The sequence below is a fragment of the Schistocerca gregaria genome, chromosome X (assembly GCF_023897955.1).
Source record: "Schistocerca gregaria isolate iqSchGreg1 chromosome X, iqSchGreg1.2, whole genome shotgun sequence".
Lineage (NCBI taxonomy): Eukaryota > Metazoa > Arthropoda > Insecta > Orthoptera > Acrididae > Schistocerca > Schistocerca gregaria.
In genome coordinates, this window is record NC_064931.1 from 73,926,541 (window position 1) to 74,191,441 (window position 264,901).

At 41.7% G+C, this 264,901-nt stretch overlaps 1 protein-coding gene across 4 annotated transcripts; it reads right to left on the bottom strand.

Moving 5' to 3' along the window:
* Positions 1-29,957: 29,957 nt before the first annotated feature.
* LOC126298892 (probable medium-chain specific acyl-CoA dehydrogenase, mitochondrial) lies at positions 29,958-243,384 on the bottom strand. Of its 4 annotated transcripts, none has more exons than XM_049990429.1 (11): positions 242,904-243,135; positions 233,714-233,801; positions 223,147-223,314; positions 214,387-214,487; positions 183,682-183,762; positions 173,077-173,207; positions 168,053-168,161; positions 145,369-145,509; positions 57,217-57,318; positions 34,003-34,173; positions 29,958-30,290 (listed from the first exon to the last, which is right to left on the bottom strand). In XM_049990429.1, the coding sequence occupies exons 1-11, from the start codon at positions 242,919-242,921 to the stop codon at positions 30,141-30,143; spliced, it is 1,260 nt and encodes a 419-aa protein (XP_049846386.1). In that variant the 5' UTR covers positions 242,922-243,135; the 3' UTR covers positions 29,958-30,140. The 4 variants fall into 4 exon arrangements, with proteins under 4 accessions (XP_049846386.1, XP_049846385.1, XP_049846387.1 ...); XM_049990428.1 differs by lacking the exon at positions 57,217-57,318 and adding an exon at positions 129,246-129,347 and having other exon boundaries at positions 242,904-243,134; XM_049990430.1 differs by lacking the exons at positions 34,003-34,173; positions 57,217-57,318 and adding exons at positions 105,936-106,106; positions 129,246-129,347 and having other exon boundaries at positions 242,904-243,133.
* Positions 243,385-264,901: the final 21,517 nt, after the last annotated feature.

Below are 264,901 nucleotides of genomic sequence, written 5' to 3' on the forward strand. Positions count from 1 at the left end.
TAACAACCATTTTTGTTCCACGATTTAACACACACTTCATAATGACCTTATCTCCTTACCTTAAATACTCCTCCTGTGTCCATTTATATCTTACATTGTACCCAATATATTCACCCACTTATTTTTTGTAAATAGCCTCAAGACTACCTCTTTTCCTTCTCTGTGTGTGGCTTTCCCATTTCTTTGACACTATTTGTCCAGTTGTCATCTCCTGTTACATACCTGGCTGCCTTTTGTTGTGCTCCTTGCCTTTCAAAGGTATCTTTTTGCATAATCCCATATCTCTGCAGCATACTCAAAATGTGACCTTACAAGCTACATTCTGTAACCTTGTCGACATGTGTAAGAGACATCCATGGTTTGTTTGCTGCCTCACCTATATGCAGACCCCAGTGAAGCTTCTCAGCATTCATTCTCTAGATTAGATTAGATTAGATTAATACTTGTTCCATAGATCATGAATACGACACTTCGTAATGATGTGGAACGTGTCAGGTTAATAAAAGATGTCTGTACAAGAAAATCATTAGTGTCATGCAATATTTTGTGTAATGTAATAAGGTTTTTTTTTTTTTTACTTTATATCTAAAAATTCAGCCAATGAGTAGAAGGAGTTGTCATCTAGAAATTCTTTTAATTTATTTTTAAATGTTAGTTGGCTATCTGTCAGGCTTTTGATGCTGTTTGGTAGGTGCCCAAAGACTTTTGTGGCAGCATAATTTACCCCTTTCTGTGCCAAAGTCAGATTTAACCCTGCATAGTGAAGATCATCCTTTCTCCTGGTGTTATAGGTATGCACACTGCTATTACTTTTGAATTGGGTTGGATTATTATCAACAAATTTCATAAGGGAATATATATACTGTGAGGTTACTGTGAGGATCCCTAGATCCTTAAATAGATGTCTGCAGGATGACCGTGGGTGGGCTCCAGCAATTATTCTGATTACACGTTTTTGTGCAATGAATACTTTTCTACTCAACGATGAATTACCCCAGAATATGATGCCATACGAAAGCAGTGAATGAAAGTAGGCATAGAAAGCTAATTTACTGAGATTCTTATCACCAAAATTTGCAATAACCCTAATAGCATACGTAGCTGAACTCAGACGTTTCAGCAGACCATCAATGTGTTGCTTCCAGTTTAACCTCTCATCAATGGACACACCTAAAAATTTTGAAAATTCTACCTTAGCTACAGACTTCTGTTCAAATTCTATATTTATTACTGGAGTTTTGCCATTTACTGTACAGAACTGTATATACTGTGTTTTATCAAAATTTAAAGAGAGTCCGTTTGCTGAGAACCACTTAATAATTTTGTGAAAAACATCATTTACAATTACATCACTTAGTTCTTGGTTTTTGGATGTTATTACTATACTTGTATCATCAGCAAAAAGAACTAACTTTGCATCTTCATCAATGTGGAATGGTAAGTCATTAATGTATATCAAGAACAGTAAAGGACCTAAGACCGAACCCTGTGGGACCCCGTGCTTGATAGCACCCCAGTTTGAGGAATCAGCTGTTTTAACATTACACGAACCACTTATTTCAACTTTCTGCATTCTTCCAGTTAAGTATGAATTAAACCATTTGTGCACTGCCCCACTCAAACCATAATGATTTAGCTTATCTAAAAGAATTCCATGATTTACACAATCAAAGGCCTTTGAGAGATCACAAAAAATACCAATGGGTGATGTCCGGTTATTCAGAGCATTTAATATTTGATCAGTGAAAGCATATATAGCATTTTCTGTTGAAAAGCCTTTCTGAAAACCAAACTGACATTTTGTTAGTACTTTATTTTTACAAATATGGGAGGCTACTCTTGAATACATTACTTTCTCAAAAATTTTTGATAGAGCTGTCAGAAGAGAGATTGGGCGGTAGTTGTTGACATCCGACATATCCCCCTTTTTATGCAATGGTTTTACAATGGCATATTTCAGTCTATCAGGGAAAACACCCTGCTCCAAAGAGCTATTACATACGTGGCTGAGAATTCTACTTATCTGTGGGGAACAAGCTTTAAGTACTTTGCTGGAAATGCCATCAATTCCGTAAGAGCTTTTACTTTTCAGTGAGTTTATTATTTTACTGATTTCAGAGGGAGAGGTTGGTGGAATTACAGCTGTTTCAAACTGTGCAGGTATGGCCTCTTCTATTAATAGCCTTGCCTCTTCTAGTGAAGATCTAGATCCTATTTTCTCCACAACATTTAAAAAATGATTATTCAAAATATTTTCAATTTCTGATTGTTTGTTAGTGCACTTGTCATTCAATTTTATTGCACTAAAGTCTTCCTGTGCTCTTGGTTGCCCTGTTTCCCTTTCAATAATATTCCAAATTGCTTTAATTTTATTATCAGAGTTACTGATCTCAGACATGATACACATGCTTCTGGACTTTTTAATAACTTTTCTTAGTACCGCACAATAGTTTTTATAATATTGAACAATTTCGGGGTCAGTACTCCATCTTGCTGTTAGATACAGTTCTCTTTTGCGGTTGCAAGATATTCTTATTCCTTTAGTTAGCCAAGGTTTATTATATGTTTTCTTGGAATTATGTTTAACTATTTTCTTGGGAAAACAATTTTCAAATACCCTTAAAAATGTATTGTGAAATAAGTTATATTTCAAGTTTGCATCGGGTTCCTTATACACTTCATCCCAGTCTAGCTGCTGTAGGCTTTCCCTAAAGTTTGCAATATTTATATTGTTAATTGAACGCACTGCTTTGAAAGTCTGATTTATTATACTGCATGGAGCTATGTCATGTACTGTAACAAGCTGTGCACTATGATCTGAAAGACCATTCTCAACAGGATAAGCATTTATGTCCTTAAACTTATCTTGGTCTATAAAAAAGTTATCTATCAATGTACTGCTGTTCTTTGTTATCCGAGTAGGAAAATCAATGACGGAGCTCAAATTGAAAGAACTGAGTAATACTAAAAGGTCATTCTTCCTATTACACTCTTTCAGGGAATCAACATTGAAATCCCCACAAATGATAATTTGCTTCCCCCTGTCTGACAGATAGCACAACAAAGCATCCAAGTTTTCCAGAAATAGCTGGAAATTCCCTGAGGGGGACCTATACACTGTTACAATTATGAAAGTGCCATCCTTTAGTTTAAGTTCAGTGGCACATGCTTCCATATGTTGCTCTACACAAAATTTTTTAGTTTCTAAATTTTTTGCACTGTGGAAGCTTTTGACATATATGGCAACTCCTCCTCTCATCATATTATCTCTACTTACATGTGCAGCTAATTTGTACCCTTTGATGCTAACCTTTTGCATATCAGTGACAATGTGATGCTCAGACAGGCATAGTACATCTATTACATTCTCAGTTTCTATATCTTCTAAACAAAGCAGAAGCTCATCAATTTTATTGTTCAATCCCCCAATATTTTGATGAAATATACTAACATTTTTCATTTTACTTTTGCAACTATCTTGAACTTTTTTGACATCTTTAGTACTTGCATGGCTGAGTTTCCCACTGGACACTGATCTTACACTAAAAAAGAGTTTCCACCATGAGATGTAGTTCCTCCCCCCTTTAAATTTCCTGCTATCAGCCCAGCCAGTTTACCCTTCCCTTTCCTGTTGAGGTGTAGGCCATGTCTAGTATAGTCCCACCTACAGAGTGAATCAACACGAACCACACCAATGTGTGACCCCGCACCAGATCCAAGTAGCCGTTCCAACTCCAAATTAACTCTCCTGACAGAAGAGGTCAAATGAGGTCGGTCGTGGCGTTCCAGAACCGACACAAACCCAACACTGGTATGATTCGATGCCTCACCCAGCTATCAGCATAGCTGTCCTGCTGTGATATAATCTGTTTCCAGTTAATCACAAATAACAGAACTGATGACTGTACACCTATTTTATGCTAATGCTATCTCCTCTGCATGTCCCAAAAATATCATTCCCTCTGTATTGTCAGTGACTTAGAAAAATTCAAGCTGATGCAGAAGGACTTTGGTGTTTTTCATTTACTTATCTAGTATTACATCATTACTGAAAAGTATTAATTCAGATCCTCTTCTTTCAAAAATATCATACACAAAACAGTATATGTTCCCTCATAGAAATAGGTCATGGAAAAGAGACGGCAACTTGGCTATATAACCATTGATCTCTCAAAAGCTTTTAATATGGTAAATCACATTATGCTATTAATTAAGCTGTGAGGACTGGGACTGATGCAAGACTGATTTTTCTGTTATACAGCTCACTAATCACTTATGATCAATCCCAATGAAAACCAGTTACCCATGACTTGTCTTGAGTAGGGTTCACATGCAATATAGTACTTTAGTTCAAGAAATGATTTATTCCAGTAGCATACTTTTAATACACATTCCTACACTATCACCCTATTTTCTATGAAATGTATGTCAAATCAAATGCAAGATTCAGATGGTTCCAGAATTGAAATATTTTCTGCTATTAGGAAAAAAATCGTATTTTTGTTTTCCATTCTGACTCGAGATATTTCTGAATTGTGGCCTTCAGTAGTTAATGGTAGTAATTGTGTTGTACAGACACATGACTTGTTGAGAAGTCAAAACTGAAAGCAGAATATTACAAGGAAACTTTTTTGACAGGTAATCTGATAACTAGTATCATTTTATCTTTCTTTTTAAACAGATAATCTTATGAGGATTTGCTAAGAAGTCAAAAATATTTGTGTGACCTAATGCTAAATTTAGTTTGCATTACAGTCACAGTCTGAATTCCCCAAAGGCAGCATGACTAGTGTAAGCGCTCTTTTGTCTCACTGTGAAACTTGTTCCATAACTTTAAAAATTCTCATACCTTGTGCAGATGAGGGAAGAACAATTGCACATGTTCTTATACAATAATACTAGATTGAACTGTAAAATGTGATTATTAAGAAGTTACTAATAATTGTTTCACAAAGACTCACCGGAGGCCGAGTTTTATCAAAAGCACCCATGGCTATCTTGTCCTCCTCGCTGAGGGAGCTGGATTCATTTTCTTTTGGTACTCTTACATCTTCAAATGTTATACCTCTGGTATCAGAACAGCGTTGACCCATATTAATTTCCTGTTAATGAACAAAGCACAATGCAATTGTTTATATATTTATATAATTTATCAACAGTTTTAAAAGAAATACCTCTTTTATTCAAAGTACACTCACTGTTGGTGATTATAATTGCATGATAACAAATAATGAAATTTTACTTATTGTGCATTTACAGTTTAGAAGTAAGAACACATGATTAAATTAGTAGGTGCTTTGGGGGTATACAGGGCACAAAATCTAGCATACAGAACTGCCGCCTCTGGCAACATACACATAGCATATGTGATGCTTTTCAAGAGGACAGAACAGTGGTAGGTCTTGACCTTGTCAAAGGAACAATGCCAGTGTTTGCATAAAACGATTTATACAAACCTAAATCATGATGACTGTACAGTACAATCTTCATTCTACTGAATATGAGGAAAATGTCTTAACAACCACCCTGCCTCGGTCAGTTGGTCACTTTTATATCAAACATTATCTTGAGCAAATTATATATAATGGAATGGATGTTATACAAAAGTAGATTTTTACCAGTTCTTCACATCTCTACATTATCATTGCACATGCTATTGACACTTACTAGTAATTCCATGACCACAAACATAGCGTACGGGGGAGATGTTTCATCAATTTGCAAGGGACTGTAGCACAGCATGAGATGGTGTACTCACGTGAATGAAAAGTCACTAGCATCACATAGATCTTAGCACATGCTTTTCTCTTAAGAGAATTAGAGTAGTGGTTAATAATGAAAGAGGGCACAACACAATCACAACATGTCACATTAACACACATCATCATCCATAGTTCTAAGTAATATTTTAGCTGCGTTTTTAAATACAAGTGTTTTACTACCAATAATGTGTCTCATCTTCTTTGGAAATTTACTATACAGTTTTATTCCCTAATGGAAAAATTTGATAAGTTTAAGGCCACATTTATGCACTTTTGAAATAGCTTTTCCCAAGAAAAGATCGTTTTCTGAACGGAGTTAAATGTAGAACACTCACATCAGAAAAGGGATAAAGGTATCGTGCAGAAATAAGAGAAGGTTGTACGAGTACTCCAAGCAAAATATTAGTCCTAATTCTATTGCCTGTTTCAAAAGATTCAAAAGGAATATTAACACACATTATTTCAGAACAAAAAGGAAAGAAAATTACAAACTAGTGTGCAGTTCCAAAAATGAAACAAATTTGAGGTTACTTATTCATAATCAGCTCTGTATTACTAAGATGATAATGGGTTCAAGGTTAAAGCAACCTGGCAATTTATGTGATTAACAATAAACTGACAGTAGACAAGTAGCTAAGCTGTCAATCATTCTCTCTCAAATATAGTGCCGTAGTTGATAGATACATATCATGGCACACGGTCAGACAGAAGTCAGATCAAAAACAATATTGCAAATACTTTTACAAGTGTTGAACCCCCCAGGGGGCTCGCGGTCCTTTCGTGAGTACGTGCGTGGCGAGCACGGGGCCCCGAGCTATTGCAGCCTTCCTTCTTTTTCCGGGCTGCATTTCCTTTCCCTTCCCCTCCTTTCCTGTCCGTCATCCTTCCCTCCGACCTCTCCTCTCCCTCTCTTGGTGTCCCTACTTATGGTATCCCTCCTTATGTTGGCCCTGCTATTCTCCTGGTTCTGTTGACCTTGCAATTCGGCCTTGTTCTGTAATTCCTTCATCCTTTTGGTATTCTCTGGTCCCCTCTGGGGTTTGACCTCCATCACTAAATTTTCTTCCGTAGTGTGAGCCATTTGGGGAAGAGCACCTTACCTAGTGTCTCCGGCGTGTGCCATCATCATTGATTCCATCGTTTCCTTTACGTTGTTGTTTGACGCTAGGGTCCATAGCCAGCACGGTAGCCAGCCCGTGTGGTGGGGTCACCATGTACCCTTTTGGTTGAGCCCCCTGAAAACACAGGGATCACACGTCTGATACCTGAGCTGTGACCTCCTCATGTAAGCCTAGGAGTGGTTGCTTGTCGTCCTGGAGCATCGGAACTCCCAGCAATGGCCGCCGTGCCAGACGGCCCTTGCTGTGGCTGGGTGGCGCCCATGAGGAGAGCCCCTGATCGGAGTGGGTGGTATTAGGGCGGACACTATGCTCATGAAACGCATAAGAGTCCACAACTCTGGCCGTTCTCCGGCCGTCTCTTTGACTGGAAAAGATTCTTCACGTGCTGCTTCCTCTGCCCCTTCCGCCTTCCCTTCCGTGGCTACCCCCTGGGAGAAGGGCCAGGCTCGTCGGCTGGGGGCAAAACCTTTCCCTCACTATCTGGTTTGCGCCAGAACTGATGGGGATACTTTTACTCATACGAAACCTATGTTTTTTGTTGAACACATCGAAGACAAGTTTGGCGAGGTGGACTCTATCAGCAAGATGCGGTCTGGGTCGCTGTTGATTAAAACTGCTTCAGCTACCCAGTCTGCAGCTCTCCTTGCCTGTACCCATCTTGGTACGATTCCTGTGTCAATTACCCCACACCAGTCCTTGAACATGGTGCAAGGTGTAATTTTCCATAGAGACCTCCTCCTTCAATCTGATGAGGAACTTCGGGACAATCTAAGCCGGCGGGGGGTTCACTTTGTTCGGCGGGTTCAGAGGGGTCCGAAGGAAAACCGCGTTGACACTGGTGCCTTTATCTTGGCCTTTGAAGGGGACACCCTCCCTGAGAAGGTCAAGATTATGGTCTATCGGTGTGACGTGAAGCCATACATCCCACCACCTATGCGATGTTTCAAGTGTTTGCGTTTTGGCCACATGTCTTCGCGCTGTTCGCAGGCCCCCCTCTGTGGTGACTGTGGACATCCGTTCCATGAGGGAAGTCCCTGTGTTCCCCCTCCTGTGTGCGTAAATTGTCGTGGGAATCATTCTTCACGGTCACTGGATTGCCCAGTGTATCAGAAAGAGAAAAAGATACAGGAGTATAAGACTCTTGATCGTCTCACCTATACCGAGGCCCGTAAAAAGTATACACGCCTTCATCCAGTGACCCTGACAACTAGTTATGCTTCAGTAGTATCTTCAACCCCTCCTCCTCATTCCTTACCCCAGTCCCGAACCCCTTTCCTCCCCCCTCCCCCTGCGGTTCCCACACCATCCCCTCCGGGCACCGCTTCCTCTCCCCGGCTGGAGAAGTGTCCTGCTTCTTCGGCGTCTGCCGGTCATGGGCGCCCCTCGCGGGATCCCCCTTCCCGGCACCTTCCAGGCCAAAGGTCTGCTGCCACGCGGCCACCACGAGAACCACGGTCTGCGGGCCCCCAGATCGCCCGCTCTCTTTCTGTTCCCGATCTTGCTGTGGCTGGCTCCATTTTGTTGCACAGCCCTCCACGATCCCAAACAGAAAGAAAGAAGAAGCACAAGTCCCGGGACAAGGAGTCTCTGGTGTCGCCAGAGGTCTCGTCCCCATCTTCACAACCTGACTCTGACTCTGACCTGTTATTCATGGATGTCGCCCCCTCCTTGTCGGTGACGGGTGGTGACCCACCGGCATGACTGCAACTCCGGTAGGTGACGGTAATAGCCATTACAGTTCCATTGGATAGCCAAAGAACGATGAGTCAATTTGGGGGTGAACAGGCTAATGTCAATCCCTTCTTTCGTTTTACTCTGCGGCTTGTGTGGTTCTCCAAGAAACTCATTTTACTGGTGGTCACTCACCAACCCTCCGTGGCTTCCGTGCTTTCTGTCGAAATCGGGTCGGCCCCCTACGGGCGTCTGGCGGAGTTTGCACGTTGGTCCGAACGGACATTGCCAGCACGTGGATTCCTCTCCAAACTACATTGGAAGCAGTTGCTGTTAGGATCCACCTGGACTCTGGGGTCACAATTTGCAATCTGTATCTCCCTCCTGACAGAACTCCTACACCTGCCTCCTTAAGTGCCCTCCTTCAGCAACTTCCTCCTCCCTTCCTTATACTTGGCGATTTTAATGCACATCATCCCTTGTGGGGCAGTGCATTTCCATCTAGTCGGGGTCATCTCATTGACCAGTTTATTACCGACCACGACTTGTGCCTTCTTAACGATGGCTCCCCTACCCATTTCAGTGCCGGTCATGGTAGCTTTTCTGCCATTGATCTTTCTCTCTCTTCTCCCTCCCTCCCTCCTCCCTTCCCTAAAATGGTCACCGCACGACGACCTTTGCGATAGTGACCACTTCCCGTTGATTCTCTCGCTCCCTTCCCGCTCCCCCATGGACAGATCACCTCGTTGGTCCTTCCAACGTGCCAATTGGCCTCTGTATACTGCACAGGTCGTTTTTTGTCCCTCATTGTCGGATGGTATTGATGATGTCATACGTGACATGTCTGACGCGATTGTTCACGCTGCTAGCCTTGCTATCCCGCGCTCATCTGGACCATTTCGCCGCCGGCAGGTCCCTTGGTGGAGTTCGGACATTGCCGTTGCCATCCGTGATCGCCGTCGAGCTTTGCAACACCTTAAGAGGCATCCATCCGTTGCCAATCTTATTACCTTTAAACGCCTTCGCGCAAAAGCCCGTTACTTAAAGCGTTCCCAACACATCCGTTTGCTCCGTTTGATTGTTTCTTCCCTCGGTTCTGCTGTCCCTCTGTCGCGGGTATGGGCTACACTTCGCTCTCTCCAAGGTTGCCATCGGCAGTCTACCCTCCCGGGTCTTCACCTCCCGGATGGCCTTTGCACGGACCCGTTGATTCTCGCGGAACACCTTGCGACCCATTTTGCAACAGCGTCGGCATCAGCCTCCTATCCGGCTGCTTTCCTTCCCCAGAAACAGCGGGCCGAAGCTTCCGCCTTATGTTTTACCCCCAGCCAGTCAGAATCATACGACGACGCTTTTACTGAATGGGAACTTCTTTCCGCACTCTCCTCTTCTCATGATACGGCCCCTGGCCCAGACTCCATTCATAACCAACTGCTTCAACATCTCAGTGCTCCACAACAGCGACATCTTCTCCGGGTATTAAACCGTATTTGGCTCCAGGGTGACTTCCCTTCTCAATGGAGGGATAGCATCGTGGTTCCCGTCATTAAGCCCGGTAAGAACCCCCTGTTCGTCGACAGCTATCGGCCAATTAGTCTGACGAACGTTGTTTGTAAGTTACTTGAACGGATGGTAGCCCGTCGGCTCACTTGGGTCCTCGAATCTCGGCGTCTGTTGTCCCCTTACCAGTGTGGCTTCCGAGAGGGACGGTCTCCGATCGATCATTTACTTCGCTTGGAATCCGCAGTTCGGCAGGCCTTTTCCCAGCGCCGCCATTTGGTTGCTGTATTTTTCGACCTTCGCAAGGCCTATGATACGGCTTGGCGCCATCATATCTTACTTACACTTCATGAGTGGGGTTTTCGGGGCCCACTCCCGATTTTTATCCGCCAGTTCTTGTTTCATCGTTCGTTTAGGGTTAGGGTTGGTACAGTTTTAAGTTCTCCGCGAACCCAGGAGAATGGCATCCCTCAGGGTTCCGTATTGAGTGTACTTCTGTTCCTCATTGCTATAGATGGACTTGTGGCCTCCGTCGGTCCTTTGGTCACTCCTGCTCTGTATGTGGATGATTTCTGCATTTGGGTTAGTTCCTCTTCGATGGCCGCTGCAGAGCGGCAGCTCCAGGGTGCTATACGGCGTGCCTCTGCATGGACCATCTCACACGGATTTCAGTTTTCTCCTTTAAAATCGCGAGTGGTCCACTTTTGTCGCCGTGTGACAGTCCACCCCGATCCAGAGCTCTATCTCAATGCACAACGATTACCTGTGGTCCCACAGTTTCGTTTCCTTGGCCTTCTTTTCGACAACAAGCTCACTTGGCTGCCTCATATCAGACGCCTGAAGATAGGATGTTTCCGTAAACTAAACGTCCTTCGCTTCCTTGCCCACACCTCTTGGGGTGCTGACCGTTCCACTCTCCTCCACCTTTATCGGGCCTTAGTGTTGTCTCGCTTGGACTATGGTTGTCAAGTTTACGGTTCACCTGCCCCTTCTACATTGCGCCTCTTGGATCCGGTCCACCATCGTGGTATCCGTTTGGCCATCGGTGCCTTCCCGACTAGCCCTGTTGATAGTCTCCTGGTTGAGGCTGGGATCCCCCCCCCCCTTTCCGTTCGGCGCTCCCAGCTTCTGGTTTCGTATGCAATCGCTGTCCGTTCCTCTCCCACTCATCCTTCCTATTCTATCCTGTTCCCTGCCCAAGGAAGTCGCCCACCTGACTCCCGTCCTCGGGCGGGTTTACCGGTTGGGCTCCGCCTAGCGTCTCTTCGCCGTGATTTTCAGCTTCCTTCCTTTTCCTGTATCCCACGGTCCCTCCCCAACACACCTCCTTGGTTAGTTCCTCGGCCCCGAGTTCGGATGGATCTCTGACGAGGTCCGAAAGATTCCGTTCCCCCGATGGTGTTCCGTTGTTTTTTCCGCCGCATTTTATCTGAGTTTCGGGATGCTGTTGTTTTTTACACTGATGGCTCTAAATCTGCTGATCGTGTGGGCTATGCCTTCACCTCCTCTGTAGGCATGGAAAATCATCTCCTGCCAAATGCATGTGGGGTGTTCACTGCGGAATTGATGGCGGTCTCCCGGGCCCTGGCCTTTATTAAACAGTCCAAGCTCAATCGCGTTTTGTTATGTACAGACTCAATGAGTGGCCTTCAGGCACTTGACCAGTGTTTCTCCCGTCATCCCTTGGTCTCCTCCATCCATGACCATCTCGCTGATCTCCACCATGCTGCTTGTTCTGTTAGCTTCCTTTGGGTCCCTGGCCATGTGGGCATCCAAGGAAATGAGCTTGCTGATCGTTTGGCTGGGGGAGCAGTCACTTATCCCCCATTCCCTGTCACCCCTCCTGTGGCGGATTTACGGCTTCATCTCAAATCCCACTTTGCACAATCATGGGCCACATCCTGGGAGGCTACCTCCTTGTCTAATAAACTTCGTGCGATTAAGGTGACACCTGTCCCATGGCGTTCTTCCTTACGCCTCTCGCGAAAGGACTCAACCACCCTCTGTCGTCTTCGCATCGGCCATACCAGGCTGACCCATGGTTTTCTTTTGCGTGGTGAGCCACCCCCACTTTGTGGTTGTGGAGCTTTCCAGTCAGTGGCCCACATTTTGGTGGAATGCCCCTTCTTTTAGCTCTGCGTACTAAGTACAGACTTCCCTGCACTTTACCCTTAATATTAGCAGACGATTCCCGGATGGTTGAACTGGTTCTCAGTTTCCTCCGTGAAAGTGGTTTTTATTCTCAGTTTTAAGGATTTTCATCTCCCTCTGGAGTAGGGGCAGGGCGGTGAGGGTTGGGATGTCTCCCACTGTAGGCTGTGCTTGGAGATTGCTGACTCCCCTCCCTGGCCATGTTCCTTCTTTATTCCCTTTTACTGTTTTTATCGCCTTTTAGGTTTGTTTAATCCCTTCTACAATCCGCCCTTTTACACTCTGGCGGTTGAACGCTTTTAAATAGCATGTGGTCTTGCTTGTACTGCATCACAGGTGGGATATTTCCTCTCTTGAGGTTGCCCATTTACTGACTTCCCTCCTTGTGTTTTTATCATTGACGACACAACTGCACTTATTTAGCCTTTTACCTTTTACCTTTTACCTTTTATCGTTTTTGACTCTTCTGAGCTGTCCCTCTGTCGGAACTGACCGCCTTTGTAACAAGGGACTGATGACCTTGCTGTTTGGTCCCTTCAACCCCAATCAACCAACCAACCAAGTGTTGAAAATTCCTCAGGTGTCATTGAATACATGGATAAAGGACTGCCTAATAAAAATTTAGTGAGTGCTGATGAGATACCAGATGATATCATTTGAGGGTTGTGTATTTTCAGTGTCTATCAGTGGCTCCACAATAAATGTTGCACTAGCTTTTATGATACGTTATGCAGTTTTTAGGCTATTAGTAAAGTTAACACTCCTGCATAAGAAGGGTTCAAAATGTTAAAACAAACTGTCTTATAATTAGCAGTTTGTCGAGCTTCAGCAAAAAATGTTTCTTAGAAGGTTAAAGAAAGGCAGATAAAGGACTCAAAAAGGCAAACATTGGTTGGATTGACTTGCCAGCCCTGAAACCATTTTGTAAGTGAAATATTAACAGCAGTAGATGATACACAATATGTATCACTAACATTCTAATTAAAGTATATAGTGAGGAAAATGCAACATTGGTTATGCATTGCTTAGCACAGTGGATCTAGGTAGATACCTGTTTTCACAATTGATGATAAAGCTAACTTCCACACCATACAAAATCTCCATACTGCAAAACCTGTTATAGCTTTTTCAAAATTTGAGTTACAGCAAAATTTCAGGCATTTTTACTCAGATTTGAGATAAATGTATTCAAGAGGATTTGAAGTGGAAAGTGCACCTCAGCAATCTAAATTAAAAACTGAATACAATTACGTATGCTGTTAGTTCTCTCATAATACAAGATGCTCATTGTTGTTGATATGTACCATATAAATATAGTCTCTACTGTTGCATGGAATAATTTTTTGGGGAATTCCACAAGTTTTTAAAAAACAGTTTTATGCCTACATCAGTACTCCACAATCCACCTGACAATTTGTGGCAGATGGCGCTTCTGGTACCACTAACTGATTTCCCCATCCCTGTTCCACTAACAAATGGCATGTAGGAAGTGAAAATATTTTAAAAAATTAGAACTGATATACAAGCTTATCAACAATCACATCATTTACATGGTAGGAAGTCACCCAGAACCCTGGCTCAGGGGAGACTTACCAAATGGGATGAGAAGAAAAGAAACAGTAGGAAAAGCAGACCCCAGACAGCATTGTTTCATGTGGTCATTCTACTAAAGGTCACTCTGGTCAGTTACTCCTTGACATTTTATGGTAGATGCTGTTTCCAGCAATTTGTCATCAATAGTGTAGTTGTACAGTAGAGGATTCTTTTCTTATGTACGTGCAATATGTTAGATTGGTTTGAAAAATGTCTGACCTACATATGATGAATATTCATTCATGGCTGATACTCCCTGCATTAATCTTAGAGCGCATCTGACCCTTACAACTAAATAATTTATGTACAGTTGTCTATAAAAAAGTAGCAATGCCAGAAGACACATTGATTTATTTACAGAGATCATGCAATGTAGATAGTAATGGTCCTATCGTACTTCCTTGGGATGTTCCAGAAGATACTCTTAATGGAACAAAATGGACAGATGTAAAGGTGACATGTTGAGTTCTGTGTGCAAGGGAATCCTGATTCACGTCACAAATCTGGTCCAATACTTGGTAAGATTGTATTTTTTTCATTACATGGAATGCAGGGACTGTCTGCGGAACAACACCAACTCAGGCAGCACAGGCCGTGACCAGAGGGCGCTGCCGAATTCTCGCGTGCCTTCTGGACTTTACTTGCGGCAACTACTGTCCGTCACGCGCCATGCCGATGTGTGCCTCCCGCGATCTTTCTGGTGGCTACTGCAATGACCTCCCAAGCAGCAACCTTCAATGCTAGATGCCTTTAATAGGTTCCACAACGAAACATTGTCTCGAAATTTGAAAGAAAATCCGAAGAAATTCTGGTCGTATGTAAAGTACACAAGTGGCAAGACGCAGTCAATACCTTCGCTGCGCAGTGCCGATGGTACTGTTACCGACGACTGTGCCGCTAAAGCGGAGTTATTGAATGCAGTTTTCCAAAATTCAAATTCTGGAATATTCCATTCATCTTCCCTGGAGAAGGAAACACGAACAGCTGCTAGCATGAGTTTCTCAGAAGTTCCCCGTATCAAGATACCTTAGGGATTGAGCAGCAACTCAAATTGCAAGTCTTCAGGTCCAGATTGTATACCGATTAGGTTCCTTTCAGATTACGCTGATACAATAGCTCCCTACTTAGCAATCATATACAACCGCTCGCTCACCGATAGGTCTGTACCTACAGATTAGAAAATTGCACAGGTCGCACCAGTGTTTACTCCTACTACCCTTCTTAATCTATCGAACTACAGACCTATATCATTAACGTCGGTTTGCAGAAAGCTTTTGACACCGTTCCTCACAAGCGACTTCTAATCAAGCTGCCGGCCTATGGGGTTTCGTCTCAGTTGTGTGACTGGATTCGTGATTTCCTGTCCGGAAGGTCACAGTTTGTAGTAATAGACGGCAAATCATCGAGTACAACTGAAGTCATATCAAGTGTTCCCCAGGGTAGCGTCCTGGGACCTCTGCTGTTCCTGATCTATAGAAATGACCTGGGTCACAATCTGAGCAGTTCTCTTAGGTTGTTCGCAGATGATACTGGTCTTCGGATAACCTTACTAGATGGTAAATTACAGCATCAGTTACAGCAATCTTTCCTAAATCGCTTTGCATGGTGTGGCAGTTGACGCTAAATAACGAAAAGTGTGAGGTGATCCACATGAGTTCCAAAAGAAATCCGTTGACAGTTTTAATTGTTGCATCTTCTATTTATCGAGTAATCAAATTCCAAGGCTGTCAATTCAGTGTCCTGCCAATGGAACGCAACCTTTGGTTCGCCTTCCCCACAATATTATCTACATGGTCTTTCCAACTGAAGCTGTTCGTAATTTTTACACCCAGGTACTTAGTCCAAGTCCACTAAAGTTTCGCAGGAGAGCTTCTGTAAAGTTTACTTCTGCCAGTATCTCCATCTCCTACCTTCTAAAGCTGTGAGTACCGGGCGTGAGTCGTGCTTTGTGTGCCTGACTGAGACTCGAACTCGGGACCTTTGGTAGCTCAGATGGGAGAGCACTTGGCTGCGAAAGGCAGTTTTAATCTGCCAGAAAGTTTCAATCCGCTAAAGAGACAGCTTACACTACACTCGTTCGTTCTCTGTTAGAATATTGCTGCACAGTGTGGGATCCTTACCAGGTGGGATTGACGGAGGACATCGAAAGGGTGCAAAAAAGGGCAGCTCGTTTTGTATTATCACGTAAGAGGGGAGAGAGTGTGGCAGATATGATACACGAGTTGGGATGGAAGTCGTTAAAGCAAAGACTGCCAAGCACTTAGGGAGATAAATGTTAATTGCAGAGGGTTCATCAAACCACAATCATACTATGTAGGTTGGGCTCAACAAAATATTTTCGCATTCAGAAGGGAAAGTTGGTGACGTTTTTCGTCACGGTGAGATCTATTTACGAAATTTCAGAGTAATCATGTAGATGTAGATATAGAAGTAAATCCTTACCTACAAGCTTTGCAGACTTATGATACTTTTTTTATGATTCCCCTTTTGTAAAAATTAATATATGTTGGAAGATCTTTGTATTTATGTAGGAGCTGAACCCAAACATAACCGCAGTAGTTTCATATGGACGTAAATCATACTTATACACGGTGGTCAGAAACTAATATGGTACACTCCTCACCTGCAAAAGTTTGAGTAATGTTGGTATGCATTTTAAGGAAGAAGGAATATGGCTCTGTAACATAAAATACATTTAAGGTGAAGCTGAAATAATTCTTTCTTGATGACTGCTTCTGATCTGTCACTGAATTTCTGGAACGTCATAATGAGTTACTACATGATAAAGTACATTACAGTATGAATTGATTAAACCTCACTTAACAAATATTGTTAATTATGTGTTGTCACCTAATAACTATTGCAAACAGACATACTACATTACTTCTGCACATGATTGTGTTGAATATTAAGCACTTTGATTGTGTTAACCATGTACAGTCACGTTGACAGGTGTAATTGTAAATTAATTGTTTGAATATGAAGTGAATGCTTCATGAAAGAGAAACCCAAAGAAAGAACAATATTCATTTGTTTTGGTCCAAGAATCATTTTAGTACATTTTTTAGACACATGATTTAGGACAAAGTCAAACAAATGAAGTTATGAATATCAGGGTTTGACATCTCACTGATAACTGAAAAAAATCAAAAGCTTAGATAGGACAAGGATGTAAAAGGAAATCAGCCATGTCTTTTTTTAAACAAGTTATCTAAATTATTTGCTTTAATTGGTTTAGAGAAACTGAGAAAAACTTGCGTATTGATGACAGATTTAGATGTATGAAATCAAAAAGACTCGAAGATTATTTACTACAGAACTTGCAACCCATCTTCAGTTAAACTAGGCAATACAATGAGTTTAGAGGAAGCAGTTTACAAACCACGTCTCCATACACATCCACCACCACCATCATCAATCACAGTAATCAGCATTTTTTGATTAAAATAATCATTATTACAATATGAATACAGTGTTGATACATAACCAATATTCCAAAAATGTTGCCAGGATCATTGTTTTCAAACTGCAGTGACTAATTCAGATAAATAGCCAGATACTTTGAAAGTAAATAGAAAAATAAGCTTCATTCTTCTCTATATACACAAACACTTAATACCATTTGTGTTGCAGTTTTATTAGTATCACTGGAATTATACTAAAGTCCCTCAATGTGGTTTCTGTCCTGATGTTTGGGTTAATCTCAGGAACTACAGTAGATATTTTGATTTGGCTTTTCGCTAATAGATAAACTGATCTAAAAGGAAAGTAGACAGACTCAAGAGACAGACATAAGGCTGTCAGACTGCAGTAACCGGCAGGCAATACCTACTGCTACTGCTACTGGGAAGCTGGCACTAGCTACAGCCAACTTCCTAAATGACCTGCAATACAGTAAATATCAGATATCCTTTAAAAATTAATTCTCTACCACAAAATCTGTTCTTATCACTTTCATATGTTGAGGGGCTAGCAATTGGGCATAGTTTGTGCCAAACTAGTGGAGCAATTGGACTGGTAGCCACAGGGGTGAAAGCTATATAGGAGAAGAGGCAAAAAGCCACTTAGAATATCAACAACCACCACTGGACAGCTCTCGTTGGTCAATTCCAGTTTCGTTTGACTCTTAGTTCCTTTCAGATCACTTGAGGTGCTATCATCTTCCTCTGTTCTGAAGTCTTTATAATGAAGATCAGTAGTATGTTTACAGTTGTATTTGTATTTGTTTCACATTTACAAACAGATTTTTTACTTTAAATTTCTCAAAGTTCATTGTGTAATTGAAGAGATTTCTGCTGAAGAAATGTCAAAAATTAATCCTAAAGTAAGACATTTAATTTTCAGTAAATGAAATGTATTCTCTTCTGTCATGAATTAAGCTGTGTGGTTTATGTTTGTTTGTTTGTTTGTTTAAATAACTTTGTTGTGTTAAATATTCTGAAGAAACATAACATTTGACATTAAACAAAACTGCTACTGACATATGAAATTGACATTGGAATACTCCTGTAAATGCCCTGGCTGTTCATCTGGATATTATGTGGGTTCAACAGAGAAAGTTAGCAGCAAGCTTTTCTACAGATTTCCAAAACAACCTCAAGTTGCTACTGAAGTGGAAAAGTGTTTCTAAACATTTATTTAACGTGGACTGTGCTGCTTCTTTTGTTTGTGAAGATCATTTTTTTCAAAGAAAACTTTTGGAAACACACCCCTGTTCAGGCTATTCCTAGTTTTATTCATAAACATGGGGCAGGTGTTCCTTCTGAAATTACCAATATGAGTGTTATAAAGCTGCTGTCTCGCCAAATTCACTAAACACTTGCCATAGTACTACTAGTGCTTGGTAGGCCTAATTCACTATTAACAACTAATACCAGAAGTGAAACTGATGTTAATAAACTACTTGCCAAAGCACAAATAAGATTTGTAGTTTTCATGCAGATCTTAGCACCAGAAGTGGATCAGGTGAAACTAGTGTTAATAGTGAATTGGTCCTACCAAGCACTAGCTGTGGCATGGGAAATCTTTATTATACAGTGCCAGTATCAGAAGTGAAACTGTTCAGGACAACTATGAGGTGCACCACTCAGAGTTATTCATTAACACCAGAGAATTACCTGGTACTAATTTTTTTTATCTTCCCTCAAAATGAATATGCAGATGGTGAGTACACATTCTTATCTGAAATATTTTGTAGTTAGGGAAGTAAATTTAGGTTCAGGATTTTTCTGAACACTATAACACCAAAAAAAATGCGTACCTCTTTTGATTCTCACCTATGTGAGACCCCCCCCTGCCGGTCCGGGGGTTAGAATAGGCGCGAGGTATTCCTGCCTGTCATAAGAGGCGACTAAAAGGAGTCCCTCCCCTTCAAGGGGGTAGTTAGCGCCTGCGTCCGGAGACGGACGGTTTCACGATCTATATTTGCGTTCATTTTGGTTTTTCACTTCTTCTGGTTTCTTCCTTCCTTTGGTTGGTTCTTTTCTTTGTTCTTCTCCATCTCACTGTCTTACTTACTCTTCTCCTTGCCTTCTTCTCTTTGCCTTCTTCTCCTTGCCTTCTTCTCCTTCTCTGGTCTCCGCTTCGGCGTTGGAGACAGTCTGTCCTTTCTTTCCCTCTTCCTTCCTCCCTGTGCGTGCCTGATGGCCGACCCACGCGTTCGCACACGTAGCCGGTGACAGGGTAACTCGTCTACCCAGGGCAGGGAATTACAAGTAAGGCACGCACGTACCCCCTGGTAAAGGCCAGGCCCCAGGGAGGGGTGATGGCCTGAGCTGACACATTCCGACCATGCTGATTGTTCACACCTCAGGTCACACCTCCCGAGAAACGGACGGAGGGACCAATCACCTCAGGCGGGAGTGCCCTCTGAGAGGGTCCCCACAAGGAAGGAGCACGCCATCGGAGGAGCTGGCAATCATAAAGGATTCTTCCGCAATGGATTTCTTCTTCTTCTCTCTCCACTTCTGCCCACAAACGGAAATTTGACCAGCCACCAGTGACAGAGGAAAAATCCTTTCCGTCCTCAGATCGAGAAATTACGAGGAACTGTGGGGCAGGCGGTAGTACTTTTGTCAACCCTTTCGTTATCCAGAAGGGCGTAGATGCCATAGCTGGATCTGTCAAGTCTTGTACCAGGTTGCGTAATGGTACCTTGTTACTAGAAACTGAGACCGCCTTTCAGGCACAAAAACTGGTGAGCCTCCACCCGGACAGGGAACGTGTACAGGAGTGTAGCCCGAAGCACACTTTTAATTCGTCTCGTGGAGTAGTCTATACTAGATAGCTCGACGGATTGACTGACAAGGAGATTCAGTCTTTCCTCGCTGAGCAGGGCGTGACGGCTGTCCGTAGGGTCACGAAAAAGGTCGACGATGACCTTGTACCGACCCGGACACTTTTCTTGACGTTTGACAGTGTTCAGCTGCCGTCACGCATCAAGGCGGGCTACGAGGTTATCTCTGTTCGCCCCTATGTCCCGACACCTACGCACTGCTACCAGTGTCAGCGTTTTAATCACACTCGCCATTCTTGTTCCAATGCGGCTACATGAGTGACTTAGGGCAGGGATGCCCATGAGGGTGACAGTTCACACAACAAGGAGACGGAGGTGGACAGTCACGGTGACCATGCAGCATCCTCCAGCGACTGTCCCGTCTACAAGGAAGAACGCTGTATCGAAGAAATTCGGGTCAAAGAGAAAGTCTACACCTCAGCTGCTCGCAAGCTATTGGCTAGTAGGAAGCCCACGTTGTACTGTACTGTACTGTACTGTACTGTACTGTACTGGCCTCTCCTCGGACTACCTGGGAGATGGCGACGCAGACATGCGATCCGACCTTCAGCACTACTGTCGTCCGTTCGGCCAGTGCTAAGATCGCCCGATCGACGTCTCCTCTTCCTCCCGGCGCCCCTCCGACACAAGCACCTATATCAGCTTCTGCCAGGACGAAGACACAGAAGTCAGAAGCACGGGCCTTCAAGAAGGAACCGTCTCGTGCAGACCTTCTACGTACCTCGAACCCTCAGCCATTGACCAATCCTTCCACAAAACGATTTTCCAAGAAGGCTCATAGGAAGCACAGTTCTCCTTCCCCGCCACGGCGCATTTCTCCTCCTGCGCCCCCCCCCCCCCCCCCCCGTCTCCAGCGGTTGCCGCCCCAGGCCGTCATCGGTTTCGCCTGGCGGCACCGCTGGTAGCTGAACATCTGGCCGTTCACTAGCGGAGGAAGCTCCCCCTCCCGGCCATCTTCACAAGATGGGCGATGAACCTATAGAACAAATGGATGATGACTGTCCGCCTCCTGCTAGCGGCGGCAGTGCTCGCTCGAAGCCGGGCTCTCAGCGGCCTTCGAGATGACCCCTTCTTGCATCTTCTTCCTCTCACGATGGCACTTATTCACTGGAATATTCACTAGAATATTCGCAGCATTCACTCCAACCGAGAGGACTTGAAATTGCTGCTCCACTTGCACCGTCCGCTCGTCGTAGCCCTCCAGGAAACGAAGCCACACCCATGCGATCAAATTGCCTTGGCACACTACACCTTTGTGCGTTTTGGCCTACCCCTCCGGCTTCATGGAGGGGTTACGTTGCTGGTCCAGGATGATACTTAATACGACCCCATCACATTGAATTACTCTCCCCGATTTTACGTCAACTGCCTGCAGGTCGGTGTGCAGACATTTTCCATTTGCACCGTTTACACTCCATCGTCGTCTGCCGTTTCCAGGGCAGACATGATGCAAATTATTGCTCAGCTCCCTGCACCATTTTTGTTAACTGTAGACTTCAATGCTCACCATCCTCTTTGGGGCTCTCCAGCATCCTGCCTGAGGGGCTCCCTGTTAGACCTTTTCAACCAGCTCAATCTCGTCTTCATCAATACTGGCGCCCCCACTTTTCTTTCGGACACAATTCACACCTGCTCCCATTTAGACCTTTCTATATGTACTACCCAACTTGCACGGTGGTTCTGATACATACTCGAGCAACCACTTCCTGTGTGTTACCCATCTCCTGCATCACACCCCCTCTCTGTGCTCAACTAGTTGGAACATCTCCAAAGCAGACTGGGGGCTCTTCACTTCCAGGGCGACCTTTCAGGATCAAACCTTCACAAGCTGCGATAGTCAGGCCGCACACCTCACGGAAGTCATTCTCACTGCTGCTGAATATTCCATCCCTCACACTACTTCTTCTCCATGGCGGGTACCGGTCCCCTGGTGGACCGCAGCATGTAGAGACACTTTACGTGCTCGTCGACGTGCTTTAGGCACCTTTAAAAATACGACACCGTTGCACATAATCGTTTGTAAGTGATACAATTCGCGACTGTAGGGTGGCATTTAAAGAAAGCAAGAAAGCCAGCTGGGCTGCTTTCACAAGCACCTTCAACAGTTTTGCTCCTTCTGTTGTCTGGGGTAGCCTGCGCCAGCTATCTGGCACTAAGGTCCACTCACAAGTTTCTGGCTTGACGGTCGCGAATGACGTCCTTGTGGCCCCCGAGGATGTCTCCAATGCCTTCGGCCGCTTTTTCGCAGAGGTTTCGAGCTCCACTCATTCCTCTGCCTGTTTTCGGGGGGAGGAAGGCAGGGGAGTAGTCTCGGCCACCTAATTTCCACTCCTCGAATTGTGAAAACTGCATTTTCCAGTTCCCGCATGGTGAATGGGGCATTGTACTTGCCCGGTCACGGTCCTCTGCTCCGGGGCCTGATTCTATTCATATTCAGATGCTGAAGAACCTTTCTCCTGCGGGTAAAGGTTTCCTTCTTCATACTTACAATCGCATCTGGATTGAGGGACATGTTCCTGCATGCTGGCGCGAGTCTATTGTTGTACCGATTCCTAAGCTGGGGAAGGACAAGCAGTTGCCTTCCAGTTATCGACCCATCTCGCTTACCAGCTGTCTGTGATACAGCGAATGGTTAACTCTCGGTTGGTTTGGCTGCTCGAATCTCGACGCCTACTTACCAATGTACAATGTGGATTTCGTAGGCGCCGCTCTGCTGTTGACCATCTGTTTACCCTGTCGACCTTCATTATGAATAACTTCTTGCGGAAGTGCCCGACCGCGGCTGTGTTCTTTGATTTGGAGAAGGCTTACGACACCTGTTGGAGGGCGGGCATTCTCCGCACCATGCATACATGGGGCTTTCGCGGTCGCCTCCCTCTTTTTATTCGTTCCTTTTTAATGGATCGTCAGTATAGGGTACGTGTGGGTTCTGTCCTGTCAGAAAGCTTCCGCCAGGAGAATGGGGTGCCACAGGGCTCCGTTTTGAGCGTCGCTCTCTTCGCCATAGCGATCAATCCAATAATGTACGCTGCGCGCTGCAATAGATGGTAAAATCGTCCACAAAAAGGGAGCTTCATACATCATCTGGGACGCAATCCATGGTCAAGAGAACGCTGAAGACAGCGCTCCAGGAAACGTCTTTACTCCTGGAGTGTCGCCAATGGCTTCCGTTTTTCTTCCGAGAAAACAGTCTGTATTAACTTCTGGCGCTACAAAAAGTTTCTCCCACCGTCCTTACAACTCGGCCCCGTTGCTTTCCCATTCGTGGAGACAACATAATTTGTAGGTCTTACATTTGACAGGAAACTTAGTTGGTCTCGACATGTCATATTTGGCTGCCCGTTGTACCCGTTCTCTAAATGTCCTCCGTGTTCTCAGTGGCACGTCGTGGGGAGCGGATCGAACTGTCCTACTTCGCCTATATCGGTCGATCGTCCGCTCCAAGCTGGAGTATGGGTGCTTTGTATACTCCTCTGCACGGCCGTCCGTCTTACGCCGCCTCAACTCCATACAATATCGGGCTTTACGGCTTGCGATCGGAGCGTTTTATACTAGTCCCGTCGAGAGTTTTCATACTAAAGCCGGTGAACTGCCACTCACTCACCGGCGCGATATGCTGCTTTGTCGTTACGCCTGTCGGCTTCTGTCAATGCCCGACCATCCATCGTATCGTTCCTTTTTTGACGACTCTCTTGACCGTCAATATGGGTTGTATGTCTCTGCCCTGCTACCCCCTGGAGTTCGCTTTCGTCGCCTCCTTCAACTCATTGATTTTTCACTGCCTGCAACCTTTAGAGTGGGCGAGAGCCACACGCCACCTTGGCTCCAGGCTCAGGTTGTCGTTCACCTTGACCTCCGCTCGCTCCCAAAGGAGGTTACCCCTCCGGTTCAGTATACAACTCCCGTTTTGTCGAACTTCGTTCGAAGTTCATTGATATGACTTTCATTTATACAGATGGCTCTAAGACCAACGACGGGGTCGGGTGTTCTTTTATTGTTGGGGCACAAAGTTTCAAATACCGGCTACATGGCCATTGTTCGGTCTTCACAGCTGAGCTCTTTGCCCTCTACCAGGCTGTTCTTTACGTCTGCCGCCACCGACATTCTGCTAATGTCATCTGCTCCGATTCTCTGAGCGCCATCCAGAGCTTCAGTGAGCTGTATCCGGTTCACCCTTTCGTGCACGGGATCCAACGCTCTCTTCAGCAGCTGGTGGACGACGGGTCTCCAGTTAGCTTTGTGGGTTCCTGGCCATGTCGGTATCCGTGGGAACGAAGCTGCAGATGCCGCGGCCAAGGCTGAAATCCTCCAGCCTTGGACGGCTTCTTGTTGTGTCCCTTCATCAGGTTGTAGCACGGTCATTTGTCGGCGCATTTTATCGCTGTGGCATGCCGATTGGGCTGCACTTAGGGACAACAAGCTTCGGGCCTCGAAACCTCTTCCCGTAGCTTGGACGTCCTCCTCACGTCCTTCTCGGTGGGAGGAGATCGTTTTGGCCCGGTTACGAATTGGACACTGCCGGTTCAGCCATCGCCATCTGCTGACGGCAGCGCCGGCGCCGTTCTGTCCATGTGGCCAATTGCTGACGGTCCACCACATTTTAACGTCCTGTCCGGATTTTGCTACGCTGCGTCTTGATCTTGGCCTGCCATGTACTCTGGATGCCATTTTAGCGGATGACCCAGGAGCTGCTGCTCGCGTTCTTCATTTTATCAACTTGACACACCTGTCTAAGGACGTTTGATTATGCTGTAGTTTTTTAATCCTATGCCTGTTAATACATCTTCTATAGTGTTGTCCCTTTTAGTTTCTGTATTAACCTTGTGCCTCGCGGTACATTCGTAAATTAGTCAGGGCGCAAATGACGATTGTATTTGTGCGTCCTAAAACCACAAACAAATATCTTTGCCGCTCTTCCCGCCTCCCCCCCCCTCCAATATGCCATATCCAGTGTTCGTAAGTTCTTTCAAAAATAAACTACATCTGAGGCTACACCACACACTAGTTTTATAACACATTTTTGGGCCATGAGTATTTTCTTCGCTGGTGTTTTGCGACATATGGTATCATATTTTGGGGAAACCAGAGAATGGAAATAGCCATAGTATGCTGCTTTAGTTGTGCCAATATTTCCACCCTTGGAGAGGACACACAGGCTTAGCTCATCGATTTTTGGCCTATCAGATCATTTACACTACTGGCCATTAAAACTGCTACATAAAGAAGAAATGCAGATGATAAACGGGTATTCATTGGACAAATATATTATACTAGAACCGACATGTGATTACATTTTCACGCAATTTGATGTGATTACATTCTCACGCAATTTGGGTGCATATATCCTGAGAAACCTGTACCCAAAACAACCACCTCTGGCCGTAATAACAGCCTTGATACGCCTGGCCATTGACTCCAACACGATAGCACAGTTCATTAAATCTCTGTTTAAGCTGCATGGACAGCTGTACCTGTACCTGCCATCCAGAGTAGTGACTGGTGTATTGTGTTGAGCTAGTTGCTCGGCCACCATTGACCAGACGTTCTCAATTGTTGAGAGGTCTGGAGTAGGTGCTGGCCAAGGAAGCAGTCGAACATTTTCTGAATACAGAAACGCCCATACAGGACCTGCAACAAGCGGTCGTGCATTATTCTGCTTCACCACGATGTCGCCAAGCACGGATGCGACCATCATGATGCTGTAAACAGAACCTGGATTCATCCAAAAAAAAAAATGACGTTTTGCCATTCGTGCACCTAGGTTTATCGTTGAGTACACCATTGCAGGCGCTCCTGTATGTGATGCAGCATCAAGAGTAACCGCAACCATCGTCTCAGAGCTAATAGTCAATACTGCTGCAAACATCATCGAACTTCTCGTGCAGATGGTTGTTCTTTTGCAAAAGTCCCCATCTGTTGACTCAGGGATCGAGACGTGGCTGCACAATCCGTTCCAGCCATGCGGACAAGATGCCCGTCATCTCGACAGCTAGTGATAAAAGGCCGTTTTCTGTTCGCATTGGTTGAGATCCTTTGGGTTGACGATGTAATACAGAATGCTGTGCTGGATCCCCAGATTCCATATTCTGCTAGCAGTCAATGTCGCGATACGATAAACCGCAATCGCGATAGGATACAATCTGACTTTAATCAAAGTCTGGAACGTGATGATATGCATTTCTCCTCCTTACATGAGGCATTACGATGACATTTAACCAGGCAACACTGGTTAACTGCTGTTTGTGTGTGACAAATCGGTTGGAAACTTTCCTCATGTCAGCGCGTTGTAGGTGTCACCACCGGCGCCAATCTTGTGCAAAAGATTAGCTTTTCAGAGCATTCACACATCACAGCATCTTCTTCCTGTCAGTTAAATTTCATGTCTGTAGCATATCATCTTTGTTGTACAGCAATTTTTATGGCCATTGGTGTATTATATGAGACCAGTTAAGTTTATAATGAACTCTTTCTAGTGATTGGGTGCCACACTTCAGTTAACTCATCCTCGGTATTAGCAGTTGCAGTGAACCAAATATAGTCATCTTGTTAAAGTTCAGCAAGAGTCTACTGATGCTAAGCCATTTCATCAAATCAATGAGAATATTCTAAACAGATCCATGAAGAACATCACATGTATGGCCAGCAGTCATAATGCTTTTTTTTTTTTTTTTTTTTTTTTTTTTTTTTTTTTTTTACAGTTTTTGCATATGACATCAGCAATGTAGCTTTGTACATTAAGGTAGGTAATTTACAAATATGAGGTACAGTACAGCACCAAGAACGAATCCTTGGGCACTCCACATTTAACGGTTCTCAAGATCTGCAGTGATCGAATTCATCAGTACTATCTACTGTACCTCTATGAAACCAGAAGATTGGAATCATTACTTTCTGCTTTGTCGCTTATTTGCTATGCCACTTGTTTCTAATAGGTCTGCTTACTGTAGTAGGATTTGGTGATTATTTTGTGACTTGCCAAAAGCCTTTGACACAATCACTCAGCTAAGCAGGTGGACACAGTAGGATTATGTACTTGAACCCAGGCCCACTGCATGGGAGGCAATTCCCAGCCAGGTTGGAGATTTTCTCCGCTCCTGGACTGGATGTTACAAGGATGATGTGTTGTCCTTATCACCAGCATGCAAGTTGTCCAATGTGGCATCGACTGAAATAAGACTTCCCAGAGACCCCACACGGGGGAGTTCGGCTGCAAAGTGCAAAACAATGCCAGATGCTCATTTCATTTCAATCCTGTTGATACCATTCTGTCGTTAATTGAATTCAGAACTTCATTTGTTACAGCATAAATTGCTTGTTCAGTGGAAAGACCCTTTGAAAAACCAAACTGACTTTTGCTGATAATGTTTTATTTATCTAGGTGTTCCAAAATTCTCATATTCATAAGCTTTTCCAGAATCTGGGAAAAGCAGTTAGGAGGGATGTTACATTTAAATATGCCGCTGTTAAACCCCTTTTCACAAAAAGGTGACAAAACCAAGGTCAGAAACTACAGGGTATCAGGCACAGTTCCTTGTTGTATGGATGCATTGAAAATAGAGCTGTGCTTCTATGTGTGATGTAGTTTGCTATGTTTTAGTAAGTTATTAGAGATATTATCTACCTCAGTGGAATATGTATTTGAGAGAGAATTGTTCTTTCAATTGCAGATGCTGTTGTTATTGTGGTCTTTAGCATGGAGAGCTGCATCAAACCAGTCTTGGACTGCTCTATCCTGTGCAAGCTTCTTCATCTCCCGGTACTTACTGCAACCTACATCCTTCTGAATCTGCTTAGTGTATTCATCTCTTGGTCTCCCTCTACAATTTTTACCCTCCATGCTGCCCTCCAATACTAAATTGGTGACCCCTTGATGCCTCAGAACATGTCCTACCAACCGATCCCTTCTTCTGGTCAAGTTGTGCCACAAACTTCTCTCCTCCCCAATTCTAGATGCTGTGACAGGTCTAATATGCAAAAGACTACACCCAAACATACAGGTAAAATTCGTATCACTCAGAACTTCATTAACAGAGGTCTTGCAGCCTATTTGTTCTGAAACTTACAAGAAGTGCTTGTTGAAAATATAGGCTATATTTTCAGGATTGTGTACTAGATTTCCTTCATGGTTTATTTTTAGTTCTTCAAATGTTCTTATAGTTTTCTCTGTCTCCCTTCTAACGCTATTCCAAACTGTCTTCATTTTGTTATGAGACTTATCAACTTCTTGCTCATAATATAATGCTTTTGGCCACTATAAAATGTAAGTTGCTAAAGAAGGTATACAGAAATCAGAATGCCTATGTTTTACATGTTTAAATTGCAGTTAGAGGGAACTTTAAGGACAGAGAGAAAACTAATTCTCTTTGTGATCCAGGGTTAAGAACTTTAGAAAGTGAAATGTTGACCAGACTGTACCATGGGTTAGTGAGAGAGAGAGAGAGAGAGAGAGAGAGAGAGAGAGAGAGAGAGAGAGAGAGAGAGAGAGAGAAGTCTTCCGAAGTAAGAGTGATTTCAGGTGTGCCGCAGGGGAGTGTCATAGGACCGTTGCTATTCACAATATACATAAATGACCTGGTGGATGACATCGGAAGTTCACTGAGGCTTTTTGCAGATGATGCTGTGGTGTATCGAGAGGTTGCAACAATGGAAAATTGTACTGAAATGCAGGAGGATCTGCAGCGAATTGACGCATGGTGCACGGAATGGCAATTGAATCACAATGTAGACAAGTGTAATGTGATGCGAATACATAGAAAGATAGGTCCCTTATCATCTAGCTACAAAATAGCAGGTCAGCAACTGGAAGTAGTTAATTCCATAAATTATCTGGGAGTACTCATTAGGAGTGATTTAAAATGGAATGATCATATAAAGTTGATCGTCGGTAAAGCAGATGCCAGACTGAGATTCATTGGAAGAATCTTAAGGAAATGCAATCCGACAACAAAGGAAGTAGGTTACAGTACGCTTGTTCGCCCAATGCTTGAATACTGCTCAGCAGTGTGGGATCCGCACCAGGTAGGGTTGATAGAAGAGATAGAGAAGATCCAACGGAGAGCAGCGCGCTCTGTTACAGGATCATTTAGTAATCGCGAAAGCGTTACGGAGATGATAGATTAACAAAAGCCCATACCGAGCTACTGAGCGTCTCTCCTGCAGAGTCTTCCACTGGAGTTTAAGTTTCGAGAACATACCTTCACCGAAGAGTCAAGCAGTATATTGCTCCCTCCTACGTATATCTCGCGAAGAGACCATGAGGATAAAATCAGAGAGATTAGAGCCCACACAGAAGCATACCGACAATCCTTCTTCCTTCTTTCCACGTACAATACGAGACTGGAATAGAAGGGAGAACCGATAGAGGTACTCAGGGTACTCTCCGCCACACACCGTCAGGTGGCTTGCGGAGTATGGATGTGGATGTAGATGTAGATTGAAAGTCACAGAAGTTTGCTTCAGTCTGACATCACACCCAAACTGAATATTTGCTTGGAGGACTCAAATGTATATTCAGCTGTCATTCCTTTTTGCCTTTTTCGTAAGGAGGTTAGGTAGCGTGTAATATTCTGTCGATAGCATTCTCATTATGAACTGATAACTTGTTGAGTTGATAAAAGATTAAGAAGAAAATCAGCAATAGGTCTGCATTCCTCTGAAGTGAGTTACATTAATCATGCAAAAACTAAGCCTTGTTGGTCACCTCAGTGCTTCTCATGTTTTGCTTGCACCTGCATGTGTCACTTCTTAACCACTGTGTCACTTTATTTGGTAAAGACACTGAGTTCATGCTTAGGAGAAGTAAAAGGTATATGATTTTATATTCAGTATTTTGTAAAATACCTGCATGTAATACACAGAACAAGATTGAAACTTGTAGAAATAACTTTATTAGAGAGAGATAAAAAATGCCAATGTACATTCAATAAGTGAATTCATAATATTTGACTAATGAATTTGAATTTCTTGATTTTTCATTGTCTTCAACTTATATTAATAGCTCTTCATTCTGCAGAACTTTATTTTCAAAGGAATTTATATGTAAAATATTCATGATCTTTGCTTAATTTTATCGAACATTGCTCTTGATATAATAAGACGCTGTATCTGAGATGTTCCTTCATATATTTGAAAAATTTTTGCATCTCTCATCAGTTTCTCCACAGGGTATTCACTATTAAATCCATTTCCACCAAAGATCTGAAAAACAGAAATGTGTCAGACTGCAGATTTACATAATGGGTTACAATGTTCTATTAGAAACACTAGATAAATATCAAAACATTAAAAAAAGAAAAATAAAGGAAACACACACGCCATGAAACCTTTATTGTGAAATCTTCAGTTTTTTGTTTCAGTCCTACAGTAACCACTCTCACAGACTTACTATATATTTCTAATTTGTTTTGCTGTCTAAAAAGGAGTCACAATCTGTTTTAGTTGATGAGTGCAAAAAATGCAATGTGTAGAAAATTTCAATGATTTGACTTTCCTGTCTTTTCTTTCATTTCTGGAAGAAAATTTTCCATGTAGAGTAAGACAATCTACAAAATTTGCACAATATAGGAACAATGGGCAAAGAGTATAGAGTAAATTTCTTGAAGTCTGGTGCATTTGCATCATTAAAATGATGGAAAAATTATTTTTAAATAACATTTCAAATAACATTAATTGTATCTTGCATGCAAGCTTTTGAATTCTTAAATCCCTGTGTACCAGTTTCAGCTCAATAGCTCACTACATACACATTGCAAGCATATCAGTTTATGTATACTATAAACAACACTAATGGGACGTGTTAGTCAGTGTATTCTTCATAACTTCAGATGTTTGCCATCCGTAAGGGACCCTTAAAAATATACTGTCGTTTGACTGTTGCATAGATTCTCCAGTGTGAACGATTTATCTAAAATATGACTGTGCTCATGATCAGGCAATAAGTTTGCTAAGTAGCAAGTTAGTTCTCATAAGTTAAGAGTTCTCCATTCTTGTATTTCATTTATGTGACTTGTTAAATGATTACTGCTTTCAACAGTCAGTTTTAAATTAATGGTGTGCTAGGTTAATGTGTAGCTGATCAACTGGCATTTACTTTAAGTAATTTCAGTATGGTAAGTAGAGTAATAAGCATTCCTGGTGTAGATGTGCTATCACTGTACAACCTCGCTCGGTGGGCAAGCTGAGTTTCAAACTGGACTTGCTTTTGGGAGGACAACGGTTCAATCCCACGTCCGGCCATCCTGATTTAGGTTTTCCGTGATTTCCCTACATCACTTCAGGCAAATTCTGGGATGGTTCCTTTGCACGGCCGAATTCCTTCCCCAATTTCAAACTTCCTAACCTAACCTGAGCTTGTGCTCCGTCTCTAGTGTTTACATCCTGTCGACAAAGATGTCATTAATTTCCTCCTCCTCCTCCTCCTTCTCCTCCTCCTCCTCCTCCTCCTCCTCCTCTTGACCCCCTTTCTCCACATGATATACTGTGATACACGGCTGAAGGGCAAAAGGGGTTACAGGGGTGCATTGGGAACTCAAGTGGGAATCCCTGGAGGGATGGTAATACTCTTTTACTGCCACCTTCTTTAAAAGAATGAGAAAATTTAGAGAGCCGGCATTTGAATCAGACCACAGCACAAACATACCTTTTATGTAAGGACCGTGTATATTGGATACGATAAATTGGGCTCATCTGGAAGCAAAGAGAAAGTCGTTCCTATCTTGCTCTATCTGCAAGTGGAACAGCAAAGGAAATAACTGCAAGCCACTGCATGGTGCATGGCAGGGAGTGCCCTGTACGGCTGTTGGAGTATCTGAGTCTCCATGAACACCTACATATGTAATTCTCTGTGCATGTGCAGCATGAATATAAAAATAGGAATACTGAACAATACAACTTATTAACAAATTGATGAAAGTTCAGTTACTTTCCTAGTAACTTGAAGGCTATCCAGATAGTAACCTCTGTTAGGTTATAAATAAAATAATGGAATAATTGAAGCACATCAGACGGACTTGTGTTTATGGATTATCAGCTTCACAATTATATGTAGCTTAACTTTCCTGTTTAATAATAACCATTTTTAGCAGAGTACTACTAGAGAATCTTAAAACTTTGTTCATTGTTATTGCATATTGTCAGAGATATGGGGAAAAGAGATGGAAATAAAAAAGGAGCAGGAGGTGGACAGAGAGATACAGGTGGGAAGAGGACTGGGTAGCGGCAACAGAAAGATGGGAAAAAGGAGAAAGTGGACAGAGAAATGGGTAGGAGGAGATCAGGATGTATATCCAATTACCATACATGTTAGATGTGTGTGCTTTCTGATTTTTTTTTTGTTTTCAATTTAACCAGACTGTCACACCAATGTCTGGTTGGGGACAGCTAATGAATTGATAAAACAGGTAATTGTAACTGACAATAGTCGTGTGTAAAGGAGGTCACACTGGTGGATTAGTGAGCCTAGCAATGCAATGCTTCACAATTGCTAAATATGTATGCAAATTGGATACACATTGTCTTCTCCCCCCTCCCCCTCCCCCCTCCCTCTCCCCCCTCCCCCTCCCCCCTCCCCCCTCCCCCTCCCCCTCCCCCCTCCCCCTCCCCCCTCCCCCTCCCCCTCCCACCTCCCCCTCCCCCTCCCCCTCCCCCCTCCCCCCTCCCCCTCCCCCCTCCCCCTCCCCCCTCCCCCTCCCCCCTCCCCCTCCCCCCTCCCCCTCCCCCTCCCCCCTCCCCCTCCCCCTCCCCCCTCCCCCTCCCCCCTCCCTCTCCCCCCTCCCCCTCCCCCCTCCCCCTCCCCCCTCCCTCTCCCCCCTCCCCCCTCCTTCTCCTGCCCCCCCCCCCCCAGTTCTCAAACAAGGAATCATTGGCAATGACTAATACCAGCTTTGTTCTTTGAGACCTCCCTTGAAGCTTCATCCATCAGGATAGTACTTTCAGTGACATTATTCACATAGTTTCAGTGTCTACAGATTCTGAATCCTCAAACTTTGTACTTGTAATCTTACCTAATTATAGCCAATAAGCCATAACTTCAGTTTTCTACTAAAATTGACTGTGCTATTTTGTTTTCTTCCTGACACAGTTATGAACAAAATTTTTTGTTTAAAATTATATATAAGGGGAGAGAATATGTAAGGGAAAGCAATTTGCCTAGTGTTTAATTTTTTTCCCCACTTTTTCTCACATTCAGTTTAAACTGCTCATTTTCACATCACAGTATAGCACAACATTTTCTGTCGGTTTTATTGACAATGGCAGGGTATTTAAACAGAAAAAGTATACTTCTTGTTTGATAAATATTCAGATGGACAAAGGCTGTATATTTTGTTAGGGTATCATGGAATGTTCTTGTCCTATGTTCTTGTCCTATGTGCTTGAAACTTTTACAAGGTTTTGCTAACCATATTTCCTCTATACATTATGTACCACATACTCCAATAAACACTTGGTCTATCTGAATATTTTTTTGTGTATCATGTAAAAATCTGAAGTCTGGCAAAGCCTATGTCTGTCTGAACATTTACTTCAGATTTTTACATGATACTTTGTTACCAAAAATATTTGAAAGTTCTTCATTGATTTATTAGTTTTAAAAAGTGGACTAGTGTATATACAGTGGTATAGATAACCTTTTAATTTGGAAGTTACCATCAGAGTGGAGCTACATGTAAACACTATGGGGTTCAGAGATGGAAAATAAAAATAGATTTAACACAAGAAAGTGTTACGAAATACCTTTCATTCACCAAAAACAGAAAACTGATTCCTTCATCTGTAACATAAATCTAAGATACTGAATCAGCACTTGATGATGATGATGATGATGATGATGATGATGATGATGATGATGATGATGATGATGATGATGATACAAGAAAAGGCACAGTCAATTTGCCACGACAAACATAAATACCTGCACAGCATCTGACGCACACTTCTGGGCTACATCAGATGCATAAGCCTTAGCAATAGATGCCAGGTAGGAATTCCTTTCACCTTGATCTGAAGCCCATGCAGCTCTCATCCATGATAAGCGAGCTGTTTCAACACCAATAGCCATATCCGCAAGCATGAAAGCAACAGCCTGTTAACAAGAAAATTTCCTTTTTTGTTATCAGTATCAATCATGCAGAATATCAATTACTATTATGATCTGCGGCATTTAATCATTATTACATTGCAAATGCCTCTTTCCCATAGACTTTCATGCAGAAATCATAATACTTAACAGTAGCAACGTAATCACCCATTACTACTACTTATTGGTGGAAAAATGGGTGAAAATAAAGACTAGGCTAAAAATTTGTCAATTTGGACATTAACTATCGGTAATGAATGGTGAGCTAGAAGCAATGGGCACCAACATTGCAAATAACAATAATTTCATGTTAAGTTATTTGAAGAAATAATTCTTGGTAAAACTTTCATTCATTGAACGTTAGTGTCAGTGAAACTGATATTTTTTTCTGTAAATATAACTGCAGTAGCAATTTATTTTTCTGGTTATGTCATTATTTTGTAATCCATGCTGCAAAATTTTTCATGTAATGAGTGTTAAATCTGAGCAAAGGTAATTTATAGTCTATTTATTTCAGGCCTTAGTCTGTGAGTTATTAATGGGAGATAGCATTATATTCTTAAGTTATTCCTCATGAAAGTTTCTTATTATCTCTGTGACAGAAGATCATGTGCCATAAAAACCAGATCATAACAGCACAACTGTTCTAAAAAATAAGAAAAAATCCTAGATTTGTCTTCTTATAGAACTATCAGTTCCTTACTAGTGGAGGAGAGAAGTTGGAAGATATTAAAAGGGTGGGGCAGTTCATCCAGACATCAACATGAAGGGTGAGACACCAGACAATATATGCCAGCTTCAGTCCAGAGATGTTGAGGAGAAAGTGAGAAGTTAAGATGAATTAGAGGAAGGTAAATTAATAGTGCAGTTAAAAACAAGGGAAAAAGAGAGATAACGTAACAGAGAGAAATGAGGGGAAGAGAATGAAGATGAAAAAAATCTAAAGAAAATGAGACAAATAAAATAAACTCCATTAACACATTTGCCTCTTTTTTTTCAGTACTGTATTTTTTATTTACTATAAGTACAGGAAGGTTTTGAGACATGAGACTGTAGTATCAGGTGATAAGATCCAAATGGCCCCCATGTCTAGTCATGCTGTAGAGGATGTCAGCAACTGAGTGCCTGCTAAAGGGACCCCACAGCTGCTACACTACATGAGCTTTTTGAATCTTCCCATCTGACAATAGTTTCCCTAAACTCAGGATGCAAGAATGCATTGAGGAGCAAATTTAATTCCTGAAGGGTGTCTGGTGGGAATAGTAAATGTGTTAATGGAGATTCACTTACAGAGTATATTGAGGTGGGTGCATATGAGCTAGCATGGGTATCACAGTGGAATTAGAGCACTGATGTCCACATAAGAACCCCTGGGATAATACTATTGCCACTGGCAGGTAAATACCTGGGTAGTGCATCTACCTATGCAAGGCCTTGCTCATGCCCTTTGTGGTAACCACCTCAGTCCTGGCACTAGCTTCGTTTTCCATCTGCTTAGTTACTCAATGTGACCAGTGTGAGTGATTACTCCCCCGTAGATAGAGGAAATGGACCATGTAGGGACAAGCACAGACCAACAGAGTACAGTGCAGAGTGTCTCAACACCAAGAATGAATTACATGTGGAGTTCCAGCTTCCTTGGCTTTTAGTTAAGCCACCATTGACTACTGCAATTCCAACAGGCACAGAATATTGCTATACTAATGTCACACATATTCAGATGCAAAAATAGTGATGTAGGACATTGACATGTCTGACGTTTTTCTTTTTCATAGCTTTAAATTGTGGCCACCATGGGCTCAGCAAATTTTTTTTTTGAAGTGTTGGTAGGAGCAGTTACAACTCAAGTACCAGAAACAAAAGCTGCCACAAGCTAATACGCAAGAACTGCTTAAACAAAATACGGAATTGCTCTGTAGTGCTGGTGGCAAGCCAGTAGCCAACACTGAATCATCCACCACCACCACCACCACCACCACCACCACCACCACCACCACCACCACCACCACCATCGGCTTCTAAAAACCTATGGGAAGGTGGGAGAATCCCCTTCACTACTTCCTGGTGCACTGCCAGGTAAGGTGTATTGTCAATCAAGCTGATACAGGTACCTTGATATTGTCCAGGAGTGCAGGATTGACAAAGTTAAGGTTCTCAATTTGATACAGTCGCTCAAGCGGTATCATCAAACCCATGTGGCTATGACAGTTCTGCACAGGCTCCGGAGAGCTTCAATCTCACGAGCACGCGCACGCGCTCACAGGATAGATCGCTGACCTGCCAGGTCTCTCATACAAGTGTCTGCATGTGATGTAGCACAGTGAGGTTGGGTGTTAAACTGTCTCACTAATGAGGGATGTGGTTGTCCAGTTGTGTCCCCAAGGTCCAAAGTAGGGCAGGTGCCAGAATTAGAAATTTGTGGCACATGTGCCCCCTTATGGTGAGCCAGGCAGCCTTGACCAATGCTGGGCATTTGTGTCCTGATGCCATTGCTGATTTGAGTGCAGTGACATCATGGCACTGCCCACCTTCATCTACATCGGGTTCATTAAGTTCAAGTTACTGACAGCATCCTACTTCCCACTCGCAGCATTCTTTGGGTTCTGAGTATTGCTCTGCTCCTGCACTTGTTTCTGCACTTGTTTCTGCACTTGTTTCTGCACTTGTTTCTGCACTTGTTTCTGCACTTGTTTCTGCACTTGTTTCTGCACTTGTTTCTGCACTTGTTTCTGCACTTGTTTCTGCACTTGTTTCTGCACTTGTTTCTGCACTTGTTTCTGCACTTGTTTCTGCACTTGTTTCTGCACTTGTTTCTGCACTTGTTTCTGCACTTGTTTCTGCACTTGTTTCTGCACTTGTTTCTGCACTTGTTTCTGCACTTGTTTCTGCACTTGTTTCTGCACTTGTTTCTGCACTTGTTTCTGCACTTGTTTCTGCACTTGTTTCTGCACTTGTTTCTGCACTTGTTTCTGCACTTGTTTCTGCACTTGTTCCTGCACTTGTTCCTGCACTTGTTCCTGCACTTGTTCCTGCACTTGTTCCTGCACTTGTTCCTGCACTTGTTCCTGCACTTGTTTCTGCACAAGAAAGTTGGCAGTCCTGTCATTTGGTGTGTGTGTGTGTGTGTGTGTGTGTGTGTGTGTGTGTGTGTGTGTGTGTGTGTGTGTGTGTGTGTGTGTGTGTGTGTGTGTTCAATGGGACTGTCCCCCATTGATATGTAATATTTTTATTATTCCTTGTTACTGTAGTGTTATCTTCAAGCTGTGAGAAAGGACATGTGCTCCAAGGTGCGGAAGCAGAGACGATGCTGAGGGCATATTGTTACATGAAGTAAACCATAAGGTTAGAGCCTTGCGAAAATGCAGACACCCCCAGACATGGTCCGAGGGCACCAATTATTATTCAAGGGATTAATATTTAACATTGAACTCTATGTGTCATCTAGATGCTGTAGTAGGTTGCCACAGTAGAACTTTTTAACCAACAGGCACGTACTAGCTTGATACCAGCCCTGAGAACAGCAACATCAGTATGCTTAAAGGGGTTAGAGGGCAAAAATGCCAGACTACTGTTGACCTATCAGTCCCTACTCCAGGGAGCCTGAGGGGTGGGGCTAAATGGTGTCTAACAATGTTGCAAGCTTTATTTGGCAGAGCAGTTAGGAGCAGTAGAGGATACCTGAGTCCGTCTTAGGTTTAGCTTACAGCTGAACAATCTTGATACCAAAGGCAGAGATGTGACTACAGTGGCACTAACTACATCATGATTGGCAGGCACCTGCAAGAGACCTGCAGGATTGGGTGGGTGGCTTTAAGTGGGAAAAACAGTGCCCCCACACAACTCTGAGAACTCTTCAAAACCCCCCACATTCCGGATTTTCGCAGACTATCCGGATGCTGAATCCGCATCCATTGACTTCAAGTGAGTGTGCAGACTTACATGGAGCTGGACCGAAGCTGGAGTACCACAGTGAACAGACTTGCGAAACAAAACTAGCAACATCTTAAGACAACTTAATCACAGTAGCAAACACATACAACAGAATCCAGTGTGGAAGTCCCAGGAGTGGATGTTTGTTTATTCCAGACAGGACTAACTAATACACTGGAGGCTATTTCTAGGGTCAGAAAAAGTATTAATAATGCTGTTACTGAATGTGACAATCATTTCAAAACCCTGTTGGTTGACAGCTCGTTGTGGCAGCTCTTTGACAAAGTCTCACCACATGCATTTATAGGAAATGCCTGTACCAGTATTGGCTCAGAAGAAAACAATCAATTGCCTTCACTGTGAATTGTCCTTCTGCTCTATATACTGCTCTATATACTGCTCTATATACTGCTCTATATACTGCTCTATATACTGCTCTATATACTGCTCTATATACTGCTCTATATACTGCTCTATATACTGCTCAGTAACCCCCTTGTCTCCCTCTCCCACCTATGTCAGGACACACGGATAGCATATGTGTGGTATGCCACAGGGTAGGCAATTTGGCAATGCTTTGTGGTAGACAGTGAGCCATGGGGGCATTGCCACAGTATATTCTGCTTACCCTGGTAGGGTATGAGTGACAGTATCCCTAATTAACTTAGATACTAATGCACTCTTGACATAATGGTCATTGGAACAGGAGGCTGTTAAAGTTTTCTTGTAGTATGCAGTGTGTTCCTTTCAGGGGGCAATGCTTCATCTCTGCATGCTATAAGAATGTGGAACAGAAGCCTATGTCGCTAGAAAAATCATCTCACCCAAAAATGTTTTACTAAATTTTTGGTTTCTACATAGTTGACAAAGGCCAACGGCCTTGCTGTACGTGTAACACAGGTTCCCATCACACCACCAAAGTTTTTATTGCTCAGTGCCATTTTGGGATCTACCAGTGGAATTCATGGTGCAGATGAAATTCCAAACGGCAAATAATCAATCAACTACATTTGAAGCAGCTGATGCACGGCAATTTCGGTTATGTGAACTACTTTGCCTGCATATATCATATATGCTCCTCTTGCATGGACTTCATGACCCAGATGTCATCAGTTTTCCTAGGCCTTCTGGAAAATGGCACAAAACAACTATAGTTTCCAGGTTGCAATGAAGGGCAAATACAAATGTTTTGACACATGTGATATGGGAACCTTACTTTTGGTGAAACCCTCTTAGCTTTGCATATTTTTTACAAGTAGAAGATATTGTTTGTTTTTAACTTAGGAATGCGAAAGCTGGAGCACCAAGGTGTGAAAAAAAATAGTCTCTTGATTATTATGTTGAAAAACAATTGTTGAAAAGCTTACACTTTTGCCTATCTTCAAAGCCGAAGAAGCCCCCACCAACCCATTGAGGAAGTGTGTGACATCTGATGGGACTTCATCACTCTTCAAGTGTTAGCCCCCAGCAATTATCACATCTTCCTCAAGCTAAAGGAACTCTTAGGTGGCAAAGTCTGGGCTGTATGGGGGATGAGGCATAACAGTCCACCCAAATTTTTTTTTAAAAGCTTCTGTTTTTGATGTGGGGTTAAGCATTCTTGTGAAGCACTACTCCCTCCATCAGTTGTCCTCTCTGACGAATGCCCAAACTCCAGCCAGTGTTTCACAATATTGTTGCAGCAGAAGCTGAGTATTGCCTTAGTGTAGTGGTTATGATACTAAACTGTTGCGTGGAGTGTCATGAGTACAAAACTCACCTGGGCTGTGAAATTTTAATTTCTATATTTGGTTCGAGTACATTCTAGAAGTATCCAAAAATGTCAAATCTTTGGCCAGAACACATACTGTATGTATACAGCTACATAACATTCCAATACAGAGGCAGTTTGCTTCATGCTCTTGTATGTGCAAGTGCTGAATAAACCTTTAAGTGAAAATAGCGTTTGACTCCCAAGTTCCAATACCTGGGGCCTCTTCCAGAATGTCAGGTAGAAGAAAGTGTTTGTGGCAAGAAACCAGAGTTCAAGCAGTATTCATCATGCCAGGACAGAACCAGTGTCATTCAGCTAGTTACAGTGTGTCATGGATAATGTGCACTATTACAACAGATCGCAATCTATCGGAGACAGAAGAACAGGATGTGAAGATGACAGCAAATGTTTGCCACCACATGAGACAGCCATCACAGAACCCAGAAGCCTATGGCCAAGATCCAAATAAGTGGTTATGGGTATATGAGCGTATAGCCAAATTTAACAAATGGCTAACGTATTTTTCTATTTGGAGGTGTCATACCAAACACACAGTCACTGCCAAGCAATGGTATGAGAACGATGAGAAGTTCACAAGCTGGGAAGTATTCCAGGCGGAACTGCACAAGTCTTTCGGCGACACACAATGACAGAAGTGCAAGGCTGAAGATAAACTGCATGGCACAGCGTCCAGGAGAAACTACAGCAGCCCCCTGTAGGTCCAGGAGTTAGAATAGGACCAAGGTATTCCTGCCTGTCATACGAGGCAACTAAAAGGAGTTTCACACGTTTTGGCCTTTGTGATGGTTCCCTGTAGGGTTTGACCTCCATTCATCAAAATTTTCCTGAAGAGTGAGCCAATTGGGGAAGGACACCTTACGAGGTGCATTGTGTCACTCTTGAATTGATATCTTTAGCCCACTTCCTCGTTGTCGCATTGTAGTCATGCCCAGTCTCCATCTCTTGGGCAAGGACACCTCCCTGGGTGCGTTTACCACCATGCACTATGCAATGTCGATTTCTGCATCAACGATGACCATGGACTTCTCTACACATGATATCCAGCATGGTAGCAAGTCTGGTCATGAGGCAGCATACGTGGGGAGTTAATGGCACAGGCACCAGCAGAGGGAACCCTGTGTGTTGAGGAGGGGGCCACCATGTACCCTGTTGGTTGCAAAGGGATAGATGCCCATCTCCCTGCGACATCGGGACTTCCAGCAATGGCCGTTCTGCCAGGTGGCCTTTGCTGAGGCTGGGTGGTGCCCGTGGGGAGGTCCCCTGGTTGGACTATGCTTCATTGCATGTCATTCGCCCTGATGCCACCACTGCATCATCTCTGCTGGCCAGTGTGGCCGTGCGGTTCTAGGCACTTCAGTCTCGAACAGTGTGTCCACTACGGTTGCAGGTTCAAATCCTGCCTCAGGCGTGGATGTTTGTGATGTCCTTAGGTTAGTTAGGTTTAAATAGTTCTAAGTTCTAGGGGACTGATGACCTCAGAAGTTAAGTCGCATAGTGCTCAGAGCCATTTCACCACCAGCAAGAGATGATAGAGACTGTTGTGTTTGCACCATTTTCCAAGTGATGACGAGCTCAAGTCAACACACACAAGTATGACGCCAAATCATTCCCCTGTCTAGCCTGACGTTCCTCCCATGGTGTTGCAAAAGATAGCAGCAGACCTTATTTGTCCTGGTAGCTTGTATGTTCAAGAACTGTTGGGGTAATCTTCCCTGTTGCTCCCAAAGTAGGTGGTGCAGAAGCCACACCCTCCCCCCACCAACCATCGGGGATGTCTGTCCCCACTTTTAAGCTGGAGAAGCGCAAGTCGTCTTCGGCTTCTCTCGCTAGGAAGGGGTCCCTTGGATCACTCTTTTCCCAAGTTTTTTCTAGTGGGAAAGACGACACCCGCCAGTGGCTGAAGAGCGTGAAGCCCTATGACCAGCTGCTTTTTGGCTCATCCTCAGTCCCGGAGACTGAGCCAGTGAAGTCCTCTCAGCCAGGGAAACCCAAGGAGCAGCAAGAGAAACCCAAAAAGAATACACCCTAAGACCAAGGAAATTGCGGGGGCTCCCACACCACCACCACCACCACCACCACCACCACCACCACCACCACCACCACCACCACCACCACCACCACCTCATCCTCAGCCGCAGAGCATGTAGGTTAAGATTTGGCGAAATCTACGCCCTCAGTGGGCGCCAAGACTCTCAAACAAAATGGATATAGACCGGTCAGGCAATAAATCCGTGACAGCAGGTGACTCAGAGGCGTAAACTGCCTCATTGAACGTTCCATGCCTTCCCAGTCTCATGTCATAAACTTTACAACGGTTAAGCTGTACAACGGTTAAGCTGTACAACGGTTAAGCTGTACAACGGTTATCTGAATTGCCCTCCAGGAAACCTGGTTCCCAGCAGTGCAGACTGCTGCCCTCCACAGCTATAAGGGGTATTAAAGGAACCGTAGCAACTATAATCGAGTGTCGGTTGGAGTTTGAGTTTATGTCCTAAAGTCTGTAATGAACATGTACCCCTTCAAACCTCTCTTGTAGCTGTGGCTGTCAGTTATATTCTGCTGAGAGAATAAGGACGACACAGAAAATATCTTACATTCAGGGGTACTGCACCATCTGCAGTATTAGCTGTAGTGATTGATCAACTCCCTAAACCTTTCCTACTTCTGGGAGATGTTAATGCCCATAACCCCTTGTGGAGTGGTACCATGCTTACTGGCCGAGGCAGAGATCTTGCGACTTCACTGTCGCAATTCGACCTCTGCCTCTTAAATACTGTGGCCGCCACACATTTCAGTGTGGCCCATGGTAGCTACTCGGCCACTGATTTATCAATTAGCAGCCCAGGACTTATCCCATCTCTCCACTGGAGAGCACACGACGACCTGTGTGGTAGTGACCACTTCCCCATCTTCCTCTCACTGCCCCAGCATAAGGGACGCCTGCCCAGATGGGCTTTGAAAATGTCTAAGGCGGACTGCTGAACTCTCACCTGTGCTGTCACCGCTGAATCTCCCCCACACGGTAACATCTATGTGATGATTCAGCGGGTGACTAGCACAATTGTTTCTGCGGCAGAAAACGCGATCCCCCGCTCTTTAGGGTGCAGGTCGGGCCCTCCGTCTCACCTTCTCTGTATGCAGACGACTTCTGCATTTCGTACTGCGCCTCCAGGGAGCCATCCACAAGGCACAATCAAGGGCTCTAGCCTACGGCTTCCAGTTTTCAGCCGCAAAGTCGTGTGTCACGCACTTCTGTCAGCGTCGTACCACTCATCTGGAACGTGCACTTCACTACAGTGAGTGGATCGTCACTAAGGTGAAGACCCATTAATGTCTAGGACTGGTTTTGCACACTCGCTCAGGCAAGAGAGGGCATTGAGGTGCTGCCAGCACTTCTGCATAAGCTGATGAATGTGAGGGAGCCAAGTCAATCAACACCAATTGGGGTGCAGATCGCTGTAAGCTGCTGCAGCTCTACAGAATCCTTGTCTAATCTCGAATTGACTAAAGGAGTGTGGTTTATGGTTCGGAAGCGCCTTCAGCATTGCGTTTGCTAGACTGTGTACACCACAGTGTGGTTCGATTAGTGACAGGGGCTTTTAGGACGAGTCTGATGATCAGCGTACTGGAGGAGGCTGGTGTCTCTTCACTGTGTTCCGAATTACCATCTTCTTTTCCCACCTGTGGCAGTCCATCTCCTGCATCTGCAGCCCAGATCAGGGATAACAATTGTGGTTCGTGTGCTGTCCCTTCTCTCTGAACTGGAATCCTTCCCTTTACCACCTCTACATTCCAGTCCATTCACGTACACCTCCATGGTGTACGCCTTGGCTTCATCTGGACCTTTTGTATTGCCCTTCTCTGTTAACTCTGTTAACTCTGTTAACTCTGTTAACTCTGTTAACTCTGTTAACTCTGTTAACTCTGTTAACTCTGTTAACTCTGTTAACTCTGTTAACTCTGTTAACTCTGTTAACTCTGTTAACTCTGTTAACTCTGTTAACTCTGTTAACTCTGTTAACTCTGTTAACTCTGTTAACTCTGTTAACTCTGTTAACTCTGTTAACTCTGTTAACTCTGTTAACTCTGTTAACTCTGTTAACTCTGTTAACTCTGTTAACTCTGTTAACTCTGTTAACTCTGTTAACTCTGTTAACTCTGTTAACTCTGTTAACTCTCTGCTGTCACTTCATCTCGATTCTTGACGTGTTCCGGGGCTCTGAAGTGGTTTACACCGATTGCTCAATGGCAGAGAGTCACATAGGCTTTGCATATGTTAATGGAGGACATAGTACACAGGATAAATGACTCACTGCAGAGCTGGTGGCCGTATCTCGTGCTCTTGACTACATCCGCTCATGCCCTATCGAAACACTGCAGCCAACTGGCAAGGAGTACTGCTCAATGACTTACTGAGCAGCCTACAAGCTATCAACCAGTGATACCCTCGCAACCCTCTGATAGCGTCCATTCAGGAGTCCACAGAACAGCAAGACTGTTCCAGGGCATAGACACTGTTGGTGTGGACCCCAGGACACGTTGGAATCCCTGGCAACGCACTTGCCGACAGGCTGTCCAAACAAGTGACATGGAAACCGCTTCTGGAGATACAACGCAGGTCAGATTATCTTACACCGCAGGGTTTTCCAGCGGAAGGGCACAACAGCACGCACAACAAACTGTGTGTCATTAATTAAAATTAATGTGTGGAAGTCTTCCATGCAGGCCTCTCGTGGGGAATTAGTTGTCCTCTGCTGGCTCCGCATTGGACACATGTGGCCAACACATCGTTACATAATCCGTTGTGAGGACCCACCTCAGTGTCACTGTGGCTCCCAAATGATTGTCTCCACAGCTTTAAAGTGGGCAATCCAGCAATAGGTGGACGCCTGAGTGGCTAAGTGTTACAACGCCGAAGGCAGGGTGCTGGGAAAGTCAAAAGTCTGCCGCATTGTTGCCCGTTTCAACCGTAAAAGTATGTTTTATACATCTATGTAGGTTTTAGCGCATGTCCTTTGTCCCTCTCAAACCTCCACCTTAGAAACACTAGGCTGAAGGACACAATGTGTTGCGGAGTAGCTGGCTTTCCCGTTTTATTCTCATGGTTGGCCAGTCACTGCAATCTGCTTTCATGTTTTACTGTCTTCCACTTCTAGCGTCTGTGTTGTTTTCTTGTCCTCTCATTCCTTTCATTCCTTTTAGTGTTTGTTTGCCTTCCCTCCATTCTTGTGGCTTTTCCTTTCTTTCCGCTTTGTGTAACATATTTCGTCCGTTTTATTCTTACACTTGTGCCATTGTTAAGTACAGCATCCTACACTCAAGACGTGCAACCTTATCTTCCTCCTCCATTCTAGGGTCCACTATTTTACACAGCTCAAAGACATCTCATGAAGGGTGTTGCAGAGGACATGTATTAAGCTCTACTCCTGAAGGAGGTTTCGACAGCAGAGTACTTAATAACATGGCGCCAGTATATTAAGACAATGAATCAAAGATTTACACTCAAGAAGTTTTGAACGGCTTTCAAAAGACGTATCGGTGTCTTCAGAAGTGATCTTCGTCAATCAGTTGCTTCCTCCATCACAAATGGAACAAAGTGCCATCTGAACTTCCTCTCTCACCAATACCTCCATTATGACCTCTGGAAGCATCTCGGATTGCATGGCGAACAAAAAAGATATAGAACCCAGTCTCTCGTCCTTCATTTCCCTTTAAACGGTGAGAAAGTCGAGACCCGGGCGGAGTTACGTTCTAAAATACTGCATGAATCTGTTAGTTTCCACTGCGGGCGTCTGGGACATATGGTGCGCTGACGTCTGGAGGGCCCAGGATAACCAGCCAGTATGTCTTCCTTAGTGCCCTATTGTGGAGGAAAGGCGGCGGATATTTGATGGTGTCGGCTAAGATCTGTCTGATGTCTTCTGGTGCGGGCATCAACTCCAGGATGACGAAGATGAAAAAGATGTGGGTGCAGGACGACGTAGGTCACGATCGCCGCAAGCTAGCCGCTGGAGAGGACGCTCGCCAACACGCCGAACAAGGTCTCCATTGCTGTTCAGTTTTCCATGTTGCGGCAGCTAGGTGACTGCCTGGAGCTTCTAAAGAGCGCGACCTTATTTTGGAAGTGAGGCCACTGAAGAGAGAGATATCCTCCACCGTCGATCCCTACAAAAATGATAGGAAACTACGTCCATATCCTCGTGGATTGACAACCAGACCTAGCTCGTGTGGACTATGGAGCATCAAATTCAGTCATTTTGGAGAAGTTTTGTTCTCAACGAATACGGTTTTCTGCAACTGGTGACGGTACATCTCTTCCTGTAGGTTTCACATATTTCCCAATAGCCACCTTCAGCAGATAAGGGCTGTATATGGCCACTTACACCAACATGAAAGACATAATTCATCGTCTTAAGAGTGCAGTCATGACGCCATTCTCGGATGGGACCTTCTGGAGCAATTGGAGATTGCGGTCGCTCGAAGATAATGCTAGACGAGATGAGATACTTCTCTAGTGCTTACCTCAGGAATGATCACTCTGACACGTGACGGATGCGTGATGCGTGTCTTCCTGTCCACAGTAGCCAGAACACACAGTGTCCACACTCTGTTAGATTCCAAAGAAAGATCCATCGGTTGATGCATGGTCTAAGAAGCGTACCACAGGAGAACAACATGGTCAGCGCAGCTTCTGTCGTCTCATTTAAGAACGGATTCGGTGAATTGCGCATAGTTAACTGTCAACAAGAACCGCAGATTAAAGACTCATGTGCGTAGCAAACGCTGAGCCATTAATTGCAAAACATTTGAGCGCCATAGAAACCTCCCACGCCGAGTCTGTGGGCGAAATTAGCGTTACCGCTACGAGACAAAATCTTCTAGCTCGACTATCACCAAATCTCATTAAGGAACAACGGAAGAAGCTACTTGCCATTTTTCAAGAGTTGGCTGGATGCTTCAGCACACAGGTGAAGAGCAAATTACACTAATCGACAGTGAGGCACCGGATTAGCACTGGAAACCATCAACCAATAAGCCAGAGAGCATACCGTGTGTCAGCAGCGGAACATCGAATAATTCGAGACGAGGTAGAGAAAATGATAAAGAATGACTTCATTCAGCCTTCGCAAAGCCCATGGTCGTCACCAGTGGCTCTCGTCAGGAATAAGGATCGCAGTTGGTGCTTAATAAGATTACTAAAAAGAATGTTTACCCTCTTCCACGAATTGACGATACACTAGATTGTCTGAAGGGAGCTAAGTTTTTCTCAACCAGGGACATGTACTGTGGATACTACAAATCGAAGTAGATGAGGCTAATTGTGAGAGAACTGCATGCATCACCCCTGAGGGCCTGTATGAGTTTAATGCACCAGCAACTTTATATAATATCATATAAATAATAAATGGCATTACATTACACAAACCAGACACATATCGTTCACTTTAGGCGACGTAGAAGATTACCCATCATCCATTCAAGTCTTCTCAGAGACATTTGATGGATACACAAAAGACTGAGGGCTCTTCTGAAGTGTGTTCAACAAGGCGGACTGAAACGTAATCGAAGAAAGTGTCTCTTTGGAGCAAAAGAAATCAAAATACTTAGATATCACCTTTTCTAGGTCTGGCCGCACAGCTTCGTTTGACACAAGATGTCCATTTCTAAAAGTATTAGAGATGTGAGAAGCTTCCTCGGATTGCGTTCTTACTGCCGTCGTTTTATCACAGACTTTCGTTGAGCACCACCCCCAGATCAACTCTGTATCAAAGCCAGGCCACTCAAGCTGAAGCTGAGTTGTTAAGATTCTTCCGATGTGCTGCAGAAAGTTCTGAAAACTGACCCTGTACTTAGTCTGTATGATGAGAGAGCACCTAAATAACTACACACAGATGCCAGTGGTTATGGGATCAGTGCTGTTCTGGTGTAAATTTAGGATGGAAAGGAGACGGTTGTAGCCTGTAGCCTTTTAGGACACTTAGAAAAGCCGAGAGAAACTACACAGCAAGTCATTCTCTTTCTGTAGCTGAGACCTGGCCCATACGCAGATTTGATGGTCTGCAACGACTGTTAATGGCCTTCCAAAGAGAGTCATTAAATCTGCAGGTCGACAGGTCTTCAGAAGACGTAGTGCCCACCTGGTGAGTCGTCCTGTTGGCATCTTTATGCTTTCTTCTACTTTTTGTACACTATGGTAAGATCGTACTCAACGATCCAACTGTCTCTCAAGAAACCCTGTGCAAGGTCATCAAGACTTACATGAAGATGGTGACTGTCTCATTGTACTCCAGGATTTCTCTGCTGAGCAGGACGACGACGCCAAGATATCCTCTGACCGATTTAAGGCAAGCATAATTTGAGATGTGAACGGACAATTTAAGGTCTTTAATAGATTCCAAAGGGATCAAGTTTTTCTTGCAAAGCAAAGAGGTGGCTACCAGTGATTCCTGAACACGTGCACTTAGGTGTGTCAGATGTTCTACAGAAATTCTGAGGCCGGACATTTAGGATTTATTAAGACATACGATAAGATCTGCAAGAGATTTTTCTGGTCAGGTTAACCAGAGCTGTGGAAGCTCAACAGTTAGCCTGACTCCGCATGCTGCAGGCTGAAGAAAATGATCGCCGAAGGTATGATGCGAGCCACTGCCCTGTTGGGTACCAGCCTGGTGACCTCGTCTGGATCTTCACTCTTGTTCAGAAGGTTGTTCTCTCTGTGAAGGTCCTCAGACGCTACTTTGGACCTTATAAGGTTGTGAAACAGTTGGCGGGGTCGAAATATTCAACTTCAGACAAGATGACGAAAGATCATTCAAAGGACGTGGACCATATCTTTGAAGCTCTGTAAGTATCCTGCAACCCAGGGTAAATTCGAATCTTCAGCGACAGGCAGAAAGCGGAAAGGTGACAAAGAGCGTAGCGGCAAAAGAAATTCTAGGAAGATCACTGCAAGGCTGAGCATCAGTCATCAGGAGTTGGAGTATGCTGGACCAATGACCCATTCCCAGACTAGGACGACGTAACACCGAGACGCTGTTAACTTCTGAGGTCATCAGAGCCATTTGAACCATTAGCTTCTGATGCGACATTGCTCCCTCCGTAAGTGAAGTTCTAAGTCCCATAGTGCTCAGTCACCTAGAACTTGGACATGGATGTGTGTGATGACCTTAGGCTGGTGAGGTTTAAGTAGTTCTGAGGCAGGATTCGAACCTGCGACTGTAGTGCTCGCGCAGTTCCAGACTGTAGCGCCTAGAACTGCTCAGCCACTCCAGCTGGTCACAAGCTAAGTAGCACCGTGGTGTAGTGCTTATGATACTAAACTGTTGCATGGAGGATTGAGAGTTCAAAACTCACCTGGACTGTGCAATTTTGATTTCCATATTTAGTTCCATTACATTCTAGAAGTATCCACAAATGTCGAGAATCATTGCCTCCTGCCAGAACACATACAGTATAGATACAGCTACACAAAATTCCAGTACAGTTTGCCCCACCATTTTATGGGGAAGTGCTTAATAAACCTTCGTTAAGTGAAATTAGTGTTCGATACTGGTACGTAGGAGGTGTAATAACCTGAAAGACTGTGATTTCATGCAACCTGGAACGACAATGAGGAGTACGCCCTTCCGATCCCAAAACACTGTCACCATAACCTATCCTGCTGATGGCGTTGGTTAAACCAATAATTTCGTCAGTGGTGTCACTCCAGTTCACCGCCTCCAAAAAAGTTCAGTTTCGGGTTTGTTGTAATGAAACATCCACATTATCATCACGGGAGATGTATAGTCCAACTTCTCCTTGTTGCCTCCTCCCTCACATTCTTGAAGAAAGGCATTGCTCCTTGTTGGGTCCCCCTGTTGCTGAATGACTGGTACGAGTACACACAGTGCGATAACCCAGCGTTGCTTTCCATGGCACAACTGAAATAACTTTAACAGCATCAGGAATGTGTTCAACAGTGAGCTGCTCAAAGATCGGAGGGTCACTGTCCGTTAATTTCTTGATCTTCTAGACAATAGCATCGAAAACTGGTGGCTTTCCACTCCGTCCTTCATTGTGAGCTTCTGTGCGACCCTCGGCAAAAGCCCTGCACCATCTGCAGACGTGCTGAAGGGACATTGTCTTAACCATAAACCTCAGTCAGTTGCTGATAAATCTCCATGGGCGATTTCTTCCTTGCGAGGTTTGAACCATACTCTGAAGTATTGATCGCCACTCCTGCCAGTTGCATGAAAAAACCAATCTCTGATGGCTGCCAGGGTAGTGATGGGCAGGCTTGAGAGTGGGAGAACCACTGTACATGGCACTGTTGTCTGATTTAGCCTAGGACCTTCCCTCATGGCTGTAGCTCATTGGGAACCTTATTTTTGGTTCAACCTTCGTAACTTAGTCAATGTGCCTGTATGTTGGGACAGTTATGCTATCACCAACGTGCTAGCCTCCAAAAAGCTAGCTCTAAAGGAGCACCAATCCTTATTGGTCCAGACTAAGTTCATTCCCCAGGCTACATACATCTGCCATTTTCTTAACTGGCCTCACAAAAGGCATTAAATTCATGAGGTCTGCTTTAGGTGCTGAAAGTTTCATTGCCAGTTTACAATGCTTGTGCTGCACTCAGCGTTTTACCTGGCGTAAAGGAAGCCAAATACTAACCCTGACTTTAGATGCAGCACAGTACGGCGTAGGTGTGGTTGTCACATCAGTGATGCTTGGTGCCATCTATCGCATACACACTGTGTTCTGAAGATGTTTTCTACCTGCAGGTAATTACACTGCACTGTGAAAAGCAAGCCACTGGCTATTACTTTTTTCATGAAAAATGTTTTTGTTGGTGATGGGTGAATAAGGAAACCAGGATCTTTTCTTGTGTGGAGTTACTACCCCTCAATCTAAGCTACTGGATCAGACGGTCCATGATTTGCTGAGGTGGGCTTTCCCCCTCAGTAATACTGCTATGAAATTCATTACTATTCACAACCCAGCATACAAATGGAGTTGTGCTTTCGCAGTTCATTGCAGAACCCACTTGGGAGTCCAACCTACAGGGGCTATAACTTCCACATTGGATGATACCTTGTAGCAGATGCTGCTGTATTTTCTTTCAATGGCATGAGAGATCATTGCCTCTGACTGCAGTAAATCATTTCACCAGTCCAGAATGGATCACCCAAGTACTGGTTAGTATGTGCTCACGCCTCGGGTCGCTCATGCCTCGGGTCGCAGCATATGTTTGTGGTGGATGAAATACTCCCATTAGTCGCATCCATGATTTGTTAGATCCTCTGCCTCACCATCTCCAAGCCAGCTGTGTAACATGGTCGTTTGTGGTGCTGTTGCTGTTTGTCAGCAGAGAGTGCATTGGGTGGCAGTAGCAGATGATCACACTGCCTCAAACTTTCGACTGGAGAATAGGGCACTGGCAGGGATAGACCCCTGTCACTATGGACACACAGCCCATGAAAACTGAACTGGTGACGTGTCATCCACTGATGAGTGGGGTAAGGATATTTCTCCTACAGCTGCCAGTGAAGAAACCATTACCCCAGCCCCCACATTCTTTCATCCCTCTGGCAGAGGTATGTTCATTTACCTCATCTCCTTCAGTGGTTGATCTGTTGCTATGTCCTAAAGTGCATTGGAACTGACAGCACAGACTGCTCCAGTTTTGACTCTGAGTTCATATCCACTAGAGCAGATACTATCTCTCTCCCCCTGAAAACAAGATGGGTGCAGTTGAGCTGGCACAGGTATCTCAGCTGATGTTTGCATAGGAGCTGCTGGGCCAGGTGTATTGATGCTGGCAGGTGAACAAAAGGATCAGTGGCTCTGCCCGTGCAATGCCTCGCACATGCCCTCTGTGACAGCACTCTGCACTATTCTGCTATCTTGGACCTGGCCTTTGCTTTGTGCTGTGCTCTGTTTTCTGAGAGCTTTGCTACCCATTTCTAATGTTGGGCATGTTGTGTGTGCTCATGACTTGTCTACATACGGTTCACACTCTCTGCTCCCCCGTAGATAGACTTGAACATGTTCCATGCCCTCCTCCAAGATACAGCTCCATAGACTTGTAGTCGAGCCACTGTCAGCTAATGTAGTAATACTTAGGCTGTAAAGTTACATTGATGGTATTTGTGGCACTGACTGTGCCAACAAAATCACATATACCCAACTTTTTTCATCATCTTTACTTTTTTCCATTTTATCTTTTCGTTCATTATGTTTCATTAATGTCTTTGTTACTATTACTTCCTCCATCTTCCGTCGCCTCTTTCTCTCTTCTTTTTGTTTCTTACCTCCTTTTTTCCTAATTCTTAACTGCACTATTAATTTCTTTCTTTGTGTGTGAGGAATGTTTCCTGAAAGTTTAGCCGTACATTTTTGTAACACCCTGTATAATACGCTGCCCATATTCCTTACACTGCCCATATTCCTTACACTGCCATGGCATTTATTCAGTCTCTCATCATGCAGATGTGAAGTAGTTACAATATTTGATGCACAATATGGCGATGGTATTCTGGTGAGTCACCATAACTGTACCATTGCTCAAATACATATATCATCAGAGACCAAGTAATGGACTCCCTGTATTATTTTGTGTCAATCCACACCAGTCGTCAGTTGCCTAGTCAGCCTGCTGTGTGTCTCTGTCTCGTGCGTAGGTTGGTGTTAACACAACATAAACAGCTGCATTTAGAGGGGTGCCACAACCAGGAAGCATTAACTGCTGGTGAATGGCATCACAATGTGTTCAGCAATGAATTTAAGTTGAGTGTCCTTGGTGAGGATAGTGGGCATGTGGGGAGAGTAGCATCTTTTGGAGAGGTTCAGCAGTGTTACTCTTAGCCTAATGGTGTGGGGAGCCATCAAGTATGGTTTCAGGTCATGGATGGTAGTGCTCAATGAAACTCTTACAGCATGATGGTAAGTCAAGTCCTCCTGCATCCTCATGTGTTATCACAAATGCAACATCATCAGGTGTCATTTTTCAACAGGACAATGCTTGTCCACAGACATCAATACAATGTTGCACCACTTCTTAGATGTGTGCTATGTGGGTTCATACTGCCAGTGGTTTGGTTGGAAAGTGTCAATACCATTGTATCTTCTCCTGAGGTGAGATGGCTTACAAATGTTTTAAATCTTTCTTGATATTCCCGGTACTAGCACTGGGTTCAAGTTGACATATAAATTGTACCCATGCACATTCTGTTAGGGAAAAATCTGGAGATCTAGTTGACCATGAAAGTACCACAACATAATGCACACAGTTCAAACTTGAATATGTGAAATTTCTTTGTAAATCATCTTCTCAAATCATGAAATTTCAGCGACTACAAAATTGAGTCCATCTGATGTTAATTTCATTTCTTCCTCCCATTGTAGATGGTTTTTTCCTCCAAGCAGTGACTCAAATTTTACATAGCTCTAGGTTCTTCCACAATTCAGTTAATGACTTGCTAATGTGCAACCATCTATTCATTCAATTCTCTGTAAAGGCTGTTTACACACTACCCCACAATATTTTTCAAGAGACATCAAAAATACTATAGCAATGTACTGAGAGGCCTATGATGACACCATTAGTTGAAAAATAATGAAGCAGTATCAGAGTAAAATGAATACAGAAACAGTAACATGTGTTTCTCACTTTTGTTATGCTCAGAGGAACATGTACATTTTTATAATTTTGTAGATGGAGAAACCTGTGTAAAATATTAAAATGTCTTTACATAATTCCAAATCATTTATTGATTAAGCAATAATATGTGCAAATAGTTCAATGAATAAAGGAATCAGATATTCAAGCACTATCTAGGGATTACACCTTCATCCCCAAACAATGCGAATTTTGACAAGAAATTAAGCTTTACTGCCGCAGAAGCATCTGTTCAGAATGATATAACAGATGGAAGAGTTCTAACTTGTCAGTGTTATCTGCCTGTGTGTTCACTTGAGACATATTTTCTTCTCCCATGAATAACTAGATTTTTTAGTGTGTCTGTATATTTCATATCCAGGTGTACTGAAAACAAAATGCAAAGTTCTCCTTAAATTCAGGGTCACTTGGTCCCATTAATTGATTGCAATGCTGCAATTAGTTTTACAGGAAGCTCACTTCATTAGAAGTTAAAGGTAACTGAAAATTCTACTACAGTAAGTAATGGACAAACATTTTGAGCTAGTCCATAGAATTCAAGGTATTGTTACCACTCATTTGACAACTGTTATTCCATAATTTTCAATGCCTAAGAGAATATCTAAGTTAATTGGTTTCAGGTAAGTGAAAGTATGCTTGCTCTAACATTACACTGAAAGTTTTGCCCATTTTGCCTTTTGCAAAAAATACATTAATAAGAAAACTGTGCTTGCTATATAGTGAACTCTAATAATGGGTGAAATCTGACAATCAATTATTGGGCCACTGTTAGAAATATAATAATGTCAGCTATCCTAAATTTTAATTATTTGCCGAACTATGAGCATGGCATCTATCTTTATATGGAACCCTCTTCAGATTTCACTTTGGGATTTCCCTATCATCAACACTTTTAAGGGACTATAAAACTTAACTGTTTCCTGATACAAGAAAAGAGTAAAATATTTTCTGGAATCGGCCTAGGTAAAGAATGGTATACAGATATTTGCTATCTCACCTCAAAATTGTCAGAAAGGAATGACTTGAGTCTACTAGAGACATACAAAAGTAACTAAGGATTTTAATTTATTTTTCTTTAATGGAGTAGACAATACATTTAGCAGTTCTTTTGCTCAGCTGAATTTTAGAACTGAGAAGTCTGTTTTTTGGAAAAAAAACTGAAGCATATGCCTACAAAAAGGTGTATGATGGAGGACAGCAACTATGAAACCCATACAGCATTTTCTCTGCAGGAAGGGATTATGTTCAAAGATTCTGAAAAGGCTGTAGAAATGCTTTACCTAAGTGAAAATATTCTCTGTGATAGCTGAACTCCTCATACAGGTCATTTTAGCCAATATGTTAGCAGCAGTGTGAAAAATAAGATAGTGATCATGTTGCAAACTGGCATAAATTTTCTTTACACCTAAGTAAGGTGTATCAACAAGAATCCTACCATTCTCGAAATATTTAAGTATCTCTGGCTCCAATGCCTTTGTAAAGCAAATCATTTCATTTGTGAAGGATAAGAGGTCTAAATCTGTTTCTTGTGTTAATCAAGGCATAACTCCAATATTTCTGAGAAGGGCGCACTTTTATAGTTAGCTGTCAGTCACATACAATTAGAATTTATCATTTTCAAAACCTGATATTCAGCTAACACTTGCAAATTTAAATAATTGTTCAAAAGTGCTGGAGGTTCAGTGAAATACAGATTAATATGTACTTTTGATGATTTTTAAATGTGTACTTCCAAAAACTTATAATATTTATGTGCATTTTAGCTTAAAAAAATTATCACACAAGTAATTAATAAATATATGGAAGGCCTATGTAGAGTGCACAAAATATTGATGACTGATTAAGGCAAAATTTTTGATTTTACAAAATCTGGTAACCTTAGCCCATGCATAGTGTGAAAAATGAGTATCATGGGGACAGTCTATTCCTCTCCAACTACTGTATTGAGATGTGGAGTTGTAAACCTGATGGAAATTATTATTTTTAGTACAAAAATTAACTGAAGCTTAGCATAGATACTTCAATGTTCATTTGCTAGTAGACTAAATTTTTGATGTCATTATATTTGGTTTTTTAAGTGGTTTATAATTTTAGCACACACATGGATCATTATAATTTTTTATAAAAGTTCCTTTAAACTAGATTGTAAGCTGCTCTTAACTGATTTTACACTCACATTGTCCTCTCACCAGTCTCCTCTTCCTCTAACCTATCACCCTCTCAGCCCTCTCCTCCATGTCATTGTGACACACACACAGAGACAATTGGAGGTGAGTGCATTATTCCTGGCCTCAGTCAGGTTGCCTCTGCCCACAGTCTTGAAGGACAGTTTTAAGGACAATTCCCATCCATGTAATACAGAGAAGATGGTCTCTGCATGGGGCAGGGGAGGGAATGGATCTATAAAACTCACAATATTCTTGACTTCACAGGCTGCCTTGCAAGGTGTTTGTGTAGCCTGTTACGTGATTAACCACATTTTTGACCTTTAAGTGGTCAACTCTATAACCACCAATTGTGGCCAAGATCAAACTGACAATGGCCCTTCATTTGAGTGGACAGATAAAGGTTACAGTAGAGTTGTATATGACGTGCCTGCTTTCACAGATGACCATGCCACTGATAGGAAACACCTATATACCCACCCAGTACATCCTATTTCAGTCATAGAACTTATGTTGCACATGGGTCGTCTACAGAGATACAACCATGTGGTAAGAAGTTTTGAGAAGGTATAGGGCATGACCACCCACCAGCTGTCCATCCAGATGATGTGCTCAGTAGATGTTCAGCCACTGGGTGGTCAGTTCTCCTCTTGGTCAAATTTTGGTCGCAGCTCAACATGCTTGACCCGTGCAATCTGGATCCTCCACCTGCCCACCCCCTGCCCTCTCCTGAATGCAAGCTTCTCTGAACTATGTAGATGAGACTTGCCCTGATTACTTATTTGCATTGGCTAAGTAGTGAAATCTTTTAGTATAAAAGAAACAAGTTGGATGAAGATTCTGAACCCACTTCTTATTGTTCGTTCAGTTTCACAACTGTCAACATTAATTATGGTTCTAAGACAGTAATTAAAAGTAATTAAGCATCTATATTTTTTAAAAAAAATTCAAATTATTCTGCATTATACTCCACAGTGATAATTGTGGTTTTTCATGGGCAATGTGTGTCCTACATCTTATATAGTTTTGTGAAATTAGGTTTTGAATGCAGGGTAGATGGGTAGTTTTCCTAACTTCCCTCCAAAAGACTTTCAACTGCATAAAACTGTGGAAGTACTTCTATAGTAACATGACAGGGTTTTCAAATTATGTTATTATATTAGATTTACTGTCTGATCCTTGAGGATGTGGAATACATTAGCATATTTTTGTTTATCTAGTGTTGCTTCCTCAGACTTGATGTAGATGCTTCACTGGAAATGAAAATGAACCTCTGAGTAAAATTAAATACATTTCTTAATGCCTAAGAAATTGAAATACAAAAATTATAATTTTGGAAGCAAAGACCTTATAAAAATTTAAACTTTTTAAAAATTTACTCACCAGAAGTACACTCTAATAATTATTATTTCTAACCAGATGAGACGATGATTCAAGATTGAAACTGCTCATGACACTACTTACTCCTTTTACTTTTGAAGCAAACTGATGAAACTTGCATCTTTGCTGCCTTTACTTACTTGATGATTTGCAATAGTAGTTCCAAATGTCTTCCTCTCGAGAGAGTATTTTGTTGCCTCATCCAATGCTCGTTGTGCTAAGCCCACTGCACCAGCAGCAACCTGAAGAAGAAAGGATAAAAATCATTTCAATGGGTTAGCATCATCATTAACAGTAAGAGTACAGTATATGAACACAGAGAATTTAAATAGGTACTCTTGCATTGTAACATATTTCATTCACTGAAAAAGATAATTTTCTAGATAATTTATAAAGTTTTTCTCACGTCATTCACAGAAGGGGCAGCAGAATAATGATTGAAGAATATTCAATTACACACAAAGGCATTTAAGCAGTTGCATACTGGTTCTGTGGAAACCATGTACATACAAAGGATTGACTCTCCAAAATTCAATTAGTGGATTGTTGCAAGTAATTTTTTATGAGACTAGTTTCTTTCCTTTCAAACCTCTACTAATTAAAAAAAAATTGGCATTTTCGTTGAGCTCTCCTCCAAGGTAGAATAGTTTGACTGTTCATGGTGCTTTTATCTGTGTATGCCTGATGCCTTCTATTAGCTAAATATAATATGGATTACATGCACAGTTAAGCAGTGTTCTAATGTTTTGTAAGCGATCCCTTTCACAGACAAACTGCAATGTCCTATTTTTCCTGTGAATTGAAACCTGCCACTTACACCCACAACTTACTCCGTGAAATTATTCTGCTTCATATCACGTTTTGTTTTTACTTCCAGTTACTTATAAACAGACATGACTGGTTCCAGTTGCCTCTCATTAATTGTCATATAAGCATCTACATTTTCACATTTCATAATGTGCACAGCTTCACATTTCCCTCCATTAAGACCTAGATGCCAATCTTAACTGTAGCTATATGTAGTCTAGTATTGACAAAATATTACCTTCATGCTATTTTGAGAACGCTTTCCCATTTATTACCATGCCATTTATAAATAGCTTGAAATTGTTGTATATATTCATGTATTAATGTTTGTGTGTGTGGACAACATTGAAATTCTCTCTCTCTCTCTCTCTCTCTCTCTCTCTCTCTCTCTCTCTCTCTCTCTCTCTCTCTCTCTCTCTCTCTCTGCAAGCCACCATATGATATAAACAAGGTATTCTCCACCATATATGGTCCTTACATGAAACATATATTGTGGCAGTAGAACTGTCTTGCAGTTAGCCGCAAATGACAGTATTCATTTTGTGGAACACTATTGAGAAAATTTGGAGGACTGTCTTCCTTTCAGGGATTCCCATTTCAGTTTGACCCATGCGGCTCAGCTTCCTTGGAATTCCTGGGGTCCATCTATCGAAACTATTTATCGACTAGTGGTATGGAACCAGCCATTAACAAATGCCTTAGTGTGTTCTAGTTTTGCCAGTGTGAGATCCACATCTTGTAGAAGACAATGCCAGTCTGATGGGATGGAAGGATGCCTGGACCTGTGATGGCAGAGGGATGGCAACTTTGGTCACAAAAACTGACAATGGCTGGGAGAATGAGAATATATTTGGTTGAGAAGTAGTGACACTGCAGATTACTCAACCCTTGTGAGACCAATTGATTTGGTGAGTTCACCCTGCTTGCCAGTAGCACTAAACAGACCCAGATGGTGACCCAGCCATCTAGGTTCCATCCAATATTGTAATGCTGTTAGGAAAGGTACTCACATAAGTTGTCTGCTGTCGTAGCCCATTAACACCAGATTTTGTGCCCTGACCTAGCAAATGCAGCATAAATCAATGTGGGGCATACAATGAGGGTCATTAGTGGAGTTGTCAGTGCTACCAGCCAAGCAACACTGCATGAAATTACAGAGAGCAGAGACGTTTGCATGAAGGCCATTGAACGTAGCGTTGTCCTGGGTGAGAGGTAACACCTATAAATTTTGTATTCTCAACATGCTCTTGAGACTGTGGAGTTCAGAATATTGAATTCTTTAATGATTTCAGAAATGGAATGTTCCATGCGTCTAGCTCCAACAGCCATTCTGCATTTCAACTCTGTCAATTCCCATCATATGGCCATAATAATTTCAGAAACCTTTTCACATGAATCAGCTAAGTACAAATGACAGGGTTTAAAAGGGAAGTACATTGACAGACCTGTGTGTGCAATACTACTACCACCACCTCCATATTTGCATATTGCTATCCCATGGCTTTTGTCACCTCAGTGTCCGCTGGAATCGATACTAAGTGGAATACACTGAGATTGATAACTGTGCCAGCTCATCCTCATCTAAAGAAACATATAAAGATTAAAGATGAGAAGGATAGCTGTTTGTATACTGAATATCTAACCATCCTCTAAGCCAGCCTGATAGCTGGATTCTAATGGCTGGATATTCGACCGAACATTGCCATGGAACATATAATGTGTACCCGACAGATGACATCAAGAATGGTGATGCCTGAAATCAGCAAAATCCTTCCTGAGTGAAGTGAGTGAGTTGTTTTAGTTACTGATACTATGATTGTTTTGTGAATACAGTCAATAAGAACCTCAAATAACAACAAATGAAAGTGACTGACTTGACTAACTTTGGGAATATTTTGATGTAATGTATCTTATAATTAAAAATGATATTTTTCATAAACAGTGATTATTTGTTGTTGCCGAGTTCAAATTTCTCATGGCAAACTTATTATCAATGGCAGAGAAGGAAAAAAGTAAGGTTGTGTTTTGTTCTTTTGTTTTGAATTAAGGATTTGGTACATACAGTTTTACTAAACTGATTACTAAGGTGTTTGTCCATGTATATTGTGATTAGCATTGTTAAGTAAATACCACACATCAACTGGGCTGCTGTATGGAGGATGCTGGGAGCGAAGGCTTGTGATCAGCTCATAGCACATTGGTTGCTGAGACAAGCTCTGCTTCCTCCTCCCATAGCATCCAGCTTACAGCTTATGAAAGAGCATACATGTAATGGATCAATGCGTCATGAAATGACATGAAAATTGATGAGGAGTCATTAGAAAGGCTAGGCATAGCTTCTTTGCTCAAATCTGTAAATAATATCAAAAATTGCTACTCTGCCCAAGAATGAACACTGCTAACACTGGCTGCATAACACTGTTGTGCACTATAGATTCACAATGGCTACTTATCACTAATGAGTGTAAACATACTGTAGTGACACCAAATCAGCCAACTATCACCAATCTGAGAGGGGCCAAGTCAAAGTATGTGATCTTTAGAAACACCCACACATCCCAAATAATTTTAGTTTAACCAAGTATTTGATAAATAGGTATCTGTCAAACATAGGTTAAGTATTTCTTACTAGTATGAATGTTTTTTTTTTTACTAATTTAAATCTATTGAAATGATTTTTCATACCTGAGGTACCCGTTACATAAAAAAAAAATACATCTGAGAAAGAAACATCCACATAAATTCCAAGCAGTGCATAAAGGTATAGCTGCTGCCATGCCTACACTGTCTTTAGAAGTCTGTGGTACAATTTAATCCACAACATTAACAGAAATAAAGCGTAGGTGTCAGGAACAATTTCCTTGTAAATGATTCTTGCATTGTACAAGTCTTAAAATACACTCCTTTGCACTAGACAATGATCCATTGTCTATCATACCATCATTCCTGCTACTAAATGATGTTTTTATTTGTGATGTTTACATGTCCAAACAGTTTTTTGGGAAACTTTATGTAGGCCATGGTGTTGTAGATCACGTTTTACCCTGCTATAAAACAGAATTTATGAAAAATCAAAACATATAAAAGTTACAAAACCCATGAAAGCACCTGAAATATGCACCTGTTTGCATAGTAATGACAACTAATGAAATGAAATGTGCAGATCAGGGAGTTGTCTCCTGAACTGCAGTTCGAACATAGTATTAAGTTCCCTTGATGCATTTTCTCTAGCCCAAGAAAATAGAATAGGTTTTATAGGAAGAACTATCACTGGGACATTCAAAAATGAGTAAATGTATTTCACTGGTAAAGTGGTGCTGACATTGTGAAAGGTGTCTGAATGGCTGATCATGATTCTCCTAAATCAGAGCTGTAATGGATTCATTATGGGTCTAGGCTGAAGTAGCAGGAATGTTGCTGCTGGTAGAGATTTCATAATGCACTTCAGTTGTTAAAGCTTACTTGCATCGACTGATGAAATAAAAATTACCATATCAACACAATGGTGTGTGATAGCTTCTTTTCAATTGCCAGCAGGTTTTCCTTGAGCTAACTTTGCTATCAACAGGTGCATTATCAAATAAAGGGTATGTCTCTACACATGGCTGATCACAATTTTTGCTATTCTTCAGAGGCTACAAAAGCTTTACACACTGATGAGACATCAAATCAGTAAGTATATTAAGTCCCAGTCTCTTCTGCATGTCCAAAGTAAATCTAAAATTTGCAGCATTAAATAACTATTTAGATAAGACTGAGACAGCACAGAGAACCCCTCACTGAGATTCTTGCTGAAAGCATTTAAGGAAGTGAAACAACATTCTAATTTAGAAGTTCCACATTTCTTGAATTTTGGGTTTAGAATGGCTTAAGTCAAGACAGGACTATCTGGGGGTTGCTGAAGCTGAATGAGCTACACACAAGATCCTATAAAAATTTTGGGAAGAATCTTCCACCAGTAGCAATTTATCTCCAATGCTTGCTAAAACAAGTAAAGGGGATGAGAGTGAATTAATTTCGTCCTGTCAGCTTTGTGAATCATATTCAGGGATTGCTTTAATGAGGTGTCCAATGAAAATGACATTGACTTAATAGTTAGTGTAAAAGAAAAAAACTTAATCTTGCTTGCAATTATTTGAAGATACTTAAAATCAGTTGTAGCAGTGACTCTTATAAGTTGGTCAGCTAATATTACACAAAACTTCAATGAAATGTACAAAAGGTTGCCAGAATTTTTCAGTTCCTTGCAGTTTTGGCTAATACATAAACACAGTTCCTCCACATTAAGAGACAAACAATTTCACTTCATAATTTATACATTTTAACAAAAATAAGTTATTCTCCACAAGTTGCCTCCAGTTCAGTACTAGTACTAGTACTAGTGTTTTGATTTGAAGATATTCTGGTTTTGTGTTCAGAGTACCTAATGTGTGAATTGCATAAAGTTAGTTTTAAGAATTTTCATAATTTATTGAAAACTCTGGTATCCACCAGATATTGACCTGAGTTTTCAATAAATTATGAAAATTCTTAAAACTATTATCAGGTATCATACAGGTAGTAAAATTAAGGTCAGTCTAGATACTGGATACTTGCTAGATACCCCCTTCATCCCTAGGATACAGATGGAGTCCTTTGCCAATGATGGTGACAAATTAGATTTAAATTAGATGAACTTTTTTGTTCATTAATCCACTCACTGAACATCGTAGACTTTCCAGAATGGTACATGTGTTTACCTTCATAGGCCATAAAAAACTGAAAAAGCCATTCTTTCACTTTTACTCCTCATTATGCAGTCAGAAATATTTCACATAGGTAAGAATATGGACATGTTTAAGAGAAGTTGACCCACCAACACTAATACGCTATAATAACCCCAGCAAACAAATTGTTACAAGAATGTAGTACTAGATACCTGAATAGGTCAACAAAAAGAGCTATATCAGAGTGGTGTCATCATCCATATTTTCCATGAAATATTTGACCTCAGTCTGCCATGACATTCATTGAGATGTGGTTCTGAAATCATCTCAGCAGGTATGTCCTTAATTGGAACAACCTCTGCCCACAGCATGCATGTGTACACCACTGTGAATATATACATGCAGCCTTCAGATGAGGGAAGAGGGCTGACTAGGTCAATGTGAACATGCCCGAACTTCATATGTGAGCAGATGAGGGAGATTCTCTGATGCTCATGCATCAGTCCGAAAGCAGCAAAATCAGACGAGCCCAGGTGCTTCATGTGTGGGGTCTTCCATCAGGAAAAAATAAGTGCATCTGTTTGACTGTAGCATTAGAGCCAGGTTGCTTCAGGTTGTGGACACTGTGGAAAGCCATCTGTCAAAACTGAGACATGATGTGTGTTTCTAGATACTCCTCGATCAGCCTACAAATCTAAGGCCTTACCTCACCATATATTTTCTGTGCTGATGGGTGCATCCAACAGTTGGTTTAATTCAATAACAGTAGATGTTGTACTTCAAAACACGCAACAGGCTGGTGATGCTGGTAACAATAACCTCGCCGCTGCTCAGTATTTGAATCCACATCACAGGCAACTATTGTCAGTTGGCATTCATGATATGAGAAAAGTAGACATCCACCAAAGACATATGTTAGATTTGTACTCTCCACACCATTTCAATCATATATCAAGTCAGGGTCTGACTAGTTACCATTTGCACTGACTACTTTTGGAATGCTGACAAGTGGGTGGAAGTGTTGGATGCTCTCCGATTGCTAAAAGCTCCCTGTCATAAGTGCTCTGACTTTCTTTTTCCAAAAACTGCATCTCATCCAAATACATTAGAGGTTGGCAATGTCAGTTGACTTTTTGGTGTATTACTGCACCAATAGCTATTTATTGTTGATGGCAGCCAATCCACTAAGTGCACTCCAGTAGCCAGGTGATTGAGTGCCACAGAATTGATGAGGCTTCCTTGCAAGGCCTTGAAAGAGGTTTCCATCTCCAGTGTCCACTGGAGGGGGCACTTGCCTGTTGTGTTGTGGTCTGCCAGTTCACTTCTGAGAGGCTACCATGTTGCAGGGGTTCCTGAGAGGTGGCATCAGTAAAGATTAACCAAGAATAATTCCATAGTCACTTATCCAATTACGCTGTCCTTAAATTATGTTAGTGTGACAGAACCCACCCAAAAAGCATTGTCACATCTGGGCTGTAAGGGGCCTTGCATTTTGCTTCACTTATTTCATAAAAATAACCTCTGTTTTTAAGTAATAGTTTTTGGTTATGCCTTTCTGGACTTCAATAACATACTGACATAATTAACACTGCAATGATAATGCCATTTGGACTGTCATTGGTCGCCACTGGAATCTGATTATATACACTCCTGGAAATTGAAATAAGAACACCGTGAATTCATTGTCCCAGGAAGGGGAAACTTTATTGACACATTCCTGGGGTCAGATAAATCACATGATCACACTGACAGAACCACAGGCACATAGACACAGGCAACAGAGCATGCACAATGTCGGCACTAGTACAGTGTATATCCACCTTTCGCAGCAATGCAGGCTGCTACTCTCCCATGGAGACGATCGTAGAGATGCTGGATGTAGTCCTGTGGAACGGCTTGCCATGCCATTTCCACCTGGCGCCTCAGCTGGACCAGCGTTCGTGCTGGACGTGCAAACCGCGTGAGACGATGCTTCATCCAGTCCCAAACATGCTCAATGGGGGACAGATCCGGAGATCTTGCTGGCCAGGGTAGTTGACTTACACTTTCTAGAGCACGTTGGGTGGCACGAGATACGTGCGGACGTGCATTGTCCTGTTGGAACAGCTAGTTCCCTTGCCGGTCTAGGAATGGTAGAACGATGGGTTCGATGACGGTTTGGATGTACCGTGCACTATTCAGTGTCCCCTCGACGATCACCAGAGGTGTACAGCCAGTGTAGGAGATCGCTCCCCACACCATGATGCCGGGTGTTGGTGCCAATGATGGTCATATGCGTGTTTGTGGCGCTCACCTGCACGGTGCCAATCAGAACTGCATACGACCGAGGTACACAGGGCCAAGGCAGAAGCGACTCTCATCGCTGAAGACGACACGTCTCCATTCGTCCCTCCATTCACGCCTGTCACGGCACCACTGGAGGCGGGCTGCACGGTGTTGGGGCGTAGCCCAGCTTCATGGAGACTGTTGCTCCTGGGGTATCGGCGAGGACCATTCGCAACCATGTCCCTAATTTGCTGGGAAGTGGCGGTGCGGTCCCCTACGGCACTGTGTAGGATCCTACGGTCTTGGCGTGCATCCGTGCATCGCTGCAGTCCGGTCCCAGGTCGACGGGCACGTGCACCTTCCGCCAACACTGGCAACAACATCGATGTACTGTGGAGACCTCACGCCCCACGTGTTGAGCAATTCGGCGGTACATCCACCCGGCCTCCCGCATGCCCATTATAGCCCTCGCTCAGTCTGTCAACTGAACATACGGTTCACGTCCACGCTGTCGCGGCATGCTACCAGTGTTAAAGACTGCGATGAAGCTCCGTATGCCACGGCAAACTGGCTGACACTGACGGCGGCTGTGCACAAATGCTGCGCAGCTAGCGCCATTCGACGGCCAACACTGCTGTTCCTGGTGTGTCCGCTGTGCCGTGCGTGTGATCATTGCTTGTACAGCCCTCTCGCAGTGTCCGGAGCAAGTATGGTGGGTCTGACACACCGGTGTCAATGTGTTCTTTTTTCCATTTCCAGGAGTGTACTTTTGGCAATTTAACACATTAAAAATGGTTATACCTGCCAGAGCACCGGTGAAATCCTGGATGTTCGGTACTGGGTATCTATCTAGGATTGTTCAGGCATTTACCACATGGTAACTGCTGTAAGATTCCATGAACCATACTTACTACATACTAGATGCAGTGATGAGGACCAAGGACTGCCTGAAGAGTGACCCCATCTTGAAGCATCTGTTTGTAGGTGAATATGGATTCGGGGTAAGAAAGGAGTTGCATGAGACCAAAGCTATTTTCAATGTTTTCTTCCCTCCCTTTTCCTACACTCGAAAATTTAATAGTCATGGGTGATGAGATTTAAGAAATTATTCAGATAGTGAAGGGAGATGATGATGAAATTTATGAAATGTATGATGAGATAAATGGAATTCATCTGCAGAGCCAGTTGGCATATAAACTTGTACTACTGTAGTAGGCGTGGCACAATGCGTTCACTATGCTGTTTGTAGTAGCTTACCCACACTTGTATTTTTTATTCATTATTAAACCTTCTCCTGCATTACCCCTATTTGATTTAGTGTTTATAACCCTGTAGTCACCTGACCAGAAGTCTTGTTCCTCCTGCCAGCGAACGTCACTAATTCCCACTATACTTGAATTGGTTAAAGTTATTTCCCTTTTTAAATTTTATAACCCACCTGCTTGATTAAGGGATCTGACATTCCAAGCTCCAATCCGCAGAACGCCAGTTTTCTTTCTCCTGATAACGACATCCTCTTGAGTAGTCACCACCCGGAGATCTAAATGGGGGACTATTTTACCTCCGGAATATTTCACCCAAGAGGACACATCATCATTTAACCATACAGTAAAACTGCATGCCCTCGGGAAAAATTACAGCTGTAGTTTCCCCTCGCTTTCAGCCATTTGCAGTACCAGCACAGCAAGGCCGTTTTGGTTATTATTACAAATGGATATTGCAGTAAATTGTCTTCTCGTTTACCCGCAATTAAAAACAATTGTTATCTTTTTCACGAAAAGTTAAATGCATTATTTTTCTCAAGAAAAGTATTCTAAAATACTTCATGAAGTGGTTTCTGCTAAAATTAAATGCAACACACATTTAAGGAAGAAAACATCAAAATGTTTTAATCCAATTTTTAAAAACAAGTTAATTGTACCATTAAAACCAGGGGAAACTACTATATGAAACTCACGTGTTTCTCCTTCATGGTCTATTCTGATGTATGCTTAAACTGTACAATTCTTCATTGTTAACATAATACTGTATGTTCGAGTTGCAAGTTAAATACAAAAATATTACATATGAAGTTGTAATGTTGTATTTAAATTTATGCAAACAGTGTCAAATGAAACACAGTGCACCTAAGAAAGGTATTGTTGTGAAACCAATGGTTAGTTCTGAATTAAACTCAAGGTGTCAATTCATAATGGTGTATCAAGATCATTTAACTGAGATGGCAAATATATCAGATAAACTTTACGTCTGCAGTCAGAGTTTCTCCAGCTATGACCTATGAAAACTAAAAGAGCTGAAGAAGTAGTGCATCATGTTCCTTCAATGTTTTTTAACATTTGGTGCACCAGCAATATTGCACTCAGATAATGGTAGAGAATTTAGTATAACATCTTTCCACATTCCGAATATTTTGGATATTACATTATAAATAGTTTATGGAAAGCCTCTTCGCAGGCACACAACGCTCAGTTGAAAGGGCCAGTCAGGATATACAGAATATGCTAACTGCATGGATGGATGATAACGATACAAATAAATGGTCATATGTAGTGTTCTTGGCAAATTGAACAAAGAATAAACCATACTATGAAGGAACACACCAAAGTCCTTATGAATCCATGTTTGGTGTTAAAACAAAACAAGGCATAGCTTCATCTTTTTTGCCTGGCAAACAAATTGCAAATATTGAAACTAAAGAACTCTTCAAAGAAATTGCCAATACTTCTGAAACCGAAGAACAGCATGAAGAAACTGCTCATAAAAAAAATTTGGAATATTAACATTGTTTTCAGTATGACCACACCTCAAAGAAAAATATTGAAGAGGACCTACAGCCTACAACTTCTTCACATCAAATTCTGAAAAACATGAGTTGATTTCTACAAAAAGAGTGTTGCTTGCACCAGAAGATTGTTTTTGTGAGGTTTGTAACATCTTTGGATGTGAAAGATAGTTTCCTCCAGCTCAAATTGGTGACTATGTACGAATAGAAGTCCCTGATGTCGACCGTTGTTGTATAGATAGCTGAAATGTGTTAGTGGTTGTTGGAGAAGAAGACCCCAACTTCTATAAACTGGCAAATAAGAATGGTACCATCAAGCAGCTTTACACACATAATCAGTTCATAATTTCTAAAGAAAGGTTACTTTCCATAGATAACATTTCTTGAAAAGAAATGTCACTGAGAGAAGCAGCTGCAGCTGCAGCTGCAGCTGCAGCTAATTCGATAAGCGAGGGACAAGGCTATACATGCTGTTACTGAATTGCACAAGAGTCCTTTGCAAAAGAAAGTGTTCCACTTGTAAAAGCGAAGTGTCATAATAATTTAATTATGTGATTCAAATCTTTGTTACAATAAATATTATTTTCTTTTCTCGTGTAGAATGTACAGTGTAAGTAATTTTTTATAACTATTTCTGAAAGGAATGACCAAGAATTTAAAATACTTAGAGGCGAAAAAGTTACGTCACCCTTGTGATGTTTTGTAGTGACCGAATGACAGGGAAGAAAATATAAATCTCCAACATGTTCAATATTCACCATTAGTGCATGGTGAATGTCACACCAGTAAATGTTAAGTCAGAAATAAGGGTATTTAGCAAATATTTTGGACATACACTAAGCGACTATGTGAATGTTGAGAATCTTGACATTCTCCGGTGAAAGTAAAGATTTCAAATTTCATAATCATGTATGTGTTACAGTGAAACACCGAGCTATATAAACTTGACTAATGCAAGGGGGCTTACAAATCCTTTCCTGTCAGCATCTCACACAAAACAGAAACATTGTCCCGAAGTACAAAGAATTTATGATCACAATCCTTGAAAACTTAATTCAAATAATGTTGAGTTCTTTGTGTTGGAAAACTATTAAATGCAACTCCACAACCTTTCCTTCCTCTAATGTAACATCACATGCAAACAATGTGTGGCCAATGGAGGTACTTTATTTTACTTGTTTATTTTCACCTTCAGACATACTATTTCAGAACATGGTTTTGAGGTGTTTTAGTTTTTAGTAAAAAAAAAAAGTATGACGTGTGTTGTCTCAGATTTACATGTGTTATGATTTTGGGGTAACTTGTTGCACTGTGTAGTGGAGAAACAAATACTAACTGATGACTGATTTATTTGTATCCACAATGCATTTTGAAGGTTTAAACCTCAGTGATTGGTAACAATGAGCTTGTTGTTTCATTTGAAAAGAACTGCATAGAAGGTGAGCTGAGCATCTCTTTGAAACCTCTCAGGACTATAAGCCTTATGATAAATAAATAAGAACCATAATTCTCCTCATTTAGGCTCATGCTTTTGTCTGCCGGGATGTTCTTTAATGCAAACAATGATCTTCCTTATTTTGCAAGAAGTGAGAGACACACAGCCACACATTTTCCTAAATTTCTTCATTTAAGCGTATCATTATGGATCCTTTGTTTGCATTTTCACCACCAAAAATTGTTCTAGCTTCTCTATCAGAGACATCTTTAGTCCAAAACCCATATTGGTAATAATCATGGTGTCCCAAAAAATTTATGCTTGTCTCTTCCTGATCACTTTCTCAGCTCAAATTCAGAGTGAAGGGTAAAGGGAAATTGGAGCATGAATGCTTTTTAGTGGTTTGCCATATTGCAGCACTCCTAACTAAGGAGATTAATTTTTCATTTATTCCTGAAATTTCCTTATAGATTAATGAAGTATTTTGTCTTATGGTCATATCTAACAAATCAGATCCCCCCGCACTCTGTGACAAAATCCTGGCTATGTCATTGCTTGACAGTACATTGGAAATACTTTCACGTGGTAGGAAAAACAGTGCAAAGGTCCATTTTGCAGTCTGACTCGCTGGTACTGCAATTTTCTCGCAGAAACCATTTGGGTTTTGGTGTCAGACATTACTCAACCAAAGTCTTGGAGCCATATGTGTGTGTGTTTTCTTCAGGCTTACTGTTTTTAATCGACATGGGATTGGACATTAGCATTCTGCTGGCCATTTACTCTCCTGATGCTAAGTCACTGTCACCTCCAGCAACATCACAGAGGCTGTTTGTCAGTGTCAATGTTTTACTGCAGCTGGTAGTACAGTGAGTAGTTGTATATGATGTGTGTAATGTAGAGCATCGATTGGTCCTCTGTGGTAGGTGCTGTAAATGGCTGTCACAATTTGTTGCACCTAAACCAGATTGTGTTTGGCATTTGAGAACGAAAACAATTTCAGCACTTCATAGGTTTTAACCAAAATGTCTTTGAAACCAGCAGATTTCTGCACTAGGTAGCTGATAACTGTAAGACTGGGGTTCAAGGGCATGGTGTTTACACATGACATCTGCAGCCACAGTTCATAGTTGCACTGTCTCTAGATGCTTAGCTATCTTCTTGATGGTGCCATGGAGACTTTTCTGCTGCCTGATGACCATAGATCATACCCTAGAATCTCTAAAGTTTCAACTCATTGGACTAGTCCAGCATGGGTCACTTCTCTCCAGCAGGAATGATGGTTGTCACAGTGGCCACCATGATGAGTTGTGTGTGGTGTGCCCTCTGTATGCAACTTGCATAATGGCTATCCTTCATGAGCAATTGATGCCAGTAATTTTCATAGAAAAGTGTCTGAAATAAATTAATGTTAGCTGAATGCATGGTAGCTGTTATTGTTGCCAGATGTGTAATCTGTCTCAAGAATTCATATGGTGTCTTGTCACCACTCCTCTTGTCGGTAAGGGATCTGAGTGAGCATTTGATCCATTAGTTTTGTGCAATGTGAGATCAACATGCCTACAATACTCTCAAAATGGCGCTGAAGAGGGTGGGAGGGGGTGGGGGGATAGGATACTATCAGACACTACTAATCAGTAACCTAAATCAACATGTGACTTCTTTAAAGTGAATTGTTGTGGTCTCAGATTTTTTTGTTGGGCAACTACAAACAACAGTGATGGCCTCCAATTGTAAATATGATACAAATGCAACAGACATTCCACCCATCAGATCCTGTCGTCATCTTGCATGTAGATGGAGGGACTGGAACCAGTAGCATGTTAATGTTGAGTTTGTCACTGAAGCATGGTTGTGCAGTTACAGTGATGCAACCAATGGTATAACAGGTGTGGATCTTATGATGCTGTTTGGAATTGGTTTGATGGATGGTACCATGTCCATCTTCTGTATTTCAACTGCACCACACATGACATTAAACACAAGATTGAATAACGTACTGCATACCATTGATTGTACAACCTCAATTTGCCCATAACAGAATGTATCTGCATTCTCATGTATAGGTTATTTGCATTGATTTGCACAGTTTCTTGTTCAGGGGTCACCAATTATTTAGAAACACCAATTACTGATTTATGTGTTTTATACATGTGATTTTTGGCTGTGTGTGATAAAAGTGAACACTATCATACTACCATCTAATGCTCTTTGATTTAGCTGTTCTCGTTAGCTTGACAATATTTTTGCATCTCCAACTTAAACAATGCAATTGTTATTGTGACAATCAACTAATTCATACATGTCTTAATTTAATGGGATCTAGCAAACTATATAATATGAAAAGAGAAACACTTGTTCAGAAAATTCAGAAACACATAGGAGGAGGAGAAGAAAAGAACTCCCCAAAATCTTCTTAACCCTCAGTATTGCAAATGCTGTTAACATTCCTGTGTGTCTAAGAAGATGGCTAACTAGTAGAGAAAAAATTTCGGAAATTGCAGTCTGTCATGTCATTACTTCAATAGTGCAGTGAAAAATCTTACTTGTACAAGAGATGCACATCCAGCTTGCTTAGGATGAAAGCTTATGTTGATTACTATATGTAGCTTGATTGACAACAGAAATATTTGTAAGCTAAAAAAAGGACAAAATCTTTTATGGTATGTGCAAAGTGATGAGCATAGGATATTCCATGCCAAACTATTCTAATCCTTTACTCTTTTATCACCTTATGAGTATTAACAACCATTTTTGTTCCACGATTTAACACACACTTCATAATGACCTTATCTCCTTACCTTAAATACTCCTCCTGTGTCCATTTATATCTTACATTGTACCCAATATATTCACCCACTTATTTTTTGTAAATAGCCTCAAGACTACCTCTTTTCCTTCTCTGTGTGTGGCTTTCCCATTTCTTTGACACTATTTGTCCAGTTGTCATCTCCTGTTACATACCTGGCTGCCTTTTGTTGTGCTCCTTGCCTTTCAAAGGTATCTTTTTGCATAATCCCATATCTCTGCAGCATACTCAAAATGTGACCTTACAAGCTACATTCTGTAACCTTGTCGACATGTGTAAGAGACATCCATGGTTTGTTTGCTGCCTCACCTATATGCAGACCCCAGTGAAGCTTCTCAGCATTCATTCTCTAGATTAGATTAGATTAGATTAATACTTGTTCCATAGATCATGAATACGACACTTCGTAATGATGTGGAACGTGTCAGGTTAATAAAAGATGTCTGTACAAGAAAATCATTAGTGTCATGCAATATTTTGTGTAATGTAATAAGGTTTTTTTTTTTTTACTTTATATCTAAAAATTCAGCCAATGAGTAGAAGGAGTTGTCATCTAGAAATTCTTTTAATTTATTTTTAAATGTTAGTTGGCTATCTGTCAGGCTTTTGATGCTGTTTGGTAGGTGCCCAAAGACTTTTGTGGCAGCATAATTTACCCCTTTCTGTGCCAAAGTCAGATTTAACCCTGCATAGTGAAGATCATCCTTTCTCCTGGTGTTATAGGTATGCACACTGCTATTACTTTTGAATTGGGTTGGATTATTATCAACAAATTTCATAAGGGAATATATATACTGTGAGGTTACTGTGAGGATCCCTAGATCCTTAAATAGATGTCTGCAGGATGACCGTGGGTGGGCTCCAGCAATTATTCTGATTACACGTTTTTGTGCAATGAATACTTTTCTACTCAACGATGAATTACCCCAGAATATGATGCCATACGAAAGCAGTGAATGAAAGTAGGCATAGAAAGCTAATTTACTGAGATTCTTATCACCAAAATTTGCAATAACCCTAATAGCATACGTAGCTGAACTCAGACGTTTCAGCAGACCATCAATGTGTTGCTTCCAGTTTAACCTCTCATCAATGGACACACCTAAAAATTTTGAAAATTCTACCTTAGCTACAGACTTCTGTTCAAATTCTATATTTATTACTGGAGTTTTGCCATTTACTGTACAGAACTGTATATACTGTGTTTTATCAAAATTTAAAGAGAGTCCGTTTGCTGAGAACCACTTAATAATTTTGTGAAAAACATCATTTACAATTACATCACTTAGTTCTTGGTTTTTGGATGTTATTACTATACTTGTATCATCAGCAAAAAGAACTAACTTTGCATCTTCATCAATGTGGAATGGTAAGTCATTAATGTATATCAAGAACAGTAAAGGACCTAAGACCGAACCCTGTGGGACCCCGTGCTTGATAGCACCCCAGTTTGAGGAATCAGCTGTTTTAACATTACACGAACCACTTATTTCAACTTTCTGCATTCTTCCAGTTAAGTATGAATTAAACCATTTGTGCACTGCCCCACTCAAACCATAATGATTTAGCTTATCTAAAAGAATTCCATGATTTACACAATCAAAGGCCTTTGAGAGATCACAAAAAATACCAATGGGTGATGTCCGGTTATTCAGAGCATTTAATATTTGATCAGTGAAAGCATATATAGCATTTTCTGTTGAAAAGCCTTTCTGAAAACCAAACTGACATTTTGTTAGTACTTTATTTTTACAAATATGGGAGGCTACTCTTGAATACATTACTTTCTCAAAAATTTTTGATAGAGCTGTCAGAAGAGAGATTGGGCGGTAGTTGTTGACATCCGACATATCCCCCTTTTTATGCAATGGTTTTACAATGGCATATTTCAGTCTATCAGGGAAAACACCCTGCTCCAAAGAGCTATTACATACGTGGCTGAGAATTCTACTTATCTGTGGGGAACAAGCTTTAAGTACTTTGCTGGAAATGCCATCAATTCCGTAAGAGCTTTTACTTTTCAGTGAGTTTATTATTTTACTGATTTCAGAGGGAGAGGTTGGTGGAATTACAGCTGTTTCAAACTGTGCAGGTATGGCCTCTTCTATTAATAGCCTTGCCTCTTCTAGTGAAGATCTAGATCCTATTTTCTCCACAACATTTAAAAAATGATTATTCAAAATATTTTCAATTTCTGATTGTTTGTTAGTGCACTTGTCATTCAATTTTATTGCACTAAAGTCTTCCTGTGCTCTTGGTTGCCCTGTTTCCCTTTCAATAATATTCCAAATTGCTTTAATTTTATTATCAGAGTTACTGATCTCAGACATGATACACATGCTTCTGGACTTTTTAATAACTTTTCTTAGTACCGCACAATAGTTTTTATAATATTGAACAATTTCGGGGTCAGTACTCCATCTTGCTGTTAGATACAGTTCTCTTTTGCGGTTGCAAGATATTCTTATTCCTTTAGTTAGCCAAGGTTTATTATATGTTTTCTTGGAATTATGTTTAACTATTTTCTTGGGAAAACAATTTTCAAATACCCTTAAAAATGTATTGTGAAATAAGTTATATTTCAAGTTTGCATCGGGTTCCTTATACACTTCATCCCAGTCTAGCTGCTGTAGGCTTTCCCTAAAGTTTGCAATATTTATATTGTTAATTGAACGCACTGCTTTGAAAGTCTGATTTATTATACTGCATGGAGCTATGTCATGTACTGTAACAAGCTGTGCACTATGATCTGAAAGACCATTCTCAACAGGATAAGCATTTATGTCCTTAAACTTATCTTGGTCTATAAAAAAGTTATCTATCAATGTACTGCTGTTCTTTGTTATCCGAGTAGGAAAATCAATGACGGAGCTCAAATTGAAAGAACTGAGTAATACTAAAAGGTCATTCTTCCTATTACACTCTTTCAGGGAATCAACATTGAAATCCCCACAAATGATAATTTGCTTCCCCCTGTCTGACAGATAGCACAACAAAGCATCCAAGTTTTCCAGAAATAGCTGGAAATTCCCTGAGGGGGACCTATACACTGTTACAATTATGAAAGTGCCATCCTTTAGTTTAAGTTCAGTGGCACATGCTTCCATATGTTGCTCTACACAAAATTTTTTAGTTTCTAAATTTTTTGCACTGTGGAAGCTTTTGACATATATGGCAACTCCTCCTCTCATCATATTATCTCTACTTACATGTGCAGCTAATTTGTACCCTTTGATGCTAACCTTTTGCATATCAGTGACAATGTGATGCTCAGACAGGCATAGTACATCTATTACATTCTCAGTTTCTATATCTTCTAAACAAAGCAGAAGCTCATCAATTTTATTGTTCAATCCCCCAATATTTTGATGAAATATACTAACATTTTTCATTTTACTTTTGCAACTATCTTGAACTTTTTTGACATCTTTAGTACTTGCATGGCTGAGTTTCCCACTGGACACTGATCTTACACTAAAAAAGAGTTTCCACCATGAGATGTAGTTCCTCCCCCCTTTAAATTTCCTGCTATCAGCCCAGCCAGTTTACCCTTCCCTTTCCTGTTGAGGTGTAGGCCATGTCTAGTATAGTCCCACCTACAGAGTGAATCAACACGAACCACACCAATGTGTGACCCCGCACCAGATCCAAGTAGCCGTTCCAACTCCAAATTAACTCTCCTGACAGAAGAGGTCAAATGAGGTCGGTCGTGGCGTTCCAGAACCGACACAAACCCAACACTGGTATGATTCGATGCCTCACCCAGCTATCAGCATAGCTGTCCTGCTGTGATATAATCTGTTTCCAGTTAATCACAAATAACAGAACTGATGACTGTACACCTATTTTATGCTAATGCTATCTCCTCTGCATGTCCCAAAAATATCATTCCCTCTGTATTGTCAGTGACTTAGAAAAATTCAAGCTGATGCAGAAGGACTTTGGTGTTTTTCATTTACTTATCTAGTATTACATCATTACTGAAAAGTATTAATTCAGATCCTCTTCTTTCAAAAATATCATACACAAAACAGTATATGTTCCCTCATAGAAATAGGTCATGGAAAAGAGACGGCAACTTGGCTATATAACCATTGATCTCTCAAAAGCTTTTAATATGGTAAATCACATTATGCTATTAATTAAGCTGTGAGGACTGGGACTGATGCAAGACTGATTTTTCTGTTATACAGCTCACTAATCACTTATGATCAATCCCAATGAAAACCAGTTACCCATGACTTGTCTTGAGTAGGGTTCACATGCAATATAGTACTTTAGTTCAAGAAATGATTTATTCCAGTAGCATACTTTTAATACACATTCCTACACTATCACCCTATTTTCTATGAAATGTATGTCAAATCAAATGCAAGATTCAGATGGTTCCAGAATTGAAATATTTTCTGCTATTAGGAAAAAAATCGTATTTTTGTTTTCCATTCTGACTCGAGATATTTCTGAATTGTGGCCTTCAGTAGTTAATGGTAGTAATTGTGTTGTACAGACACATGACTTGTTGAGAAGTCAAAACTGAAAGCAGAATATTACAAGGAAACTTTTTTGACAGGTAATCTGATAACTAGTATCATTTTATCTTTCTTTTTAAACAGATAATCTTATGAGGATTTGCTAAGAAGTCAAAAATATTTGTGTGACCTAATGCTAAATTTAGTTTGCATTACAGTCACAGTCTGAATTCCCCAAAGGCAGCATGACTAGTGTAAGCGCTCTTTTGTCTCACTGTGAAACTTGTTCCATAACTTTAAAAATTCTCATACCTTGTGCAGATGAGGGAAGAACAATTGCACATGTTCTTATACAATAATACTAGATTGAACTGTAAAATGTGATTATTAAGAAGTTACTAATAATTGTTTCACAAAGACTCACCGGAGGCCGAGTTTTATCAAAAGCACCCATGGCTATCTTGTCCTCCTCGCTGAGGGAGCTGGATTCATTTTCTTTTGGTACTCTTACATCTTCAAATGTTATACCTCTGGTATCAGAACAGCGTTGACCCATATTAATTTCCTGTTAATGAACAAAGCACAATGCAATTGTTTATATATTTATATAATTTATCAACAGTTTTAAAAGAAATACCTCTTTTATTCAAAGTACACTCACTGTTGGTGATTATAATTGCATGATAACAAATAATGAAATTTTACTTATTGTGCATTTACAGTTTAGAAGTAAGAACACATGATTAAATTAGTAGGTGCTTTGGGGGTATACAGGGCACAAAATCTAGCATACAGAACTGCCGCCTCTGGCAACATACACATAGCATATGTGATGCTTTTCAAGAGGACAGAACAGTGGTAGGTCTTGACCTTGTCAAAGGAACAATGCCAGTGTTTGCATAAAACGATTTATACAAACCTAAATCATGATGACTGTACAGTACAATCTTCATTCTACTGAATATGAGGAAAATGTCTTAACAACCACCCTGCCTCGGTCAGTTGGTCACTTTTATATCAAACATTATCTTGAGCAAATTATATATAATGGAATGGATGTTATACAAAAGTAGATTTTTACCAGTTCTTCACATCTCTACATTATCATTGCACATGCTATTGACACTTACTAGTAATTCCATGACCACAAACATAGCGTACGGGGGAGATGTTTCATCAATTTGCAAGGGACTGTAGCACAGCATGAGATGGTGTACTCACGTGAATGAAAAGTCACTAGCATCACATAGATCTTAGCACATGCTTTTCTCTTAAGAGAATTAGAGTAGTGGTTAATAATGAAAGAGGGCACAACACAATCACAACATGTCACATTAACACACATCATCATCCATAGTTCTAAGTAATATTTTAGCTGCGTTTTTAAATACAAGTGTTTTACTACCAATAATGTGTCTCATCTTCTTTGGAAATTTACTATACAGTTTTATTCCCTAATGGAAAAATTTGATAAGTTTAAGGCCACATTTATGCACTTTTGAAATAGCTTTTCCCAAGAAAAGATCGTTTTCTGAACGGAGTTAAATGTAGAACACTCACATCAGAAAAGGGATAAAGGTATCGTGCAGAAATAAGAGAAGGTTGTACGAGTACTCCAAGCAAAATATTAGTCCTAATTCTATTGCCTGTTTCAAAAGATTCAAAAGGAATATTAACACACATTATTTCAGAACAAAAAGGAAAGAAAATTACAAACTAGTGTGCAGTTCCAAAAATGAAACAAATTTGAGGTTACTTATTCATAATCAGCTCTGTATTACTAAGATGATAATGGGTTCAAGGTTAAAGCAACCTGGCAATTTATGTGATTAACAATAAACTGACAGTAGACAAGTAGCTAAGCTGTCAATCATTCTCTCTCAAATATAGTGCCGTAGTTGATAGATACATATCATGGCACACGGTCAGACAGAAGTCAGATCAAAAACAATATTGCAAATACTTTTACAAGTGTTGAACCCCCCAGGGGGCTCGCGGTCCTTTCGTGAGTACGTGCGTGGCGAGCACGGGGCCCCGAGCTATTGCAGCCTTCCTTCTTTTTCCGGGCTGCATTTCCTTTCCCTTCCCCTCCTTTCCTGTCCGTCATCCTTCCCTCCGACCTCTCCTCTCCCTCTCTTGGTGTCCCTACTTATGGTATCCCTCCTTATGTTGGCCCTGCTATTCTCCTGGTTCTGTTGACCTTGCAATTCGGCCTTGTTCTGTAATTCCTTCATCCTTTTGGTATTCTCTGGTCCCCTCTGGGGTTTGACCTCCATCACTAAATTTTCTTCCGTAGTGTGAGCCATTTGGGGAAGAGCACCTTACCTAGTGTCTCCGGCGTGTGCCATCATCATTGATTCCAGCGTTTCCTTTACGTTGTTGTTTGACGCTAGGGTCCATAGCCAGCACGGTAGCCAGCCCGTGTGGTGGGGTCACCATGTACCCTTTTGGTTGAGCCCCCTGAAAACACAGGGATCACACGTCTGATACCTGAGCTGTGACCTCCTCATGTAAGCCTAGGAGTGGTTGCTTGTCGTCCTGGAGCATCGGAACTCCCAGCAATGGCCGCCGTGCCAGACGGCCCTTGCTGTGGCTGGGTGGCGCCCATGAGGAGAGCCCCTGATCGGAGTGGGTGGTATTAGGGCGGACACTATGCTCATGAAACGCATAAGAGTCCACAACTCTGGCCGTTCTCCGGCCGTCTCTTTGACTGGAAAAGATTCTTCACGTGCTGCTTCCTCTGCCCCTTCCGCCTTCCCTTCCGTGGCTACCCCCTGGGAGAAGGGCCAGGCTCGTCGGCTGGGGGCAAAACCTTTCCCTCACTATCTGGTTTGCGCCAGAACTGATGGGGATACTTTTACTCATACGAAACCTATGTTTTTTGTTGAACACATCGAAGACAAGTTTGGCGAGGTGGACTCTATCAGCAAGATGCGGTCTGGGTCGCTGTTGATTAAAACTGCTTCAGCTACCCAGTCTGCAGCTCTCCTTGCCTGTACCCATCTTGGTACGATTCCTGTGTCAATTACCCCACACCAGTCCTTGAACATGGTGCAAGGTGTAATTTTCCATAGAGACCTCCTCCTTCAATCTGATGAGGAACTTCGGGACAATCTAAGCCGGCGGGGGGTTCACTTTGTTCGGCGGGTTCAGAGGGGTCCGAAGGAAAACCGCGTTGACACTGGTGCCTTTATCTTGGCCTTTGAAGGGGACACCCTCCCTGAGAAGGTCAAGATTATGGTCTATCGGTGTGACGTGAAGCCATACATCCCACCACCTATGCGATGTTTCAAGTGTTTGCGTTTTGGCCACATGTCTTCGCGCTGTTCGCAGGCCCCCCTCTGTGGTGACTGTGGACATCCGTTCCATGAGGGAAGTCCCTGTGTTCCCCCTCCTGTGTGCGTAAATTGTCGTGGGAATCATTCTTCACGGTCACTGGATTGCCCAGTGTATCAGAAAGAGAAAAAGATACAGGAGTATAAGACTCTTGATCGTCTCACCTATACCGAGGCCCGTAAAAAGTATACACGCCTTCATCCAGTGACCCTGACAACTAGTTATGCTTCAGTAGTATCTTCAACCCCTCCTCCTCATTCCTTACCCCAGTCCCGAACCCCTTTCCTCCCCCCTCCCCCTGCGGTTCCCACACCATCCCCTCCGGGCACCGCTTCCTCTCCCCGGCTGGAGAAGTGTCCTGCTTCTTCGGCGTCTGCCGGTCATGGGCGCCCCTCGCGGGATCCCCCTTCCCGGCACCTTCCAGGCCAAAGGTCTGCTGCCACGCGGCCACCACGAGAACCACGGTCTGCGGGCCCCCAGATCGCCCGCTCTCTTTCTGTTCCCGATCTTGCTGTGGCTGGCTCCATTTTGTTGCACAGCCCTCCACGATCCCAAACAGAAAGAAAGAAGAAGCACAAGTCCCGGGACAAGGAGTCTCTGGTGTCGCCAGAGGTCTCGTCCCCATCTTCACAACCTGACTCTGACTCTGACCTGTTATTCATGGATGTCGCCCCCTCCTTGTCGGTGACGGGTGGTGACCCACCGGCATGACTGCAACTCCGGTAGGTGACGGTAATAGCCATTACAGTTCCATTGGATAGCCAAAGAACGATGAGTCAATTTGGGGGTGAACAGGCTAATGTCAATCCCTTCTTTCGTTTTACTCTGCGGCTTGTGTGGTTCTCCAAGAAACTCATTTTACTGGTGGTCACTCACCAACCCTCCGTGGCTTCCGTGCTTTCTGTCGAAATCGGGTCGGCCCCCTACGGGCGTCTGGCGGAGTTTGCACGTTGGTCCGAACGGACATTGCCAGCACGTGGATTCCTCTCCAAACTACATTGGAAGCAGTTGCTGTTAGGATCCACCTGGACTCTGGGGTCACAATTTGCAATCTGTATCTCCCTCCTGACAGAACTCCTACACCTGCCTCCTTAAGTGCCCTCCTTCAGCAACTTCCTCCTCCCTTCCTTATACTTGGCGATTTTAATGCACATCATCCCTTGTGGGGCAGTGCATTTCCATCTAGTCGGGGTCATCTCATTGACCAGTTTATTACCGACCACGACTTGTGCCTTCTTAACGATGGCTCCCCTACCCATTTCAGTGCCGGTCATGGTAGCTTTTCTGCCATTGATCTTTCTCTCTCTTCTCCCTCCCTCCCTCCTCCCTTCCCTAAAATGGTCACCGCACGACGACCTTTGCGATAGTGACCACTTCCCGTTGATTCTCTCGCTCCCTTCCCGCTCCCCCATGGACAGATCACCTCGTTGGTCCTTCCAACGTGCCAATTGGCCTCTGTATACTGCACAGGTCGTTTTTTGTCCCTCATTGTCGGATGGTATTGATGATGTCATACGTGACATGTCTGACGCGATTGTTCACGCTGCTAGCCTTGCTATCCCGCGCTCATCTGGACCATTTCGCCGCCGGCAGGTCCCTTGGTGGAGTTCGGACATTGCCGTTGCCATCCGTGATCGCCGTCGAGCTTTGCAACACCTTAAGAGGCATCCATCCGTTGCCAATCTTATTACCTTTAAACGCCTTCGCGCAAAAGCCCGTTACTTAAAGCGTTCCCAACACATCCGTTTGCTCCGTTTGATTGTTTCTTCCCTCGGTTCTGCTGTCCCTCTGTCGCGGGTATGGGCTACACTTCGCTCTCTCCAAGGTTGCCATCGGCAGTCTACCCTCCCGGGTCTTCACCTCCCGGATGGCCTTTGCACGGACCCGTTGATTCTCGCGGAACACCTTGCGACCCATTTTGCAACAGCGTCGGCATCAGCCTCCTATCCGGCTGCTTTCCTTCCCCAGAAACAGCGGGCCGAAGCTTCCGCCTTATGTTTTACCCCCAGCCAGTCAGAATCATACGACGACGCTTTTACTGAATGGGAACTTCTTTCCGCACTCTCCTCTTCTCATGATACGGCCCCTGGCCCAGACTCCATTCATAACCAACTGCTTCAACATCTCAGTGCTCCACAACAGCGACATCTTCTCCGGGTATTAAACCGTATTTGGCTCCAGGGTGACTTCCCTTCTCAATGGAGGGATAGCATCGTGGTTCCCGTCATTAAGCCCGGTAAGAACCCCCTGTTCGTCGACAGCTATCGGCCAATTAGTCTGACGAACGTTGTTTGTAAGTTACTTGAACGGATGGTAGCCCGTCGGCTCACTTGGGTCCTCGAATCTCGGCGTCTGTTGTCCCCTTACCAGTGTGGCTTCCGAGAGGGACGGTCTCCGATCGATCATTTACTTCGCTTGGAATCCGCAGTTCGGCAGGCCTTTTCCCAGCGCCGCCATTTGGTTGCTGTATTTTTCGACCTTCGCAAGGCCTATGATACGGCTTGGCGCCATCATATCTTACTTACACTTCATGAGTGGGGTTTTCGGGGCCCACTCCCGATTTTTATCCGCCAGTTCTTGTTTCATCGTTCGTTTAGGGTTAGGGTTGGTACAGTTTTAAGTTCTCCGCGAACCCAGGAGAATGGCATCCCTCAGGGTTCCGTATTGAGTGTACTTCTGTTCCTCATTGCTATAGATGGACTTGTGGCCTCCGTCGGTCCTTTGGTCACTCCTGCTCTGTATGTGGATGATTTCTGCATTTGGGTTAGTTCCTCTTCGATGGCCGCTGCAGAGCGGCAGCTCCAGGGTGCTATACGGCGTGCCTCTGCATGGACCATCTCACACGGATTTCAGTTTTCTCCTTTAAAATCGCGAGTGGTCCACTTTTGTCGCCGTGTGACAGTCCACCCCGATCCAGAGCTCTATCTCAATGCACAACGATTACCTGTGGTCCCACAGTTTCGTTTCCTTGGCCTTCTTTTCGACAACAAGCTCACTTGGCTGCCTCATATCAGACGCCTGAAGATAGGATGTTTCCGTAAACTAAACGTCCTTCGCTTCCTTGCCCACACCTCTTGGGGTGCTGACCGTTCCACTCTCCTCCACCTTTATCGGGCCTTAGTGTTGTCTCGCTTGGACTATGGTTGTCAAGTTTACGGTTCACCTGCCCCTTCTACATTGCGCCTCTTGGATCCGGTCCACCATCGTGGTATCCGTTTGGCCATCGGTGCCTTCCCGACTAGCCCTGTTGATAGTCTCCTGGTTGAGGCTGGGATCCCCCCCCCCTTTCCGTTCGGCGCTCCCAGCTTCTGGTTTCGTATGCAATCGCTGTCCGTTCCTCTCCCACTCATCCTTCCTATTCTATCCTGTTCCCTGCCCAAGGAAGTCGCCCACCTGACTCCCGTCCTCGGGCGGGTTTACCGGTTGGGCTCCGCCTAGCGTCTCTTCGCCGTGATTTTCAGCTTCCTTCCTTTTCCTGTATCCCACGGTCCCTCCCCAACACACCTCCTTGGTTAGTTCCTCGGCCCCGAGTTCGGATGGATCTCTGACGAGGTCCGAAAGATTCCGTTCCCCCGATGGTGTTCCGTTGTTTTTTCCGCCGCATTTTATCTGAGTTTCGGGATGCTGTTGTTTTTTACACTGATGGCTCTAAATCTGCTGATCGTGTGGGCTATGCCTTCACCTCCTCTGTAGGCATGGAAAATCATCTCCTGCCAAATGCATGTGGGGTGTTCACTGCGGAATTGATGGCGGTCTCCCGGGCCCTGGCCTTTATTAAACAGTCCAAGCTCAATCGCGTTTTGTTATGTACAGACTCAATGAGTGGCCTTCAGGCACTTGACCAGTGTTTCTCCCGTCATCCCTTGGTCTCCTCCATCCATGACCATCTCGCTGATCTCCACCATGCTGCTTGTTCTGTTAGCTTCCTTTGGGTCCCTGGCCATGTGGGCATCCAAGGAAATGAGCTTGCTGATCGTTTGGCTGGGGGAGCAGTCACTTATCCCCCATTCCCTGTCACCCCTCCTGTGGCGGATTTACGGCTTCATCTCAAATCCCACTTTGCACAATCATGGGCCACATCCTGGGAGGCTACCTCCTTGTCTAATAAACTTCGTGCGATTAAGGTGACACCTGTCCCATGGCGTTCTTCCTTACGCCTCTCGCGAAAGGACTCAACCACCCTCTGTCGTCTTCGCATCGGCCATACCAGGCTGACCCATGGTTTTCTTTTGCGTGGTGAGCCACCCCCACTTTGTGGTTGTGGAGCTTTCCAGTCAGTGGCCCACATTTTGGTGGAATGCCCCTTCTTTTAGCTCTGCGTACTAAGTACAGACTTCCCTGCACTTTACCCTTAATATTAGCAGACGATTCCCGGATGGTTGAACTGGTTCTCAGTTTCCTCCGTGAAAGTGGTTTTTATTCTCAGTTTTAAGGATTTTCATCTCCCTCTGGAGTAGGGGCAGGGCGGTGAGGGTTGGGATGTCTCCCACTGTAGGCTGTGCTTGGAGATTGCTGACTCCCCTCCCTGGCCATGTTCCTTCTTTATTCCCTTTTACTGTTTTTATCGCCTTTTAGGTTTGTTTAATCCCTTCTACAATCCGCCCTTTTACACTCTGGCGGTTGAACGCTTTTAAATAGCATGTGGTCTTGCTTGTACTGCATCACAGGTGGGATATTTCCTCTCTTGAGGTTGCCCATTTACTGACTTCCCTCCTTGTGTTTTTATCATTGACGACACAACTGCACTTATTTAGCCTTTTACCTTTTACCTTTTACCTTTTATCGTTTTTGACTCTTCTGAGCTGTCCCTCTGTCGGAACTGACCGCCTTTGTAACAAGGGACTGATGACCTTGCTGTTTGGTCCCTTCAACCCCAATCAACCAACCAACCAAGTGTTGAAAATTCCTCAGGTGTCATTGAATACATGGATAAAGGACTGCCTAATAAAAATTTAGTGAGTGCTGATGAGATACCAGATGATATCATTTGAGGGTTGTGTATTTTCAGTGTCTATCAGTGGCTCCACAATAAATGTTGCACTAGCTTTTATGATACGTTATGCAGTTTTTAGGCTATTAGTAAAGTTAACACTCCTGCATAAGAAGGGTTCAAAATGTTAAAACAAACTGTCTTATAATTAGCAGTTTGTCGAGCTTCAGCAAAAAATGTTTCTTAGAAGGTTAAAGAAAGGCAGATAAAGGACTCAAAAAGGCAAACATTGGTTGGATTGACTTGCCAGCCCTGAAACCATTTTGTAAGTGAAATATTAACAGCAGTAGATGATACACAATATGTATCACTAACATTCTAATTAAAGTATATAGTGAGGAAAATGCAACATTGGTTATGCATTGCTTAGCACAGTGGATCTAGGTAGATACCTGTTTTCACAATTGATGATAAAGCTAACTTCCACACCATACAAAATCTCCATACTGCAAAACCTGTTATAGCTTTTTCAAAATTTGAGTTACAGCAAAATTTCAGGCATTTTTACTCAGATTTGAGATAAATGTATTCAAGAGGATTTGAAGTGGAAAGTGCACCTCAGCAATCTAAATTAAAAACTGAATACAATTACGTATGCTGTTAGTTCTCTCATAATACAAGATGCTCATTGTTGTTGATATGTACCATATAAATATAGTCTCTACTGTTGCATGGAATAATTTTTTGGGGAATTCCACAAGTTTTTAAAAAACAGTTTTATGCCTACATCAGTACTCCACAATCCACCTGACAATTTGTGGCAGATGGCGCTTCTGGTACCACTAACTGATTTCCCCATCCCTGTTCCACTAACAAATGGCATGTAGGAAGTGAAAATATTTTAAAAAATTAGAACTGATATACAAGCTTATCAACAATCACATCATTTACATGGTAGGAAGTCACCCAGAACCCTGGCTCAGGGGAGACTTACCAAATGGGATGAGAAGAAAAGAAACAGTAGGAAAAGCAGACCCCAGACAGCATTGTTTCATGTGGTCATTCTACTAAAGGTCACTCTGGTCAGTTACTCCTTGACATTTTATGGTAGATGCTGTTTCCAGCAATTTGTCATCAATAGTGTAGTTGTACAGTAGAGGATTCTTTTCTTATGTACGTGCAATATGTTAGATTGGTTTGAAAAATGTCTGACCTACATATGATGAATATTCATTCATGGCTGATACTCCCTGCATTAATCTTAGAGCGCATCTGACCCTTACAACTAAATAATTTATGTACAGTTGTCTATAAAAAAGTAGCAATGCCAGAAGACACATTGATTTATTTAGAGAGATCATGCAATGTAGATAGTAATGGTCCTATCGTACTTCCTTGGGATGTTCCAGAAGATACTCTTAATGGAACAAAATGGACAGATGTAAAGGTGACATGTTGAGTTCTGTGTGCAAGGGAATCCTGATTCACGTCACAAATCTGGTCCAATACTTGGTAAGATTGTATTTTTTTCATTACATGGAATGCAGGGACTGTCTGCGGAACAACACCAACTCAGGCAGCACAGGCCGTGACCAGAGGGCGCTGCCGAATTCTCGCGTGCCTTCTGGACTTTACTTGCGGCAACTACTGTCCGTCACGCGCCATGCCGATGTGTGCCTCCCGCGATCTTTCTGGTGGCTACTGCAATGACCTCCCAAGCAGCAACCTTCAATGCTAGATGCCTTTAATAGGTTCCACAACGAAACATTGTCTCGAAATTTGAAAGAAAATCCGAAGAAATTCTGGTCGTATGTAAAGTACACAAGTGGCAAGACGCAGTCAATACCTTCGCTGCGCAGTGCCGATGGTACTGTTACCGACGACTGTGCCGCTAAAGCGGAGTTATTGAATGCAGTTTTCCAAAATTCAAATTCTGGAATATTCCATTCATCTTCCCTGGAGAAGGAAACACGAACAGCTGCTAGCATGAGTTTCTCAGAAGTTCCCCGTATCAAGATACCTTAGGGATTGAGCAGCAACTCAAATTGCAAGTCTTCAGGTCCAGATTGTATACCGATTAGGTTCCTTTCAGATTACGCTGATACAATAGCTCCCTACTTAGCAATCATATACAACCGCTCGCTCACCGATAGGTCTGTACCTACAGATTAGAAAATTGCACAGGTCGCACCAGTGTTTACTCCTACTACCCTTCTTAATCTATCGAACTACAGACCTATATCATTAACGTCGGTTTGCAGAAAGCTTTTGACACCGTTCCTCACAAGCGACTTCTAATCAAGCTGCCGGCCTATGGGGTTTCGTCTCAGTTGTGTGACTGGATTCGTGATTTCCTGTCCGGAAGGTCACAGTTTGTAGTAATAGACGGCAAATCATCGAGTACAACTGAAGTCATATCAAGTGTTCCCCAGGGTAGCGTCCTGGGACCTCTGCTGTTCCTGATCTATAGAAATGACCTGGGTCACAATCTGAGCAGTTCTCTTAGGTTGTTCGCAGATGATACTGGTCTTCGGATAACCTTACTAGATGGTAAATTACAGCATCAGTTACAGCAATCTTTCCTAAATCGCTTTGCATGGTGTGGCAGTTGACGCTAAATAACGAAAAGTGTGAGGTGATCCACATGAGTTCCAAAAGAAATCCGTTGACAGTTTTAATTGTTGCATCTTCTATTTATCGAGTAATCAAATTCCAAGGCTGTCAATTCAGTGTCCTGCCAATGGAACGCAACCTTTGGTTCGCCTTCCCCACAATATTATCTACATGGTCTTTCCAACTGAAGCTGTTCGTAATTTTTACACCCAGGTACTTAGTCCAAGTCCACTAAAGTTTCGCAGGAGAGCTTCTGTAAAGTTTACTTCTGCCAGTATCTCCATCTCCTACCTTCTAAAGCTGTGAGTACCGGGCGTGAGTCGTGCTTTGTGTGCCTGACTGAGACTCGAACTCGGGACCTTTGGTAGCTCAGATGGGAGAGCACTTGGCTGCGAAAGGCAGTTTTAATCTGCCAGAAAGTTTCAATCCGCTAAAGAGACAGCTTACACTACACTCGTTCGTTCTCTGTTAGAATATTGCTGCACAGTGTGGGATCCTTACCAGGTGGGATTGACGGAGGACATCGAAAGGGTGCAAAAAAGGGCAGCTCGTTTTGTATTATCACGTAAGAGGGGAGAGAGTGTGGCAGATATGATACACGAGTTGGGATGGAAGTCGTTAAAGCAAAGACTGCCAAGCACTTAGGGAGATAAATGTTAATTGCAGAGGGTTCATCAAACCACAATCATACTATGTAGGTTGGGCTCAACAAAATATTTTCGCATTCAGAAGGGAAAGTTGGTGACGTTTTTCGTCACGGTGAGATCTATTTACGAAATTTCAGAGTAATCATGTAGATGTAGATATAGAAGTAAATCCTTACCTACAAGCTTTGCAGACTTATGATACTTTTTTTATGATTCCCCTTTTGTAAAAATTAATATATGTTGGAAGATCTTTGTATTTATGTAGGAGCTGAACCCAAACATAACCGCAGTAGTTTCATATGGACGTAAATCATACTTATACACGGTGGTCAGAAACTAATATGGTACACTCCTCACCTGCAAAAGTTTGAGTAATGTTGGTATGCATTTTAAGGAAGAAGGAATATGGCTCTGTAACATAAAATACATTTAAGGTGAAGCTGAAATAATTCTTTCTTGATGACTGCTTCTGATCTGTCACTGAATTTCTGGAACGTCATAATGAGTTACTACATGATAAAGTACATTACAGTATGAATTGATTAAACCTCACTTAACAAATATTGTTAATTATGTGTTGTCACCTAATAACTATTGCAAACAGACATACTACATTACTTCTGCACATGATTGTGTTGAATATTAAGCACTTTGATTGTGTTAACCATGTACAGTCACGTTGACAGGTGTAATTGTAAATTAATTGTTTGAATATGAAGTGAATGCTTCATGAAAGAGAAACCCAAAGAAAGAACAATATTCATTTGTTTTGGTCCAAGAATCATTTTAGTACATTTTTTAGACACATGATTTAGGACAAAGTCAAACAAATGAAGTTATGAATATCAGGGTTTGACATCTCACTGATAACTGAAAAAAATCAAAAGCTTAGATAGGACAAGGATGTAAAAGGAAATCAGCCATGTCTTTTTTTAAACAAGTTATCTAAATTATTTGCTTTAATTGGTTTAGAGAAACTGAGAAAAACTTGCGTATTGATGACAGATTTAGATGTATGAAATCAAAAAGACTCGAAGATTATTTACTACAGAACTTGCAACCCATCTTCAGTTAAACTAGGCAATACAATGAGTTTAGAGGAAGCAGTTTACAAACCACGTCTCCATACACATCCACCACCACCATCATCAATCACAGTAATCAGCATTTTTTGATTAAAATAATCATTATTACAATATGAATACAGTGTTGATACATAACCAATATTCCAAAAATGTTGCCAGGATCATTGTTTTCAAACTGCAGTGACTAATTCAGATAAATAGCCAGATACTTTGAAAGTAAATAGAAAAATAAGCTTCATTCTTCTCTATATACACAAACACTTAATACCATTTGTGTTGCAGTTTTATTAGTATCACTGGAATTATACTAAAGTCCCTCAATGTGGTTTCTGTCCTGATGTTTGGGTTAATCTCAGGAACTACAGTAGATATTTTGATTTGGCTTTTCGCTAATAGATAAACTGATCTAAAAGGAAAGTAGACAGACTCAAGAGACAGACATAAGGCTGTCAGACTGCAGTAACCGGCAGGCAATACCTACTGCTACTGCTACTGGGAAGCTGGCACTAGCTACAGCCAACTTCCTAAATGACCTGCAATACAGTAAATATCAGATATCCTTTAAAAATTAATTCTCTACCACAAAATCTGTTCTTATCACTTTCATATGTTGAGGGGCTAGCAATTGGGCATAGTTTGTGCCAAACTAGTGGAGCAATTGGACTGGTAGCCACAGGGGTGAAAGCTATATAGGAGAAGAGGCAAAAAGCCACTTAGAATATCAACAACCACCACTGGACAGCTCTCGTTGGTCAATTCCAGTTTCGTTTGACTCTTAGTTCCTTTCAGATCACTTGAGGTGCTATCATCTTCCTCTGTTCTGAAGTCTTTATAATGAAGATCAGTAGTATGTTTACAGTTGTATTTGTATTTGTTTCACATTTACAAACAGATTTTTTACTTTAAATTTCTCAAAGTTCATTGTGTAATTGAAGAGATTTCTGCTGAAGAAATGTCAAAAATTAATCCTAAAGTAAGACATTTAATTTTCAGTAAATGAAATGTATTCTCTTCTGTCATGAATTAAGCTGTGTGGTTTATGTTTGTTTGTTTGTTTGTTTAAATAACTTTGTTGTGTTAAATATTCTGAAGAAACATAACATTTGACATTAAACAAAACTGCTACTGACATATGAAATTGACATTGGAATACTCCTGTAAATGCCCTGGCTGTTCATCTGGATATTATGTGGGTTCAACAGAGAAAGTTAGCAGCAAGCTTTTCTACAGATTTCCAAAACAACCTCAAGTTGCTACTGAAGTGGAAAAGTGTTTCTAAACATTTATTTAACGTGGACTGTGCTGCTTCTTTTGTTTGTGAAGATCATTTTTTTCAAAGAAAACTTTTGGAAACACACCCCTGTTCAGGCTATTCCTAGTTTTATTCATAAACATGGGGCAGGTGTTCCTTCTGAAATTACCAATATGAGTGTTATAAAGCTGCTGTCTCGCCAAATTCACTAAACACTTGCCATAGTACTACTAGTGCTTGGTAGGCCTAATTCACTATTAACAACTAATACCAGAAGTGAAACTGATGTTAATAAACTACTTGCCAAAGCACAAATAAGATTTGTAGTTTTCATGCAGATCTTAGCACCAGAAGTGGATCAGGTGAAACTAGTGTTAATAGTGAATTGGTCCTACCAAGCACTAGCTGTGGCATGGGAAATCTTTATTATACAGTGCCAGTATCAGAAGTGAAACTGTTCAGGACAACTATGAGGTGCACCACTCAGAGTTATTCATTAACACCAGAGAATTACCTGGTACTAATTTTTTTTATCTTCCCTCAAAATGAATATGCAGATGGTGAGTACACATTCTTATCTGAAATATTTTGTAGTTAGGGAAGTAAATTTAGGTTCAGGATTTTTCTGAACACTATAACACCAAAAAAAATGCGTACCTCTTTTGATTCTCACCTATGTGAGACCCCCCCCTGCCGGTCCGGGGGTTAGAATAGGCGCGAGGTATTCCTGCCTGTCATAAGAGGCGACTAAAAGGAGTCCCTCCCCTTCAAGGGGGTAGTTAGCGCCTGCGTCCGGAGACGGACGGTTTCACGATCTATATTTGCGTTCATTTTGGTTTTTCACTTCTTCTGGTTTCTTCCTTCCTTTGGTTGGTTCTTTTCTTTGTTCTTCTCCATCTCACTGTCTTACTTACTCTTCTCCTTGCCTTCTTCTCTTTGCCTTCTTCTCCTTGCCTTCTTCTCCTTCTCTGGTCTCCGCTTCGGCGTTGGAGACAGTCTGTCCTTTCTTTCCCTCTTCCTTCCTCCCTGTGCGTGCCTGATGGCCGACCCACGCGTTCGCACACGTAACCGGTGACAGGGTAACTCGTCTACCCAGGGCAGGGAATTACAAGTAAGGCACGCACGTACCCCCTGGTAAAGGCCAGGCCCCAGGGAGGGGTGATGGCCTGAGCTGACACATTCCGACCATGCTGATTGTTCACACCTCAGGTCACACCTCCCGAGAAACGGACGGAGGGACCAATCACCTCAGGCGGGAGTGCCCTCTGAGAGGGTCCCCACAAGGAAGGAGCACGCCATCGGAGGAGCTGGCAATCATAAAGGATTCTTCCGCAATGGATTTCTTCTTCTTCTCTCTCCACTTCTGCCCACAAACGGAAATTTGACCAGCCACCAGTGACAGAGGAAAAATCCTTTCCGTCCTCAGATCGAGAAATTACGAGGAACTGTGGGGCAGGCGGTAGTACTTTTGTCAACCCTTTCGTTATCCAGAAGGGCGTAGATGCCATAGCTGGATCTGTCAAGTCTTGTACCAGGTTGCGTAATGGTACCTTGTTACTAGAAACTGAGACCGCCTTTCAGGCACAAAAACTGGTGAGCCTCCACCCGGACAGGGAACGTGTACAGGAGTGTAGCCCGAAGCACACTTTTAATTCGTCTCGTGGAGTAGTCTATACTAGATAGCTCGACGGATTGACTGACAAGGAGATTCAGTCTTTCCTCGCTGAGCAGGGCGTGACGGCTGTCCGTAGGGTCACGAAAAAGGTCGACGATGACCTTGTACCGACCCGGACACTTTTCTTGACGTTTGACAGTGTTCAGCTGCCGTCACGCATCAAGGCGGGCTACGAGGTTATCTCTGTTCGCCCCTATGTCCCGACACCTACGCACTGCTACCAGTGTCAGCGTTTTAATCACACTCGCCATTCTTGTTCCAATGCGGCTACATGAGTGACTTAGGGCAGGGATGCCCATGAGGGTGACAGTTCACACAACAAGGAGACGGAGGTGGACAGTCACGGTGACCATGCAGCATCCTCCAGCGACTGTCCCGTCTACAAGGAAGAACGCTGTATCGAAGAAATTCGGGTCAAAGAGAAAGTCTACACCTCAGCTGCTCGCAAGCTATTGGCTAGTAGGAAGCCCACGTTGTACTGTACTGTACTGTACTGTACTGTACTGTACTGTACTGTACTGTACTGGCCTCTCCTCGGACTACCTGGGAGATGGCGACGCAGACATGCGATCCGACCTTCAGCACTACTGTCGTCCGTTCGGCCAGTGCTAAGATCGCCCGATCGACGTCTCCTCTTCCTCCCGGCGCCCCTCCGACACAAGCACCTATATCAGCTTCTGCCAGGACGAAGACACAGAAGTCAGAAGCACGGGCCTTCAAGAAGGAACCGTCTCGTGCAGACCTTCTACGTACCTCGAACCCTCAGCCATTGACCAATCCTTCCACAAAACGATTTTCCAAGAAGGCTCATAGGAAGCACAGTTCTCCTTCCCCGCCACGGCGCATTTCTCCTCCTGCGCCCCCCCCCCCCCCCCCCCCCCCGTCTCCAGCGGTTGCCGCCCCAGGCCGTCATCGGTTTCGCCTGGCGGCACCGCTGGTAGCTGAACATCTGGCCGTTCACTAGCGGAGGAAGCTCCCCCTCCCGGCCATCTTCACAAGATGGGCGATGAACCTATAGAACAAATGGATGATGACTGTCCGCCTCCTGCTAGCGGCGGCAGTGCTCGCTCGAAGCCGGGCTCTCAGCGGCCTTCGAGATGACCCCTTCTTGCATCTTCTTCCTCTCACGATGGCACTTATTCACTGGAATATTCACTAGAATATTCGCAGCATTCACTCCAACCGAGAGGACTTGAAATTGCTGCTCCACTTGCACCGTCCGCTCGTCGTAGCCCTCCAGGAAACGAAGCCACACCCATGCGATCAAATTGCCTTGGCACACTACACCTTTGTGCGTTTTGGCCTACCCCTCCGGCTTCATGGAGGGGTTACGTTGCTGGTCCAGGATGATACTTAATACGACCCCATCACATTGAATTACTCTCCCCGATTTTACGTCAACTGCCTGCAGGTCGGTGTGCAGACATTTTCCATTTGCACCGTTTACACTCCATCGTCGTCTGCCGTTTCCAGGGCAGACATGATGCAAATTATTGCTCAGCTCCCTGCACCATTTTTGTTAACTGTAGACTTCAATGCTCACCATCCTCTTTGGGGCTCTCCAGCATCCTGCCTGAGGGGCTCCCTGTTAGACCTTTTCAACCAGCTCAATCTCGTCTTCATCAATACTGGCGCCCCCACTTTTCTTTCGGACACAATTCACACCTGCTCCCATTTAGACCTTTCTATATGTACTACCCAACTTGCACGGTGGTTCTGATACATACTCGAGCAACCACTTCCTGTGTGTTACCCATCTCCTGCATCACACCCCCTCTCTGTGCTCAACTAGTTGGAACATCTCCAAAGCAGACTGGGGGCTCTTCACTTCCAGGGCGACCTTTCAGGATCAAACCTTCACAAGCTGCGATAGTCAGGCCGCACACCTCACGGAAGTCATTCTCACTGCTGCTGAATATTCCATCCCTCACACTACTTCTTCTCCATGGCGGGTACCGGTCCCCTGGTGGACCGCAGCATGTAGAGACACTTTACGTGCTCGTCGACGTGCTTTAGGCACCTTTAAAAATACGACACCGTTGCACATAATCGTTTGTAAGTGATACAATTCGCGACTGTAGGGTGGCATTTAAAGAAAGCAAGAAAGCCAGCTGGGCTGCTTTCACAAGCACCTTCAACAGTTTTGCTCCTTCTGTTGTCTGGGGTAGCCTGCGCCAGCTATCTGGCACTAAGGTCCACTCACAAGTTTCTGGCTTGACGGTCGCGAATGACGTCCTTGTGGCCCCCGAGGATGTCTCCAATGCCTTCGGCCGCTTTTTCGCAGAGGTTTCGAGCTCCACTCATTCCTCTGCCTGTTTTCGGGGGGAGGAAGGCAGGGGAGTAGTCTCGGCCACCTAATTTCCACTCCTCGAATTGTGAAAACTGCATTTTCCAGTTCCCGCATGGTGAATGGGGCATTGTACTTGCCCGGTCACGGTCCTCTGCTCCGGGGCCTGATTCTATTCATATTCAGATGCTGAAGAACCTTTCTCCTGCGGGTAAAGGTTTCCTTCTTCATACTTACAATCGCATCTGGATTGAGGGACATGTTCCTGCATGCTGGCGCGAGTCTATTGTTGTACCGATTCCTAAGCTGGGGAAGGACAAGCAGTTGCCTTCCAGTTATCGACCCATCTCGCTTACCAGCTGTCTGTGATACAGCGAATGGTTAACTCTCGGTTGGTTTGGCTGCTCGAATCTCGACGCCTACTTACCAATGTACAATGTGGATTTCGTAGGCGCCGCTCTGCTGTTGACCATCTGTTTACCCTGTCGACCTTCATTATGAATAACTTCTTGCGGAAGTGCCCGACCGCGGCTGTGTTCTTTGATTTGGAGAAGGCTTACGACACCTGTTGGAGGGCGGGCATTCTCCGCACCATGCATACATGGGGCTTTCGCGGTCGCCTCCCTCTTTTTATTCGTTCCTTTTTAATGGATCGTCAGTATAGGGTACGTGTGGGTTCTGTCCTGTCAGAAAGCTTCCGCCAGGAGAATGGGGTGCCACAGGGCTCCGTTTTGAGCGTCGCTCTCTTCGCCATAGCGATCAATCCAATAATGTACGCTGCGCGCTGCAATAGATGGTAAAATCGTCCACAAAAAGGGAGCTTCATACATCATCTGGGACGCAATCCATGGTCAAGAGAACGCTGAAGACAGCGCTCCAGGAAACGTCTTTACTCCTGGAGTGTCGCCAATGGCTTCCGTTTTTCTTCCGAGAAAACAGTCTGTATTAACTTCTGGCGCTACAAAAAGTTTCTCCCACCGTCCTTACAACTCGGCCCCGTTGCTTTCCCATTCGTGGAGACAACATAATTTGTAGGTCTTACATTTGACAGGAAACTTAGTTGGTCTCGACATGTCATATTTGGCTGCCCGTTGTACCCGTTCTCTAAATGTCCTCCGTGTTCTCAGTGGCACGTCGTGGGGAGCGGATCGAACTGTCCTACTTCGCCTATATCGGTCGATCGTCCGCTCCAAGCTGGAGTATGGGTGCTTTGTATACTCCTCTGCACGGCCGTCCGTCTTACGCCGCCTCAACTCCATACAATATCGGGCTTTACGGCTTGCGATCGGAGCGTTTTATACTAGTCCCGTCGAGAGTTTTCATACTAAAGCCGGTGAACTGCCACTCACTCACCGGCGCGATATGCTGCTTTGTCGTTACGCCTGTCGGCTTCTGTCAATGCCCGACCATCCATCGTATCGTTCCTTTTTTGACGACTCTCTTGACCGTCAATATGGGTTGTATGTCTCTGCCCTGCTACCCCCTGGAGTTCGCTTTCGTCGCCTCCTTCAACTCATTGATTTTTCACTGCCTGCAACCTTTAGAGTGGGCGAGAGCCACACGCCACCTTGGCTCCAGGCTCAGGTTGTCGTTCACCTTGACCTCCGCTCGCTCCCAAAGGAGGTTACCCCTCCGGTTCAGTATACAACTCCCGTTTTGTCGAACTTCGTTCGAAGTTCATTGATATGACTTTCATTTATACAGATGGCTCTAAGACCAACGACGGGGTCGGGTGTTCTTTTATTGTTGGGGCACAAAGTTTCAAATACCGGCTACATGGCCATTGTTCGGTCTTCACAGCTGAGCTCTTTGCCCTCTACCAGGCTGTTCTTTACGTCTGCCGCCACCGACATTCTGCTAATGTCATCTGCTCCGATTCTCTGAGCGCCATCCAGAGCTTCAGTGAGCTGTATCCGGTTCACCCTTTCGTGCACGGGATCCAACGCTCTCTTCAGCAGCTGGTGGACGACGGGTCTCCAGTTAGCTTTGTGGGTTCCTGGCCATGTCGGTATCCGTGGGAACGAAGCTGCAGATGCCGCGGCCAAGGCTGAAATCCTCCAGCCTTGGACGGCTTCTTGTTGTGTCCCTTCATCAGGTTGTAGCACGGTCATTTGTCGGCGCATTTTATCGCTGTGGCATGCCGATTGGGCTGCACTTAGGGACAACAAGCTTCGGGCCTCGAAACCTCTTCCCGTAGCTTGGACGTCCTCCTCACGTCCTTCTCGGTGGGAGGAGATCGTTTTGGCCCGGTTACGAATTGGACACTGCCGGTTCAGCCATCGCCATCTGCTGACGGCAGCGCCGGCGCCGTTCTGTCCATGTGGCCAATTGCTGACGGTCCACCACATTTTAACGTCCTGTCCGGATTTTGCTACGCTGCGTCTTGATCTTGGCCTGCCATGTACTCTGGATGCCATTTTAGCGGATGACCCAGGAGCTGCTGCTCGCGTTCTTCATTTTATCAACTTGACACACCTGTCTAAGGACGTTTGATTATGCTGTAGTTTTTTAATCCTATGCCTGTTAATACATCTTCTATAGTGTTGTCCCTTTTAGTTTCTGTATTAACCTTGTGCCTCGCGGTACATTCGTAAATTAGTCAGGGCGCAAATGACGATTGTATTTGTGCGTCCTAAAACCACAAACAAATATCTTTGCCGCTCTTCCCGCCTCCCCCCCCCTCCAATATGCCATATCCAGTGTTCGTAAGTTCTTTCAAAAATAAACTACATCTGAGGCTACACCACACACTAGTTTTATAACACATTTTTGGGCCATGAGTATTTTCTTCGCTGGTGTTTTGCGACATATGGTATCATATTTTGGGGAAACCAGAGAATGGAAATAGCCATAGTATGCTGCTTTAGTTGTGCCAATATTTCCACCCTTGGAGAGGACACACAGGCTTAGCTCATCGATTTTTGGCCTATCAGATCATTTACACTACTGGCCATTAAAACTGCTACATAAAGAAGAAATGCAGATGATAAACGGGTATTCATTGGACAAATATATTATACTAGAACCGACATGTGATTACATTTTCACGCAATTTGATGTGATTACATTCTCACGCAATTTGGGTGCATATATCCTGAGAAACCTGTACCCAAAACAACCACCTCTGGCCGTAATAACAGCCTTGATACGCCTGGCCATTGACTCCAACACGATAGCACAGTTCATTAAATCTCTGTTTAAGCTGCATGGACAGCTGTACCTGTACCTGCCATCCAGAGTAGTGACTGGTGTATTGTGTTGAGCTAGTTGCTCGGCCACCATTGACCAGACGTTCTCAATTGTTGAGAGGTCTGGAGTAGGTGCTGGCCAAGGAAGCAGTCGAACATTTTCTGAATACAGAAACGCCCATACAGGACCTGCAACAAGCGGTCGTGCATTATTCTGCTTCACCACGATGTCGCCAAGCACGGATGCGACCATCATGATGCTGTAAACAGAACCTGGATTCATCCAAAAAAAAAAATGACGTTTTGCCATTCGTGCACCTAGGTTTATCGTTGAGTACACCATTGCAGGCGCTCCTGTATGTGATGCAGCATCAAGAGTAACCGCAACCATCGTCTCAGAGCTAATAGTCAATACTGCTGCAAACATCATCGAACTTCTCGTGCAGATGGTTGTTCTTTTGCAAAAGTCCCCATCTGTTGACTCAGGGATCGAGACGTGGCTGCACAATCCGTTCCAGCCATGCGGACAAGATGCCCGTCATCTCGACAGCTAGTGATAAAAGGCCGTTTTCTGTTCGCATTGGTTGAGATCCTTTGGGTTGACGATGTAATACAGAATGCTGTGCTGGATCCCCAGATTCCATATTCTGCTAGCAGTCAATGTCGCGATACGATAAACCGCAATCGCGATAGGATACAATCTGACTTTAATCAAAGTCTGGAACGTGATGATATGCATTTCTCCTCCTTACATGAGGCATTACGATGACATTTAACCAGGCAACACTGGTTAACTGCTGTTTGTGTGTGACAAATCGGTTGGAAACTTTCCTCATGTCAGCGCGTTGTAGGTGTCACCACCGGCGCCAATCTTGTGCAAAAGATTAGCTTTTCAGAGCATTCACACATCACAGCATCTTCTTCCTGTCAGTTAAATTTCATGTCTGTAGCATATCATCTTTGTTGTACAGCAATTTTTATGGCCATTGGTGTATTATATGAGACCAGTTAAGTTTATAATGAACTCTTTCTAGTGATTGGGTGCCACACTTCAGTTAACTCATCCTCGGTATTAGCAGTTGCAGTGAACCAAATATAGTCATCTTGTTAAAGTTCAGCAAGAGTCTACTGATGCTAAGCCATTTCATCAAATCAATGAGAATATTCTAAACAGATCCATGAAGAACATCACATGTATGGCCAGCAGTCATAATGCTTTTTTTTTTTTTTTTTTTTTTTTTTTTTTTTTTTTTTTACAGTTTTTGCATATGACATCAGCAATGTAGCTTTGTACATTAAGGTAGGTAATTTACAAATATGAGGTACAGTACAGCACCAAGAACGAATCCTTGGGCACTCCACATTTAACGGTTCTCAAGATCTGCAGTGATCGAATTCATCAGTACTATCTACTGTACCTCTATGAAACCAGAAGATTGGAATCATTACTTTCTGCTTTGTCGCTTATTTGCTATGCCACTTGTTTCTAATAGGTCTGCTTACTGTAGTAGGATTTGGTGATTATTTTGTGACTTGCCAAAAGCCTTTGACACAATCACTCAGCTAAGCAGGTGGACACAGTAGGATTATGTACTTGAACCCAGGCCCACTGCATGGGAGGCAATTCCCAGCCAGGTTGGAGATTTTCTCCGCTCCTGGACTGGATGTTACAAGGATGATGTGTTGTCCTTATCACCAGCATGCAAGTTGTCCAATGTGGCATCGACTGAAATAAGACTTCCCAGAGACCCCACACGGGGGAGTTCGGCTGCAAAGTGCAAAACAATGCCAGATGCTCATTTCATTTCAATCCTGTTGATACCATTCTGTCGTTAATTGAATTCAGAACTTCATTTGTTACAGCATAAATTGCTTGTTCAGTGGAAAGACCCTTTGAAAAACCAAACTGACTTTTGCTGATAATGTTTTATTTATCTAGGTGTTCCAAAATTCTCATATTCATAAGCTTTTCCAGAATCTGGGAAAAGCAGTTAGGAGGGATGTTACATTTAAATATGCCGCTGTTAAACCCCTTTTCACAAAAAGGTGACAAAACCAAGGTCAGAAACTACAGGGTATCAGGCACAGTTCCTTGTTGTATGGATGCATTGAAAATAGAGCTGTGCTTCTATGTGTGATGTAGTTTGCTATGTTTTAGTAAGTTATTAGAGATATTATCTACCTCAGTGGAATATGTATTTGAGAGAGAATTGTTCTTTCAATTGCAGATGCTGTTGTTATTGTGGTCTTTAGCATGGAGAGCTGCATCAAACCAGTCTTGGACTGCTCTATCCTGTGCAAGCTTCTTCATCTCCCGGTACTTACTGCAACCTACATCCTTCTGAATCTGCTTAGTGTATTCATCTCTTGGTCTCCCTCTACAATTTTTACCCTCCATGCTGCCCTCCAATACTAAATTGGTGACCCCTTGATGCCTCAGAACATGTCCTACCAACCGATCCCTTCTTCTGGTCAAGTTGTGCCACAAACTTCTCTCCTCCCCAATTCTAGATGCTGTGACAGGTCTAATATGCAAAAGACTACACCCAAACATACAGGTAAAATTCGTATCACTCAGAACTTCATTAACAGAGGTCTTGCAGCCTATTTGTTCTGAAACTTACAAGAAGTGCTTGTTGAAAATATAGGCTATATTTTCAGGATTGTGTACTAGATTTCCTTCATGGTTTATTTTTAGTTCTTCAAATGTTCTTATAGTTTTCTCTGTCTCCCTTCTAACGCTATTCCAAACTGTCTTCATTTTGTTATGAGACTTATCAACTTCTTGCTCATAATATAATGCTTTTGGCCACTATAAAATGTAAGTTGCTAAAGAAGGTATACAGAAATCAGAATGCCTATGTTTTACATGTTTAAATTGCAGTTAGAGGGAACTTTAAGGACAGAGAGAAAACTAATTCTCTTTGTGATCCAGGGTTAAGAACTTTAGAAAGTGAAATGTTGACCAGACTGTACCATGGGTTAGTGAGAGAGAGAGAGAGAGAGAGAGAGAGAGAGAGAGAGAGAGAGAGAGAGAGAGAGAGAGAGAAGTCTTCCGAAGTAAGAGTGATTTCAGGTGTGCCGCAGGGGAGTGTCATAGGACCGTTGCTATTCACAATATACATAAATGACCTGGTGGATGACATCGGAAGTTCACTGAGGCTTTTTGCAGATGATGCTGTGGTGTATCGAGAGGTTGCAACAATGGAAAATTGTACTGAAATGCAGGAGGATCTGCAGCGAATTGACGCATGGTGCACGGAATGGCAATTGAATCACAATGTAGACAAGTGTAATGTGATGCGAATACATAGAAAGATAGGTCCCTTATCATCTAGCTACAAAATAGCAGGTCAGCAACTGGAAGTAGTTAATTCCATAAATTATCTGGGAGTACTCATTAGGAGTGATTTAAAATGGAATGATCATATAAAGTTGATCGTCGGTAAAGCAGATGCCAGACTGAGATTCATTGGAAGAATCTTAAGGAAATGCAATCCGACAACAAAGGAAGTAGGTTACAGTACGCTTGTTCGCCCAATGCTTGAATACTGCTCAGCAGTGTGGGATCCGCACCAGGTAGGGTTGATAGAAGAGATAGAGAAGATCCAACGGAGAGCAGCGCGCTCTGTTACAGGATCATTTAGTAATCGCGAAAGCGTTACGGAGATGATAGATTAACAAAAGCCCATACCGAGCTACTGAGCGTCTCTCCTGCAGAGTCTTCCACTGGAGTTTAAGTTTCGAGAACATACCTTCACCGAAGAGTCAAGCAGTATATTGCTCCCTCCTACGTATATCTCGCGAAGAGACCATGAGGATAAAATCAGAGAGATTAGAGCCCACACAGAAGCATACCGACAATCCTTCTTCCTTCTTTCCACGTACAATACGAGACTGGAATAGAAGGGAGAACCGATAGAGGTACTCAGGGTACTCTCCGCCACACACCGTCAGGTGGCTTGCGGAGTATGGATGTGGATGTAGATGTAGATTGAAAGTCACAGAAGTTTGCTTCAGTCTGACATCACACCCAAACTGAATATTTGCTTGGAGGACTCAAATGTATATTCAGCTGTCATTCCTTTTTGCCTTTTTCGTAAGGAGGTTAGGTAGCGTGTAATATTCTGTCGATAGCATTCTCATTATGAACTGATAACTTGTTGAGTTGATAAAAGATTAAGAAGAAAATCAGCAATAGGTCTGCATTCCTCTGAAGTGAGTTACATTAATCATGCAAAAACTAAGCCTTGTTGGTCACCTCAGTGCTTCTCATGTTTTGCTTGCACCTGCATGTGTCACTTCTTAACCACTGTGTCACTTTATTTGGTAAAGACACTGAGTTCATGCTTAGGAGAAGTAAAAGGTATATGATTTTATATTCAGTATTTTGTAAAATACCTGCATGTAATACACAGAACAAGATTGAAACTTGTAGAAATAACTTTATTAGAGAGAGATAAAAAATGCCAATGTACATTCAATAAGTGAATTCATAATATTTGACTAATGAATTTGAATTTCTTGATTTTTCATTGTCTTCAACTTATATTAATAGCTCTTCATTCTGCAGAACTTTATTTTCAAAGGAATTTATATGTAAAATATTCATGATCTTTGCTTAATTTTATCGAACATTGCTCTTGATATAATAAGACGCTGTATCTGAGATGTTCCTTCATATATTTGAAAAATTTTTGCATCTCTCATCAGTTTCTCCACAGGGTATTCACTATTAAATCCATTTCCACCAAAGATCTGAAAAACAGAAATGTGTCAGACTGCAGATTTACATAATGGGTTACAATGTTCTATTAGAAACACTAGATAAATATCAAAACATTAAAAAAAGAAAAATAAAGGAAACACACACGCCATGAAACCTTTATTGTGAAATCTTCAGTTTTTTGTTTCAGTCCTACAGTAACCACTCTCACAGACTTACTATATATTTCTAATTTGTTTTGCTGTCTAAAAAGGAGTCACAATCTGTTTTAGTTGATGAGTGCAAAAAATGCAATGTGTAGAAAATTTCAATGATTTGACTTTCCTGTCTTTTCTTTCATTTCTGGAAGAAAATTTTCCATGTAGAGTAAGACAATCTACAAAATTTGCACAATATAGGAACAATGGGCAAAGAGTATAGAGTAAATTTCTTGAAGTCTGGTGCATTTGCATCATTAAAATGATGGAAAAATTATTTTTAAATAACATTTCAAATAACATTAATTGTATCTTGCATGCAAGCTTTTGAATTCTTAAATCCCTGTGTACCAGTTTCAGCTCAATAGCTCACTACATACACATTGCAAGCATATCAGTTTATGTATACTATAAACAACACTAATGGGACGTGTTAGTCAGTGTATTCTTCATAACTTCAGATGTTTGCCATCCGTAAGGGACCCTTAAAAATATACTGTCGTTTGACTGTTGCATAGATTCTCCAGTGTGAACGATTTATCTAAAATATGACTGTGCTCATGATCAGGCAATAAGTTTGCTAAGTAGCAAGTTAGTTCTCATAAGTTAAGAGTTCTCCATTCTTGTATTTCATTTATGTGACTTGTTAAATGATTACTGCTTTCAACAGTCAGTTTTAAATTAATGGTGTGCTAGGTTAATGTGTAGCTGATCAACTGGCATTTACTTTAAGTAATTTCAGTATGGTAAGTAGAGTAATAAGCATTCCTGGTGTAGATGTGCTATCACTGTACAACCTCGCTCGGTGGGCAAGCTGAGTTTCAAACTGGACTTGCTTTTGGGAGGACAACGGTTCAATCCCACGTCCGGCCATCCTGATTTAGGTTTTCCGTGATTTCCCTACATCACTTCAGGCAAATTCTGGGATGGTTCCTTTGCACGGCCGAATTCCTTCCCCAATTTCAAACTTCCTAACCTAACCTGAGCTTGTGCTCCGTCTCTAGTGTTTACATCCTGTCGACAAAGATGTCATTAATTTCCTCCTCCTCCTCCTCCTTCTCCTCCTCCTCCTCCTCCTCCTCCTCCTCTTGACCCCCTTTCTCCACATGATATACTGTGATACACGGCTGAAGGGCAAAAGGGGTTACAGGGGTGCATTGGGAACTCAAGTGGGAATCCCTGGAGGGATGGTAATACTCTTTTACTGCCACCTTCTTTAAAAGAATGAGAAAATTTAGAGAGCCGGCATTTGAATCAGACCACAGCACAAACATACCTTTTATGTAAGGACCGTGTATATTGGATACGATAAATTGGGCTCATCTGGAAGCAAAGAGAAAGTCGTTCCTATCTTGCTCTATCTGCAAGTGGAACAGCAAAGGAAATAACTGCAAGCCACTGCATGGTGCATGGCAGGGAGTGCCCTGTACGGCTGTTGGAGTATCTGAGTCTCCATGAACACCTACATATGTAATTCTCTGTGCATGTGCAGCATGAATATAAAAATAGGAATACTGAACAATACAACTTATTAACAAATTGATGAAAGTTCAGTTACTTTCCTAGTAACTTGAAGGCTATCCAGATAGTAACCTCTGTTAGGTTATAAATAAAATAATGGAATAATTGAAGCACATCAGACGGACTTGTGTTTATGGATTATCAGCTTCACAATTATATGTAGCTTAACTTTCCTGTTTAATAATAACCATTTTTAGCAGAGTACTACTAGAGAATCTTAAAACTTTGTTCATTGTTATTGCATATTGTCAGAGATATGGGAAAAGAGATGGAAATAAAAAAGGAGCAGGAGGTGGACAGAGAGATACAGGTGGGAAGAGGACTGGGTAGCGGCAACAGAAAGATGGGAAAAAGGAGAAAGTGGACAGAGAAATGGGTAGGAGGAGATCAGGATGTATATCCAATTACCATACATGTTAGATGTGTGTGCTTTCTGATTTTTTTTTTGTTTTCAATTTAACCAGACTGTCACACCAATGTCTGGTTGGGGACAGCTAATGAATTGATAAAACAGGTAATTGTAACTGACAATAGTCGTGTGTAAAGGAGGTCACACTGGTGGATTAGTGAGCCTAGCAATGCAATGCTTCACAATTGCTAAATATGTATGCAAATTGGATACACATTGTCTTCTCCCCCCTCCCCCCTCCCCCCTCCCCTCTCCCCCCTCCCCCTCCCCCCTCCCCCCTCCCCCCCTCCCCCTCCCCCCTCCCCCTCCCCCCTCCCCCTCCCCCTCCCACCTCCCCCTCCCCCTCCCCCTCCCCCCTCCCCCTCCCCCCTCCCCCCTCCCCCTCCCCCCCTCCCCCCTCCCCCCTCCCCCTCCCCCCTCCCCCCTCCCCCCTCCCCCCTCCCCCTCCCCCCTCCCCCCTCCCCCTCCCCCCTCCCTCTCCCCCCTCCCCCCTCCCCCCTCCCCCCTCCCCCCTCCCTCTCCCCCTCCCCCCTCCTTCTCCTGCCCCCCCCCCCCCAGTTCTCAAACAAGGAATCATTGGCAATGACTAATACCAGCTTTGTTCTTTGAGACCTCCCTTGAAGCTTCATCCATCAGGATAGTACTTTCAGTGACATTATTCACATAGTTTCAGTGTCTACAGATTCTGAATCCTCAAACTTTGTACTTGTAATCTTACCTAATTATAGCCAATAAGCCATAACTTCAGTTTTCTACTAAAATTGACTGTGCTATTTTGTTTTCTTCCTGACACAGTTATGAACAAAATTGTTTGTTTAAAATTATATATAAGGGGAGAGAATATGTAAGGGAAAGCAATTTGCCTAGTGTTTAATTTTTTTCCCCACTTTTTCTCACATTCAGTTTAAACTGCTCATTTTCACATCACAGTATAGCACAACATTTTCTGTCGGTTTTATTGACAATGGCAGGGTATTTAAACAGAAAAAGTATACTTCTTGTTTGATAAATATCAGATGGACAAAGGCTGTATATTTTGTTAGGGTATCATGGAATGTTCTTGTCCTATGTTCTTGTCCTATGTGCTTGAAACTTTTACAAGGTTTTGCTAACCATATTTCCTCTATACATTATGTACCACATACTCCAATAAACACTTGGTCTATCTGAATATTTTTTTGTGTATCATGTAAAAATCTGAAGTCTGGCAAAGCCTATGTCTGTCTGAACATTTACTTCAGATTTTTACATGATACTTTGTTACCAAAAATATTTGAAAGTTCTTCATTGATTTATTAGTTTTAAAAAGTGGACTAGTGTATATACAGTGGTATAGATAACCTTTTAATTTGGAAGTTACCATCAGAGTGGAGCTACATGTAAACACTATGGGGTTCAGAGATGGAAATAAAAATAGATTTAACACAAGAAAGTGTTACGAAATACCTTTCATTCACCAAAAACAGAAAACTGATTCCTTCATCTGTAACATAAATCTAAGATACTGAATCAGCACTTGATGATGATGATGATGATGATGATGATGATGATGATGATGATGATGATGATGATGATGATGATGATGATGATGATGATGATGATGATGATGATGATGATGATGATGATGATGATGATGATGATGATGATGATGATGATGATGATGATGATGATGATGATGATACAAGACAAGGCACAGTCAATTTGCCACGACAAACATAAATACCTGCACAGCATCTGACGCACACTTCTGGGCTACATCAGATGCATAAGCCTTAGCAATAGATGCCAGGTAGGAATTCCTTTCACCTTGATCTGAAGCCCATGCAGCTCTCATCCATGATAAGCGAGCTGTTTCAACACCAATAGCCATATCCGCAAGCATGAAAGCAACAGCCTGTTAACAAGAAAATTTCCTTTTTTGTTATCAGTATCAATCATGCAGAATATCAATTACTATTATGATCTGCGGCATTTAATCATTATTACATTGCAAATGCCTCTTTCCCATAGACTTTCATGCAGAAATCATAATACTTAACAGTAGCAACGTAATCACCCATTACTACTACTTATTGGTGGAAAACATGGGTGAAAATAAAGACTAGGCTAAAAATTTGTCAATTTGGACATTAACTATCGGTAATGAATGGTGAGCTAGAAGCAATGGGCACCAACATTGCAAATAACAATAATTTCATGTTAAGATATTTGAAGAAATAATTCTTGGTAAAACTTTCATTCATTGAACGTTAGTGTCAGTGAAACTGATATTTTTTTCTGTAAATATAACTGCAGTAGCAATTTATTTTTCTGGTTATGTCATTATTTTGTAATCCATGCTGCAAAATTTTTCATGTAATGAGTGTTAAATCTGAGCAAAGGTAATTTATAGTCTATTTATTTCAGGCCTTAGTCTGTGAGTTATTAATGGGAGATAATTATCTCTGTGACAGAAGATCATGTGCCATAAAAACCAGATCATAACAGCACAACTGTTCTAAAAAATAAGAAAAAATCCTAGATTTGTCTTCTTATAGAACTATCAGTTCCTTACTAGTGGAGGAGAGAAGTTGGAAGATATTAAAAGGGTGGGGCAGTTCATCCAGACATCAACATGAAGGGTGAGACACCAGACAATATATGCCAGCTTCAGTCCAGAGATGTTGAGGAGAAAGTGAGAAGTTAAGATGAATTAGAGGAAGGTAAATTAATAGTGCAGTTAAAAACAAGGGAAAAAGAGAGATAACGTAGCAGAGAGAAATGAGGGGAAGAGAATGAAGATGAAAAAAATCTAAAGAAAATGAGACAAATAAAATAAACTCCATTAACACATTTGCCTCTTTTTTTTCAGTACTGTATTTTTTATTTACTATAAGTACAGGAAGGTTTTGAGACATGAGACTGTAGTATCAGGTGATAAGATCCAAATGGCCCCCATGTCTAGTCATGCTGTAGAGGATGTCAGCAACTGAGTGCCTGCTAAAGGGACCCCACAGCTGCTACACTACATGAGCTTTTTGAATCTTCCCATCTGACAATAGTTTCCCTAAACTCAGGATGCAAGAATGCATTGAGGAGCAAATTTAATTCCTGAAGGGTGTCTGGTGGGAATAGTAAATGTGTTAATGGAGATTCACTTACAGAGTATATTGAGGTGGGTGCATATGAGCTAGCATGGGTATCACAGTGGAATTAGAGCACTGATGTCCACATAAGAACCCCTGGGATAATACTATTGCCACTGGCAGGTAAATACCTGGGTAGTGCATCTACCTATGCAAGGCCTTGCTCATGCCCTTTGTGGTAACCACCTCAGTCCTGGCACTAGCTTCGTTTTCCATCTGCTTAGTTACTCAATGTGACCAGTGTGAGTGATTACTCCCCCGTAGATAGAGGAAATGGACCATGTAGGGACAAGCACAGACCAACAGAGTACAGTGCAGAGTGTCTCAACACCAAGAATGAATTACATGTGGAGTTCCAGCTTCCTTGGCTTTTAGTTAAGCCACCATTGACTACTGCAATTCCAACAGGCACAGAATATTGCTATACTAATGTCACACATATTCAGATGCAAAAATAGTGATGTAGGACATTGACATGTCTGACGTTTTTCTTTTTCATAGCTTTAAATTGTGGCCACCATGGGCTCAGCAAATTTTTTTTTTGAAGTGTTGGTAGGAGCAGTTACAACTCAAGTACCAGAAACAAAAGCTGCCACAAGCTAATACGCAAGAACTGCTTAAACAAAATACGGAATTGCTCTGTAGTGCTGGTGGCAAGCCAGTAGCCAACACTGAATCATCCACCACCACCACCACCACCACCACCACCACCACCACCACCACCACCATCGGCTTCTAAAAACCTATGGGAAGGTGGGAGAATCCCCTTCACTACTTCCTGGTGCACTGCCAGGTAAGGTGTATTGTCAATCAAGCTGATACAGGTACCTTGATATTGTCCAGGAGTGCAGGATTGACAAAGTTAAGGTTCTCAATTTGATACAGTCGCTCAAGCGGTATCATCAAACCCATGTGGCTATGACAGTTCTGCACAGGCTCCGGAGAGCTTCAATCTCACGAGCACGCGCACGCGCTCACAGGATAGATCGCTGACCTGCCAGGTCTCTCATACAAGTGTCTGCATGTGATGTAGCACAGTGAGGTTGGGTGTTAAACTGTCTCACTAATGAGGGATGTGGTTGTCCAGTTGTGTCCCCAAGGTCCAAAGTAGGGCAGGTGCCAGAATTAGAAATTTGTGGCACATGTGCCCCCTTATGGTGAGCCAGGCAGCCTTGACCAATGCTGGGCATTTGTGTCCTGATGCCATTGCTGATTTGAGTGCAGTGACATCATGGCACTGCCCACCTTCATCTACATCGGGTTCATTAAGTTCAAGTTACTGACAGCATCCTACTTCCCACTCGCAGCATTCTTTGGGTTCTGAGTATTGCTCTGCTCCTGCACTTGTTTCTGCACTTGTTTCTGCACTTGTTTCTGCACTTGTTTCTGCACTTGTTTCTGCACTTGTTTCTGCACTTGTTTCTGCACTTGTTTCTGCACTTGTTTCTGCACTTGTTTCTGCACTTGTTTCTGCACTTGTTTCTGCACTTGTTTCTGCACTTGTTTCTGCACTTGTTTCTGCACTTGTTTCTGCACTTGTTTCTGCACTTGTTTCTGCACTTGTTTCTGCACTTGTTTCTGCACTTGTTTCTGCACTTGTTTCTGCACTTGTTTCTGCACTTGTTTCTGCACTTGTTTCTGCACTTGTTTCTGCACTTGTTTCTGCACTTGTTTCTGCACTTGTTTCTGCACTTGTTTCTGCACTTGTTTCTGCACTTGTTTCTGCACTTGTTTCTGCACTTGTTTCTGCACTTGTTTCTGCACTTGTTTCTGCACTTGTTTCTGCACTTGTTTCTGCACTTGTTCCTGCACTTGTTCCTGCACTTGTTCCTGCACTTGTTCCTGCACTTGTTCCTGCACTTGTTCCTGCACTTGTTCCTGCACTTGTTCCTGCACTTGTTCCTGCACTTGTTCCTGCACTTGTTCCTGCACTTGTTCCTGCACTTGTTCCTGCACTTGTTCCTGCACTTGTTCCTGCACTTGTTCCTGCACTTGTTCCTGCACTTGTTCCTGCACTTGTTCCTGCACTTGTTCCTGCACTTGTTTCTGCACAAGAAAGTTGGCAGTCCTGTCATTTGGTGTGTGTGTGTGTGTGTGTGCGTGCGTGTGTGTGTGTGTGTGTGTGTGTGTGTGTGTGTGTGTGTGTGTGTGTTCAATGGGACTGTCCCCCATTGATATGTAATATTTTTATTATTCCTTGTTACTGTAGTGTTATCTTCAAGCTGTGAGAAAGGACATGTGCTCCAAGGTGCGGAAGCAGAGACGATGCTGAGGGCATATTGTTACATGAAGTAAACCATAAGGTTAGAGCCTTGCGAAAATGCAGACACCCCCAGACATGGTCCGAGGGCACCAATTATTATTCAAGGGATTAATATTTAACATTGAACTCTATGTGTCATCTAGATGCTGTAGTAGGTTGCCACAGTAGAACTTTTTAACCAACAGGCACGTACTAGCTTGATACCAGCCCTGAGAACAGCAACATCAGTATGCTTAAAGGGGTTAGAGGGCAAAAATGCCAGACTACTGTTGACCTATCAGTCCCTACTCCAGGGAGCCTGAGGGGTGGGGCTAAATGGTGTCTAACAATGTTGCAAGCTTTATTTGGCAGAGCAGTTAGGAGCAGTAGAGGATACCTGAGTCCGTCTTAGGTTTAGCTTACAGCTGAACAATCTTGATACCAAAGGCAGAGATGTGACTACAGTGGCACTAACTACATCATGATTGGCAGGCACCTGCAAGAGACCTGCAGGATTGGGTGGGTGGCTTTAAGTGGGAAAAACAGTGCCCCCACACAACTCTGAGAACTCTTCAAAACCCCCCACATTCCGGATTTTCGCAGACTATCCGGATGCTGAATCCGCATCCATTGACTTCAAGTGAGTGTGCAGACTTACATGGAGCTGGACCGAAGCTGGAGTACCACAGTGAACAGACTTGCGAAACAAAACTAGCAACATCTTAAGACAACTTAATCACAGTAGCAAACACATACAACAGAATCCAGTGTGGAAGTCCCAGGAGTGGATGTTTGTTTATTCCAGACAGGACTAACTAATACACTGGAGGCTATTTCTAGGGTCAGAAAAAGTATTAATAATGCTGTTACTGAATGTGACAATCATTTCAAAACCCTGTTGGTTGACAGCTCGTTGTGGCAGCTCTTTGACAAAGTCTCACCACATGCATTTATAGGAAATGCCTGTACCAGTATTGGCTCAGAAGAAAACAATCAATTGCCTTCACTGTGAATTGTCCTTCTGCTCTATATACTGCTCTATATACTGCTCTATATACTGCTCTATATACTGCTCTATATACTGCTCTATATACTGCTCTATATACTGCTCTATATACTGCTCAGTAACCCCCTTGTCTCCCTCTCCCACCTATGTCAGGACACACGGATAGCATATGTGTGGTATGCCACAGGGTAGGCAATTTGGCAATGCTTTGTGGTAGACAGTGAGCCATGGGGGCATTGCCACAGTATATTCTGCTTACCCTGGTAGGGTATGAGTGACAGTATCCCTAATTAACTTAGATACTAATGCACTCTTGACATAATGGTCATTGGAACAGGAGGCTGTTAAAGTTTTCTTGTAGTATGCAGTGTGTTCCTTTCAGGGGGCAATGCTTCATCTCTGCATGCTATAAGAATGTGGAACAGAAGCCTATGTCGCTAGAAAAATCATCTCACCCAAAAATGTTTTACTAAATTTTTGGTTTCTACATAGTTGACAAAGGCCAACGGCCTTGCTGTACGTGTAACACAGGTTCCCATCACACCACCAAAGTTTTTATTGCTCAGTGCCATTTTGGGATCTACCAGTGGAATTCATGGTGCAGATGAAATTCCAAACGGCAAATAATCAATCAACTACATTTGAAGCAGCTGATGCACGGCAATTTCGGTTATGTGAACTACTTTGCCTGCATATATCATATATGCTCCTCTTGCATGGACTTCATGACCCAGATGTCATCAGTTTTCCTAGGCCTTCTGGAAAATGGCACAAAACAACTATAGTTTCCAGGTTGCAATGAAGGGCAAATACAAATGTTTTGACACATGTGATATGGGAACCTTACTTTTGGTGAAACCCTCTTAGCTTTGCATATTTTTTACAAGTAGAAGATATTGTTTGTTTTTAACTTAGGAATGCGAAAGCTGGAGCACCAAGGTGTGAAAAAAAATAGTCTCTTGATTATTATGTTGAAAAACAATTGTTGAAAAGCTTACACTTTTGCCTATCTTCAAAGCCGAAGAAGCCCCCACCAACCCATTGAGGAAGTGTGTGACATCTGATGGGACTTCATCACTCTTCAAGTGTTAGCCCCCAGCAATTATCACATCTTCCTCAAGCTAAAGGAACTCTTAGGTGGCAAAGTCTGGGCTGTATGGGGGATGAGGCATAACAGTCCACCCAAATTTTTTTTTAAAAGCTTCTGTTTTTGATGTGGGGTTAAGCATTCTTGTGAAGCACTACTCCCTCCATCAGTTGTCCTCTCTGACGAATGCCCAAACTCCAGCCAGTGTTTCACAATATTGTTGCAGCAGAAGCTGAGTATTGCCTTAGTGTAGTGGTTATGATACTAAACTGTTGCGTGGAGTGTCATGAGTACAAAACTCACCTGGGCTGTGAAATTTTAATTTCTATATTTGGTTCGAGTACATTCTAGAAGTATCCAAAAATGTCAAATCTTTGGCCAGAACACATACTGTATGTATACAGCTACATAACATTCCAATACAGAGGCAGTTTGCTTCATGCTCTTGTATGTGCAAGTGCTGAATAAACCTTTAAGTGAAAATAGCGTTTGACTCCCAAGTTCCAATACCTGGGGCCTCTTCCAGAATGTCAGGTAGAAGAAAGTGTTTGTGGCAAGAAACCAGAGTTCAAGCAGTATTCATCATGCCAGGACAGAACCAGTGTCATTCAGCTAGTTACAGTGTGTCATGGATAATGTGCACTATTACAACAGATCGCAATCTATCGGAGACAGAAGAACAGGATGTGAAGATGACAGCAAATGTTTGCCACCACATGAGACAGCCATCACAGAACCCAGAAGCCTATGGCCAAGATCCAAATAAGTGGTTATGGGTATATGAGCGTATAGCCAAATTTAACAAATGGCTAACGTATTTTTCTATTTGGAGGTGTCATACCAAACACACAGTCACTGCCAAGCAATGGTATGAGAACGATGAGAAGTTCACAAGCTGGGAAGTATTCCAGGCGGAACTGCACAAGTCTTTCGGCGACACACAATGACAGAAGTGCAAGGCTGAAGATAAACTGCATGGCACAGCGTCCAGGAGAAACTACAGCAGCCCCCTGTAGGTCCAGGAGTTAGAATAGGACCAAGGTATTCCTGCCTGTCATACGAGGCAACTAAAAGGAGTTTCACACGTTTTGGCCTTTGTGATGGTTCCCTGTAGGGTTTGACCTCCATTCATCAAAATTTTCCTGAAGAGTGAGCCAATTGGGGAAGGACACCTTACGAGGTGCATTGTGTCACTCTTGAATTGATATCTTTAGCCCACTTCCTCGTTGTCGCATTGTAGTCATGCCCAGTCTCCATCTCTTGGGCAAGGACACCTCCCTGGGTGCGTTTACCACCATGCACTATGCAATGTCGATTTCTGCATCAACGATGACCATGGACTTCTCTACACATGATATCCAGCATGGTAGCAAGTCTGGTCATGAGGCAGCATACGTGGGGAGTTAATGGCACAGGCACCAGCAGAGGGAACCCTGTGTGTTGAGGAGGGGGCCACCATGTACCCTGTTGGTTGCAAAGGGATAGATGCCCATCTCCCTGCGACATCGGGACTTCCAGCAATGGCCGTTCTGCCAGGTGGCCTTTGCTGAGGCTGGGTGGTGCCCGTGGGGAGGTCCCCTGGTTGGACTATGCTTCATTGCATGTCATTCGCCCTGATGCCACCACTGCATCATCTCTGCTGGCCAGTGTGGCCGTGCGGTTCTAGGCACTTCAGTCTCGAACAGTGTGTCCACTACGGTTGCAGGTTCAAATCCTGCCTCAGGCGTGGATGTTTGTGATGTCCTTAGGTTAGTTAGGTTTAAATAGTTCTAAGTTCTAGGGGACTGATGACCTCAGAAGTTAAGTCGCATAGTGCTCAGAGCCATTTCACCACCAGCAAGAGATGATAGAGACTGTTGTGTTTGCACCATTTTCCAAGTGATGACGAGCTCAAGTCAACACACACAAGTATGACGCCAAATCATTCCCCTGTCTAGCCTGACGTTCCTCCCATGGTGTTGCAAAAGATAGCAGCAGACCTTATTTGTCCTGGTAGCTTGTATGTTCAAGAACTGTTGGGGTAATCTTCCCTGTTGCTCCCAAAGTAGGTGGTGCAGAAGCCACACCCTCCCCCCACCAACCATCGGGGATGTCTGTCCCCACTTTTAAGCTGGAGAAGCGCAAGTCGTCTTCGGCTTCTCTCGCTAGGAAGGGGTCCCTTGGATCACTCTTTTCCCAAGTTTTTTCTAGTGGGAAAGACGACACCCGCCAGTGGCTGAAGAGCGTGAAGCCCTATGACCAGCTGCTTTTTGGCTCATCCTCAGTCCCGGAGACTGAGCCAGTGAAGTCCTCTCAGCCAGGGAAACCCAAGGAGCAGCAAGAGAAACCCAAAAAGAATACACCCTAAGACCAAGGAAATTGCGGGGGCTCCCACACCACCACCACCACCACCACCACCACCACCACCACCACCACCACCACCACCACCACCACCACCACCACCACCACCACCACCACCTCATCCTCAGCCGCAGAGCATGTAGGTTAAGATTTGGCGAAATCTACGCCCTCAGTGGGCGCCAAGACTCTCAAACAAAATGGATATAGACCGGTCAGGCAATAAATCCGTGACAGCAGGTGACTCAGAGGCGTAAACTGCCTCATTGAACGTTCCATGCCTTCCCAGTCTCATGTCATAAACTTTACAACGGTTAAGCTGTACAACGGTTAAGCTGTACAACGGTTAAGCTGTACAACGGTTATCTGAATTGCCCTCCAGGAAACCTGGTTCCCAGCAGTGCAGACTGCTGCCCTCCACAGCTATAAGGGGTATTAAAGGAACCGTAGCAACTATAATCGAGTGTCGGTTGGAGTTTGAGTTTATGTCCTAAAGTCTGTAATGAACATGTACCCCTTCAAACCTCTCTTGTAGCTGTGGCTGTCAGTTATATTCTGCTGAGAGAATAAGGACGACACAGAAAATATCTTACATTCAGGGGTACTGCACCATCTGCAGTATTAGCTGTAGTGATTGATCAACTCCCTAAACCTTTCCTACTTCTGGGAGATGTTAATGCCCATAACCCCTTGTGGAGTGGTACCATGCTTACTGGCCGAGGCAGAGATCTTGCGACTTCACTGTCGCAATTCGACCTCTGCCTCTTAAATACTGTGGCCGCCACACATTTCAGTGTGGCCCATGGTAGCTACTCGGCCACTGATTTATCAATTAGCAGCCCAGGACTTATCCCATCTCTCCACTGGAGAGCACACGACGACCTGTGTGGTAGTGACCACTTCCCCATCTTCCTCTCACTGCCCCAGCATAAGGGACGCCTGCCCAGATGGGCTTTGAAAATGTCTAAGGCGGACTGCTGAACTCTCACCTGTGCTGTCACCGCTGAATCTCCCCCACACGGTAACATCTATGTGATGATTCAGCGGGTGACTAGCACAATTGTTTCTGCGGCAGAAAACGCGATCCCCCGCTCTTTAGGGTGCAGGTCGGGCCCTCCGTCTCACCTTCTCTGTATGCAGACGACTTCTGCATTTCGTACTGCGCCTCCAGGGAGCCATCCACAAGGCACAATCAAGGGCTCTAGCCTACGGCTTCCAGTTTTCAGCCGCAAAGTCGTGTGTCACGCACTTCTGTCAGCGTCGTACCACTCATCTGGAACGTGCACTTCACTACAGTGAGTGGATCGTCACTAAGGTGAAGACCCATTAATGTCTAGGACTGGTTTTGCACACTCGCTCAGGCAAGAGAGGGCATTGAGGTGCTGCCAGCACTTCTGCATAAGCTGATGAATGTGAGGGAGCCAAGTCAATCAACACCAATTGGGGTGCAGATCGCTGTAAGCTGCTGCAGCTCTACAGAATCCTTGTCTAATCTCGAATTGACTAAAGGAGTGTGGTTTATGGTTCGGAAGCGCCTTCAGCATTGCGTTTGCTAGACTGTGTACACCACAGTGTGGTTCGATTAGTGACAGGGGCTTTTAGGACGAGTCTGATGATCAGCGTACTGGAGGAGGCTGGTGTCTCTTCACTGTGTTCCGAATTACCATCTTCTTTTCCCACCTGTGGCAGTCCATCTCCTGCATCTGCAGCCCAGATCAGGGATAACAATTGTGGTTCGTGTGCTGTCCCTTCTCTCTGAACTGGAATCCTTCCCTTTACCACCTCTACATTCCAGTCCATTCACGTACACCTCCATGGTGTACGCCTTGGCTTCATCTGGACCTTTTGTATTGCCCTTCTCTGTTAACTCTGTTAACTCTGTTAACTCTGTTAACTCTGTTAACTCTGTTAACTCTGTTAACTCTGTTAACTCTGTTAACTCTGTTAACTCTGTTAACTCTGTTAACTCTGTTAACTCTGTTAACTCTGTTAACTCTGTTAACTCTGTTAACTCTGTTAACTCTGTTAACTCTGTTAACTCTGTTAACTCTGTTAACTCTGTTAACTCTCTGCTGTCACTTCATCTCGATTCTTGACGTGTTCCGGGGCTCTGAAGTGGTTTACACCGATTGCTCAATGGCAGAGAGTCACATAGGCTTTGCATATGTTAATGGAGGACATAGTACACAGGATAAATGACTCACTGCAGAGCTGGTGGCCGTATCTCGTGCTCTTGACTACATCCGCTCATGCCCTATCGAAACACTGCAGCCAACTGGCAAGGAGTACTGCTCAATGACTTACTGAGCAGCCTACAAGCTATCAACCAGTGATACCCTCGCAACCCTCTGATAGCGTCCATTCAGGAGTCCACAGAACAGCAAGACTGTTCCAGGGCATAGACACTGTTGGTGTGGACCCCAGGACACGTTGGAATCCCTGGCAACGCACTTGCCGACAGGCTGTCCAAACAAGTGACATGGAAACCGCTTCTGGAGATACAACGCAGGTCAGATTATCTTACACCGCAGGGTTTTCCAGCGGAAGGGCACAACAGCACGCACAACAAACTGTGTGTCATTAATTAAAATTAATGTGTGGAAGTCTTCCATGCAGGCCTCTCGTGGGGAATTAGTTGTCCTCTGCTGGCTCCGCATTGGACACATGTGGCCAACACATCGTTACATAATCCGTTGTGAGGACCCACCTCAGTGTCACTGTGGCTCCCAAATGATTGTCTCCACAGCTTTAAAGTGGGCAATCCAGCAATAGGTGGACGCCTGAGTGGCTAAGTGTTACAACGCCGAAGGCAGGGTGCTGGGAAAGTCAAAAGTCTGCCGCATTGTTGCCCGTTTCAACCGTAAAAGTATGTTTTATACATCTATGTAGGTTTTAGCGCATGTCCTTTGTCCCTCTCAAACCTCCACCTTAGAAACACTAGGCTGAAGGACACAATGTGTTGCGGAGTAGCTGGCTTTCCCGTTTTATTCTCATGGTTGGCCAGTCACTGCAATCTGCTTTCATGTTTTACTGTCTTCCACTTCTAGCGTCTGTGTTGTTTTCTTGTCCTCTCATTCCTTTCATTCCTTTTAGTGTTTGTTTGCCTTCCCTCCATTCTTGTGGCTTTTCCTTTCTTTCCGCTTTGTGTAACATATTTCGTCCGTTTTATTCTTACACTTGTGCCATTGTTAAGTACAGCATCCTACACTCAAGACGTGCAACCTTATCTTCCTCCTCCATTCTAGGGTCCACTATTTTACACAGCTCAAAGACATCTCATGAAGGGTGTTGCAGAGGACATGTATTAAGCTCTACTCCTGAAGGAGGTTTCGACAGCAGAGTACTTAATAACATGGCGCCAGTATATTAAGACAATGAATCAAAGATTTACACTCAAGAAGTTTTGAACGGCTTTCAAAAGACGTATCGGTGTCTTCAGAAGTGATCTTCGTCAATCAGTTGCTTCCTCCATCACAAATGGAACAAAGTGCCATCTGAACTTCCTCTCTCACCAATACCTCCATTATGACCTCTGGAAGCATCTCGGATTGCATGGCGAACAAAAAAGATATAGAACCCAGTCTCTCGTCCTTCATTTCCCTTTAAACGGTGAGAAAGTCGAGACCCGGGCGGAGTTACGTTCTAAAATACTGCATGAATCTGTTAGTTTCCACTGCGGGCGTCTGGGACATATGGTGCGCTGACGTCTGGAGGGCCCAGGATAACCAGCCAGTATGTCTTCCTTAGTGCCCTATTGTGGAGGAAAGGCGGCGGATATTTGATGGTGTCGGCTAAGATCTGTCTGATGTCTTCTGGTGCGGGCATCAACTCCAGGATGACGAAGATGAAAAAGATGTGGGTGCAGGACGACGTAGGTCACGATCGCCGCAAGCTAGCCGCTGGAGAGGACGCTCGCCAACACGCCGAACAAGGTCTCCATTGCTGTTCAGTTTTCCATGTTGCGGCAGCTAGGTGACTGCCTGGAGCTTCTAAAGAGCGCGACCTTATTTTGGAAGTGAGGCCACTGAAGAGAGAGATATCCTCCACCGTCGATCCCTACAAAAATGATAGGAAACTACGTCCATATCCTCGTGGATTGACAACCAGACCTAGCTCGTGTGGACTATGGAGCATCAAATTCAGTCATTTTGGAGAAGTTTTGTTCTCAACGAATACGGTTTTCTGCAACTGGTGACGGTACATCTCTTCCTGTAGGTTTCACATATTTCCCAATAGCCACCTTCAGCAGATAAGGGCTGTATATGGCCACTTACACCAACATGAAAGACATAATTCATCGTCTTAAGAGTGCAGTCATGACGCCATTCTCGGATGGGACCTTCTGGAGCAATTGGAGATTGCGGTCGCTCGAAGATAATGCTAGACGAGATGAGATACTTCTCTAGTGCTTACCTCAGGAATGATCACTCTGACACGTGACGGATGCGTGATGCGTGTCTTCCTGTCCACAGTAGCCAGAACACACAGTGTCCACACTCTGTTAGATTCCAAAGAAAGATCCATCGGTTGATGCATGGTCTAAGAAGCGTACCACAGGAGAACAACATGGTCAGCGCAGCTTCTGTCGTCTCATTTAAGAACGGATTCGGTGAATTGCGCATAGTTAACTGTCAACAAGAACCGCAGATTAAAGACTCATGTGCGTAGCAAACGCTGAGCCATTAATTGCAAAACATTTGAGCGCCATAGAAACCTCCCACGCCGAGTCTGTGGGCGAAATTAGCGTTACCGCTACGAGACAAAATCTTCTAGCTCGACTATCACCAAATCTCATTAAGGAACAACGGAAGAAGCTACTTGCCATTTTTCAAGAGTTGGCTGGATGCTTCAGCACACAGGTGAAGAGCAAATTACACTAATCGACAGTGAGGCACCGGATTAGCACTGGAAACCATCAACCAATAAGCCAGAGAGCATACCGTGTGTCAGCAGCGGAACATCGAATAATTCGAGACGAGGTAGAGAAAATGATAAAGAATGACTTCATTCAGCCTTCGCAAAGCCCATGGTCGTCACCAGTGGCTCTCGTCAGGAATAAGGATCGCAGTTGGTGCTTAATAAGATTACTAAAAAGAATGTTTACCCTCTTCCACGAATTGACGATACACTAGATTGTCTGAAGGGAGCTAAGTTTTTCTCAACCAGGGACATGTACTGTGGATACTACAAATCGAAGTAGATGAGGCTAATTGTGAGAGAACTGCATGCATCACCCCTGAGGGCCTGTATGAGTTTAATGCACCAGCAACTTTATATAATATCATATAAATAATAAATGGCATTACATTACACAAACCAGACACATATCGTTCACTTTAGGCGACGTAGAAGATTACCCATCATCCATTCAAGTCTTCTCAGAGACATTTGATGGATACACAAAAGACTGAGGGCTCTTCTGAAGTGTGTTCAACAAGGCGGACTGAAACGTAATCGAAGAAAGTGTCTCTTTGGAGCAAAAGAAATCAAAATACTTAGATATCACCTTTTCTAGGTCTGGCCGCACAGCTTCGTTTGACACAAGATGTCCATTTCTAAAAGTATTAGAGATGTGAGAAGCTTCCTCGGATTGCGTTCTTACTGCCGTCGTTTTATCACAGACTTTCGTTGAGCACCACCCCCAGATCAACTCTGTATCAAAGCCAGGCCACTCAAGCTGAAGCTGAGTTGTTAAGATTCTTCCGATGTGCTGCAGAAAGTTCTGAAAACTGACCCTGTACTTAGTCTGTATGATGAGAGAGCACCTAAATAACTACACACAGATGCCAGTGGTTATGGGATCAGTGCTGTTCTGGTGTAAATTTAGGATGGAAAGGAGACGGTTGTAGCCTGTAGCCTTTTAGGACACTTAGAAAAGCCGAGAGAAACTACACAGCAAGTCATTCTCTTTCTGTAGCTGAGACCTGGCCCATACGCAGATTTGATGGTCTGCAACGACTGTTAATGGCCTTCCAAAGAGAGTCATTAAATCTGCAGGTCGACAGGTCTTCAGAAGACGTAGTGCCCACCTGGTGAGTCGTCCTGTTGGCATCTTTATGCTTTCTTCTACTTTTTGTACACTATGGTAAGATCGTACTCAACGATCCAACTGTCTCTCAAGAAACCCTGTGCAAGGTCATCAAGACTTACATGAAGATGGTGACTGTCTCATTGTACTCCAGGATTTCTCTGCTGAGCAGGACGACGACGCCAAGATATCCTCTGACCGATTTAAGGCAAGCATAATTTGAGATGTGAACGGACAATTTAAGGTCTTTAATAGATTCCAAAGGGATCAAGTTTTTCTTGCAAAGCAAAGAGGTGGCTACCAGTGATTCCTGAACACGTGCACTTAGGTGTGTCAGATGTTCTACAGAAATTCTGAGGCCGGACATTTAGGATTTATTAAGACATACGATAAGATCTGCAAGAGATTTTTCTGGTCAGGTTAACCAGAGCTGTGGAAGCTCAACAGTTAGCCTGACTCCGCATGCTGCAGGCTGAAGAAAATGATCGCCGAAGGTATGATGCGAGCCACTGCCCTGTTGGGTACCAGCCTGGTGACCTCGTCTGGATCTTCACTCTTGTTCAGAAGGTTGTTCTCTCTGTGAAGGTCCTCAGACGCTACTTTGGACCTTATAAGGTTGTGAAACAGTTGGCGGGGTCGAAATATTCAACTTCAGACAAGATGACGAAAGATCATTCAAAGGACGTGGACCATATCTTTGAAGCTCTGTAAGTATCCTGCAACCCAGGGTAAATTCGAATCTTCAGCGACAGGCAGAAAGCGGAAAGGTGACAAAGAGCGTAGCGGCAAAAGAAATTCTAGGAAGATCACTGCAAGGCTGAGCATCAGTCATCAGGAGTTGGAGTATGCTGGACCAATGACCCATTCCCAGACTAGGACGACGTAACACCGAGACGCTGTTAACTTCTGAGGTCATCAGAGCCATTTGAACCATTAGCTTCTGATGCGACATTGCTCCCTCCGTAAGTGAAGTTCTAAGTCCCATAGTGCTCAGTCACCTAGAACTTGGACATGGATGTGTGTGATGACCTTAGGCTGGTGAGGTTTAAGTAGTTCTGAGGCAGGATTCGAACCTGCGACTGTAGTGCTCGCGCAGTTCCAGACTGTAGCGCCTAGAACTGCTCAGCCACTCCAGCTGGTCACAAGCTAAGTAGCACCGTGGTGTAGTGCTTATGATACTAAACTGTTGCATGGAGGATTGAGAGTTCAAAACTCACCTGGACTGTGCAATTTTGATTTCCATATTTAGTTCCATTACATTCTAGAAGTATCCACAAATGTCGAGAATCATTGCCTCCTGCCAGAACACATACAGTATAGATACAGCTACAGAAAATTCCAGTACAGTTTGCCCCACCATTTTATGGGGAAGTGCTTAATAAACCTTCGTTAAGTGAAATTAGTGTTCGATACTGGTACGTAGGAGGTGTAATAACCTGAAAGACTGTGATTTCATGCAACCTGGAACGACAATGAGGAGTACGCCCTTCCGATCCCAAAACACTGTCACCATAACCTATCCTGCTGATGGCGTTGGTTAAACCAATAATTTCGTCAGTGGTGTCACTCCAGTTCACCGCCTCCAAAAAAGTTCAGTTTCGGGTTTGTTGTAATGAAACATCCACATTATCATCACGGGAGATGTATAGTCCAACTTCTCCTTGTTGCCTCCTCCCTCACATTCTTGAAGAAAGGCATTGCTCCTTGTTGGGTCCCCCTGTTGCTGAATGACTGGTACGAGTACACACAGTGCGATAACCCAGCGTTGCTTTCCATGGCACAACTGAAATAACTTTAACAGCATCAGGAATGTGTTCAACAGTGAGCTGCTCAAAGATCGGAGGGTCACTGTCCGTTAATTTCTTGATCTTCTAGACAATAGCATCGAAAACTGGTGGCTTTCCACTCCGTCCTTCATTGTGAGCTTCTGTGCGACCCTCGGCAAAAGCCCTGCACCATCTGCAGACGTGCTGAAGGGACATTGTCTTAACCATAAACCTCAGTCAGTTGCTGATAAATCTCCATGGGCGATTTCTTCCTTGCGAGGTTTGAACCATACTCTGAAGTATTGATCGCCACTCCTGCCAGTTGCATGAAAAAACCAATCTCTGATGGCTGCCAGGGTAGTGATGGGCAGGCTTGAGAGTGGGAGAACCACTGTACATGGCACTGTTGTCTGATTTAGCCTAGGACCTTCCCTCATGGCTGTAGCTCATTGGGAACCTTATTTTTGGTTCAACCTTCGTAACTTAGTCAATGTGCCTGTATGTTGGGACAGTTATGCTATCACCAACGTGCTAGCCTCCAAAAAGCTAGCTCTAAAGGAGCACCAATCCTTATTGGTCCAGACTAAGTTCATTCCCCAGGCTACATACATCTGCCATTTTCTTAACTGGCCTCACAAAAGGCATTAAATTCATGAGGTCTGCTTTAGGTGCTGAAAGTTTCATTGCCAGTTTACAATGCTTGTGCTGCACTCAGCGTTTTACCTGGCGTAAAGGAAGCCAAATACTAACCCTGACTTTAGATGCAGCACAGTACGGCGTAGGTGTGGTTGTCACATCAGTGATGCTTGGTGCCATCTATCGCATACACACTGTGTTCTGAAGATGTTTTCTACCTGCAGGTAATTACACTGCACTGTGAAAAGCAAGCCACTGGCTATTACTTTTTTCATGAAAAATGTTTTTGTTGGTGATGGGTGAATAAGGAAACCAGGATCTTTTCTTGTGTGGAGTTACTACCCCTCAATCTAAGCTACTGGATCAGACGGTCCATGATTTGCTGAGGTGGGCTTTCCCCCTCAGTAATACTGCTATGAAATTCATTACTATTCACAACCCAGCATACAAATGGAGTTGTGCTTTCGCAGTTCATTGCAGAACCCACTTGGGAGTCCAACCTACAGGGGCTATAACTTCCACATTGGATGATACCTTGTAGCAGATGCTGCTGTATTTTCTTTCAATGGCATGAGAGATCATTGCCTCTGACTGCAGTAAATCATTTCACCAGTCCAGAATGGATCACCCAAGTACTGGTTAGTATGTGCTCACGCCTCGGGTCGCTCATGCCTCGGGTCGCAGCATATGTTTGTGGTGGATGAAATACTCCCATTAGTCGCATCCATGATTTGTTAGATCCTCTGCCTCACCATCTCCAAGCCAGCTGTGTAACATGGTCGTTTGTGGTGCTGTTGCTGTTTGTCAGCAGAGAGTGCATTGGGTGGCAGTAGCAGATGATCACACTGCCTCAAACTTTCGACTGGAGAATAGGGCACTGGCAGGGATAGACCCCTGTCACTATGGACACACAGCCCATGAAAACTGAACTGGTGACGTGTCATCCACTGATGAGTGGGGTAAGGATATTTCTCCTACAGCTGCCAGTGAAGAAACCATTACCCCAGCCCCCACATTCTTTCATCCCTCTGGCAGAGGTATGTTCATTTACCTCATCTCCTTCAGTGGTTGATCTGTTGCTATGTCCTAAAGTGCATTGGAACTGACAGCACAGACTGCTCCAGTTTTGACTCTGAGTTCATATCCACTAGAGCAGATACTATCTCTCTCCCCCTGAAAACAAGATGGGTGCAGTTGAGCTGGCACAGGTATCTCAGCTGATGTTTGCATAGGAGCTGCTGGGCCAGGTGTATTGATGCTGGCAGGTGAACAAAAGGATCAGTGGCTCTGCCCGTGCAATGCCTCGCACATGCCCTCTGTGACAGCACTCTGCACTATTCTGCTATCTTGGACCTGGCCTTTGCTTTGTGCTGTGCTCTGTTTTCTGAGAGCTTTGCTACCCATTTCTAATGTTGGGCATGTTGTGTGTGCTCATGACTTGTCTACATACGGTTCACACTCTCTGCTCCCCCGTAGATAGACTTGAACATGTTCCATGCCCTCCTCCAAGATACAGCTCCATAGACTTGTAGTCGAGCCACTGTCAGCTAATGTAGTAATACTTAGGCTGTAAAGTTACATTGATGGTATTTGTGGCACTGACTGTGCCAACAAAATCACATATACCCAACTTTTTTCATCATCTTTACTTTTTTCCATTTTATCTTTTCGTTCATTATGTTTCATTAATGTCTTTGTTACTATTACTTCCTCCATCTTCCGTCGCCTCTTTCTCTCTTCTTTTTGTTTCTTACCTCCTTTTTTCCTAATTCTTAACTGCACTATTAATTTCTTTCTTTGTGTGTGAGGAATGTTTCCTGAAAGTTTAGCCGTACATTTTTGTAACACCCTGTATAATACGCTGCCCATATTCCTTACACTGCCCATATTCCTTACACTGCCATGGCATTTATTCAGTCTCTCATCATGCAGATGTGAAGTAGTTACAATATTTGATGCACAATATGGCGATGGTATTCTGGTGAGTCACCATAACTGTACCATTGCTCAAATACATATATCATCAGAGACCAAGTAATGGACTCCCTGTATTATTTTGTGTCAATCCACACCAGTCGTCAGTTGCCTAGTCAGCCTGCTGTGTGTCTCTGTCTCGTGCGTAGGTTGGTGTTAACACAACATAAACAGCTGCATTTAGAGGGGTGCCACAACCAGGAAGCATTAACTGCTGGTGAATGGCATCACAATGTGTTCAGCAATGAATTTAAGTTGAGTGTCCTTGGTGAGGATAGTGGGCATGTGGGGAGAGTAGCATCTTTTGGAGAGGTTCAGCAGTGTTACTCTTAGCCTAATGGTGTGGGGAGCCATCAAGTATGGTTTCAGGTCATGGATGGTAGTGCTCAATGAAACTCTTACAGCATGATGGTAAGTCAAGTCCTCCTGCATCCTCATGTGTTATCACAAATGCAACATCATCAGGTGTCATTTTTCAACAGGACAATGCTTGTCCACAGACATCAATACAATGTTGCACCACTTCTTAGATGTGTGCTATGTGGGTTCATACTGCCAGTGGTTTGGTTGGAAAGTGTCAATACCATTGTATCTTCTCCTGAGGTGAGATGGCTTACAAATGTTTTAAATCTTTCTTGATATTCCCGGTACTAGCACTGGGTTCAAGTTGACATATAAATTGTACCCATGCACATTCTGTTAGGGAAAAATCTGGAGATCTAGTTGACCATGAAAGTACCACAACATAATGCACACAGTTCAAACTTGAATATGTGAAATTTCTTTGTAAATCATCTTCTCAAATCATGAAATTTCAGCGACTACAAAATTGAGTCCATCTGATGTTAATTTCATTTCTTCCTCCCATTGTAGATGGTTTTTTCCTCCAAGCAGTGACTCAAATTTTACATAGCTCTAGGTTCTTCCACAATTCAGTTAATGACTTGCTAATGTGCAACCATCTATTCATTCAATTCTCTGTAAAGGCTGTTTACACACTACCCCACAATATTTTTCAAGAGACATCAAAAATACTATAGCAATGTACTGAGAGGCCTATGATGACACCATTAGTTGAAAAATAATGAAGCAGTATCAGAGTAAAATGAATACAGAAACAGTAACATGTGTTTCTCACTTTTGTTATGCTCAGAGGAACATGTACATTTTTATAATTTTGTAGATGGAGAAACCTGTGTAAAATATTAAAATGTCTTTACATAATTCCAAATCATTTATTGATTAAGCAATAATATGTGCAAATAGTTCAATGAATAAAGGAATCAGATATTCAAGCACTATCTAGGGATTACACCTTCATCCCCAAACAATGCGAATTTTGACAAGAAATTAAGCTTTACTGCCGCAGAAGCATCTGTTCAGAATGATATAACAGATGGAAGAGTTCTAACTTGTCAGTGTTATCTGCCTGTGTGTTCACTTGAGACATATTTTCTTCTCCCATGAATAACTAGATTTTTTAGTGTGTCTGTATATTTCATATCCAGGTGTACTGAAAACAAAATGCAAAGTTCTCCTTAAATTCAGGGTCACTTGGTCCCATTAATTGATTGCAATGCTGCAATTAGTTTTACAGGAAGCTCACTTCATTAGAAGTTAAAGGTAACTGAAAATTCTACTACAGTAAGTAATGGACAAACATTTTGAGCTAGTCCATAGAATTCAAGGTATTGTTACCACTCATTTGACAACTGTTATTCCATAATTTTCAATGCCTAAGAGAATATCTAAGTTAATTGGTTTCAGGTAAGTGAAAGTATGCTTGCTCTAACATTACACTGAAAGTTTTGCCCATTTTGCCTTTTGCAAAAAATACATTAATAAGAAAACTGTGCTTGCTATATAGTGAACTCTAATAATGGGTGAAATCTGACAATCAATTATTGGGCCACTGTTAGAAATATAATAATGTCAGCTATCCTAAATTTTAATTATTTGCCGAACTATGAGCATGGCATCTATCTTTATATGGAACCCTCTTCAGATTTCACTTTGGGATTTCCCTATCATCAACACTTTTAAGGGACTATAAAACTTAACTGTTTCCTGATACAAGAAAAGAGTAAAATATTTTCTGGAATCGGCCTAGGTAAAGAATGGTATACAGATATTTGCTATCTCACCTCAAAATTGTCAGAAAGGAATGACTTGAGTCTACTAGAGACATACAAAAGTAACTAAGGATTTTAATTTATTTTTCTTTAATGGAGTAGACAATACATTTAGCAGTTCTTTTGCTCAGCTGAATTTTAGAACTGAGAAGTCTGTTTTTTGGAAAAAAAACTGAAGCATATGCCTACAAAAAGGTGTATGATGGAGGACAGCAACTATGAAACCCATACAGCATTTTCTCTGCAGGAAGGGATTATGTTCAAAGATTCTGAAAAGGCTGTAGAAATGCTTTACCTAAGTGAAAATATTCTCTGTGATAGCTGAACTCCTCATACAGGTCATTTTAGCCAATATGTTAGCAGCAGTGTGAAAAATAAGATAGTGATCATGTTGCAAACTGGCATAAATTTTCTTTACACCTAAGTAAGGTGTATCAACAAGAATCCTACCATTCTCGAAATATTTAAGTATCTCTGGCTCCAATGCCTTTGTAAAGCAAATCATTTCATTTGTGAAGGATAAGAGGTCTAAATCTGTTTCTTGTGTTAATCAAGGCATAACTCCAATATTTCTGAGAAGGGCGCACTTTTATAGTTAGCTGTCAGTCACATACAATTAGAATTTATCATTTTCAAAACCTGATATTCAGCTAACACTTGCAAATTTAAATAATTGTTCAAAAGTGCTGGAGGTTCAGTGAAATACAGATTAATATGTACTTTTGATGATTTTTAAATGTGTACTTCCAAAAACTTATAATATTTATGTGCATTTTAGCTTAAAAAAATTATCACACAAGTAATTAATAAATATATGGAAGGCCTATGTAGAGTGCACAAAATATTGATGACTGATTAAGGCAAAATTTTTGATTTTACAAAATCTGGTAACCTTAGCCCATGCATAGTGTGAAAAATGAGTATCATGGGGACAGTCTATTCCTCTCCAACTACTGTATTGAGATGTGGAGTTGTAAACCTGATGGAAATTATTATTTTTAGTACAAAAATTAACTGAAGCTTAGCATAGATACTTCAATGTTCATTTGCTAGTAGACTAAATTTTTGATGTCATTATATTTGGTTTTTTAAGTGGTTTATAATTTTAGCACACACATGGATCATTATAATTTTTTATAAAAGTTCCTTTAAACTAGATTGTAAGCTGCTCTTAACTGATTTTACACTCACATTGTCCTCTCACCAGTCTCCTCTTCCTCTAACCTATCACCCTCTCAGCCCTCTCCTCCATGTCATTGTGACACACACACAGAGACAATTGGAGGTGAGTGCATTATTCCTGGCCTCAGTCAGGTTGCCTCTGCCCACAGTCTTGAAGGACAGTTTTAAGGACAATTCCCATCCATGTAATACAGAGAAGATGGTCTCTGCATGGGGCAGGGGAGGGAATGGATCTATAAAACTCACAATATTCTTGACTTCACAGGCTGCCTTGCAAGGTGTTTGTGTAGCCTGTTACGTGATTAACCACATTTTTGACCTTTAAGTGGTCAACTCTATAACCACCAATTGTGGCCAAGATCAAACTGACAATGGCCCTTCATTTGAGTGGACAGATAAAGGTTACAGTAGAGTTGTATATGACGTGCCTGCTTTCACAGATGACCATGCCACTGATAGGAAACACCTATATACCCACCCAGTACATCCTATTTCAGTCATAGAACTTATGTTGCACATGGGTCGTCTACAGAGATACAACCATGTGGTAAGAAGTTTTGAGAAGGTATAGGGCATGACCACCCACCAGCTGTCCATCCAGATGATGTGCTCAGTAGATGTTCAGCCACTGGGTGGTCAGTTCTCCTCTTGGTCAAATTTTGGTCGCAGCTCAACATGCTTGACCCGTGCAATCTGGATCCTCCACCTGCCCACCCCCTGCCCTCTCCTGAATGCAAGCTTCTCTGAACTATGTAGATGAGACTTGCCCTGATTACTTATTTGCATTGGCTAAGTAGTGAAATCTTTTAGTATAAAAGAAACAAGTTGGATGAAGATTCTGAACCCACTTCTTATTGTTCGTTCAGTTTCACAACTGTCAACATTAATTATGGTTCTAAGACAGTAATTAAAAGTAATTAAGCATCTATATTTTTTAAAAAAAATTCAAATTATTCTGCATTATACTCCACAGTGATAATTGTGGTTTTTCATGGGCAATGTGTGTCCTACATCTTATATAGTTTTGTGAAATTAGGTTTTGAATGCAGGGTAGATGGGTAGTTTTCCTAACTTCCCTCCAAAAGACTTTCAACTGCATAAAACTGTGGAAGTACTTCTATAGTAACATGACAGGGTTTTCAAATTATGTTATTATATTAGATTTACTGTCTGATCCTTGAGGATGTGGAATACATTAGCATATTTTTGTTTATCTAGTGTTGCTTCCTCAGACTTGATGTAGATGCTTCACTGGAAATGAAAATGAACCTCTGAGTAAAATTAAATACATTTCTTAATGCCTAAGAAATTGAAATACAAAAATTATAATTTTGGAAGCAAAGACCTTATAAAAATTTAAACTTTTTAAAAATTTACTCACCAGAAGTACACTCTAATAATTATTATTTCTAACCAGATGAGACGATGATTCAAGATTGAAACTGCTCATGACACTACTTACTCCTTTTACTTTTGAAGCAAACTGATGAAACTTGCATCTTTGCTGCCTTTACTTACTTGATGATTTGCAATAGTAGTTCCAAATGTCTTCCTCTCGAGAGAGTATTTTGTTGCCTCATCCAATGCTCGTTGTGCTAAGCCCACTGCACCAGCAGCAACCTGAAGAAGAAAGGATAAAAATCATTTCAATGGGTTAGCATCATCATTAACAGTAAGAGTACAGTATATGAACACAGAGAATTTAAATAGGTACTCTTGCATTGTAACATATTTCATTCACTGAAAAAGATAATTTTCTAGATAATTTATAAAGTTTTTCTCACGTCATTCACAGAAGGGGCAGCAGAATAATGATTGAAGAATATTCAATTACACACAAAGGCATTTAAGCAGTTGCATACTGGTTCTGTGGAAACCATGTACATACAAAGGATTGACTCTCCAAAATTCAATTAGTGGATTGTTGCAAGTAATTTTTTATGAGACTAGTTTCTTTCCTTTCAAACCTCTACTAATTAAAAAAAAATTGGCATTTTCGTTGAGCTCTCCTCCAAGGTAGAATAGTTTGACTGTTCATGGTGCTTTTATCTGTGTATGCCTGATGCCTTCTATTAGCTAAATATAATATGGATTACATGCACAGTTAAGCAGTGTTCTAATGTTTTGTAAGCAATCCCTTTCACAGACAAACTGCAATGTCCTATTTTTCCTGTGAATTGAAACCTGCCACTTACACCCACAACTTACTCCGTGAAATTATTCTGCTTCATATCACGTTTTGTTTTTACTTCCAGTTACTTATAAACAGACATGACTGGTTCCAGTTGCCTCTCATTAATTGTCATATAAGCATCTACATTTTCACATTTCATAATGTGCACAGCTTCACATTTCCCTCCATTAAGACCTAGATGCCAATCTTAACTGTAGCTATATGTAGTCTAGTATTGACAAAATATTACCTTCATGCTATTTTGAGAACGCTTTCCCATTTATTACCATGCCATTTATAAATAGCTTGAAATTGTTGTATATATTCATGTATTAATGTTTGTGTGTGTGGACAACATTGAAATTCTCTCTCTCTCTCTCTCTCTCTCTCTCTCTCTCTCTCTCTCTCTCTCTCTCTCTCTCTCTGCAAGCCACCATATGATATAAACAAGGTATTCTCCACCATATATGGTCCTTACATGAAACATATATTGTGGCAGTAGAACTGTCTTGCAGTTAGCCGCAAATGACAGTATTCATTTTGTGGAACACTATTGAGAAAATTTGGAGGACTGTCTTCCTTTCAGGGATTCCCATTTCAGTTTGACCCATGCGGCTCAGCTTCCTTGGAATTCCTGGGGTCCATCTATCGAAACTATTTATCGACTAGTGGTATGGAACCACCCATTAACAAATGCCTTAGTGTGTTCTAGTTTTGCCAGTGTGAGATCCACATCTTGTAGAAGACAATGCCAGTCTGATGGGATGGAAGGATGCCTGGACCTGTGATGGCAGAGGGATGGCAACTTTGGTCACAAAAACTGACAATGGCTGGGAGAATGAGAATATATTTGGTTGAGAAGTAGTGACACTGCAGATTACTCAACCCTTGTGAGACCAATTGATTTGGTGAGTTCACCCTGCTTGCCAGTAGCACTAAACAGACCCAGATGGTGACCCAGCCATCTAGGTTCCATCCAATATTGTAATGCTGTTAGGAAAGGTACTCACATAAGTTGTCTGCTGTCGTAGCCCATTAACACCAGATTTTGTGCCCTGACCTAGCAAATGCAGCATAAATCAATGTGGGGCATACAATGAGGGTCATTAGTGGAGTTGTCAGTGCTACCAGCCAAGCAACACTGCATGAAATTACAGAGAGCAGAGACGTTTGCATGAAGGCCATTGAACGTAGCGTTGTCCTGGGTGAGAGGTAACACCTATAAATTTTGTATTCTCAACATGCTCTTGAGACTGTGGAGTTCAGAATATTGAATTCTTTAATGATTTCAGAAATGGAATGTTCCATGCGTCTAGCTCCAACAGCCATTCTGCATTTCAACTCTGTCAATTCCCATCATATGGCCATAATAATTTCAGAAACCTTTTCACATGAATCAGCTAAGTACAAATGACAGGGTTTAAAAGGGAAGTACATTGACAGACCTGTGTGTGCAATACTACTACCACCACCTCCATATTTGCATATTGCTATCCCATGGCTTTTGTCACCTCAGTGTCCGCTGGAATCGATACTAAGTGGAATACACTGAGATTGATAACTGTGCCAGCTCATCCTCATCTAAAGAAACATATAAAGATTAAAGATGAGAAGGATAGCTGTTTGTATACTGAATATCTAACCATCCTCTAAGCCAGCCTGATAGCTGGATTCTAATGGCTGGATATTCGACCGAACATTGCCATGGAACATATAATGTGTACCCGACAGATGACATCAAGAATGGTGATGCCTGAAATCAGCAAAATCCTTCCTGAGTGAAGTGAGTGAGTTGTTTTAGTTACTGATACTATGATTGTTTTGTGAATACAGTCAATAAGAACCTCAAATAACAACAAATGAAAGTGACTGACTTGACTAACTTTGGGAATATTTTGATGTAATGTATCTTATAATTAAAAATGATATTTTTCATAAACAGTGATTATTTGTTGTTGCCGAGTTCAAATTTCTCATGGCAAACTTATTATCAATGGCAGAGAAGGAAAAAAGTAAGGTTGTGTTTTGTTCTTTTGTTTTGAATTAAGGATTTGGTACATACAGTTTTACTAAACTGATTACTAAGGTGTTTGTCCATGTATATTGTGATTAGCATTGTTAAGTAAATACCACACATCAACTGGGCTGCTGTATGGAGGATGCTGGGAGCGAAGGCTTGTGATCAGCTCATAGCACATTGGTTGCTGAGACAAGCTCTGCTTCCTCCTCCCATAGCATCCAGCTTACAGCTTATGAAAGAGCATACATGTAATGGATCAATGCGTCATGAAATGACATGAAAATTGATGAGGAGTCATTAGAAAGGCTAGGCATAGCTTCTTTGCTCAAATCTGTAAATAATAGCAGTGTTCATTCTTGGGCAGAGTAGCAATTTTTGATAACACTGGCTGCATAACACTGTTGTGCACTATAGATTCACAATGGCTACTTATCACTAATGAGTGTAAACATACTGTAGTGACACCAAATCAGCCAACTATCACCAATCTGAGAGGGGCCAAGTCAAAGTATGTGATCTTTAGAAACACCCACACATCCCAAATAATTTTAGTTTAACCAAGTATTTGATAAATAGGTATCTGTCAAACATAGGTTAAGTATTTCTTACTAGTATGAATGTTTTTTTTTTTACTAATTTAAATCTATTGAAATGATTTTTCATACCTGAGGTACCCGTTACATAAAAAAAAAAATACATCTGAGAAAGAAACATCCACATAAATTCCAAGCAGTGCATAAAGGTATAGCTGCTGCCATGCCTACACTGTCTTTAGAAGTCTGTGGTACAATTTAATCCACAACATTAACAGAAATAAAGCGTAGGTGTCAGGAACAATTTCCTTGTAAATGATTCTTGCATTGTACAAGTCTTAAAATACACTCCTTTGCACTAGACAATGATCCATTGTCTATCATACCATCATTCCTGCTACTAAATGATGTTTTTATTTGTGATGTTTACATGTCCAAACAGTTTTTTGGGAAACTTTATGTAGGCCATGGTGTTGTAGATCACGTTTTACCCTGCTATAAAACAGAATTTATGAAAAATCAAAACATATAAAAGTTACAAAACCCATGAAAGCACCTGAAATATGCACCTGTTTGCATAGTAATGACAACTAATGAAATGAAATGTGCAGATCAGGGAGTTGTCTCCTGAACTGCAGTTCGAACATAGTATTAAGTTCCCTTGATGCATTTTCTCTAGCCCAAGAAAATAGAATAGGTTTTATAGGAAGAACTATCACTGGGACATTCAAAAATGAGTAAATGTATTTCACTGGTAAAGTGGTGCTGACATTGTGAAAGGTGTCTGAATGGCTGATCATGATTCTCCTAAATCAGAGCTGTAATGGATTCATTATGGGTCTAGGCTGAAGTAGCAGGAATGTTGCTGCTGGTAGAGATTTCATAATGCACTTCAGTTGTTAAAGCTTACTTGCATCGACTGATGAAATAAAAATTACCATATCAACACAATGGTGTGTGATAGCTTCTTTTCAATTGCCAGCAGGTTTTCCTTGAGCTAACTTTGCTATCAACAGGTGCATTATCAAATAAAGGGTATGTCTCTACACATGGCTGATCACAATTTTTGCTATTCTTCAGAGGCTACAAAAGCTTTACACACTGATGAGACATCAAATCAGTAAGTATATTAAGTCCCAGTCTCTTCTGCATGTCCAAAGTAAATCTAAAATTTGCAGCATTAAATAACTATTTAGATAAGACTGAGACAGCACAGAGAACCCCTCACTGAGATTCTTGCTGAAAGCATTTAAGGAAGTGAAACAACATTCTAATTTAGAAGTTCCACATTTCTTGAATTTTGGGTTTAGAATGGCTTAAGTCAAGACAGGACTATCTGGGGGTTGCTGAAGCTGAATGAGCTACACACAAGATCCTATAAAAATTTTGGGAAGAATCTTCCACCAGTAGCAATTTATCTCCAATGCTTGCTAAAACAAGTAAAGGGGATGAGAGTGAATTAATTTCGTCCTGTCAGCTTTGTGAATCATATTCAGGGATTGCTTTAATGAGGTGTCCAATGAAAATGACATTGACTTAATAGTTAGTGTAAAAGAAAAAAACTTAATCTTGCTTGCAATTATTTGAAGATACTTAAAATCAGTTGTAGCAGTGACTCTTATAAGTTGGTCAGCTAATATTACACAAAACTTCAATGAAATGTACAAAAGGTTGCCAGAATTTTTCAGTTCCTTGCAGTTTTGGCTAATACATAAACACAGTTCCTCCACATTAAGAGACAAACAATTTCACTTCATAATTTATACATTTTAACAAAAATAAGTTATTCTCCACAAGTTGCCTCCAGTTCAGTACTAGTACTAGTACTAGTGTTTTGATTTGAAGATATTCTGGTTTTGTGTTCAGAGTACCTAATGTGTGAATTGCATAAAGTTAGTTTTAAGAATTTTCATAATTTATTGAAAACTCTGGTATCCACCAGATATTGACCTGAGTTTTCAATAAATTATGAAAATTCTTAAAACTATTATCAGGTATCATACAGGTAGTAAAATTAAGGTCAGTCTAGATACTGGATACTTGCTAGATACCCCCTTCATCCCTAGGATACAGATGGAGTCCTTTGCCAATGATGGTGACAAATTAGATTTAAATTAGATGAACTTTTTTGTTCATTAATCCACTCACTGAACATCGTAGACTTTCCAGAATGGTACATGTGTTTACCTTCATAGGCCATAAAAAACTGAAAAAGCCATTCTTTCACTTTTACTCCTCATTATGCAGTCAGAAATATTTCACATAGGTAAGAATATGGACATGTTTAAGAGAAGTTGACCCACCAACACTAATACGCTATAATAACCCCAGCAAACAAATTGTTACAAGAATGTAGTACTAGATACCTGAATAGGTCAACAAAAAGAGCTATATCAGAGTGGTGTCATCATCCATATTTTCCATGAAATATTTGACCTCAGTCTGCCATGACATTCATTGAGATGTGGTTCTGAAATCATCTCAGCAGGTATGTCCTTAATTGGAACAACCTCTGCCCACAGCATGCATGTGTACACCACTGTGAATATATACATGCAGCCTTCAGATGAGGGAAGAGGGCTGACTAGGTCAATGTGAACATGCCCGAACTTCATATGTGAGCAGATGAGGGAGATTCTCTGATGCTCATGCATCAGTCCGAAAGCAGCAAAATCAGACGAGCCCAGGTGCTTCATGTGTGGGGTCTTCCATCAGGAAAAAATAAGTGCATCTGTTTGACTGTAGCATTAGAGCCAGGTTGCTTCAGGTTGTGGACACTGTGGAAAGCCATCTGTCAAAACTGAGACATGATGTGTGTTTCTAGATACTCCTCGATCAGCCTACAAATCTAAGGCCTTACCTCACCATATATTTTCTGTGCTGATGGGTGCATCCAACAGTTGGTTTAATTCAATAACAGTAGATGTTGTACTTCAAAACACGCAACAGGCTGGTGATGCTGGTAACAATAACCTCGCCGCTGCTCAGTATTTGAATCCACATCACAGGCAACTATTGTCAGTTGGCATTCATGATATGAGAAAAGTAGACATCCACCAAAGACATATGTTAGATTTGTACTCTCCACACCATTTCAATCATATATCAAGTCAGGGTCTGACTAGTTACCATTTGCACTGACTACTTTTGGAATGCTGACAAGTGGGTGGAAGTGTTGGATGCTCTCCGATTGCTAAAAGCTCCCTGTCATAAGTGCTCTGACTTTCTTTTTCCAAAAACTGCATCTCATCCAAATACATTAGAGGTTGGCAATGTCAGTTGACTTTTTGGTGTATTACTGCACCAATAGCTATTTATTGTTGATGGCAGCCAATCCACTAAGTGCACTCCAGTAGCCAGGTGATTGAGTGCCACAGAATTGATGAGGCTTCCTTGCAAGGCCTTGAAAGAGGTTTCCATCTCCAGTGTCCACTGGAGGGGGCACTTGCCTGTTGTGTTGTGGTCTGCCAGTTCACTTCTGAGAGGCTACCATGTTGCAGGGGTTCCTGAGAGGTGGCATCAGTAAAGATTAACCAAGAATAATTCCATAGTCACTTATCCAATTACGCTGTCCTTAAATTATGTTAGTGTGACAGAACCCACCCAAAAAGCATTGTCACATCTGGGCTGTAAGGGGCCTTGCATTTTGCTTCACTTATTTCATAAAAATAACCTCTGTTTTTAAGTAATAGTTTTTGGTTATGCCTTTCTGGACTTCAATAACATACTGACATAATTAACACTGCAATGATAATGCCATTTGGACTGTCATTGGTCGCCACTGGAATCTGATTATATACACTCCTGGAAATTGAAATAAGAACACCGTGAATTCATTGTCCCAGGAAGGGGAAACTTTATTGACACATTCCTGGGGTCAGATAAATCACATGATCACACTGACAGAACCACAGGCACATAGACACAGGCAACAGAGCATGCACAATGTCGGCACTAGTACAGTGTATATCCACCTTTCGCAGCAATGCAGGCTGCTACTCTCCCATGGAGACGATCGTAGAGATGCTGGATGTAGTCCTGTGGAACGGCTTGCCATGCCATTTCCACCTGGCGCCTCAGCTGGACCAGCGTTCGTGCTGGACGTGCAAACCGCGTGAGACGATGCTTCATCCAGTCCCAAACATGCTCAATGGGGGACAGATCCGGAGATCTTGCTGGCCAGGGTAGTTGACTTACACTTTCTAGAGCACGTTGGGTGGCACGAGATACGTGCGGACGTGCATTGTCCTGTTGGAACAGCTAGTTCCCTTGCCGGTCTAGGAATGGTAGAACGATGGGTTCGATGACGGTTTGGATGTACCGTGCACTATTCAGTGTCCCCTCGACGATCACCAGAGGTGTACAGCCAGTGTAGGAGATCGCTCCCCACACCATGATGCCGGGTGTTGGTGCCAATGATGGTCATATGCGTGTTTGTGGCGCTCACCTGCACGGTGCCAATCAGAACTGCATACGACCGAGGTACACAGGGCCAAGGCAGAAGCGACTCTCATCGCTGAAGACGACACGTCTCCATTCGTCCCTCCATTCACGCCTGTCACGGCACCACTGGAGGCGGGCTGCACGGTGTTGGGGCGTAGCCCAGCTTCATGGAGACTGTTGCTCCTGGGGTATCGGCGAGGACCATTCGCAACCATGTCCCTAATTTGCTGGGAAGTGGCGGTGCGGTCCCCTACGGCACTGTGTAGGATCCTACGGTCTTGGCGTGCATCCGTGCATCGCTGCAGTCCGGTCCCAGGTCGACGGGCACGTGCACCTTCCGCCACCACTGGCAACAACATCGATGTACTGTGGAGACCTCACGCCCCACGTGTTGAGCAATTCGGCGGTACATCCACCCGGCCTCCCGCATGCCCATTATAGCCCTCGCTCAGTCTGTCAACTGAACATACGGTTCACGTCCACGCTGTCGCGGCATGCTACCAGTGTTAAAGACTGCGATGAAGCTCCGTATGCCACGGCAAACTGGCTGACACTGACGGCGGCTGTGCACAAATGCTGCGCAGCTAGCGCCATTCGACGGCCAACACTGCTGTTCCTGGTGTGTCCGCTGTGCCGTACGTGTGATCATTGCTTGTACAGCCCTCTCGCAGTGTCCGGAGCAAGTATGGTGGGTCTGACACACCGGTGTCAATGTGTTCTTTTTTCCATTTCCAGGAGTGTACTTTTGGCAATTTAACACATTAAAAATGGTTATACCTGCCAGAGCACCGGTGAAATCCTGGATGTTCGGTACTGGGTATCTATCTAGGATTGTTCAGGCATTTACCACATGGTAACTGCTGTAAGATTCCATGAACCATACTTACTACATACTAGATGCAGTGATGAGGACCAAGGACTGCCTGAAGAGTGACCCCATCTTGAAGCATCTGTTTGTAGGTGAATATGGATTCGGGGTAAGAAAGGAGTTGCATGAGACCAAAGCTATTTTCAATGTTTTCTTCCCTCCCTTTTCCTACACTCGAAAATTTAATAGTCATGGGTGATGAGATTTAAGAAATTATTCAGATAGTGAAGGGAGATGATGATGAAATTTATGAAATGTATGATGAGATAAATGGAATTCATCTGCAGAGCCAGTTGGCATATAAACTTGTACTACTGTAGTAGGCGTGGCACAATGCGTTCACTATGCTGTTTGTAGTAGCTTACCCACACTTGTATTTTTTATTCATTATTAAACCTTCTCCTGCATTACCCCTATTTGATTTAGTGTTTATAACCCTGTAGTCACCTGACCAGAAGTCTTGTTCCTCCTGCCAGCGAACGTCACTAATTCCCACTATACTTGAATTGGTTAAAGTTATTTCCCTTTTTAAATTTTATAACCCACCTGCTTGATTAAGGGATCTGACATTCCAAGCTCCAATCCGCAGAACGCCAGTTTTCTTTCTCCTGATAACGACATCCTCTTGAGTAGTCACCACCCGGAGATCTAAATGGGGGACTATTTTACCTCCGGAATATTTCACCCAAGAGGACACATCATCATTTAACCATACAGTAAAACTGCATGCCCTCGGGAAAAATTACAGCTGTAGTTTCCCCTCGCTTTCAGCCATTTGCAGTACCAGCACAGCAAGGCCGTTTTGGTTATTATTACAAATGGATATTGCAGTAAATTGTCTTCTCGTTTACCCGCAATTAAAAACAATTGTTATCTTTTTCACGAAAAGTTAAATGCATTATTTTTCTCAAGAAAAGTATTCTAAAATACTTCATGAAGTGGTTTCTGCTAAAATTAAATGCAACACACATTTAAGGAAGAAAACATCAAAATGTTTTAATCCAATTTTTAAAAACAAGTTAATTGTACCATTAAAACCAGGGGAAACTACTATATGAAACTCACGTGTTTCTCCTTCATGGTCTATTCTGATGTATGCTTAAACTGTACAATTCTTCATTGTTAACATAATACTGTATGTTCGAGTTGCAAGTTAAATACAAAAATATTACATATGAAGTTGTAATGTTGTATTTAAATTTATGCAAACAGTGTCAAATGAAACACAGTGCACCTAAGAAAGGTATTGTTGTGAAACCAATGGTTAGTTCTGAATTAAACTCAAGGTGTCAATTCATAATGGTGTATCAAGATCATTTAACTGAGATGGCAAATATATCAGATAAACTTTACGTCTGCAGTCAGAGTTTCTCCAGCTATGACCTATGAAAACTAAAAGAGCTGAAGAAGTAGTGCATCATGTTCCTTCAATGTTTTTTAACATTTGGTGCACCAGCAATATTGCACTCAGATAATGGTAGAGAATTTAGTATAACATCTTTCCACATTCCGAATATTTTGGATATTACATTATAAATAGTTTATGGAAAGCCTCTTCGCAGGCACACAACGCTCAGTTGAAAGGGCCAGTCAGGATATACAGAATATGCTAACTGCATGGATGGATGATAACGATACAAATAAATGGTCATATGTAGTGTTCTTGGCAAATTGAACAAAGAATAAACCATACTATGAAGGAACACACCAAAGTCCTTATGAATCCATGTTTGGTGTTAAAACAAAACAAGGCATAGCTTCATCTTTTTTGCCTGGCAAACAAATTGCAAATATTGAAACTAAAGAACTCTTCAAAGAAATTGCCAATACTTCTGAAACCGAAGAACAGCATGAAGAAACTGCTCATAAAAAAAATTTGGAATATTAACATTGTTTTCAGTATGACCACACCTCAAAGAAAAATATTGAAGAGGACCTACAGCCTACAACTTCTTCACATCAAATTCTGAAAAACATGAGTTGATTTCTACAAAAAGAGTGTTGCTTGCACCAGAAGATTGTTTTTGTGAGGTTTGTAACATCTTTGGATGTGAAAGATAGTTTCCTCCAGCTCAAATTGGTGACTATGTACGAATAGAAGTCCCTGATGTCGACCGTTGTTGTATAGATAGCTGAAATGTGTTAGTGGTTGTTGGAGAAGAAGACCCCAACTTCTATAAACTGGCAAATAAGAATGGTACCATCAAGCAGCTTTACACACATAATCAGTTCATAATTTCTAAAGAAAGGTTACTTTCCATAGATAACATTTCTTGAAAAGAAATGTCACTGAGAGAAGCAGCTGCAGCTGCAGCTGCAGCTGCAGCTAATTCGATAAGCGAGGGACAAGGCTATACATGCTGTTACTGAATTGCACAAGAGTCCTTTGCAAAAGAAAGTGTTCCACTTGTAAAAGCGAAGTGTCATAATAATTTAATTATGTGATTCAAATCTTTGTTACAATAAATATTATTTTCTTTTCTCGTGTAGAATGTACAGTGTAAGTAATTTTTTATAACTATTTCTGAAAGGAATGACCAAGAATTTAAAATACTTAGAGGCGAAAAAGTTACGTCACCCTTGTGATGTTTTGTAGTGACCGAATGACAGGGAAGAAAATATAAATCTCCAACATGTTCAATATTCACCATTAGTGCATGGTGAATGTCACACCAGTAAATGTTAAGTCAGAAATAAGGGTATTTAGCAAATATTTTGGACATACACTAAGCGACTATGTGAATGTTGAGAATCTTGACATTCTCCGGTGAAAGTAAAGATTTCAAATTTCATAATCATGTATGTGTTACAGTGAAACACCGAGCTATATAAACTTGACTAATGCAAGGGGGCTTACAAATCCTTTCCTGTCAGCATCTCACACAAAACAGAAACATTGTCCCGAAGTACAAAGAATTTATGATCACAATCCTTGAAAACTTAATTCAAATAATGTTGAGTTCTTTGTGTTGGAAAACTATTAAATGCAACTCCACAACCTTTCCTTCCTCTAATGTAACATCACATGCAAACAATGTGTGGCCAATGGAGGTACTTTATTTTACTTGTTTATTTTCACCTTCAGACATACTATTTCAGAACATGGTTTTGAGGTGTTTTAGTTTTTAGTAAAAAAAAAAAGTATGACGTGTGTTGTCTCAGATTTACATGTGTTATGATTTTGGGGTAACTTGTTGCACTGTGTAGTGGAGAAACAAATACTAACTGATGACTGATTTATTTGTATCCACAATGCATTTTGAAGGTTTAAACCTCAGTGATTGGTAACAATGAGCTTGTTGTTTCATTTGAAAAGAACTGCATAGAAGGTGAGCTGAGCATCTCTTTGAAACCTCTCAGGACTATAAGCCTTATGATAAATAAATAAGAACCATAATTCTCCTCATTTAGGCTCATGCTTTTGTCTGCCGGGATGTTCTTTAATGCAAACAATGATCTTCCTTATTTTGCAAGAAGTGAGAGACACACAGCCACACATTTTCCTAAATTTCTTCATTTAAGCGTATCATTATGGATCCTTTGTTTGCATTTTCACCACCAAAAATTGTTCTAGCTTCTCTATCAGAGACGTCTTTAGTCCAAAACCCATATTGGTAATAATCATGGTGTCCCAAAAAATTTATGCTTGTCTCTTCCTGATCACTTTCTCAGCTCAAATTCAGAGTGAAGGGTAAAGGGAAATTGGAGCATGAATGCTTTTTAGTGGTTTGCCATATTGCAGCACTCCTAACTAAGGAGATTAATTTTTCATTTATTCCTGAAATTTCCTTATAGATTAATGAAGTATTTTGTCTTATGGTCATATCTAACAAATCAGATCCCCCCGCACTCTGTGACAAAATCCTGGCTATGTCATTGCTTGACAGTACATTGGAAATACTTTCACGTGGTAGGAAAAACAGTGCAAAGGTCCATTTTGCAGTCTGACTCGCTGGTACTGCAATTTTCTCGCAGAAACCATTTGGGTTTCGGTGTCAGACATTACTCAACCAAAGTCTTGGAGCCATATGTGTGTGTGTTTTCTTCAGGCTTACTGTTTTTAATCGACATGGGATTGGACATTAGCATTCTGCTGGCCATTTACTCTCCTGATGCTAAGTCACTGTCACCTCCAGCAACATCACAGAGGCTGTTTGTCAGTGTCAATGTTTTACTGCAGCTGGTAGTACAGTGAGTAGTTGTATATGATGTGTGTAATGTAGAGCATCGATTGGTCCTCTGTGGTAGGTGCTGTAAATGGCTGTCACAATTTGTTGCACCTAAACCAGATTGTGTTTGGCATTTGAGAACGAAAACAATTTCAGCACTTCATAGGTTTTAACCAAAATGTCTTTGAAACCAGCAGATTTCTGCACTAGGTAGCTGATAACTGTAAGACTGGGGTTCAAGGGCATGGTGTTTACACATGACATCTGCAGCCACAGTTCATAGTTGCACTGTCTCTAGATGCTTAGCTATCTTCTTGATGGTGCCATGGAGACTTTTCTGCTGCCTGATGACCATAGATCATACCCTAGAATCTCTAAAGTTTCAACTCATTGGACTAGTCCAGCATGGGTCACTTCTCTCCAGCAGGAATGATGGTTGTCACAGTGGCCACCATGATGAGTTGTGTGTGGTGTGCCCTCTGTATGCAACTTGCATAATGGCTATCCTTCATGAGCAATTGATGCCAGTAATTTTCATAGAAAAGTGTCTGAAATAAATTAATGTTAGCTGAATGCATGGTAGCTGTTATTGTTGCCAGATGTGTAATCTGTCTCAAGAATTCATATGGTGTCTTGTCACCACTCCTCTTGTCGGTAAGGGATCTGAGTGAGCATTTGATCCATTAGTTTTGTGCAATGTGAGATCAACATGCCTACAATACTCTCAAAATGGCGCTGAAGAGGGTGGGAGGGGGTGGGGGGATAGGATACTATCAGACACTACTAATCAGTAACCTAAATCAACATGTGACTTCTTTAAAGTGAATTGTTGTGGTCTCAGATTTTTTTGTTGGGCAACTACAAACAACAGTGATGGCCTCCAATTGTAAATATGATACAAATGCAACAGACATTCCACCCATCAGATCCTGTCGTCATCTTGCATGTAGATGGAGGGACTGGAACCAGTAGCATGTTAATGTTGAGTTTGTCACTGAAGCATGGTTGTGCAGTTACAGTGATGCAACCAATGGTATAACAGGTGTGGATCTTATGATGCTGTTTGGAATTGGTTTGATGGATGGTACCATGTCCATCTTCTGTATTTCAACTGCACCACACATGACATTAAACACAAGATTGAATAACGTACTGCATACCATTGATTGTACAACCTCAATTTGCCCATAACAGAATGTATCTGCATTCTCATGTATAGGTTATTTGCATTGATTTGCACAGTTTCTTGTTCAGGGGTCACCAATTATTTAGAAACACCAATTACTGATTTATGTGTTTTATACATATGATTTTTGGCTGTGTGTGATAAAAGTGAACACTATCATACTACCATCTAATGCAAAAATATTGTCAAGCTAACGAGAACAGCTAAATCAAAGAGCATCTCCAACTTAAACAATGCAATTGTTATTGTGACAATCAACTAATTGCTAGATGCCATTAAATTAAGGCATGTATCAAACTATATAATACGAAAAGAGAAACAGTTGTTCAGAAAATTCAGAAACACATAGGAGGAGGAGGAGGAGGAGGAGGAGGAGGAGAAGAAGAAGAAGAAGAAGAAAAGAACTCCCCAAAATCTTCTTAACCCTCAGACACACAGGAATGTTAACAGCATTTGCAATACTAAGAAGATGGCTAACTAGTAGATAAAAAATTTTGGAAATTGCAGTCTGTCATGTCATTACTTTAATAGTGCAGTGAAAAATCTTACTTGTACAAGAGATGCACACCCAGCTTGCTTAAGATGAAAGCTTATGTTGATTACTATATGTAGCTTGATTGACAACAGAAATATTTGCACATACCATAAAAGTTTTTGTCCTTTTTTTTAGCTTACAAAGTGATGAGCATAGGATATCCCATGCCAAACTATTCTAATCCTTTACTCTTTTATCACCTTATGAGTATTAAGGTCATTATGAAGTGTGTTATCTTACCCAATATATTCACCCACTTAACACAACTATTTTTGTTCCACGATTTATTTTTTGTAAATAGCCTCAAGACTACCTCTTTTCCTTCTCTGTGTGTGGCTTTCCCATTTCTTTGAAAGGCAAGGAGCGCAACAAAAGGCAGCCAGGTATGTAACAGGAGATGACAACAGGACAAATAGTGTCAAAGGTATCTTTTTGCATAATCCCATATCTCTGCAGCATACTCAAAATGTGTCCTTACAAGCTACATTCTGTAACCTTGTTGACATGTATAAGAGACATCCATGGTTTGTTTGCTGCCTCACCTATATGCAGACCCCAGTGAAGCTTCTCAGCATTCATTCTCTCACCCAGCTATCAGCATAGCTGTCCTGCTGTGATATCATCTGTGTCCAGTTAATCACAAATAACAGAACTGATGACAGAATTAGCATAAAATAGGTGTACAATCTCCTCTGCATGTCCCAAAAATATCATTCCCTCTGTATTGTCAGTGACTTCAAAGTCCTTCTGCATCAGCTTGAATTTTCTGTGTTTTTCATTTACTTATCTAGTATTACGTCATTACTGAAAAGTATTAATTCAGATCCTCTTCTATTTCTATGAGGGAACGTATACTGTTTTGTGTATGATATTTTTGAAAGGTCATGGAAAAGAGACGGCAACTTGGCTATATAACCATTGATCTCTCAAAAGCTTTTAATATGGTAAATCACATTATGCTATTAATTAAGCTGTGAGGACTAGTGAGCTGTATAACAGAAAAATCAGTCTTGCATCAGTCCCAATCACTTATGATCAATCCCAATGAAAACCAGTTACCCATGACTCGTCTTGAGTAGGGTTCACATGCAATATAGTACTTTAGTTCAAAAAATGATTTATTCCAGTAGCATACTTTTAATACACATTCCTACACTATCACCCTATTTTCTATGAAATGTATGTGAAATCAAATGCAAGATTCAGATGGTTCCAGAATTGAAATATTTTCTGCTATTAGGAAAAAAATCGTATTTTTGTTTTCCATTCTGACTCAAGATATTTCTGAATTGTGGCCTTCAGTAGTTAATGGTAGTAATTGTGTTGTAGAGACACATGACTTGCTGAGAAGTCGAAACTGAAAATGATACTAGTTATCAGATTACCTGTCAAAGTTTCCTTGTAATATTCTGCTTTATCTTTCTTTTTAAACAGATAATCTTACACAAATATTTTTGACTTCTTAGCAAATCCTCATGACCTAATGCTAAATTTAGTTTGCATCACAGTCACAGTCTAGTCATGCTGCCTTTGGGGAATTCAGTGTAAGCGCTCTTTTGTCTCACTGTGAAACTTGTTCCATAACTTTAAAAATTCTCCTACCTTGTGCAGATGAGGGAAGAACAATTGCACATGTTCTTATACAATAATACTAGATTGAACTGTAAAATGTGATTGTGAAACAATTATAAGTAACTTCTTAATAAAGACTCACCGGAGGCCGAGTTTTATCAAAAGCACCCATGGCTATCTTGAATCCAGCTCCCTCAGCGAGGAGGACATTTTCTTTTGGTACTCTTACATCTTCAAATGTTATACCTCTGGTATCAGAACAGCGTTGACCCATATTAATTTCCTGTTGATGAACAAAGCACAATGTTAATAAATTATATAAATATATAAACAATTGCAGTTTAAATGCACAATAAGTAAAATTTCATTATTTGTTATCATGCAATTATAATCACCAACAGTGAGTGTACTTTGAATAAAAGAGGTATTTGTTTTAACAGTTTAGAAGTAAGAACACATGATTAAATTAGTAGGTGCTTTGGGGGTATACAGGGCACAAAATCTAGCATACAGAACTGCCGCCTCTGGCAACATACACATAGCATATGTGATGCTTTTCAAGAGGACAGAACAGTGTACTGTACAGTCAAGACCTACCAAACACTGGCATTGTTCCTTTGACAAGGTCATCATGATTTAGGTTTGTATAAATCATTTTATGCAATCTTCATTCTACTGAATATGAGGAAAATGTCTGCCTCAGTCAGTTGGTCACTATTGTATAACATACATTCCATTATATATAATTTGATCAAGATAATGTTTGATATAAAAGTAGATTTGTACCAGTTCTTCACATCTCTACATTATCATTGCACATGCTATTGACACTTACTAGTAATTCCATGACCACAAACATGCTGTGCTACAGTCCCTTGCAAATTGATGAAACATCTCCCCCACACGCTATGAGATGGTGTACTCACGTGAATGAAAAGTCACTAGCATCACATAGATCTTAGCACATGCTTTTCTCTTAAGAGAATTATGTTTTGATTTTGTTGTCCCCTCTTTCATTATTAACCACTACTCTGGAAAACATTTTAGCTGCGTTTTTAAATACAAGTAATACTTAGAGCTATGGATGATGATGTGTGTTAATGTGACAAAGAAGATGAGACAGATTATTGGTAGTAAATTTACTATACAGTTTTATTCCCTAATGGAAAAATTTGATAAGTTTAAGGCCACATTTATGCATTTTTGAAATAGCTTTTCCCAAGAAAAGATCGTTTTCTGAACGGAGTTAAATGTAGAACACCTACATCAGAAAAGGGATAAAGGTATCGTGCAAAAATAAGAGAAGGTTGTATGAGTACTCCAAGCAAAATATTAGTCCTAATTCTATTGCCTGTTTCAAAAGATTCAAAAGGAATATTAACACACATTATTTCAGAACAAAAAGAAAAGAAAATTACAAACTAGTGTGCAGTTCCAAAAATAAAACTAACATTGTATTACTAAGATGATAATGGATTCAGAGCTGATTATGAATAAGTAACCTCAAAATTAAAGCAACCTGGCAATTTATGTTATTAACAATAAACTGACATAATGATTGACAGCATTAGATACATATTTGAGAGAGTAGACAAGTAGCTATCAACTACGGCACTATATTTTCTATCTCTTCCATAAGTTCTACTTGGTTAGGGTCCCAGACTGATGAACACGACTCAACAATCAGTCAGACAAGTGCCTTGCAAGCCACTTCTTTTGTGGACGATAACAATGAAAGTAAACTTAAGAAAATGAAACTCAACACCAGACAGGTAGCAGAGAATAATCAATTTTTGACAATAGATTTTTATCAATCCAATTACATTATACTCACCAAGCAGTGGTGGGAGAAGTCATGTATAAAAAGTTTTTATTTATGCAAAATTTAGGAGCCAGTGGCTCCTTCTTTCCCCTTTAACCCTTCTGCCAGAAGAAGAGTGATGAAGGGAAAGGGACTGGAGAGGTTTATGAATAGGGGTAGAGTTTGTAAAAGTCACCCAGAACCCTGGCTCAGGAGAGACTTACCAAATGGGATGAGAAGAAAAGAAACAGTAGGAAAAGCAGACCCCAGACAGCATTGTTTCATGTGGTCATTCTACTCAAAACGTCAAGGAGTAACTGACCAGAGTGACCTTATGGTAGATGCTGTTTCCAGCGATTTGTCATCAATAGTGTAGTTGTACAGTAGAGGATTCTTTTCTTATGTACGTGCAATATGTTAGATTGATTTATTTACATTCATGGCTGATTAAAAAAAGTAGCAATGCCAGAAGACACATTGGTTTGAAAAATGACCTACATATGATGAATAATGCAGGGACTGTTATAGACAACTGTACATAAATTATCTAGTTGTAAGGGTCAGATGCTCTCGAAGATTATTCAGAGATCGTGCAATGTAGATAGTAATGGTCCTATCGTACTTCCTTGGGATGTTCCAGAAGATACTCTTAATGTAACAAAATGGACAGATGTAAAGGTGACATGTTGAGTTCTGTGTGCAAGGGAATCCTGATTCACATCACAAATCTGGTCCAATACTTGGTAAGATTGTGCTGTGTTCCTGGGCTTCAGGAAGGCATTTGACACTTCCCTGCACTCCATCTAATGAAAAAATACAGAGGTGTTATGAAAATCAACTTTGTTTGAAAATCTCCTCTGTGGAATCATGATTTTTTTAAAATGCTAGATCTCTGATTACAGGTTCATATTGTTGTAGAATTATGGAACATGTAACTATCTTGAAAATGGGAATGACCTGCACTTTCTTCCAGTTACCAGGTACCCTTCACTGCCATTTCTAGCAGCAGTTTATACAAAAGAACTTTGCATAAAACCTCAAAAAATACAAAGAAGGCAAATGATGCATACAGTGTACTACACTACAAAGTAAATTCACTCAATACAAATGATTGGAGATCAGGAGCAGAAGACTAAACTGGGTGCAACAGATAATCTAACATTCAGCTTAGAAGTAAGTTTGGACACCGAGTAGAAGTGAAGAGTAGCTAGTTATTTGAAAAATAAGTTAACTCTTACAACAAAAATAAATATCACTACTACAAACAACCAATCTGATGTATATAGAGTACTATTGAATGTTTATTGAAACATATGCTAACTCTCGAATCAAAAATAATTTAAGTAAACAGCACTACTAAAAAACAGCTGTGTTGAGTGAGTTTACAACAATCAGAGAATCATGTAAATAGTGACCTATGAGGCAGAAAACTACTTTAAAAAGTAATCAGCTGCTCTTCAGTTCAATTCAGAAGTGTCAGGATACTTCTAAATGATGTATAGATGCTGTACACAACAGATAATCCTTGTTTGAAATACTTATCATTCATTGTAAACATCCTTTCATTGTACAGTATATACAATCTATAGAAATGGGAAGGAAGGAGGATGGGACCCAACAACCAGTCGCCTACAATACCTGCCCAAATATCCACACCAAATTTACATGTGGTATATATGTGAATTCATGTAAGCATATTTTTGTTGTTCCAAATGTTCTAGAGTTAAATTTGGCCGGAGAAAAGCCATTTGTCACATCTGTCCAAAACACACTCATTTTTAAATGTGGAATCTCAATACATTGATTTAAGTACTGCAGGGAATACTGATGCTGAGAATGTTAGTCCTCTTCTACCAAATCTTGCACTTTCTGTTGGTGGTACAGAAACAGGTTTCCATCATATAAGACATCCAGTACTACAGTGATCAAAAATTCTGTAGCAGCAAACAAATGTAATCATTTAACTGTGTTTAGTTTTGGGGCAAAATTTAAGAACACTGAATTAACTTTACTCACTCCTGATGAATTACCCATGATCCTCCAGCTGGTTGGAGGATTTTCAACAACCATATCAATCCATGCTACCACTATCAAAACTGTTCACTGGTGTGGAGGTTTGGCATGTTACACCTACCTCCACATTTAATAATTTTTTTTTTAATAGCTAAATAACTGGTGTGACACAGTGTAGACCAAGAACTGTCATACTGAGAATTAAAACTATGTATTACCACAATTCACATTGTCCATCACACTTCACAGTCTGCTAGGCATGCCTGATGTAAAACTGACTGGGCACGGCCCGTGCCGCCTGTTGTTGTTCCGCCAGCAGAAGGCGTGGCCAAATTCTCGTGTGCCCTCTGGTGGACGGGACTTTACTTGCGGGAACTACTGGCCGTGACACGCCGTGCCGATATGCACCTCCTGCAATCTTTCTGGTGGCTACTGCACCCCTCCTCCTTCAGAGGGGGGTGGGGGGGGGTGAAGCACTGTGATCCACTGCATAGAAAGGTGGAGTGTCGTGCAGTAGCGGTGACCTCCACGTCCATTGGAATGATGGAGTCGGGGGATCTGCCAAATCTCGAGCAGGAACCTTCGAATACGGTTGGAAGTGACCCACCCAAAGAGGCCCCCGTCTTCCCACCACTGGAGCCCGGGACACAACGGGCAACAAGCTGTAGAACTCTGGGTGTTGCCCCTCCCAAGGTTGAACGGGATCCGGTGGTGGGGATGATGGGGAAGTCACGACCACAGGTGAACCAGCCTCCTGAGAAACCAGACCTGTGAGGGGGGCCGGCTCTCGCCGGGGCATCTTTAACAATGGCGATGCCGGTGCTGGAGCTACTGGAGGCTGCTAAGGCTGAAAGCCATCACAGTGTGGCAGAGTCACAGGTGGGAGGGGCGGTAGCATCCCCATTGCTGGCACCCGTGTTGTTTTCTCAGGGGAAGCCAGTGTGTGAGGGGTTGGAGGGTGGGTACCCAAGTGTTGACGTAGCTGATTTTGGTGACGATATACATCCCGGTCCCCCGCCTGCAAGGTATAGAGCCTGCGGCCCTTGCAGCACAGGACCACTGACAGTATCCAACGTGGATTGCGACCAAACCCATGTGCCCAGACCGACATACCTGGCGGAAAACCGGGTACCCCATTTTGCGAAGACTGCTGTGCCTCCTCCAGCCTGGTCCTTGCCAGAGTCGTAGGTTGGCACCCGTGGAGGAGCTCTGCAGGGCTGCGTTCTCCCATCGGTATGGTCCGGTATGTCGTCAGGAAAAACGTCGACTCCTCCTCCACAGTAAATTCATGTTCATAATTTTTCATTTGCATCTTAAATGTGCACACCATGCACTCGGCTTCCCCATTCAATTGTGGATGAAAGGGGGGAGAGCAGACATGCCAAATACTGAAGTGCCTACAAAAATCCTGGAAAGTCTAAGAAATAAACTGAGGTCCATTGTCAGATACCAGGTTGTGGCAGACCTTCCACAGAAAAGAGTTTTTGAGAGTACCTGGATTGAGGAGCAGTGAACTACAGATGGGAATCGGGAATAAGCATCAATGACAATGGGCCAAAAGCCATTGAGAAACGGGCCCACAAAATCTATGTGAACATGTTCCTAAGCCTGGGTTGCAGGCGGCCATGAAGAGAATGCTGACCTGGGAGATGCCTGTTGGCTTGCACACTGGGAACAGGCAGCCACCAAGTGCTCAATTTCTCTGTCAAGTACACATGTCTGTGAGCCAAGGTTTTAGCATGGGAAATACCCCAGTGCCCCTCGTGTAATAACGTGAGGACCTCCCTTTGCAAACTTGCAGGAACAACCATGCGAGGAGCTGTATTATCGGTAGCCAGAAGGAGAACTCCTTCCAAGACTGAGAGGCTGTCTCGTAGAACAAAATAATTACGAAGAGGGTCCAAGGCCCGGCCTGGAGATTGCCTTGTTCAGCAGGGGTGGCCATCCCAGACTACTTTCTGAAGAGCCGGGTCAGCTGCCGTTTCCCTGGTGACTTCCCAATCACTAGTTCTAGAGTCTTCTTTTGTATGTGGCGTCCCGCCAAGCGGTTGATAACACATAATCTCCTCCTGATCGAACTTAGGATCCGGGCCCACCAAAAGACAAGAAAGAGCGTCAGTGTTGGCTTGCTGTCCGGTATGGTGAAAAGAAGGCAGTACAGGGGGTGGGCTATGGTGGAGGCCCTGGGACTGAATTGGCGGTAGTAGGCAGTCTTGCCTTAAGAAAAAAAGTTTGTAACTCCTTCAGCAAAGCGGGCCGTGGAAAGTCGACGATACCTTGGACCTGAATTTGAGAAAGAGGGTTTGAAGGTTGTGCGTGGGCCTGTGTTGCAGCCTGCGTAAGTGGAACTTCTTCAAACCATCCATTGAGTATGTGGGCTACACCATCTCTCGGCATGGTGTCAAGCTGCTGGGAAGTTTGGTACAAGTGTTTCTTCGTGCTGCAGCCTGTGACAATTACGTCATCCAGGTAATTAATACAATGAGGGACTGTCGACGTGACGTTCTCAAGATAACGCTGAAGTATCTCCGGGCCACTGGCTATCCCGAAGGCCAACCGCTGGTATTGGTAAAGACCGATCTTTTGGAGGCTTATCATCAGACACCACACACCGTTTGATTATCGAAAAATATGGGCCTCCCACAACATTGGAGAACAATACGTCAAAACGAGCCAAGGGATAGGTGTCCACCACCAATTGGGAATTAATGGGGGGCCTTGAAATCGCCACAAAGACGTAATTTTCGCAAGGGTTTCCTGAAAATAACGAGGGGCGAAGCCCACTCTATACAAGAAATGGGAATAACGACCCCCCAAGGGTTGTCAGCCTGTCTAGCTCTGCTTTTACCTGAGGGCGGAGAGCCAAGAGGATCTGCCTCTCGTGTAGAAAACGCGGGCAAGCCGACGCCTTCAACGTTAAGTGAGCTTCAAAGGCTGATACATTAAGGATATCTTGAAGGAGGGCCTGGGGCGTTCCCTATCAATCATTGGAATCTTTGACCTCTCACGTCTTCGGAGACCAACTGTATGGTGTCTGCGATAGAAAAACCGAAAGGTCGAAAGGCATCCAATCCAAAAAGGTTATCGGAGCTTGCATCACTGACAACAATAAAAGTAATAGGCTGAGTGACTGATTTGTGAGTCACGTGAATTGACCTAGTAGGGGAATGAACTGTTTACCATTACCAGCGTCTCCGTGGTTAACTGGCACCAACGGGGGCAACCCAAGGTCAGAGTAAGTTTGTGCATTCAACAAGCAAACTGCCGCGCCCGTATTTACTTGAGGTTGTAATCAGCACGACCGAACCGACACCTCGATAAAGAGTTTGTGTGCTAATGCGCCGGGAGCCTGGCCCGATGAAACTTCCTGACTGTCAACGTCCATGTCCTCTGCCGCTCAGCCTCAAAAGAATCCAAGGAAGCAGGTACAAACTTTAGCAATGTGTCCTTTTTTTATAACATTTGCGACAAACGGCCCAATGCTGGGGCACTCCGAGCAGTAGAATCCGGACGTTACAGCCACTCCTGCTCGGTGTGTACACAGAGTTCCAGCCGCCTGCCTCTGTTACAGTCTTTTGCGTTGTGCTCTATACATCACGATCGGTCGCACGTCATCCACCCTGGATGTGGCCTCGCCACCCGGAACCGCCGCAACATGTTGCACCACGCTTCCAACTGTTGACCTGCAACGTGAGACTTCATACGATTGAGCAATGGACAGGACTTCCAACTTCAGGGCCCATTGCCAGACCTCCCTATCAGGGGCCAAACGAACAATGACGTCTCGCACCATAACGTGGGCATACGACTCCCGCGACTGCTCCGTGACAAAATGACACTTGCGATTAAGATCGTTCAGGGTAGCAGCCCACGCCCGGTAAGACTGATGGGGCTGTTTCTTGCATTGATAGAATTCGACCCTAGCCGCCACAACATGGGTGTGGCGGCGATAATAGTAAGACAGCAATGAACACAATGTGTCAAAAGACAAGGACAAGGGTTCCTGCAATGGCGCTAGCTGGCGCAAAACTTGATACAGTGAGGGAGATATCAAAGACAAGAAAAGAGCACAACAAATCTCCGCCTTCGGCCACATTTCCAGGCATTTCATGTTGCCGATGCGATGTTCATATGCGTCCCAATCCTCCATCCACCTCTAACGTCCCGTCGACAACTAGGTCATTAAACACTAACCACCACCACCACCACCACCACCACCACCACCACCACCACCACCACCTCCGCCGTCGCGTCATGCGGGGGAAGGGAGGAGGGAACGGCGCTGGAGCAGACTGCGTGGAGAGCAACGCCGGAAGCGCTTGTTTTGTGGATGCCATGAGCTCCATCTGCTGCTCAACCAAAACCCGCACTAAATCCTCCATGCCGTAATCGTGAATCGTGTTAATACACAGTGTCCGTCGCACTTCACATAGTTAGTTTTACATCGGGCCTGCCTAGCAGACAGTTCCCGGTCTACACTGTCTGCGGAACAACACCAGCTCAGGCAGCACAGGCCGTGACCAGTGGGCGCTGCCGAATTCTCGCGTGCCTTCTGGTGGACGGGACTTTACTTGCGGCAACTACTGTCCGTCACGCGCCATGCCAATGTGCGCCTCCGGCGATCTTTCTGGTGGCTACTGCAATGACCTCCCAAGCAGCACCCTTCCATGCTACTTGCCTTTAATAGGTTCCACAACGAAACATTGTCTCGAAATTGTGTACTTTACATACGACCAGAATTTCTTCGGATTTTCTACCAAAGTGGCAAGACGCGGTCAATACCTTCGCTGCGCAGTGCCGATGGTACTGTTACCGACGACTGTGCCGCTAAAGCGGAGTTATTGAACGCAGTTTTCCGAAGTTCAAATCTGGAATATTCCATTCATCTTCCCTGGAGAAGGAAACACGAACAGCTGCTAGCATGAGTTTCTCAGAAGTTCCCCATATCATGATACCTTAGGGGTTGAGCAGCAACTCAAATTGCAAGTCTTCAGGTCCAGATTGTATACCGATTAGGTTCCTTTCAGATTACGCTGATACAATAGCTCCCTACTTAGCAATCATATACAACCGCTCGCTCACCGATAGGTCTGTACCTACAGATTAGAAAATTGCGCAGGTCGCACCATTGTTTACTCCTACTACCCTTCTTAATCTATCGAACTACAGACCTATATCATTAACGTCGGTTTGCAGTAGGGTTCTGGAGCATATACTGTATTCAAACATTATGAATCACCTCAAAGGAAATGCACAAGAGCGACGTTTTCTGAAACCATGCTGATTACGTATCAATAGATCAACACAGCTAGCTCTTTATTCGCATGTAGTAATGGCCGCTATCGACAGGGGATCTCAAGTTGATTCCGTATTTCTAGATTTCCAGAAAGCTTTTGACACCGTTCCTCACAAGCGACTTCTAATCAAGCTGCCGGCCTATGGGATATCATCTCAGACGGCAAATCACGAATCCAGTCACACAACTATTACTACAAACTGTGACCTTCCGGACAGGAAATCATCGAGTACAACTGAAGTCATATCAAGAGTTCCCCAGGGTAGCGTCCTGGGACCTCTGCTGTTCCTGATCTATAGAAATGACCTGGGTCACAATCTGAGCAGTTCTCTTAGTGGTCTTCGGATAACCTTACTAGATGGTAAATCACAGCATCATCTGCGAACAACCTATCAGTTACAGCAATCTTTCCTAAATCGCTTTGCATGGTGTGGCAGTTGACGCTAAATAACGAAAAGTGTGAGGTGATCCACATGAGTTCCAAAAGAAATCCGTTGACAGTTTGAATTGACAGCCTTGGAATTTGATTACTCGATAAATAGAAGATGCAACAATTAAGTGTCCTGCCAATGGAACGCAACCTTTGGTTCGCCTTCCCCACAATATTATCTACATGGTCTTTCCAACTGAAGCTGTTCGTAATTTTTACACCCAGGTACTTAGTCCAAGTCCACTAAAGTTTCGCAGGAGAGCTTCTGTAAAGTTTAGAAGGTAGGAGATGAAGATACCGGCAGAAGTAAAGCTGTGAGTACCGGGCGTGAGTCGTGATTTGTGTGCCTGACTGAGACTCGAACTCGGGACCTTTGGTAGCTCAGATGGGAGAGCACTTGGTGCAAAAAAGGCAGCTCGTTTTGTATTCTTTCGATGTCCTCCGCCAATCCCACCTGGTAAGGATCCCACACTGTGCAGCAATATTCCAACAGAGAACGAACGAGTGTAGTGTAAGCTGTCTCTTTAGTGGATTGAAACTTTCTGGCAGATTAAAACTGCCTTTCGCAGCCATCACGTAAGAGGGCAGAGAGTGCTTTAACGACTTCCATCCCAACTCCCGTATCATATCTGCCACAAAGACTGAAATTTCGTAAATAGATATCACCGCGACGAAAAACGTCACCAACTTTCCCTTCTGAATGCGAAAATATTTTGTTGAGCCCAACCTACATAGTATGATTGTGGTTTGATGAACCCTCTGCAATTAACATTTATCTCCCTAAGTGCTTGGCAGAGTAATCATGTAGATGTAGATATAGAAGTAAATCCTTACCTACAAGCTTTGCAGACTTATGATACTTTTTTTATGATTCCCCTTTTGTAAAAATTAATATATGTTGGAAGATCTTTGTATTTATGTAGGAGCTGAACCCAAACATAACCGCAGTAGTTTCATATGGACGTAAATCATACTTATACACGGTGGTCAGAAACTAATATGGTACACTCCTCACCTGCAAAAGTTTGAGTAATGTTGGTATGCATTTTAAGGAAGAAGGAATATGGCTCTGTAACATAAAATACATTTAAGGTGAAGCTGAAATAATTCTTTCTTGATGACTGCTTCTGATCTGTCACTGAATTTCTGGAACGTCATAATGAGTTACTACATGATAAAGTACATTACAGTATGAATTGATTAAACCTCACTTAACAAATATTGTTAATTATGTGTTGTCACCTAATAACTATTGCAAACAGACATACTACATTACTTCTGCACATGATTGTGTTGAATATTAAGCACTTTGATTGTGTTAACCATGTACAGTCACGTTGACAGGTGTAATTGTAAATTAATTGTTTGACTTTGTCCTAAATCATGTGTCTAAAAAATGTACTAAAATGATTCTTGGACCAAAACAAATGAATATTGTTCTTTCTTTGGGTTTCTCTTTCATGAAGCATTCACTTCATATTTAAACAAATGAAGTTATGAATATCAGGGTTTGACATCTCACTGATAACTGAGAAAAATCAAAAGCTTAGATAGGACAAGGATGTAAAAGGAAATCAGCCATGTCTTTATTTACTACAGAACTTGCAACCCATCTTCAGTTAAATCTGTCATCAATACGCAAGTTTTTCTCAGTTTCTCTAAACCAATTAAGGCAAATAATTTAGATAACTTGTTTAAAAAATCTTTGTATTGCCTAGTTTAGATGTACGAGTCTTTTTGATTTCAATGAGTTCAGAAGAAGCAGTTTACAAACCACATCTCCATACACATCCACCATCATAATCAATCACAGTAATCAGCATTTTTTGATTAAAATAATCATTATTACAATATGAATACAGTGTTGATACATAATGATACTGGCAACATTTTTGGAATATTGGTTGTTTTCAAACTGCAGTGACTTATTCTTCTCTATATACACAAAGTAAATAGAAAAATAAGCTTCATTCAGATAAATAGCCAGATACTTTGAAACACTTAATACCATTTGTGTTGCAGTTTTATTAGTATCACTGGAATTATACTAAAGTCCCTCAATGTGGTTTCTGTCCAGATGTTTGGGTTAATCTCAAAAACTACTGTAGATATTTTGATTTGGCTTTTCGCTAATAGATAAACTGATCTACAAGGAAGGTAGGCAGACTCAAGAGACAGACATAAGGCTGTCAGACTGCAGTAACTGGCAGGCAATACCTACTGCTACTGCTACTGGGAAGCTGGCACTAGCTACAGCCAACTTCCTAAATGACCTGCAATACAGTAAATATCAGATATCCTTTAAACATTAATTCTCTATGCCCAATTGCTAGCCCCTCAACTTATGAAAGTGATAAGAACAGATTTTTTGGTAGTTTGTGCCAAACTAGTGGAGCAATTGGAGTGGTAGCCACAGGGGTGAAAGCTATATAGGAGAACAGGCAAAAAGCCACTTAGCACCTCAAGTGATCTGGAAGGAACTAAGAGTCAAACGAAACTGGAATTGTCCAACGAGAGCTGTCCAGTGGTGGTTGTTGATATTCTATCATCTTCCTCTGTTCTGAAGTCTTCGTAAATGTGAAACAAATACAAATACAAATACAACTGTAAACATACTACTGATCTTCATTATAAACAGATTTTTTACTTTAAATTTCTCAAAGTTCATTGTGTAATTGAAGAGATTTCTGCTGAAAAAAATGTCCAAAATTAATCCTAAAGTAAGACATTTCATTTTCAGTAAATAAAATGTATTCTCTTCTATCATGAATTAAGCTGTGTGGTTTATGTTTGTTTGTTTGTTTAAATAACTTTAATGTCAAATGTTATGTTTCTTCAGAATATTTAACACAACAAACAAAACTGCTACTGACATATGAAATTGACATTGGAATACTCCTGTAAATGCCCTGGCTGTTCATCTGGATATTATGTGGGTTCAACAGAGAAAGTTAGCAGCAAGCTTTTCTACAGATTTCCAAAACAACCTCAAGTTGCTACTGAAGTGGAAAAGTGTTTCTAAACATTTATTTAACGTGGACTGTGCTGCTTCTTTTGTTTGTGAAGATCATTTTTTTCAAAGAAAACTTTTAGAAACACACCCCTGTTCAGGCTATTCCTAGTTTTATTCATAAACATGGGGCAGGTGTTCCTTCTGAAATTACCAATATGAGTGTTATAAAGCTGCTGTCTCGCCAAATTCACTAAACACTTGCCATAGTACTACTAGTGCTTGGTAGGCCTAATTCACTATTAACAACTAATACCAGAAGTGAAACTAATGTTAATAAACTACTTGCCAAAGCACAAATAAGATTTGTAGTTTTCATGCAGATCTTAGCACCAGAAGTGGATCAGGTGAAACTAGTGTTAATAGTGAATTGGTCCTACCAAGCACTAGCTGTGGCATGGGAAATCTTTATTATACAGTGCCAGTATCAGAAGTGAAACTGTTCAGGACAACTATGAGGTGCACCACTCAGAGTTATTCATTAACACCAGAGAATTACCTGGTACTAATTTTTTTTATCTTCCCTCAAAATGAATATGCAGATGGTGAGTACACATTCTTATCTGAAATATTTTGTAATTAGGAAAGTAAATTTAGGTTCAGGATTTTTCTGAACACTATAACACCAAAAAAAATGCGTACCTCTTTTGATTCTCACCTATGTGAGACCCCCCCCTGCGGGTCCGGGGGTTAGAATAGGCCCGAGGTATTCCTGCCTGTCGTAAGAGGCGACTAAAAGGAGTCCCTCCCTCTCAAGGGGGTAGTTAGCGCCTGCGTCCGGAGACAGACGGTTTCACGATCTATATTTGCGTTCATTTTGGTTTTTCACTTCTTCTGGGTTTCTTCCTTCCTTTGGTTGGTTCTTTTCTTTGTTCTTCTCCATCTCACTGTCTTACTTACTCTTCTCCTTGCCTTCTTCTCCTTCTCTGGTCTCCGCTTCGGCTGCTTGCAAGCTATTGGCTAGCAGGAAGCCCACGTTGCTCGCCTCTTTTCGGACTACCAGGGAGGTGGCCATGCAGACATGAGATCTGACCTTCAGTACTACGGTCGTCCGTTCGGCCAGTGCTAAGATCGCCCGGTCGACGTCTCCTCTTGCTCCCGGCGCCCCTCCGACACAAGTACCTATATCACCTTCTGCCAGGACGAAGACACAGAAGTCAGAAGCACGGGCCTTCAAGAAGCAACCATCTCGTGCAGACCTTCTACGTACTTCGAACTCTCAGCCATCGACCAATCCTTCCACAAAACGGCCTTCCAAGAAGGCTCATAGGAAGCACAGTTCTCCTTCGCCGCCACGGCGCATTTCTCCTCCTGCGCCCCCCAGCGTTTGCCGCCCCAGGCCGTCATCGGTTTCGCCTGGCCGCACCGCTGGTAGCTGAACATCTGGCTGTTCACTAGCGGAGGAAGCTCCCCCTCCCGGCCATCTTCACAAGATGGCCGATGAACCTATAGAACAAATGGATGATGACTGTCCGCCTCCTGCTAGCGGCGGCAGTGCTCGCTCGAAGCCGGGCTCTCAGCGGCCTTCGAGATGACCCCTTCTTGCATCTTCTTCCTCTCACGATGGCACTTATTCACTGGAATATTCACTAGAATATTCGCAGCATTCACTCCAACCGAGAGGACTTGAAATTGCTGCTCCACTTGCACCGTCCGCTCGTCGTAGCCCTCCAGGAAACGAAGCCACACCCATGCGATCAAATTGCCTTGGCGCACTACACCTCTGTGCGTTTCGACCTCCCCTCTCATGGAGGGGTTACGTTGCTGGTCCGGGATGATACTTAATACGATCCCATCACATTGCACACCGACCTGCAGGCAGTTGACGTCCGAATTACTCTCCCCGATTTTACATTTTCCATTAGCACCGTTTACACTCCATCGTCGTCTGCCGTTTCCAGGGCAGACATGATGCAAATTATTGCTCAGCTACCTGCACCATTTTTGTTAACTGGATACTTCAATGCCCACCATCCTCTTTGGGGCTCTCCAGCACCCTGCCTGAGGGGCTCCCTGTTAGACCTTTTGATGAAGACGAGATTGAGCTGGTTGAATACTGGCGCCCCCACTTTTCTTTCGAACACAATTCACACCTATTCCCATTTAGACCCCTCTATATGTACTATCCAACTTGCGTGCCGGTTTGGGAGGTATGCACCTTCTGATACATACTCGAGCGACCACTTCCTATGTTACCCATCTCCTGCATCACACCCCCTCTCTGTGCTCAACTAGTTGGAACATCTCCAAAGCAGACTGGGGGCTCTTCACTTCCAGGGCGACCTTTCAGGATCAAACCTTCACAAGCTGCGATAGTCAGGCCGCACACCTCACGGAAGTCATTCTCACTGCTGCTGAATATTTCATCCCTCACACTACTTCTTCTCCATGGCGGGTACCGGTCCCCTGGTGGACCGCAGCATGTAGAGACACTTTACGTGCTCGTCGACGTGCTTTATGCACCTTTAAAAATACGACACCGTTGCACATAATCGTTTGTAAGTGATACAATTCGCGACTGTAGGGTGGCATTTAAAGAAAGCAAGAAAGCCAGCTGGGCTGCTTTCACAAGCACCTTCAACAGTTTTGCTCCTTCTGTTGTCTGGGGTAGCCTGCGCCAGCTATCTGGCACTAAGGTCCACTCACCAGTTTCTGGCTTGACGGTCGCGAATGACGTCCTTGTGGCCCCCGAGGATGTCTCCAATGCCTTCGGCCGCTTTTTCGCAGAGGTTTCGAGCTCCACTCATTACTCCCCTGCCTTCCTCCCCCCGAAAACAGGCAGAGGAGTCTCGGCCACCTAATTTCCACTCCTCGAATTGTGAAAACTGCATTTTCGAGTTCCCGCATGGTGAATGGGGCATTGTACTTGCCCGGTCACGGTCCTCTGCTCCGGGGCCTGATTCTATTCATATTCAGATGCTGAAGAACCTTTCTCCTGCGGGTAAAGGTTTCCTTCTTCATACTTACAATCGCATCTGGATTGAGGGACATGTTCCCGCATGCTGGCGCGAGTCTATTGTACCGATTCCTAAGCTGGGGAAGGACAAGCAGTTGCCTTCCAGTTATCGACCCATCTCGCTTACCAGCTGTCTGTGATACAGCGAATGGTTAACTCTCGGTTGGTTTGGCTGCTCGAATCTCGACGCCTACTTACCAATGTACAATGTGAATTTCGTAGGCGCCGCTCTGCTGTTGACCATCTGTTTACCCTGTCGACCTTCATTATGAATAACTTCTTGCGGAAGTGCCCGACCGTGGCTGTGTTCTTTGTTTTGGAGAAGGCTTACGACACCTGTTGGAGGGCGGGCATTCTCCGCACCATGCATACATGGGGCTTTCGTGGTCGCCTCCCTCTTTTTATTCGTTCCTTTTTAATGGATCGACAGTTCAGGGTACGTGTGGGTTCTGTCCTGTCAGAAAGCTTCCGCCAGGAGAATGGGGTGCCACAGGGCTCCGTTTTGAGCGTCGCTCTCTTCGCCATAGCGATCAATCCAATAATGGATTGCGTCCCAGATGATGTATCAGGCTCCCTTTTTGTGGACGATTTTACCATCTATTGCAGCGCGCAGAGTACATGGTCAAGAGAACGCTGAAGACAGCGCTCCAGGAAACGTCTTTACTCCTGGAGTGTCGCCAATGGCTTCCGTTTTTCTTCCGAGAAAACAGTCTGTATTAACTTCTGGCGCTACAAAGAGATTATCCCACCGTCCTTACGATTCGGTCCCGTTGCTCTCCCATTCGTGGAGACAACATAATTTTTAGGTCTTACATTTGACAGGAAACTTAGTTGGTATCGACATGTGTCATATTTGGCTGCCCGTTGTACCCGTTCTCTAAATGTCCTCTGTGTTCTCAGTGGCACGTCGTGGGGAGCGGATCGAACTGTCCTACTTCGCCTATATCGGTCGATCGTCCGCTCCAAGCTGGAGTATGGGTGCTTTGTATACTCCTCTGCACGGCCGTCCGTCTTACGCCGCCTCAACTCCATACAACATCGGGCTTTACGGCTTGCGATAGGAGCGTTTTATACTAGTCCCGTCGAGAGTTTTCATACTGAAGCCGGTGAATTGCCACTCACCTACCGGCGCGATATGCTGCTTCGTCGTTACGCCTGTCGGCTACTGTCAATGCCCAACCACCCCTCTTATCGTTCCTTTTTTGACGACTCTCTTGACCGTCAATATGGGTTGTATGTCTCAGCCCTGCTACCCCCTGGAGTTCGCTTTCATCGCCTCCTTCAACTCATTGATTTTTCACTTCCTGCAACCTTTAGAGTGGGCGAGAGCCACACGCCACCTTGGCTCCAGGCTCAGGTTCGCATTCACCTTGACCTCCGCTCGCTCCCAAAGGAGGTTACCCCCGGTTCAGTATACAACTCCCGTTTTGTCGAACTTCGTTCGAAGTTCATTAATATGACCTTCATTTATACAGATGGCTCTAAGACCAACGACGGGGTCGGGTGTTCTTTTATTGTTGGGGCACAAAGTTTCAAATACTGGCTCCATGGTCACTGTTCCTGGTAGAGGCAGAGTTCAGCTGTGAAGAATGGTGTTCTTTACGTCTGCCGCCACCGAAATTCTGCTTATGTTATCTGCTCCGATTCCCTGAGCGCCATGCAGAGCCTCAGTGATCCGTATCCGGTTCACCCTTTGGTGCACGGTATCCAACGCTCTCTTCAGCAGCTGGTGGACGACGGGTCTCCAGTTAGCTTTGTGGGTTCCTGGCCATGTCGGTATCCGTGGGAACGAAGCTGCAGATGCCGCGGCCAAGGCTGAAGTCCTCCAGCCTTGGACGGCTTCTTGTTGTGTCCCTTCATCAGGTTGTAGCACGGTCATTTGTCGGCGCATTTTATCGCTCTGGCATGCCGATTGGGCTGCACTTAGGGACAATAAGCTTCGGGCCTCGAAACCTCTTCCCGTAGCTTGGACGTCCTCCTCACGTCCTTCTCGGTGGGAGGAGGTCGTTTTGGCCCGGTTACGAATTGGACACTGCCGGTTCAGCCATCGCCATCTGCTGACGGCAGCGCCGGCGCCGTTCTGTCCATGTGGCCAATTGCTGACGGTCCACCACATTTTAACGTCCTGTCCGGATTTTGCTACGCTGCGTCTTGATCTTGGCCTGCCATGTACTCTGGATGCCATTTTAGCGGATGACCCAGGAGCTGCTGCTCGCGTTCTTCGTTTTATCAACTTGACACATCTGTCTAAGGACGTTTGATTACGCTGTAGTTTTTTAATCCTATGCCTGTTAATACATCTTCTATAGTGTTGTCCCTTTTAGTTTCTGTATTAACCTTGTGCCTCGCAGTACATTCGTAAATTAGTCAGGGCGCTAATGACGATTGTAGTTGTACGCCCTAAAGCCACAAAAAAAAAAAAAAAAAAAAAAAAAAAACCTATGTGAGAGACTGGGAACACGCAATCGGTAACAAGACTTAATGTTGTTAAAGACAAAGTTTCTTTTAACTGACATGCAGCTTTAAATCTTTTACTAATTTTGTTTCTCAAGCACACAATTGTGTTAAGTTAGTTTTTTTCATTTCACTGTTTTTATCCACCTTTCCTATTTTTGGTACTTAATATTGATGTCTTCCTTTTCATGTTGAATCATTTACAATTGTAAGATGTAGGAACATTTTTAAGAAATTAATGATCATCGATCATGCAGCTTGAATAATGTCATACTTTGACATCTTACGAGAATATCTGTAGTCCAATTTAGCTGCTGCAAGTTTTATTTAGCTTGTGACAGTAATTTTCTTATCTCAGTATTCTGGGCATGGCAAATAATTATCTTGGCTAGCATCATTATAAAATAATTTAAACACAGCTGCAGCACATTGCAGTGCAGCAGTGACAAACCTATTATTTAGGAACTGGTCAAATTAACTGCTACAGTCATATTTAGCTTCATTTATTTACTCTACATGCTTATTTGAACTTAAACAAAAAAAAACCTACAACAAACATTGCAAGTTGCATCCCTCCTAGCTTATGTACATCCTTTGATAGCAGTGCCTCTAGTGGTATAGAGATGAACTAAAAGACTGTTTTGTCCCGTTCTTTTAATATGGGTGTTGTGCTTCTCTTTTTGTGTTGTTCTGTGGTGATAGCAGTTCACAGCTCACATATAGAATGGACATCATGGAACTGGTGTTTGGAGTGACACTGCATGGCAAACATTCATACCTGCTGAGAACTTTCCCAATATGCATTGCTTAACTTATTTCAGTAATATGAAAGTAATGATGTTCAGTAACCGAACGTTGTTATCCAAATATTACCATAATTATATGAAGTGGCTAGTAAACAAAATTACTGCTATACCAGACAGTCCTCCATTTCTAGATACTTAATGTGTTCTTTTTTCCATTTCCATGAGTGTATATGTACTACTGACACCGGTGTGTCAGACCCACCATACTTGCTCCGGACACTGTGAGAGGGCTGTACAAGCAATGATCACACGCACGGCACAGCGGACACACCAGGAACCGCGGTGTTGGCCGTCGAATGGCGCTAGCTGCGCAGCATTTGTGCACCGCCGCCGTCAGTGTCGGCAAGTTTGCCGTGGCATACGGAGCTCCATCGCAGTCTTTATCACTGTTAGCATGCCGCGACAGCGTGGACGTGAACCGTATGTGCAGTTGACGGACTTTGAGCGAGGGCGTATAGTGGGCATGCGGGAGGCCGAGTGGACGTACCGCCGAATTGCTCAACACGTGGGGCGTGAGGTCTCCACAGTACATCGATGTTGTCGCCAGTGGTCGGCGGAAGGTGCACGTGCCCGCCGACCTGGGACCGGACAGCAGCGACGCACGGATGCACGCCAAGACCGTTGGATCCTACGCAGTGCCGTAGGGGACCGCACCGCCACTTCCCAGCAAATTAGGGACACTGTTGCTCCTGGGGTATCGGCGAGGACCATTCGCAACCGTCTCCATGAAGCTGGGCTACGGTCCCGCACACCGTTACGCCGTCTTCCGCTCACGCCCCAGCATCATGCAGCCCGCCTCCAGTGGTGTCGCGACAGGCGTGAATGGAGGGACGAATGGAGACGTGTCATCTTCAGCGATGAGTGTCGCTTCTGCCTTGGTGCCAATGATGGTCGTATGCGTGTTTGGCGCCGTGCAGGTGAGCGCCACAATCAGGACTGCATACGACCGAGGCACACAGGGCCAACACCCGGCATCATGGTGTGGGGAGCGATCTCCTACACTGGCCGTACACCTCCGGTGATCGTCGAGGGGACACTGAATAGTGCACGGTACATCCAAACCATCATCGAACCCATCGTTCTACCATTCCTAGACCGGCAAGGGAACTTGCTGTTCCAACAGGACAATGCACGTCCGCATGTATCCCGTGCCACCCAATGTGCTCTAGAAGGTGTAAGTCAACTACCCTGGCCAGCAAGATCTCCGGATCTGTCCCCCATTGAGCATGTTTGGGACTGGATGAAGCGTTATCTCACGCGGTCTGCACGTCCAGCACGAACGCTGGTCCAACTGAGGTGCCAGGTGGAAATGGCATGGCAAGCCGTTCCACAGGACTACATCCAGCATCTCTACGATCGTCTCCATGGGAGAACAGCATCCTGCATTGCTGCGAAAGGTGGATATACACTATACTAGTGCCGACATTGTGCATGCTCTGTTGCCTATGTCTATGTGCCTGTGGTTCTGTCAGTGTGATCATGTGATGTTAAGATGGAGTGAGTTGGTTCTACTCAATCTCAGGAACTACTGTAGGGATTTAGATACAGTTTTTCTCAATATGTAAGCTGATAAAATAAACTTTAATGAGGAAGGTTTGTGAATATTTTTTTCATGCAAATTGGCTGAACAATGATGAATAAGACTTCCATCATGGAGAAAACAGTGCCATTGCCATCTAGCAGTGAATTAATAGAACTCTTTGAAATCATTGTAGCTCACATGGCCAGATGGTGCCGTCAGGAAGGTACCAATGTTACATGCAGAAAGATGCTGCATACTATTGTTCCAGGGATGGTACAGGGTGTTCTGTAACACTGTTACGTGCTAGTGTGTACTACATGCTAGTGTTACATTGTGGAGGGTGCCCTGTGCCATTGTTATAATGTATGGGGATCCTGCACACCATGTGACATTGACACAGGGTACCATCTAGGTGTCAAGTAGTGGAAGGGGAGTGCCCCATTTCAGTGTTAAATTGTGGAGGGTGTCCCATGTCAGTCTCATGTTGTGGAGGATGCTTCCTGCCGGTGGTGCACGTGCCAGATGGCACTCCATTCCAGTGTCATGTGGCAGAACGTGTTCCATACCAATGTCTCCTGGTGCTCTGTACCAGTGGTGTGTGGCAGAGAGTGCTTCATAGTGATGTTGCATTGGGAAATGTGGGAAAAAGCCTGATAGAAAATGTAACTTGAGCTGGTCTGGTGCTGGAGTTATGGGTCACTGGTGCAATGTATACTTACTGGCCACTTGAGGAAAATTCCCACTATGCTCATTGGGTCATTGACACTGCTACCCTCTTTGAATACAGGGTGGGTTGTTAGTACTATATATTTTTAACAGTGCACTGAAGTTTCGCTGACTCTGTAAATAAATTTATGCACATTTCTGAGTTTTTATCATAGCTAGCTGTGTTGGAAACAATATGAGCGTTTGGTGTCATTGGCAGGGGGGCCCCATACAGGGCAGGTACGGCTGCCTTGGTGCAGGTCTTATTACATTCAACGCCACATTAGGTGACCTGCATGCCAGATGCGGATGAAATGGCGATGAAGACAACACAACACCCAGTCCCTGAGCATAGAAAATCCCCAGCCCAGTGGGGAATTGGATCCGGGCTTGTAGGACAGCAATCCATCACGCTGACCACTCAGCCATCAGGACGGACGCTAATTGTGTGAATGTTAGACACCCTTTATCAAATATTTGGTAACCAAATACTTATCTTGGTAACAAGCTTATAGCAAAAAACTTCATAAATATTATTAAACTTTTTGAAAAATTAAAAACCAGTCAATAATAATTACTCTAATATTTTTTGCTAAATGTACTGTTGTGGTAAAGTTTTTGGAGTACAACAGGCAAAAATGTAGAAAATTTGGTTAAGAACAATCTAAACATATAGCTCCTACAGAGACTGAGTATAATTAAATGACAGGGATGCAGAATAGATTTTTTATTTTACACTCTTTGGAAATGTTTTGAACATTTCCATTAGGAAAACAGTGATCTGATCTAGACTGTATTTAGTTTTAAGTATTAGTCCCAAAGAGTACATTAAACTTAGCAGAATCTTACACAGTTTTTTTATTTCATACCATTAATAAACAAGGAGGATACGAGAAAAATGGACTGAGAGAAATTAAAGTTGGTTGGAAGTTATCACAGTTGAACCATTATAAAACTGAGCCCAGGTTAGCCTCTCTTCTCTCAACTGAGTCATTATGAAACTAAAATTATTTCAATAAAACAAAGATGATCCAATTTAACTTTTAATTTCTTATTTATTAATGCTGATTTGAGTTTGTTTCTTTCTTTTCTGGTTTTAAAATTTCTTTAAAAATCATTTCAGGTAAATTATTTAAGCACTCCTTGACAGAAACAACTTTTGCTGCTGAAATAATATGTTAATGAATGAATATGAATAATGTTGGTACTTTTTACCCCTTTCATTTTCAATTTACATCTGGATTGCACCCACAACTAACTTCATTTCTATCACACAACATGTTTTGAAATACAGCCATCACCAGACACTGCAAATAAAATTAAAAGGAAACAAATATTAATGTTACCTTCCAATGATTTGGTTCGACCAAGCAAAAGGCAAATACAGTTTTTTTAATTTGTCACAAACCTCATCATTTTTATAACATTAGTAGTTATTTTCTCGTTTCTCATTTTATGACTTAAATTTTATTTACAGTATCCAGTTCTGTAATTGATACAAAATAACTTGAAATTATAGACAGTAATGTCAACACATACACAGTAATTTCACTTCATTTTTAAAAATTGTTGTGTTACATGATAGACTCGAAGGGATTATGTCTTACACATGAAGTACACTTAGAAATCACATTTTAAAAGTGGAAAACAGTAAATGTTACATGTTAATATAGTAACTCACATTTAATTCAAAACAAAATAGTTATGTGAGAGACTATTAAACAGAAATAAAAGTATTTAAAAAGTACAGTAGCTACCCTGTGCATTCACCGATACCACCAAAATTTTAAAAATTATCCCTGTTTCATATTGTTATCAAGTTTTTCTTTTTACCTTTCTCCCAGGGGTCACACCGGGTGTGTCTCTGTCCACAATGAAACCTGTGAATGCCTTGCTAGCAGGTGCTTTCGGGTCAGGATCAGTTCGAGCAAGAACAAAGTACCTAAGGAAATTCACATTTCATATAACTAGGGTAGAACTGCAGAAACCTAAAAATAAATTCTACAAAACACAATTTACTTGAAATGTAGACTCAGTTTTTAAAGTTAATTGTGGTCTCTCAAGAAATTCATGATATAGTACTTTCCCGGCATGTATATAATCTCTATGGATTTGACTGCAGCATTGGGGGCTTCATACCATACCAGTCTGTAAATGCCATGGCATAGAAAGGAAGCAGGCAAGATGAGCGTTTGTGCTCTGTCCCTAATAATGTTCATAGGTTGCCAAAGTCAGATCAGGAAAGAAAGGAGAATGAAATTGTTTACTGTGATTTCCTGCATTTTTAAGGCTAATGCTAAAATGGTTCCTTTGAAAAGGACATAGCCAATCTGCATAGTTGGTAGGGAACTGGAATTGATAAGACACTGCACTCACATTCAGAATAGTATCATGGTGCTATTTTGTTCAGTGCCATGGCATGGCACCAAAGAGAGCTATTGGGTAATTTCCATTATAAATTTTGAATGAAAGATAACAGCAGCAGTTGCACAAGGGTGGTATTCAATGAGCTGTCAACAAATCATTCACTACACATATATAATAGAAAACATGTCAACAAGTTTGCAAAGAAACACTTATTATTCTGAGAACACACCTTATGCATTTTTCATTACATCTGGCTTGGAGTTCTCTTGCTGAAATACATGCTGAACTGTTAGATTGACAAAAGAACAGAAAATTAAACTGAAAGGTGGGTAGTATATGATGGAATTCTAAGATTAATTGCAAACTCTCAGTATACATCTAATAAATTGCTGCGGTTGGATGGCACTACGTTCATCATAACCTAAATTTTCATGTAATAAATGGTGGCCCTTGTGAACCATAAGACACTTTGGGCTAAAACATCAACATGAAAAGAGAGAGATAACGTCATGCAATTTGGTCTTTTTTACTTACATTAGAAGTGAAAATCTTAGTAACAGTGGGCATCATTTGTAAAAAGGAAATTAGCTCTACAAGCTCTAAGATTATTGAAAGTCAGGAACAGCTCTCATTTGCAGTGACATGATAGAGACTATCGTCCACAAAAACTATGAGTTCAATTAGAAATTACCAATTACAGATCTCTTCTAATGCTCAATATCAGCACTTTTTAGTACTGTAGTTGCCGATTTTGGCAATATAAGGAACAGGAGGCCAGATAACTTTTCATTCTTGCACTTATTGCTTCAGAAAGTTATTCAATATGGCATTAATGCCACACACAGACAACAGGTATTCACTGTACGGAAATGTGCTGTACAGATGATATCTACAATGTTAAAGAACCTTGACCAGATAACTGTTGTAATGTGCTGCTGTTGTTGGTATACCCAGTTTTTTCATTTGCTCACTTATGCAGTCTTCAAATGTAATTGGTTTTCCACAACAAACTGTGGTGGTGTACATATACATAACACTAGGAATAAAAATAGCAAACAATATTCATACATCAAGGTTAATCTTTGATTTAAGAAGTAGGGTTGTATTATACTCAGGCCATATATTTTCTTAATAATTAATAGATACTCTGGAATAAATTTAAATTATGAATACACAAACTGCTTAAAAAGAATTATTGTTACATTGTATCCTTACGTTTACATGCAATGATAAAAATAACTAACTGGTCCACAGGCATACATATGATCAAACTAAGTTTTGATTGCAAACCTGATCCTTTAAAAGTAACTAGAACAAACAGTGTAAACACTGCACTCATCTGATTGTTGACGAACAACACACAGAGTTTAAAGCATTTATTTAACAAAAACATTTTTCTACTGTCTTCATAGGAAGTCAACAGAAAAATGTTACAAGAGTAGTAGATGCAAATTCAGGTGATGATGATGCAGATATCTTTGGTGGTGATAATGATGTACTGACCAAATGTTCAGACACTGAAGAAGCAAATCATCTATCTGGTAAATTGTGGAAAAAATTAACCACTCCTCATTTTTTCCTTTTAGATATTCACTGATTTTGTTGTCACCTGATTCTGCATTTTCATCATTTATGTCAGAATTGTCTTCATTTTCAAAGTCTCTGCAGACCAGATTACCTATAACAATGTTAGGCTGAGTTGAAAGCTTATAGTGAAAAAATTTCAAAATTATGTGTTACCACTCTACTGATTATTAATTGACAATTTTCATTCCACCGGTGGTTTCAGGTTAAAGTCTCTCAAAAGCCCCAGTCGTGCTTTATAGATAGTGATGGCATCAAGCAGCATTGTATGCCTTATGTAGGTCAAAAAAGACTGCAATGAAGTATTGGTATTTAGGCTGAAGTCAGAAATCCGACAGGCTTTTTCTAAACAGATGGTAGGTTGTGGATTGTCACTCTGTGACCACACTGATAGGGGTACAAAGAGCCCCATGATTCAAGAATCCATCACAATTGTCAGGCAACCATCCTTTCAAGCAGTTTTCAGAGCATGTTGGTCAGGTTAAGTAGTCCTTACTTATTGATGAACATTTGGTCTTTGCTCATTGCCTGGTGTAAGGTTTGGAATGCTGATACTGTTTTGCCATGGCAAACTGTCTTCAACCATGTTTGGCCAGAAGCTATGAATAGATGGAGCCTTTTAGCAACATTCAGATGTTGGATCGTCTGATTATGAATCAAATCAGGGCCTGGGGCTGCACTGTGTGATGACTCAAGAACCTAAAGCAGTTCCCAATCAGTAAAAATTTCATAACATAATTTGGGAGGGGGGGGGGGGTGGTTCAAGTGCAGGGAGATGTATTCAACTTCTTTATATGTTGGAAAGATAGCCAGGTAAGAAGAGGTTGCCAGCCCTGTCGCAGAGAGGATCCCAAGGTGTTCAGAATGGTCTGCCGCATTGGCACGAATACTATTCTGAAGAGAGAGAGCTAGAACAGCTGTTGATCTTCAGTAACTCAGAAAAAGTAGTTAAACTTGGAAAATGTGTGTTAATGCAGATGCTTAAAAGTAACTATAATAAGTATTATTTTACATCACACTTACACATATAAAGAAACTTAAGCAGTATAAAAAATTTCTGAATTATGTTACCCTGTGGTGCACCTGTACCCAAAAAGTTAAATGATGTGAAGAAAAGGGTGACCACTGCTGACTCTGCGATTCACAGCCATACTGACTTAACACTGCAGTTCTGTGCTTCCCAGTAGTTTCATGCTGTAACAACTGTTGGCTGTTAGTTACACTTTGTGGGAGCACTCGGTTATAGGTGTACCCTAAGTAGCACTCCAGGATTAATCAGATTGTGAGCCTTAGCATGAAGTTACTTAAAAGTGAGGAAATGGAGGGACATGTAGCAAAAGTAATAATGAGAGCATCTGTGTCTCTAGAACTGATGTTCATATCTCTCTCACACACTTGTTGATGCAATCTGTCAGAGAGGGGTGAAGGTGACAGTAGAGGTGCAGTAACTGGTCTGTTGGGCGATGACAAGGAAGTGTCATGTAGTGACCTTTGTAGCAAATCTGTCAATATTTGTGACATTAACCACTTTCAAGTGATTCTATGAGATCAGGGAAGATATTCTAAGGTCAATAGCTGAAAAGGTGACATAGGTGGCACAGCAGTGGATAGGAATACCGTAACTGAGGAGATAGATCAAGCCCAGAAAGAAGGTGGTCAATGAGAAGGTCTCTTACCCTATACGGAGATTTCGACAGGCATCGCCCTCTGTGGTGGAGTTACATTTCATGTGGTAAAGGGCTCAGGGTAAGGGAGGAGGTGGGAGGGGTCTGGAGATGGGGGGGGGGGGGAGGAGGAGGAGTTGTTCGATTACGCTGTTGATCTCAAGGTAAGGAGGTGCCCTGCCTAAAGGCAAATAAGTGTTACAAGTGATGATTACTGGAGTCATTGGTACTCGTACTGCTATTGCTTCCAGTGTTGTATGGAGGGAATAAACTCACTGATGATAACTGTGTGTACCAATGTACAGACTCCTGCAGAAGCTCTTCTGGGGCCAGTAAGTTCTGACAGATTTTGCTGATGACCATTCTCCAACTCATAAAGGCTATTGTGCATTCTGTTTCTTGGAGATCAACACACATTACAGACCAAGAGAGAAATAGTTGTAGTTCTGGCAGGTGACAGTAACATCCATTGCAGCAACAGTGGATCATCACATTGAGGGTGTCCTGGTTAGATGTGAAGGGGCCAAGATAAGAGGTCATGCTTCAGCGTCATTGTCTGAACCACTGTTTGTTGTTGATGTTCCACTCCATATGGTGGCAGAGTCTGACTGAGTGAGGAGAGTAAAACTGCAGCATAGGAAAGAAATAAATAACTACTCCAATGGCTTGGGGCCCCATGTTCACCATGCATGTACTCACAAAACAGCTGTGAGCCCATGGAGGGATGTTATACATTATGATTAAAGTAAAAATACCATTATATAAATGGCCAGCACCTAGTCACATTTTCATAGGTAATATGTAATTTGTTTGTAAATCTGCATGGTATGCATCGGTAGGAGCGAGTTGTCACATGTGATGCATGGTACGTGAAAATAATTATTTATAATACACATACTAATTTGATTGTGAGTTAATTAACACCAGTCATAGAGCTGACCCTTAACATACTTATCATAGAAAAGATTATGTGTGGTATGACCTTATGGACCATACATTCAATTCATGCACACAACTTTTTTTCTTATTTGTGCAACTGAACCAGTCAGTTATCACTTCAAATCATAAGGACAGCTTCACATTATTAGCAACTAAAAGATTATGAATGTGGAAGCTGTTTTTACTAATAAACTAAAAAGTAATTCATTTTGGCTGAATAATGTAATCTACTTGTGTTACTGAGAAATAATCAACAACATTATTGTAAGAAAAGTGCAAATAACTATAAAAGAAAACACTTACCAGGTAGCCACACCACCATTTGTAATCCACATTTTCTGACCATTTATTATGTATTCATCACCCTTCTTCTCAGCACGAGTTTTTATGCCATTAACATCAGATCCTGCACCAGGTTCAGTTACACAATATGCCTGTAGGAAAAATCACTTACACTTAACAACAATGACTTAAAACTAATTATTTCCTTGATGTTTTCAAAACTTGGTTAAGACTCCTGTTCCTGCTCCTCAGGAAATTATGTGGGTGACATTCCAAGTAGGACACTCAAGGTATTGTTTCAAATTATTGTTTATGCCTAAGAACCAGAGGCAAAAGTTCCCAGCATAAACAATTGGTCTTACAGTTTATTTACAGAAAATTAATATAAACCAATAAAAAAAATACTTGCCTAGCTTTTGAAAAGCAGGTATGCATTACATGGAAAGTTTCTATGAACACAAATTACGATACAGAGAAAGGGTATGCATATTTGTCCTGTTCTAATTTAGTTTTAATGGTATAGCCTTGTGACGATCTGTATAAAGATCTTAAATCTCTGCATAAAGGCTTCACTAGAGCAGGAAAACTGTTGCATTGATAATCTGTGTATATTTACTTATCTAATATCCAGTTGGCAAGTTCCTGAAACAAATGACAGAAGGCAACATTTTAATACTATTTAAGAAGTAGTCAGACCAGAGTTGATGTATGTTAAGTCTAGCCATGAAATTTGATAATCTGCTAATCTGTTTTGGGGTCTTCAAGTTGGTGGTCAACATAAACAACCCCTATTGTAGGGCCACTCAAGAAAATTGAAACAAGAAGTGCACTTCCTTTACTTATGTCTCATTTGGAGTCTTGAAGTTCAAAATATGATCTAAAATATTGGTATAGATCCCTCACAGAAGATTTATTAACAGGAGTGGAAAAATTATCTACGGCTATTCTGAAGTATTTAATATCAGTGGCATGATTAAGGATCTGAAGTGTGATGTTTTAGCATATTAAAATCTTAGATTAGTGATTACCTGTGGTGTGCTATTGTATTAATCATTGCATATCCTGATACAAGAGGTCAATTCAGTGTGGAAAGGTGGAGGAGAAGTTGGAGGCTAGACAATTTTTATAAATATTGCAACACGTCACTTGGTAGACTTTTTCTTTAATTGTAAATAAAAAGAGGTACACAAACTAAGAGGAGCCTTAAACAGCTGACGTAAGACATAAAAATTTTATCAATTCTTATCACTCTGAATGCATAGAATAATGGATGAACAAAGTTAGTCTTCCAAATTGTTTTCGTGTTTTGATCAGGTAGTGTAGATTTACTACCAAAGTATGCAGATGTCAATTAGTGGACATTATTATGGGGTATGTTTACCCTTCGCCTTTATGTCATCATTGAAAGTGTCCCCAGCACCGTTCAGGTTGTGTCTAAGAAGAATGTCCTGCCACACCTCCTCAGACAAAGAGCTGAAACCAGAGAAGGTAGTGATGCTGGACACTGGTGTCTGGAGTGAAGTCAATGAACTTACTCATCTTAAAGATATTCCATTGGATTAAGATCAGGATGCTGCACAGACCATTTAAATTGAAAACAACTGCTTTACATATACTACTGTATGACAGAATGAACTGAACTGCTTGTGTCAGCATGACAATGCAGAGACAATGACTGTTTTTCTACTGTATGCAGTACACAATGCTTTGAAATGTGTTCATATTCTTTTGAGACTCGCATTTTCATAAGCACAATAAGGGAATCACACCCTCACCATGAGCATCACCCCAATATTGTAACACCACCTTCTCCATACTTCATTGTTTGCACTACACATGATGGCAGGTAACATTCTCTAGGCATTTGTCAAAACCAAACCCTTTTATCAGATTACAATGCACTCATTTCCAGCCACTCTGATTTGGAGTGCTTAATCACTCACCACAGGGTATAGTCACATCACTGTTTACACCACATAAAGTGTCACTTGGCACTGACTACAGAAATGTGTGGCATGTGATGAGCTATTCAACTACTGAACTCCTTTCTTTTTAACTTCCTATGCACAATCATTGTGATAGATGAATTCCACAGTGCAACCAGCAGTCCATGATTGATTCCTTCTGCTGATTTGGTGTGATTGTTTACAACCATCCTACACAGTTCTCAATGGTCCCTGTCCATAAGCACATGAGAACTGCCTGCTTTTGATTTAGCTGTGGTTGTTCCCTCTGATTTCCACTCAACAATAATACCACCAGTAGATGACTTGAGCAACTATAGTCCATCAGGGACATTTTAACCATTCTAGTCATTGGATGCCACCTGAGTAACAGATCCATGTTCCAACCCACTGAATTCCCCTAACTGACCCATTCAGCCATTACTGCTTCTCTGCTGACTAGACAATACTCACTGCCTCCTTTTATGCTGGCAGATCCACCTCTCATGACATCTAGTAATAAATTACACAGGGTGTATAGATATTTTTGAGCAGATAGTTCATATTTCCACAGAAGCACAAGCATTTTATTGTGGTGGTGATGATGCTGCTATCACCACCACCACCACCACCATCATCATCAGTTTGCCCTTTTCATCCTTGGTTTGCAAGGTATAATGTGAGAAGAGCAATTGGCAGATTCCTTATTCCTAGATTCCTGGAAAGTGTTTCATAAGATGCCTCTTTGAAGAAAGTTAAAAGTGTGAGCATACAGAATAGGTTCCCAGATATGTGAACAGCTTGAAGACATTTTAAAGTAATGGAACCTAGTATGCTGTCCTTGATGAGGAGTTCATCAGAAACAAGGGTATCATTATTAGAGCCCCCAGGGAATTATCATAGGATCACTCTTTGCTGCTCACCCTATATGCCAAATCATATATGCATGTGAAGAATATCAGCAACTGTTTGCTGACAATGCTTTAGTGTATGGGAAGATTTATTAAATCACTGCAGAAAGATTGCCCCCAGTAGCTGAATGGTCAGCTTGATGGATTGTCAGACAATCCTCTAGGCCTCGGTTCGATTCCCAGCTGGGTTGGGGAATTTTCTCCACCCAGGGACTGGGTATTGATGATGATGATGTGTTGTCATCATCATTATCATCATCATCATCATCATCATCATCATCATCATCATCATCAACAACAACACCACCCCCCTATCATCCTCATTGACTGCAGGTCACTGAAGTGGCGTCAAATTGAAAGACAGGCACCCAGCGAATGGCCTGCCCAATGGGGGGCCCTAGCCATGTGATTAAGTCATCCTACATCTTTCTGCAGATTATTCAGACAGAATTTCTATTCAGTATGTTGAGTGCCAGCTTGCTCTAAAACCTAGAAAAATTAACATGATATTAGGATGCAACCCATGGCTTTTGTCACCTCAATGTACGACTTTTTTCCTGGCATAGAGCAACAGTTCAATGTGGCAAGGGCTCAACAAGTTGTTGGATGTCCCCTGCAGAAATACTAAGCCATGGTGCCTCCAAAGCCATCTGTAACTGTGAAGGTTTGCCAGTGCATGATTTGGAGCATGAAAAGTCCTCTCTGTAATGTCCCATAAATGTTCAATGAGATTCATGTTGGGTGATATGGGTGGCTAAGCCATTCACTTGAATTATCCAGAATGTTCTCCAAACCAATCGTGAATAACTGTGGCCCGATGACATGGCACAGTGTGATCCGTAAAAATTCCTTTGGTTATTTGTTATTTGGGATCTGGATGTTTGGAGACCATTTGCAGCCATTCATGAACATCATGAGGACCCAGTCTGTTCCATGTAAAGACAGCCCGCACCATTATGGAGCCGCCACCAGCTTGTACATTGCCTTGTTGACAACTTGGGTCCATGGCTTCATGGGGTCTGTGCTACATTTGAATCCTACATCAGCTATTACCAACTGAAATTGGGAATCATCTGACCAGCCCATGGTTTTTCCACTCATCCAAGGTCCAAGCAATATGGCTGTGAGCCAAGTAGAGGTGCTGCACGTGATGTGTTGTTAGCAAAGGCTCTCACATAGGTCATGGATATGTTCATCGAACATCCCACTTTGATTTCTGTGCTTATTTCAAGCAAAAACTGCTGCTCTCGGTCTGTAAGCACTGACAATGACAAGCAACACTGTGTGGAATTAAGTGAAGGCCTTCGGCCACTGCATTGTCTGTGCTGAGAGATGCTTGAAATGTGGTATTTGTGGCACACCCCTGACACTGTGGATTCCATAGAAATGTGGGAACATGTGAGGCAATACTGACCCTACGACTTACTTTAGAAAATAGATTAAGGAAAGGCATACCTACATTTCTAGGATTTGAAGACTTAGAGAGTATTCCAGTCAACGTTGTCAAAAGCTTTCTCTTTCAAATTCTGAAGGTGACAGGGCTAAAATACAGGGAGCAAAAGGCTATTTACAATTTGTACAGAAACCAGATGGCAGTTATAAGAATTGAGGGGCATGAAAGGGAAGCAGTGGTTGATAGGCTACAACCAATATTTCCCAATCTGTATATTGAGCAAGCAGTAAAGGACACAAAAGAAAAACTTGGAGTAGGTATTAGAATTACAATGCATGGAGAAGAAATTTCTGTCTCTGATAAAAACTTACAATGTCATCGGCGTACCTCAAAGGACCTGGAAGAGCAGTTGAACGGAATGGACAGTGTGTTGAAAGGATAATGTAAGATGAACATCAACAAAAGCAAAATGAGGATAATGGAATGTAGTCTAATTAAATCAGGTGATGCTCAGGGTATTAGATTAGGAAATGAGACACTTATCATCAGTTATTTTGCTCCCCAAATAGCAAAACTCCTTTACTACTTTGTTTGAAGTAGAGAGGATATAAAATGTAGACTGGCAATGGCAAGGAAAGTGTTTCTGAAGAAGATGAATTTACTTCCTGACCCTTAAATCTATACTAGATGGTAACAGTTTCTGAAAGTATTTGCATGGCGTGTAGCCATGTATGGAAGTGAAACATGGACGATAAATAGTTTGGACAAGAAGAGAATAGAAGCTTTTGAAATGTGGTGCTACAGAAGAATGCTGAATATCAGATGGGTAGATCACATAACTAATAAGGAGGTATTGAATAGAACTGGGGAGAAGAGGAGTTTGGAGGGCAGCATGGAGGGTAAAAAATCATAGTGTATTCATCTCTTGGTCTCCCTCTAAGTAGATTCAGAAGGATGTAGGTTGCAGTAGGTACTGGGAGATGAATAAGCTTGCACAGGATAGAGTAGCGAGGAGAGCTGCATCAAACCAGTCTCTGGAAGACTGGACTGAAGACCACAACAACTACTAGTTGTCTTCCAGTCTTCCAGTGAATGCTGCTAATTGCCATATAAAACTAGTTAACAAATCTTTCTAATCGTGGAATCTAGATATTGAGATAATCTGTAGAAAAAGATGCTAATGAGGCAAACTTTTAATTTTCTTTTGGACTTTTAGGGATTTGCAGTTTCTTGCTTTATGTTTAGCAGGAGACTGATGAATATCTTCCCCCCAGAGTACCTAGCTGTACTCTGTCTCCATGTCTAAGGCATAAAGCCAATATGAAAATTATTTTTGTATTATATTTTGATTATGTGAAACACAGTTCAGATGAAACTGAGTTTTACTGCCAGTAACACAAAATTCCCAGGTCCTTAAAAAAAGTTTGGAGATACGCAAACTATCTAGAATCAGTTTTATAGATATGTTTTTATTATAGAATATTCACATCTGTCAGGAAATGTTCCCCAAGCCCTTGTCTGATTGTAAAAAAAAAGCTTGATGGTAATGCTATGAATTCAGCACAATATTTGACATTCCACTGGAAACACTATCATAATGAGTATAATTGCTACTTTTTAGTGACCTAGTGGTATTGCAAGATGCTTTGAGGGTGTATTTTTCAAAATAATGAGTGTTGATAGTGTGTGCAGTGTGTGCACAAGTGAATCTACATACTCACAATAATAGCTATATCACCCAGTAATAAATGACCAACTATAGATGTATTAAGCAAAAAATAGTAACCAAAATGAAACTGAGCTCCAAGAAAATAGCTTTGGCAGACATTGAATTTGGTGGCCAATTATAAGAATGTGTCACAATGATTGTTTCTTTTTAAATAATGTGCCATACTGTTTTTGCCTTATTACTGGAGCATTTTATTTTTTGAGGGTAGTGCATGAGTTCAGCTGTTTATTGCAACCAGTATTGTAAAATCGTCCATTCTGTTCCTAGAGGTTTCACTCTTGACTACAGATTTTTGTCTGAATTTGGATTAAAGTATCTTGTGGTGCTCCATCAAAGAGCTATGCATTTCTTTTTCTTGTTTCTGTTTCTTTTTTTTTTTTTTTTTTTTTTTTTTTTTTTTTTTTTTTTGACTTAAACAAATACTCAAAGACAAAACAAAGTAACTAAATAGGCTTTCCCAGCGTAACAACATATTGTTTGAGATGACTTTGTGGTTCTGCAAGAAGAATATTATTTCCATGGTCCACCTGGCTGTGATCTTCAGGTGAGTATGAATTCAGTTCTGGTGAGTTCGTGTACCAGCAAACTGTGAGCAGTGGCTCCTTTATATGCCACAGAGGGCCAACAGCACATGTGCAAGAAATCATTGTAACTGCCCTCCAGCATTAGTGAACTTTTAGCACCCCAGTGGTGAAAGCTAGCAAAACTGATAAACTGATATTAAAAAACAGCAATCTTTGATTTATCAGACATCAAAAAATGTTCTGATGGCTTAAACAGGATTCCAAATCTTTCTTGCAATGTAGCCTTGTCTTTATTTATAACAATGTCAGGTACTCATATTTCAATAAATTCTTTTAAAACACAGTCCCAATAGTGAAATGCAGAGACCACCATTCACATCTCTTCATACAACATTTATGCCCTTTGGTAAGACAGTGTTCTGCTACTGCAGATTTCTCAGGCTGAAACAAATGCCTGTGGCACTGGTGCTCAACACATACATTGGTCAGACAATTCATAACATTCAGGACTGATGTTTTCTCACAATGGTTCAAATGGCTCTGAGCACTATGGGACTTAACATCTATGGTCATCAGTCTTTCTCACAACGGCAGGAAATTTTTTACACACTGGTTTCCTCAATCCCTGAGCCAAGGAGCACTCTATCCTTGGCTAACACATGAAAAACACTTTTGATACCGCCTTTTTTTAAAAAATTTCTTCCTATTTTTAAATATATACTCACTGAAAACGTAGGAATATCATTGCATCTGAAATGCCATAAGCTCTTCTCGCCAGAGAGCTGGACACGAGCTGGATCTTGGACTGTCACAGGGTGCATTAGAAGATACCTGCATGCATTGATCTCTCATCCTGCATTCCAATACAAGGAGTCCTGTGGACTTTGCTTCACATGTAACACTTGATTTGTGTGAACTTTTGGTAAACACTATGTCTCAGTGTCTCGTCATCCTTCCTGTAAGCCAGGACATCTAGAAATGGAACTTTTAACCATTTCCTAGATCATTTGAATTACCTTCATCACAGCCTAAAGTTTGTGATGGAGGTTGAAAGAGATGGAAAAGTTATGGTATGGCCACATGGGAGAGACAAAGATATCATTGATGTACCACCAAAAACAAATAGATTTTAAAAACACCATCCTCAGTGCTATGTCCTCAAAGATTTCATTAAATAAATTGGTGACTATTAGAGTGGCTATAAGGAGTTCATTGTCCCCGTCAGTTTGTTCAAAATATTTGTCATTAAATAAAACAAGCTTTGATGTCAGCACATGGCGACAAAGCTTCAGGATTCCCTCACCCAGTTTCTTCACTAATTAACTGCAAGGATTTTTGAAGAGGAACCTGAGTAAAATGTGACGCTACATCAAATCTGACAAGCATATCCAAGGGATCAAGGCACAGAGACTTCACAATTGGATAAAAAGTGTAGAATTGGAAATATAATGTTCACATTATCTGACATAAGAGCCGATAACAGACACTAAGTACTTGGCCAAATTCTAGGTGAGAGCACCCAAAATAATCACAATCTACCAAAACTTAACCCCTTGCTTGTGTACCTTGAGTAGACCATATAACCTTGGAGGTACAGCTGCAAATTTAGGCATAATACATTCATTGTGGCATTTGCAGTATTTGTTCATTATATTGATACAAAAATGGTCAATAAAATTAAAAAGTATGCTAGTTTTGCCTAAGGACAGGTGAATATTCATTTTACTCACAGACAACCAGATCACATATTCAAGGATTTATTTTACTTGCACTTGAAGATATCATCAGTACTGTTAAGTGTATCCTGGGAATGGATGCATAGCTCTTCCTGGGTACTAGCAGATGGTGCACACAGGAGTGCCATCAGTAGACTGTCTTCAATGTTTCAGTGGCTTTAGTTCTTTACTCAAGAGGTTAGTCACTGTTCATCAACAGGTGTCATAATCTGATATTGTGGCTTGAGAACAGATGATGCCACACTATCACTTTAGCACAAAGTCCTAAATTTTGCTCATACATCAAGAAACGTTCCCATCACTGAATTCATGTGTGTGTTTGAAGCAGTGTATGCAAGACCTCTTGCCTAAATTCATCAGCTCAGTCCTTATGAAAGCTGGACACTTCTTAGTCAGACACCATTCCTGCAGAGGAACATCACTAATGGACAAAGCTGCTGCTCTTATTAAATCCTGGTCTTCTCCTCTCTCATAATTCTACCAGCAGACAAAGGCAGCACCATGGTTCTTCTTTCACAGGGTGGTTATTCAGTAAAAATGGATAATTTACTTGAGGGCTCAGCTTACTCCTGAAGAACAGCTCATTGCCCAATGATGTGCTTAGAAACTTTGTCCTGGTGCTGCCATTCTGCCATATTTATATGGTCTGCGTAACATACATAATCAAGGGACTCCACTTCAGTTGTATGTGAGTAATTTGGGTGCTCCCACTTACAACTTCGCCAAGTGTTTAGCATATTTTCTAGGTGCTTATATCAGAAGAAAATGTGTACATAATATTTCCAATTCTGCAGTTTTTTATACAATGATTGAAGTTTTTCTTCCTTGGTCCCTTGGAAATGCTTGTCCAGTTTGACGTAGTGTCACTTTTTACACAGGTTCCTCTTCAAGAATCCTTGCTTTTAATTGGTGAAGAGACTGGAAGAGAAAATCTCTAAAGCTTGTTTTATTTAATGACAAAGGTTAATGTCAACATATGGTGACAAAATTTTTGAACAAACTGATAGAGTGGCTATGGGGAGCTCATCATCCCCAATAGTCACCAATTTATTTATGGAAGTCTTTGAGGACATGGCACTGAGGACGGCATTTTTAAAATCTATTTGTGTTTGGAGGTATGTCGATGATATGTTTATGGTATGGCCATGAGGGAGAGTAATCTTGACTAGCACACAAGAAACAGTGTGTTCCTCAGCTCAGTAAAGGATGACTTGGGATTGAGGAAGCCTGGTGTGTACAAAAGCCCTGCCATTATGGGAAAGCTTACATTAGTCAAACAATTCATACTATTCAGGACTGATATGTTAGGTCGAAGCAAATGCCTTTGGCAATGGTGCTCGAGAAATGTGGTGGCAGGACACAAACTTATGAAGAGATGAAAATTGCTATTGGGACTGTGTTTTATGTCCTTCAGTAAGACTAAGAGATCTATTGAAATCTGACTATCTGTCAACCTTATAAATAGAGAAAAGGGTTACCCTGTACATAAGATTTGGAACCCTGTTTTCTCACACATTCAAAAACTATTCTGATGGCAGATCAGAGACCTTGCTTTTTAGAGTGATTTATTGATTTCTTTACCAAATTAACCTCTCCTTGATGCCTTTAGATGCATCTTATCTATATAGCCCTTCCTTTGTTAAAGCCATGGCATAAATTGCCTTTTCCACCTTTGGATAATTAATGAGGAGGCATTGTTTCAGAATCTACCCATCAAATCCTCAGCATACTTCTGTAGCACCACATTTCACAAGTTTCTATCTTCATTTTGTCTGTATTGTTCATTATTCATTATTCATGTTACACTTTCTTACACTTTATGCTTCCAATACTTTCAGAAAAGTCTCACTAATATTTAAGTAAAGAGGACATAAAATGAAAACTGGCATCAGCAAGAAGAGTGTTGCTTAAAAAAATGTTAAGACTGAATATAAATTTAAAGTGCCTTAAGTTATCTTGCTGCACAAATAACAAAACTCTTTTGTTGCCTTAGTTTATCATTGCCCATTCTAATACCCTCAACATTATCTGGTTTAAACTGACTATATTCCTTTATCTTTTTTTCACTTGTGTTGAATTTGATTTTGTAACCTATCTTCAAGTCATTGTAATTCTGTCAGATATTTCAAAGACTTGGAAGATCAGCCAAGAGGAATGAATTACGTCATCAACAATCATTGACTGTTTTGTTGTTCCTCAACTAATTTATGCAAGATTGTTTGTTCGGTTAAAATTTTTAATAAAAATCTGAGATAAATATGAAACTCAAGAGAATTTAACCTTCCAAAGCAGACACATGATCCATTAAACAACATAAAATATTTAAAATTGCTCTTAAGACAACTTAAAAAGATAAGTTTAAGATAATAGTAAACTTTTGCCACACTTACTGCAAGAATTGGTTCTTCCACCATGCGTCCTAGATATTTTTTTTGCTGCTCTTTATTTCCTGCTAATATAACTGGAGATTGCTGAAAAAAGAGGAGTTTAAGTCTTTCTCTTTGTACTAGTGACCTTTGCAGTTACATCTACTCCAGATAAACATAACTCTTGACTGTGAGGATTATGCTATTGATATTAATTACACTTTGTTTCATGCTACAGATGTATATCCTGGTATTATCATTTAGTCCTTTTTTTTTTTTTCTTCAAACATCGTAGTTCATTTCAGAGTTAATATACATTCCACACTGTGTGCATAAGCTGTGCATTTACCTTCTAAGCCCAAGTTACCTAACTCAGATTCTTTTTTAAGAGTAGAGATACAAGTTATCACAATATCAAGGTTATTTTTTTTTTTTTTTAAAAAAAAGAGCTGTTACCATCTTTCATGCAAGTTAAAATATCTTACAATTATTTTTATTTTACAAGTAAAAGACACATCTGAAGTAATCAACATATCCTGAATGTATGAAATATTTTCGATGTTGTAGATATCAAAGATTTTTCTTCTTTTTAAGTTCTGAATGGCTATCCTTATTATCTGTGTAACTAACTTTTACGTAGACCATCTATGAATACATTAATTCTCACTGTCATGCTTCTGGCACTGTGAAATCAAGGTTTACACAGTCTACAGATTAGTAATGGGGCTACCTCAATTCATTAAAATTAAATAGCAGGCTATAATTGTTTGTTAACTGGCAAAACTTTTGTTTTAATTCAATTACTGTATAAAGTCACTTTGTGTTGACACATAACAGATTAAGGTTTGATTCCTCACCTGGAACAGTTTCAAATTACCACTGCAGTGGTGTCTTGGTCCTCAACTGTACAACTGTATATGGTGGTCAGAAACAGTAATGAAAAGCTTGTAAGTGTGTTTGCAGGGTAGGTAGTGCCAATAAATAATTGGCTAACTTCAATGTCAGTTTAACTTGGAAATGCCACAACACTTCGAATTTTTTGTTAACAATCATGTCACTGTGCATGCAAATTCAAAAGGCCTACCAGGTACAATTAGTTTCGGCTGTTCTCATAGCATAGATGACAGCATATGAGACTGCTCAGCTTTTGGTTCTGGCTCAATCCTCACTCCATGGTTCAGTTTTAAGAAACACAATTAAGAATACATTTGTGGACATTGCACATGGAAATTCTAGTCGTACACCAGAGACAATGGTCTGATTGGCTTACTTCAATACTAATTAACTCAGAAACATCACTTTGTACCAATTTTCTTCTTAAATTATTTCTCAGCACAACCTACCCTGCAACATCCTTACAAGTCGTCATTTAAAGTTGTTACCAAAAATCTCAAAAAGGGCTTGACTGATTTACTCCAAAATCTTATAGTCAAAAGAACATTTAGATGAGCATTGGCTCTATAACATATTTTATATATATATATATATATATTCCGCTCCCGGGATTGGAATGACTCCTTACCCTCTCCCTTAAAACCCACACCCTTTCATTTTTCCCTCTCCTTCCTTCCTTCCTGACGAAGCAACTGCCAGTTGCAAAAGCTCGTAATTTTGTGTGTGTGTTTGTGTGTTTTGTTCATGTGCCTGTCTGCCGGCGCTTTCCCGCTTGGTAAGTCTTGGAATCTTTATTTTTAATATATTTTTCCCATGTGGAAGTTTCTTTCTGTTTTATATATATATATATATATATATATATATATATATATATATATATATATATATATATATATATATATATATAAAAATAAAGGAGAAATGATGTTACCAAAAAACCCAAAATTTCCTCTCCAATTTTTTTCACACTATTGCACAACAGTCTAGCGTTTGGATGGGCATATGTATACAGTATTAAAACATATATTGCCTAATAGACAAATGTATGCATAATACATAAAGTGGAAAAGCTGTTGCCAAAAATCTCAAAAAGCTATTGACCAATTTGCTTTGTATTATTCCTACATCTACATGACTACTCTGCAATTCACATTTAAGTGCTTGGCAGAGGGTTCATCGAACCACAATCATACTATCTCTCTACTATTCCACTCCCGAACAGCGAGCGGGAAAAACAAACACCTAAACCTTTCTGTTCGAGCTCTGATTTCTCTTATTTTATTTTGATGATCATTCCTACCTATGTAGGTTGGGCTCAACAAAATATTTTCGCATTCGGAAGAGAAAGTTGGTGACTGAAATTTTGTAAAAAGGTCTCGCCGCGACGAAAAACGTCTATGCTGTAATGACTTCCATCCCAACTCGTGTATCATATCTGCCACACTCTCTCCCCTATAACGCGATAATACAAACCGAGCTGCCCTTTTTTGCACCCTTTCGATGTCCTCCGTCAATCCCACCTGGTAAGGATCCCACAACATATATGAGAGTGTTATGCAAAAAGTTAGTCTATGATACATAAAACTGAAGTAAATTGGTAAGGAACCTTCAGAAAGTTCTGCTAACAATGTTTCAAATTTTTACATGTCAGGGAGACAGTGGCCCCAGTATCGACCTGAAAACTGACATCCTCAGTGAAAATGCAGATTGTGAGGAAAAGCTTCTGTGCTGATGGGTCATCCTGTGGGACGACCGATTGCAGAGCATGGACGGTATATTGAGGCCCAGGAGGGGCAGGACTGGATCGAGTCGAGCGACTCACATTTTCCAAGGGTGGGGAAAATCAGCTCATGAATGGGCAGTAAAGCACTGTGGGCAAGACGGAAGTGGGCCGTGTGACAGGCGGCAAGAGGCGCCGATGCCATAGAGACATCGGAACACGAAGAGGAAGCCAGCTGAACCACCAAATCCCGGATCAGGGAGTGTGCATACAAAGCCTTACACTGCTGATTGGTGCACGTAAAATCTTATTGATGGCTGAGACCCTGGAAGTCCGTGACCAGAGGAACAATACCATTCACCAGGCTGTTTATGGTACTGGTGGAACTCCAGCCAAGAGGTGACTACATGGTAGCGTTGGGAATAACAGTTTGTCAGCAAAAGGCAGATCTCCTGGAAAGAGAGAGCCACAGAATTGGAAAAATGTGCCAACTTACGGATGACTCCTTGCAGTGGTTGTTGTATTTGTCTTGGGCCTCTCCGGACACATTCTTTCTTCTCCGCGACTTGAAAAACTGAGCGAGGTGACGCAGTGACTAGACACTGGACTCGCATTCGGGAGGACGATGGTTCAATCCCGCATCCGGCCATCCTGATTTAGGTTTTCCGTGATTTCCGTAAATCGCTCCAGGCAAATTCCAGGATGGTTCCTTTCAAATGGCATGGCCGTCATCCTTCCCCGTCCTTCCCTAATCCGATGAGACCAATGACCTCGCTGTCTGGTCTCCTTCCCCAAACAAACCAACCAACCAACCGTGACTTAAAAAGCTGTGAAATGTTGTTTCACCCTATGTAAGTAGGTTTCCCAGTCCTATTTAGCTTCATTAAAGGGTGAAAATGACGGCGGATGCAGGAAAGCGTCGGACACCCGAGGACCCTGAAGCTGGTGTGGTAATGCGTCCCGAGCATCGACTTTGTCCGTTGGCAACTGCAGCGACTTTTGTAAGATGTCTAACTGGAGCTGCTGCTGCTGCATGAGCTGCTGCTGCTGCATGAGCTGCTGCTGCTGCATGAGCTACTGCATGAGCTGCTGCCGCTGCTGCATGAGCTGCTGCCGCTGCTGCATGAGCTGCTGCCGCTGCTGCATGAGCTGCTGCCGCTGCTGCATGAGCTGCTGCCGCTGCTGCATGAGCTGCTGCCGCTGCTGCATGAGCTGCTGCCGCTGCTGCATGAGCTGCTGCTGCTGCTGCATGAGCTGCTGCTGTTGCACCAGCAGACAGACAAACTTCGCCTCCATACCAAGAATGACCACCGGTTACCTCATCACCAAAATGTTGTAACTGCGACCAGGACTGATGGAAGGCGCGGTGGGACCCGCGGAGAGGTCCGCAAACAACAACACAACAGTAAAGGATGGACACGACCAACATAGGACAGAATGAGTACGACAAGACCGAACAACAGAGTCACAAGGAAACAAACTCATACACCAACCAGGAAGAAAGCAGTCTAGTGCAAGCAAGAGTAGACTGACTGGATGGGCTCTCGGGGGCGCCGCTATTGGCTGCTGGGACCACGAGTTCCACTGTGGTATGCCCACACTAAAAGCGGGCCAGGAGGTGCACGCCACCACAGCTTATGGTGCAGCTACCTCTTTGGGTCTTCAACATCCATGACGTCTGGTGTGGATTCAAATTCCCCGGCGCGCGGTACCAGATTCTGTATTACAGTTTGTGTTCTGTTACTATCTTGAATAGAAGCTTTATTAGGATGCCTACTGACCCATTATCTCTCATTTGCTGCAGTGTTTTTACTTACTTATTTTATGCACATTCTGGTAGGAGTGTTTTTACTGTGTATATTGAAGCCCATGTTGTTTTTGTAAACAGCTAAGAATATATACTATACAATCCATCCAACAAGAGCCCCAGTTGCCTGGGTAACTGACACGCAACAGTTTCCCCACAATTTGCACTACTAAACCAAGATCCCATTCCCCATGTCATAAAATGTTTAACTGTTGTGCACAATGGTGCTCACTGAAACCTGTCCATAGGTTACAGTAAGGCAGGACTTATGCTACTGGACAGCCCACAGCTTAGGATCTCATATCAGCAGATCCACAGATGGCCTGGACCTCTGACAGAAATGAAAGCACAAGAGTCTTCACTAATGAGAACATGCATGGGCAGACTGAAAGTCACAGCTTATACTCAGACATAAGAGAATACAGCAGTCATCCATGGAGGATATTTGTTCCACTCCTATTTACTGACTGACATGTTTGTTACACTAAGTATTCCTTTGGATGTGAAATGACATTTCTGATTGATGGTATACAAGGCCTTGAAAAGTAATGACTCCAAGTTTTAATGCAAAAACCCTTGAAACGTTTTAAATAAAACAAATGTTATTAACATTCTAGATCTTCATTCTTGAAGTCTACATGTTTGCAGCCCTCTGCCAGTATAGGGCTCCAAATTGTAACATGTAACATGGTGGTGTATAATGTAACTATGTCGGCATGTGAGGAACAGCATTCTGCAATCAAGTTTTGAATTTGAAGAGTTCATCCACACAGGGAGCATCCTCTCCTTCAGCATGACAATGCCAGACCACATGCAAGAGCTGCATGAATTTGACACCTTGGATTCACTGTCATTGATAGTGGTGAAGTGATGTAAGCAGAGGTGAAGTTTTGGCTCCAAGTCAGGCCTGTATGGACAATGATCAAAGTGAAATCCTCAAAGATGTTATCTAAGTTTTTGGAAACAAATGGTAATTGGATGGGCCACCAATAATGTCAAACATTCTACAGTGATGGTATCATATGTGAAAAATAAACATGTAGATATGAAGAATGACATTGTAGTATGTTAATAATGTTTGTTTTATTCAAAAAGCCTTTAGAGTTCTCATATTAAAAATTAAGAGGCACTGATTTTCAGCAGATCATCATTGCACACTTACAATTTACTTGCTGGACCAACTTGTCAATCTTGATGCATTTTGTTCTGAATCTGTCTGCAGAGCACAGGATTTACCCTATTTTATTGTTATTTCAATTAGCTGTGAAGGGGAGGGTAACAACTAGTTTCGATGAATGTTTGAGCTTGTATGCTTCACCATAGTTCCAGTTTATATTTTTTTACCTTCAGCTAGTTCAAGGATCAACAAAGGCATTTTTACTAATTAGAAGAATGTATATGACAGGAACAACAATTATTGTATATTTTTCTCTGACTAGATTCTTATTTCTCATAAGTAAAGACGTTTTATTCTTAGCACAGTGGAATCATTTATAATTACAAGGTAAGAAACCGTTGGCACAGATTGCCCAATCATCAAAGACCAAAAAGTTCAATTGGGGGAAAAAGCTTCTGTAGTTCATGTCTTTAAACCCCTACCAATGTACAAATATTTTGAACAACATATTAAAATTCCTGACCAGTAGGGTGTGAGCGTGGGACAAGGGTGTTTAAAGGACATATTTTTATGTTTTTCTTGAGTAACTCTAAAACAGTGGCTTCTAATGAAACTACTTGCCAGCACAAAATTAAACTACATTAAATTTCCTACTAAAAGGTAATACTCACGTTTCCTCTAGGAGTAATAGTTTCTGCATTGCAGTGGATGGAAAAATAGCAGATCATTAAAAATATTGTTTTAATGGTATAAAATTTATGATTATTGTTTAATAAAGAGGGTTAAGAGCAAATATTAATCGTGTATCCCTTAATATGGTTCTACTATGCTTAGATTAAGTACAAACTGTGGGGTGTAACAGGGTGGACAGTGGTGTTGGTGGAAGGTAGGAACATGAGGGAAGGGAGGTAGCCATATTGTGATGTGGTGGGATAGAGAGAGTGAAGGAACTCTTCTACTTGCTCTTCAGTTATCAGACCTATGAAGGAGGGAAGTGCAGGACCACAAACTTTTACTGACACTGCCGCAGCTTGCCTTATGAATCATTGGTAACGTAATGCATTTTGTGAAAAATAAATGCCCCTCAGATGTGTTTGTGCAGTAACACTGCAAGGAGTACATGCAGGGTATACCAGGGGGAATGGTCAGTATTCACAGATATAACTCATTTTAAGCAAAAAACTTCATATGGACATATGCCGTATTCGAAATTGTTTCAATGATACATTTGTTTTTGGTCTAATGGTACACACACATTTGTCTTGTCCTAATTAGTTGATTAGCTATGGTAATACAGGTAATGCAACCCAGCAGTTCATCTAGCATATTCACCTTTTGATTTGTACATCTCAGGCTTCATCCCATCCCATAAAAAACCTAATAGCATAAGGTATGACAATCTTGGTGGCCAGTTAATTGTATCATGGATGCTGCTACCCTCATTAGGGAATGTGCAGAAGCACTCAGAAAGCAACACACGTTCTCCCAAGAGTGAATATCCCACTGTGAACTTCACTGCATTTGTGCAAACATTTATTGTAAACTGTATAACAGCTGTAATGTGACATGTATGGCAATTCTTAGAGGTGAATGTGTTAAAAATGGATATTTTTCAATTGATACTTTGTAAAATGCATGTTTCACACTTCATTATGTTGTATATGTGTAAGCCTGACCATTTATTGAATAATTCAGAAAATAATTAATGTATGAGCATATGCCCCACTCTGTCTTCTATATCTGAAATCATTCAATGTGCATTGTTAGAGTTGTTAGCAATAGGGGGTCCCTTGAGTAATAGTCAATATTCAGGGATGTGTCACAACTGATCATTTTATGCAAAAAATACTTTATAAGAATGGATGTGGACTGGTCCTATGTAAAATGCTGTGTACAGTTGTACACTGCTAGAAGGGAAATTAGTTCTTAGTCTTTCCCAGTAGAATGGTGCAGCTGCTGTAGAGGATGACAAATCCCTTACCATGAGCACTGCTGAACTGTCACTTTATGTCTACTTGCATGAGAGAAATGCTTGGAAGGTAGTCTGTCTGTAAACTAATTGCACTGAGCTAAGTTTGTATTTATTTGCAGTTGTTAAATGTGCTATTATGTTAAAAAAGCTCCAGCTGTTGAGTTTTTTTTACATAATAGCACATTTAACAACTGCAAATAAATACAGCTCCAGCTGTTGAGTGTCATTTGTCTACCACACTGAACAGCCTGCCTCAAGTGTGACATGCTGTTAATATGTATTGGACAGCACTGGCTTCATTGCCTTCACTACCAATTGCTGGAATGCTTTTCACAGCATCTGTTTTGACAATGTTTGAAGATGCACTTTGGAACAGCAGCAGGTCATCTATGTGTTAAAGTAGTTCAGATATGTGTTGCTTATCTTATGTTAAAATAACATCAGATTACTGTTACAGAATTCACTGTGATCAGTACCAATCCAACACATGTATTCATATCTGCCTTGCCAGATATGCTGTGAAAGTTCGGTGAGTTGTTCAACTCACTACAGACTGCTATATAGATGCCAGCAATTCCTGAATGGAAGAGATTTATGCAGTGTATCAGTGACACAGTTAATGGTGAGATATGCAGAACAACTTTCTGGTTCTTCATTAATTCAACACTGGCTGACCACAGCTTGTTTACATGGCTTTACAATACACTGTCAGTATAGACAGCAGGAACATGGCACATCTATCAATCCAACCCCTTTCCCACCATCACAACACAGATCACTGACAACACAACACTTATGAATTAAGTGCTTCTCAGCCATTGTTTGTAGGAATGTATTTTAAATAAAGCTCACTTAAAAACTGAAAATCAGTACTCAATCAATAAACTGAAAATAATTATTCTACTATATAAACATTAGCACAGAGAAGTTATTTTGCCTATTCACATAAGAGAACTGGACAGAGAATGCAGTGGAGGTACAGTCTCCCTAAATCAAAAAGTGAACAGAATTCATGGTGGGGACAGTTGCCTTTCTAAGAATAACGCTATAACTGCCATACAACAGGGAGCTGAAATTTATGCAAATCTGTCAATATATGTTTCTTGTGTTACTGTTACTAGAAATCATATTGTATCCCATATAGTATTAATGCACTGTGCAGAAAATAAACACCTTCCAGGCATGTCTGCACACTGCATCAGCAGTGATTCATAAGGTAAGCTGCAGAAGAGTCATTATAACTTTGTGAAACATCCTGTGGTTGCTTCTTGTGATGCAGCTGGGTAAAGAGACTGGGGACTCATCACTTCTTGCTCTTCGGTCTGCAGACCTATGAAGTAGGGAAGTGCATGACAACATTCTGCCAACATACCTTCCTTTGCGATTCTAACCTCCACCCCTGCCCCCCCCCCCCCCCCTCCTTTCCTACCATCCTGTTAGACCAGCAAGAACACAATTGATCCCTTAATATGGTTGTACTGTACTTAGGTGAGCTACACACATTTAATATTTGTTCTGAACCATCTTCATTTAACAATAATCACAAACTTTATATGAGGGTCACTTCAAAAGAAATGCACACTATTTTTGTAAAAATACGTTTTCATTGTGATGTGTGAAAACAAGTGGGAAGGATGTATCTACACACTGTAAACTTTCAAACTTAGTTCAACCTGTTACCATGAGTGGCGCTGCCACAGCATGTCTTCAAGATGGCTGCTACACTTGAAGTTCGTCAGAAGCAACGTGCTGTCATAGAATTCCTGTGCTGTGAAAACGAGACAGTGGGAAACATCCACAAGAGGTTGAAAAGGTGCATGGAGATGCTGCTGTCAATTGCAGTACAGTTAGTCAGTGGGCAAGCAGGTTACGTGATAAAAGTGGGCATGGCAATATTGAGGATTGTCATCGCAATGGCAGGCCTCATACTGCACACACTCCAGAGCCACCATAAATTCTGATGCATATGTGATGACACTGAAGAAATTTCAAGCTTGACTGAGTCGTGTTCAACCACATTGGCAAAAGCAGGATGTTTTGCTGTTGCATGCCAATGCACGGCCACATGTCAGTCAAAAAACCATGGAAGTGATCACAAAACTGGGATGGACAACACTGAAACACCCGCCTTACAGTCCTGACCTGGCTCCATGTGACTATCATCTCCTTGGGAAACTGGAAGACCCTATTTGTGGAACCAGGTTTGAAGATGGAGCCACTGTTTGGCAGTCTGCACAAGGGAGTCGTCAACAGGTTGGTCCAGAATTTTACCATGCAGGTACACAGACGCTGGTTCTAAGGTGGTGTAACGCAGTTGACAGGAATCGAAATTATGGAGAGAAATGAAGGTATTGTTCCTAAAGGATGTATCTACACACCGTAAAACTTTCCAAAAGAAATGCACACTATTTTTTTAAAATACATCTTTTATTCTACATGTTTGAGTGACCCTCATACCATTAAAACAATATTTTTTTATTAATCTGTGACTTTTCCACCTGCTACAATGTGGAAACTATTAATTCTAGAAAAAAAATGAACAGATCTTTTCCTGAATGAAATTTAATGTAGTTTAATTTTGTGCTAGGAAACATTTGTACTAGAGGTCACAGTATCCAAGTCATTCAAGGAAAACATTAAACAGTTACACCCCTCACCACCTCCCACACGGAGATCCCACCAGTCAAGATTTTTAGTATGTTGCTCATTGCCCTGCCCCCTAAAAAAAAAATATACTACATAATTCCTACTATTAGTCATCACTCACATTATTTATTTATTTAAGACAAGTCAAGAAAGGAAAGTTACGGGAAAAATTCATGTAGTCATTCTCTCCCCTAAGGTTTAGAAGATTGTGGACAAATACTAGGCTTCCTTACAACAGCCAATAGGCTGGAAGAGCCCATCAGCAGAGCACAAAATATAGTGGGCTGGTGGCCCAACAGACTGGCCAGCTAGCCTGATTTGTCCAGCAAAGTGGGCTGCAATCAACTTGTGAGCTCAGCAGATCTTGAGGGCTTGTTAATTGCAACACAGGACAGCACACTAAATGGGCTGAAGCCTGCAATAAGCATGACACTGATCTCAACATAGATACTAAGGTTCCTCATATACAAGATCATTCAGTAAGAAGGTCTAGCTAATCCAGACACTATGTAACCATGAGACTTAGTATTTTGCTATCCCGGTAGTAAGAACAGAACGAGTGCCTTCATACCTCTACATTTCACACCACAAAGGAGCAGCAGCCATGATAACCTTCTATGAAAGACAAGACCCAAGAACCGTGAGATTCTTAAATTCAGAATAATGCCCTCTCATCTAAATTTGCCGTAAATGGAAAGTGCAACATGAAATATACAAAAATATTTTTTCTGTAGAGACTTGAAAACCAACCATCTCACTTCACACTTTCAACTTCCAAAATGTCAGAGGTAGCTGATACATTTCTTCTACAATAAGGAGTTTAGTGTAGTCTTTAGATATTTGTCAACGAATTTTCTTTGTTCAGTTGTTGCTCCAGGTTCTCAGCACTGTGTAATTCTTGGTGTAAACCTATTTATTATAGCAATAAATGCATCTTGGGAGACACCTTCTGTTGAGAAAGTCGATTGAAATAAGGATCACAAACTCAATACCAGAAATATTTTTCAGAAGGGCACATCCACAGCCATGCTGGAAGGCATCCACAAATCCCTGTAGTTACTGAAGGATCATATGCCTACAGGAAGTATCACATCCATTTCCAAACTGAAGATGATAAAAACAAAGTGCTATTAATTTGGAAATATTGATGACTGCAATACTGTGTTATTCACATCATTGAGTGCAGCTTATGAAGGCATATGTACATTGAGTTTTATGTGTTAATTTTAATTTTTCCAAATGTACACTGTATAATTCACAGTCTGCTAAAGAATAGGAGCCAGCTAGTACTAGGTTTTTCGCTCATCTTTTTCTGCAGTGTAGTGGAATTCGTGATGTTGCACGGACAGACATAGCTGTCAAAGTTCATCTGAAAGTATTTCTATTTCTAGTGTAGAAGCTTCACAACTAAATGTTATTAGAGTCTTATAATCAGAATGTCGGAGCTCTTGTTTGCTGCTACTCTTTTTGCCCAAGCTTTTCCTAGCTGAGGGCAGGGTAGAGAATAACGAGAATGTAGAGGGAAATATCTTGACTGCATTTTCTGAATGAGAAAGATGATTGTGATGTGAAATGTAGAGGTACAAAGGCACTCAGTATTTTGTTATAGCTGCTCCTTCTTTGTTCTGTTTGCATCCATGTTCTTACTACTGGAATAGCAAAGACAAGACCCAAGAACCTTATTGAGATTCTAAAATTCAGAATAATGCCCTCTCATCCAAATTTGAGGTAAATGGAAAGCGCAACATGAAAGGTATCTCTCATTGTTGCAGTTGTCATGGTGTTACCAGAGTAGTGATATGCAGCACGAAATGTTAGGTATAAATGAGTGAATAAAAGATTATTTTTTGTATTGCTTATTTAAGACTAAGACATTTGGTGTAACTAATTGTGTGATGTATAATGCTGTATCTCAGCATTGTCTCAGCATATCCGCCAGCTGAGAGGGGGGAGGGCGGGGGGGGGGGGGGGAGCGGGGGTAGGGGCGGGGCGGGGCGAGTCTTCCCCCACCATCCCTGGCCGCACTGTCTGCCCCCGCATGTAGTAGATCAACTGCCACCCGTGCCTCGCCCCACACTGCCCCCAAGTGCAGTGGCATATGCCCCAAGTCATTTCTGCTCTTGGGGTCAGCAGATGCATCCAGTAGCAGATGCACAAGAGCTGTGAGGCCATTTGCTGCAGTGAAGTGTAGGGGTGTCATCTGCCTGCATGCCAATTACAACTATGCCTTTAAAGTTGCAATTGCAGACACAGATGTATGAGGTCTGATCAAAAAATTCTGGAACATTTGTAATTTCAGGCCAATGGTGTGTTGTAGTGAAATGTGGTTGGAATCCCTGCACATGCCTGTGTTTAATGTGTAACTGCCAGAAGTTTCATTGTTGTATGTGTGTTAGTTATTGTTCAGTGCTATACTGAGTGGAACATTGCAAATTTTCAGGTGTCAAACTGTATGGCACAGAGTTAGAGGAGCAACACGTCTTCATTAAATTTTGCATGGAACTCAAGAAAACCTTTACAGAGACACACCATGATGCAGAAAGCCTAAGGTGATGAGTACTTAACTTTTACTTGGTGTTATGAATGGTTCACATGGTTTAAAAAAGGCTGGATGGAAGTTAAAGATGACCCTTGTTCAAGATGCCCTTCGACGTCTACTGACAATGCTCGTGTCAGGAACGCCAATGAAATTGTCTGTACCAGTCAAAGACTGACTGTCCAAGAGATTGCAGAAGACTGTAAAATTTCAGTTAGATCGCGTCATGAAATCCAGACACAGCATCTTGGAATGCATCGTATTGCCACTGAGTCTGTCCCCTAGCTCATGAGTCAAGACCAGAAAGACCTTCACCTCACTATCTGTGAAGAGCTTTTAGATTGTGCAAATGAGAATGAGATGTTCCTTAAGAGAATCATAACTGGTGATGAGACATGGGTCTACAGTTTTGATATTGAGACCAAGGTTCTGTCTTCACAATGGGTCGGAAAAGGTTCTCCAAGACCAAAAAAAACTCATCAGGTCAGGTCAAATGTCATCCACTCGTACTATGTTTTTTTTCATTCCCAACTGCAATATGGAATATTGCTTTGGGGTAACTCCCCAGGGGCTGAATTTATTTTCAGATGGCAGGAGAAAGCAATCAAGTGCATGGAGGGGTTAGCACCCAGAGAGTCCTGCAGAAATTATTTTAAATCTCTTGGTGTAATGACAGACAATTATATATGTACATGCTTGGCACTAAGTATTTAAGCATAAAATTTTTCAATAAGTTACCATCCTCAGCTCGTACAGTACCACTAAATAAATATAAGAATACATTGCAAACCTGGCTAAAAAACAACGAATTGTATACAACTGAAGAATTCTTAGGTAAAACATATATTTTGATGATTAGTTTCTAAGTTGTGAAGAAAATGTTTTGATATTATATAAGCTAGTTAAATACACACATAAGAAAAGAATCACAGTAAATAATTACTGTATAAAACATTGTTTTAATGGTGGCTTTCCCTTGTACAGGGTGGGGTATATAAAAGTGGCCTAGACAAATGGATGTGATTATGAAACCATCTGTGACAGCGTTAACAGATAAGGAAAAGATAGTTACTTCCAACAGGATGGAGCAACTGCCCATACAGCTAGCCAAACTTTGGAGCACATTTATACAATCTTCACGTCTGATAGATTCAAGGGCTCCCCACACAAAGTAATCCCACACTGACAGATCAGGTGACATGGGTCACCAGCTAGGGCCATGACCAGACTAAATTTCTACTGCAGTTCTTAGACTTGTTAGCTGAGGTCAAATTCCAGCAGTCCAGCTTTGACCTTGCTTACCAGTGCCTAAAAGTGCCAAGAGTGAACGGTGGTCACATTCAACATCTGTCGGGTTAGCACTGTATTTTATTTCCTCTGCTGTGTTTCTTTGTACCCTGGAACTCAGAGGGTGGGGTAAATGAAGGTGGCCCAGAGAACAATTTGAGAATTATATATCAAAATCATTTAAAACGAAAGCAGTGCATTAGATTGTAGTTGGATAAACTCTTATTAATCCACACTTTGAGAAAGTCATAACAGTCTCAAGGCTGTTATTTTCTTCCAGTTCATCATTTACTTGTTACATGATCTCCCTAAGGTTGATTACCAATGTAACTTTGCCACTTTTCAATAAGTTCTTTGGAGGCCATGATTTGACAAAATGCCTTTACTGCAGTTTAGAGTGTTGTGAATTTCAGTAGTGATAGGATATTTCCTAAGGCTTCTGCTCTGTAATAGTTTAGGTGCGTAAGTGTACATCATTGTCTTCAATAACAAGTTCCTGTATGTGAAATTTTAATTGATTTAATAGCCCTAACAAATTCCCTCTGTCCTTCTGTATATAAAATGGTCATATTCTCTAGAACACGCTCTTTTTCCTCTTAAGAACCATGATCACATTGTTATGGATTCATATAGTCCAATCCTAGCACTGATTGTTGGAGTTACTGAGAGACCAAAATTCTCACCCTTTATTGTAATCTAGAAGACACTGCTAACCGCTAAGCAGACCATGACTAGGCTGTTATATGGTGTCACTGCAATCCATACCTTCTGCTATGGTGCCTAGGGGCACAATCTGCAACACACATGATGGCTATACCACTCAAGTCATGTCTGTAGCAGCCACTCAGGATTTTCGAGTATACCTCCAGACCACCAGACAGTGCAGGCTGCAGACAATAAAGTACCTTGCCAGGCAACAGCAAGAGATCCCTGGCTGCCTACACTTGGTCATCAGTTACTAGGGTCATACCATTTCTTCCTGGGAACAGCTATTTAAGGAAACCCAGGGATCACTGTGGACGGTTCCCATTGATGAGAGTGGCTGGCTCATGCACTGGCTGCTTGTAGTCCCTCAGTTAAGCTCCCATCAGCGTGCTCTTGGCAATGACAGAACAACACGAAGAACAAGGCTTCTGCATTGGAAAAGAGCTTTCTTTGAGTGTTAGTGATTTCAGTGTTTAGTCCTGGCTCCAGGGAGTTAGGTGGAGTTAAATTCACAGAATTGTATTTTGTTCTGAACTGCAGAAGATGCAAAGTTAATTTCTAATTATAAATTGCGACAAACATATTTTTGGTTTTTGGAAGGACGATAAAGAAGCTGCTGTACTCCTACTGGGACTCTCTTTCAAGTAGGAAAAAGACAGATTTTGCACCTTCAGAGGTGGCACATAGTGATAGTTGGTAACACACTGCAAGGATTCTACGGATGCTGATAGCAGTCATGCATGACAATAATGCGACCACTGATGTGCACCTACCTGGTCTGGCCTCCACAGACTGATCAAAAGAATGACCTCTGCAGCCTGAATAAAATTCAGCCATGTGGTGGCCAAAGAACAGTTGAGATAAACATGGATGGGAGAAGATACTGTCAGGCTGTGTGTTTGAACTTTGAGTCAGTCCAGTAGTATAATCCTATATCAATCTTTACAGCAATCTACTGCAGTACCAAAGTTAGGTAAACATCCAGTTACTGCTTATTGGTGCAGATTAATTGTTTGCTCTTGTCCAGATCCCTAAGGTGTCAGTTTGCTGCTTCTCTACTCCTGGCCACCTGTCTTCCTACATTGATATCTAATGAAAGCACACCACAACTGGCACTGGCGATTTTTGTGTTCCATCCTTCTACTGTTGTCAAGTTCCAGTAATGTGAAATACAAAGCAAGAAAATGGTGTCCAGAAACCACTAAATCCATGAAGGAAGAGTGGTAGAAGAGTGATAGTCAAGTAGTGCAACAGAAGGCTATTCTGTCACATGCTTGCTGTTTTTTGTTTTGCCTGTTTTGCATTTACTTTCTGGTTCCTGTGCTGCATTTGCTTTGCTTGATCAGCACTTATTTCCAATTGTGTGTGTTCTTATTTGTCATTTATTTGCAAGAGTGCATTTTCTTGCTATACTTGGATACTGGTATCATAGCAGTGCAGCAAATTCCAAGGCCTCAAATGCCTGCTTCTCAGTCAGCATTTAATCTAATGCAGTATTTTCAGTTTCAGAACCAATAAATGCCTCAACACATGGACACCATCAATCACTTCCTGGTAGCCCAGGTGGCACTGAAGGCATCACCAGCAGCTCCGGCAGCCAGCAGCCTACACAACTTCCATTTGCACTGCCATTTCAGGAATTCAGTGAGATGAAAGAAGACTGGTCTGTGTATCTCACCCAGTAGGAAGTTCATTTCATGGCACTTCAGGTGTAAGGTACTGTTTAACATTCTCATTTTTTGATCAAATTAAAATTCTTAAATACACTGACTCTTCTTTGTCTGTTGCACTATCACAAGAGTCCTTATAGCCTATAATTTGCATAACTTGCTGCAGTTTTGAGGTAGCGCCTATTTGCAGTGCAGTACAGCAAAATACAATAGACTCACCCCTGGCCAGCCTGCTGTGGCCTACTGACTGTGGCCGGTTAGGGAACAGCACAAACAGCAGTGTAAACAGAATGTGAGATAGCAGGCTCATTGCCTTCACTGAACAGGCCTGTGCTTGCCACAGGAAACGCAAGTTTCCTCTCATCAGGGACAAGATTGGGTGCTGAATTACAGTCAGTATATTTACAGAAACATAAAGCACTGCTTACTTAAATGAGCCACATTCTCTTTCAGGGAATTTTATGTTACCTTTAGTAAACAATGTTGACACTGAAGAACAGCATCATGTTAGTGTATGTGACTACTTCACTTTATGGCTATGTGATCAAAAATATCCAGACACCCCCAAAAACATAAGTTATTCATATTAGGTGCATCCTTGTGCCACCTATTGCCTGGTACTCCATATTAGCAACCTCAGTAGTCATTAGACATTGTGAGAGAGCAGAATGGGGCACTCTGTGTAACTCATGCACTTCAAAAGTGGTGAGGTGATTGGGTGTCACTTGGGTCGTATGTCTGTGCACAAGATTTCCACACTCCTAAACATCCCTAGTTCCACTGTTTCTGATGTGATAGTGAAGTGGAAATGTGAAGGAACATGGGCAGCACAAAAGCATACAGGCAGATCTTGTCTGTTGACTGAGAGAGACCATTGATAGTTGAAGAGGGTCGTAATGTTTAATAGGCAGACATCTATCCAGACCATCACTCATGAATTCCAAACTGCATCAGGATCCACTGAAAGCAGGAGGTGAGAAAATGTGGATTTCTTGGTCGAGTGGTTGGCACTTACTGGCATGATACATGGCTTTTGAGCAAATGACACCTTGCTTGGTGTATGTAGCGTAAACATTGGATGACTGATGCATCACTTCACACAACATTTTTCCACCGTTCACTGTACACAATGTGGAAATCTGATGGCAGGGCCTGGGTATGGTGAATTCGGTGGCAGTGGTGTAATGGCGTGGTCGTGTTTTTCATGGAGGGGGCTTGTACTCCCTGTTGGTTTGTGTGACACTATCACATATTGCTACCCACTGTTGAAAAGCAATTCAGGGATGGCAATTGCATCTTTCAACATGATCAAGCACCTGTTCATATTGCAAGGCCTGTTGTGGAGTGGTTACATGACAATAACATCCCTGTAATGGACTGACCTGCACAGAGTCCTGACCTCAGTCCTATAGAAGACCTTTGGGATGTTTTGGAAAGCTCACTTCATGCCAGCTGCCCCCAGCCATGCAAATTTCATACTACACTTACTGCTTATACTGACCAGGACATTCCTGTCTTAAGTACTTGTAGCCTTCCAGCATCTTTCCAATACCGACATCGATACCTGTCCTCAGTGCAGTACTCCATGAAGAATGGGCTGCCATTCTACAGGAAACCTTCCAGCACCTGACTGAATGTACGCCTGCGAGAGTGGATGCTGTCATCAAGGCTAAGTGCGGTCCAACACCATATTGAATTCCAGCATTACCAATGGAGGGTCCCACGAACTTGTAAGTCATATTCAGCCAGATGTCCAGATACTTTTGATCACATGATGTATCTCTTCTTCAGTGCAACATCAGGTGAACAAACTTTTTGTTACACTTGTCAGTGATGGATAGACTGTTCAAAAGTGCAACAACTAAGCAATATAATGGAGGCACCTGTGTCTAGTTGAAATGAACTGCTCAGCTGCCCCCAACTGGCAAATTTCATTCTACACTTACTGCTTATACTGACCAGGACATTACTGTTTTAAGTACTTGTAGCCTTCCAGCCTCTTTCCAAAGACTAACAAAGACAGTGACATTTACAGTGCTTTATTCACAGATCAGAGAAAATATTTTTGGATTGGAGTAATTTGATTTGTTTGGGCTATGTGTCAAGGAGAATGTACTTTCTGTTACTTCTTTTTAACCTCAGGGCAGTGTTGCAAAACTGTGTGAAGACATTCATGATTAGCTGGTGGAAGTTATGAGCAGTAAAACTGTTAGCTTTGCCTATATCATGATGAAGGACAATGTGCAGCTGTGCTTTTGTAGAGCTTGTCCTTTTTCATATGCTATTTATGACAAGGTGGCACAGGACATTTATGCATGGTGGCACAATGGTAGTAGTGCACAACCTCTGTCTGCCAGAAGGCTTCATCAGAATTACAAGTGATGATGCCGACCGGCTAGCTGCAATAGGTGCTATGATTCCAAAGCTACAGTGTACCATCAGACTATCATTGATTCTTATCCATTGGGTGCTAGGCTTACTTGCAAATACCTCTGGATAAACGGTCACTGCTCTCAGGGAAAGGACAAAATATACTGTAGTTAGGTGTCTATCTTTCAAAGTCAGTATTATGCAGAATTTTAATAGGGACAGAACTGGCATTTTTTGTGCATACTTATCTTTCCAAATATTGAAAATACTGTATAAATAGTGATTCATATGTCCAGGTCTAGACAGCCCCCCCCCCCCTTTCCCCTAGAAACTATCATATCGGAGCTGTGCCCATCTGGGGTGTTCACGATTCTAACATATGGCTGGTGGAGAAGCACTGCTGAATGGAAATTTCAGCACTACTTGGAGCATTTAACTGCAATTGTGCCTTTTTGTTCTACGTATTTGGCCAATGTCGTGTTGTTCGCTAATATGTTGTTCTTTGGGTGCAACCAATCTTCACATTCTGTTTCACGTGCCATCAGTGGCAGACCTGAAGCATAACAAGCAAAAATGACATGTCCCATTTACAGTCAAAGAAAATCACATCAACATCTAAAGTGTTCATCCATTACAGTAGCATTTGCTTGCTATCTGTGACCTCCCATCTTCTTGCAAAGTGCACAAATTACAATCTGGGTTGGGGAAGCTCGTTTACTACATCCAGTTTATTCCTAACACCACAAAATAGTAGCTCCCTGGCATCACTAATGCCAGAAGAATGTCCATGCTTCTCTCACTGATTCTTGCCTTGTACATTTTGATCCTGACAAGCCAGTGATTTTGGCCATGGACATATCTTTTTGGTAGAAAGTGTGAGAACTTAGGCTAATACATTTCAACTGTTCAGCAATTTTGAAGCAAATTCTGTCTACCAAACCAATCCTGTGCAACAAAGTTGCACGAAGCTCATAGGGGGTTATGATGAAATTTCATTACTTGGTAGATAAGTTTTACCTGATGACTCTTTCCAATGACTGCCCGACTGCCCATGGGGCTGCAGCGGATGCCTCTCCAGCTGTTGCATCCCGCTTCTCCTCAGCTGGTCCTTCACCTCAGAATGTAGTGGCACACCCTCTGGCTGGATTTTCAGCTAGTGCTTCCATTCAGTTGCAAGGCATATGCTGGGGCATGGACAGAGGGTCAGCATCGTCCTGAGCATTGGCTACTGTCTCCTCATTGCCACCTGTATATTGCTCTCCTCCCACATTGTCACCATTGTTGTGTAGTGGCAATTGCACAGGTTCCAAAGTTTCGGGGGGGGGGGGGGGAGGAGGGGGAGGAATGTGGTGTCATTGCAATAGATACCACCAAAGGGGGCACCTAGTGATAGCTGGCAACACATTTCAAGAATTCTGTGGACACCAGTAGCAGGTGCACAAGATGACAGAGGCTGAATGTGGCAGATGTGCATAATTAACCAGTCTGCTGAGGTCTCTCTTGTTGGCAGCTGTTAGCACAGCTAAAGTTCAGTCACATGGCAGCCAAAGGACAGTTCAATTGGTCATGGGAGAGAGCAGAGTCTACCATCACATCCTGCCTATCACATTGTGTGTTTCATGCTGTAGTGGACTGCTGTGAAACTTGGACTTGGCTGTAGGATTATACTACCAGATACTCAAAATTAAGTGAATACACAATTACTGATTATTGGTGCAAATTAATTATTTGCTCTTGGCCAGATCTCTATGGTGATAGTTTGCTGCTCCCCTACTCCATGGCACCTGTGCTCCTACATTGGTATGTCGCAGTGAGATAACACATGCTGCACATCAAAAGTAGCTCCATGTTTCCAAGCTCATGTAATGCTTTCTGCATAAAGTTATTATAGAGGGAATAGGTTCTGGTTATTTGACAGACTGTCCAGATATGAGATCCCTGCCCAGAGAGCTGCTGCTGCTGCTATCATCACTGCTCCACATACGCCAATAGTCACAAAAAATTTCCCTCACTGGGGCCACTGAAATATAAACTACTTCCTGCCCACAGCGGCATTATTATGAATTCCTATGGCCCACCCTATCACTTCGAATTTCAGCTATTGAGAGCCCAAGATTCTCATTCTTTATTACAATCCAGACTAGACTTAGATCATGTTGGTAATCTGGCATTTTATTTCATCTGTGCTGTAGTCATATATAAGGAGGAGGATTATCATCTTTATGTCGTTGTTTCTTTGTCATCTACATAAACAATGTAATGTTATTGTGTGAATGCAAGTATTACGAACAATGTAATTGTTATTTATCCATACCATCATAAACACAAGCACATTGTAACAGGTTATGACTTGAGGATGGTAAATCTGTGCAGTGAAAAGTGTATGTCCTGCTCGCAGGACAATTAATAACTGAAAAGTATATTAGGTTATGTGACCAAAGCCAAATAGCAAGGATCGTTACCACACATGGAAGTTTGTGATGAAACTAATCATACGCATAGCATAATCCCATAGTTTTTCATGCATTAGAAGTGCTCTTATGAATGCAGAGAACAAAATGGATGTATGGACATTCATCTTTCTACATGTGAATAAATTCCTGTATGCACATATGGGAAAATAACAAAGGCAGAACCCTGAAAACCTGCTTGCTGGTAAGAAGAAGATTTGTTGGATGAATCTCTGGGATGCACTGTTGGACACCACATCATCCAGATCAGAAGAAAATGTTTGGAATTACAAAACTCATTTTCTGGATGTAGTCAACAAACTACAGAGCATGGACAAACCAGTTGATGATGGACTAATTCTTCACATTATGCTGTGAGGTTTACCAAAAGTTATACTTTGGTTTGTTACCCACCTGGAAAATAAAAGTATTCCATTTGCTATTGCTACTCTCCCATTAATAAAAAAAAAATGAGGAAAAGATAAAATATATTTTATTTTTTTTAACTTATTTATCTGCATTGTGTATATGTAGTATATTGCCAAATCTGTCTAACTATTGCTCAGATCATAGTCCATGCAGATCTATTTTTCTGAGAATAATTTTCAAAATTTTGATTATAGTTATGTGTTTAGTTTTACTGGAAATCTTATTAAAAGTAATGCATATTAGAAATTATCATAATGATGTGTAATGATAAAAAACTACTGATTAGCTCAATCAAAATTTATGTACTGACACCTGCAATTAGAAAGCTATGACTCCCTACTATGCAGTAATGTGTTTTAGTATTCCTGAGACTAATTAGTGCTAAGTCTGGAAACACCCAACATTCCTGTTGCCTTTTGTCCATTATTTAATACCCAAGTTCAGCACTATACTTTTGTTTCCCTGAGCATTCTGGACTAAATTGAACCCTTCATTAATCAATTAAGCCACTAATTAAGAATCAGCACAATTTATCATAATTTCATATGCAGCAGCTGTACTTGCAAATATTTAATTGAGAGTATAAAAAATGGTTGTTAAACTAAAAAAAGTAAAAGTTTACAGGACTATTTATTATGTCAGACAAATTATTGCTTCAACATATAGCACACTCACTTTAGTAAATTTCAACCATACAGCTTTATGAATAAATATATATTTTCAAAATCCAAAGATATTCATACACAAGCTGTTAAACAGCCTGCCTCACCCAAAAATGTTCAGTTTACTCCCCAAGAACACACTATGTAGTAAAGTCAGTGCCTATAAAGTACTCTTTTAACAGTTTGACATACTTATTTGCATCAGCTTATCCATTGAACAATATAGAAGTCTGTGAGCTGTCACATTTGGGAACAATTAATATTTCCACATTGTTTCTCACATTGAGAACATAACAGGACATTTTTGTTTGCATTTAGTGAACATAGTACCAAATTGCACTACATAATTGTTTTTACAAACACAGTCTGTTTCATACCAAATTTTTATGGTGACTTTAATAAAAAAACTGTTTTCAACTTCCTGTATCTATAAACTGTGAATTATGAGATAAGGTGTTTCATGATAAGTGTTACCACTGAAACTGTCACTAGGTTGGTGGTGTAGCCTGATGGTTGAGGACTAGTTAACTTACCCTTCTATTGTAACAGGTCAATTTAAATTCAACATCACTGATTCAATAAGTGTGTGACCGTGTGAAACTAAGAAACAGTCACTGCATAACTTTGTTCAGTATGCCAAAAGTTTTCAGTGTGGAGACAATAAACTTGTTTGCCACTGAGAAGATTATAGAATGGTGCTAACCTGGTTCGAGCATCATCTTCTTAGAGTCCAGTACAATCAATGACCAATTTCACATCACAAAACATAGGAGAAAAGTTGGTAAATGCAACTGTGGAAGAATACCTCAAGTTTATGGTAGTTTGGAAAAGCCCTTTTGTGATTTCTTACAATGCTGTATTAGTAAACAAGGAAAGAAGAAATCACAAAAGGGCTTTTCCAAACAAGGAAAGAAGAAAATAAAATGATTATTCTTACTTCTGGGGACAAACTTGAAGTGACCAGACTCCCAGGAGTTGAACCAGTCAAAGAAGGGCTAAAAGAAAGCAGACAAGCCATTGTTTTGTGCACCTCATGTGTCTGATTTCAATCAGAATGAATGGATAATTGATTCTGGAGCATTATATCACACAATATCAAGAAAGGGCTGACTCAAAACATTATTTTTACCAATGGATATACATAAGGGGTTGAACTTCTGTTGTCAAAGTCAACATTATCAGCACATTTTATAATTTTTTTGTTTGAAATTTTCTGGTGCAAAATCTTATTACTTCCATAACCATAGCAGAAGCTGGAAATAAATTAGTGGTTAAGCCAACTAAAAGAATAGCATTTCTGATTGGAGATATATTTGGTAAACAGTAACTAGTTTGAAAGAAAATACTTTGTTCTGTATCAAAATTAAATGGCATTTATGAACTAAAAAAAAGGTTAAAGCTGTGTCAGTTAAGCATGCCCTAGCTGTTAGCAAGATTAGTAACATGTAAAACATACGGCATCATAGACTTGGTCATATTACAGTTGATCCTGACTCCAACTTTTTGCCTCCACTCCGTGAATATGACTTGAGTGTTATGATTTACCCCTGTTAAGTGTTAAGTCCCATAGTGCTCAGAGCCATTTGATTAACATCTGAGGTCATCAGTCCCCTAGAACTTAGAACTACTTAAACCAAACTAACCTAAGGATGTCACACACATCCATGCCCGAGGCAGGATTCGAACCTGCGACCGTAGCGGTCGTGCGGTTCCACACTGAAGCGCCTAGAACTGCTCGGCCACACCAGCCGGCTAAGTGTTAATCATGTGCACTTTGTAAGATGTGTGTTATCCTCCAGCCTACTATTTAACAGCAGGACTTTCCTCCTTCCTCCTACTTTCTCTGAAATATTTAGTTTCATACAGAAACCTTGTTGTTCCTTGGCTCTACACACATCTAGAGGTGATTCTTCCTTGTCTGAGTAGCAGGGCAAAGCTGTTTTTTGTGCCAAATAACTAAATTGTGAAATACTGTTCTTTTTCAGCAATGTTCTCTCAACCCCCCCCCCCCCCCTCTCACTACCCAAAGGTCTTTAGTGTCTGTAAGGAAAGAAAAGTCTGGCTCCTTGAGGACAGCTTGGCAGTGCTAGAGAAACACTGTCAAGCTTTGCTTTAAAGACCCAAATTTTCACCTTGTATTCAGTTATTACTCATATCCTGTCTTGCATACAGACACAACAATACCACAGAAGAATCTCACATCCCTATTACCCATGTCAGTACATCAAACAATGCCCACACACACACACACACACACACACAATTCTCACATCCCTATTACCCATGTCAGTACATCAAACAATGCCCACCACACACACACACACACACACACACACACACACACACACACACACACACACACACAAAATGAAGTCATGTATCACAACAGTTCTACTGCAGCCTGCAACTAACTTTCTTATGAAAGCTCAAACACTGAATTCTCCTTGTATTTGCAGACAAGCACGAGCCTACAAACAGTAAGTTACTCATTATTATGGCAGAGAAAACAACTTTTTTGAGTACTGCAGTACACTTCAAAGGGAAACTACCAGGCTGTTGTAATACTCTCTCAGTTACTCAACAACAGAAATCTGAGAACTATTCTGTGAACATCTCCGTTGTCGAAAAATCTCTTTTCCTCCCACATAAGCTTTTTCAGCTTGCTGAGAAAATGGAAATTACATTATGTAAGATCTGGATTGTATGGCAAGTGCTTGCAGGCCTCCCACCAAAAACACTAAGCAGATGCATCATGTTGCAACACCTAACAGGGTATGCACAACATAAGCTTTGCTTCAATTTTCCACACCTCTTATTATTTATGCCATTGCACAGTGATGTCAGTGTTGCAAAGTATGAATATGCATTAATGTTTGGGCACTGTAGCAAAATCTCTGTGTACACAACTCCTTTGCAGTTGAAGAACATGGTGGCCATGACTTTCCTTGCTACTGGAACAACTCTGCATTCCTTCCACAGAGGTAAGGAGATGTGTCTCCATTCTATAGATACTCTCTTCATTGCAGGTGTGGAATGATTGAACCATATCTCAATGGTTTCCTTAGCTGCATAATTACTAGCAAGGTCTTCCATACTGTGATGCCCAAGGAGGTCCAAAGATGCCACAAACCTTGCACCTTTGTGTGCAGGTGACAGTGATGATAGAACACAGCATGACTACAATTTGTGATACTGAACCTGAAAGCTAGACATAGAATGAGTGTTGCCCATTGAGATACACATCTGCTGAAACATATCCATGATAGTCACTCTTTAATTACTGTGAATCAGTTCCTCAATTGATCACAGACAACAATGTCCTGGTAATGTCAATGGTTTTCCTTCCCAATGGGCATTACTTAGTGCCAACAATTTGACCAAGACCATTTCCCTACAACTGTGGCTGGACACAACATTGCACACAGGTCCACCTTAAAATTCTGCCTCTATATGGGTCAAATTCAATTTAGACGTTTTGCTCCCTACATACTTCAACTGTGGAGTACATTTCCAGTTGCCACACCTTTTCACTCACACACTGATGCATCTGTTATCAACATGGCAGCAAAACCGAGGCTGCAGGAAACCCTGAACATGTATTCTTTTCTGAAAATTTGCCCCTCTTATTGGACTTAGTGTGAGACAACATTTGTAACTTACTCTCTGAAGATCCTAGACAATATGGAAACTTGGGCCAGCTAACAAAAGTACATTCTTACACACTACAGTTAGCTTAAATTTTTGCTTTCTGTAGATTCATAAAGTTTCATACAACTTCATTTTGTTTGTTTTGTTACTTAGTTGTACAGCAGGTTGTGTGTATAGTTATTATGTCCTTAGTGTGTGTTTATGCAATACAAATGATATTTTTTGTATAAATAAAAAATCTACTCACCAAGCAGTGGTAGGAGAACACAGATATAAAAAAAGGTTTTACTTAGACAAGCTTATGGAGCCAGTAGCTCCTTCCTCCATCAGAAGGGTTGAAGGGGATAGAAGAGGGGTGAAGGGAAAGGAACTGGAGATGTTAAGGAAAAGGGGTAGAGTTTGGAGAAGTTACCCAGAACCCTGAGACAGGGAAGACTTACCAGACAGAATGAGAGAGAAAGAATGATTATTGGTGACCCCACAGATGAGATTTAGAAATCTGAGAGCTTAAAGGTGGAAGACAGCTTTACTGATGAAACACCATGCATGAATTAACCAGAGTGTAATCTCTGTCTTGCATATTATCCTAAGTGCATTGTATGTAACAGAGGTGGGACGCGCACAGCAGAAAATAGACAGGTCAGAAAATGAAAGATGTAGAAGACTAAAATGGAGTGAAGAAAGGTGTAGTTACTGTTAGTTCTTGTCATCCACCAGGCCTTAAAAATACTGAAATGGAAGAAATCAACATAAATTAAGGACATGATGTAACACTAGTTTCAACCTGCGGAGTTCTGAGAAACTAGTGTCTGGTGGCAGAACCCAGATGGTGTGTGTGGTGAAACAGGCACCGACTTCATGACTGTTCAGTCTTTTACACTGGCACGACTACTACCAAGTTACTAGTTTGGATGACTGAGCATAGGTAGAGAGTGTATACTGGCAACACTCAATACCCTGTGGCAGGGCATGCTCTACAGCATGACAGTGTTTACATAACAGCTCGTATATGACGTGTTATTTCATACGTCACTCTGCCTTTGTTAGTTTAGAGATTTCAGGAATTTTAACTGGCAAAATATAATTTCTGAATCCTGTACCACATTCCTTGCTGTTGATCTCGTCCTCACGAAAATCCAGCTACATACTTCTGTCCACATTAAACCTACTAACAAACAATAGTACTTACATTTTGACAACTGCCATCCTTTCCATGTTGAATGTTCCCTCCCATACAACCTCAGCATTCAAGGCAATACACCACCATTCTCACTTCTGCTTTTAAATGGGGCTGGTGGGGTAATTACATTCAGTGGAGGCTGACTTCCCGTGCCATGGCACATCCCTACATGGTACTGCTGATCTCTCCAAAAAACAACTTTGCTTAATAAATTGAACACCAGGATAATACTGAGTGACAAGCAGTGTGCTCCAGGTACTTTGACAAGATCATGGTTTTCTAAAATTATGCCTTGAAATGAGAGCCATTCTGTCTGAGATTTCGTCCACCACATATAGAATAGTTTTTCGTCACCCTCGCAATCTCTGCAATACCCTTGTCAGACCTTCTGCTCCTTCAGCACCCATCTCCACCCCTGTGGCTCAGACACCTGTGACCATTCCCACTGCAAGAGTTGACCTATGCACCCTCCTACTACTACCTACATCAGCCTTGTAACATCACATACTATCAAAGGGAGGGGCCACCTGTGAAATGATACATGTCATATACCAGCTGTTATGTAACCACTGTTTAGCCTTTTATATTGCTATGACTACTACCAAGTTATCAGTTTGGATGAGTGGGCATAGGTAGAGGGTGCATACTGACAACACACAATATCCTGTGGCAGGGCATGCTCTACAAGATGACAGTTGTGACCTTGTGTCTGGGGGAAGAATCCAGATGGTACATGTGGTGAAACAGGCACCAAGTTTCTCAGAACTCCACAGGTAGAAATTAACGATACAAGAAGTCCTTGGTTGTTGTCACCCACCTGGCCTTAATTTACTAATGTAAAATCTCAGCATTTATAATAGAACTTTCTTCACTATGTTTTAGTTTTCTACATCTTCCATTTTCTGACTTGTCTATTTTCCACTGTGTGCATCCCACCTATGTTACATACAATTCACTTAGCTTTTCACTGTTATTGACTTCTGCAAAATGTTTTAGCAGTAATCATCGTCTTGCACATTACCCTGCGACCGATGTTCAAGCTCTCAGTTTTTTGAATCTCGGCCAGTGGTGTCACCAACAATCAGTCTTTCTTTTACATCCCGTCTGGTAAGTCTCCACTGACCCAGGGTTCTGAGTAATTTTTCCGAACTCTGCCCCTTCTCCTAAGTATCTCTATTTCCTTTCCCTTCACCCCTCTTCCTTCCCCTTCAACCCTTCTGCTGGAAGAAGTAGCCACTGGCTCCGAAAGCTCTGCATTACTAACACCTTCCTTTAAATGTGTGTTCTCACCAAGCTGTGGTAGGAGGAGATTTTTTATCTATCCAGTTACATTATATTGTTAAAAACTATTTTTTATTTGTGTTTTAAAAACTATCAATCATTTATAACAAAGAAAATAAAGTCTTCTCTTACTCAGCTACATGGGAAGCTGATGTACGTATAAAGGGCAAAATCTCCTTGAGTATTACTATTACTGCTATTGTACCATACAAAGTCAAAGCACAGAGATACTATGTCTGATAATATAGACCAAGATATATAGCATACATGTGTTTTGTAAGCATAAATTGCTGTAGTTAAACAGATCCGGTGACAGCAGTGCTGTAGTAAATAGTGATTTCCAAATCTGCTAAGGGAGGAATTTGTACTATGGCTGAACAATAAAGCAGTTTGTGAAGTGCATTGGGACAGGTGATTGATTTTTGAGGCACCATGAATTCAGTGCTATGCTATCAAATGTGCAGCGAGATACACAAATTTATACTGAAAGCAGAGATCTCAAATTCATGCCAAGGGCTCAAACATCTTTTTCATCCAACAAGGATCACATCTCCAGGCATCACAATCAGTGACATATCCAATGAGAGACAATACAAAAGCAGGGTGAAACAGAAGTAATGAACAATGAAAATGACAAATAAAAGTAAAGGAATGAATCTCAAAGGTAAGCTTACAGTTGTATTGATGAGGTCCATTATGAATAATAAAGAGAAAAAATAAAGGTGATCATGTAAGGAAAAAGAGTTTACTGCCAACAGTTTTAATTACTAGAGAAGTGTTTCTCTCTTCTTAGGTTGATAACTAAGTTTGCCAACAAATAATTATTTTAGAATAAAATAATTTTTCTATTGTGGTTATTACCAAGTTCTGCTAAGCATCTATGGAACTTGTTCATTTAGTTGATTTTTAAATAGGCAGATTATCTTTGCTTTTTAAATTAAGCTGTAATAATATCATTTAAAACAATAATGGAGAATCTGAATAAATTTTTGTTTGCAGAAATTATACTGCTCAGAAGCATACTCTAGTGTCACGGAATGTGGCAAACAAGAAAACATAGGTAAGGGTAGTGCTTTTCTTTCTTTCTCTGTGTATAATGCAAACAAAATAGACCAAAGACTATCAAGGATTTTCTAGTAATATTAAATAATTTTTTTTAAAATCAATTTGTAAGTTAATATACTCATTTCATGAAAGCTTTGTCACTCTCTCTCTTTTGACAATAACAAACATTTGACATTCATGTAATAAAAAAACTAAAAGTGTAAATGTACCGAAGTGTAAAATGATTTTTCGTGTATTTTAAGACTAGAAAGATGTTAGTGACATGTAAATGAATGAAAATTGGGAGTAATAATGTCTATAGAAATGTAGTAAAATGAGTACATTAACTTTGATGTGAGCTAGTGGAAAAACAATAGCCTGCCTACAACAGAGATCAGTTATTTAACTCATGTACAGCCTATATTGGAGTATTGTTCAAATGTGATGAATCCATACCAGGTCAGATTAATCAAGCATATACAAAGGATGGTAGCATGGCTAAACACAGGCTTTTTTGAATAATGAGAGAATGTAAATGAAATTCTTAAAGCTTTTTACTGGTGTGCACTCAAAGAAAGAATTAATATCTCATGAAAACCTACTTAAAAATTTTCAGCAACCAGCTTTCAGGGTGGAAACTATGATTATTATTCAGGTTCCAGTATAATGACCTCGTGATATCATAAAGGTACAAGCAAGTATCCATTCTTACACTCCACCTGAAGATGGATAGAAAGTAAGCTTAATTCATCCTATAATTAAAGGTATCCTCTGTTACACACTTCATAGTGAGTCACAGAAAGTGCAATTAGATGCATGATATAAAAAATTCTCATTTGTAGTGCTGTCATATATCTGCAAGAAATTTTACTAACAAATGGAGCTGCTCTCAGGAAATGGTTGCATCAACAAAGGGCATGATCTTCACAAAATTAGAATGAACAAAAGCCATTGTTCAATAGTCTACAAGTAACTAATCTGACCAATTCAGTGGTCTTATTCATAAAAATATTTGGGCTGAATGTTATGAGAGGCTTACATGTCATGACAAATAGCTAACGCAAACAGAACAATTTTTAACTTCAGGTAGTAGGTTGTTCAAATAGTTTAATGCACAGTTCATGTATTTATGTGATTATGTTGGTTTTTTTTAGGTTCTGAAAATCCTAATGCACCCAGTAGAACTGAAATATATGAATGTTTATGTGTTTCAAAGTTGTAGCTTGGTAACTGTCCATAAGTTCCAATAAATATTATGAGCATATACTAAAAACTATGGTAACCTATTAAGATTACTGGTTATGTTCTTACAGCAAGTCCATTGGCTTCTATAGCTGTTTGGATGCCGGTGCAGCCATAAGCCAGTTCCTCAACAATGAGACACCCATCAAATACACTCATATCCATACCACCTGAAACATATAACAGAATATTAACAACTTTAATACATTTGAGAATGTAAATAAAACTATATTCCCATCACTTATATTATTATTAACATATATTGATGTAATGTATAACTAGAATACAATTTAGTTTAAAAAATTTTCACAGCTCTATAGATTTTTGTCAAGTAAATTATCGATGGCTTACTCTGAAGAGTTTTATTATCTTTCAGATATTCTTGAGTGGTTGTAATATCTGAAAACTATAAGGTGGTGGTTGATACTGTTAGATAATGTAGTACTAACTTGTGTCCTCCAGCAGCTCAGTCCCAGTTCCAGGTCTTTAACAGATAACAGAAATGTGCCTGTGCTTTTCGGTAAACCTTGACACAAAGGTCATTAACACCCTCATTGAAATACACTGTGTGATATAGAAAGCATAGCACCCATAAGTAGAGGTGGAAATTAAGTTTTAATATCAGTAAGGAAATGACAATGCTGCAGACTAGACACTCTGATTGCACAAATGCAACTATACCAGCCGACAGAAAAAGGGTGGGGGGGGGGGGGGGGGTGTCAGCTACATCTACATGCCAGGGAGCTGAATCCCAGAAAAGGGAAAGAATCTTGATGAGTTAGTCAATCTAACAGGGAGCAGAGGGTCCAAAGATGACATAGAGAACAAGTACAGAGGAAAATGCAACATATGACCTGTGAAGGCAACTGACAACTGAGCACATTAATGCCTGGAGACTGAGCCTTTGCCTTGTGCAGTACTCTGCTTCTAAGTCTGCATAAGAATTTCTGGTCCAGGTATTTACCTTGGTCCCTAGTTGTGCCCATGCCATGCTTCACACGTGCTCTTCTGGAAAGCATTTTGTACTATTCCACTGTGATAACCACACCAGCTCCTTTACATCCAACCTGATGTCTGCTGGTGGTGACACTAACCCCTCGCGCCAAAACTGGCCCAGTTTGTGCATTGACCTCCATTTTAAGACCAGATGGGGTGTGAGATGCCCCAGTAGTGGATCAATCACCAAAGGAGACAATGCTTATGCAGCTTGCTACACCAGAGGAATGGAAGATGGTGGAGGCTGCAGTAACAGTTGAACCACTGGCCTGGGCAAGAGTGAGATATCCACTATTCGCAAGCTGGCAATAGGAGCCTCCACGAAGATTGCATTCACCACTCGAACAACAAGCAATCGGGCGTCCCCTGGAAACGACCTAGTCAGCCAATCCTGCAAATACCGGAGCACCACAACCAAAGATGACAAAACAACTCTCCGAAGAGACTCAAAAAAGGCCTTTATCAAGACCATCACTAGTGACAACTTCCTGCAATATTGAAGGCTTATCTGTAAATAAAGAAATTTTATTATCTGACATGTGCAAACGAAATAACTGTGATGTCTTAGTGTTACAAGAAACACACAGGGCACCAACTAGCCATAGACCAAAAATACAGGGCATGAAATTGGTTCTTGAGAGACCACACGAAAGGTACGGAAGTGCTATATTTGTGAAACTGAACTTAAACATATGCTCCTGTGCTCTGACCCGCAAAGAAAATATAGAAATTTTAACAATTGAGCTACATTCATGTACTGTAACATCCGTGTACAAACCACCCAGTGCGAGGTTCAAATTTACGGAGCCTGGAAATTTCCATTCAAAAAACATTAAAGTTATACTAGGAGATTTTAACTGTCATGGTCTCGCATGGGGTTATAAAGAGACAAATGACGATGGTGAAATGCTGGAGATCTGGGCAGACCAGGCTAAACTGAAATTGATACATGACCCAAAGTTGCCTGCATCATTTAACAGCGGAAGATGGAAACGAGGATATAATCCAGATAACATCTTTACAGTTTGCAGGGATACCTTTTCGGAGACAAAGCAAATCGAGGACCCAATTCCAAGATCGCAACACAGACCAATAACTTGCTGCATTACTGCAGTAATCAAATCAGATGTAATGCCCTTGAAGAGACTCTTCAATTTCAAAAAAGCTTATTGGGAACTTTTCACAGAGGACCTTGATAAGGAGATCTTGGAAATTAAACCAGAGATACAATCATATGAAACTTTTATAGACCTTGTCAAGAAAATCTCTCGACGGCGCATACCTAGAGGGTGGGCACCCAGTATATCGCTGGACTCAATGGTAGCAGCAAGGAAGCTCTGAAAAAGTATGAAGAACTGTACAATAAGGACCCCTTCTCAGAGGAAACGATCCAGGCAGGTGAGGAACTGATGTCTGGTATATCCGAAGCGAGAAAGGAAAAGTGGTGTAACCTCCTACTAGAGATGGAAATGAAGCACAGCAGTAGGAAGGCATGGAAACTGGTCAAAAGTCTCAGCAACAACCCAAGAGAACCACAACCAAATTACAGTGAAGTTACACCTGATCAGATAGCTCACCAACTACTCATGAACGGAAAAACTAAAAGGAAGGTCAGGAATGGCAAAATTAAAAGTAAACTGAACGAGGAGATTAGCTTCCTAGCTCGCCCGTTCTTCATTCAGGAGCTACAAGATGCCATCAACGATTTGAAAAACAATAAGGCCGCTGGCCTCGATGATCTGAGACCTGAGCAACTTAAACATTTTGGACCGGGAGTACAAACATGGATCCTAGAGCTAATGAATTACTGTATTACAACAATGCAAATTCCTAAACTGTGGAGGAAATCTCGGGTTATTGCGTTACTAAAACCAGGGAAAGACCCAGCTGAAGTTTAAATAAATGACAGAGCAGTGAGACAGGCCAAAAATTTTTAAGTGCTGGAGTGAATGATCCTCAAACGCATAGCCGATTATGTGGACAAAGCCCTCAGTAACGAACAAGCTGGATTTCGACCAGGAAAATCATGCTGTGGCCAAATCCTTAATCTCACACAGTACATCGAAGACGGCTATCAGAGAGGAGAAGTAATTGGGGTCGCATTCCTGGATCTCAGTGCTGCATATGACACAGTTAACCATAAGTTGCTTACCCAGAAAGTGTATAATATCACTAAGGACTACACCCTTTCTATGTTCGTGAAATGTATGCTACAGAACAGACGCTACTATGTAACCTTACAATCTAAAAACAGCCGATGGAGGGGACAGAAAAATGGACTTGCACAGGGTAGTGTCTTGGCTCCAATATTATTTAACATCTATACCAATGATCTTCCCATCAGCCACCAGACACGAATGTTCATATATGCTGATGATGCAGCAGTGGCCACACAGGATAAAACCTTTGAACAAGTGGAGGAGAATCTCACAGGAGCCTTAACAGAACTTGCTACCTATTACGACGGCAATAATCTCAAACCAAACCCTAGTAAATCTCAAGTATCCGCCTTCCATCTTAGGAACAAACAAGCCAAATGGAAACTCCGAGTCATGTGGCAAGGGGAAGAGCTGAAACATACAAACAGCCCAAAATACCTGGGAGTAACATTGGACAGAGCACTTACTTTTAAGCAGCACTGTCACAACACTAAAAAAAAGGTCTGTGCCAGGAACAACATACTGCGGAAGCTAACAGGCTCATCGTGGGGAGCTCAACCACATGTTTTGCGCACCACGGGTCTGGTGCTAAGTATCTCAGCAGCGGAATTTGCAGCGCCAGTTTGGAGGAACTCTGCTAGCACTAAGCAAGTTGACGTCGCCATAAACAAAACTGTACGTATCGCCACAGGATGCCTCAAACCAACTCCCACAGACATCATTTATCCCATCATAGGCATAGCACCACCCACTATCCGCAGACAAGTAGCCGCCGAGATAGAAAGATCAAAACAAATGAATGATCCCCGACACCCATTGCATATGCACCGAAAACAACGTGTCCGGCTGAAATCCCGCAGGAGTTTCATTGAAACTACTGAAGAGCTCGCCACCAAGCCCGCCGCAAGGCGGCTATCTCTTTGGGAAGAAATGGTGCCACACACCACAATGGAACTACTTGAGGAGGGATCTGCAGGATTTCAACTACCTTTTACAACTTGGAGGTCATTAAACCGGCTGCGTACTGGAGTAACTGGGTGCAAATCAAACCTATTTAAATGCGGTTACAGTGATAGCGATAGGTGTGAATGCGGAGCAATACAGGACTTGGACCACCTACTGATTTGACCAGATATGTCTATAACATGCACTAAAGATGATATTTTGAAAGTCAATGACAAAGCAAACTACGTTGCTAATTACTGGGAAGGGAAGATATAATTGGTGCATCCGGATACGGAAGAAGAAGAATAGAGGGCACCAGTTCAGATTCCATGGGCCTTGTAGTGGTAGGTGCATGGGCTAGCTCGTCTGCTGCCCTAATTTGTGGTCGAAGGTAGCATGGTGGAAGCAGTGGTGGGGTGGTAGTGGATGAGTATGCTGCCACAATTGGGAGCCCTCCACTGGAATAACAACACATCCAACCCTGTCATAGGGCTGGCTTGAAGATTGTGGCATTGAAGGTGCAACAGGTTGTGGTCCTGACTGACAGTCAGGAGGAGATGATATGTCATTCCAGACATCCACCACAAACAGCTGCCAGCCTTTGTGACGCACCATTAGATCCAGGAGCCACATGTGGTGGTGGCTGAAAGACCAAGCCCAAATGGCAGCCCTATGAGGAAAACACAGTGGGCCATAGGCCACAACACTCTGGGGCATGTAACTCAGGAAGCAATAATTTCAAAAGACCCAGCAGCTGCTCCCGATGCAAACATTCTTCTGAACTACACCCATTAACCAGCATCACTTGGTATACAGCCAGAAAACTCAACAGTACATCATTTTAGGATGAAGCAGGCACAGACTTCTTCATTTGGATATCAAACGTATGAACAAAGCACTCATCCTGTGAGTTAGATGCCTAGTGAAACATGGCACTGGTCAGATGCTGGATACCACTGCAAATGCAAAAGTCTTCAGACTCCCATGACACAAATTGCCAACTGTTGTTGGATATAAAGGTCTTGGGGGAGCCCTTGATGGAAAAAATGGCCAGAAGGTATTGGAAAACCTCCTGCAGATTCTCTACATACTGTTCATGTGTCGTGACCAAGACCCAGATGCCATCAAGGTAGTTTACAAAACAAGGAATGTCAAGAATCATCTGCTTCAAATGTCTCTGATTAATTCCAAGTGCAGACAAAATTACAAAAGGCAAGCAATTAACCTGTTAACACTCAAGGGGGATGTTGAACACTGAGAAACTACTGTTTGTATGCATCACAAAAGTTGGAGATGTTGTCAGGGAGCCAGTATGTTTTTATGCACCAATTCCTCCAGTGTAGAACTGGATACAAATCCACAACACATTGTGTGTTCGCTGTCTGCTGAAAACTACCTCAAAGGGACACAGCACCATCTGGCTTCTGAATCACTGATTTGTCAAAACAGCAAAAATGATGCCAAGGTCCTGCCAATGTTGCAACTTGCCCTCAACCTTGTCATGCATGGTGAAGAGAATGGGGCACAGATAACAAAATATAGGTACCACCAATGGCTTAAGGGAGACATGCCTCAAAATGTTCTGCCTGACCCAAGGTACAATCGCCGAAAGGAATACAAATCTTGAAAGGGGACCAATTGAAGCAGTAAGTATGCTGTTTAAACTATCTGGAGGCCAAAAATAACAAAAGCACTTAACCCAAAAAACATTGTCAGTGGCAAATTCACGATTATTACTAATTAAAGTTGCCATTCCACAGTCTCATAATGTGCAGAGATAGATATATAGTGTATTCCTTTGATGCACACTCCTCCAAGTCAAGATGGGACTTTTGATAAACAGAGACCCTTGGGCTGCCCCACGTTGCAATGGGTGCTAAGTTAACTAGGCTGACTATCAATCCTTTGTCTACCTGAAACTTAACCAGTTGCCCATCCACTATCAGCAATAGAATAATATGCTCGGGTGGTTTTTTTGATGCATCAGATACAATCGATATTCACCCTCCATTACAGTCTTCTGTACTATTCCACTGCAATTGAGATGGATGCAGAGCAGCTAGCATGCTAGTGTCCACTGGCAAGGATACAAAAAAAATGAAACTTCACTTGTTGAGAGGGCATGTGATGTTGTTGCAGCAATTACAAAATAGCGTCAAATTTACAAATAACTTAGTAGTATCAGCCACTTATCAGTACGACATTGTACCATACTGGCCTGGGAGAGTGAGCTTTATGCCACTGTAACCAATGAAATAAGCATTTATATCCTCTCCTGAGGCAAGCTGGTCCTCAACTGTTATAACTGACCATCAATACAATATCCTTAATAGTGACACTGCAACCGAACTTATGTCTGAGCTGGTCCCACACATGTTCTATTAGGTGCAAATTTGTGGATCTTGCTGGCCACAGGTGTACCTCAACATCATGCAGACAGGCCATAGAGATACATCCCATGTGTGGACAAACAATGTCCTGTTGAAAAATGGCACCATGTTACTAGTGCACGATAGATAACACAGGAGGATGCAGGATGTCCATGACATATCATTGTGCTATCAGATTTCTTTCAATCACTACTAGCCACGACCTGAAATTATACTCAATCCCACCACACTTGACGATGTTATGAGTAATGCTGCTGTGTTTCTCCCGAACGCTGGAAGAACGGGACCTCTCCCAGACCACCACTGTACTTGTCAATAATGGCCACCTGAGGTAGTGCAGAGTGGTGATTCATCACTGGACTGCTTATGAATATCATCACATTGTGTTCACACTTCCTGGTCACAGCACAGCTTCAAATACAGTCCTTTGTGCTGTGGTGTTAAGAACAACCTATGCAAGGGATGGTAGTTCCCTAGTCCAGCTGCTGTTAGTTTCTGGCCAATGGTGTGAGATGACATAGAATTTTTCAGGGAGTGTTACACCAAAATTTGTATACCACAAGCACATCACATTAGAGGATCCTGTTGTTTGGAGCAAGAAGACATTCATCATGTGATTGACTTACCCATACACAAGGTCCACATATTACTGGAGTAGCTAGAATAATGTGCACATGACTGAATAATAATCTCCATTGGTGGCAGTTTATTATTCATCAATTCCAGCCACTCTTCTTTCCATTGATGAGTGACTGCACCTCTAAAGTGAGATGATTAATTGCTTGTTTATAAGCCATATCTGTTGGTTCAGTTCCATGAATTCCCATGTGCCCTGGCATCCATCAAAATGAGCTTTCATTCCCTGGTCTTTGAAAATACCCAGGACACCTTTCTCCATATACAACTTGCTCATAGTCTGGGTACATGCAGTGTATAGATTGAAGGACTCTCTGGGAGTCAGAGTAAATGAGGATCTTCTCAGCATGTGTATGTCATCTGCTCTACTTTCATCACTTATAAATCTACATAAACCACAATAAATTTGTTTAGGAAATAAATTTTGAAGCAACTCTTGCACAAAATCATAGATCAAGGGAGTACATTATCATGTTTGTATCCATCTGTTAATATAGCTGTATAATTATAGCTGTCACTCAACATTTTGTAAAACTTTGAGTTCAAAACTTGCCCAAGAGAGCAGTTCTTCATGTACCTCAGCAGATCTAAAATAGTTGTTGGCCACTTCAGTAAGGTGGCAGAAATCTTCCACTCTAGGTTAAGGTTAGTTGGTCCACACCAAGTGCCTCTCCATTATGCTTTGCATGGGTCTCAAATGGTTTAACTTCATGTAGGCACTAAATTAAAATCAGTTTCATGGCAAGGCAAGTAGCAATTTACTATGCAGATGATAAAGAAACAGCAAATAACTTAGGCATCTGATACACTGTGAGGGACTGCTGCATGATAGCGACTGGGGGCACCCCAACCTCAGCATAGATGCTAAGTATGTTGCTGGAATTCCGAGCATATGCAGTCAGTCAACCAGACTGATGTTATCCCCCACGAGAGGAACAGACTCACAATGATCTTGAGATAGATTTCACTGATAGTACAGTGTATATTAACAGTTTAGTTAATATCACAAAAAAGTGTAATAAATACAGCAATAGGCATACTTGGTCTACTCTCCAAGACATTTTCTTAATTACTAGCATTATTTTTGTAAATTCCATCATCAGCTTCACATGATTTTGACATCAACATTTTACACATAGGGAAGCTTTCAGGTTTCCTATTATCTTTCAATCCTTGACTTAATTGAAACTGTCTTTAATGCTTCAGTTGGCTCTCCTGACTACAAAACTTTCAATAACTCAAATTACAATAGATTAAATTTTTTCACTTAATTTTTCCTGTGTTGATAAGCTGGGATCGCCTCCACCACCACCTCCTCCTCTTCCTCTTCCCCTTCCTCTCTTTTCTAGTCCCCTGACCTTTTTATCATCACTTTAAGTTGAAGGAATGAGTTATTCATCACAGAACCAAATTTACTATCAGTCATCTGCTTCCACAGTTCAGCAGCATCTGTCATCCCTTTCCCATTTCTACAATTGAAACTAAGAGGAATCAGGATGCTGTATGTGGTCGTTTAAACACAATAAATCAATACCAGTTGCTAACACAAATATTTATTTGCAAATATGTATGTTCTATTAGTAAAACTTTGCCACTTACATCTTATAGCATTTTACTACTGAACTTACATTGCAGCTAAGGAAACCATGTAAATGAAGAAACTTCATATGAACAGAAGTGAAAAACTTCTTCTTACTACTTACCACATGATGCAGGGATGTGCGTATTTGCTAATCCAAGTGACCAGGCCTTTTTAAATATTTCAAAAGGGTATTTCATGGACTTGTCATATTCTGCAGCCACTGGAATAATCTCTTCTCTGGTAAATTTTCTAGCAAGCTCTTGTATTTCTTTCTGTGTGCTGCTTAGTTCTGAAATTTTAAGGATTCCAGCACTTTAGAAAGTTTAAAATATTCATTAGTTTAATAAGTAAATTAAGAATGTTTATTTATGTTTCATAATCTTAAATAGCTCCCAAGTGGAGTTCTTCTGAAACTAAGATCAGATAAACAGATCTCTCTCACTACAAACAGCAATAGTAGGAACATTAAGTCATAGTTATAAAATGTGAAAGGTTTTTTGTCATAGCAGCAATTCACAGGAAACAATTTTACTTTAATGAATCAAAATTAAACCACTGTTAACAGTTTCCCAGTTCACATAAAGCATGTCACTTAAGATTGCAGCGTATAGATGTAGATATAAATTTACATGCTGCTAAACAACCTTACAGTGCGCAGTGGAGAATTATTGTAGTACAACAGTCAACTCTGCCCTTTATGCTTTATTTACAAATGATGTGAAGAAAGAACAATTGTCAGGATGGCTCCAGGTGAGTAAAGTTTTAACATATTGCTTCCTTCTATGTATTCAAAGAGCTTACATTCAAAAAGTCTGTGTAAAACAAAAACACTCTGATGTGCAACACCTAACTTGTAGCATCTGCCACTGGAGTTTGGTTAGCAGTTTTATAGTAGTCTCGTACATTCTAAATGAATCTGTAATTAAGTTTATACTATTTATTTGGGTCTTTTATATCCCCTCTGTTAATTCTACCTTGTAATGCTACCCCATTAACTAACAATATTCATGACTATGTTGAATAAGGGATTTGTATTGTACTTTTCAGTGGATGAATTACATTTCCTTGGCAACCTTTCACTCAATCTCAGCCTGTCATCTGCTTTTTCTACAATGAGTTTTATGTCAGTGTACCACTTTAGCGTGCTATGAACTGCCTATTTTATGGTTTGTTACTGTTTCCAGTGATTGATAACCAATTCAATCATGAAAAAATGACCTGAAGCCTAAGATATCACGTTTTGCTGTGTGGTGTTTGACTGACACAACAGGCAGCATTGTTTGCAAGTCTACCTGTTTAACACCAGTTAAATTAAAATGTTCTTTGAGGCCAGTCATCTGCAGGCAGTAGGCAGTTATCATCCTGGGGATGATGATGCATCAATAAATTGTGCCTGGTAGCAGCCTTGACAAATAAATGCTTTTTCATAGCCATAAATCATTACATGTGGTGCTCCATACTTTTAAATGATGCCATCCACAATACATCTGCTGATTTCTGGAACTTTGTCAGATGATACACTCTTTGTGACAGCTCAGCAGTTCAGGTCATGACCACACACAACTATCAATCAATTTCCATTTGTGAACTTTGGAAATCTCTCCATGAGGTCAACTTCCAACTGGTGAAATTGAACAACTGCAGGAATGGCCAACGATACCTGCTTCCATTTCTTCGAAGGAATTTTGAAAATTCCAGATGACTTAATGTTGGAGCATCATGAAAATACTTCAGTATCACTGACCATAAATAAGCTGGGATAATGAACAACCACTTCCATTCGATTCTGTCATTTCTTTTATACCACATGTTATTCTGAATTCTCCTATAACAGTTAATAACTCATTTTAACATTAACAGACATTATCAATGGTGAAAGAGGTGATAACTTATAGATAAAAATTCTAGAACTGACTGATGCTCGAAACCAAACATTTTTGGACCTGTAGGGACGCACTTAACCACTTAACCACTGAACCTAGTTGCTCTTTTCAGTTAGTCCACAGTGTGCAGTTTGAAGTATATCTTCCTTTTAGGAAGCAGAGATGCCATGTGCCAACTTCTTTTTCTGTGAAGAGCACAGGGGAGAAGCATAGGTCCTCTGACAAGTGGGTAACATTGTCTCTCAGCATCATCTCCATTGCCTTCTTAACTATGTAGCATGTATTGATCTGAATAATGTATGAGTGCTAAATGGTGGTAGGATGAGCTCTAGGCACAGTATTTCATCTGGTCTGCCTTGTGTCCACTTGAAACTTGAATCCATTCAAAAATCAATGAAAAAAGGTGAATGATTACTGACATTGTTCCTTAATCTAGTCAGGATCTACTGGTAGTTGAATAATAGATTCCTTTGTCAGTAGTGGTAGCATAGCAAGATTCTTAATCAGTGGCACTGAGCTGACGCACCTGGACTGGTTCAACTGTCTCTATGTATATACCCTAAAAGAAGAGTAGTGGCTGTTTATGGAAACTGGTTACTGAAAGCTCTTTTTCTACTTGTGGTAGCTGTGGTTATTGCTGGCATAGAGACTTTTTGTAAGGTTGAGAAACTTTATGCACATGAGTTTACTGTGAAGGACTATTCATCATCTGCACTTTTGACTAAAACTTGTCTTGTTGACGACAATGGGAGATTTTGCCATCAATAGTAGACAATTTCCCAAAGCTATCACTGTTGCATGAACTTGTGTAACTTCAAAAAATGGAAAATTGAGGATGGAATGTAACAATATTATGAGAGATAGAGTTGCTACTGATCATATAGTGGAGATGCTGAGTTGCAGATAGGCACAACAAAAGGATTTTCACACTTAAAGGTTTCGGCCAATGGCCATTGTCAACAAAGGACACACATGCATTTGCACGAGTGTGTGTATGCATAACTCACACACATGACTTTAGTCTCGGGCAACTGAACCCACACTGTGAGCAGCAGCACCAGTGCATGATGGGAGTGGCGACTGGGTGGTGGAAAAGAGGAGGCTGCAGCGGGGAGGGGGACGGATAGTATGGTGGGCATGGCGGACAGTGAAGTGCTGCAGATTGGGTGGTGGGCAGAGGTGAGGCAGGAAGGGGGTGGGGGTGGGGGGGGAGGAGGTAGCAGAAAAGGAGAGAAATAGAGAGAAATAAACAAAAAAACTTTAAAAAAATACTGGGTGTGGTGGTGGAATGATGGCTGTGTAGTGCTGGAATAGGAGCAGGGAAGGGGCTGGATAAGTGAGGACAGTGACTAATGAAGGTTGAGACCAGGAGGGTTACGGCCTTGTGGGATGTACTGCAGGGAAAGTTCCCACCTGTGTATTTCAGAAAATCTGGTGTTGGTGGGAAGGAACCATATGGCGCAGGCTGTGAAGCAGTCAGTGAAATAAAGAATATCATATTTGGTAGAGAGTTCAGCAACAGGGTGGTCCACTTGTTTCTTGGCCACAGTTTGCCAGTAGCCATTCATGCAGACAGACAGCTTGTAGGTTGTCATGCAGCAGAGTGGTTGCAGATTAGCTTGTAGACCACATGACTGGTTTCACAGGTAGCCTTGCCTTTGATGGGATTGTGATGTTAGTGACCGGACCGGACTGGAGTAAGTGGTTATGGGAGGATGTATGGGACAGGTCTTGCGTCTTTGTCTATTGCAGTGGTATGAACCATGAGGTAAGGGATTGGGAGCAGGGATTGTGTAAGGATTGATGAATATATTGTGCATGTTCAATGGACAGCGGAGTACCACTTTGGGAGGGGTGGGAAGGATAGTGGGCAGGGCATTCCTCATTTCAGGGCACAATGGGAGGTAATCTAAACCCTGGCGGAGAATGTAATTCAGTTGCTCCAGTCCTGGGTGGTAATGAGTTACGAGGGGAACACTGCTCTGTGGCTGGACTGTGGGGCTTTGGGAGGTGGTGGGAGACTGGAAAGATAAGGCACGGCAGATTTGTTTTTGTACAAGGTTGGAAGGATAATTACAATCAGTGAAGGCCTTGGTATATTTTGAGAGGGACTGCTCATCACTGCAGATGCAGTGACCATATGGGTCACTAGGCCATATGGAAGGGACTTCTTGGTATGGAATTGGTGACAGCCGTCAAAGTGGTGGTATTGCTGGTGGTTAGTAACTCTGATATGGACAGAGGTACTGATGTAGCCATCTTCGAGGTGGAGGTCAACATCTAGGAAGGTGACTTAATGGGTTGAGCAGGACCAGGTGAAGCAAACTGGGGAGAAGTTGTTAAGGTTCTGGAGGAATGTGGGTAGGGTGTCCTCACCTTCAATCCAGATAGCAAAAATGTCATCAGTGAATCTGAACCAGGTGAGGGGTTTAGGATTCTGGGTGTTTAGGAAGGATTCCTTTAGATGGCCCATGAATAGGTTGGCCTATGATGGTGCGATGTGGGTTCCCATAGATGAACCCTGAATTTATTTGTAGTTAATGCCTTCAAAGCAGAAGTAATTGTGGGTGAGGATATAGTTGGTCATAGGGCAGACAGACAGACAGCTTGTCATACCCACATAGAATGCAGCACAGTGGTTGCAGATTAGCTTTTAGACCACATGACTGGTGAAAAAAATTTTATTTGATAAAACAAGTATCTCTCTTTTGCCCCTTCTTCCATCCCCCACCTCATCCCCAAACGTGTAAAATCGCAAGATATTTCATTAACATTCAGTGCTCCTCACCCTATAGCCAACAAAGATACCTAAAGAAGACCACCAATGTGTTCAGTTTCTTGTAAAAGCAACCCAGCACAAACATAACTTCCTCAGATTTACAAATAAGGTAAAGGAGAATGAATTCTGTTGCTGCTGGACCATGAAGTTGTTTTTGTATGCCAGTCCTTAAAACAGGTGGAAATTTAAGTTCAGGAGTACACTATTTGTTAAGAAGTGTAATGAACTGCACAATTAATTGATTGCAGAAGTCTCTCAGAATAATGTGTGTTGGTCAGCTACCACCAATAGTTTCACATTTTCCTGTGTCAGAGAGGGAGACACCACCATTAACAGTATGCCTGCAATAGACCTGGCGTTGGCCGTGCCTAGCTGACAGACACTCTGACTGCTCAGCCAGGGGACAGAGTCAGCTTCAAGTTCTTGGTAAGTCTTGATGTATTGAAACATAATAGTCATCAAATACTCTTCTTTCTGTACAACAGTGCATGCTGTGGGCGTCTACAATGAAAAAATATCAGTGTTGTATTGTCCTTTCTCCAAATGTGCTTTTTTCTGTACAGTGACCAAATTAGTGAAGGATTTGGTCGAATTTGTTCCATCAAGAACCTTGTGTGTTTGAAGATTAAAGTTGGAAACCCTGAGATTATGTCCAAATATCAGAGTTGGTCTGCCTTGTAGAAATCAAAGCAAATGATTGATGATATTCTTCTTGTATTAAAAATGCCACCTCAGAGCTGGGTTTGAAGTTTTACACTTCTACTTCCAGCAATCTGGGTTCAATACTAACAGATACCACAAACTCCCACATATCTTCTCTTATTATAAGCATATCATTGTTGCAAAGCCCTGATAGCCATCCATGACTGTCACTGTTACAACATTCACAAGTCTTTTTAATATCTTTCAGCATACTCGTTTCTGGAACATTACCTCAATGTGCTGGCCTTTCTTGATTAATTCCAGTGTTGAGGTGACACCTTTTCTCTATTTAAGAGGTTTGTTCTCACATGTTTGTAACTGTAAAGTGTTGTCAGGCAGTCTGTATTACAGTTGCCTTATGAGCTGAAGTTGGCTGTTCAGCAGAAATGACATCAGCCTCCATTGGTGATACATCGGGATTTAGCAAGATTCATATCTAGGCATCTCATGAGATTAGCAAGTTGTCTATCTAGGTTTCTGTTTGTGCTTTTATAAACAAATCTCAAGTTAACAACAATGAGATGAGTAGGATGTGTGCATGCTGTGCGCAGACAGAGGAGGAGCTGACAGCAGTTTGACCACAGACAAAAGCATATTAAGCTGTTTGCAGTCATATTCATGTTGCTGTCTTGGGGTATAACAGTGCCAGAGAAGCAAGACATGAGGTGTCTCATGCAATATGCCAGATTGTTTTGCCCACAGCTTCTGTTGCCGAGGAACCTTCCAGTGTACCCAACACAGTTAATTTGCTCTCACAGCAGGATGAGTGGTGGGTGGTAATGCATACTCAGTTCATACAGATGGCTAGCAGAGCCAATGACAGTCCTTTGGCATGGAGACATGGGGAGTGTCTTAACCAAAGGCTTTGTTGACTCTGTGACAGTGCTCATCCAGAAATCTGTAGTCAAAAATATCATCTTGCGCTACGCGAAAGTAGCAGCTACTCAAGTAGCAGAATACTTGTCGAGTGCACATGGGTGTATTTTAGGCCATGACATGTCCAAAAGAACAGACGCCACATATATACAATTAAGACCAGGACAGTCAATGGTGTCTTCAGTGTGGATGCAATCCCGGCCCAAACTCTTATGAGAATCTGTGAAATGCTGTGATTAACAAGATTAATGAGCAAGGGTCACTACGTTCTTAGTGTGTGGATAGGTTGAGAACTTGGGTCTGATGGGAGGCATGCTAGGGTAATCTGTGCAGTTGCAATGACCAATATGTCCAGATGGTGCAGTAGTCAGCACATCTGCCTAGTAAGCAGGAGACTTAGATTTGAAGCCTTGTCTGGCACAAGTTTTCAACCTTCCTCATTTATTTAAATCTATGCCCACCCACAGCCAGTGTCTGTAATTCTTTTGTGTAAAAGTAAGTTTTAAATTTAGCCTAAGATCGTTTCTCCTGGACAACTCCTTGTATTCCATGGAAAATTTTTGTTTAAAATCTTGTATCTTCTATAAAAGAAACCAGTTTTTAAGTGTAATAGCATGAGAAGGAGTAAACAGTAGTATCTTCATTAATGTCAACACTTATCATGAATACATATTCTGTAAACTGACTTGTTCCACATCATTTTACTAAAAGAACTGTTCAAAGATCTATGGAACATGTAACTAACTGTAATAGTTTTTGTTGATTGTATTCCTTAGTTTGGGTAAATCTTAGAAATGACATAATGTAACATGTGAATCTGCTGATGGGTCTGAGGTTAACCATTTAATGTGGGTTCTGCCCAATTTCAATAGTGAGACCATTGTTCTTTGCATGCACTGGGTTCAAAACTCACACTCACTACAAACATCATTAAATACTGCAAAAATGTGGTGTCAGTAATCCACAGATAGGTGTTTATGACTTGCAGCATTTAATTGTGGGATCTTTTGGAACCCAGAATCATGTTGTGTCCAAAGGCCGTAGTGTTGAGGAGTCCCATTCACTGAAAGGAGCGCTATATGGTTCCAGGTGTGGTGTAGTGAAAGACACGTTGTTATCTTCTAAACATTTTTCATGCAGGCAGAAGGTGGAGGTGTAGTAGCCAGTTCTACAGTAACAGTGGAATCAGTATGAACATGACCATCTAAAGGAATCTCAAGAATATATCTAAAAACACAGATGATGTAACTTACCAAATGAAAGTGCTGGCATGTTGATACACACACAAACAAACACCAACATACACACAAAATTCAAGCTTTCGCAACCAACGGTTGCTTCATCAGAAAAGAGGGAAAGACGAAAGGATGTGGGTTTTAAGGGAGAGGGTAAGGAGTCATTCCAATCCCGGGAGTGGAAAGACTTACCTTGGGGGGAAAACAGGACAGGTATACACTCGCGCGCGCGCGCGCGCGCGCGCGCGCGAGCACACACACACACACACACACATCCATCCGCACATACACAGACACAAGCAGACATTTGTAAAGGCATGTTAACCTAGTCAGTATCACCTGTCTGTGTCACATTAATTAGTAGTGTTACTCTGCTTGATGTATGGAACATAATTTATTATTTTTCTCAAATTGCAGAAAAGTCCATGCATAGCCTCAGAAAATCAGTTTGACAGACAGAGCAATCTATGGACTGTCATAATAATGGATTCATCAGACCATCAGGCATTTTAGAACCAGGTAATTGTCTTTAGTTACTTATTTACAGAGTCCACAGATCTGTTTATGTTTATGACTACACACTTAATAGCACAAAAGCTTCAAATTAACAAAAAGTGAGCACATTTGTTTTCATCACCACTTGTGCTAGAAGCAAAATACATACTTAAAAACAAAACAAACCTCTGTCTACTACATAACATGTGCTGCATGTGTTTAATTAAATATTCAACTATGAAACAGAGGAGGTGATCCATCAGAAATGAGAACAGATCAAATGTAAGATTTGCTTCCAATGTCTGACAAACATTCTGTATGACATGGCAAATGATCAATTGTCTTACTAGTTTTAGTTCAAATTTTTATCACCATGCATACCCAAAAATTTGAAGCATTTTAACCTAGTCAGTAACACCTGTCTGCAATTTGAGAAAAATAATAAATTATGTTCCATACATCAAGCAAACACTTACTTAGTCTTTGAGAAGCACTAACCTGCTGCAGCTGTTTCTCCAAGTGGATTGTTGTACTGCACTTTACATTACTGGGCCTCTTTCACCTTTTGGTGATGTAAGACATATCAGTTGAGAGATGATATGATGGACACAAGGTTTTTACCATATAACATCAATATGGAAAGTATGTATTGCTACTCATCATACAGAGGAGGCCCTGAGACACTTTCATTGTACCTGTCTAAGATTGCTAAAATATCAAAGTTTTCAGACAAAGTCATGCTTGTGTGTTTGTCTACTGCACAAGAAGAACTCACATACACATGGCTACAGTTTCAGAGCACTAGAGCCCTACATTTTGGCTATATTTTGTAGTTTCAATATTGTAAAGAAAGTTGTGGTAGAATTAAATCATTTAGGAGTAACATTTACATAGCACTCTGCAGACCACTGTACGTTGCATGGCAGTGGGTACCACAAACCACTGTTAGCCACTTCCTTTCCTGTTCCACTCATAAATAGAGCGAGGGATAAATAACTGTTTATATGCCTCCAATGGGCCCTAATTTCTCTCATCTTATTTTTGTGGCCCTTACACGAAATGTATATTGGTGGCAGTAAAATTGATCTCCAACTGGCCTTAAACGTCAGTACTCTAAATTTCCACAATAGTGCCTCATGAAAAGAGCATTTTCTTCTGACCAGAGTTTCTCATTTGAGTTCACAAAGCATCCTCATATCTTTTTGCATGCTGACTGAACCTACCAGTAACAAATCTAGCGATGTGCCTCTGAACTGCTTTGATGTCTTCCTTCACTCTCATCTGGTGGGGACCCAAAATACATAAGTTCTGAATAATGGGTGACACTAGCATTCTGTATGCAATCTCCTTTACGGATGAGCTACACTTTCCCAAAATTCACCCAATACAACAAAAGTGAGCATTCCCCTTCCTCACTATCAACCTCACCTACACACTCAATTTCAAATCGCTTTGCAGCATTATGCCTAGATATTTAATCAATGTGACCATGTCAAGCAGCACACTACCAATGCCATATTCGAACATTACAGGATTATTTTTTCTACTCATCCACATTAACTTACATTTTCCTGCATTTAGAACAGACAGAATTTCTTTTTGGTGTGACGAATGGCAGCTTAAGTCACACAGTATGCTCCAACAGTCACTCAAAGATGACACCTCCCTGTATACCACAGTGTCATCAGCAAACAGCCATAAATTGTGCAGCACACCACGATGATGATGTGAAGGCTTGGTTAGGAGTGGGTGACAGGACAGAGAAGGGTGAGTCTGTTGGATAGAGGGTGTTTGTGCAGTGGGTTAGCAGAGATTGAGGCCAGGAGAAGATTGTGGAAGTGTAGGATGTGTTGCAAGAATAACTTCCATCTGCATGGTTCAGGAAAAGTGGAGTTGAGGGGGAGGATCCAGATGGCACAGGCTGGGAAGTAGCCATCAAATTCAAGCCTGTTGTGCTCAGCAGCATGTTCTGCCACAGGGTGTTCAGTTCCGTTCTTAGCTACAGTATGCTAGTGGCAATCCATTTTGATGGACCACTGGTTGGTGGTCATGACCACATAAAATGCTGTACACAATTCACTTTCAGCACAGCATATCAGTTCAGAAAGAAGGGGTGACACTTATAGCATCGTCGAGCATCCCTAGACAATGACTACTCTATATAGAGCCTCTAACACTGTCACTAGTATGCCTCTCACCATAAAGAGGATACATACTGTGCAGACTAATTATTACTGAAAGAACAGCTCTGGGTGCTATGGGGGACAGTAATTTCAGCATTTTAAGTTCCTCGCAAACTATTCAGACAATTGACAACACATTTACTTGCAGTAAATATTCTGTGAAACTGTATTTTCAATAGAGGATGCATTGTACATCAATAGTAAATAAAAATTTCTACTAATGAACATATATATTTGGTTCTGTATAAGCTGTAACATTGTTGAAGCTGAGTATGTCCTTATTATAATACTAAAAGGTGGATACAATAAGCAGTAATCATACTAAAATCTTGAAATAATGGAGTATGCCCTCAGAAAACAACAGACAAATAGAAATTCCACTCATGGAACTGATTATATTGGTCATCAATTTTCAGTAATAAATTTAATAATGCATTGTAGATTGGTTTTTGAGAAAAAAGTCACTGACAACCTAGATGAAAATTTAGCTAGCAGTTTAAAAATGTTTATTGCTCTGAACTAATAGTATTTTTACCAAAAGAGTAACCACTCAGTGGTTTCTTGTCAGCAACAGCACCACTGGAAAATGCTCTCAAGCTGCTTTGCAGTCCCCTGTGAAGGACCTGAGGAGGAGGATAACACTGTATGTAACTTGTAAGAAATGATTTTAGCCACATATGATAGTAAAAATAAATGTGTACAAAATATGAAAAGACATTTCAAGTACAGCACATACTCTAAATATTGTTATGAGAGAGAGAGAGAGAGAGAGAGAGAGAGAGAGAGAGAGAGAGAGAGAGAGAGAGAGAGAGAAAGGGGGGAGGAGAAGGAGGAGGGGGAGTGTGAGGGGCAGGGGGAGGGGAAACTATTATGCCTGTGGTGGAGAATGACTTAAAACAACCAATTAAAACCAATTACTATTTTGAAAAGCTCGTAAAATGACATAATTTGCAGTGACATTATTCAAAGGCTTGAATTTTGGAATAATCCAATAAATTTATAAAAATTAAAGTAATTGGAGGGAGCATTTTCAAGTAATCGCTGTTTTCCAGAAACGTCTTAGGGATCAAATTATGTAATAGGATTTTCGCTGTTGACTCTTTTGCACAACATGATATGCTGGTCATAATTGTCTTGCCAATATATGAACTTTTTACATTAAGAAATGTGAAATATTGTTCATCAGATATATTAAATACATTGTTCATTATATACATCCAACATTAGGCGATCCTCATTAATATAAAATATGTACTTCACACTATACTTTTGCAGTATATTTTTCTGAAGAATTACTATTATTAACCTCAATGTTCACTCCAGAACGCCTTAATTCTATGCTCCTCAGTAATGCGAAAAAATTGGGAAAAATTAAAATTTATACATATATGGAAATTCTTCTACTAATTTGTAAACATATACTCACTAAAATATGTAAAATAATACTGTACATTATTGTATTTTGTTGGTTCCTATTCACAACAGAGTAGGAATTTACTTATGCAAGTCCTGGTTATGCACATCAGAAGTGGAAGTGTAACATTACAAAGCATTTGTAATATATCATATTACTGCCAATTTATATACACACAAATTGTTTCTGCTAATAAATTTATCATAGATATAGGTATTGGCTATAAGTAAGTTCTTCCTCTTAAACTGTGCATTTTAGTAGCTGTAAAGTTATTCAGCAAACATGCAAATTCAATAACAGAAGTCTTTTTGGTCAAAATTGGTGCCTCTAACTCTTCGTGTAGATGATTGTAATTCTTAGAACAGATCATAGGAATTGGGCAGTAATTTGAAAAATTCAATCAAGTTAAATGAAAATCACATATTCCAAAGAAAATACTGAGGAGCTTTTATTTGTATGTTTTGAACAGGTTTCTCCAGGGTAGTCTTGAATTAAAATTATTATTACTATTATTATGCTTATTATTATTATTATTATTATTATTATTATTATTATTATTATTATTATCATTATCATTAAGAAATATTACAGGCTCTTTCAATCTGAAAACCTAGGCCAATTTAAAAAGGCATTATACAAGGGGTACAAAATCAACCTGAACAAAGATGAGAGAAAAAGACCAGATATTTCCTTTCAATAAAACAACCCTGAAAGTTTTGTAAAATGATTTGGTGAGTTGAAGCCTGCTTTTTGTTGATTGGAAGTCTAATGCATGTCAGTTTCTGAACCGCATCTAATGATACAAAGTTAGTTGAAAATGATACATTTACAAAACATTTACTGCTACAGCAGTATCTGATTAAATGATTAACAAGTCACTTATACCATATCAATACTCACATGAGAAAGTATGTGATGTAAGAGAATTAGATAGGACCTGCCATGGGCAAAGAAAAATTAAAGGCAGGTTGCATTGGAAAGGTAGAATACAAGCACTTGAACACTATCATTTGTGTATGAAAGATTTTGTTTCTAAAATTATTGTACAGCCTAAACGGGAATATCACTCAAAAGATGACTATGACTACTGATTACAGTAATAATATAGTTTTCATGGCTACAAACTTGTAAGAATATTTTTATTATCAATGCCATTCCAGCAGCATATATATGTCGTGGAAGTTCTGTGACAATTTTTTTCCACTGATCAATATTACGCCCCCCCCCCTTTTTTTTTTTTTAAATAAGAGCATTGTTTCTGGGGTGATACTTCATTTTCTCTACTTATTTCAAGCTCCTAATATGAATAGAAAAATAAAGGCCAAACGTCAGGGTAATACGGGTCAGCAGTACGTGTCTTCTAAAACCAACAAGATTGTTCAGGCAGCATCTTTGGGAAGTCCTGGTAGTTGTTCAAGCAAGTGCTATACGAAACTACTCAGACAAGAAGAAATTATTTTCCACTTGTTTTAGGACATAGGAAACGTCAATGCTCAGAATACTTACCTAATGTGTTGTATGGAAATGGTACCAAAAAAGCGAAGGTTTGTTTCACTGTTTTTAAACACGAATGGACCAATAGTCACAAATTTACTTTACCTTGTTCTGCTTCAGATTTCTTTCTTTCACAGCTAACCAAAAAGACTACAAAAGCAATTTTCATCTAGAGCTGTGACATTTTCATACAGTGTGAAAGTAAATGGAATAGAATTCATGATTTGCAAGCAAGCTTTCCTCAGGGTTCATGTCTTACAGAACCACATACGAAGAGTGAGGAATTTGCAACAGCAACTGTAGTTGGGTCTCACAGTTCCAAAAGAAGATGGAAGAGGTTTGTATATTACATTTTACTATAAGGTATCCATTTTAACAAAATAAAATAATGTTGAAGTATAATAATAACATGAAGTAATGTATCAACTCATGTGGTCTTTTCTTTCAGGCAAACATGACAATCATCCACATAAATTTCAATACAAAGCTGTGCAAGGTGTCAGAGACTTCCTCAGTGCTATACCAAAATATAAATCACTATAGCAAGCAGCAGAACTCCACCAAAGTGTATTTTGCATGTGATCTCACAACTGCATTCTTATTTCAGGACAAATACTCTGAATACTGCAAGGAAAAGGGTGTCCCTACTGTATCACAAAGCAAATTCAGGGCAATTTTTGTGTCCAAATTTAACATAGACTTCAAACTGTTAGAAAGGCATCACATGTTGAACAGGTGTTGCTTTTCAACAGTAACGAGTAACCCAGAATTATGTGCAGAAGAAATGACACAAAGGAAAAAGCAACATGAGTTGCATCTTAGAAAGGCTGATAGTGGGCAAAATATGATCATATCTTTGACTTCCATGACTAAAGAGAATGTTGCATGTCCATTGCTATTACTTGGTGCTCTTTCACAAACATTTCCTGCGCCAGAACTGACAGTTGGCCCAGCATTCTAAAAGAGAAAAATATTGTGGGTCAAATAATGGATACATGTTTCTGTGGAGTGATAAAGATGGAGAAAGGGTTCAGATGAAGTTGGGAGCTGTTTATTCAAATACTTTATGATTATGTGGCGATTTTGGCTCGAGTGTTAGTTATCTCAGATAACTGTAAGGGCCAGGCAAAGAATTGATGTCTTATTGCTCTGGAAAGGATTCTCGTTGCCACCAAAAGATTTGAATCTGTGCAGCATTGTTTCTCAGGGTAGGTCACACTAGACTTCCTTGTGATCGTTATTTTGGTTGCATTGAAATTTATGCGAGAAACAGATGTCCAGTAGTATACATGCCAGATGAATGGTCAGAAGTAGTCAAATCTGCTAGTCCAAAAAATTTCACTTGATGAAAGTGCACAGACAAGACTTCAGAAGCTTGGGCGATCTGAAGTCATTAATCTCAATGCCCACTCTAAATAGATCTGGAGATCCCATTCGTTTTAGTGTAGCAACTCATTTTGAGTCCCCTTCACAACAAGTGTGAAGCACTGCTACTCAAATATAGGTACCTTTACGTCAGTGGATCTATGTAGCAACAGGAAAGGAAGAGTTGCTGAAGCAGATCCATTTCAGCTGCCAATAAAACATAGAAAGCCACTTCAAATTAATCAGAAAAAGATTGATGACATGGCATACATATCTGAAGCACATCAAAGCTTTTTTGGTCATGTGCTGGAAATAATGAGAACGATGACAACGTAGAAGAACTTCCTGGATTTTGCATTCACGGTGTAAAATGAAGCATCAGATTGACTTACCTGTTATGCATGTGTGTATGTGAAAGTGCAAAAATTGTTAAAATTTTACTAGTTGTTACATAATTTTCAAAACAAAACCATAAAAACGTATATTGTGTTCTAAATTATTTTCAGGGAGACACAGTCATAAGCCATTTTGTACCACATCATAATTAAAATGACTCTCAAATTAATATTATATAACAGAAAGAACATAATATATTTTACACAAGGTTTACAATGTATTAAAGTATAATTAAAAGCAAAAAGAAAGTGTCTAAAGTTTCATGAAAGTATAAAAATGTTGAAGACACAATAAAGTCACTGTATCTCAAAACTAGTTGAATGTGGCTTATGACTATCTCTCTCCAACCCCTTCATTTGTAAGATACTCTACAGTAGAAAGTATGCCCTGAAATGCTCTTAATACTAATCTGTAGGATATAAATGTAAACAGAGTAACATAAGTTCATTGGACTAAACAGATACAATATATTAATAGAAATTCTTAATGAAGATCTATTTATTTATGTATTAATTCCTCTCTCTTGAAGCACTTACATACAGTCATAATCATCATGAGTACGCCAAATGTACAAAATATTTTATAAAGTGTGACTGACACATCAGGAAACACATTTATGTTCTCTACGGTACTACACATTACTAAAGTAGCCTACAATAAAAAAAGAATGTACATTACAAAACAACATACATGATACACAAAGAATTTACCATGTGGTTAATTGTTAGATATGGAACTAAACATTGTTAAGTTACTTACCAAGAAAAAAATAAAAGAATATGCAAGTAACTGAATAATGTTCAGATCATATTTTACTATTAATCACATTTGGAAATTTTTTGGTGTGCACTGTAGTCATTATTTGCATAAGACAAATTACCAGAAGAAACAAAAATGCATAGAAAGAATGTACAAATAAGGAGCATTATCATTTATTTGGTAAATCAGGTCAGCTTTTCAATAGTTTTCAGACTCTTAAATTGTGTAAAACACTTCCTTTTTCAGCCTTATTTTTGGTCTTATTTATACAGCTATTAAGAGAGGTGGTATGTTCCTGCACAACTAATGCACTGAATTCTTTTTAAACTTGAGCTGTAGGTATGTCTATCTTTGGTACCTCAATGTAATACTTGTCGAACATTAAAGTCATGGGATAGTAATATGCACATATACAGATGGTGGTAATATTACATATACAAGGTATAAAAGGGCAGTGCATTGATGGAACTGTGATTTTTACTTAGGTAATTCATGTGAAAAGGTTTCTGATGTGATAATGGCCACACAATGGAAATTAACAGGCTTTGAACATGGAATTGTAGTTGGAGCTACAGGCACGGGACAGTCCATTTCAGAAGTCATTAGGGAATTCAATATTCCGAGTTCCACAGAGTCGAGATTGTGCTGACAATTCCAAATTTCAGGCATTACCTCTCACCATGGACAACACAGTTGCCAACAGCCTTCACATAAAAGCCAAGAGTGTTTCTGTAGAGTTTCCAGTGCTAACAGAAAACATCACTGCATGAAATAACTACAGAAATCAATGTGGGGTGTTTGATGAAAATATCCATTAGGACAGTGCAGTCAAATTTAGCATTATTAATAATAATGATATTAATAATAATAATAATAATAATAATAATAATAATAGCTTTATTCAACGTTGAATAGTACACTGCACGTGTACAAAGAAACAGTAATGATTAAAGTTATTTGTACAATACACAAGACACATTCTTCTGAATATGTCATTAATTTACAACAAAATTGCAATAAGATGTTTACTGATTTCTTATTTCTTTATGTCTAGTATTGTACTGGTGGAAATCTGAATAAGTGTTTGGGTGCAGTCTTTTCACAAGCAATATGGCTTTTAGAATGTATGTGTTTATCACAGTTTACACCTCTGTTTTTGGAAACAAGTTGTAACAAGATTCCCTATATTTTGCTCCACAGATTATTCTCACACCCCTTTTTTGAAGAATGAGTAGCTTATCTAGCTTAGCTTTGGCTGTTGCCCCCAAAATTTCAATACCATAGTTCACATGAGTGGAGAAAGGAGCATGGTATGCAGTCTTTAGGACTACAGTGTCTCTACAGAACTTGCTAATAGTACTGATTACAAATACATATTCACTCCCTAGCAACCAAGTTGTCAAAAAATATGTGTCCCATTTCAGATTGCTTTGGATTGTTATGCCAAGGAATTTTACACTAGACTCTTTCTTTACCAATTTGTTGCCAATGTATAATTTAATTTCATTATTCAAACTACTTTTGTTAAACTCCATCAAACATGTTTTACTGGTGCTTACATTTAATTGGCTTTCATTAAAAAACTGAACAATTTCTTTCTCACATTATTACACTCGGCCTCTAGTTCATTACATGATTCCTTTTTATACACAATGGATGTGTAATTGGCATACAGAACAATTTTGGAGTTTTTTAGTACAGTATTTAATATCATTTAGATAGATCAAGAACAGAAGGGGTCCCAACACCGAGCTCTGGGGCACGCCATATTTTATGCAAGTAATCTCTGATTTGTAGACACCACTTTCCATTTTAAGTAGAACAAACTGTTTTCTATTGCTCATATAACACTTTATTAGGTCATAAGCAGCACCTCTAATGCTCATGTTCCATAGCTTGTCTAATAGGATGTCGACATTCGCACAATCAATGGCTTTTTCCAGGTCTAGGTATTCACCTGCCACATGTTCCTTGCTTTCAATACCCCCTAACACCTCTTCAATTAGTTGAGCACCTGCAGTGCTAGTTGATTTACCTTTAAGAATCCATTTTTATTTTCGAACATCAGGTTGTGTTTGTTAAGAAAGTTTATAATCCTGTTGTATATAACTTTCTCAACTATTTTGGAAAAGACAGGAAGAATTGAGACTGGTCTGTAGTTTTCTATTTTGTTGTTGTCACCTTTTTAAAAATGTGTGTTACCTGTGCTAGTTTTTACTCTTTCTGGAAAGGTGCCTGACAGAGGTACAGAGACATTTTGGCTACAGGCTTTTAAAACATTAATATTTAGGCCATCATGCCTAGCTGAATTACAGGGTTTTAGAGAGCTAATGATGCCCATTATTTCTGCACAGTTTGTGGGGGCTAGATATATACTATGGTCACATGTATTACCTTTAAAACTGTAGTGCATGTTTTTATGTTTGCCATTTATGACTTCCCCTACAGAAGACAAATATTCATTAAAAATATTTACAATTTCCAGTTAGTCTTTTATGAGCATGCCATTGTGGTTAATAGTAAAGTCCATACAGTATTTGTCATTGCAGGTTCTAAAATTGTTTATGACAGCCCAGATGCCAGCAGTTACGTTGTGTGAATTTTTAAGCTTATTTGCAACATAGTTGCTCCTGGTCTGTGTAAGTCCTTTTAGTGTGTTTGATATATTTTCAAGGCTTCCTTTAGCTCATAAATCTCTCTATTATTCAGCATTGCACTGTGGAGTAGTTTTAATTTTTCCCTCGCTTCAGTGACATTACCATTTTCCCAAATATTTTTGTTTAAATTTTTTTGTTTGTATCTTTTTTGTGATTACAACTGGGCATGTGGTATCAAAGCAGTAATAGAAGTCAGCAGCAAAGCTATTATATGAAAAGCTATTATTTTCAAACCATTTTATTTGTGCTAACATGCAGTGTAGTCTATTTATGTTGTCAATATACATTATTCTTTAAGTTACAAACAGTTGCTTTGTGGTGACAGTGGGGGGGCTCATGGAGCTCCAATTTAAGCTGTACTGCATGGTGATCTGAGATGGCTAGTTTTAAAACTGATGCACTGTGGAATGGGCAAGACATGTTTTACTATTTCCAATTTCTCTAGTGGGTTCCCGAATGAGTGGGGTCAGGTTAAATTCATCACACAGGTGATGTAACTTTTTGTGCTAACATCATTTGTTAATAAATCTATATTTATATCCCCTGTAACTATAATATTTACATGACCATTTGGCCCAGAAAATTTTGTATCTATATAACAAGCAAGTCAGAAAGATTTACAAAAAAGGTATCTGTATTTGCTGCAGGTGGCCTGTAAACACTGATAACTGTTATGTTATCTCTGCCCCATTTTAGGTTTATTGTAGTAAATTCTGAGACTCCTTCCAAGCAGAAGGCACTCACACAATAACATTAAAATTATTTTCATTTACAGTGAAAATTGCTACACCTCCACATAATTTTAATGTAATAAAATTTTCAGCAGTTTAAGTAAGTTTCAGTATAGTTTTAGGATCCAGATATCAATGCTTAGTCAGTATATTGTTTTTTGACAAATGAATACAAATTTGCTTTTGTATACAATATTCAATTATTTTGGCAAAATAGGTACAGTACCAGAGAAATTGTATGATAATTACTGGCGCAAGATTTATCACCATTTTGTGCAATAGAATGACAACTGGCTTTCTTAGACATTGTGGGAAAACATCACCACCAGACATATTATGAATGTGCAAGAAGGGAATGATATTAAGTCCATTATATTTTTAATTACATAATTTGAGAAGCCATACATGCCGGTATCTTCTAATCGTAGTTAAATCAACAGAAAACTTAGGTTGCTCTAATCATCTACTTCCGCTTTTCTGCGATTACAAGTTGGTACTTATTAGCAAACAGTTAACTGACAGCAAGTGCTATGATACAAAACTCGCGTACTATTTCATAAAATTCGAGTGAGAGTTAATAAGTTAGTAGTAGGGAAAGATCATCTCGAAAGAACAGACAGCTTGCAACAAAATTCCATTTTAAGGTCGTTATACTGAAGGAAGTCGACTATCAAGACAACAAGAGTTTGACTGACAGATTACAATTTTGTGCAGGTTCAGGACTCGAGAGTGAAATCGTATGCCACATCATTCGTGCATGATTCCAGTTCAAGGGAGATTCGCTCTACAATGTAGTGTTCGCTAAAGTTAAATATTTAGTCGCTGAAATTCTTATACCGCTTAGGTAAGTTCAGATAATTGTCACAAAAATTTACAGCAGCAATATAGTTAGCTGTTACGGCACAGTACCTTGTTAAATGAGGTCATGATGGACAGAAATCAGTTACGCATAGACCTTCCGCTGACTGCTGAATACTTCTGTTAGCGGTATATTCGTTCCTCGGACTTTACTCTTGCTTATCTAATCAAATATTCGAGATTAGATGCTCGGTATAATTATCTAGCGTAAACACAGGTTTTTGATCTCTATTGTATGAGACAGAACTGACAAACATTGTTTACAAGCTATGATACGCTGAACACTTCCGCAAATCTGATATGTCCTACTTTGAAAGACGGAATGTGAAATTTTCGTATCGTGTCGTCTAGCGAAGAGACATCTATATATACATCTACATGGGTTCTCTGCAAATCACATTTAAGTGCCTGGGAGAGGGTTCATCGTACCACCTTCACAATAATTGTCTGTTGTTCCAATCTCGTACAGCGCGCGGAAGAAACGAACACTTATATCTCTCCGTGCGAGCTCTGATTTCCATTACTTTATTATGATGAGCGTCACTTCGTGTTTAGGTCGGCGTCAACAAAATATTTTAGTATTTGGAGGAGAAAGCTGGTGACAGAAATTTCGTAGCAAGATTCCGCCACAAGCAAAAACGCCTGTCGCCATTTCAGTGACGCTCTCTCTCCTATTTCGTGATATCGCAAAATGTGCTGCCCTTCTTTGAACTTTCTCGGTGTACTCCATCAGTCCTGTCTGGTATGGATCCCACACCTTGTAGCAGTGTTCTAAAAAAGGATGGACAAACGTAGTGTAGGCAGCCTCCTTAGTATATCTGTTACATTTTCTACGTTTCCTGCCAATAAAACGCAGTGTTCGGTTAGCCTTCCCCACAACATTTTCTGCGTGTTCCTTCCAATTTTAGTATGTTCGTAACTGTAATTCCTAGGTATTTGGTTACACGACAAATCAATCAAACTTTAGTTGAATTTACGGCCTTCAAATTTAAGGGATTCCTTTTAGCACTCACGTTGACGCTACACCGATAATTCCACTAACTCTGACTCTGGATTAAGCGGTGCCTTCCCATTGTCCCATTGGTATGTAGTGTATAGTGTAGTTTAACGAAAGTCTTGCTTCCATTAAATCTTGTGTTTGTAACTTTATTTCGATCAATTTCTCTTTCCCGTTGCCAGGCCAAGGAATACTGTCCAGCCACCTCCCAACATTTTCTTGTGGTAAGTTAGTTGGTTAATTTGAGGGAGGGGACGACTTGTAAGTTGGACTGCATGTTAAACATATTTCATTTTGTGTGGACACCAACACGTTATATCATGTGTGTAACAGTTTTTGAGATACGCACTGATACGAAGGAAATTTTACCGGACGCGAAAATTTCTCCTGTTTCAATAACCAACGTAACACTGGTGCTAATTAAAATTAAGAAAAGATTTTTGACGTGGTTAGAGATACCACTCAGAGCGATAGTATACGTAAATTTCAGAATTTATACATCACTTTTGTAGAAGACAGAGACTTGAAACTTCATACTTGTTACGAGTTACGTACTGACACAATTGCATAAAAACGTTGAGGTGAGAAAAGTGATGGGATACCTCCAAATATCGTGTCGCAGCTCCTTTTGTCTGGTGCAGTGCAGCATCGCGACGTGGCATCGCTGAAAGTCCGCTGCGGAAATACTGAACCATACTACCTCTATAGCCGTCAATAATTGCGAAAGTGTTGCCGGTACAGGATTTTGTGCACAAACTGAACTCTCGATTATGTCCCACAAACATTCGGTGGGACTTATTTTGGACGATCTGAGTGGAAGAATCATTCGCTCCAGTTGTCCAGAATGTTCTCCAAACCAGTTGCAAACAGTTGTGGTCGGGTAATATGGCGCACTGTAATCCACAAAAATTCCATCCTCGGTTGGGAACATGAAGTCCACGAATGGCTGCAAATGGTGTACAAGTAGCCAAACACAACCATTTCCAGTCAATGATCGGTTCAGTTGGACCAGAGGACCCAATCCATTGTACGTAAACACAGCCCACACCATTATTGAGCTACCACCAGCTTGCAAAGCGCCTTGTTGACATCTTGGGTCCACGGCTTCGTGGAGTCTGCACCACATTCGAACCCTACCTGCTCCTCTTTCCACTTGAAATCGGGACTCATCTGACTAGGCCACGGATTGCACTCTTTGCTAACAGCCTGGAACGGCTCATCTGGGCTCGTGACCACACCGGTTGGAAAAGACACTCGCCTTGGTCGTCTGCTGCCGTAGCCTGCTAACGCTAGATTTCGCCGCACTGTCCTACCCAATAATCCCGTATTAAGTCCAAAATTTATTTCTGCGTTTATTTCACACAGTGTTGCTTGTCTGTCGGTACCAAAAACTCTACGCAAATGCTACTGCTCTCGGTCGTTAAGTGAAAGCTGACAGCCACTGTGCTGTGCGTGGTGAGAGGTAATGCCTGAAATGTGCTATTCTCGGCGCACACTTGAAACTGTGGATCTTGAAATATTGACTTCACTAACGATTTCCGAAACGGGGTGTCCCTTCGCATCGCTCGTGGCGGAGGGCCAATGTGGGGACTGGTATCCTGGCCTCGCCCATTAGAGCCCACAGCTCGTGGTCTAGTGGCTAGCGTTGCTGCCTCTGGATCGTGGGGTCCGGGCTTCGATTCCCGGCCTGGTTGGGGATTTTTTCTGCCAGGGACTGGGTGTTTGTGTTGTCATCATCATTTCATCATCATAATCATTCATGAAAGTGGCAAATTGGACTCTGGTTTGTAGGGCGCTCAACTTCGCCGTCTTCAGCGCCTGTACGAAGTCACAATCTATACAAACATCATCCTGTGAGTGGACAGGTGGCCGCTCCTTCAGCAGGGCCAGAGCAGGCACACGGGCGGAGAGGTTTACTGGTTATTGGGAGCTCCAATGTTAAGCACGTTATGGATCCCCTTTGACTTACTTTCCAGTCCTGAACGCTATCTGTCTATCTGGACTCGGTACGTCTGCCGGGGGGCCTCATCCAAGATATGGAAGCGGCCTTGCCAGTGGCTATCGAAGGTGCAGTCGTTTGCAAGTTGTGGCTTACGTCGGCACCGACGACGCCTGTCGCATGGGTTCTGAGGCGATCCTCGGTTCGTACAGGCGACTGGCAGAGGTGGTGAAGACTGCTGGCCTCGCCCGCGGGGTGCAAGCAGAGCTGGCAGGTTGCAGCATCATTCCCAGAGTTGATCGGAGTCCTTTGGTTTGGAGCCAAGCGGAGGGTCTCAACCAAAGGCTTCGTCGACTCCGTGACGGTGTTGGCTACAGATTTCTGGACCTGCGTTATCGTGTGGCGTTTGTAGGACTCCCCTTGATAGGTCAGGGGTGTACTACAGAAAGGAAGCAGTTACTCGTGTAGCAGAGTACTTGTGGAATGCACATGTAACCTGCCAAGAGTAGATTGCGATGTCTGTGGATTCACTGCAAGGGGTACAGACAGATAGTCATGCGAAATACGTTTGAACACGTTTTCTGAAAACTGTCTCGAGCATTTAGCTCGGCAGCACACACGCACTGGAAATATCTTAGACATTGTAGCAAATGGGACTGACCTTATCGACAGTGTCAGAATAGAAACGGGGATTAGCGATGATGATGTCATAATACCAACTTTGATTACAAAAGTTGATAAATCAGTCAAGAAGGCTAGGAGAGTGTTTCTGCTAGATGGAGCAGATAAGCAGTTATTAACATCTTACTTAGACAGTGAATTAGTATCATCTAGTTCCAGCAAGATAGATGTAGAGGAATTATGTGCAAAGTTTAAGCAGATTTAAAATCGTGGTCAGGAGAGTTACGTGCCTGCTAAGTGGTTAAGGATGGAAAAGACCCACTTTGGTTTAATAACAAAATTCGTAAGACCCGTACAAGACCATTTGACCATCGGACAGATTCCCGTATGGACGACATAGAAATAATCATACCAGTTCGATTTTACAGAGAGTACTCTATGGCAATGGCTCCTTACCTAGTTTGCATTTATCGTGAATCTCTCGTCCAGCACAAACTCCCAAGCGACTGGAAAAAACCGCAGGTGACTCCAATATATGAAAAAGGTAAAAGAGCGGACCTGCAGAATTACAGACCAATATCCTAACTTCTGTTTGCTGCAGAATCCTTAAGCACATTCTCAGATTGAATATAATAAACTTTCTGGGGCTAAGCAGCTTATGTCCACGAATCAGCACGGTTTTAAAAAGCGTCGCTCGTACGAAATTGTTCACAGATATGTGGTTGACTCAATGGGGCACCGTGTCAAATGCTTTCCAGAAATCTAGAATCTGCCTGTTGCCCTTCATTCATAGTTCTTAGTATATCGTGCGAGAAAACATCAAGTTCATATTCCATATGCTCGTACCTTCGTTAACAGCCTGCAAAAGACTTCTTAAGTAATAGAACCCAGAATGTTGTCCTCGACGGTGACTGTTCACCAGAGAAAAGGGTATCGTCAGGAGTGGCCCAAGGAAGTGTGATGCGACCACTGTTGTTCTCTGCATACACAAATGATTTGGCGGACAGGGTGGGTAGCAGTCTGTGGTTGTTTTTGCTAATGGCACCGTGGTGTACGGTAAGCTGTCGAAGTTGAATGACTGTAGGAAGATACAAGAACACTTAGACAAAATTTCCAGTTGGTGCAAAGAATGACAGCTAGAGACTCTTCGTGCTCGTATTGTGGACGGCTGTGATACAATACGCCATTCTCCAGGGCTGTATCAGCGCATCAGGGATTCCATGCGACGGAGGGTGGATGCATGTATCCTCGCTAACGGAGAACATTTTGAACATTTCCTGTAACAGTCTCTACATTTGGTACCGGGGGCGCGTAGACAAGAGCTTTCAAATGCCCCCATAAATGAAAGTCAAGACGGTTGAGGTCAGGAGAACGAGGAGGCCATGGAATTGCTCCGCCTCTACCAATCCATCGGTCACCGAATCTGTTGTTGAGAAGCGTACGAACACTTCAATTGAAATATGCAGGAGCTCCATCGTGCGTGAAGCACATGTTGTGTCGTACTTGTAAAGGCACATGTTCTAGCAGCACAGGTAGACTATCCCGTATGAAATCATGATAACGTGCTCCATTGAGCGTAGGTGGAAGAACATGGGGCTCATCAAGACATCACCAACAATGCATGCCCAAACGTTCACAGAAAATCTGTGTTGATGACGTGATTGCACAACTGCGCGCGGATTCTCGTCAGCCCACACATGTTGATTTTGAAAATTTACAATTTGATCACATTGGAATGAAGCCTCATCCGTAAAGAGAACATTTGCACTGAAATGTGGATTGACACATTGTTGGATGAACCATTCGCAGAAGTTTACCCGTGGAGGCCAATCAGCTGCTGATAGTACCTGCACACGCTGTACATGGTACGGAAACAACTGGTTCTCCCGTAGCACTCTCTATATAGAGACGTGGTCAACGTTACCTTGTACAGCAGCAACTTCTCTGACGCTGACATTGGGGGTATCGTCAACTGCACGAAGAATTGCCTCGTCCGTTGTAGGTGTCATCGTCGTTCTAGGTCTTCCCCAGTCGCGAGTCATAGGCTGAAATGTTTCGTGCTCCCTAAGACGCCGATCAATTGTTTCGAACGTCTTCCTGTCAGGACACCTTCGTTCTGGAAATCTGTCTCGATACAAACGAACAGCGCCACGGCTATTGCCCCGTGCTATGCTAACCCATACATCAAATGTGCATCTGCCAACTCCGCATTTGTAAATATTGCACTGACTGCAAAACCACGATCGTGATGAACACTAACCTGTTGATGCTACGTACTGATGTGCTTGATGCTAGTACTGTAGAGCAATGAGTCGCATGTCAACACAAGCATCGAAGTCAACATTACCTTCCTTCAATTGGGCCAACTGGCGGTGAATCGAGGAAGTACAGTACATACTGACGAAACTAAAATGAGCTCTAACATGGAAAGTAAGCGTTTCCGGACACATGTCCACATAACATCTTTTCTTTATTTGTGTGTGAGGAATGTTTCCTGAAAGTTTGGCCGTACGTTTTTGCAACACCCTGTATGTTATCTTAACTTCCTCAGTCCTTACGTAGCTTATATGTAACAGTCAAGTGTTACTTTTTTTCGATCAAGGAATAAACTAAACTCGCTGTTTTCACTTGCAGCATATATCTTACCCCACGTACTTTCTGTGAATCTCTAATTTTCGCTTCTGCATGTTCCCACTAAGTTGCAATATCTGCTTGAAGAAAGCTGTTTGTCGCAGTGTGAGAAATTAATTTTATTTCTCGAGGACACGCTATTTGTTTTTTTGTATTTTTTGACACATAATATAAGCTCAGGACTGAGGAGGTTAGCGAGACGGCTGGTAAACGACGTATACCGACCGAACGACAAAGCAGCCGATGGACAGATAGAAAAAGACCGAACATGAGCTGTACATGCACAGAATGGGGCTTATACGATAAGAGAATGTGCGTTTCTTTTAAAAATTTATCACACAAAATTAAAACACTGACATATGTTGTGTGAAATAACAGTAAGGACTGTCAATTCTAAAAGATAGAAGAATCTGTCGCTTACAACAGTCATCTCTTCCGACCCGAACCGACAACTATTCTCATCATTTTCACTGATGTCGCGCTTTACAACATTTTATTTATAACAATAACAATAACATTCAACGCCTACATAGTATCTAAGAATCCAGAATGTAAATGAACATTAGTATACAAGTGTGCACATTCTTCTAAACACAAGCGTCATCTACATTGCTACTCCGCAAATCAAATTTAAGTGCCTGGCAGAGGGTTCATGGAACCACCTTCACAACAGTTCTCTATTATTCCACTCTCGAACAGCGCGCGGAGAAAACGAACACCTACATCCTTCCGTGCGGCCGGCCGAAGTGGCCGAGCGGTTCTAGGCGCTACAGTCTGGAACCGAGCGACCGCTACGGTCGCAGGTTCGAATCCTGCCTCAGGCATGGGTGTGTGTGTGATGTCCTTAGGTTAGTTAGGTTTAAGTAGTTCTAAGTTCTAGGGGACTGATGACCTCAGAAGTTAAGTTCCATAGTGCTCAGAGCCATTTGAACCATTCGAACATTCCGTGCGAGCTCCGATTTCCCTTATTTTATTTTGATGATCGTTTCTCCCAATGTATGTTGGAGTCAATAATATTTTTTCACTTTCAGAGGAGAAATTTGGTGATAGAAATTTCGTAAGAAGATTCCACAGCAATGAGAAAAGCCTTTGTTTTAATGACGTCTACGCCAAATCCTAAATACGTATGTCTGTGACACTCCCACCCCGCCCCCCCCCCCCCCCCCTCTATTTCTCGATAATACTAAACGAGCTGCCCTTCTCTGAACTTTCTCGATGTTCTTCATTCATCCTATTTGGTTAAGATCCCATACAGGGCAGCAGTACCCCAAAAGAGCCTGGACAGGCTTAGCGCAGGTATCCTGTTAAGTAGATTTGTTACATCTTCCTAACAATAAATCTTTGGTTCGTCTTCCCAATAACATTTTATGTGTGTTCTTTCTAATTTAAGTTGTTCGTAATTGCAATTCCTTGGTATTTAGTTGAATTTACGGCCTTGAAATTTGATTGATTTATCGTGTATCCAAAGTTTAACTGATTAAATGTTGAAGAGTGTGAGGTCATCAGCGTGAGTGCTAAAAGTAGAGTCAACTTTCAATTTTCACCCCGTACGGATATCCTACCTAATTCGTTTAGCAATTGGTTTTGATCTTCTGATTACTTTACTAGACGATAAACGACAGCATCAGCTGCAAACAAGCTAAGACCGCTGCTCAGATTTTCTTCTAAATCGTTTAAACATCAGAGTGTCGATAGCACTATCTCGAAGAACACCATAAATCATTTCTGTTTTACTCGCTGACTTGCAGTCATTTACTACTTACTGTGACGCCTCTGACAGGAAATCACGAATCCAGTCACGTAACTGAGACGATATTCCATAAGCAGGCAATTTCACTACAAGCTGCTTGTATGGTACAGTGTCCAAAGCCTCTTGGAAATCTACAAATACGGAATCAATTTGATATCTCTTGTCAATAGTACTCTACACCTAGTGTGTGCAAAGAGCTCCGTATGTTCCACAAGAACGATGTTTTCTAAATCCGTGTTGACTGTGTGTTAACAGACCGTCCTCCTTGAGAACACAATATATATGTTCCAAAATCCTGCTGCATATCGACGTTAATGATATAGACCTGCAATTTAGTGGATTAATCCCACTACCTTCCTTGAATATTGGTCTGACCTGTGTAACTTTCCAGACATTCGGTACAGATATGTCGTCGAGTGAGGGGTTGTAGCCGGCCGCGGTGGCCGTGTGGTTCTGGCGCTGCAGTCGGGAACCGCGGGGCTGCTACGGTCGCAGGTTCGAATCCTGCCTCGGGCATGGTTGTGTGTGATGTCCTTAGGTTAGTTAGGTTTAAGTAGTTCTAAGTTCTAAGGTATTTATGACCTAAGATGTTGAATCCCATAGCGGTCAGAGCCATTTGAACCTCTCTCTCTTTTTTTTTTTTTTTTTTTGAGCTGTTGTATATGCTTGTTAAGTATGGATCTATTGCATCAGCAAACTCTGAAAGGAACCTAATCGGTATTCAGTCTGGACCAGAAGACTTGTTTTTATTAAGTGATTTACTTTGCTCCACTACTCCGAGGATATCTACACCTAAATTACTCATATTGGCAGCTGTTCTGGATTCGAATTCTGGAATATCTGCTTCGTCTTCTTTGAAAAAAATTTCGAAAGGCTGTGTTTTTTGTAGCTCTGCTTTAGCAGCTCTGTCATCGATAGAATTTCCATTGCTATCGCTCAGAAAGGTCGCCAGCATACTTTACATACGACCAAAATCTCTTTGGATTTCCTGCCAGGTTTCGAGACAAAGTTCCATTGTGAAAACTATTAAAGTATCTCGCATTGAAGCTCGTGCTAAATTTCGAATTTCTGTAAAAGATCGCAACCATAGGGATTTTGCGTTAGTTTAAATTTGACATGCTTTTTTCGTTGTTTATGCAACAGAATTCTGACCAGTTTTGTGTACCATGAGGGTTCGTTTCCGTTGTTTGTTAATTTATTTAGTATAAATCTCTCAGTTGCCGTCGATACTATTTATTTGAATTCAAGCCAAATCTGGTCCATACATAAGTCGTTAATTTCTAAGGAGTGGAGATTTTTTCTAAGAAAGGCATCAAGCGAATTTTTATCTGCTTTTTTTTTAATAGACATATTTTTTGTTTATTTTTGGTGGATTTGCGAGTTTGGTATTCAGTCACGCGTCGACAACCTTTTGTCCACTAATCCCTGTATCTATTTTGATGCTCGTAATTAGCTTTTGTTAGTAAGAGCTCAAGTGTGTTTTCACAACCGTTAACTATTCGAGTGGGCTCTTGAACTAATTGCTCGAAATAATTTTCAGAGAATGCGTTTAGCACTATTTCGGGTGATGTATTGTGCGTACCTCTGGATGTAAACATGTATTTTCGCCAACATACCCAGGATAAATTGAAGTCACCACCAAGTATAATTGCATGAGTCGGGTACGTGTTTGAAACTAGACTCAAGTTTTCTGTGAACCTTTCAGTAATTGTATCACCTGAGTTGAGAGATCGGTAAAATGATCCAAGTATTACTTTATTCCGTTTGCCAAGAATGACTTCTACCCATACTAAATCGTATGTTGAACGATGTTACAGAGGAAAAGGCGCCCGCTTTACTGCTGTTACTATGTTGTCTGTTAAATTAAGGACTACTGCTGTTTTGAAAATAAAACCATCTGCCACAATTACTGCAACATCTGTACCGCGTGTGTTTCACAGAGTGGCCTTGTACGCACACGAAACATGCAGTGCTTAGCGAGAAACGGAAACACGTTTTAGGAACCCACGAAATGATTTATTTCGTCACTCCAAAAGGCGCTCAAAATACACACTCGAATTCGACGCTACACAAGACTGAGTACTACCTAAATATCTTAAGTTAATCCGCCACCATTAACTGATTTGGTGAAGCAGGTCTATGTGATACACGTAGACTTCTGCAGATGTTCATCTGTATGCCATGAAGAACCATATTGAAAATGCCGTGCTGTTCAAATTGAAGAAAGAAGTTTGTGAACATCGTAAGGAATTTGCAGAATTAACAATGAGCAATGTGAGTGCTGAGAATTTGTGCTATGCATAGGAAGAGCCGTTTATCGCCGGTTCTCGCCTTTAGCAGCTAGGCGAACTTACGCGCTCCTGGATTCGCGCAAATTCTCAATGTCACATCCGCTTGCCTCCAGTTTCTTCGTGCAAACGATCAGAAGTTCACTAGTAAATACGCTAGTAAGGCAGAGGGAGTAGTAGATAGGCTAGAGCAAACGACGTCACAGCGAACTATCTTTTCAAATTGAACAAACGAATTCTGAAGCGGAATATACGTCTAGAGAAACTTTGAGGCAAACGTATGTGGCATTCAGAAATTTAGTCCATCCGACACATCTACATCTATATCTATACTCTGTAAGTGCTACAGTTCATAGCGGCTTGCAAAGACAAGATTAGACAGTCTTCTTCTCCATACGCGAATGAAACGGGAAGCTTTCCTGATGATTCCTGCAGGAACTATACGCAGGGGTTATAGACTAGCAGTAGTACATTTCTAGATTCGTCATCTGCAGCTGCTTCTTGAAATTTACTAGCAACGAGAAAGCCTCAGACACGGCCGACCGATTCAGCTCATATTTGGCAGATCACTTGGGTACAACCTAGCATGAAAAACTCTACGATATTTTGGCTCGACACCCCTCCTTTTTTTTAGCAAAGCACCTGTAAATTTCATTATGCGCTGTTGACTCAAATTTGACAAGATCGGTAGATGATTGAAAACTGAGTATTTTTAATCATCGTACATGGCGTTCAGAAACGCATATTTTCCTAGAAACAGAGGAAAGAAACTATTATGACTGTCACTTGCGAATCCATAAGGTAGAGGCTGGTGAACGAAAGCGCCGCTGGTGTAGCGACCAACATACTGCGGCCGGCAGTGCTACGGAGCGGTAACACGCCAGAGCCGGAACTCACTGTAAACCACCTGTCCAAAGGTAGTAGTACCGTGCAAGTCAAGAACATTAACAATGCAGCGTGCGACAAGGTGCTACAGGAAACCAAACGTGTATCACGTTTCTGTCATTCCAACGGCACCGTAGGTCCCATTACCGTCGATCACGGCGGTCTCGGCGAACGAACTGTAAGGATGCGGATGCCGTCATTTCGGCACTCCGACCCTACAGAATGTCATGGAACACGCCACTGAAGGATGGGTGCAATTTCGAATGAATCCCATTTTAAATGGTGTCGGGCAGGTTTCTATCGATCTGCAGTGTCACTTGCCCTCCTACCATCGTATCGGAGGCTGCCGTGTCATTATAATTTTTGGTGGTCCATCCGACACCGGTTCTGGTTACAGGAAGAATGGCCATTTGAGATTTGAGGTCTGACTGCGCTGACTGCCCTTCCACCAGCTCCGCCACATCTATGGATTCGCCCGGCCCATTACATAGTCTCTCTGAGCAGCAAATCCTGCCATCCCACCGTCCTTCAGACGGCGCAACCGCTCCACCCAACAACATGACCACCACTCCTGCAATGGACGCAACGGAGATGGGTGTCTCTCTGCAACACGTGCTGCACTCCTTCATCGTACTGGCCTATGCCTTCGAAACTGCTCGACACAACGTCTTTCTGTATTTCGATACTGAGGAACTCGTACGCAAACAACACTCACTGCGTTGACGTGAACGTCGTCGCCACTCGATCACGGGTCCTCACGAAACTCTTACCGAACACAGTGGGATGCCATCTTACCAGCGAACAGTACTGCGAAGTTATTGGCACTAGTGACGACCAACACGTTTTGCTGGATGGCAGCCACTGGAGGCTGCCACGAACATAGGCGTCTCAACAAGCGCACCAGTCAGTACTGTCTCCCTGCCGACGCCTGGTGATCTCTCTCACCGAGACCACATGCACATGGACATTGGACAGACCCTCGTTACAGGGGCGTGGGGTGATGACGTGCAGAACGAAATGCCTTCTTCACAAGACTGTCAACCCCCACCACCCGATGAGGTTCCTCGTCGATATCGGAAATCACGCACGACGGCCAACCGGACTGAAACTGCCGCCAGCGATGACAGACACATGCCCACCAATCCTAGCAGAGACATACCAATTCGCCAAATTGAACAACAACATGACTAGCACCACATCAAAGCTGAAGCTCCTCCGTGATATGCTTTGGGCCTCTGATATCAACAAAGTGTATCTTGACTTCATGGTGATGGCTCTGGTTATACCCATTACACAGTACATTCTCTAAGCAGACTCGAGCAGTTTTAAGTCTCTGTCCACCTTGAAAGCAAAGTCTCCCAAGCAGACGAAAGTAGTGGGACAAACTTTGTATGGGCTCAGTTTGTTAGTGTGGGTTGCCTACATCGAGGGCAGGTATGCACTCAGGGCCAAACCTATTGTTCTCCTTCGATTTGATGACAGGTACTTGACCTATTGTTGTCCTTTGATTGACAGATACTTACCTTATTGTTCTGCTAAAACGATTCTTCTTTCTGGCTGACAGGTCCTTAACCTAATGTGTGTCCTTCGCCCATCCCCCCCAACCTCATCAGGAAACCTCCACCCCACCCATTCCTCTTCACTGCTACAAGTACACTTTCAGGTCTGAGTTATTGGAATAGCCCCTCTCACTCTTATAAATTTGACTGAATATATAATTAAATTGATCAATTCATTAACCCCTCCCCCTCTGAGAAACCCCCTCCTCTCCTCCTGAAAATGGTGGAAAGTCCAAATTTTGGCCAGGAAAAAAGCCCACTTGAGTTACCTCCCATAACCTAAGACAATGGCGGGAAAAAAGGTCACTTGGGCTACCTCCACTAACCTAAGTCATCCAACTGCCACCTCTTCCTAGGAATTAGTGGAAAAAGGGACGGTGTGTGCTGGGCTGCTGGATATGATGGACATAAGCCTTTGTTTAAATAAAGACTGCCTACAAAATAATCTGAGGCAGTAGCTCCTTCCAGTGTGTTCACCATTAGGTACAAAGCCCTACTGACATAGTACACAGTACCACAACCAGAGGGCGCTGTCATCCCTTCTGTGACATAATCCAAGATTGCGTTCTGGGGAACAAAATGGCGGGAAAAGGACCCAGCCTGTTCTGGGCTGCTGGAAAGAAGAAGGAGTGTACTTTATTTATGTAGAGACAATTTATTTAGGGATTGATTTCACATAGTTTATTTATTACACTGATACAAAATACTGGTTCTGACGTGGTTGGGGCCACAATACACAGCCTACAGACCGGCAAACTACTCGTAAGTCACCGAAATAATGCACTACACAGCATCCAGATCTGTAAATTATGCGTCAGTCACCGAAATAACGCAGCACACTAATGTACAGACACGAAAACAACTCGTAAATTGTCAAAATAATGCATGTAAAACGCTCTGTACACATGCTCACTAATTATAAACTGTCTAAATAATGCAGTACACTGATACACATACACGCAAACAGCTCGTAAATTACTGAAATAACACTTAGCACAGCCTACAGACCTGCTCGTGAATTATAACGCAACAGACATGCAAACATCTTATAAACTGTCAAAACACTGCACGTAAAAAGGCTTTGCAAACACTCCCACAACACGTAAACAGTGGAAAATAGTGCTGTGCACAAACACTCAGTGTAGCTAAAATAAGCTTCCAAACTATCGTCAACCGCGACGTATCAGCGAACTTTTCCAACGTGCGCAGATGCAGACGCTGCAGACTGTGCACAGGCACTTTGGCGCTGGCTTGTGCCCAGCTGGCCCTCCAGAGAGGCGAATGCAGGGAGCGCGAGCCATTGCTCTCACGCTCAGGCCCCTAACAGCCAGCAGGTGGAAGTTGCATCTATTTTCAGGTATGCATTTAGAATTGTTAAAGTGTTATTTACATAGACATGTGACGCCAGTATAAGAGCCAAGTCACCCTCTGGAGGCACATGCCGATGGCACTGACTCCAGATGAGAGATGCCTCTAGGCCACGCACATATATTTACCATTGCTGGCGCGATTCCTTTCTACCTGCAGTCCAGTGAAGACCTAATTGCCGAGCGACTCACCGTCGTAGGTGCAGATAAAAGGCTGTCAGTGTTAGACTGTCATCACTGGTCGCACTAAAGAAATCTGTTGCAGTGCTTCCCAGAATAGCACAGGGTTCATTGTTCCTAGAGATTCTAACAGGACATGTGGGACATGTCTATCCACGCAAATGTTTACTGTGGCTCACGCAAAGCTGCAAGTCCACTGTCAAACGAGAAATGGCTAACTAGCTACCCACCATCGCAAGCGAAACCAAAAGGTTCTCAATGTTATACTGACGTCACATGGCTATGTAAATAAGAGCCAAGTCTATCTCATGGAAATAGTAAAGTGTTGCAGAAATAGTTAACGATCGTTATTGTTGGAGCTTTTGTGATGTCTCAGCTTGTCTGCATGGAAATTCTTGTCCTCACAGGGCCTTTAACGAAAATATCCCAGATTAAAACCGATTGCTTTCTTCCTAATGGCCCTTACATGGCACTCCATCTGTCACATGGTACCCTTCCTGGAAATCGTTAAGTCCTGCTCTCAACAAACATCTCCAAAACGTAATCGTTCTCACTGCTATGTAGAGACTCCTACGTCCCAGCACAAAGAATGTCTTGCGAATGAATGGAGCATTCTGATTAGCTGTTACTTAATTTACCTACCACATTGCTAATGCTGCGGGTGTGGAAGCATTGTCCGTCTGTTTCTTTATCCAGACAAGACTTTCACTGGCAAAACTATTTTGTACAGATCACCATATTGCACTGACAGTTAAATCCTGCAAAGTGGTCTACAGGTCGACAAATACGGAAAGACTCTTGCTCAGTTACACTGCTCTGCCACTGAGTATAGAAGCTTGAATATTAGATCATGAAACTAATCTCAAACCCGGCAATATATCACAGCATACTGTGTCGATGCAGTAAACATAGAATTCGTATTCTGTGCCATACAGAATCGCCCCTTTTACATAATTCATATAGCTATCGACCTCCAGACATACATACATATACTGCGAAGACAGACAGCATAATAATATGCATCATATATTCTCCACGCAGCACTAGATATTTTCCAACAAGGTCGGGTGGTCATCCACTGGAACTGACGGTCACAAGTCATCTGCCCTCAACGCATAACCAGACTGCCCTCAGCAGACTGAGGTCAGTCCCAGAACTGTTGTACAAAGCTGGGGTCTGTTCCCCTCGGCACAAAGGCGTTGCGATTCTTGCCCTTGACCTGCTTACTTGCTTTCCACACCCATATCCAGAATATGGGATTACAAGAACTTACGTAAATTCGCATGGTTTGCCAGAATATCGTGTCATTTTCGCGATACTTCTCGATATCAAGCACACACCAATATCGATTGCTTAGCTGTATCCCTTGCACAGTATAATTCCGAAGATATAGACTGGAATTTTTTTCTCTAGAAACCCGAAACTTTAGCGAGGAGAACCATGCTGTAAACCACTGAGTAACTATAAACTGATCTCGTCTGTGAAGACCTTAACACAAAAACTCGTAAAAAAATTAAAAAAAAATGAAACAGATATTTTCACCCGCAAATACCGATGTCGGTGATTTAACAGAATCCAAATCATCCTTATAATTCACAAAGTAAACTAAGGTGTTTATCATGTCCAGAGAACCCGGCAAATGTGTCCTCCACCCGTCTTTCACCTGCTAGACGCACTCAACACAAACCACAATCAGTGTTCTCTCAACCAAACAAAGACGGGAAATGTGAAGAAGCAGTCAATTGGACAATTTACATGGAAGGGAATAATGCTCCAGTACACACACATGTCCATATTGAATCCTCTCAAATCTCCACGCAATCACGAAAACTGTCCAACACATACTAAGTATTAGTTCAATATTCAGCGGTCTAGAGGACTCTCCATCCAGATGGCTCCTACCGTTAACGGGAAACGTGATTCATTCACGCTTCAGGCCACCACCGGCGAGTTACGCACGGCTAGACAGAACTGTCCTACATGTTTGAATACTGTACTTAAAATTAAACGTCACGAATGCGTTCTCAGTTGAACGACATTCGACAGTGAGCGAAGTATCGGAAATACACCCTGCTGACGGCTGTGGCTCTGAAAATAGCAATATCTGTACCAATCTTAAGACAAGACATACTCTCCCCACTGCTATCACAGTATTCCACGTCAAATCCATACCTTCCTTACGACTGGACATATGTGTTAGTCATTTCCTTCGCACATGTCAGAACACAATTTTACAAGCCTGATTCTCAAGGCGAACCTATCACACATCCCCTGCTGCTAAGTATAATACTGCGCCAATAACTGATTGATTTTCGGTCAGTATTATTTCGTATCGCTAGCAAAGATGGGTGGACATATCTCCTAAGATATTCTTGCTAGTGGTACCACTTTGTCTTAAAAAGAGAAGCGTAATCATCTTACAAACCGTCATATGTTAAAAAACACGATCGCAACGACCATATTATTATCGCAGTTGGTCTTGGTTCTACAAGTGCACACTAGAATCCATGTTAAAAGCTATACTGGCTTTATAAATCGAGGTATGGCATTACCACTGAATGATGTGTTTTTTTTTTTTTTTCAGACAAATACCGTGACACTGAATGTAGATGATGATCGCCGGGGTGTATATTATCAGACCAACAGTGCAGGTATACACCGCAGACAATGCAACCTCGTAATAAAATTACAGAATTTAGAAATTGATTCGGCTAAGAAATGTGGTATGAAACCGGTATTTGCAACTCCCTCACGTCGCTACTAGATATTTCTCCAGTATTTGTAATGCATTTGTCTCGATGCCATGTCAGCTGTTCTGCGATGTATTCACTGGGTTATGGGCAATGGTTGATTGAGAAGGATCACAAACAGTAAATGTTGTGCTGATTGAGGTCATAATAAATGTACACCAGCTTTCCAGATATCTAGTGCTACACTTTCTGGTAGAGATTCTGTCTGGGATTTGGAGTGAAGTCTTTCCATTCAACCAAATACCTGCATTGTACCCGATGGAGAAGTCCTTGAATGATTAAAGCCATTAGTGAATAGTATTTCTGGAACTCTCATATCTCTAAATGAGTCACCTTTTTCGAACATATCTCCTACAGTAAAATTTTAGATACTCCCTATGCCTCTTGCAACTGCTGCCATTTCTGCAGCTTTGCACATGTGATCCTTCCAATTTAAGTCAAAACTGAGCAGAAGTCGGAGAGAGCTATATCCAGAACCTTCTGCAACCCGTGTAGAAACAGTGTGATCCGAGTAAGTGCGATAGACTGTGTTTTGACCATTCGGTGGAAATGGGCACAAGTTATCGTAGCTCTGCCACCAATGTACTATGTGTAAGGTCAGCGCCAAACGAAGCTTGCTCCTGCAACACGAGATAGTTTAAAACACAGACGTGAATGGGCCCTGAGATACACGGATCTGCTTCAGACTGCAGTATCTTTATGTATTTTGCGGATGCACGCACCACAATGCAGTAGCAAAGTCCTCGTCCTTCCAGTTCCCATACTATCACCGTAACAAGCTATCATCGTTACTCTGTACCATCCAACAGAGAAAAATTACGAACTATAAAGGGTACACTAACTTCATTCGATAGAGAACTCGGTAAGATTTTTACCACATCTCTCTCCTTCCATATATCGAAAACAAATACCATATGCATACCAGCACCGAGCACATGTGGCGATCCTATTAAATATACAGGTATTTATCTACTACTCAGACCAGTTTTAAGTTTCATCACCTGTACTGTAGGAGGATGACCGTACCCTACACACTATACTGTAAGTCAGAAAAGACACTACCTGTGACCCTGTGCCGTTGTTTGAAACATTGCTTTTTCCTACTGTAACACACTATGTACACTGCCATACATTTTGTTTTTCCACCACGACTTCAGGGTCTGCGTCAAGTTCTACGCTGACATTAACACATTCTGTTCCATTGCATCTCGCAGAAAACAACATGATTTGCACCGTGCGACGTCTAGTTACTGCTGCTACAAAAAAAAAAAAAATGGTTCATATGGCTCTGAGCACTATGGGACTCAATATCTATGGCCATCAGTCCCCTAGAACTTAGAACTACTTAAACCTAACTAACCTAAGGACATCACACAATACCCAGTCATCACGAGGCAGAGAAAATCGCTGACCCCGCCGGGAATCGAACCTGGGAACCCGGGCGCGGGAAGCGAGAACGCTACCGATCGACCACGAGCTGCGAACTACTGCTGCTACAATAACACACCACACACACTGGAAACACAACATAAGGAAACTGGAAGAGTTTGGAGGGGTTGTGAAGTAACTGTCTGTTATTAAAATCATCCAAACTGCAGTCCGAAGGTGATTGAGGACCTCTGCAATATGAGGAATCAGTGGAAATGGAACACATAGCCATCAGTTATTCTGTCACCGTGACAGACGAGTTGAAATGTAGTCATGTATGCGATCAATGTTTCGGTGCTAGCCACCCGCGGATGGTGATGCCCTCCCACCAAAACTCTCACTGACATCGTTTCTTTGAGATGGAGAAAATCATTATGTGGTAACAAACAGAATACATCTACATGACTACTCTGCAATTCACGTTTAAGTGCTTGGCAGAGGGTTCATCGAACCACAATCATACTATCTCTCTACTATTCCACTTCTGGTTGGTGACTGAAATTTCGTAAAAAGGTCTCGCCGCGACGAAAAACGTCTATGCTGTAATGACTTCCATCCCAGCTCGTGTATCATAGCTGTCACACTCTCTCCCCTATAACGTGATAATACAAAACGAGCTGCCCTTTTTTGCACCCTTTCGATGTCCTCCGTCAATCCCACCTGGTAAGGATCCCAGACCGCGCAGCAATATTCTAACAGAGGACGAACGAGTGTAGTGTAAGCTGTCTCTTTAGTGGACTTGTTGCATCTTCTAAGTGTCCTGCCAATGAAACGCAACCTTTGGCTCGTCTTCCCCACAATATTATCTATGTGGTCCTTCCAACTGAAGTTGTTCGTAATTTTAACACCCAGGTACTTAGTTGAATTGACAGCCTTGAGAATTGCTGTATGGTGTGAGATGATCCACATAAGTTGCAAAAGAAATCCGTTGGAATTCGATTACTCGATAAATAGTACAATCTTTTCTAAATCGCTTTGCAACTGATACTGGTCTTCGGATGACCTTACTAGACGGTAAATTACAGCATCATCTGCGAACAATCTAAGAGAACTGCTCAGATTGTCACCCAGGTCATTTATATAGATCAGGAACAGCAGAGGTCCCAGGACGCTTCCCTGGGGAACACCTGATATCACTTCAGTTTTACTCGATGATTTGCCGTCTATTACTACGAACTGCGACCTTCCTGACGGGAAATCACGAATCCAGTCGCACAACTGAGACGATACCCCATAGCTCCGCAGCTTGATTAGAAGTCGCTTGTGAGGAACGGTGTCAAAAGCTTTCCGGAAATCTAGAAATACGGAATCAACTTGAAATCCCCTGTCGATAGCGGCCATTACTTCGTGCGAATACCAGTGGACAGATGAGATGGAAAAAACACAGTCGATGTACTGTACTAATAATCATCACAGTTAATAGTGCGAACAATTTTACAGTAATTTCAACACCAACCAATGATGTGACAGCATGTTTCCCAATTTCAGTATCATTGCTAAACCGCGTATTCTTTACTTTGCGAGTATAATTGCGAATGTAGATAGGTGACTGATGTTCGACAATTAACAATGAACAATGAATGGACATACTGCACAAAGTATACCGGACAGTGCTCTACATATTCCTAGCACCTCGAGCATAGTGCATAATTTACAGTCTAATTTTGTCCTACGACTGCGAGAATGCTCTGAGACTCCCATCCACAGGGACATAGAGACTGAAAGACTCCCTCGCACAATCTTTGACCAACCCATCCTGCTGCACCGTTACCAAAAGTAGACTGCTACATTCGGCGTCTTGTGAATGAACTGAGCTTGCCGAGTCCTCGCCCATCCAAATGCACAAAATTTATTCAGATGTGCCCATGTCAAGGAGGTTAGCACCCCTTATAAGTGGATAGTAACTGATTTGAAAGTATTGTAATAGCAGACGATTAAGAAGAACAAGAAACAGGTGGTTTTTATGCATGATGGAGCGCCAGGCGGACGGAGTTTGAAGTATTTTACGTAAATCAACTACGCTATCAATTTTAAAGTGTTGTCCTAGTGTGTGGGATCAATACCAGGAGGGTACTGGTAAGAGAGAACCTAAACACATGCGCTCCTCAGGCTATACGGCTCTGCACTTAAAACAGGTAGGAATCTGAAGTGATCTAACATTATAGCCCATCAGTAGTGTGGAATGAAGCACTGTTAATGTCCCACTGTAAGAAAATATATTTCCAGCGCATGACATAATCCTTCTTTCAGGTTTCTCAACGATAAACTGTGGTAACAAACTGTAAAATGATAAAACGACTTCCTTAAAACAGCGGCTCTATATGATACGTGTGCAGTATAGCTTTCTAGAGATATACTGTTCACATCTGACCAGGATTCAGAAATTATACTACGCCCGCATCAGTCCTGTATAAAATTATGGTTAGTAATGGAGAATAGCGCTTACAAGAAAACAGATAAACGCATAGCAGCGGCGTCCGACGTGTGAAATTACACGTAGTGCAGTAACTAACTCTGTAATCGGCACATCTGTCGAGCAGTTGTATACAAGGGGATTGCAATGTCTCACAAACACCTATCGCTAACTTAGCATGTTAGTTATGAATCTGAAGTCTCGTTTTTATACCCAGATGCGACAGGGAAATGGAGTACATCACATAAATCTTCGTTTGTTTAGAGGAATGTGTCGAAACAAGATGGTCAAATTTCATCACACATGAGATGGAAGTTCTCTGATGACCGAGAGGTTTGCTGATGTTGATCGCAAGAAGACAGTGCTCTAAGTCACAACATACAGAACACGTGGTTGTATACGAATCGAACGCAGGCTATGTCACGCGACTGATGCATCCTCACAGAACAGCAGAAAAGATGGTCTTACGATTGTAGCAATATCTCTCTCTCTAAAATGCATCATCAGTCTGCCATTAAATTATACCTCATTACACCTCCATCTCAATCGATCACCCTGCCCACTCTCTGTTATCCTTTAATGCAGATGCATGTAAGTTTAGAGACAGATGGTTCTCTGTTTTCCAGAAAAGCATCAAATGTAGTACTCAACTCTTCATGGTATAAATACGAATGTCTGGCGGTCGATAGCTGTATGAATTATGCAAAAGGGACGATTCTGTATGGTTCAGGATACGAATTGTATGTTTACTGCATCGACACAGTATGTTGTTATATATTGCAGGGTTCAAGATCGGTTTCATGATCTAGTATTCGAGCTTCATCCTCAGTGGCAGAGCAGTGTAATTGAGCAAGAGCCTTTCTGTATTTGTCGACCTGTTGGCCACTTTGCAGGGTTTAACTGTCAGTGCAATATGGTGATCTGTACAAAATAGTTTTGCCACTGAAAGTCTCGTCTGGATAAAGAATCAGACCGACAATGCTTCCACACCCGCAGCGTCAGCAATTTGGTAGGTAAATTAAGTAAGACCCAATCAGAATGCTCCATTCATTCGCAAGACATCCTTTGCACTGGGACGTAGGAGTCTGTACATAGCAGTGAGAACATTGGCGTTTCGGAGATGTATGTTGAGAACAGGACTAAACGATTTCCAGGAAGGGTACCATGTGACACACAGCGTGCCACGTTAGTACCTTTAGGAAGAATGCAATCAGTGTTATTCTGGGCTATTTTCGTTACCA

Coding starts and splice junctions, on each gene's coding strand:
- LOC126298892 (XM_049990429.1), bottom strand. Junction 168,162..173,076: donor AATGGTGGTGTGGCTACCTG/GTAAGTGTTTTC, acceptor GAATTTCCTTAG/GTACTTTGTTCTTGCTCGAA. Junction 34,174..57,216: donor CTACTATTGCAAATCATCAA/GTAAGTAAAGGC, acceptor TCTTGTTAACAG/GCTGTTGCTTTCATGCTTGC.